This window comes from Dermacentor variabilis, chromosome 4, assembly GCF_050947875.1.
Source record: "Dermacentor variabilis isolate Ectoservices chromosome 4, ASM5094787v1, whole genome shotgun sequence".
In the NCBI taxonomy this organism is placed as follows: Eukaryota; Metazoa; Arthropoda; class Arachnida; order Ixodida; family Ixodidae; genus Dermacentor; species Dermacentor variabilis.
Window position 1 is genome coordinate 94,527,624 of NC_134571.1, and position 265,944 is coordinate 94,793,567.

Below are 265,944 nucleotides of genomic sequence, written 5' to 3' on the forward strand. Positions count from 1 at the left end.
CTTTCTGCCGCAGGCGTCAGGTGCACGTGAACTTTTTGGGCGAAGGCAACTGGTCAATAAAACCACAAATGCTATCTGAGAGCATCAATGCTGCTGAATTCGCGACCCTCGCTATGTAATGAACGAGGAGAAGAGAAACCGAAGGGCTACACTTTTAAAAACTTCTAGGAGTACCCAAAACAATCAATTTTGATCTGAGGCGGTTGAATGTAGTGGCTACGGCGATGTCTGTATGTCTCCTTTGTTAGAATTTAGAAATACTTGTTTATGGCAAGGAGCAAATGTTCATTAATGATCAAGCAAATATACATCAGTTGCTTATACTGAGTTCGCACACCTATCAAAGGTAAGCTTGCAAGTCAGCAAGCTTACAAATTTCAGTGGGGCATTGGCAATGACGATACTTGTTTTATACGATCTGCATGATGCATCTTTATTATCAAATGGGGCAACAGTGCATATATGAGGCCAGTGATAGTTTCAAGGGCTTGTCAGACAGTAAGGAACCACTATTCAATTAATGAGGACAAATAATAAAACAAGACAATGCATTCCTGCAGTAAAAAGAATGAAGGACACATGAATACATCATAAGAGACATTTCATGTCCGAAAGCAATCAGAATCATCCGCTCACGCTTATTAAGGTAATTTTATCTGCTGAAACTTCTAAAGCGAGAAAAGCTGGGAGTTAACAGATTGACACTATTGGGAATATAATATTTACGCATGCGTTCCTATAGCGTCTAAAACAATTAAATTTCCTGCGACGTTCCTTTAGTCTGAAGCAGCATGCTGGAACATGCACTGTTTTGAATGGACTAGGCCAAAAGGGGCTTAATACAACGAATTTTACGAGGAGACAATAAATCATCGGGATCATCAAACATTTCGATATGTTACCATATCTGCTGGACACTGATCATAGGCTCAATGACCTCAGCAGAGACCATAAAAAGTTAAATCATATCTTGGCACACTGTACGACAGAAAATGTGCTACGTTCTTGCTCAGATGCTAACCTGCGGAAGTTTGCGGGGGCTTTGTATCTATATATATTTGTGTGTATGTTTGTATCTGTTTTCCAGCCCTGTTTGGTCATTCAGTAGTTCGTGCGTCGAATAGGTTGCTCATCGGGCTGCTGTGTTGAGGAAACGAGGCCCGAATCCAACCTTCGGAGGAGGAGGAGGAAAAACTTTATTTGCTCTAATTGGTTAGAAATTAGCGGTGGCAGATGTGGTCGGAGCAGCTTTGGTCACTGAGTATGTTGCAATGTGTACACACCTGCCGCACTTCAACGAACCTCTTTCACGCCGACATGGCTCACCGTAGACGCGGGTCTGGGTAGGTGCCGCTGGTCGAAGAAGCTGTCTAACACTTGCTGAGTATATTCGGCCTGTGCGATTCACCAATGAACCTCTTCGATGCCAATTTGGGTTAGCCGGTGTGGGCCAGTATGTGTGTGCTGTCCTTCAATAAACGACTTTGACGCTAACTTGGGCATCTAAGTATGTGCAACGTGGAATGTGCCGCTCTACAATGATGAAAAAGGTCCCTTAATTTAATCGCATGCTGAATGTAGTCGAACACACGTCATAGGGGTTCCTCAAGGACAGCAACCAGACCGACTGGCAGGCAACGCCACAAATGCACTGGGTGGGTCCCGTAAGTCAATGAGTGCCTTCCACGCCAACGCCTCAGTCAGCTGCGCCCTGAATGCACCGCTCTTTATAAACCTCTCGCCTACTTGGGTCATTGAGCATGGGCCACAGAGTGTGCGGGAAGCTAGGGGACCATTCTCAGCGTTCGCAGGAACGACCAACGATGCGGCGCGCTTCTCGTCTCGGAGCCACTGCCTAAAAGTCTCCTCTAGGAAGAGACTTTTATACAGTGCCACTAGATGGTGCATCGTGTTGAGAAAGAAGCGCGAGAGAGGAGGAGCCCGGTTACCGCGTGACGCCTTTCTCAGCGTTCGCGCGCACCAGGGCGCCATTCATTTCGGAAGCCACGCGCAGGCTTCGTGGCAGCAGCGCTAGATGGCGCCGAAGCTTCTTAGGTAAACGAAAAGGAGGAATCCCGCTGCAATGGATGCCTCATAGATAACTTGTTTAGATGGTGACAACACGTTGCGTGGCTATATTGATTCAATGATAAACGCATTATCGTCGCCAGTAAACGTGAATTGGGTTACACCGATATTTTTTTTGGTTGGATTTAGTATAGGGATCCCATGCAGTTTAAGCATACTCCTTGGTAGGACGTGTTAAGCATTTATAGGCCAGAATTTTTACCTCAGGTCTTGACCTACCTTCATTCCGCTTTAGGCTCTATGGCACGTTGATACTATTACAGCACACATGATCCCAATGTTGTTTTCATCTGAGTCCAGAAGCGCACGTTATTCTTAGGTACTTATGTTTATTCACTCTGCTAGTAGTTGCATTATCTTTATTGTAAGGATATTGCAAATTTGTTGTTCGAGTCACACCAGTTCTTGTGATGTATCTCGGTGTCTTGCGGTTTCCTTGGGTAAACGAGCAGACAACTACGGCCATCTATTGATAATGTTTTCTTTTTTGACATTCTTCTGGACTGCTTCTTCTGAGATCTTTCTCTGCCCTCTCTTTTAGTAGTTGTAGTCCTTGTTAATGTTGTCTTCCTCGTAGTCTTCATTGTATTGTTTTTTTTCCTTTTCTTCTCCCTCGTACTTCCAGAGCTCTTCTCTTCCTCTTCTTGTTTATAGCAGTTGCTCGATCATAAGCTTGTGGCTGCATTGTCTGTGAGTTCACAGATTTAAACATATCCTAGAACAGTTTCATACGACTGAGCTCCAACTGAGGACCAGCATCCTTATTCACAAAACTTCTCGTATGTACTATATTTAGTCAATTATAAGGCGCTCACGATTATAAGGGGAGGGTGCCAATTGCAGGAGCCAAAAAATGAAAATGTCGCCTTATAATGTGGCTTTGAGGCATTGCGACGCACACTGTCGTAGAGTCACACTGTAAAGCGCAAGTCGCGCTGCCCTGAAGCCACACCTAAAGCCAAAATTTGTGTATATTGTGAGGGAGGCGGAGGGTGGGGCGTGACTTCCAGGCTAGCGATTCTTGAGAAAAAATCTCTCCTTATATTCAATTAAACAGGGTAAGCGCCACCAACAACTCACCGTGAGTGACGATATCGGTAGCACTCGGACCAAGCACAATGGCCCAACTCAAAGTATTGAAAAGATAATTAGGTAGTTTTGTTGTCATGTGCATGATTGCAAAAATATCTTTCACCTAAAAGCGGCCAATCCAGTCATTGAAATTTTAAGCCCAAGGTCACCTTCAATATTTTGCCAGAATTTTAGAACATTTGGAGCCGTTAAGGAACACACCGGGTACATAAGCCAAAGGTGAAACGGTCACCAATCAGCTATAACTTTTAAAGTAAGCCTCAATGCACGACATGTTGCTTCCACTCTCTAGAACATTTAAGTACACCTCTTTGACCGTGCGTCGTTCGACTAGGCCACTTCGAACAAACATGAGGAAACAACGTTCGGCGCAGGAACTTTCCAGAAGCGCTATGTCTTCTTTTAATCATCATTAATTCCCACACAACAGGCAACAGAAACGTACAGACACGGCGACTACCCTCATTGCACAGTGGTTCGTCATGCCGGAGATCATGTGATGCACTATCGGAGAGTACATACGTTCGAATCCGAAAGAAGGGAAGGAGTAATGTTACACATCGAGAAGATAATTTGGATCCACACTTACCGGCTTTATAGTCGGAGGCATAACGTTAGCTAGAAGCACCGTGGATGCGCCTTACAAAGTACCAAAAAACACTTGTTTTTATTTCCTGTGTGTGGAGGAACCCTTTAGGAAACTTCGGAAATAAAAGCATTCAGGTAAAATAATTTAGATATGAAAAATCAGCGCCCGTGAGCGTCTTTGTTGTTTTCAGTTTCCACTCGAACGAGCATTCAAGGAACCGACAGGGAGTCCAAGCTGCGTATGCAATGGTTACACGCTTATTGGCAGAGACAATGGTTCTCAGACGCCACCCATCGTAAACCCAAGCTTGTTATTTGCGAATCTCTGGTTTCATATGACACCCACCAGTGTAGAAACATCACGACCCCGATTACAAAGAAAGAATGCACTCCCACTCTCAAAATTGAGCCTCCCAGTCTGTCAACCAACCTCCCTCGTTTCCGCCGCTAATACGATCGCGGACAATAACAGCTTCAGAGTTCCAGTTCAAGAGAATGGCATACACGCACCGAGGACGCTAATGAACTCTTTTTTGACAGGCGTCGATGCATGCTTATCACTGGTTGTTTTGTGTGGATGCACTGAGTGTGAATGCATAGTGGCTTAACGCAAAGATAAGGGAGAAGATACTTTGCTACATTAACGACAGCGTCATGTCTACGGGCCATGCCCGCGGGGTAGGACACTCGAACGCAACGCCGTTTTGACAAACAGAGAAAGACTCGGAGTTGGAGTGCCTGTGCGTGTACGCTACTTACTTTCTCTTTCGCAGTGGCTGTTGCGAGTGATGAATGCATTGGACGACAAATATACGCAAAAGGACAGTAAATGTGAACGAATTGTACGCACAACACAACACCTTGCTGTCTATAGTGGCATGTCATTGTGAAGAAGCACTGAAGGCGAGGCAATCGCAGTGGTTAAATGTATGGTGATTTTCGTAGTGGAACTGCAATGTTTGGACAGGCGTTGACAAAAAGTAATCCAGTTAGGCCACCAAAAATAATGATATTCATTTTCGTGCACAGAATGAGGTCGATGACAAACGCAAGTACAAACTTCGGTATTTTCGGTCTATCGCTTGAATCGCCTGTTCTCTCTCGTTACTCATTTGATACGCTGAGCTGGGCGTGGTTTTTCTTTCGCCCTTTGATAACTCTTTTCTTTTAATTTTATATTGCTTAGGAGATGTTTCGACCTTTATTTGCGACTGGCTACTCTTTTTCGCATATATATGCAAATAAAGACGGTCATAGATGTGAAAAAATTACTTACAAGCACACTCAAACTGATTGTAAACTCATAAGAAAGTCAGATAGCCAGTCTTAACGTCATATCACCAAAACTAAAAAATAAGAAGATAGAAGAACACAAAGACACATTTTCCAGTTGCATAACTACATACTCTGGCCTCTCTTGCACACAGAGCGAGAGATGCTGGGAGCCATGTTCGTTGCGCCACCCTTTTGATATGCGGCGCAGCGGTAGCAAAAGGTTCACAGCATGCAGTCGGTAATTACAGACACTCGGAGAGCTCCAGAACAGTTACGTCGGGCGAACGAAGTTCTCTTACAGCGTGCGACCAGGACAAATTAATTAGGTGCGACTGGGTACTTTCGGGGGCAGACTTGATAGCGTTCTCAGTGAAGTTGTGACCGACGATGCCACAATGGGGAAGATGTCGGTGATATCTGGTATAGCACTATTTTACCAAAGCATGAGGATTTCCTTTTATTTTAGATGCTATCTGGCTAAGATATCATGTAACTTAAAGCAGATTTGAATACCTGAAAAGCTCCTTTCGGGTCCAACACACACACACACACACACACACACACACACACACACACACACACACACACACACACACACACACACACACACACACACACACACACACACACACACACACACACACACACACACACACACACACACACACACACACACACACACACACACACACACACACACACACACACACACACACACACAACACACACAAACACACACACACACACACACACACACACACACACACACACACGCACGCACGCACGCACGCACGCACGCACACACACACACACACACACACACACACGCACGCACGCACGCACGCACACATCCGATTAAATGAATGTCTCATTACATTCCTGCATTGCATCCTCCTCTGGGTGCACACTGTTTACCCTCTCCCACTTTTCCCATTTGTATCCCCATTTTTACTTACTCCTGCTTAGGGGTATCATTGCTTGTGCACTGCGTGCAACGAAAGCGCTTCTAATATTTTTGATAACTACAAGGCTTAATGATACCTTATGGGGTAGCTAAGTGCGTGCATGTCTGTGGATGTGTGTGCGTTTTGTATGCTTGCCTGATTTCTGTATACAGGGAGTTTCAGCGAATACTTTCAAAAATTCTTAAAGGTTACTTCAGCAGATATCACAATCCTAGTTCATGAGGTGGTCTACTCGAAGCGGCGGACACCACTTGCACAAAAAATTGACATCCATGTTCGAATAATTAAAAAGACTCACTAATTAGATTCCTAAATAATTATCTTATTGCCCATACAGCAATCCACAAATTCTGGCCTTGGAGTTCGCAAGGCCCATCCACTTGGAACGAATTCTTAGGATGACAGCAGTATCGAGATATTGCCTAACTTTGCGGAGAAATGCATTGGCGTTCCAGTTACTTTCTTAACAAAACGTCGTTTTATATATTCAGGCACAGAAGGAACTGGAACGTCAATGTGTTTCTCCGCAATCGCAATTCTGTGTAAACATTCCTGGGTGTGGGCGATGGCCCACTGTTAACCACTGAGGAATAAGGGTTTCTATGTTTCTATCTAAAGGTAATGGAAAGCTGAGTTTAATAAGCGTATCAATATAAATCAGATTGCAACTCTTGAAGTTTTGGTCAAAACGCGTCTTTCTCTACATTCTGAATTACGTTGCTTTCAGAATGCAGCGCAGTTCACTTCCTAATTTGGGAGGTAAATCCTATCATCTTCGCATTTTGCTTGTCGCGCAGCGGCATCGGCCGTTGTGTTGTCTAGAGTACTCGTATTACAGGGTCCCAGCATCCACTGAAGCAACAAGCACAGTACCAAGTACTTTACTTGGTTCGCCTTTGTATGCTTTTTGAATGTCTTTGAATGTCTCATAAATTATAATAAAACAGTTCAGTTTCTTTTTCGTTCTGGAAACTATATGTGAGTGCCGCATATGGGAGTCATTGAAAACAGCCCCCCTTTTGTGCCTCTCGTGCGAAATTATAAATAATATCGCACATAGAAGTGTAAGTAATTCGGCCGTTGTTATTCAAACCGAAATAACTTGAACGTATCGGGCGAAATACTAACGTAAGCGCAAAACGCTAACCTGGTAACGAAAATGAAATTAAACCTTGCTTTCTCTTTAAAATCGTGAATCTATTATTGCAAAATCAACTAGAGTTCTACAAGAATAATTCTGAGCAAATCTTTAGCTCCCCTTCAACAAATTTTGTCTCTCACTCACAGCGCGCGACGTCAACCTTCTTGCGTGTTGCCGCTGGAGAGGGATTCTTTAGTTATGTAATCAGATTAACGTAGCATGCACATGGTGAAATTCACGCACAAGCAGGACAGCTTCGAACGTTATGTGGGTCATCGACACGCTTAGTTGAATATGCGAATAAAATTTATTACGTACCGTCTAGGCAACCAAGTGCATCCCTGGTTAATTTCCATGCCTTTCATTTATTATCTTCCAACTTTTCTATCTCTCTCTCTTTTTCCCTGTAACATAAATTTAAAAACACCCAAGTGAACAGAAAATATACAAGAAAAGCTGCATTATTGCTCAGGTTTATTTCGAATTTTAGTTTTCCTGTAAGGAAACGGGTTAAAGCCCAAATCACGGCAGATCGAAAGCGCTTGTCGGAATCGTCCTTAAGCAACGTTTTCCAGAAATATTTCCCCTCAATGAAACCCGAAGAGAAACATAATGCGTAGAAATTATGCCGATCTAATGCCTAATTGTGTGCGCGTAGCTGGCCTCCCTATTTTACGCGCATATACGTTGTGTAGGTCACCGTTAGAGCACCAGCTAAAACAAATAACGCCTAGGTATACTTTGTGGCGCAAAGCACATTTCTTGAAAAGGGACAGAAAAAAGGAAGACAGTGAAGTGTCAGTCCGTTCTTCTGTCCCTTTTTAAGAAACGTATTTTGCGCCACAAAGTATACCTACGCAATCTAAGCACCAACTTGCCCAAGAAGAAGTCAATTTGCAAATTACCCCTGTTCGGGTGTTCACCTCCCATGTACTGAATCGGACTTTTCACATTTGTGAGAAAAATATATCGAGCACCTTCCGAACCTGAGGTCGTGACCCACTTGTGTCCCGCCTCCTCGACCCAGATAGCTACAGGTGCTCTTCTGCAGTAACTCGACGACAACGTTCTCGAGTGTCTTACCACAAACACGTTATACTCCCTTGTCTATAGTACACGCGAGCAATCTAAACATCTGCCGTCTCTCTCTCTCTCTCTCTCTCTCTCTCTCTCTCTCTCTCTCTCTCTCTCTCTCTCTCTCTCTCTCTCTCTCTCTCTCTCTCTCTCTCTCTCTCTCTCATTTTCAAATGCGAAACATTCTTGGCCTTTCGCGGTAGGAGGTACACATGCAGGTTGCTGTGTCGCCTCGCTTAACGAAGGTGGGAATGAATCTCTGCTGTGAAACGCAGTATTTTGGCGCTCTAATCACTTGGCAACGATAGCGCAAATACTTCTGTCGTTCCAAAGGCAGCCAGATTTTTTTTTAAACACTCGGCGCGTAAGCGGCGTGCCCCTTTCTCGCTCTCTTTCCTTGTGACAGTTCGCGCTTCGAGGTGCCGTGTTGGGCTGCGCTATCTCCGCGATCGACCCACATTATTTCTTTCTTTCCTCCGTTGCCCTCTCCACGTGCAGTTCACTAAACTTTACAAAGTCTAGTTAACCTCCCCTACCCTTTTGTACCTTCTTTCTATCTACGTAGTCGCTAGGTAACAAGCAAACATGTACGCTCAAGGCATGACTACTGAGAAGGCAGCAACTGTAAGACAGGTCTCCGACAAGGCACGCAATGAAAAGCGCGTTGTTCCTTTGCGTGAGTAATGAAGTAATAACTACACGTTGGTGATTCAACTTATCCTTCTACGTGGACTTTGACTTCTATGGGCGAGCAAATGAACGGAATAAACAATAACCTATACATGTGACAAGGAACATTCATTTGTTATTGCAAGAGAGAGAGAGAAATACGTTTAGTATAAAAGTTTGTAAATAGTCAGAACGTCTTACAAGAAGCACAATAAAAACGGTGCGCGCTGTAAGTTTTCTACAGCTAAGCGTGCTCTTATTCGTAGACTCGTGCAGTTTTCTTGAGAGAATCAAATGGCGTCTATAAAAAGTTTCGTTGTGTTATTTATTGGATGATTTTCGAAATGTTCGCAACTTCTGCCACCGGCTTTTGCACAACATATGCCTCGCTAAGGTTGGTTCGTGGGCTTGACTTGCCTTAACATGTCCTTCTGCTTACATAAGATTAAATTTTTTAAACAAACTGAAGAATTCTTTTTTTCTTTCTTTGTGCAGTGACGTATTTGATGCTGGCCGTGTACCATAAAGCCTGAACTAAGGAAGGAAATGAGGAGTTCGGAAAGGCTCAAAAAATTCCTGTTAAAGACGATCTGCAGTAAAAAAACAAAACAAAAAAACGTGATTGAATGAGCACGGAAATGAAGTGGGTAAGGAACAGAGGAGAAGGGCATTACTGCATGACCATCACAAGCTCGCCCTGACGAAGGACCTACAGGCAGCCAAATAAGGCTAAGAGACCATCAAGAGCAAACGCAAGTAATGGAAATACCAACGCTAAGCAACGAAAGAGTAGGAAAAGGAAAACGCAAAGAAAAGTTGAGCACCTTCGAAAGAAAGCCTATTGAAAATTGCTATCGCAAACCATACTAAGTGAAGTGCAATTGGCATCGTAGGTTTTGGGAGCTTCGGCCTTATTTCGTTGCTTCTCGAGCTAAAGCAACTTGACTCGCTCCCTAAGAGACCTGGCCGAACATTGTTCAAACGGGATGATTACAGCGCGTGGCGCTCATAGAGTCGGAGTAGGGAAACGAACAATGAAAGATGTACTACAGACTATCGAAAAATTGAGTCGTTAAAGTAACACAAATATCGGAGTGCTTCCGCAAAGTATAAAAGGGTGTAATTGATTTCCGCTCATTTAAGGAAACAAAGAGCGAATTTATAACAACAGTTTTAACAAAACCATGTATTCATTTAAAAAAAATGTCCTAACAAAATACACATTCGGATGCTCATATATATATATTTTTCCATGGGCAGCAAGATGTTTGTGCTACATATGTCATACGGTGAAGTTATCTATGGCTAGGATCCCAAAATTTTTTTGTGGGTAACGTCTACAGAAAACTGTCATAATCAATGGCTCACACCCCCAAACGCAATGGCTCATATATATACCCTAAGGCAGAGGCTACAATCACTCACTTTAGTGTAGCGAGCAGTGCATACATTCTTTGGAGAGAGAGAGATGCAAATGAGAGAAAGGCAGGGAGGTTAACCAGAGTTAAAGCCTCCGGTTTGCTACCCTGCTCTAGGGAAAGGGTAGGGGAAGTAAAGACGGAGAGAATGGGGACAAAAAGAAAGACGTAAAAAGAAGGACGGGATCATTATAGTCTTTCTGATAGGCCACTGGCACGTAAAAAGGTCAGCAAAGCCTTGACGGACATTCCGTGCGACGACAGTTCATGTCCGCATTCCAAGACTGTGTGTTCCTATAGCGGCCACTCGTCAAGGCGCGCCAACACGGCCGCTAGTGACGGCCGGTGCGCGCTGTATCGGGAACAGTGGCAAAGTACGTGTTCGATAGTCTCCTCGCCGCCGCAGTGACTGCCAGCTGCGCTCTCGTCCATACCGACTCCGAAGGCAAAACATTTTGTGAAAGCGACACCAAGCCACAGTCGACGAAGTACTGTTGTCTCGAGTCGAGAGAGTCCAGATGGGGGTCGTAGTCGAAGGGACGGCTCCAGTCGGTGCCGACGTGTGTGCTTAAAGCTTGGTGTGTTCCATAAAGTTTTGATGGCTTCGTTTGCAAGCACATGAATTTTCATTGCGGCGTCTGGTCTTGAGAATGGCACGGAGTCTTGCATGCCCTCCTCATGCGCAGATGGGGCTGCTGCATAGGCATGTATATTGCCCATCATGCCACAGTGGCTTGGAATCCACTGTAATGCGATGTCGTGTTCTTGATCAACGAGGTGATGAATACCGCATACAACATATGCAACAGCCGTACGCTTCAATAAAACCAAGCTCAAGGCAAGTATCCAAACCACACTGATGATAACAAATTGATGATAAGGCGCTCCTGCGCCGACGTGCAATGCGAAGCGCGTAGCGCTCCCCGCATGCGTTTCCCTGTAAAGATTACTGTTGCGCAAGCTGCCAGCGGCCTTGTGCAAACTGCGGCGGCTACGGCAGCCTGCGACATGGGCAATGACGTCACTAGCCTTACGTACATAGAGTTTCCTACACTAATTAGTAGAGAGAACTCTGGTACTGCGATCGTTCAGCCACCATGGGAATGATGGGAAGTATATGGATTTATGTAGTCTTCCTTCTTGTGGCTTCGGACGTTCTGGCAACTCCGTTTATCACGCTTTATCAGCCTTCACTGTACTACATTTCAGTGCAATCAATCCTTTTCTGCGTGCAGAAGACTCTGCTAACACACACAATCACTGCTAATTGCGGCTGTTCAGCCTGTAGAGTTGGCAAAATCGAAACGCACCAAGCGTCCCAGAGCGCTGATTTTCCCACGAGAAACTCATAAGGCTGTTCTGTGACTCTTGTCGGTGCATGCGTGCGTGGCGTAGTGTTTTCAATACCGGGCTTCTGTGCTGTAGGTCCCACGCTCGAATCTTGCCGTCAAGCAATCTTAATAATGTTTCTTTCATTATTCGCCACACGGTACTTTGTTGAAGTTTATGAGTTTGCAATGCCACGAAACTTAATAAGGCCAGAAGGACGAAGTTTAGGCAAGTCCACGTTCTGCCCGTAATTTCCACGCTGGCTGAACCACCCCGATTGCAGCTCCCGCAGCCACTAGCGCCAGTGTTCCCTCTATTAATTATTGTATGAATTTTTATGCTTTCATGTATAAAATAATCCGCCTCTCAACTGATTTCAATGATGTTGTACTACTGCAATCAGCGGTGGCGGGACTGACAAAATTACCATTACTACCATATTTACTGTAAAATAGCATTACTACCATTACTCTAAACCCATAAAGCATTGCGTACCTCCTCCCGCCTCAGCAATTGTGGTGGTTTTCAACAGCTTCATTGGACATCTACTTTCGCAGGGCCAGATGGTGACTCGTTCTTTTGTTCAATCAAATGTACATGAAAGGTCTTGGTGCTTCGAAGAGGCACTGGCTAATTCTCTGTTCCGGCCTGTGATAAGAAGAGAAAACCTTTAGAAAATCATAGCAACACAAAAAAGCAGTGAAGGATGGATTACCGCCGAATTAGCTACATACAAGGCACAAGTTCGCCAGCGAAGTTGACAAGCAAGAACACAAAGCCAGCGCATTACTTGCGAAAAGGAGAAAAAAGCAAGGGTAACAAATGAAATGATATCGCAGAAATTTTAGCGGCAGCGTAAGTTTAGGGCTGAACGTCAAAGTTTTTTTTTTTTTTTTTTGAGCGGAAACTTTATTTTCTCTAGCAGAAAGGTAAACGTGCCAATGTGGAAATGATCGCCTACTAAATATTAATTGTCGCTTTGTCTTGCTTAAATATTTTCTTTGCAAGTTGCAATTGTTTGTAATTAATCCACCTCTATTCTCCAAAATTATAAAAAGCATTTACGGCTGAGGTAATTTCTCACAATCTGTGGAATTTCACGTGAGCCAGTTGTAGAAGAAAGAATCGCTTCTGTTCCATATTTGCAAGTATCGAAATATTAAAAGAAATGTTGCTTGAGGGTTGTGAACACGTGGGGTGGCTTTCGCTTTGGCCTCAAAGAACAGCACTCCGAATGTGTGTGAATTGACGTTTACATTGACCACTTTTCTTGTTGTCATATGTGTTTAACGAGACGTCGGTATCTGTACGCTGTCTCGGCTATTCTCTTTTCTTTGGGGTGTTGGGGTCAGAAGTAGCCTTTTTCTCCAAGCTCTACTTCAATCAGAGGAGTTCGATGCAAAACTTTTCCCAGATTATATGCGAAACAAAATGCATATGAAATACATGTAGAATGTTTTACAATCTTGTGTGGACATGCTTGTGGTTCCTTATAAAAGCATTGCATTCGAAAGAATTCCAAAGTACTTAACATTTCCTCCTGCGTTTTCTCACAAGGGCCTTCGCTAAGTTGTTCTTGGTGAAGATTCTCACGAAATGAGAATTCTAACAAATCTTTCCTTTTCTCTGCACATACAACATTTCGTCGCTCTTTTTGCCCGTAGAGAACGGCCCAAAACATATAAAACGTGACAGAAGAGAGTTCGTCGTTAAAGTGGTATAACTTGAAAAACCTCTTACTCCCCCCATTGTCTAGAGAAGAAGGAAAAATACTCATAAACGGGGGGAGCAGAGAGAGAGAATAAACCAACGTGGGAAGTGGAAATGCAAGCGTACATTTCACAGCGCGCCGAGACAAAGCAATCGGGATTGCGAAAGGAAAATAGCAGAATAGTTTCGGCTCCGAAACTCGGAGCGAGGATGAACCCGAACCCTGCGCCACCGCCAACGCGCATGCACACAACGCAGGCGTCGGTCTCCGCGAGTCTCTTTTCCTAAGTTCCTCCGTGCGGCCCTCCAGTTCTCGTCGCGGCCGCAGTTGTTGTCGGGAAGAAAGCACCAGAAACAGAGAAATCGGCGCAGCCGGCCGGGCCCAAAACGTTCCCGAAGAGGGTTCGAGGGGAAGGTTCGACGGCACACACGCCGCCCGCAATGACGCCGACGCCGCGTCGCTGCGCCCTTCTCTCCCCAACGGCCGTCCCGTAGATTCCTTGGAAGCGCGGAAAGAAGCCGGCGGGCTCGCTCGCTCGCGCGCGCGCGCCCGCGCGCGCTACAGGCGGACCCAACTTCCCTCCGCACCCTTTCCCCCGCTTCCCCATTTCTTTTCTTCGGTCTTCCAACGCGCCTCGCACTGCAGCCGCTAGTTGCCTCCTCCGCGTGCATTCCCTCTTCGCTCTCCCTACGAAAGCCAAGGGAGGGGGAGGGGGGTCGACCCGAACTCGCTGATTGGTCGGCGACGCGCGTGACGTCGTGGGGCGCGCTCTCATAAAAAGCCGCGTGGCCGGCTCAAGTTGGCGAAAGAGGGTCGCGAGCTGCGAAGAACGACGACGGGACAAGAACTCTAGAGTTTAAAAAGAAACGCCTTTATTTCTGCCCGAGGTCTGCCGCTTCAAGGACCGCGCTCCCGAGCAACTCTTCGAAGCGAAGTTCTCTCAATTTCGCACGGGTGCGGTCATCGCTAGGAACTCTTTGAAGCCGCGGAAGAGAGTGAGAGACCCAACTGGTCGGGGCTGCGTGGCTCTGTCCTGCGGAACTTTTTCCTGAGTGCCACCTTGTGTTCTTCTGCTGCGGCTGGTGCCGTCTCTCACACATACCTGACATGAGGTAAGCGACCCCTTATTTTCATCCAACAGGAAACCTTTACTGTAATGTGGCGGACTGCACGCGGCCTTCCGCCACAGGATACATTGTTTGGTGACAACTGTTGCTTTAGTACGCAGAATACAGAGAGAAACTGGGTAGCCGGCTTCCTTTCTATCTCAGTCGCTTACGGCAACTGATTTACGAAAGAAAAGCAAGAAACCAGAGGCAGGGAGAAGTAATACAACCGGTTCAAGAAGAGGTAACGGCTGGTGACTGGCGTATGTAATACGATTTGTACTTGATAGAGGCTTACAGCAATTGGAAAGATTCAGCCTCTATTCTGCACTCGTGAATTCAAGGATGAGAGGGATATTTATACTGCTTCTTCAAACCCATATCTGTGTCTTGGAGTATATGTATTTTAAGTAGAAAATTTGTCAAGACAAGCACAATTGCACCATAGCAAATCTGAAGTGTGAGGGAAAGATTTAAGAATGGTTATGAAATGAATATGAATCGTGACGCGCACATGGAATAAAATATTGCCTAGAACTCTTCAACAAAATCAGAGGCGCTGATTGCAGCGCTGACTACAATCATCGCATTGCGTGCGCTTGCGGTAATCTTGAGCGTTAATGTGTCTCAGAGTGGAAAATCACCGGCGAGAATCAGGACCATAGGATACTAGGCAAATTGTTGGCCAAAAAAAAACTAGAAAGACTGAAGAGATTTGCGTTATGGTTGAAGAGCTGCCACTCTAAACGATTCGGTCTTCTTCAGAAAAGTGGTGCGGACAGGGCAACCAAATACGCCTGCAGTCATATAAATCTCACCTGAAAAATGTTGTGTGAACTTTTGTATCCTCCACACATTGATGCCACATGTAACTCAAATATTAAGAATCGCGTTCAACATTTCACAGAAACAACAGAGCACTAAGTACGCGCTCATCCTGCTGTAAGATGTTTATCAATACCAGAATCAATCAGTTCCTGCGCTACAGAGAAATACGAACTTAAAGCAAGGCTTAGCAATGATAATTTCATTATGTCATCACAAGAAAACTTTTTGCTTTAGAGGAATGGCTTTATCTGTCGCAGAACAGAAACGGCGTTGCGCCTTCACTTTTTGTCTGTTGCTTCTAGAGATCGGAAATCCGAGGCGGAACCCTCGTTATGTGAAAGGAAACAGTAGTTCCAGCGCTGGATCAAAAGGCTAAAAAAATACACAGACTGAAAATCCGGGCACTGCAATCCATGGTTCCTATTTATCTTAGGACGCCCATAAGGGCGGATTACGTATTTGGTAATGTTTTCGTTGCAAGCTTATGGATTCGAAGGAACTAGTGACCCGTTCGCAGTGACACCATAGAAAGTTGTCTATATTTTTTTTCACAGTCATTCATTGCTTTCTGAAAGAAACAAATAACTTGTTTTATGTAGAACACAATATGAATATTTCGTCTCACAACACAAAATACCCGTATTTCGGGTGCTAAGAACTTCAACGCCATTTACAACAGTGCGAGGAACAGTACTCAGAGCGAGAAAAGACTCAAGGGATCAGTTAACCGACCTGAAAGTGTGTACGTAGCTTGCATTTAAAGCGAAGTGCAGTAAGAGTGCACAGTATGGCCCATTGTTAAAAGAAACAGGTTAGAATGCCAGCATCGATTCGAGCTAACATTAAATGAGGAGGCGTCCAAAATAACATTTGCCCGATTGATGCATACTTAATGCGTCAGGTAAGCCACATACTACCTTAAAATATAAATCTTTTTTGAAATTTTATATACGTATAAGCTAAGACACTGGCACTATATGTGTACGCCAAACAATATGACCTCGTGAAGAGTTGCATTTTAATGCGGTAATTATACATCAGTTGTCGTCGTTCATGGTGAAATATGCGAATAACCTGGCTGATTTTGTAGTGTTGAATGCGTCATTAAAAGCAGTTCCCATTCTATTTAAATATAGATTCGTTCCCAGCATGTGGTTACAGGCTGAAACGATGGTAAACACTGATCTGAAATTCAACCTCAATGTATTTTAAGCTGATTTGGATTGAAATTTGATTGGCAAACTCCAGCTCTGACTTCCACAGTATAGATGTCCTACCTATACAGTGGAACCAAACACCAAGCAAGACACTATAATTGAATGGTATGAACTATAAGACGCGCATTTTCGCCGTTAATGCGGTGCTGATATTGTGAGGCTACAGAGCCTAAGCGCTACTGTGCAGTCTCTACAAGTTAATGTGCATTAAGGCAGCATTAGCCCCGTGAGATATTTGTGGTCTCACGTTAACAAGAAACTGCACGTTTCGCAAGTAGAAACCAGTTGTCCGAGGGCTACATTTATTTATGCTCAGAGGCGAGGTTATAAACATCTTTAGTATTATGTAACGGCGCAGACAACTAAGCCGATTGTCTACAAGTCCTCGAGCGCGCTACTTGCTACGTTAACCGCAAGGCACACTCAAACGTTCTTGGGCTTAGTTCGCTAGAAGACTGTGAGCATTCCGAGTGACTGGTTGAGCGCGTTGGGCTTACTTCCTCTGCCTCTAGTAATCGAGTTTAACAACTAAAGCAATACCACAACGCGCTCTTTGGGCATCGCTAGTCGCACACACTCCAGCCGTCATAAGCCTCTAAATATAGGACGACTATGTATGTGAAAAGGGGGCTTAATTCGCACCACTAATACTTACAGGTGTATTTAGTAATCAATTTTATGTCATTCAGTCTAAAAAATCACCTTATTGTTTTGTTTTGCTTCTTGTTATTTTTCCATTGTATAGGCGACTTCTTGATTTGATTCGCCCCTAAGATAGTAGTGCCGCATATACGACGTAAAGTCACTAATAGGCACAATAATCTTTCTTTCTTTTCGCTCATTTTCTATAAGCTCGTCATTTGTTATTTGTTGGCAGACAGTCACGGCAGTATTCTGTCCTGGAGCTGCCCTTAGAGGCGGCAGAGGCGATAAATACACCAAAGTTGAAAGTGAAGAATGACCTTACTGTTGCATTCGTGGTAGCCTTGCGCAGCTTGATATTCGATACTCATTCCAAAGAAACCAGTTCGCAGTCTATTTGGTAGACTGCTCTTGAAAAGTAAATGTTGCCGCCTTAATAGACACGACATGGCGAAGACACACCTACGACTTACAAAAGTGCTGACTTGGAATTCCTGGAACTCGGCGCGTGTGTACATCCGATTTCTGCCTCAATTATGTCCTATCTAAGCTTCTGTGAAGTACTCACGCTTCAAGGTCTACCGAAAGCGTGATATACGAAAAAAAAGAGAAAATAATTCCGCGTACTTAAGCGCTAATGCTTAATTTGCACCAGGCGCTTCAGCGAAGACTAAGTAATTAATGTAAACAGCAACGTGAATAATGTGATCCGGAAAAGAGCTACCTCTTTCAGTATACTGCGAGGTTTTTAATATGGATGCACCTCCATCATTTCCATAGCCCTCTAAACAGATATGTGCTTTAACAGCCTTACAAGATTTTCATTGGGAGAGTAAAGGGATCATTTGAATTGAATAGTGCGTTCTTACGAATTCGACTTCTGTGGAGTGTTTGCTTTCCGCACTACTTGAACAAAGACATTCACGTATGTGCGTATATCAGTGTAGCTGAACTTCGATTACTAAACGCAAGTACATATGGTACGGTTCTTCTGGCTCGTTTTAGTTGTACCTGGATTAGATTGACGGTTTGTAGACTCCGCATATATATGTATATATATATATATATATATATATATATATATATATATATATATATATATATGAGAGAGAGAGCATGGATTTGTTGGTGCTAACGTTCTCAAATAAAGACCCCTTCTCTAACTTTACTGTCTACTGTCTACGACCGGTGCTCGCTTTTCTAGGAGAGAGAGAGAGGAAAGGAAAAAGGCAGGGAGGTTAACCAGAGAAAAAGATCCGGTTTGCTACCCTACGCTGGGGAGAGAGGGGAGGGAGAAGGTAAAGTGGTAACAAAGTAGAGATAAGGAAAGCAAAGAACATAGACACACAATCACCATCGGTCACTGTCACCTAAACGTAGAAAGTATGAATCAGCGCATACGCCCGGAAAATTGCAGCGTATTCGTAGTGATTAGTAAGCTTAATGACAGCGCCAACTTCTCCGAATCCCTAAGGCTAATTTCCCCGCTATTGTTTGTAACGCAAGCTAATTTTGGCCGCATTATGTGAAATCGTAACGCTGTCGATGAAGAAAAAGTACTCATTAAGCTACAATCAAACGGATGAAAACTATTTGGTGTCTATTAAACATACTGCTAGCAGCAAATAGAAACAATCTGCCTTGCTAAAGAAAGAAAAGTTTTGCTGCCACGTGTGCACAGATTCGCAGAGACCCTTTGTCAATTGTACATGGTCAACTTCGCGTGCAACCACACAGACTGGTGCGAGGCCTATGCGGTGAATATTTTAATCCCGTTTTGAAAGAAGCCGGTAATTTCCAAGTAACCAGGCTACATCCACGCAGAAGCGTCGAGCACGCTGAAAAAGAATGCACCGTGCTTATTACACCTCAGTGAAAACCAGTGATACTAACAGTGTATCCCATGGAAATACAGTAGTCAGCAATCAATCGTACAATCTGAGTCATTTCACGCCGCTAAGCTTCACTCGTAGTCTGCAGCCTCCGGTCAACGGACATTAAGCGGTGCCAAATAATCTCCCATCTTACACTTTAAACTTGAGAGCAAATGGCTCCAGGGAGGATTCAACGAAGTAAGTGCGGCTTGCTGGTAAAGACTGTATGATAAAGACTTATATGGCTAACCGCTAAGTCTCGTTTCTTGTGTGAAAATTTCTATTTCCAGGGACCCCGCTCTTTCGCATAATGCTGTCTAAGAATATTAAGGCAGGGCCAGTTAGAGGTCGTAGAAAAGTACAGAATAAATCTGGTACCGGACAGGCGTCGCTTTCTCGAACACGTATGTCATGAAACTTCATAAATGAAACTGTATATAACCAGCGAAACGATGGCGGCGGAAACTCAAGTTGTTGCCCTTTATGGTGATTTGCGGTTAATGAGCGCCCCATTCCGAAGCACTGACCTGAAACGAGAGTCGGAAGGCCATTTAGGCATTTCCTTTGTATGACTCGACGGTAGTAAGCAGAAACATTTCGCTTCGAAGTCATCACAGTGGATGTGTAGGAATAATATTGCCACTGCAGGGATGTGCGCTTAATTCAAAAAGGACCTCCAAAAAAATTTTCCCAAAGCAGTGAGGGCGAGGTTAAACAGGAAACTCTATGGAAAAACTGAGAAGCGAAGGGAGCGATTCAGTTTCACGAGGACGAAAGCCCCTTTGCCACGCCCAGTGAAAGGGGTCGGTTCATAGAGGCCTACGGTTACATCATAGTCTAGAATTGTTATTCCCAGGAGGATGCCATTTTTTAACACATAGGGGACGTCGTTGTCTATATGTTGCTATATACGGTACAAGCCTAGATAGCAGGTGACAGGAACTCTCTTATCACTAATTACTTCGTTTTCTTGTTTTCTCACGTATGTGGTGTTAAACGTTTCATTTTTTTTTTGCGATTCAAATACATGCTTGCGGTAATCAGAAGGGCTGACTCTGATTTCGGCTATCGTTAAACCTAATGATCGTGACGGTTCGTACATTGCAATTCATTTGCTGCCGCGTTAGAAACCATGGCGCAGTTTTTCGTAAACGCCTCCAACATATTAAACCACTTTGATAACGATGCCATACTTTAGGTAAGAAAAGAAAAAAAAAAGACGGAGAAACTGCAACGGACTTTGAAGAGTAATAACTCTACATCTACGCTCGTGTTTGGAGCCCTGCAAAATAAGAAGTGCCGGTAATATAAAACGAGGATACTGGACTGCGGTGTCGAACGGCCGCATGTTCTGCTGGATATTGTAAGCCTGAGCCCTTAATCAGGGCTTAGTATCATGACTTACAACACTTTGCCCACCTAAAGCAGAAAGTTGATGCAAATAAGAAAAAAAAACAATCTACGCTTTGTCCACCTATAAAGCAGAAAGTCGATGCAAATAAAAAAAAATGAGCAAAGAAAGTTGCGACACCCGTGCTGGCACGGGGAGTGAGTCAAGCGAAGTTGATGCAAGCGTAAGCGCCTGTCAGCCACAGGGCATTTCCGAAAAAAGACTTATGGCCATCTTGTGGTGCGCGATGAACTCGCTCACGGTTGCGGCCAACAAAGATCTTGGCTCTCGCGGCGTCGCACGTAAGGAACTTGCTTTTCTTCGGCATGTTCTGCGCCGAACAAGTTTCAGCAAGTGGGGACTCGATATGCGCAAACTCTTGTATCATCAGAGCAAGCCCGGAAATTCTCGTTTGCCCTCCCACGCGAGCAGAATTGGTAGTTATAAGCTAACCACCGCAACTACCTCTAAACAGGTCTTCTTCTTTTTTTAATTAAATGTACGCGTAGGTGACCTTGGCATCATGACTGATGTCCGCTATACTCATTCTCTCTTAGGCGAACACTATATTTCAAAGATAGGCCGGTTTGTACTAACAACGAGACAAACGAGAGAGGATAACAAAGTAAAAGGCAAATAACGGTCGCAACGTGCTAACGCATAGTTCACGTAAAGTTCAAATCCTTGCCCTGTTTCTGGTATTCTTTCCTCTCTTTTACGAGTTCAGGGCGAAGGGTGACGATATTGCTAATTACCAGGGGCATTTACAGATACTCCATAAAGTTTTTTAAGATCTTTTTTATTTTATTGGTGCCTTGCAACGCCGGGCTGCCTAATTCGGGCCGAACGTATATTGGGCTCCTCTAAACAAAAAATACTTATTTATAAGATTGACGAAAACGCCTGCATGTTGATAGAGAAGGCCAAATAAGAGAGTTTCGCGTACGATAAAAAAAAGTGGGGGCGGGGGCTAGAGTCAATAATGTCGAGAAGCCATTTTAGCAGGAATAAACTGAGTGCACTGCGTCAGTATATCGAGTTGCTTTCCTCTCTCCACGTCTGCGTACACAATGGATGCCTTAACGACTCCCACGTCCTGCATGCGCAGCCAGTGTAATTTAGATGAGTTCCAGAAGGTTACAGACAAGGCACACAGCAGATTTATAAAGCGCTGCGAGTACACGATGGCCCAGAACTTTCGTATTACATTCTGTTTCTCTGGTTCACCCCGACAAACAAGATTTGCCCCTTCGTCGTACTTTGCTAATGGGAACAAACCTTTATACTGCAGTGAAAAACGTCACCGGATGTCGTCGTTAAGGACAGAACTTTAGTCGCTATTCCAGTCACATGCACGGTCACACACGCAGAGTAGCATGAACGCTATCGTCCGAACGGCGACGAAAAAAATCTTTTCTTCGTTTTCCTACCTTTCCAATCATGCGTGAGCCGTGAAAGACCGATCATCACTCAATCATCTTCGTACTCTCCGCCTCCCGGCGATAGGATTCGTGTCCCGTTGTGGTTTATTGTCTGTGGTTTAGGGAATTGCGCGGCCTAATTAGGCTGTGGCAGGATATCAATGAGTTCAAGAGAAACATATTTAAATGCAAACACCAGCGAACAGAACGGCTGTATTATCCTGTCTCTGGCGTCGGGCAAGGGAACGGGAGACAGAAATTGAGACCGAGACGGAGAATAGAAATAAGGAATAACGTGATAATGTTTCGTCACCTGCGTACAGCCATTGTGAAAGGTTTTGAAGTCAATGCTCGAATGAGTGCATGGATTTGCCACCGGGGCGCCCTTCCCCCCCCCCCCCCCCCCCTCGCACCCTCGGAAAACTTCAAAGCCACAATGCTATAGAAATCGCAATTTGTTCTCGCGCTCGTATTCTTAAAACCACCAAAATGACTACAGAAGCACCCACCGTGACGGCACATTACTCACAAAGAGCGAGAGAAAGCGCGAGATAAAGGCAAAGCAAAGAAAGGGAGGTTAACCAGATGACATCTCCGGTTGGCTCCTTTGTGCCGGGGAAGGGGTAAAGGCAAAAAAAGTTTAACTCAGACCATATAACTAAATAGGCCAACAACTGCTGCTATTGTGCGCAAGTGTACAAGCGGGAAAATGTTAAAGCAAATGTGAACAATCAAGCTGGTTGTGTCGCTAAAAGTCGTCGAGAGCACGGTTGCATTTTCGTCGTTACTAACCTTCATCAGCCGACAACACCATGTCCTCGTGTTACCCTCGCCCCTTCTCAGATGATGTCACTGTTCCTCATTACATTCTTTTTCTTTTTCTTTCGGCTGCGATTTTAACAGCTGGCTACAGCATAACACACTTGTATTATATCGAAAAATTACTGAAGCAAAAACATACCAGGCCCTACAGAACAGTGAGGTAAAACAAAGAAATAAAGGGAACCGAAAGTTAACGGTACTTATCTTGCAAAACTATTTCAAGTCGATGGTAATTTGACCGTTACCAGCTTTCTTTAACTATAGGAATAAGCACTAGATATGGTAGTGAAGGTTATGCATTGGTTTATGCATTGGTTATGCATTGGTTTTTCCTTCCCTGAGCTTCTGCCTCGAAGCTCAGGGAAGGAAAAACGCTCCAGCGACAAATTCGCAGCTGGTGGGAAGCAGGTATCATCCTTCTTGCTGTGTTGTGCCTCGTACAGCAAGCTACTTGTCTTTAACGCGTACATACCCGGCCCTATGTCGTTCTACAAGATCGCTTAACGAACTTGAGTTCTTGTGTATACGAGCATACGCTTCACTGTGTGTTAATCGAGCGCCATGTCGGCGCGCTTGTCAAGCGCGATGAACAAATACTCTTCTTCCGGGCGAGTAGTTAAACAGGCAGCACCTGTTTTTGCGTGATTCAAAAGTCTGCGTTAGTAACATGAACCTGGCATTCGTTAGCAAGGCGTAACGCCTCCCAAACACAAAAGCACGCTCAGTGCCGCGTCAGTGGCCGACGAATGCAACTGGTCCAGAACGTCGCACCTTGTATAAGCATTGATTGGTTGACGCCTCTGGTATTGGTGCCTGGCATTGAAGTACGCCCTCAAGTGTCTGGGACGTAATTCGGACAAACACTCTTTTAATTGAACACCCTTTCAATCGAAACCTCGAACAGGGTATACAATGGGTTATTCTTACGTTTCGCGTGACATAGCTAGAACACTTTGAGCGGGAGACCTAAATCGAGTATGACAACTCATTAGCTAACACCACTAAAGAAAACGTTCATTTTAAGTGATAACTCAGAATATTGTTTCCGAATTTTCCGTCGATTACTTGCGCGATTCCCGGTGCTCTGGGCGTACTTAAAGCTGGATCTAAACGGGGGGAAGTGAACTACTTTGTTTGCTTTCAAAAGGTGGATTTCAAAACATTTGCTCTCAAAAGGTGGCGTACCGCTAAGCGGTAAGCGGCGAAGAAATAAATGCATCGTTTTTCCGAATAACTATAATGTTATGCGTACGAATGGCGCCTCCCTGCGATGTCACGGATACACGGCGCAACACCGTCGTGATACGCGGGGTCCAGTGCACGAAGCGATTGCATCAGCTTACTAGCAGCACGCCCGCGCGATGTAGAGCGCTGTAAAGCTACAGTCGTTGTATGACAGACTGCATGATCTGTGAGGTCAGAAGCGGCTAATGAACGTCGTGAAACCCCGGCGATGTCGTCGTCTTTTGAGCGTCCGTTTCCCGCCTCATTTCTGTGTTTGTCGCCAGCTGCTGCAGGAAACCTTTTAAATGCATGTATCGCGCAAACATTCGCGACATAACTACTCGAGCTGTATTCACTCCAACTACAACTGCTACCATGTCAGTGTAACATTTACTTTTACGGTTATATTATTATATGCTGTGTCATACCTGCTTTCCCGGTTGCGAAGAGACCACACAGTGCATTCCCTGCTGCTGTCCTTCTATGACGGACAAAGGCCACTACATAAACCGACTGGATGGCAGATGGCCCACAATTGCCGAGACGACCATCCACAAGTGATCAGTCAAGTTACCACAGAGGGCCACTTGACTACTGCTGCGCTCGCTAAAAACGACTGGACCCACTGTCCGATTTTGAATGATCTGCGAACGGTATCTTGCGTGCGCACACATCACCGCTGATCGCCTTTTTTTGTTTTGTTTTTTATTGCGCCTATCAACTTCTTCGCGCGTAGAATAGCAAACCTCGTTAAACTGCCTGCCTTTTCTTCTTCTTCTCTCTCTCTCACTCTCTCTCCCACGTTCGTGCGAATGGTTATGCTACATCTGCTGTCTCATCTGGCGATGCCTGTGGTGCAGACTAACCTCTCCTGCTCGAGCTGCTATCATTGTTTCAGTGCTGCAAATATCGAGTAAGGTGAACCTCGCCCACCTCTTCGATTACTTGCCGATTCACTTGAAAGCGGCGGCTCCTACGACTGTTTCGTCATGTATAGCTTCTCGCCGCACGCCGTCGTGGAGATTCAAATATGAGCAACGGCTAGTTTATGCGAACCCTTGTGCATTGCGGCATTTAAAGCGAGCACGCAGCCTAAGCTGGCAAATGTAAGTTAACGGATGACGCGTTTACAGCCCGTACTCAGGAGCACTGCGTGTAGACAGCAGGCTTCACGCGTTGTTGCACCAGTTTGCGTGGCGTCTACGAAATCTAATTTTACTAACGTTATATTTCATCGTTAGAGCAAGTTCCCGTATGCCAGTCCGTGTACGGTAACAGAACTGCAAATGACGCTTGCATTTCAGTATTGTAAAGGCACAATTGTGGAGAGATAAGTGGAAAAAAAGGAGCTAACAGAAAAAGATAGTGTGCTTAGCCCACGCGGTTACGAAATATTGCTCTGCAACAGAGTAATGAGACGTAAAGAAAAACAGAAACGCCTCATTGCCATAAAACTAATCAAACTGCCTGCCGTACTCTTGCTTTTGAACTTAAAATCACAAATTTCGAAAGTTATAAAAATACCTAGGGATGGCGCAATGTTCGGCAGCACACAGTGGAGGCGCGGGTTGGCAGAACAAGGAGGATCGAGGCTAATCACGCGGTGGTGTAGCTGGCGTCGTATCAGTGTGCCAACAACCCATTTTCCCATGACGTCCATAAAGTAAATGCGCAGCGCAGGTCGAATGCACATGTTGGAATCTATGAGAAGCGAAGCATTCGGGAAGGTGGTATCGAAATGCGATGCAACGAAATGCCACGCACACAATTCCCTTTTTTCTCATTATACGAAACGTGTAATTCTGGTGTAGTGTCTATGTTTGTGCACCACACAGGTCACAACTTTAGTGTCTTGCAATATTTATGAGCGCACCATTCACAACGTATACCGAAATGTCAACACCAATTCAGGCTGACGCATACTGTGGGACGTCGACGCACGGATGGCATGGGGCGAAGGCGACGGGTAGTGCTCGCCGAGGTTATAATGTTGAGGAAGGTTGTATGCACACATAAGTACAACGCTATATATATATATATATATATATATATATATATATATATATATATATATAGGGCTTCTACATCCCTTCTGCTACAGTGGTCCTTAAGGAAACGCCCAAAAATTGACCCACACTCATTGGCCCAAATTAGGGGTAGCCGATACAAATGAGAACTTAGTAATAAATAACAAAATAATAAGAAAATAAAAGAAGCCACTGAATATCATGTGCTATTCAATGCAGGATTCAGTGCGATCTGGAGATGCCTTTGAACCGATCATATATAAGCGTAGGCTGCATGTCGTGATTTATGTGATTACTGGGGGGAAAAAGGCGCACTCAGTGGCACTACCTTTTAGGTCAAGAGAGAGAGAGAGTAAGGAAAGGAATGACGGGGAGGTCAACGAACATTCCGTGCTATGTAAACTGGGTCATCGGTTGCAGATACCCTCATAGGAATGGGGTAACCTTAGTGTAAGCAAATTAATGAAATCAAAGCAGCTATTGAATATCATGCGCTATTCCCTCAAGAAGACTGCGTGTATTAGAGATACCCATGAGACGACAAAGTCCCTATCCCCAAACGAAAGAAAAAAAAACCTGTTATCATCATCCAAGGTCGTAAACATGTACTTCAAAAACAATAATTAAGGTTAACGGTACTTCACTTCGCTGGCCCCAGTCCAGATAGTGCAAGTCTCAGCAATTTTTTTTCCAGCACTGTAAAAAAGTCTATGCACTTGTGGCAGGGCCTTTTTATTTTGCTTGCGCCTTCTATAATCTCTTATTCCAGTAACCACTTTCCCGAGCACTAGGGTGGCCAGCCGGCAATTACATGGACTACCATCCCTTTCTCTTTTTTATCCCTCCTTCTCCTCTTGTAAACACTGCGAAGCCTTCATCAAGGTTTAGTACCCGTCACGACACCACTCGGAGAAAGTCAGGTGGCATAACTTTCATGCCAAGTGCATCACATGAAATACTGGCGAGTGGCAAACCCTCGGCGCGTACGTATCCCTACTAATAATGAGGAACGTTCCTTCAATTTGAACGCCCCATTACAAATAAGTGCGCTTTTATATTAAATCCACGTTCCGCTATAGTGTCTTCATTTCAGCCGGTACATAACGCGCTTGAGTCAAGTAGGCTGACAGCTTATGTAACAAAAACCCAAGTAAAATGAAAAGAGATACAAACGAGATGGGAGTCTTTCATTCCCCGCCGCTTTAATATGGGAACGATTGCAATTTACAACGAAAGAACAAACAAGGCGCGACCCTCCTCACCTAGTCTTTGAAAGCGAGAGCCCTAGGTTACGTTCTCAAATTACGGCCAGGCACCGAACGTTCTCACGCCGAATGTTTTTTTATTAAAGATGTCAATAACAGATCGCGCGAGCGCTGACATTTTCAAAGATACGTCAGTGTCAAAACGACATTCGATGCAATGAGGCGGCCGTGCTACGTAGACGTCATAAATGAACGTCACGCGCACACACGTATAAAAGAGACGCGCACAGCTTGAAGCTTACAAATAGCTATAGCTCCCGTCATTTTTACTTTTTCGCATTGGAAGCGCTTGACCCTTGACAGAACATATTTCACAAGTGGGCATGGAAAAAAAAAGTAAGTATGCTGTCGTTTAAATCTGTCTCCTAAACGTTAATCGCGCAGAACAAATTCTATTTCGTTACTTCTACGTTTTTAAGGTTCATTTGAAGGCAATTTCGAAGGACAAATATACATGACAGTATTTAGATGGGTTCGTCGAATCACAGCGAATGAGGACCAGCGATAGAAAACCTTGACGGCACAATGATGACGACATCACTGTCGTCTTTGACTCGTATTTAAGCGCATTCTTAACCATGTCTTAAGTTACCTAGCCGTAATAACACTTGATATGTTTTATTTAAATGCATTTCTCTCATCTTTATTTCAACCATTCTCGTTTTTTTCAGGCACAGTGTTTGTTTTTGTTTAATGTACCAAAAGTACCTGTCGATGGCAGTTGAAGTTTTCCAATTTTGCCTATTGCCGTCATTTCGAACACACATACCTTTCGCAGAAAAGAGAGGGAGTCCCGGTTGTTACAATTTATTTATTTTTTCAGTGCGATGCAATTTCTTTACGTTTTCAGGTGGTGCCACGTCGAAGGCATCAATAGCTTCTCCAATGTAGTGTAGCCAAAAAATATAAAATAATGTGACAGGATGACGCCGATATCTCCTTAAAAATAAAAGGTTGCGCGCATTTTCGCAAATTGCGCCTAGGGAAAAATAGGTGCGATTACAAAAAGATCGCCCCTTCTCGAATGGGTCTACTTTGCCTAAACACCCTATTCTACGGGCGTAAGGGTGCAAATCAGAGACCCGAGAAGGGGTTAACACAAAATACACGAAAAGAGCGGTTAAGACGCGAAAAAGCTCATTAACGGGAGGATCGCCATCCAGTCTTTATTTGCACTGTCGAGATTGTAAATCCACGCCAGAATGCGGTGAACTCGCTATTTTATACAGGTACAAGAACAAAGAAACGTGTCTAATGTTCGATGCTTGGCATATCAGTAGTAGTGGAAGCGCATGTATTAGGATATGCGAGAGAGAGAAAGAGAGAAGACAGGAAAGGCAGGGAGGTTAACTAGACGCATGTCCGGTTTGCTACCCTGCACTGGGGGGAAGGGGTTACGGGGATGAAAAGAGAGAGAGGAGAGAGAGAACACAGTTTCGCGCAAAGTGCAAGGTTCGCACCGAGTCTACAAACGGTTCCCAAGACCTGTCAACTTGAGGTATTTCAAGAGTGGTTTCGTGGCTTTCTGTGCCATCGACGCGTACGGCCAGGGTCCAAGGATCTTCATTATGGAAAATGAGTAGCAGTCACCCAGTCACCATTGTAAGGTGACTACGCCTCTTTCTGTTATTTTCATTTCAATGAAAAAAGAAAGACCGCAGTCGATCAACTTAAATAAAATTGAATTGAAATGCCTCAACAGTTCTCTCTCTCGCATAGGCCCGCACGTGTAGCTATTTGACAGGTGGCGCCACCATGCGTGAGCACGAGCAAATTTGGGAGCGCGGGCTTCGACGTTATTACCATTAACCACTGGCGACCGTCTGTGAAATAATTACGTCGGCGAAGCAAGTCATCGGTCATCTGAATGACAAGTCATCTGAATGGCGAAATGGGGAGCTTGACGGCGTAGCGCGCGGGTTGTCGGTTGTGTTGACGAATTGGAGAGAAAGTCTATAAAGGAGACAATCCAGGGGTCCTTGTGCTGCGCAGAAGCGACGGTTCCAATGTCAATAGAGGAAATGATAGACTGAGAGGCTGAGAAGCAGAAAATGTGGTCGGGGAAGAGAGAACGTCACAGGGCGCCGGCGTCCGAATGCAGGCGTCCATTTCGGTACAGGAATCGGATGTCATAGCCTTTTAGCCTGAGTGCCCAGCAGCATACAAGGCGGCATGAAGGATCTTTCAATAAAGATAGCCAAAAGAGTGCATAATTGTCTCTGACGACATCGAATAGGCATGTATACAGATAACAATGGAACTTAGTAATGCCCAGATGATGGCTAAACATTCTTTCTCGGTCACACTGTAACTCTCGGCTTTTGTCAGTATTCGACTTGTGGCCATTCAAATCAGTGGCGCGGCAATTTTGCGTGTATTCGCGGGCTTTTTTCACGTTCGGAAAACCACTTTTATGTAGCACGTATTGAGCAATAGAAAGCTGTACCGGGAGTTTTTCGTGTTGCTCTACAATTTTCTCATTGACAGTTTCAATGCAATTATAATAACTGAGAATTTGAATAATTATTTCCGACTAAATATGTAATTAGGTGGAATGCAAAAGCTAATCTGAATATCTCCAAGCGACGGCAAACATTACCTTGCTTCGGTCAAGCTACGTGGCGTTTGTATACTTTTAAATCTTGGTATACGATAGTTGGGATACCGTGGATACAGGCTGTGTAAGTACTTTTAGGAAACGTGATTTCTTGTTGAAAAATTTTTCATATCACCTTATTTTGTCATCCGTTATTCACTGAATAATTCATTGTTCAAGAAGAAGCCGGCAGCACCGATAGTTGCGAACATCTCCAGTTTCATCTAAATAAATCGCGCACCCACCGCAAGAAAAGAGCGTCTGCGTAAATTGTACTTCACTTTTCTACGATTGCTGCTTTGGTCGGCACAATGAAGAGAGAGTAAGAGAGAGAGAGAGAGATATGAAGAGGAAAGGCAGGGAGGCTAACCAGATATTAGTCTCCGGTTTGCTACCCTACATTGGAGTTGGGAGAGACGGTTTAGAAAGAGGACAGAGAGGAATGCATTTAAAAAAAAGAAAAACAAAATGCACACACAGAGGCACACACGAAGGGCGTTCCAGTTAGAAACATTCATAAGAAGGTCGTTCTTTTGGTCTATTGACCTTTGTGAACGGCACAATAAAGAGGTGCTGATTTCTATGACCATGTGGCTACGGAAGGCACATAAACGCGCCCAATATCGGCAGCTCCTGCGTCAACGGCAAATTATTGTGACCTCGTGTCGGCTGCCTAAAATGCGAGTTATCAAGTAAATGGCAGGCCTCTTTAAGCAGGCAACTAGGTCGGCCTCCTATACCAGATAACTGCACGCATTGTCCGTGGCGGACACTAATTTCGCAAGCACGCCATAGTACATGCGTCGCTACAGGCTGTTCGCACTTTACACTTTCTATGTTCTCTGGTACACGCTTCGGCACGTATTATTAATCATGTAAACATGGATAAACGCCACACATAATGGAAGAGAAAGGGCAAGCAGCCTACCAGTTGTTTTCTGGACACTGCGGGACACTACACCCATCTACTTGTAGGGAATAGAGAGACAAAAGAAAGGAAGGACTAAAGGACAACACATCCAAAGAAGTCAAATCAGCTCACGACAATTCTTGAAAGAGAAAATTGCGTAGTCAATGCCTTCTTCTACTACTAACCTATCTAGCCGAAGCTGGTGTGCGATGGTAACAGAAAATCTCAAAAGAGCTGAAGACCGTGAAATTCAAAGCAATGCAATGCAATGAACATCATAGGAGCAACGTTGAAGAGCAGGAGGATAGCACGGTGTTGATATTTATGCTTGCAACAACGCAAGAAATTTGAGGGTAAAAAAGACGGTTTCAAGACAAGGTCAAAGACAAACCAGCTAGGCCATATCAGAATGTTGTTACGACAGATTTTATTTACAATGGGCACTCGTCAACCGTTACCAGCAACATCGGACCCCTGCTATTATACCTGTGTAGTCTGGATTTCTGCCACTTTAGTGTGTTGTTTCTCTTTCCCCTTAATTTATTATCATGACATTTTTTCCGCCTTAGTGACATTTAGGCGCTTTAATTTGAACTGATCTACTTCAACATGAGCAGAGACTACCCGTTCTTGTCAATAGTCGTACGATGACTCTGATTTACGCATGATTTGCATAGATTTGCAACTTTATATCATGTTCTTTCTATATTTTCAGAATTAACGTAGTTTTTTTCCCCTCTAATGCGAGTTGAAAAGTTTCCATTTTTTTGTTATTATTATTTGTACTGTTTTGCCACATAGTGGTTTTCCTATGTGTTTCTTTTCCTACCTACAATTTTGGATAACAGGTTCTTCAGTAGCTAAACAAGCAAAGAAACAAAAACAAGAAAACCTGCGAATTCCACGCATTGTAGGAATCCGTTTAAGCGAAGCGTTAATTGGTCTTTGCGAATGACGCTGCTCCAGCTTGGCGATGATTTACAAGTACAGACCACAACGACCCAGCTGGGAACATTTTCACTGGGGACCGTCTCGATCAACATAAACCTGCTGTTCCGCTCGATTATGCACACGCCACTCACGACGGCTAAGTAACGGCAACGATGAAACGACCAAAACAGTGCGAGGATGACTGTGTGACGACGATGCAACGGCGACGATGGAACGGCGACGTCGGCACGACGACAATAACATGACAGCACTGGAACCACTGTGCCAGAAGAGAACAAACGCGCGCCTCTGATATTCTTGTTGATGTTGATGTTTGATGTTTGTGGAACAAGAAGGGTGCCGAGTGAAAGGAGATGTAGACGAGGTTTGAAGAGTGTTAGATTTTAGGCGCGATGAGATTGGAGGATCTACAGGCATATGATGGAGTCGACTGACGCAAGGTAAGAGTGACAGCATGGCAAGGAAGACGAAAAGAGAGGGAAGCTTGCCGGGTGTGAAGAGTTCCTGTCTACACTGTGCTCGAAAAAAGCGGGAAGAGAGAATTGAAGAATATAGAAGGAGAGGCGAAATAAAAGAAATGTGCACATCCAACGCATGTGCTGGAATATTTACTGAAGCGGGTAAATAAATGCTCTAAAATAAACGGCCATGCGTTCAATTTTTTTCCATGCTATTCAACGTGTAACAACATTAAATATTTATGTTTACCCACCACAAAGGTAAAAGTTTTATTGTCATGCAATTTTTATGTCGATGAACTATGTCCCTCACAAGCTATGTGGAAATTCAAGCATCAAGTTATGCGGATGCACAGAGGGAAACATATCGGCAGCGATGACATGAGGATGAAGGCATTGTATGATGCTTGTGTTTGTGCCATCCTGAAGTACACTTCAGAATTCCAGGACTTCAGAAAAAGCTAGCTCTACCACCGTCTTTACTAAAACGATTGAGCCGAGAGACAGGGTCTCTCTGCTACCCCCGGCGCGGCCTAGACCCAGGCCGTCAGTTTGCAGGATATTTAATAACTTTGTCATACATACACATACTCCTGTTGTACGACAAGTACAGTAACCACGTACGCACCTATACTGACGGATTTACTACATCGACCAGTTCTGGCGGTACTGTCTTTATACCGATGAGAGGAATAACACTGCGATTAAAGACGCCACATGCATGTGACGACGTCCACGACTGCAGAATTCATGGCTCTGCAGAGTGCGCTTCAATTTACTGACACAGAGAGTCCTGGCACATGGGCCATGTTTTCCGACTGGAGACCGGTTTTACACAGCATGCAATCAGTTTCTCTGACTTGGAGCTCACGAACAGCTAACGTATGAAATTGTCAAACTTCACCACGACGTCAAACGTGATGGCCATGAAATTATTTTTCCGCCTTAGTGAGTTTTAGGCGCTAAGGCGGACCTATACGCACCTATACTGACGGATTTACTACATCGACCAGTTCTGGCGGTACTGTCTTTATACCGATGAGAGGAATAACACTGCGATTAAAGACGCCACATGCCTGTGACGACGTCCACGGCTGCAGAATTCATGGCTCTGCAGAGTGCGCTTCAATTTACTGACACAGAGAGTCCTGGCACATGGGCCATGTTTTCCGACTGGAGACCGGCTTTACACAGCATGCAATCAGTTTCTCTGACTTGGAGCTCACGAACAGCTAACCTATGAAATTGTCAAACTTCACCACGACGTCAAACATGATGGCCATGAAATTATTTTCCAGTGGCTACCTGGCCATTGAGGGATCAGTGGAAATGATGAAGCAGACAAAACTGCTTGAGATGCACATCAAAAGTAACGCAGCGTACCCATTCCACTATCCAAGACAGGCACTGCAGAGCAGCTTCGTCACCTGGCACGCCAATTCGCCTTAAAGGAGTGGAACACTTCAAATATGAGGCACACCAAGATGCACGGACTCAACCCTTCGTTCAAACTCCGACCTTCACCCAGGCTACACCAACGTGACACATCGCTTCTATACCGGTTGTGGTTGGGAGTGGCTTTCACTAAGGCGTACACTACATTGATTGGAATGACAGACAGTGCTGCGTGCGACGTCTGCGGCGGTTAAGAGAACATCAAATATTTATTGTGCCACTGTCGTGGATTTCAGTGGGAAAGACAACCATTATCTATTGCATTGCGGCGACTGGACGATCGGCTGTTGTCCGTGCAGGTGCTACTTGAAGACCGTCCCCATCGCTCGTCGGCCCAAAGAGCTGTAAAGGCACTTTTGACTTTCTTGAGGACGATTGGCCTATCTAAATGCCTTTGACTTGCTCAAGCCCTCCGCGTACGTGCACGAGCTCACCTCCCCTACCTCTCTCTTTCTATCTTTCTATTCCCTCTTTCCCGTCCCCAAGAGCAGGGTAGGCAACCAGACGCATTTTTGGTTAACATACCTGCCTTCTCTCTTTAGTTCCTCTTCCTCCTTCTCCTTGTCGAGTGGACAATGGGGATGACAGGTGTGGGCACAGATAGGTATACGACACGCATTAAGCAACGTTTAGGGGTTCTCTACGTGCTGTTGGACTAGCTCGTTTGTGCTGACTCGCAAACGATGCCAGAGAAACCGAACAACAAGCGGGGGCCATTTAATCGTCTCAGTGTCTCTCTGATTGTACTTCGTGCTCTCTGGCGCTTTTAGTAAGCTATAGCAGAGCAACGCGCCTAACGCCTTCGGTGTTGAGCTCGGTCATTACAAGTGTGCTAGGATTCTCCCGTCGGATAAAGGACGATCATCCAGTTTATCAAGCACAGTTTAGACTTCTTTTTAGGCACCCTGTCTCGAGGGCGGTCAGAGAAGAGATGCCTGATCATGCACAGAAACCACTGCGAAGACCCTCATCCTGCAATGAGCATCAAGAGGAAGCATGATGATTTTGCATTCAACAAAGAACTTTCGTATTAAGCATGATCGAGCAGTGCACCAGGGATATAACTATGATTTAGTACGAAAAAATAACAATAAAGAAAGTTGTTTAGCATAAACAGGTATGCGAGTCTGTCTCCAAGAAATATTGACCTCTGGCAGTCGGCTAAATATGGTCTCCCCTTTTCGGCATAGAAACAAATAAAATCATGTTCTATTGAACGAATAGAAAGGTACCTGTAAGCGGCGTTATAGTGGTCTCTGCAACAAAACATAAAAACGCACATTTGAAAGCAAAGTGCCCCAAGATCAAAGAACTGCGGAAACATCAAAGAGTAAAGACCGAGGATCTCGTGTCCATGCTTGAAATTGGAGTACACGATCATGCGACGAGGCTCAGTGGCAGATACTATCGATCACCAATCTTATACCTGCTTTCACATGCACGTCGCCTGCATATAACCGTAGCGCAACCAATAGCCGTTAATAGCGTCAAGAGAAAAGAGCCAACGGCGCAGATTTCAAACGCACATTATAAGACCGCGCGCGGACGGGCGCTCACTTCAAAGAGGCATATTTGATCTTTTCGTCGAGTAAAACTCAAGCCTACATAGTCATTTTCCTTGGGAGAAGAGCCCGAAAGGTTTGAAAGCAGTCATAATGACTATAGAAACGGGCAACCGATTAGGTTGAAAGAAGAAGCAGCCTTTCTTCGTAACTTTGGCTGGGCAATGCATTTGCTTTAATGCGTGTTCTGTCGTGAAAACAAGATGGTCATGTGTTTGTGCATTTTCACCATGATATCGCATCTCCGTCGTAGTAGTTCCCACGATAAAGCCTTCGCCCCTAGCCAATAGATGTAAAGACATTGCCGGCGCTACCTCCCCTGTCTTTCATCGACTTATCAGTGCAGAGGTCCATAGAACCTAATTTATATCTACCTTGACGTCGATGCAGTGATAGTGACTCCAGTGTCGCTAATCGGCTTCTGGCCACGAGAGCATTAGTGCAAAAAGCTTTTCAGAGGTGAAGGGTGCCCACCATTATGGAAGACTAATTATCCGTCTTTGTAATCAAGAGGTTGAAACCCCGACACTGTTCACGCTTAACAGTGACTCCGCATGAATAGCGACCTATTTGCCGCGGCAAATCCGCCACTGCTCTGTGGTTATGATGGGCTGGTACTGACAGCGAGATGGCAGGTGCGACTGTCGTCACCGGAAGTCACACCCCCATGGAATCAGAATACAGGGACCGCCTAGGGACTAAACTTTCAGTGCACCTTGAATGTCTCATGGTGTCAGAATTAAATTTCCAGCAGGTCAGAAATGTGGTAACGACGCGGTGCGGTACGCCACATTGTCGAGTGTGATGCCCCAACTGAACCCTCAGCTACTCCTGATGAGTGAGCAATATTGTGTGTTCCAACTGCGCCATGAAACATTAAAGCAGTGAAACTGGCACTTGCGAAGGCATAAAACGGAAAACGAAAACTTACGCAAAAATATTTTTCCCCTGAAAATACTTCAGGGTGTAGGGATTCGTAATTTTTGTTTAGGCTTATTCGTATCAGTGGCGTTACGCTAGTCGAGAGGACTGACCCGTAGTGTACGGTCGTAACGCCATCACGAATATCCCTTGGCGGAACGCTACTAGCTTCGAAGATCAGCTCGAAACTACCTTTAGCCATAGAAGAAGCCAAGCGAGACAAGCAAGCAAATGAAACGTTGGAGTGGCTGTCTACGTGTTCGGAAGAAGCAATGCTTTAAGGATAAAACAAGCAAACAAACAGACAAACAAACAAATAAACAGGCAAGCAAGCAAGAAAACAAACAAACAAACAAATCACCAACGTAGTAGCGCTAATGCTGCGGGAAATATCATCCAGAAAAATTCGACTGCGATAGTGTACGCCCTTGGGTTAGCGATCTGGTGTTGTTACACCTAAATCTCAGAGTATCACCGAAGAAAGCAGACAGACGCACCCTGGCAAGCGCAGACATTGAGAAGTAGGCAATCGGAGAAGTGGTGCGCGGATGAAGTTGGAGACGACGCTGCGGCGCCTCGAAAGTCGACGTGACGCGACTTGTTGAGGAGCAGGCGCGGTCCCATATTCGCACTCCACGGGCGCGACGGGAAAAATACAAACACAAGTAAAAAAATACTAATCGCGTCACGATCGGTTTGTCTTAAAAGCGGCGTCAACTGTCCTCACTCTGCTGAACCTTCTATTGCCGTGGGCGCTATCTTCGCAGGGTTGCGGTTGAAATACGTGGGCTTGAACTTCTCATGCAGAAGAGCGCGCCCCGACTCGCACACGTACCAGCTGGGGAGAAACCGCGAAAGCCTGCTCATATGGAGCCGCCTGTTTGCACTGCTTTTACCATTCGGCTCTCGATCACGACATATTGCACGACAGAGGCCGCTTTGCTTAAGGGAAAGACGTCTTGAAAAGGGCCCCACTAGTGGTTGGCCAACAAACCAGGTTGCACACTGCTGAAGTCTCCATAAATTTGGCTAGTCACATGTAAGATAACGGGAATATATATATATATATATATATATATATATATATATATATATATATATATATATATATATATATATATATGTACATCGAACTCTTCAAGGAGAAATAAGGAGACCAGACCAGCGCAGTTCTTGGAAAGTGGTTGGGATGCTCGTGTACAGTGACGAGCCACATATATGCACGAATAGAGCCTATAGGTCTAGAGAAGGTGCTTAATCTTTTCTGAGATGCTTCAGCAAAGTAAGAAAGCGCGGTAAGGTTATAGCGTCGTATACAAAAGGAAAACGTCATTGTATTAGAGTTCGACTTTTGCGGGAACTGTGCGCTCGTATTGACAAAAAAAAAACGTTCTTACGCTGGAATCGTAAGGGTAAACCGACGGCCAGCCAGTTGTGCGTATAAGCGAAAGCAGCCGCCAAATAGCAAACAACACTTAGTAACGAGGAGTGATTTTGTAAATCTGGCACCTTAATTTCTTTGACCGCTTACTCCCGGTCATAGTAGTCAGCCCGTTTATACACACACTCAATATTTTGGCCTGTACTCTCAAAAATGTTCTTACGCTAGAATTGTTTATTAGCGGAAATTCCGTCCAACCCTGATGCTGGAGGTATCATTATCGAAGGTGGCTGGCCAGTCGTAAACACAAAAAGAAAGAAGGCACGAACGAACGAAAGCAATTGGCGATTTCGCGTTTATTCGAAATATTATGAGACAGCAATCTTAATGTGAATATCTACGGAGGGTTCTTAGTTCTTTTTAGCCATTTTATTTCCGCATACGCGTTTCTTTCTCTTAATAGTCATAGCCCCCACCTGCCTCTGTTGCTTAAAAACAATAATTAACTTATGGAGTTCTACGTGCCATAACCACGATATGATTATGAGTGACATCGTAGCGCGGGACTCTGAAAATTTGAACCACCTGGGGTTCTTTGCCGTACAGCTAAATCTAAGTACACGGGCGTTTTCGCATTTCGCCTCCACCGAAATGCGGCCGCCGTGGCCGTGATTCGATCCCGCGACCTCGTGCTTAGCACCCCAACACCGTAGCCACTAAGCTACCACGGCGGCTTCCTCTGTTCTTTCGTTTTCCTTTTCCATTCACCGAACACGGAGTGGCTGGTTTGAACAATATGGTGCTTTGAGGCAATAGTCTTTGCTGATAAGAATCATTGCGGGATAAGGAAAAAATTACCGACGATTACATTACTTCCTAATGCGAAATTTGAGCGCAGCAAATAAGCTGTTTCACCTTTTCGATAGATTGAGGCAAAGAAATCGAGCAACACATGTATGCGCTATCACAGAATTTTTTTTTTATTTTGCACACGTATTCCTTTAACAAAGACTCCAGTAACAGTTCTTGACAGTCATGAAGGAAGCTTTGTGGTCGGAGAAATAGACTGATATATGTTCGACTTGGTACACCAATGCTTGATTCTCAAAGACGAGATCTATACAAGTGCCTCGCGAGGTTGTCACAGCCGTGGGACGCGTTACGAGCGAGAGGAACGGGATGTTCTCCCGCATAAGTGTTAGGAAATTGCTGTTTGTCTTTATGTCAAGCCGCCACCGATCTGGCTCTCTGATTGCCACCGCACAGGGCGAACGGCAGCGGCAATTTCGGCTCGGGCGGTGCACATATACAGATCCGCCGCCACCGATCTGGCTCTCTGATTGCCACCGCACAGGGGTTGCATTGGAGGAGGAGCGAAGAAAGGAATTAAGTTCGAGCCGGCGCTTTGACAACCGGAGACTCGCAGGAAGAGGGGGGAGGGGGGCGGCGTGTACACCCAGCGGCAAACGATGGGGGCAGAAGCGCGCGCAGCAAGCGGACAACACGATAAAGGGAGGAGGGAAGAGATAGCAGCGACTGACTGATGCCGCTGACGCCGATAGTGAGTCAACCCCAGCTGCGGAGTTGGTTTCAGGGACAACGCCGCCGATGCCGACACAAACAATATGATACCCTCGCTTCCGCAGCGCTAAGAACCAGGTCTAGCCGTGGGAAGGTGGTCACGTATTCGTCGACGTTCCGGGGCCTATGTGAAATAACCGGCGCGTCGGCAACTGAAGAGCACCCTATCCGCCACACAAGAACAGGGGGGGGGGGACCCTTTCCTCCTCTTTCTGCATGGCGGCGACGGTGTTCTATGCAGTCACGTTATCTTGACTCTCTAGCGGCGTCAGCGGCATCCAGCGGTATCAGTCGGTCGCTGCTAGCGCTGGGGGGATGAAAGGGGGGCGGAGCTGGTTACGAGGCCGACGACAACGCCGACGACGACGCGAAACCCAGGAACGGACGCCAAAGAGCTGCGCTCTAAAAGCAGGGAGGTTAACCAGGTTGAGCCTTGTAGGCTACCCTGCCCTGGGGAAGGGGATTGAGAGAGGAGAAGGAAGAAAGAAGTTCGCAGTTTGCACTGTTACCCACACAAGCGTTCATCGCTTTGTCACAGCTGGTCACACTGGCTGGTGCATTTAAAGAAACACACCAGCGTCCTTGTTGTCTTACACATAGCAGACGCACGAGGCCACAGGCCCAAAATCTTCTTTTCTGTGAAATACCGGTCGTCTAATGCCCCCAAAGCTGTTTGAAGGGCACTCTTCTCATCATCGCATGTGGGGCAGTCACACAGGAGATGTTTGGTCGTTTCTTCGACACCACATGTGCTGCAATTGGGACTGTCTGCCACTCCATTTAGGAATGAGTAGGGGCTTTTGAAGGATACTCCTACTCGCAGGTGGCACAGTAACGTTTTTTCGAGTTGATTATAACCAGGTAAAAGTTGTAACTTCATATCCGGGTCGATGGAATATAGGCGCCGGTTGGTGAACTAACCCGCTGTGTTCCATTTCCTTAGAGTAATAATATGGGAAAGACTGCTGAGGTGCCGAGCTGAATCTGTTCTCGAAAATGGTATCGAGGTGCTTTCACATTCACCATGTTGCCTCACAGGCAGCTTTGTCGGCACTTTCATTGCCAGCAGTATTGCAGTACCTGGGTATAGCTACTGAAATACAACGTCGCGGCCTCTGTCCATCGCTTGATGGTAGCGTAATAGTATCTCTACTACCAATTGTTCGTGTGGGCTGCGGCGCAGAGCTGATTATAGTGATTGCAGTACTGCCTTTGAGTCACAGATTATAGCCCAGAGATTAGGTGAGTGTTGCTGCACATAGAGCGTTGCACTACAGAGTGTGGAAAGTTCGATCCTGTCGATGTTGGGACGTGGTTGATCTTGAACTTCTTGCAGATTGACATCGATGGAATGACTGCCGGACCAGTAGAAATGTTAGAGGTGAAGAGTCGTCTGTATAAATGTGAACTCGATTGGAGTATGAATCATGCAACAGATGTAGAGCGGCTTGATTCAGGGCTCAAGTTGGAAAGTCGAAAAGAATGTACATCACCTTTGTAAGAGCAATGCACTGGCATCGTGAGAATATTTGAAAATTTGGAGCACAGCGCAGAGCATGCCGCCACCTTCCCTTACATATCTTCAGTATAGAAAACACCAAAGACGTTGTATTTTGGTTATTTCTTTTTTATCTGCCTCACGTCTTTTCCTTGGGCGGTCGGCCTCATATTTTCTCAATTCTTTCATGAACACTCGCCCAGAAGAGCATCCTAATCACCGAACGCCGTTCTGTCTACGAGAAAACAAAATAATACACGCCACTTTCAACGAACGCGTCGTTCAGCGCAGTGAGCCGCCGTAAGCGCACGCGAATTCCCCTCGAAGGTGCAAACGTTGAAATTGACGCGCACGACCGCAGCACGAAGGTATACGGCGAAGCTTCCCGACTTCAAAGACCGAACCATATGCGGGCCCCGCATGTGGTTCTCAATCTGTCACATCGACCTGTAGCGATGGGCGTGAACGGCTCCATCATACATTTCACAGCATAGAATATGCAGGCTCGTTTCGACTTGGGTGCATGCCACAGACCGCACGACTCCCGCCCCGAAACGGCTCCGTTCGCAGCGCGGGAACGTTCCAAAGGCAGAACGCCACTTGGCACTTTGCACGCTACCGCTTAGAATTCAATCAATTATTTCCGCCGAGCGCACTGGGCGCGAAAGGGTAGCGGACGTGCGCAGCCGGCAAGGGAAAACAAAAGGTGCGCACGCACCGTGTCTACACACGTGTATGCTCCAAAGGTTAGAATTAAAGGCGAAAAAAAAAAAGCGCGCGAAAGGAGCAAGCTGTCGCCTAAGAAGCAAGAAGAGCCACAGCACCAGGTGCTGCGCTGCAGGAGTATATAGCAGCCTTCGCATCGGGAAGGGCGCGCAGCGCCCCACTTAGCCAGCCCTGCGCGGGCCACTAACGCTATTTGGTAAATTCCCGCCGTTAGGTCTTGTTACCCCCGCAACCGAAGAAAGCCGCAAACACTTTTGCGAAGGGGGTGGCTGAGAGAGCGAAGCAAAGGCAGGCAATGAAGCGATGAGGTGTGGGTGGACGAAGAGAAGGGGAAGAGCGTGGGGGGGGAGTGCGAACGCACAGCGCAGCTAGAATGTCTGAGCAGTCCCCGAGAAATTAAATTCTCCGCAAACGACGTAAAAGCGGTTGGCGCCAGGACGGCGTGGTTTAATGGACCGTCATGGTCACGTATCGGGCCGCTTATAGCGCCGGCGTGTTGCCGAGAAATGAACGGCGACGCCTTGGCGCTGGCTCCCCCCGCTCTTTGGAGCACACGATACGCGAAGCTCGAATAACGAACGACGACGAATTCCTCGGAAAACTTTAACAGCGTTATTGAGAGCGCGCTCTTGTGACCTATTTATGGACTTTCGTTCGAGTTGCCCGTTGTAAAGCAACTGCATAATTGCTAGTTTTTTGCCACTCAGCGACGCGCGTTCCCTATTTGAGTGGGGCAGAGCCTGTCGCTTCGCATTTACCGTATTGGTATGTGACGCACACGTTGACGCATAATGCGATATATTAAGACCAATTCGCTGCTAATTTATGGCACGGAAAAGCGAAATTAAGTCTTAGAAGCTCGGATAAAGGCTTGTTTTCCCTTAATACGAGAAGGGCACGGGCACGAGAGGTATTTCTGTTTTCGCAGTAAGTATGGCGATGCAACTCCATCAACGTACATAAACAGGGTTACGTAAGCGACGACGCAGCTTCAAGGAAAATAAAAAGCATGCATGGAGCAACAAAATGCTTCCCCTTTTTGCTACGTTCTCGATTTGTCGAGTTTCAGAGTGCATTTTCCTTTGTTCTGAGCTAGCCTGTCAGTGAGTGCGTTCAACTGACGAGCTCCAATTATTGTTTATTTTCCAGTTAAGTTTTACGGTGGAAGCAAATGCACGTCATTATTTGCGCCCACCGTTAAACATTACCATTACCAGTAACCTGAGCTAAAGTGCAGCAGCAACGATAAGCCCAAACCTTGAAGATTTACCAGCTCAGCAAAGATAATTATTTGATAAATGCGTGCTTCACTTGGGCTGCACACGAAACTTCTAGACATATACTTCCTGTGTTCTCGCGGAAAGTGTCAACCAGAATTCCCTAATGCAACTTTGCCTGCAATTCCTATTTGTTTCCTGGTTCACCAAGCGAAGGAGCAAAATTGTGGTTTAGGTTAAGCGGCGCAAGCGGTGTTGCCGAACTGGTCCCAAGCGCTAAGGTAGTTATGCGACCCCACCCTAGAGTTATACCAGATAATAACATGTGGTTAGAACATGCCGGGAAACCATACATGGTGGGCCTGTTCAGTTTGTTCGGGCAGTCACAAAAGATATACATTTCTTTAGTACAAGAATAATGACGTGCTCTTCTTACGCGCGAGGAATAAAGTGCGGGCTTCATAATTTTAACCACGAATAACCAGCGATGTTTCAAGTTGTTCCTTGTTGGAACCAGAAGGACTTAGATGGACTTAGCCATGATTCGAGCAAGTATTCATTCTTGGTAAAAGTGGGGACCAAACTGCTAAGGAGTGGTTGGAAGCGCTTTATATCATAAAGAAAGGGTCTGATTGTGTCAACGATATATCTATCCTATTGCATTCTGCAGAAATGTGCTTTCTTTAAAATATGTTATCATGACCATGTTGTTCTATGTCGCATTTTGGCTCTCTGCGCATGCGTCGAAGTTGTCTTTTTTTTTTTTCTATACGTTTTGGAGGCCGTCAAGAAACGGTGGGTAGTTTGCCGCTTCACTGTATTCTTTTTTCTGTCCCTTTTCGAGAAATGTGTTTCGCGGCACAATCGAGTTTGCCTAGGAAATCCTTTTTTTCTTCTTTTTTTTTTGACGAAGGCATCCCCCTGGTTCGGGAATCGAACCCAGAACCACAGCTCTGTGTTGCTTATCTGTGCTTTAACGTGTCACTGAGCTTCCAATCTTTATTTCCATTGTTGTTCGATGACGAAGAAACTGAGAACTCACTATGAATAAATTACGGCAACAATTTTTTTTCTTTTACGAGAAAGAGTCAGGAAATGTGCCGTGAAGATCGCTTGATACAGCCAGCATTTTTCGACAGCTTTATAGCCACATGGCCAGTGCAGCACAAGTGCCCTCCCGAAAGCAACCTCACGCGATGGTACTATGATACATAAAAATGACTACCTTGCAGTTGTGCCTTCACTGTAGCAGTGTCCATCCTTTTCCCCTAGAACAGACGATAACAGTGTTTTCCTGCGAATCACTCAGCGTAGAGCGCTTTCAGCTGACCGCATCAGCTGGTGTATCATCAACGTTACAATGTTTTTTTTTATTTATTCACGTTCGTCTACGTTCGTGTCTTGATCGAAGCTGATCTCAGATTCAGAAGCAAACAGCCTTGGAGCAGTAACGAACGGCTTGGTTTTTGCATGTCATATTACCGATAGCTCGGCGACGAAAGTCTTCTCGCTAATGGCGATATACGGCTTCGGGCTACTCCGCGTGCCTAATAACTTGCAAAGACTGACCCATTGAAACTCTGGTGGTCGTAATGCGTGCTGCAAAATTTGCCCGTTCAGACGGCAATTTATCTAGGATGAACGCGCAGTGCACAGCTAATGTATGGAAAACATGACTGGACGTGCAAGACATTGCCATATATAGTCACAGCCAAAACGAATGGCGGTAGCCAAACAGTGCAGGACCACCAACCGGATCATAGAGGTAAAGCGCCGATATGGTGAACTGCACGCGTGTATCAGCCATGCACTTTGTCTTTTTCTAGAAGGACTCCCGAATTTGCGCTCTAGCGTATTAATAGAGCGTCCCTTTTAGAAGCGCAAACATGGCAAACAGAAAAGAAAATTCACGCCCCCTGGCTATGCCCTCTTTGATGTATAGAAAATGTCCGCTCTCCATCCGCACGGCCTATACAACCACTACATCAATGCCCATCAAAGCAAGCCGCCTGCTATGTACGAGTGGGCCACAACACAAGGGTGCTAATGAAATCTATGCGTCTATGAACCGCGTCCAGAAAGCGCGAGCAAAATTAATAAAATTCTGAGATGCCATCAGCGCGTGATGGTCAGCTGTCCATGGTCAGCCAGTGGGCTCAGCCAGTGTCAGTTCGTCTTTTCACTGACATCTTTGGAGAGCTTACTTTACATGACGAAATACATTTAGTGATGCGAACCAGAACTCACGCACACACACAACGAAGTGAAATAAAAAAAGAAGATTAGTCCTTGTGTTTTGAATATTCCACTCGCCATTCTTTTATTCTCACTTCAGTACGAGTGAACCACGTGCAATCGGAAAAATATTGTTACAGCACCAAACCTGCTTTTTCCCAAGGTCTGATCGTTTTATTTGCGCCGCCTTTTTACCGCGTATCCATTGACCAAGTATTGTTTGACCACGGTACCACGCGCCCAACACAATCGAGAATTGGCCCCATTCTTCGCTTCGCTGCTTTACTTGTACCACGCAAGCTGCCTAATTTTAGCTGTGGTGCGTGTACATAAAGGACAGAGGCGTTCCTTCTAGCACTGTGTGCTCAGTAGGCATTGTAATGTGAGAACTGTGGACTCTTTCCTCGGCGCAATGTCAATCTTTTGCTGCCCGACATCGTCGTCTCTAAAGAAAGACATAGGAAACGCCGATTCACCTTTCAACTTAAACGGAGGCAGACATGACTGAAACGAGGGCAGTTTGTTGGCAATGCTGCCAATGGCAAAAAAAAAAAAATGTATCGTGTTTACGCGCAGTACGGGCTCGTCACGTCAGCACAGCAGACACTTTTTCTTTTCTTCGGTGCCTATGAGGGCTTGGCGGATGAAAGCACTGCGTCACTACAGGCACTGAGTAGAGATACAAAATGTGGCATTGCGACGAGAGGCGGGCTGCAGCTTTTACTTGCTAACGCGTCCTTCAGCCAACGTGGTCGGCCTGGCAAAATAAGTGGAAGCCGTTATTCCACTATAAAACATGTTCTGTCACACGACACGACGCGCTCGACCTTGCACAAACAATATACTACGAAAGACGTGCAGATAATTTTGTAAACGAGATCATCCCTCATCCTCCCCTTTCATCGTCAGCTAGATAGATGAACACGCTCACGTTTAATGAGAAACATTATATAGCAAGCTATCGAAAAAGTCTACGTAAGTTTGGTTTAAATTTTTGGTCCCCCTTAGAACAAGAATTTTTCCGATTACAAATAGGACAAAATAATGGTACAATCTGAAATCAGAAATAATCATGTATATAATACTGAGAATTCACGAAGACACATAAAATGTTTACTTAAGAAAATTTAAAATAACACTGAATTTTCTTGGTTTTCAGAAGCGTGTGAATTGGAAAGCTAGCTTGGTAGTTCGAAAATGGTCAATCTGTATTATCTATGTATTAAGGGTACTTTTTAAGGTTGGTCACGCGACCATGGCATAATGTGGGGGTCTTGAGTCCTCTGGGCACGAAGGCCATATATCAGCCACAACCAAGTCCGAAGCTACGCCCCCTTCACGCACTAGAACTGCAGCCACCGTGCAACTGGTGCAGACTTGGTGTGGAGGCACGCACTCACTGGTGCGATGATGGGACACCGGGTGCCACTCGCCATTCTCCACAGCTGCTCCTGCTCTCGGACTGCAAACATGCCTCGACCAAAGCAGCCGAGCGTCGCTTCTACATCACACCCCGAAACACGATGACCATGATGATGACTTACTGGCATCGGCTTTGAAACGAGGCGGCTACCTAGACTACTTGAGTTATTGAGGTTTGCTAGAGATGCTTTTCATTCTAGCATATTTGTATACACCTGCTTTTTTTCTCTTCCTCGAATCTTATATATACGAGTGTATATATATATATATATATATATATATATATATATATATATATATATATATATATATATATATATGTATATATATATATATATATATATATATATATATATATATATATATATATTATGTGTGCGTGTGTGTGTGTGTGTGTGTGTGTGTGAGAGAGAGAGAGAGAAGGAGAAGGAGAAAAAGAAAGAAGGCAGGCATGTCAACCAGAAGAGCACCTGGTTGGCTACGCGACGCAGAGGGAAGAAAAATGAGGGAAGCATAAGATAAAAGAGAGATGGAAAAATTAAACAAGGACACGGTGAATTCGTCCACGCAGGCAGACGGCGCCATGCAGTGAAACGCGTTCACTCAGGCCACTCGCCCTCCCAGAGGTGTCTTCACTGTCTTGTCAGCCCACGAGCGATGGCGACGGTGTTGGAGTAGCGTCTGCACGGACAGCGGCCGACCGTTCTGTCGTCGCAATGGGTTTGTGATTGAAATCGAGGACAATGGCACGGACTATTTGGATATCACTACAGGAAAGAGACAGTAGCCGAACACTGGGGGAATATTTCTGTTAATCATTCGCATTCTTCTAATAGTGATTAGTTGCGTTTAGCATGAGGTTGATAACTTATTATAGATCAAGGAAGGCTGTAAAAATAGGCTTATTCAGCTACCCAGTCAGTTCGGTACGAATAGCTCGGCTGGAGTTTCTGTCAACCCCAGTCGCGCGCGATGCATGGCCGTTCCCTTCGTGGTTGACGTAAACTCCTATTCTTATAGCCCGGGATCTCACTTTGTATTTGGAGTTCAAAGTTCGCTGACATCGGCTGCCCATTCGCCTCCTTTCTTTCTGACTGCTTCACCTGAAGAAAAAAAAAACAGACAGAGAGAAACCCACTCAGTTTATTCAGAAAGACGTCCCCCGCAAGAACCATTACGCGAGCTTCATTGCTTTCGCTGCCGCCATTTGCGGTCCTTTTGGGGCCGTGTGGCGCGCGAGTCTAACCAAATTGGCGCCCTTTATGGTGCCTGATAATAAGAACTTACGGCGAGGTAAACGGACAAAAGACAGGCCTTTGTGGTTTGAAGCTGTGGCGACGGAAAGCAAAATTCAGAGACGTTGGGGGAAAAAAAAAAAGGTCGCGTAGTGTGCGCGCACACGGAGACCCTAGCTAATTGCGCGTAAACGAAGGGAAACGAGGCTTATCATTTGTTGTGCGTCTTTTTCTGGGTTGGAGAAGCGTTGCCCGCGTTGCCGTGGTGAGCCCCGCTGTTGCGGTTTTACAGAGTTACAAGCACGGTATAAACATCGACAACGTAATCCGCAACTCGTTAAGCTTGATTGTCAAAGTGCTAGCGCCAGCTCGAAGGCCGACATTCACCGGAGGTATATATAATCATCCTCTATGAGTGGTAGCTAGTGTGCTACTAATTAAACAGTGCTAGATGTCAGTAATTCGGTACGTACAATGAGGGAGCTGAAGAATGAACTGGAGTTCAAGAAGAAATAGCGGCGTGAAGAGCATCTCCAGCGCACGTCGAACTCTTCAAATGGAAATGGAGAAATAATCGCAAGAGAAACGCAAACAAAGGCGCATAGCTTGAGGCATCGGCCGAACTTGTTGTCATTCTAGAACCCAAAGGCAGGAGTTAAATTAAAATCATATAGCAGAGAAGATATTGCTGGTATTGTCAGAGCGACGAAAGCGCCACGACGCAAACAACTATCTCCAAAACATCGAGCTAACGTCAGACATTCTGCCAGGGTCCTTGAGATTGCAGACATCGTGAAAGCAGCTGGACGGCTGCCGCACACACCTCGAGTGTTTCGCGGGGGGTTTCAGTTAATAAGCAAGCTGTTACAGACCCTTATAATTGAACTAGGCTGCATAGTTCGTCGATTGCACTTGGTTGGGGTTTTACTTTTGAGGGAATGTTTGCGTCTGCATCACTTGCAGGAATGCGAGGGAAATCGCGTATAATTAATTAAATATGTTGAATTCGTTAAACACGCTGTCGCATTGCGGTTTTGAAGTTTGACTTTGTTATTCCGTAGCAGTTTTATAAATGAAAGAGAACGTCCGAATGCAACGCACGCTATGAAGTGGGTTCTGTGAGGCATTCAAAAGAGGAAAGTGCGCGCTTTCTCGCACTGTAACAGGTGTACGACGCGAAGTTAAACAAGCTGGTTTCCGGGCAACGCTTTACCAACACCACATGCATAATTTCCTTAGCACCGTGTTTTCGTAACCACGTGTTACTCTAAGTCGTATGTGTAGGTTAAATACACGCCAAAAAAAGAAACGAGAACAACAAAAAAATATTAGCAAACAAATTAAACACTACCGTATACTTTCTAAATCTCACGAACATCATGTTTACTCATTTTGGTATAACTTGAATGCATATTATACTTCATGAGCAAAAAATTCTTGATATGAGGTCTAAGGCAGTTATCTATTACTGAAAGATTACATGCGCGGGCCTGCGATACGAAAGTTTAGCCGCTATCGGCGCGTCGATACAAATAAGGTGTTCGCATGTCTCTAAAGCTATGTATACTACACGGTATGCAGCTGTCACGTGTGATATTTACATAATCTGGACCGAAATTAGCCAAACTGAAAACAAAAGAGAAATTCTTGTTCATAAAAATGTGGGCAGATGTTCTCAAGATTCAGAAGTAATCCACATTCAGCTTTTCGTCGCTGCACTCTACTATACATACTTGGTGCCTCTTCAAAGGTGTCCTGAACCACCCTTCGGACTTAGTGGGAAATAAAAAAGAAAGAGCAGTGTGCCAATAGCATACGCCGCAGCCTGCTGTGAACATCTCAGCCAAGTTTTGCAGTCGTGCGCGGAGCAGGGACCTCGCAAGTAGATCGCAATGTCACCTTTCTCACAAACGCCCTCTCTTCAACCGAAGCCTTCTCCTCAATCTTTCCTGGACGATTTAATTATTTCTTAAAATAGCTGATTCCCATACGCGGCTGCTATCGGGCAACAGCTGACATTAATCAAGAAGAGTGCTTGGATCAGTACGCTTCTTCCTGCTGTTACTGTGTATACTTATTGACGCAGTTTAATAAGCAGGCTGAAGTAAGCGAAAAAAAACTTGTTTTGAATTTTCAGAATAATTACGTACTTCGCCAAGAAGCTGATTATTGTCTGCTCACGCTCGGCCGAGGCTGCCCGCGTAGGAATAACGCTTTGACCTCCCTTCTTATTGGTGTCGTTGCCGCCAGATCTCGCTTATTTCGGCTAGGTTTTAACGATCTACTAGCCTCGAACCACGCGAACCCTTTGAGGTCACACCGCATGCACGCTTGCCAGCGCACGCTCGTTCCTGGCCACTCCTGGTTAGATACCTTGGCATACTTGACCTCGTGCTGGGCTATTTACATAGCGCTTCAAAACGCGGAATTTGGATGTGCGTACTACCTGTCGATCCAGCTGATGCAGGACAAACCCTGTGCGCAGCGCCTGGTAGTTACAGCCATAAAGGAACATACGAGCGCGAGCGGGCACTCAAGCCCTGTGGTGCACAAAGCAAACTTTCCGCACACGCACTGCAGTTGCACGTATAGCTGCGGTCTGCTACGCAGCGTAGATACCACGGCGGTCGATCGGTGCTGCGACAAGTCCGCTTGCAGAGCGCACTGTGAGCGCACCGAGGACGATCGCGTTTGGCGCGTCGTAGGCGCCAAAATTGGAAATAGTGGCGTCTACGTGAACGTCCAAGATCAAATTTTAACTGCGCGTCACGGTGACGTTCAGTAGGCGGAGCATTCCGGCCACGCCCCACTCCGCCATAGCCTTCGCAGTACAAGTCATGGAAGAAGCAGTGGAAGCATCACGATGGCGTTGTTTGATTGCGAATACTCCGGCTTCTGCTGAGCGGATTAGACAATGTGTTGCGGCAAAGAATTTCTGAAATAGTCTAATTTAACTTCAATGCATTTCTCAATTTCGATAAAAAGTATTTTAGGGCCCCCTTTAAAGGGAAGCTGAAATGTTTTCCAGAAAAAATGAGTGAACATGTGTACATAATGGTTTTCAACCCTCCGAATTCGAATATCGTATCGAAATTGAACGAAAGAAAGCGCAAATATATTTTATTTCGGCGAAAAGTGCAGCAGCGGACACGCCCAGCTCGCGCGTCTCGTTTCCGCCTGTGATTGGTCGGGCGCCTCGTGACGTCAACTCTAGTGACCGACCGCTGCCGCTACACATTAAACGCGGTGCCAGGTAGTTTGGTGCTGTAATGGAAAATTAAGAGGTAATGGAAAATTTAGAGAGATTGCGTTTTTCTGAGGAGTTAGGCGTTACTCCCTACATGTACGAGCCGATTGCGAAGAGCCGGCCTCTCGAAGAAGCAAACGATGCTGGTGCGAGCAGTGCTTTCGACGCGAACGAAAGCGAAGTCTTGGGATCTCCTCGTGTTGGAAATGCTCTTTGGTGAGTATGTTTCTTGCAAAGCGATCCAGTGATCTCGCCGATCTTTCGCCGATCTAGTGAGCTCGTTTCCGGACAAACAACTGTAGTGTTGTGTTCCTGCAGGCCTCCTCGTGGAACGTAAGCGGGGATGCGATCTTCGGCATTTGTGCGCTGTCCGAAGCTGTCGGCAATCTACAAAGACGGTTTAAACGCGCGAAAAGCTTCCCGGTTCATGCAGTACGTGTAGTGACCTTCATCTCTGCGACTTCGTTAAAAGCTTCTTGTCTTGTGGGAAGCAATGGAAGACAACATCGTCGCGGCCGCTGGTGCTCGTGCAACCGTAGGCTGCACAGAAAGCCGGCATGATCGGCCCACCACTTCAGTTGATGCTGCGCACGTTGACTACCACTCTACCTACACGCAGACGCACCAACAAAGGAATGCAGGGTCGATCGAAGCAGATTACGATGGCACGCACGCAGAAACAAGCACGGTCAGGCACGGTCGCGCAGGCTGCGAAGGAACAAAACACTAGAGTTGACGACACAACACCGCGGTTTCCGGTCTCCGCTCGCATCGTCAGCGTCAGCAGCAGCGCGCGGCATTCGACGGGGGGCGGAGCTACAGCGCAATTTTAACCGACGATTACGTCGCTCCTAATTGAAAAAAAAACCAAATTTTACCTACATGGTTTATAAGGTTCCCGCATCCGTATATGAGCGTCTTATTGAATTCGACAGACTCTTCAGCTTCCCTTTAATAAATATTAGGACCACGGACTTGACCATCACCAGCGCAGAAAACTACCAGAGCCCTGCTGCATTTATTAAATATGACTGGGCTCTGTGACCACCTTGGAATGTACAGTGAATGCTGGTGTCTTTTTCTGTAATGCATCACTTCTCATCGATTTCTGCTTTCCTTTTCTCCCCGTTTGTCGTTCCCCCAGTGTACGGTAGGTAACCAGGTTAAAACTGGTTAGGCTCCCTGTCTTTCCTTATTTTATTTCCTCCTTCTCTCTCTGTCAAGGTGGCGTTTCTGACATGCCATAGCAGACGCAAAACGATTGCTGAAGCCTTCAGGCGCGTCGCTTCTTAGATAATAAATATTGAGAAAGAAAAATGACTCACCACGCAGCACACGTAGGGCAGTTGTGTAGAGTAAAAGCATGATGCCTCTCTGCTCTTAAGAAATATAATAAAAAGATAGGTAAGGAATGCGCGCATTCGCCCCACAAAATCGACAATGAAAAGTTCCTTAGCCTCTTATGAAAGGACAAATCGTCATTCACTCGAAATATGCATAGAGGATAGAAGGAAGGCCGGGAGGTTAACTACACTTTGTCCAATCATAAAAATACAGTTAGAAAATTATGGCGCAGCCGCCACCAGAATTTTTTGTCCCATAAAATTTTGTCAACCTTCTGGATTTCGCCGGAACCTATTTATTTGCAGGTGCGTTCATTGATCGCAGATAAACGTAGTTGCAATCAGCTTAAATAGAATAAAGGCGAAGAAGGTGCACTGTTTACAAATAACGATAAGGAACGCCTTTAATTAACGGTGCGAGGGAGTGCTTTCCTTGGGAAAAAATCACACATGTTGGCAGCTAAACTGTGTCGCCTGCATATCCTTAACGAAAAATTAGTTCCATGAGCGAAGGACCAAAATACGGGGCGATATGAAAAATTTTCCACCGGGACGACACCACTTAGAGCCCAATCCACTTGGACTCCCGAACCAGAACAAGCCATAGAACTTGACATATACCTTAAAACTATCACTAAAGAAATTATAAGCCAATCCAAGACATCTAAGCGACCTAAAAACATAACTGCGTCGGAGAGTCATATCATTTCAAATCTGAGCTGCCGGAATGACGTTGTTATTAAGGAAGCAGATAAGGGTGGAAGTATAGTTATTTGGCCAATAGAAAAATACAAGCACGAGGCTTACAGACAACTAAACAACCCAGAACATTACCGCAAACTAGATAACGATCCGACATTGTCCTACACAGTGACAATTACCAACAGGCTGAAATCACTTTTGGCTGATGAATTGATAACACCATCAGAATACAAATTTCTTAAACCAAGCAACAAAACTGCCGGACGTTTTTACCTCCTTCCGAAAATTCATAAAATTCCATCCGCTGAACTATACACTGCTATTATCCCAGGCCGTCCGATAGTATCAAACAACAACACCCCGACAGAGAGTATCTCCACATTCCTTAACCACTACCTTGGTGACTTGCCAAAAGCACTTCCGTCATTTGTACAAGATACGCCCCACCTCCTGAGAATTATAGAAGACATTAATACTAAAGGCACACTACCCCACAACACAATTCTCGCAACACTAGACGTCACGGCGCTGTACACCAACATTCCAATCCCTGATGGTTTATCTTCGATAAAACAAACGCTGTCTAAACACAGTGAACAACACTCTACTGAAGTCTACCTGTCTCTCCTTGAATTAGTTCTCACACATAACTACTTCGAATTTGAAGAGAATCACTACCTACAGATACATGGTACAAGCATGGGTACGCCTTTTGCACCAACCTACGCGAACATATTTATGGGGATTCTAGAAACAGATTTCCTATCGCGCTGCACTACCAAGCCCCACACATACCTACGATACATAGACGACATACTCATAATCTGGGGACATGGTCAAGACAGTCTAGATAAATATGTAGCCTTTCTAAATTCTGTTCACCCAACAATACAATTCACATCAGAATCCTCAACTGAGCGCATAAACTTTCTGGACACAACAATATACATTGACAATGGTGAACTAAAGACAACGCTGTATAGGAAACCTTTCGACAAACAACAGTACCTAGAATATACCAGCCACCATCCCAGACATTGCAAACAAGGCATCTTTAAAGGCCAAGCCACACGACTACGTCGCATTTGCGTTGAAGACCAAGACTACATAGATAGACTCGATCACCTTAAAGAAACGCTATCAAACAGGAACCACCCAAACAGTGACCTTCAAAGAGCTTACATCGCTGCAACCAAACTTGATCGAGCCGAGGTCCTCAAGCCCCGCCCGAGGATCACAAGAACAACAACGCCTCTTCTTACTACTAAATTCTCAAACGCACTCCCAAACGTGAATAACACCCTAAGTAAATACTACCCGATTCTCACCAGCAACCAGAAACTTAAGAAGGTTTTTCCCGACCCTCCCAGAGTGGCCTACAGACGCAACACTAATTTTAAAGATGTTCTTGTGCACGCCAAACTACAGAAAAAGAAGAAGTTGGGAACCAATCCCTGTGGCCGCCCCAGGTGCTCTACATGCAAACACATTCAATCTACTACTACAGTAAAAAGTACAGCGTCGAATTACACACACAAGGTAACTTCGGCTTTCACCTGCACATCAAGCAACGTAGTCTACTGTCTAGAATGCGCCGCTTGTAGCAAACAATACATAGGTGAGACTGGACAACAAATTGATACAAGACTCAATGGTCACCGCGCGGACACAAAACACAATTTACCCAAAGCAGTAGCCAGCCACTTTAATGAACATGGACATATGTTTGACAAAGCAAGGCTCTATATACTACAAACAAATTTCCGTTCCCCTCGCGAAAGGAAGTATACGGAATCATACCTCATACACAAGTTTAATTGCCTACACCCGACAGGAATTAATTTGGCACGCGGCAACTTAGAATCTTTAAAAGCTGTAACTTAAATCTGAAACTCTCATATCATCAACCAATACACAAAACACATTAGGCCACCATCCAACTTTAATTCTTAACCTCACCTACTCTTCCATTCCGAAAAAATTTTTTCCTGCCTACTACTCAATTTAATGTACTCTTTCAGGTTTTTACGTCTATACCAACTGTACGATCCCCTTCTTCCATGTATACTTGCCCCCTTCTGCGCGCGTCACCCTCCTGTTTGTTATACCGGTTTCAGCCCCCCTCCCCCTCTCCCTTCCCTCCCCCCATTTTTCTTTAATCTTTTTTTTTCTTGAAATACCCTCGGCAACACATTCCGAAGTCAATATGCCTTTTTCGGCGCCTCAACACAGAGTATCGCCATCTCTGGATGCCGCCGTAACGACACCTACGTTAAGCGCGTGGGGCAGTGCCCCTTGAAAGACGATGCCGCTGCCTTTCAGTCACCCCATACATTGCACCGCAGACTCCTCGTCGCCACCTTAACTATTTCAAAGTTACTCGACGTATTACTACTATGCTACTCAAGTCACTTTCAACTCATGTTTTTTTTTTTTTTTGTCTGTGTCTGGGTTTTTCTCCTTTCTCTTTTTTTTTTGTCTTTTGTGTTACTCGCGCGCTGACCGCTTGACCGACCGTTTTAATGCCTCAAAAACATGCCGCCAACGACTTCCCCTGAATACCTCCTAACCTTTCGCATCCCCAACACGCTCCCAAGCCCCCGTATTTCTTAAAGATTTCACTTTTCTCTTTCTTTTTCTTTCACTCCCCCCTTTTTTGTCTGTCTTGGTGCCGCCCTGGTTCCCCCCCCCCCCATTTTTTTTCCTTTTTTTTCCTTTTTTTCTGCTTCTATTTCTTTTCTTTTCTCCCCGCGTGCCCACTCTCACGCGCTTGTCCCCTCGTCTTGAGAATGAAGCTCACAGACGTCGGACGACACCGCTTGTTTCCTCTTGTAATCCCTCTCTTTAAAACCAGCCGCCAGCGACAACACCCGCACGTGACGTCACTGCACTAACCCTTTAAAACTAACACGCCGAGGATGACGAGGCCGCCTTTGACGAAGATAAGTCCTCCTATCGAAACGTTGGCCAGCCTGTCTGAGGCACTTCATCCCTGTTTACAAACTTTATACCACAGTGTGCTATTCCATCTGTCAGCCCCTTTCTCGTTTTTGGACCGTCAGGAGAGAGAAAGAGAGAGAGACAGAAGGGAAGGAAAGACAGGTAGCTTAGCCAGTATAAGTACCCGCTAGCTATCCTGTGCTGGGGAAAGGGCTCAATGGAATGAAAGTGAAAGAATAAAAAAATAAAAAACGTAAAGTGAAAAAAAATTAAAGCAGATTTCACAAACGGGCCTAAATCTCAAGAAAAAAAAATACGGCAATGTAGAAAAATATGCAAAAAAAAAATATTCGGCGGAGCCACTTAAGATTGCTTACGTGTGGGAATGCCTAAAGCATTATAGTCGCTTTGCTGAAGTGTTCTCGATGGATACTTTCGACATGCACGAAAGTCCTTTCTGCTCATTCGGTGTGTTTGCTTGCGAATACGTCGGACCATTTCGGAGCATTAGTAGCATTTACTGCAGAATGCTCAATTTCATTTGGTGCTATGCGTTCCTTTTATCTAATGGTAGGTTAGTAGTGATGATCTGGAAGAAGTGGTTTAATGACTGGAAAATGTAGAGAGGTCGGCCTGAAAATGGAGCATCTGGATCTCATTTTCTGTTGCGAGAATGTCTTCGTCATTATAGGGATCTATGTGTGGCGTGTAATGCTCCCGTCGTAACGGTTGCGGCGGTGTCGGCTGTGGTGGAATGAGGTCGACTGAGAGTACCATTGCCTTGTGGTCTGTGAAGTACGTTGAGAAGTATTTCAAGTATTTCTCAGCGATCTCGTTGTGGAAGGCGAGGCCGATGCCTGTTCGTCTCGATCTTGTAATGGCAGTACGCGGTGTTGCGAGCACAATTCGGAGAAAGCGCGTTCGGGAATTTTATATGTGTTCTTGCGTTTTGACAAAAATTGCCTAGTAGTAGGAGTGATTTCCATGTGATGCATTCAGGTACATGCGCATGACGAAAGAAGCTGCGTCGTATTCTGATGTGGCTGGCTCTACGTTGACGCATACTGCGATGAGACCACTTGACAGCGACACGGCGCACATTTCGCAACGATCGTACCACTCCGTGAGTTGTAAGACTGCGAGTTCGACGACGGATTTGGCGTAGATGGCAACTCCTGCAGCAGCGTTTCCCAGTCTGTGCACCGCATACGAAGTGGTACCCCGGGATCTCTCTGCTGTCATTCGAATTCATCCACGTTTCCATGCAGCACAATATGGACGCTTCGTTGAAATTGAAGTTGGGGGCTACGTCTTCTTTGTGTTTCTGCAGGAGCCTGACGTTCACCCATCCAACGAGCAGTGGTGCTGTGTTAGCCAACCGGGCGCATTATTTCGTGACTCTTTCAAGTAGATGTTTTTCTAATCCTCTAAATTCATCAGCCAATCTGTGGTCTCGATTTTCCTTGCCATAGTAGAATTTAAAGTTTCCTTTCTTGTTTTTTCTGTAGAGTCCGTTGAGACTGGTGGCTCTGCTCAATGCCACCTAAAGCAATTGCTGCGAGTATGCTGTTGCGTGTTCCATGGCAACAAAATAGTATATGCCACAGTGCGACTTGTGGATTGTGAGCTCACTGGCCTGCGCAACGGCAAATTGGGTCCCTTTGAGAATGATGTGCGAGACGACTTTGTCCTTGAGTTGACACGTGAACTCGACAAGGTCTATTGGCACCGACGTTGGCAAGATGGCTGCCTCGTCCATATTGAGATGGCGCTTTTACTTCGTGCTACATTTCCTACGCCATCTGGCAATGGCATCCAAGCCGCGCCAGTTTTCCGTGACCGTCGCGTTGGATGAAGGACAGTTTCTCAGCTGAGCCGTTGACCAATCCGTCCGTGACATCAATGTTGCGTACAATCATGTGCCGGTGTCCTACGCACAATACAAGCTTAGCGGACAGTGATCCGGTATCGGCCTTTGTGAGAGATGCAACTTTTGCAAGCGCCAACTGTAGTTCTTCATTGGATCGGTATCCTGTTATATTGTCCGCGGTATGGAACGTTTATACAACGCCTTCGTACGCAGCAGCAGCTTGAGCGCTGTAGTTGTCAGTGTATTTGTTTGAGAAGAGTGTTAGGCGCTCCGGGCAGAGCTTTGCAGCGTTCAGAACGGTTAGAAATCTGCTTTCGATGAGGGCAATTTCATTGTCTAGCAAAGGCACCCCGTCGCCAATTTTGGTGAGCAGAGTGGAGAATGTGTTCTCAGACTGCCTGAAAACTTGCATGAGGCAGTAGTATGACAAATAGTGTCATGGCATCCGAGCTGTGTTCAAGACGCTGCTCATAAGGGACAAGCGTTTGTAGGCTTCGGGCGCTCTGACCGGAAATAGTCGTCTCAAATCTCCGCAAACGATGACATCGTAGAATCCGAATGAATCGTTCAGGCGCATATAAATGCTGAGGAGGCGTTGGTCGACCAGAACGAGTGTGTCCGCAGGCATCATACTGACCTCATTGATGATGACGCATCGAATACTCCTGAATGAGTTCGGAAGGTGTTGAGATCACTGTTGTTTAGACCTTGGTCATGATTGCGAGCTGTCATAGTCAACTTGAAGGCAGAGTGTATGGTGACACCTCCAAGCATTACTACTGCCTTTCCAGTCGCTGCACAGGCTATGTATACATTGGCACTGCGGTCTGCGCCTCTGATGTTGCAGCCTTCATTGTAGAAATCCATAAGACTTAAGACCAACGTCTGTCCATAACCGGCCGCACCCGTGAAGAAGATTTGTAGTGGCCCGGATCCTGGCTTTGTGAGGCGATGTATGATCTCACGCAGGATTGCACACTGCCCTTAGTTTGTGAGACGCATTTTCTGCAGGAACATGTCCGTGGGCAGAATGTCTATTGTCGTCTGCACCACGGGACATCTGCATGGAAGAGCCTTGGCTTGCACGTGTAGTTGTTGAAGAACGTCTGCGTTGTCCGCTGTGGTTACAAGTCACATCGTAGCAGACGCGTCTGCCTGTTTTTGACGGCATTCCGAATCTTTGGCCTGCTGACTTTCTTCGCGTCGTGTGGCTTTTTCGTCAATGAACCTCTCACATGTTCTGTACAGTTCATAAATGTCAACGTAGTGTAGGTCAAACATTTCGAGAAATGTGTTTCCGTCTAAGATGTCCACTTCTTTCTCAAATGCATAGAAGAGCATGTTGTGTTCCCGTTTACAATTGATAATGCCATCCTCCGGTTAGTACTGGTACTGAAGAAGTGCGGGTTGCCTCCGCAATGCATCATTCGGTGGCCGGTACATCGCGATGTAGTCCGCGATAGCCATGTGACGAAGCCGTTCATCCCTGTCCTCGTTGTGTTCCATGGACGACTTGTTCCACACACTCGTGCTTGCCTCGTCGAGCCCATCTCTGTCTATTTCTTCTAGTGTTTTACGCGCGCGCAAGCGGTGCTCGGACGAATACGTATATATATATATATATATATATATATATATATATATATATATATATATATATATATATATATATATATATATACCGGTATTTTTAATTGGCATCTTTCATAAATGTTTCTGCTAAGTTGTCTGCTTCCTTGCAGTGGTCAATAGTTTAAACCGGGAAAAAAAGCTTTGCTAAAACAGAAAGAACGTTCTGCTTGTCAATAACTGGAAGCGTCTCTATACTTGCGCGCCATGTTTGTCCTTATACTATATTATTGACTGGAGGTTTATTTGCCTAGAAATAATACCATTATAGTATAGTAAAAAGAAGCCAAATAATAAAGAGGCAGCCTAAAAAGTGACAAGTATTTTGCAAAATTAAATAAGATTTCAGTCTAAAGAAGCTCTACTATAAAAAGTAAACCTACGTGGAGGGGCTCATACTCAACGGCATTCAGGTAGTCAGTCTGCCTACCGTTGCTTGTGGCATGCTTCAGAAACATTTGTTTGCAGCTGCCGTATTTGTTTCCGAGTAGTACATGCCTCAACGTGGTATATAAAGCAATAGCAAAAATGTAATAAACAGACGTTGCTTGGTATTAATAACTAAGTTCTTTCTGTAACGAAATTTCATCGCGGTTAACAGGGATGCAAGGGGCCTCGAAACCATGGTTCCATTTTGTTAAGTTTGAGCCCTGCGTGAGCTTCAATGGAGCTTCAAAGATGGAGTTATTTCAAAGGAGATGAAATACACCACTAGAACGATCCTACCTTCATAGGCGTATAGACAAAAAAATGAAGAAACTAAATAAAAAATTCGGATGAGTGAACGACTACGGCTTGTGTTGCGGACCCTGCGGGGGGCCTGTTGTACGGGGCTTTATATAATCCGAGCAGACAAACAATCTTTAAAAAATTATTTTAAAAGAGCTCCAGCACAGAGACAGCCCGACTAGGCTAATTGGATTTTGCATATTATGTTCAAAGGACGGTTAAGAACGCGTACCTAGTGCGAGCAACAGTATCCTAAGGTTAAGAAAAATTTCAGCCGTTATTAAGGCAGGCGGCGAGAATTCCCCTGACATAGGCGCAATGCAAGTCGGCCAACAAGGAAACGGAAAATGAACGAAAACTATCTTCGGATTTAGACTACCAGATCGACTTGGAGCTCTACCAGGCCTCTCGCATCTGACAGCACTCATGTCCATTTACACCGGGGGGCACCAAATTTAACCCTCCTCATTTCTTCGCCCGCAATCGCAAAGAAATCAAATTGACAGGTGCACCATTATCCGACACCGCAATACCTTTCTTCGGCTCGGGTCAGGTCAGTTTCGGAACGACGAGTTTCGCACTCTGCGGCGAACGACGCCTCCGCGGTGACCGAGCGGCGCGGAGTTCACACCCGAGGTTTCGGCGAGGAGGGCAACACAAACGACAGAGGGCGCGAGCTCCGACTGCGCAACGCCTCACGTATCTCTCGACAGCGGGCGTCGAGGGGGGGGGGGGGCGCATCGGTTACCGCACGCGTAGAAATATCGTCCGTGTAAGTGTTGCCGTAACGGCCGCCCATCCTCGGTGGCTCCCTCGCCGATCAGGTTTCGTCGCCCCATTAGGGCTGCGCTATCAGGCTGCGGGCGTCAACTCGCTGTGCGTTGCTTCTGCTATGTAAGCGGGCCGCGGTCCCATCTGGGCCAGACACGGCGACGAGCACTCGTCGAATCCCCGTCGCCGGGTCGTTGTGCACGCGGGCGGCGAACACAAACAAGACGCGGCGCTCTTCAGATTCGGCCCAGCGCCGTGCGCGGTCTCCTGGACACTCGATACGATGGCTAATTAAATCTCCCACGCCCCTTTAATTAGGTTATGAACCTTGCTGCACCCTTAAACGTCCGCCGGACCCGGTGTTCGAGCGACGGTCTTTTTTTCGGAAAAGGAGCGGACGCATTAGGCTCTTTACGAGCTCTGGCGCCTCTTCTTCCGATTGGTTAGGCTCTGGTGGGCCGCTGTAAGGCTCAGACACTCGACGTCGATGGGGCCATGGGGGGGTTTAAGCCCACGCGCCCAATGGCGCTGAACGCGAAAGCAAAAGATGTAAATGATCTCCCCCCTGCCACGTACTTTTTTATATTCCTGCGCGTTTTCCTTTTTCTTCTTTTGCGCAGATATTTCGCTAAACTTCAGGCGCGTGAGTGCGCTAGCGTGTTTGCGCATGCGCGCGCACGCATTTGTGTTTTTGTATGTATGTGTGCGCATACGTGCGTACGTGCGTGCTTGTGTAGGCACCTGTTGGAAAGGCTATGCAGTGCAAAATTTAAAAAAAAGGGCATGCTTGTGCATCCCGTGGCAGATTAAGCGTTAGCGAACTTCATGACAATTTCCGATGCGTCTTCTTTTCGTTTGTTTTGTTTTCAGCTAAAGCCATAAGTGGCAGCAGTTATCTACACTGCGCACTGCTGCTCGTGATTCGACGCTGCATAGTTGGACGCACACATAGATATGAAAAATATAGATATATACATTTAAAGCTTATGGAGCGTTGAGGATAATGAAGGGGTGAAATAAGCATTACTACCGAAGGGAACGAACGTATACTTGAAATGAACGGTCGCGTGTTTTGGCGGAGTTAAAGCGGGAATAAACCGGAAGCTCCCGAGGGTCGGCATGACGTTATAAATGCGGCTTTAAAAGTGAGACGCGCTTGACATATATGGCCCCTGATATTCCCGTACAAGACAAAAGGCAAGGATTTAAATGTTTTGCGTCCGAGTTTCTGAGTGTGGGGATTGTGCTCGAAACAAAACCGGATGAAAGAGTGTTAGCACAAGAAAGTAATGATTTTATTATAGGTATAGTAAGCATAGAGTAATATTCCAAGCCACTCTTGCTGCAAAAGCATTTTTTTTTTGCAGCACCGAACACAGAGATGAAAAATAAAGCTACTTATTCCTGCTTCTATTGTTCCCCCACGTGCGCGTGGCGTAAAGCGGAACTCTTTTGTTGGAAGTAATTCGTAATGAAGTCGGCATTATGAATTAAAAGCCGCTTAATTAACCAGGCGCCGATCGCGTGTGGCACTGACGCGCACGGTTTACTTGGCACTCCACAAGCGTATGCCAAAGTATGCAAATTATGAAACAATGGTCGATGGATCGACTCTATAGGATTATATTGCCGCAAATCGGTCACAAGCTATCCGGCACTGAACGCCAAACTTTTAACGGAACAACGAACTTCATTTCCGTTGTGGTACTCTAACTGTGCCCGTGGTTTCCGAAGCTTAAATATGTAGGCCCACGTCACGTGACATTGCCCTGACGCAGCTACACGATTACTCACATCCACGGTTATTTACTTCGTCCCCTTTGCAGCTTTCGCAACCGTGGTGAATAACAAAAAGTCTATTTCAATAAATATAATTTCATGGATAAGAAATCTATTCTGGATATTTGAAGTTTCGAAAACATCAGGACAGATATGAGATTAAGTTTAATAGAATCGTAATGAGCGACTGGTTTCTGATGCATGTTTTATCGGCAGAGTTTCGGAGCGGGAAGTGGTTGACAAGTGCTGAAAAAAATCCGCCCCCCCCCCCCCGCTACCCTCTTCCAGGCGCCAAACTGACCAAGCTCTTCTTTCGCAAGTTCTCCTTGCTATTGGCCGCTTTCCTTCGCAAATTATCTGTCCAGCGTCAGGATTGGCTGGAACGTTTTTACGAGCAATTCTCGCACAATATGTTTATGAATACAGGCCTAGATCCGTAAAGTAGATCCTATTCGCATTTTCTATGCAAGCGTATTCTGCATTATGAGTATGAGAATTTATGAGCGATACGTATACGTATGACCATTGTCAGCTGACTGCTGCCGAATACTCTCCCAATGCGCAAGCACCACAGTCCTGCTCCCGCGCTGTCGTGCACCACCATATTTCTGGGTCTCATCGTTCACTCCGATTCTCTGACGTCCCTGGCTGCGTATTCTTACCTTTATGCATTTACTCGCTTAGCCCGATATATCATCGCACATCTATTATACGCTTCGCACTGTCTCGCCCGCGCATATTTTCTTGCTCTTGACTACGCCGAAAGAAATAATCAACTGGCGTCATAGCCGAATTCATTATCATTTCTCGTTGTCTTCGGTATCCCGTCGTAAAGCGGGCAACTGGGGCTTAGTTCTGTCTAACTTGCGGCGCTAAAGCTTTTGTCTTAGGAATGTTCGCATATCATTAGCCTTTCTCTAAGCCGCTTAGTAACTCAGGGGACCAATTGTAATGCATGCTGACTGACCTGGACAGCCAAAGCAGAAGGATGGGTCTAAAAATTAATCTGCAGAAAACTAAAGTAATGTTTAACAGACTCGGAAGAGAACAGTAGTTTGCGATAGGCAGCGAGGCACTGGAAGTGGTAAGGGAATACATCTACTTAGGACAGGTAGTGATCGCGGATTCGGATCTTCAGACTGAAATAGTCAGAAGAATAAGAATTGGCTGGGGTGCGTTTGGCAAGCATTCTCAGATCATGAACAGCAGGTTGCCATTATCCCTCAAGAGTAAAGTGTATAACAGCTGTGTCTTACCAGTACTCACCTACGGGCAAGAAACCTGGCGGCTTACGAAAAGGGTTCTACTTAAATTCAGCACGACGCCACGAGCTATGGAAAGAAGAATGATGGGTGCAACGTTGAGTAATAAGAAGAGAGCAGATTGGGTGAGGAAACAAACGCGAGTTAATGACATCTTAGTTGAAATCAAGAAAAATAAACGGGCATCGGCAGGGCATGTAATGAGGAGAGAATATAACCGATGGTCATTAAGGGTTACGGACTGGATTCCAAAAGAAGGGAAGCGTAGCAGGGGGTGCCTGACGGTTAGGTGGGCGGATAAGTTTAAGAAGTTTGCAGGGGCAACATGGCCACATTTAGCACATGACTGGGGTAGTTGGAGAAGTATGGGAGAGACCTTTGCCCTGAAGTGGGCGTAGCCAGGCTTATGATGATGATGATGATGATGATGATGATGATGATGATGATGATGATAATGATGATGAAGCCGCTCTCGTGTTTACGCTTCCCTTCCGGTGTTCTCGCTGACGGTGTTCGATGACGAATGGACAAGCATGTGCATAATCACTCGCGAGGATGTTCGCATGAGGCTCCCCACCTACTGCTGTCCTGTTGACCCCACCGAAAACGTCATTCTCATGAAGACTCTTAAAGGGTCTGCAACACATAAGAAGTACGTTCCCAAATAATCTGGTTATGGTATCGGAATGCCTCACCATTCTTACTCTAGCAAGATATTATCCAGATGAATGTGCACCACCGGGGTCGTACAATGTATTAATAGAGCCGTGGAATGCAAAGTGGTACAGTAATGCACCCTGCCACAAAGATTAGCTGTTAGCTTAGTATGCGGCGTCTAAATCCGCGATTCTGGCAATCGGTGGCTGTTAGTGTTGAAACAGCTGATTTCGGCCAGTGGCTAATAGGCTATGCACGTGATACCATCAGGATTGTTAGACTTTTGGTTGCATACTAATAATTACGCTCGGTGAGGCACGTGCAGAAGTGCCTTCGGCTTTCCTGAACGTAAGATCTTGAGTCGGAGTGTTTTGCCTCGATGACATCAGTATGTGAACAAAAATAGATGCCGTGCCGGATTTGTAGTAAATTTATTACCCATTGTCTTCCCCCAGCCTTGTCCCTCCTTCCTCAATGCCTATGCTGAGTAGTTTGAGTCAAGCATATCTTACTTCTTTCTTTAATTTGAATAAATAGTGCACGTTTTTCTTCGCTGATTACTATGCTCTGTTCGCTCTGTTTAGCGGTATGGCAGGTGTTAAAATGTGTTATTTGACAGAGATATTATGAAAGAAATGCAGACGTTCAGGAGATTTGTTTCTGTCTTCAAAAACTGTAGCAAGGCCCCTGAACTGCCAATATTCACGCTCGCACAAATGATGTCCAGGCTCGCTCTCAACAAATAGAGGTAGCTTTTCGGACATAGCTAGTGCACTGAAAATAGCCCACCTAACTACTCTTGAGGAAAAGCAACTGGCACAAGGAAAATGCGCCTTCTTCTGGTTAGAGAATACAAGTGGCATCCAGAGACGAAATTTCAGTCTCGTATTAGAACGAGTTTGTCTGTTCGATAACATGCTACCAACAAAAAGTAGATTTGTTCGCACTTTAAGACGTAACACGAATTTCTCACTTGATGATTTGTCCTGGCTACTCAGCCATTCCGCTTTGAGGAATAACGTTTGAGATCACGCTGGTCTCACGACACGGCTATCTCTAAACTCACTCAGCCAGAAATTCATTTCTCGGTTCGCAAGATGACAACCTTTATTACATCTTCAAGAGTAACATGTGTGCGTTAAAAAAGGTCGTCGTCTTGTTCATGCATACGGAAGACTCTCCATATTGTAACGAAATATCGGGCGCACGTGCAAATTAGCCGCCGCGCTAATCATCCCAGAGTTAACGTGCTCCTTTTGGTTTTCCGTAAGAAATCTGCTTTTCGTGATGACGCCACGAAAGAGACACTGCCAGTAATATCGGCTATTTACTACAATCGTAAAGCGTCATATAGGCAACTTTCTACGCCGAGAGTATTAATAAATATTTTATTAGTGCCCTATTTAAACGTAAATTAATTGTTGAAAGGCGAGAGTACTAAAAGTCGACCTACCCTCCCTGCATGTGGAAGAGTGTCTTCACATTTCGTCTATCAGCGTCGGCCAGCGACAACTATCGCCTTTTTTTCTAGAATATAAAAGCCAAGGATCACAAGCCTTCCTTCCACCCCAACCTCTTTTTTTTTCTTTTCACGTCTCTGACTTTCGTGCTGAGCGGCGCATTTTCGATGGTGGCTTTCCTTGGTCTACATTTGGAGAGCTGCATGGGCCCGTGATCAGAAATACGTTCGTCCGCTTTCGATGGGGGCTAAATGCAAAAACGCGCGTGTCCCGGGCATTGGGGGCGCGTTAAAGATCGCCTGGTGGTCGGAATTAATCCGGAGTCCCCCACTACGACGTGCCTCATAATAAAATCGTGGTTTTGGCACGTAAAACATCATAATTCATTCACAAAAACGTTCTCACGTAAAAGGTGTTCTCGAAGTAAGATGCCGGCCAATCACGAAGTCGGGCATATCATTAGCGAAGGTGGCTGGGGAACAGCAAAGAGAACTTACAAGAGAAAACCATCGTGAATTCGGCCCCTGGGCCCGTATTCACAAAACATTCTTACGCCAGAACTGCTCGTAAGAGCAAATTCCAGCCAATACTAATGCTAGATATGCTATTAGCGAAAGCGGACGAACAATGGCAAAGCACACTTCCTAACGTAAAGCTTTGTGAATACGTGCCCTGGCTTCAAATTCACCAAGCTTTTCGTTCACAAGTGCTATGTTCAATTGGCCGGCTGCCTCCGCTAACGTCACGCGCTAACGTGCAACAACGTCAGGAATGGCTGGAATTTCCCCTTACAAACAATTCTAGCGTAAAAACGTTTTTTTCAATACGGGCCGTGGGGCCGAATTCAGAAAGCATTTCTTTCGCAAGTGCTATTTGCCATGGGCAAATCGCTCATGACCTTCGCAATAGCACTCGCTAGTAACATGTCCAGCAACATACTTGGCTGAAAGTTTTTTTGAATGCTTCTACCATAAAAAAAATATTTTATTAAATTCTGGCTCAGGGTCCGTATTCATAGAAGCATGTTACACTTGAGTTATTCTTAATAGGGAATTTCAGCCAATTCGGATGCAATACACATATTATTAGAGAAGGCAGCTGGTCAACGGCAAAGAGCAATTACGATAGGAAAGCTTTGTGAATTCGGCCACTGGTTATTAGTGCGCTGAAGATAGCCCAGACGTGCCATTGTGTGTGCAGTGCGGTGACGTCGTCTCTGCTAACGAGAAGTTTGGCCGGATTGAGAACGGCGGCATGAATGATTTTGTTTGAATATTTTGACGTTTTCGCGGCGTACGTTGGAGCGCCATTTTGCACACACTCAACATTACCTCCTGATGCACACAACCGCGATTTTTTTTTTGTTTTTCGTTTCTTATAGCGAGTCCTAGTGGGTTACCTTTAGGCGTGTTTCTTTAGCGCAAGCAGTTTCTCAAATCCGGTCGTTTCTCGTGTGTCACTTAGATTGTTTTCGATCGCATTCAAGGAAATCATACGCTGGGTGCATTTGTATTCTGTGCATAATACTTCAGCTCGGAAACTGCACTGGACGAAAATAAGACAAAGTACAGGACAAAGCGCTTTGTCCATTTTCTCTTTGTTTAGTCCGGTGTAATTTTCGCGCTTAAGCTTCAAGAGGAAGCTTTAGCTCGGGTGCTCCTATCTAAATAGATGTAAAAGGAGAATTAGTTTTTCTCGGCAACCGCTGCACCAAATTTGACGAGGATTGTTGCATTTAAAAGAAAAACGTAAAATATAGTGACTGTTTGTTTCGAATTTCTGAGTTAGGTCGTCAACTTTCAATTAAATATTGGCAAAAAATTTTCAAAAAACGAAATTATGAAGTTTACAACTCTGTAACTCAACAACAAAAAATGATAATGCAATTCTGTGAATCACATGAAATAGTAAATCTAAAGCGGACAAAGTTTATATGTTTCACATGAATATAAAACAATTTAATAATATGGAAGTACAGCTTTTGCAGAGCCCTTGTAACCAACATAACAACTTCACGTAAGATGTAAAATGACATATCAAATTTGTCCGTTTTGAATGATCTTATGGATGCCGTTTACCGAATTGCGATATATGTTCTTGATGCAGAGCTATGTATTTGTAAACTTCGTGCTTCTATTTCTTTCGAATGGCCGAATATGTGAAAATGTGTTCGACAAAATTCAAGCCTTAAATCGAAATTCCGCTTCCAACAGTCACTAGAATTTAACTTTATCTCTCAAATGCAGCAAATTTCATTAAAATCGCTCCAGGGGTTATCTCAGAAAAACGTTTTTGCGTTTTACATGTATTTGAATAGGCCGCGTCGGAGTTGGCCCGAGCTAAAGCTTCCTATTAAGTATTGATCACATTGTTTTTTACGGTGATGTCGAGCCCCGAAGCGGTTCGCTGTGATGAAAATTCATAAAAGGAGCTAGAATACGGTTGTTTTCTTTCGAGCCGCACAAGTGCAATTGTGGAAGAGATGCATCGCCGTGAATTCAAACAAGACAGCAGTGGGTAAAAAGAATGGATACTTATCACGGTCAACAGTAGTTGAGCAAGGACGGTTCTAGGCTGGTTCCGACGTTTCGACGAGGGCCCTTGCCTTCGTACTTGTCAAGTCTCTTTATATAAATGTTGACTGCAGCCTGGGACATCCCTTGTTCGACCACCTTTGATCATAGTGTCGTTGAATTGACCCACGACTAGACAGCGGTATTTGCGACGACGGTTATATATAGAGAGAAAAAATGAAAGGGAGTAGGGGGAGCTCGAGATGATAGATTAGAGGCTAAACGCGTCTGACGTTTCTCCTCTATGCTGCTAGACATGTGATGCTTCGGAAGCGACATGTGAACCTGTACACCTGCGTTCGACTCTGTCACGTGATGTATCACTTCGCATGGTTAAGACGTTGGCGTTTTACTTCCGTTACCTCGGAGACAAACGTTAACAACTAGAATAGAACAAATTCTGAGCTGCTTTTCTTTCTTTCTTTCTTTCTTTCTTTCTTTCTTTCTTTCTTTCTTTCTTTCTTTCGTTCTTTTGTTCTTTCTTTAGTCACCACAGCCGGTCAGAGTCGTCAATACTACGATAACGCGAAGTAGATTAGGTACATTACAATGCCTCGTCGCACTCCTTGTTCCCAGTTTGAGCGTGTCATTCATGTTACGCAGTTTGTCAAGTAGTCACGCGGAATTCTGTTTGAGACACGGTTTTATTTTTCCTCATTATAGCATGACGCTCATAAATTTTACCCAGCTCCACAGGTAACGCGTTAGGAAGAGACACGTTACCTTAACTTCAGCTTGTCGATCTTCGCCTTATACGGGGTGTTTTATTTCATCGTTAGCGTAATTTCCGAAAATCACCTGTGACATGCAGGGCAATTCTTCTTGAGCTGTATATATTACTCTCAGTGGTAAATATTGTTTGCAGGAGAAATGAAAGTGCTTATTTGACTAATTGACAAGGTTTGACTAATTGACAAGGTCTTGCTAATTAACTATTGATGTAATTATCTTTCGCCGCACATTGGAATTTACAAACTGTAGTCCGTGACTTTTAACTTTATAGTCCCTTAGAACGAATTCTGAGGACGACATCGGTTTCGAGATATGCGTTCCCAAAGTTTGTTTCGAAATGCATTTGTGTTCCAGTAACATTCGAGCTTAAAGGCATAAACATGCGTCTTGTTAATGTTAATGTTGTTAATGTGGAACAACAGTGCATTTTTGCGACAACTTTGACTGCGTTTATCTCAAAGCTGGCGCTAGCTTAAAAATTCGTTCCCTTTTAATATTACAGAGTTCAGTTCGTTTAATGCAATATGTGCGCTCAATTAGTATGTTAAAAAGCTAATTAGTGAACCTTTGGTAATTATTCAATTGTACGGATTGATTTCCAGTCTAAGTAATGTGTACCTCTGCGAGTATTTCGGCTCTATAAGTAGTTTCTGGCCAAATGCCATAGGCGAACTTTTTCTTTAAATTGTGAGAACGTTAAAATAAGGCACTCGGTATACACACGCAGAAAAACATTTGTCAGTAAGTGGCTTGCTTATATGTGTCGCTTGCACTGTTTGATTAGCGATATTACGCAATTTTACACAGTCTGTAATAGAAAGGAAGACAAAGAAATGCCCCCAGGGCCATATGAGGGCATGTTAAATAAATGAAAAAATAAAAAAAAATATTTCCCATAATCCGACAAGGAAGCTATAATAATATTTGGGGTTTTACGTGCCAAAACCACTTTCTGATTATGAGGCACGCCGTAGTGGAGGACTCCGGAAATTTTGACCACCTGGGGTTCTTTAACGTGCACCTAAATCTAAGCACACGGGTGTTTTTGCATTTCGCCCCCATCGAAATGCGGCCGCCGTGGCCGGGATTTGATCCCGCGACCTCGTGCTCAGCAGCCCAACACCATAGCCACTGAGCAACCACGGCGGGTTAAGGAAGCTATAGACAGCAGCTAGGGGTGCAAGCGTTAAAAAATGTTGCTGCTCAGACAATCAGCGACAAGTTTGAATATTGAAACACCGAAACTGACCAAGCGAGAGTAAGGAACAAAGAGTTAGTTGCTTGTCGTGATCATTAAGCTTCAAACGTGGGCTCTGATTTGATTATCTGACTGCCACCCGGAAGTTTAACCGGTAGACTTGGGGCACATTAGGCAAAAAAAAAGAGAACGTGAACAGAAAAGAAATGAGCACACCGAAGGCGTGGTAATGAACGGTGTTTTTGCATTTGGACGTAAACGAACGCACAACACACACGCACACACACACACACACACGCACACACACACACACACACACGCACACACACACACACACACACACACACACACGCGCGCGCGCGCGCACGCGCACACGCACACACACACACACACAAACACACACACACACACAAACACACACACACACACACACACACACACACACACACACACACACACACACACACACACACACACACACACACACACACACACACACACACACACACACACACACACACACACACACACACACACACACACACACACACACACACACACACACACACACACACACACACACACACACGCACGCACACGCACACACATACACACGAGCGCGCAAAGGCACAGACATCAGTCCAGTATATTATCATCGTGGCCTTCATTAAATTGATTGCAAAATTTAGTAAATGACATCCTTCCCGGGAAAACTTAGGGGTAAGAAAACGGAAACTGCGGACAATTCTCCGTGTTGAGAGTGTGGTTTAGCCTCACATAGTTTAGGAGAATGGAAAAATAAAACTTCAACCAGGCGGCAGAAAGAACACGAGCACAAATTCAACGAATATAAAACGCAAAGCAGGAGGTCATGAAACACGGCCGTCGCGTACCCTGACGTTTGCAAAACGAAACTCAGGCCATTCGGAAGTCCCAGGCTCCTCTTAAATAACACTGCCCTAAACTTACGACCAGCTGGCAATGAAAATAATAATAATAAAAGAAAAGGCGCCGGGGCCACGACGCGTTCATCCAGTTCAGTGACTCCTGGCGGGTAAATAGAGCGCGAACTCCGCGGCATCTTTCCGGGCCCCCAGAGCGCGGCGGGGGAGCCGCAGACTTTTCCCGTAAGTGGATCACTGGAAGTCAAACTTCTTTTATCGTCCGGGAACACGTAGGCTTTCCTCGAAAGAATGGAACCGTTTTGAGTTCAACGCTCACTGAAGCAACCAATGTCCGCAAACCCCTCACCTCTCTTCTTTTTTTTTTCGAAGAACACCGGAAAACATGAGCGCGAAGCTTCATTGGGCACTGTCTCTCTCTCTCTCTCTCTCTCTCTCTCTCTCTCTCTTTCTTTTGCGTTCAACGACACTCGGGATACACGTTCTTGCTGCACTGCAATATTGTGCGAACCCGAGCAAAGGAAAAAAAAGCAAAAAAAAAAAAGCGTTGGCTGGAAGCCGGCGCCTCATTTCAGACTCGGTCGAAGTTGACCAACGCTTCCTACGACACTACTGTCTCGCCTACAGGAATAATTTGGACGAATGGACTGTGGATTGTGCCAAATCGGCAGAGAAACGAAATTTCAAGACGATACGAAAATTTAGAAATGAGCCGTATAGCTGGAGCGCTTGGTTCATTACTGTAGAGGTGCTGCACGGCATTAACGATAAACTGATTTAGGTGTTCGAATGGCATATTGCACAGAGTCACTCTACCTGCTTCGTCCGTGAAAATGAAAATTATAGCAAAATTAAGCCAGAGCTCCACGTGCGTTGTTATGAACGCAATTACTTCTTTAACGGGACGAGCAAAGAGAATAAATGCTGGGCAAGCCCACGGGCGAGCAAGAGAGAGGCAGATAGAGAGAGGTGGTTCTTAAACAAAAAGCCGGAGAGAGAGCTTTGCCTAGGGGTGCACGAAGCATGTTCCTCCAGGTTAATACGATGATTAAGGAAATGATACAAGCATGACTTGCGACATTTAACACATATACATAGTACACACGAGGGTGAGAGTTGTCTCAATTTGGCTAGTTGTTGAAGGAGAGTTTGAAACTGAGGCGCACAAAAGAATGTCCAATTATGCAGACCGAATAAATTTCAACATGTGTAGGTTAATTTTTACAATAGCTATATTTCCGACATCTTAAATGCCGACTCTTGAAATGAAAGCTCCGAACGCTTAAAGATGTGAAATGCTTCCTTTGAAGCACCTCTGTTCGAACAAGAGCCAGGGCTTAGTTCAGCTAAGAAAATTACTCTCAGCGTAAGTGTAATTACGCAAATAAATGAAGTTCCTGAGTACGAGCAAACAGCAAGAAAAAAATGTCCGCGCAAACCAACAATCAATCGATAAAATATCAATGATAAGAAGCGTAATCTTTATTCATTTTGTTGCAATCAGAGATCACTGAAATATGCAGTCTTCTGCACGAATGAAACTTTGTGCGTTTTTTACGTCTTTGATGCGGCTTCTGTGATTATATTTTCAAGGCGCCTCACTCTCTCGTGCTGCTGAATGGCCTCCGGAAATAAAGCTTAATTGCTTCACGCTCATTGCAATTGCCTTGGCATCCTAAGGCCGGATTCGCGGAGCTCTCATGCAGCGATTGGCTGGCCGCGTTCGTTAATTTTATGCTCAGCATTTCGACTGGCTGACGCTTTTTTTTTGCAAGCAGTTCCAGCACAAGAAATTGATTCTGAATACGGGCCCTAATTAACAGCAACATTCGCAGGTTTCCAACATTCCTATCAGGACCTGAAGAATAAACAAGTCATTTCTTTTGAAATCAGCCTGTGTTAATATGCCGAAAGTTGGCAAGACAGATTTGTAGCACTGAAGATACAAAACTTTGAGTTCCCAAGCTTCATGACGATGTCGAGGTTCACGGTTTTATTCTAGACTTGACACGCACATGCGCAGTTCACAGCACCATTGTGCAGCAGTGACGTACTATGCAAGTCTAAGCAGAGAGATGGCCGGGGCCACTGAGACGGCCGGTAACAATCCGCGGGGGAGGAGCTTAAGTCTAATTAGCGCAGCCTTGCAATATTCGAAGCTTGTAATTGGGCTGTACCAGGCGGAAACGTGCTACACACGTGCGGAAACGGTTCTTAACTAAGGTGCGCGATTCTAGTTACGGGGAAAAGGATTATGGCAAGAGCCTGTAGTACCCTCGCGCATGAGATACGTGCTCAAGATTATACCGGTAACCCAAATCGCGGAAGAAAACCTGACCAGAATTAAAACTCCAGTGGCATGTTTAAAAAGTAAATCAAAGAGAAAAGTATCGGAAGGTAAGCGTCTGTATAAACGTATGGACAGCCCCGCGAAAATGAGATTGGTACAGCTTTGAATAATTAAGCGTTTCCTCGCTCGACCGGGACTAGGTCCATTATCACGAATAATGATTGCACCTGATCCCCATTACACACCTGCTGTTTTCACCGGCAGGGAACGACCCAACCCGGTTGTCTGCTCGCATTGCATTCGTGTACGCGGGGTAAAGAAGCTAATGCACAAATATTGCAGTAAACGCACTCTAGCATACAATCAACGCATCTGTCATACTGAGATATAACTGAACCTAGCATTGAAACTTCGTTTCCAGATTTTTTTTTAAAATAGGATCCAAACAATCACTTGATTCGGCACAAGAAAAAAAATTACGGATTCGAGTGACACAGTGGAAGCAAATGAATCTCTAGTATAAGTTGCGCGCTGGTTCTGTGTCAGCCTGTAATTGGTGGTGTCAGCTGTGCGACATCGATTCCACTCCAGAAAAAAATGTAGAAGTCTAATTTAAACTCGGAGAAAGGGAGCAGCAATAGGGGGAGAAAAGGGTGAATAGAAGGAGAAAGTACAGATGGGTGTAGGAAACATTTTGAGTTGAGACAGCAATCACAGACATGAGAAGCGTCATGCTCTGAAGTCACAAACTCATTTGGTACAATGAGGTCTAACCGATCAGTGTTCGAATCTTGCTGCACTGCGACGACTCTGTGCAATAAAACGGAAGGAACAGCCCTAGACCCGTGCGTGTGCCAGTGGGTGTTTTCTTTCCGCGTCTTTCTTTTCATTTTTTTTTTTGTCCGCACAGAGACCCCCAACGTATGGCGCTTAGGAATGGTTCAGAACACAGCTTTCGGTTTCCACGCGTAAGAAGCTTTTTTTTTTTTTACCAAATAGCTATTGAAACCGCGTTGGCTATAGCATTTCCAGAAGATATATTACTTGTTCTACACGTCTCTACTGAACTTTAAGAAAGCGCACGAGCAGGAGAGAAGTCATGGTAACTCATTCAGCGGCATTAAAAGGACAAATACTTTTCTTAACTACCCTACCATCTCACTCACTCACTCACTCACTCACTCACTCACTCACTCACTCACTCACTCACTCACTCACTCACTCACTCACTCACTCACTCACTCACTCACTCACTCACTCACTCACTCACTCACTCACTCACTCACTCACTCACTCACTCACTCAGCAGCTGATTGCGAGCACATCTAACTGTTAACGTAACGGATGAAAGCAAATGAGTGCCGACAGGTTGACACATAACATTCTTGCCCATCTCAAGTATTCGAGCGCTATGTACTCGTGAACTTTTGCAGCGTTAACTGCCACGCCCTGCGGGTTTAGTCTTCCTCTTACATGAATCTGAAGAGCGCGTTACTTGGTTTAAATTGAGTGAAAGTGACACCACCAAAGCAGTGCATGCCGTGCATGGGGAGGTAAATATCCCTTTCTCTCCCTTTGAACGAGGTTTTAGGTTTCTGCTGGACGCCAAAACCGATGACCGACAATCGCGCATCCGAGAGAAATGGTTTGGACAGAACGTTCCGCAGAGCTCATTAGATGCGGTCGGCTCCGCTGTCCGAACATACTGTGTCCTCTGTGGACGGGTCAATTATTTGGAGCCCGCTGCTGAAGGGCGAAGTGCTGCATTACCAAGTCGCATTAGGTTTCCCTCACAGATGTGACTCAGGGGCGCACATCGCCAACTTTATGTTAACGGCTGCACGGGAGAAAAGCGTACAACTGCAACCAAGCGATTGTTGTAAGTAGGTTTTGAGATGCGATCACTCCGAACTCCACGTAAATAATTTACCGGCCATTTTGTTTCGAAAAAAAGGGTGTGGGATGGGGAGAAGAGGATTTCACTCACCCATGCAGCAACACGATTTACTTAAATTTCAGCCAGCTGAGATTTATTTAGCAGTGCGATGCTAGTACAAGCGAGGACCCGAGACGCTTTTAAACATAGGGTTACGAAGAGAAGGAGAGCGCAAATGGCTTTTTTTTTCTTTTACAGCAGAGCTTTATATATCCACCCTCCCATACATATATCAATCTACATGCCTCAAAACTCCCGCGCCCTCTATGAGGAGGCAAAGCAAACGGATGGATGGATGGATCTTATGAGCGCCCCTTTGGAACGGGACGGTGGGTTACGCCACCGAGGTCTTGCTATTATACTGCCTAATGTCCTACCTAGGTTAAACAATAAAAAAGGAAAAAGTACTATGAACTCCCACAACCAAGTTTTCTGATCCCCTATTGCGAACTGTGTTTTTGTACGTCCCCGTTTTTTGTCGTTTCCCTACTTTTCTTCTACCAATCCTCCAATCGCTTCTTACTAATCCATATTACGGACATGTTTACTTTTCCACTGCTCTCGCTGACCCCAAGGGCATCAAGGGGAGGTCAGTGGTGCCTAAATCGACCGCTGGGTAGATGTCTTCAAATTCTAATAAAACCTGCTACGTAGTTTCCCTAGCTTTACCGCAGCAAGCACATGCTTCTTCTTTCTTCCGATATCTGGCTTTATAGGTGCGTATTCTAAGGCATCCCGATCTCGCTTCGAAAAGTAACGAGCTTCCCTTTGAGTTATCATAAATTGTTTCTTTCCTGATTTCGTTTTTTCCTCTTAAGTAGTTACTCATGGCAGGTTTCTTTTCCATTGCCGCCACCCATGAGATTATTTCGGCCTCTCTGACTTTCCTCTTGACCTTCTTTATTGCTGTGTTGCCCACTCTACAGGCCGCATACTTGCTGGTAAGCTTCCTAGTTATTTTCCTCCACTGTGAAGCAATGTTTTTCCTGTACCCTCCCAGCCCATTTACTTTCTTCCATATTCCTCAGTCGTTCTCCAAACTCAATTTTACTGCGAGCTTCCCTCACTTCAAAACTAGTTCAGCCCATATCACCCTGCACGGCATGATTTGTAGTCTTCCCGTGAGGGCCCAATGTGAGACGACCGAGTAATCTTTGGTTCCCATCGAGTACTGATTGTACCCCTAATTTAAAGCAAACGACCGCATTTCCAAAAGTAAGTCCTGGGACCATTCCACCTTTCCACATACCTCAGAGCACCTCGTACCTATTGTATCCCCGTAGAGTTCTGTGCTTCCATTATGACTGCATTTCTCTTCCCTTTCACTGTTATTGTTTTTTCCTGTGTTTCCATATATCTGTTGCCTACGTTTATCCATATACCAAGGTATTCATATTCTGTTACCCAAGGTATTTCCTGGCCCTGTATTTCCACTGTCTCTTCCCTGTTCTCATGGAATACCATAACACCTGATTTTCTGACACTAAATTTCAAACCTAAATTGTTGCCTTCCTGTCCACAGATATTATCCGGACGTTGCAAATCACTTTGCGTGTTAGCTGGCAACACAATGTGGTCCGCACAAAATAAGCATGGAAGCTGCTGCTCTACTACTGTACCCGCCTGTTTGTATGAGAGGTTAAACCCGATATTACTTCCTTCCAGCGCCCTCTCCATCCTCACCATGCACATCATAAACAGCAGTGGGGATAAAGGGCCCCTCTGCCTCAGTCCCTTGTTGATATGAACTTTCTCCTCTCTCTTCATCCCTTCCCATTCAATGCAAACGGTATTTTCTAGGTAAATTTCTCTGAAAAGCTGTAGACAATCGTCACTTAAGCCTTCCCCTTCCAGAATATTCCACAAGATTTTGTGGTGTACGTTGTCATAGGCTTTTGTAATGTCTAAAAAGGCCACATATAAGGGTCTGCTTTCTACTTTTGATATTTGAATACACCGAGTAAGAATAAGAATGTTATCTTCTATACGCCTGCCTATTCTGAAGCCCTTCTGAAGTTCTCCCAAAATGCCATTATTCTCTGCCCATGCTTGCAGCTTTAATTTGATTTCCAGCATTGCTAGCCTGTATTTTACCGATATAATGGTCAATGGTCTATGCGAATGAATTCTATCTTTCTCCCCGGTACCTTTATAAATTAAACTCCTTCTACTTTGTCGCCAACTGTCTGGCATTCGTCTATCTTTTAAAGTTTTTTCCACTGCTTTCACCAGAGCTTCCTTACTTTTGGGTCCTAGTTCATAAATCAGCCTAACGGGAACTTCGTCTAGCCCAGTGGCTTTGCGCTTAGGAATTTTCTCTTCCGTTTCTTCCAGTTGAAATTTGTCAGCACCAGCTCCTTTTCCACTTGGGTCTCTTTCATGCTCTTTTTTTCTTCAAATACAACCTCTTCATTGCCTTGGAAAGATTCGGTTGTCATTTTTCGGATGTAATTTATTGCCGCTTCTTCTTCCACTCTGTTTCCATGTTCGTCTAGGATAGGTTGTTGTATTGTTGTTGACGTCCTGGCTAATAATATTATGTGGTTCAAAAATATTCTCGATGCGGCCTTCTTTTTCTCACGTATTTGTGACAACCAACGTTCACTTTCACCTTCTAATTTTACTTGCACCAGTATCGGAACCATAGACGTTTTCTCCCTGTATATTTCGCATTTACTGGCTACTTCATCCTGCGGCAACTGCGCCTTCATTGCCTGCCTGTGCTCTGGATATACTTTCTGTCGTTCTGCGATCGCTTCTCTTATCTCCCTGTTCCACCAGCTTTTCGGTTTCTTTGTTCCTTTCCAACGAACATATAGTTTCTCTTTCCGTATTTCTGTCGTTATTACACTTAGTAGCTCACTATATTCCGACTGTTTATTTGGCCATTTGCCAAGTTCTTCCTTGACTCTAGTGACTATATTTGTCATTTGTTCAGCGTTGAACTTTGGATTGGCCATTTTAGACTCCTTGCTCTCTTTCTCAACTACATATGCCATTTTCAAAATGATGCGTTTATGGTCACTCCCTGTGCTGCTGCACCCTTCCTCATCAATGACCATTTCTTTCAACTTATGAATTCCTTCTGTCATCAGACTGTAATCAATGGCTGATTGCCAATTTCCCACTTCCCACGTGATCGGCCCTTCACACTTAGGCCCTGTATTGACGATAACGAGGCTATTTTGCTCACAAAGGTCTAGCATTGACTTCCCGTTGTTGTCGGTATAGCCATCTAAATCCTGTATGTGGGCATTCATGTCACCTAATAGGATAATTTCGGCACCATTCCCGGAAGCCTAATATCAGCGCTTATGCATTCCACTAACTCTTTATTCTTCTGTGTGCAATTATTTCCGGTCCACAAATACGTAACGCCCAGCCAAGATTTTTTCCCACTCATTGTACCTGATAAACAAAGATTCTCTTGACATTTTGAATTTATTCTTTTCCATTTGGCTCCCTGATGGATGAGCATTCCGACTCCCCCTCCCTTTCTTTCCGACTTAGTTCTGTTGCACCCTTCCCAAACATAATTCTCAATCACTGGCGGCTCTTCCGAGTCTTTTAGGTGCGTTTTTGTAACCGTACACCCTGCTATTTCTTCTCTATTGAACTACTCCTCAATCTCTGCCCACTTTTCCCTTCTTCTGCCGCTCTGCATGTTATGTAACCTATTGCAGGGCGAGCTCTCTTTCTTGCTTTTCGCCTTTTTCTGTTATCGACGGCGATGCTATATTGAGGTTCCGTTAGGGGACCTTCTTCATTACTACCTACTCCGGCCTCCTGAGCGCCCGTGGGCCCCCTAAAGAAGCAACAGTGCGACCAGCAAGTCGCCAGCCCACTTCTCGCGCAAGCCTGTAATTGAAGTAGATCCCGTCTCGTTGAAAACTACCACACCTTCTCACTTCCCTGTTTACTTTGACAACCTTTCTTCGAAGCCTTTCTCTCGGCTCATTTTCCATATAACCTCATTAGCAGCCACTACGGCTCTTTGCATGTGACTGTCACGTACAGGCACCTCTGGCACCGTGCACACCGCGGTCTGCACTGTAGGGGACAGCTCGAGCAAGTCGTCCTCCCACTTCACCAAGCGCTGGGCTAGTCCTGTCCCTTTCTTGTTTAAGATGCCATTTAGCTCATCTGCTATTATGACAGGGTTGCGCACGTGGGCATTTTCCGCGAGCTTTGCTTTTGCTCGGAACATGGCAGAACCTTGTGTCTGCCCCGGAGATGTCACTACCGCTACTATTTTATCGCCTTTCACCCTCTCCACGATTGCTTCTGAGCACCTATCTAGGTTTGAGTCGCCGGCAATAATCACTATTTCACTCTCTCTTACCTCTCCCTGCTTCCCTTTGACCTTTTCCGCGTGATTCAGACTTGACGAGGGGCGTTGACCCATGCACTCATGCTTTTTCCGCGTGGCGGCCTCGAGGTAGGTGCCGCTCTTTCCAGCTAACCCCTCACCACTTTGCACGCATTTCACGTAGTTTGCTGACACTCCCTCTCATGTCACGTCGGGGGACTCCGTTCCATTGTCACGACAACTCTCGTTCCCAATGGCGGCCCTGTTCAGCATTTCCTCGGCTGCTTCAACTCTTCTTTCCACTACCTTCCGTACATCACGCTCCCTATTTAGCTCTTTTTTGAGCTCTTCAACCTGTTTGACAAGCTCTTCCTGGAAAGCCTCCATGTTCTTCAGCCTAGCATCGACATCACAGTGTGTGCTGATTGACTCTCTTCCCTCTCCATTCTCATCCGTCCCCTCATCTGTCTTGAGGGACCCCCCGCGCACTGCCTGCTTTCCCGGCTTTCTTGCCATGTATTGCACAGCTTTTTCTAATGCAAATACTATAATACTATAATAATGCAGAGCACGTGCCATTTAGCAAAAACCAATACCCACAGGATCCAAATCCTCCAAATGTCGCAAAGCAACTCTCACCACTGTTTCAAAAGCAATCAATGCCGCGGAGACCAGCCGGCCACGCTCTCACTTTCCTACCAAAACACACACAGTAAAACCACTAATAGCTATTAGTCTTTCCACGTGCAAGCTGCCATTTAAAGGCTTCAAACACTCAACGCTCCACGCGGCTACATGTGTTGAAGTACGTGGCGCGAACGGACGCTCTAACCATCCTTCAAAACCAAATGTACACAAAACACACCCACGCAACCAAAATACGAGAGACAAAAAGAAAGAAGAAAACCCCCTAATTACTATTTAAAGGCAAAAAATATCAGCATATCAAAAACAGAAGCAGGCTCAAAGCATGCACAATAACTTGTGATTTCGTTGCCGCCACGAAGCCCTGAAGAGCACGTCCATTCGCCTCAAAATCTGAAGCCACCGAAGCTCAAACCAAGCCTCAAACCACTAAAGCATTAACAGACACCGTTCGTAGCAAGAGGAAAGCTACGAAACCACTCAATAAGACATAATGCCGCCCTATATGAGGAGGTGGAGCAAACCAATAAGGCATATGTGCTGACACCTGGGGTAGAAAGAGGAAAGCTAAGAAACGGGCGGCGAGTACCAGCGAAGATCGTGCCTGAGAAGCTGCCCGTAAGCGGCGAACTCGACAGAAAGCCAAGTGCCGCGAAGCGGAGAATGCGGCGAATCGACGTGGGTACCATGCCAGTAAATTGGACGAGCACAAGGGTGAGTATACCAAATTTCAGAAGGATTTTCTGCGCAGAGATTTTAAAGTCAGTTGCGTGGTGTGAAACAGACTGTGGTTCGAGAACGATTTCCTGGTGATTGGTTACGGTGATTGGTAAGAGCTTCCCTAGCTTCTGACGTATCCAGCCGCTCGGTTTGGCTGCGCCGAGGGAGAGCTAATGGCCGTAGCGCGCATCGATCATTTGGTATGAAGGTGGTTAGTAAACGAGCCATCTGCTGCATTTCCGCGCCTGCGCAAGGAACCGAATAGGCTGTTGGTATGTTGAGTGCGCCGGTATGAGTGGCCGCATGTGTAGTGCGTACTGCCGAAGGACAACCGGCTCATGATGCCCAACTTCGGGACCGTAGACGTGAGCGTGAGCGAGAGTGGCAGATGGCACGAACCAGCGAGGAGCGTGCCGAGAAGGCCGAGCGGAAAGCCCCCCAGACCGCGAAGCGATTGATGCGCTGCAACGACGGAGGTAACACGCTCGTCAGGCTGACACTTACATTATTGCGGATACGTGATTGAGCCGGGACTTCGTGGACAAAACGTTCGGCATCGTTTGTCGTGTTTGGGGCCGATTGTGCTTTGAAAATGACCTATTGGTGAATGCGAACATTTCTTACCACGATGTTAACAGCTCTGCGGGTCATCCCTTCGCTTAGGGTGGAATGGCCCTGAATATATATATATATATATATATATATATATATATATATATGTTGCGTGCACTGCATGCTTTGAAACGCCGCCATGCGGTCTCTCTACTCGTATGGCCGTGTTTCAAAGCACGTAATATATATATATTGCACTCCAAATAAAAGAAGTCACAAGCGGATAGACTAAACCAATCATTGGTTTAGCAATATCGGCGAACCGAGAGGAAACTACTGCTAATGCAATCAGTGTCGTAAACTGATAGTACAGAAACCAAGCACATGCGTGGTACTGTAAATTTCTTTTGCATTCACCCTTACCCCTTCTCGTGTTTAGGGTAGAAAAGTGGACAAAATCTAGCTATCCTCGTTACCTTTTCGTTCGTTTGCCTCTCTTTAATGTCAAGTATTTGTGCCAGTTACGCTTTCAGTACTGCGTTTCTTACGGGACGCTGGTCAAGAACTGAAACCGTACCTTCCACTCGGCCATGTGTTAAGAATTGGCCCTTTTTTATGCTTAATGCTTTTGCAGTATTGCACGCATAGGACGAAACCATGAGGTTCAAGTATGTATACCGGGTTCAAAATGGCTGAAGCACAAAAGAGATTGGTGACACTGATTAACGATAGTGTTAATAACGTTGCTGAACTCATACGTGTTCAAAAAAAGTCGTTAACTTCTGAGTCGGTCAGGTGACCGCGTACCATACATGAATAACATGCAACCCGAGCAGCGTTTGTAGAAATCTCGACTGCATTTGTCTGCGTACCTTCTTTAGGTGCAACAAGTTATGATATAGACACACGCGAAGCCGCGTGACCTAGCCGGTCACTCAGCATGGTGCAGGTGCTAAGTCGGCGAGAAAGGCCACGCGGCCGCGCTTGTGATTCGCCTTCCCACGTCGAGTCATTCCGCACTATCTCACCTCGAGCGACCCGCAGTCTCGCATGCGAAATTAATCTGAAAAGCGGAAGAGGGCCCCAGAGATGGGACCGAGATGTCGCGGCTTGGCCGACGCGCGAGGCGACTGCAAATTATGCCAGGGCGCGCGGTGTCTTGATTCGTGGCATTCGTACAAGGGCACGTGTTAGCTGGCTCGCGCAGGCTTTACGGGCAGCCACGAAGTGCGTGTTTTCAACCAGGAGCGACGCGCGGAGTTAGGCTCAGCAGACGCGGCGTACACGTGTTGATTGTGGCGTGCATGGAAGAGGCGGGCTCTGGCGTGCGCCTCGTATACGAGACTGCGCCTGTGGGTGTCATTTGCTCTTACGACTGCCGTCGCGTTCTGCTCGTGTTTGGTGTTTGCAGCGAAGTCCGGCGTTTGTGGGTCCGGTGCTGACGGGCTCGCCACTTGATGAAGGGGTGATTACGCGCTACCAGAGCGGTTGTCGCTTGTTTGTCACGGCAGGGAATGGTGTCGTGCTAAATTTCGGCTCGGTAATACCTAGGAAATGTAGGCGAAGTGGTATACGGGGAAGAGACGCTTGTGATGGTAAGATTACAGCAGTAATTAAGAAAGCGCATGCGGCAGACAAAGTTGTTAGGAGGAGGGTGGTTGGGCTGTGCATTACATACCTGTTCTGCGAGTGAAGGTATATTCTTCAAAGAAGGCACAGTTAGAATTGCGTCTGCCATGCGTTGGTTTAGGGATGACGAGGCTAGAAAATGCTAAAGTGCGAAGAATGTGCAGGCTCTCAGTCAGCAGAAACAAGTACACTTAGTTGTCCCGTTGCAGCCTTCTTCAATTGTTGTTTTGCTAGTGACAAAGCGCGCCTTCCGTCATGCATACACTGGCTCAACGTTTTTACTGACCAAGAAGAAAAGAAAATGAACGAACAAGGCGAACTACGAAAAAAATTACGGGTTTTGTTGTACGCAGGTGGACCTTCAGACTTGTTTCTGTGTGTACGTATTTGTTGATGAACTTTTCGACACGGTACAACGACCAATAACTTTTGAAACTGGCGTCATCCTTTTTCTTATAAACTTAAGTGTAGCGGACATGCCACTCTGTCCTTCGCGCGCATTACTCTTTCAGTAAAACAACATGTTAAGATTAAAGCACGGTAAAATACGACGTAGTTTTGGAATTTCCATGCTCTGGAGCGGAAGGAATATGCATTTTGAAAAGAAATGGTTTTGGTTCTTTTGTAACGGGGGAAAATACTCGACTTGAGCACATTAGCCGGAAAGGCAACTTTCACGTTCCCAATAGTCCGTTCAAAACCCAATGTATATTGTTTATATAGAGACAATATCAAGATAGACATTACTGCAGCAGTGAAACTGCAATAAACTCAGTTTTTGATTGTCGAAGAACAAATGGGCAGTAAGTGATGCCACATAGAGAAGGGCTCCAAAGTAATTTTCACCACTTGGTGTTCTTGGGGGGCGAACCGAAAAGTCGGTGCATAAACGCGTGCATTAGGATTTCATATTTATTTCTTTAAGCTCAATTTGCATGCAAGCACCTCGATGAGGAATCGGACCCGTAACTTTGTGCACAGTAACAGGAAGTGGTAGCCTCCCATCCACCGCAATGAAAGTGTGTATCGGGAAATAACTAAGCGTATGCGAACACTCTCCTTGCGTATAAACTCATCTGAATGATTAACGTGACATTTTGAAGGTTGTCTACTCACGAAAATTACTCATTCTGGATTGATTTCGTCAGCACAAGAAATCTAACACATTGGAATTTCTAATTTTTGTCGGCCTGAACTCCAGAATGCCTATTGGTGGCAGAAACCGCGCGGCGCGCCTGATATTTATTAGGTGATGTCGCTTAGACGGAAGCAGGGGATATTCCTTCGTTTCCGGTTTAAAGGTTGATTTAAAATGAAATTAAAAGTTGATCTATATGCTACTCACAGGTAGCATGCTGTGACCTATTTAAATAAAAATGCCGGGCCTATGCTTACCTGCGAACCGTGGGGGATTACTATTAGCTATAGGCCGGTCTGAAACTGAAGCGCTGCTAACTTGAGAGTTTCAATGGGAAGTAAATGACAAACGAAGAGGCGCATAATCGTTTAGCGATGCTACCCTCCGAGTATTCTTACACTCATTGAAATCACCTTGACGTTTAGCAGTGGGTTGCCTTTGCTCGAAAGCGCGAAGTTTATGTAGGCAGCCACTGTCGTCTCTGAAAGACAATCTGGCTTTGATGTCTCTTTTCCTTTTCCCTCTCAGCAAGCCCTCCTTGCTCTCATACGGAATGCAAATAATTTACCATTATTTTATCCCCGTCCTTAGACGTCATTTGTGGCACCACAAAAATAGGTAACGAGTCATTCACTTTATCGATTTAGTAGACATGATTGTATTGAAACGAACGCAAGAAAATAATCAATATTTTATTCCGTCTGGATGCCTTCCCTCACTCGCGGCGCCTGACAACCTTTAAGATCAGGTAAGTTGAAATTTCATTGCCTGTTTTCTAAGCAAGCAACAACAAAAAAAAATACTAGCCCAGTGGCTAGTATTTTTGTTTTTTTGGCAAGCACAAACTTTCGTACACTATTAAGTAATGACAGCGCTTATGAATGAAGACCTCCGACGCTATGTGATAAACGCGAATATGAGAGCTTAAAGCCATTACGCGTCATTCTCACAGAGCTTCGGAATAATCTGACAGATGACGTCTCTGACTTGGCAGTCTTAGGGAGTCGTTCGAAGTCAGAGTACTCGTATTATATGTCTACGTCGCTCGGAGAAAGAAAATAAAAGCAAGTGCATCGTGTTAGGCGACAGCTCTCAAGATTCCGGAATGAAATGCGCCCCAGAAATGTTGCAGGCACGCACGAAGGCGGCGGAGCATCACGCTTTTCCCTGAACGTCTCCACGTTGAATTCACCATCTCGCACGCCGTGTTCCAGCAATCCAGTATGAGGAATTTTCTGTAGAAAACTAACTGAAAAAAAAAAACGGAAAGCGTGATTATCCCGCTGCCGTTATGTCATAAAGATAAACTGTCGAGACGTCTCAGCTCACTAGTGAATGAGTGCGACGTCCATGACACGAAAGCTTGCGTGCCGAAGCATGCGTTTAATTAGGACTCTAAAACAAGCGTTCATTACATACCGGTGTGAAAACAGAAAATTTAAGAGAGTCGAAAACAAACTCCCTGTGGGGCTTTCGTTGAATGTCGCGCATGCTGCAGCTGATAATGTGCACAGAGAACACAACTACGCATAAATCGTGGCTGTAGCGTGCATATCTTTTCTTCGTGGGCAGTTACCCAGAATGAAAGAAGAAGGGGGTCACAGGACACGGACCTAACGATACTAAAGTAAGTAAGAGTCATGTGAAAGTTCTCCGGAGTTGGGAGGCCAACGTCCCAAAGTAGCGAGACATGCGACGCCTTCGCTAATGCGGTTTTCCCCCTCTGCGTCACGTCAAGGGACTCCGGCGAAAAGGGCTTTATCTCGACGTTCCAGAAATGCGATCACCTTATGGTGTTTCCGCAGTGAAGACCAAGGTCGTGATTTTTCTCTCGCGGACTTCAGAATAAAACGATACCCCTCTCTCGGCGTTTCCGCTGAGAAGCACGATTTGCTAGACTGACTACTGTCTCTATTAGTTGAAGTAGATAGTGCAACACTCTTTTAGGAAGAAAAGGACGCCAAACATTCTTATAGCCGATCCAAGTACCGCGTACTGCTCACTGTCGCTTTAGACAAAGTTTATGCTGCGACGTGACAGTGTTCATTAGGAACTAAAACGATAACGGCTGCATTAATACTTTTTCTGGAACAGCCGGTGACGAAGGTCTGCGGCATGAACAGCTGCTCAATATTAAATATAGTAGCCGTAGAAACAATTATCAGGTTTACTTTGCATTAGCTACTGTGCCTGACTTGTACAATTGACGCTCACATGACATTCTAATGACGAGTCGACGATGTGACTCGGTTGTCTTCTTCAATTCAACCGCCCACGCTAGAAAAACGATTGTTCCAGGCGAGAAATCACGACGCCAATGACCAAGTGCTTCACAGAAGGACACAAAAATGAGTCCAGAACATTTAGCGCTAAAAGTAAACATTTTCCTTGGACGATATATATATATATATATATATATGCCCCGGATGAACGAACATGACATAGAATGTAATGAAATGCACCTGGAGTGTCCATATAACTGCTATCCTAATAAAATACTGATATTGACTCCATTCACACCCATCAGTCATCTCAAGTCTTTTTCCGGCTTCCCAACCGAGCATTCATGTTTCAAGAGTCCTTTATTAATTTCTTTTTGCTATCGACCCTATAATAACCTTGCTTTCACTGTTCCTATATGTGCTGCGAACATGGAAGGGTGTGATTTTCATTCGCGCATAGGCATCCAGGGGAGCTGAGGGAATCAAATATAACGAAGTGGTATCCATGCTAGCGTCAGGGGCATCACAGCGAGCACTGCAATATTATTGTGATATAGCACGCTTATGTACTTGAGGGCTTCCTTGTGGGGCATTTCTTTCCCAAATTTTCTGCCTATGAAAAGCGAGTAACGATGATCTTTTCTTTCTTAACTTCTAAAAAGAACGTTACGCAAACAAGAAGCGTAGGGAACAACACAAAGTAGTAAAGCTAAACACGACAAGGGAATCTTTGTTTTGCTAAGGAGTGCTCTTGAGCGTTTTCTTTTCATTTTGCTGTCCAGGGACAAAGATTCCCGTATAGGCTTAAGCATCACTGAGTGCAGAAGTAGGGAAGAAGTGGTATAGTTATGCATAATCCAGCACTTTCGACCAGACATCTGCAAGCTTCATGTAATTTCGCTTGTGGGTGCCTCTATTTCGACGTATTAGTCCATGTGAATGTTGGCCTGCCATTTATTCATCTGTGGTTCACAAAACAACTCGCCCCTTCGTAACGTTACTGCAATGAACGTCTTCCGCTACAGGAAAACTAGGATCCCATTTCGTTTCGTAGGCTATGTCTCACCAAAATTGTTGGTTTGGCAAATGGATTGGAGCAGTTTCACTGTTTCTTATAGAGTATGTGTGTTGCGGTCTGCCATTTTATATTAATACATGTGCCGTGCTCGTAGGCACACAACACCGACGACATAATCAGTTATAAGAATTATGGTGAGGAGCCGCAGGCGCGCGTAACTGCCTTGCTCTTCACAGCAATACAATACAATACAGCAACGAAGCTAGTGACCAACTGATTTAAAACTACTTTTTGATCCATCAATGTCCTATTTGATTAGTTCAACAGAATACTAAAATGAACAGTCAAACGACTTTAGCGTAAATCGAGATACTAAATCCTGCCGTCAGAAACCCTACTAAAGCTTTCAGATTTTAAGTGGTGGAAGGAACTTACTTTTAGTTTGGGTGAAGATCGCTGGACTAGAAAAAAACAGACACAAGTAGGACGACGTTCATATTTCTCAGTGCCTGGTAGCTTTTTCCAAGTTGACTGGTTGGTCGAACGAGCATATCCGCCCACTGAAGTGCATGACACTTTCAGCGCGAACGTTGTTTTGTAATCAGCCGGTCACGCCTCTGTACGGGACACGTCATCCCCGTCAATGCCCGCACGGAAATCGACGCCCGAGTGCATGGGACCAAGAAAAGGACTTATAGAGCTGAGGGGATCAGGTCGCCGGCGATTACCAGGTACATAGAGGGCCCCACTCGTTTGCACCGTTGAGCCTCCGGCTCAACGGAGCGTGGCCCTGTCGAGTCCCCGACATGACCTCCGACTGCGTGCATGGTTCCTGTCGAGGACACTGCAAATGTTGGGAGACTGCAGACACGGTGGAAACTATTTGCGCGCTAAACCAAACGACGCTGCCACTGCCGAGCGTAATTCTTAAGGCCCGCATGGGCGGCAGCAGCAGCAGCAGCAGCAGCAACCCAACGGGCAGAATACGGCGAATGCCACACAGGTACGTCGCCGACTTTTCCTTTTTTTCTCAGTGGAAGCTGGAGACGCACGCTCTTTATGCGTAGACTACGGTTGAAAGGAGAGCGATTGGTAGGAAAACTTGGAGACGCGTCCATGCTTTGGAGACAAATAGTGGCGTTAAAGCGATTAGAAAGCTGATGGCTGTGTAATTGATCACGATATGTTTTTGTATGTTATGATATTTATTACGAAGAGTGGTACATACTCAGTGGCATATATGCCTGTGGCACATACTACGTGACACAAGTTGGCGTGAAAGAAAAACGGTTAGATCCGGACATTGATCCATAGATAGCGAAAAGTGAATTTACTATTCCAAGAATGCTAATCGCAGTGAATGCCGGTGTCTCGGTCTTAACGAATCTTACATCTAGAACTTCATATTTACGTTTTATAGGCTATTATTATTAGTAGTAGTATTAGTATTAGTAGTAGTAGTAGTAGTAGTAGTAGTAGTAGTAGTAGTAAGTAAGTAAGTAAAGGCAACAAGGCCTGCCTACTTTGCAGGAAGGCGAGATAAAACATAGAAAAAGGCGATGGAACCGGTCTCACGATTATTGTCGACAGTAATGCGTTTAGTATTGAACCTATATAGTATGTATCTAGTTATTCAACTTGGCGACAGAAACGTTCATTGAAGAGCGGCCAACATCTACCGGCACATACCCCATGAGCCATGCTGGCATCAAAGAGGTTCATTGACGAGCGGCATAGACCAAGTGGCACATACCCAGTACTGCAAGTCAGTGCCAAATAGTTTCTCGAAACTTGGTATACTTACCCAGTCCCGTATCTGCAGTAACCCCCGTTGGAATGATAGCGGTTCGTCTATTAGCTTCATGTGCGTAGAGGCTGCAACATACTCAGTGACCGAAGTTGGTCAGATGGTTGGTTTTGAACCCTGTTACTCCAGCCTGGTATCCCGATGCGCTACCCATTGCTTCACGGACTACCCAGTGACAATGGTAGGTGGGAAAACTGTTTTATAAAAACATACACCTATACATACACCCACACATAGATAGATAGATAGATAGATAGATAGATAGATAGATAGATAGATAGATAGATAGATAGATAGATAGATAGATAGATAGATAGATAGATAGATAGATAGATAGATAGATAGATAGATAGATAGATAGATAGATAGATAGATAGATAGATAGATAGATAGATAGATAGATAGATAGATAGATAGATAGATAGATAGATAGATAGATAGATAGATAGATAGATAGATTGATTGATGCATTTCTTTTATACAATGTTCACTATTGTTCACTTTCTTTTCTCGTTTATCCATTATTGTATGTTTTCCATTATTTATTGTGCACAGTGCCATTTCTGTAGCGGGTACAGACCCCGTCAAGCCGAATTCATTTGGCTTTTTTCTGTACTCCTGTCATCTGTACATGTATAGATGCAAAATAAACTTTAAATGAAAATTGATTGATTGATTGATTGATTGATTGATTGATTGATTGATTGATTGATTGATTGATTGATTCTGGAGAGTGCGTGAAGTACCTTATGAATTCTAGCTGCATTAAAGCAGGATCAGAAAGAGGAAAGAAAGAAGAAGGCAAGACTAAAACAAAGTCCAAGAATAAAGACACCACTACAATAGGAAACAGAAGAAATCACTGCAGCTGTCGGTACTAAAATGATGTTAAACATACCGGAAATAATGTCCTAGCACTCATATAGGAGTAAATAATACAGTCAGCATGGACTGTGCCTCATTACCCTGATGACGATCTCAGTTGCCTTGAAATCTCCTCCTGTAACATTGTAATGTGCATCCGATTATAGGCGTTATGTTATGGACATCCGCACGTATTCACACCGATAGTACCTTCTTACCTCCCTCTCCTTTCTTCTCTTAAGCTCCTTCCCCTGTGTAAGGTAGCAAACTGGACATGCGTCTGGTTGACCTCCCTAACTTTTCTTCCTTCCCTTTCATCCCCCTATTCTGTATATGAACACGTTCAAATCGTAATGAAGTACGTACAGGAAAGCTCTGTAAAAAAGTGCGTGCCGTGGGTACTTCTGCGGCAACATATGAAGCGTAAATGTTAGCTCGTCATAAATTATTCGGAACGTCAATTATGGCGAGTAACAGTGCATGATTGCGCAAGTGGATGAACATAAAAGAGAATGAATATATTTGCTCGTGGAGAATTTGTTTTCCCTGGGAAACCGTGAATCGCCTCAACGACCACTGTGCAGTTAATTTCGCTTTGGATTCTATGCTAGCAGGTAAACGTAAATTGCCTTTGTTTGGTTTTTGCAATGCAACTTTTCAAAGGGTTCCAATGTTCGACAGTGCGATACCAGCGCTAGAGGCTGTTTGTTTCTGATTCCTAAGTTTACTCAAACATTTCCTTTAGCGACAAAGTCTCGGGCCTCGTATTCTCGGCCTCAAGGTACTTATGTTTATGATGTTTTCTTTCTTTCTAATTTTCTTCTTTTTGCCGTCTCGTAAGCAATTTATTGATGAACGCGGACTGCCATGTTGCAGCAGAGCGATCAAAGCTGGACTTTACTCATTCATTATATTTTGCAAAATTTTTCTCCTTGCTTATAGTTTAGCGCTGATGTATGTCTTTGTACCTATTCGTTGTTCCTTCTGATAATCTTCCCGTAGTTCATTACCGTATTATAACAAGCGTTAATATATTACAGTACCTTATTCTAATTTGTTTAATGTGAATGCAGTTTCCACTTGAGAAACAGTTGTCTCTGCCTGAAATTTTACAACTAAAATGCAGACCATGTTGCGCTGTGGCTCGGTATAGGCGTAACACAATACGAAGGAAGCACACAGCTAGATGAAGCGCTACTCAGAACTAAAGTTTTTCTTTTTTCTAGAAATCAAACTCTTATGTATACAAAGTATTCCGAATATGCAGCTAAAGAAAAAAAAACTAAAAAAGAAGAACTAGAGAAACAAAAACTTGCAAGACTATCATCTGGCGTCTACAAAGGGGATTTCACCTCGGCGCGGTGATACCGAATCTTGACTTATAAATGTGTCAGGGATATAATGAATGAAGCATGCATACACGATCTCCTTCGTGTTTCTGTCACGATGGTGGTAGAGAAGGCACGTGCTTTCAAATAGGGGGTCACATACACACGCGACCCGATGCAGTGCCAGGTGCGAGCACTGTCGTTCCTCCGCCTTGCGTTACGTCCATCGTGCCACAAGTACACAATGCTCAGTCAATAAGAACTGGCCCCAATCTTCCGTTCTGCTGATATCTAGCCGAACTACTTCCAACTTAGTAAACACGTCACATGCTACGACAAACAAACAGTTTGCATCTCAAAGAAGCTCGAACTTTCCTGCAAATATAGCAACAGAATTCAGCTCGGGCGTACCGCCTAACTTGATTTTTTTTATGTGTTACTTCTAGGCAACAACAAAAATGAAGGAAGGAAAAAAAATATGTTGGTGTAGGAGTAGTCTGAGCCTCTCTAGTTTAGACAGGGTACGTCTTTTATGTGAATTCCCGGAAGTTCCGCGACTATTTTTACTCGACGACATATTTTTCCTACCTGATTAACGAGATGGATATACATTGTCGAACCCTGTAATAGGTTTTAGGTAGGTGATGTCACCGGCACCCACCGCGGTAGCTCAGTGGCTATGTCGCTGCGCTGCTAAGTACGAGGTCATGGGTTCGGTCCCTGTCGCGGCGGCCGCACTTCGACGGAAACGGAATTAAAAAGAACAACAGCAACAAAAAAAAACACTCGTTTACCGCGCAGAGGGTGCAGATTAAAAGAATCCTATACTCGCGGACAACTTTCTTGGCAATGAAGGGAAAGCTACGGGCGCGTGGCTGCTGCACATGTGTTACGGCGCCAAGTACTGCGCCAGCATTTGACAGTGCTTTCGGTTGCTCGGAACAGACACGGAAGGGAAAAGCCGCAAAATAAGTAAACCTTTACATTCAGTGGTGTTTTTTTTTCTTATTTAGGTGTTGCTAATAGGGTGTGTTTGTTTTGTCTTCGCGAGCTTAAACTAACGTTGACGAAAACGGGGGACTCCTTTGAGAAGCGCTCTCACTTGTGCGCGCTTTGCCTCCGCAGCTTTGCCTTCATTGACACAGCAAGTTTTCCGCGAGTATACATGGTTGAAATTATTTCGCAATTCCCCAATATGACCCGTCTCGTCATCATATCGCGATTTTGGCGCAAAAACTAAACATACTTTAATTTTTTTTTATGTCACCCTTGGGACCCCTTACACTCGTGCTCTGTGCTGAGTATTGTGGAGTGTTTATTTTTAATAGACGTGGCACCTAAATTTACATCTCTTCTCTCCCAAAATTTTTACACTTCAGCCTTCGCAACAACGAAAGATTGCGAAGAAAAAAAAAAGCACGCAAACATCGGACTGTGTTTTTCTCTGAATGTCGGGCCAAGGCTACGAACATTTTCTAGTTAGCTAAGGCGCACAAAGCCCAATTAGTAGAACTAGCGGCAATTAGGTGGCCTACTACGCACATGCAGCTATTAACGTGAAGTTCGAGATGATTAGAAACACGGTAGATTGCACGGAAACACAATTGACCGAAGACACTGCCCCGGGCGAAAAACAAGATGGAGGCTTCTTGGCGTGACGCACACCGCCACCTTGTGGTAAGGCTTCGCGTGCGCTTAACTTAATGCAAACCGCAAGGAGACGCTGCTGGGTATGTCGCGAACACGGAAGACAGCCTGGAAACGAACAGCAAAAAAAGAAAATTGATTAGGCGCGGCGCACTCATCTCGGGGGCCTAGAATAAGAAAACTTGCGAGTGAACCTGCTGTGTGATTTAGTTTATTACGCGCGCCCAAGACGTCCAATCTGGTACTTGACTTTAAAAAAAAATACCCAGGGTGTTTTTGCTTTTCTTTTTTTGCAGAACTTACTCATAGTTGCGAAGCCAAACTTAGACTTACTTGGACTCATTGCACTGCTTCACCTCAGTGACAATGTGTTTGTGCGTACCACGAATATGAAGAAGAAAGAAAAAATTATTGGCAGAAGTGAACGGTAAAATAAGACTTACCTAAATGCAATGAAAATAATGACGTAACTATGTCGTAATAGTTCTAATCGCTCTAGAGAACGTTGCATACAGAACGTTGGTCTATAGAGAATAAGGGTTACTTTATTTATTTACCAAATAAGTTTACGGCAGTAGCGACAGATCTAGATTTTTCTTTTATAGAAAGCATGGACGTAAGCCCACAGACACCTCAATAAATATGCACAGCAAAATGCGCGCATAACATTCGGATTTTATATTACCTGTATGATCCGCATCACTAAGAGCCATTCTGCATTTGATAGCCCCACTTTCCAAACGCTAAACTCTGTTCGATGTTTTTAACTGATTATCTCATATGCATCCAAAACCACGCAGCCAGATTCACTTAAAGCTAATATTCTTACTCCAGCAGCGTGTTGACGTTGAAATTCGAGCTAATCTCCCCGATTTACATATACGACATACAATTGTCTCTGTATCATAAATTTTACCGCTAATTTACTAATTGCTCTAATTTTGTCAGTCAGTCAACACCCTTCGGACACCCATTACCTGAAAAACCGTACATCCATCATTCGTTCGTAGTACTTCACATCTTAGGTCGTTGTTCATCCGGTGCAGTGAGAGATTGGAACAATCGGCACAAAGAAGCGTCTGCAGCATTTCACAATAGCGCACTCAAGGTAGCTATTAAAATCATCTTTCTGTATTAAACAAGCTTACCCCTCATGTAATACTCCTAACCGAGGGCATAGGAGGGATAAATAAATAAATAAATAAATAAATAAATAAATAAATAAATAAAGAGCCAGAGGTTGCGCACGTTATCAACTAGTAACCATATCGGCCGCGAGCTGTAAACAGGGGCGGTCTTTATGAGAAAGCGCAGTTTTTCAGGAGCCGACTTTTCACAGATGTTATTATTCAAAAGTGTGCGGAGTAAAGACCCAGTCTGAACTTCAAGCCCCACACGCATCGCGAGTGGTGTCATTTTTTTCACGCCCGAAAATACTCTTTAAAACGCGTGCGCAATCTGAAGTATGGAAGTCGAAAGGAAAACGGTCAAAACTTTGAGGCGTTTCTTACGCGCTGAAATGCAGAGAAACCATGGCGTCGATTAGAATATTACAGGTGTTTCACAAACCTCAAGAACTCCGCGTCCAGCTCTCCATCAGCGCATGCCTCGAAACGTACAAGTCGTAGCTGCAAAGTTGCTGTTTTCATAAGGTGGGGCGCTACTATTCCAAACTTTTTATTCCAATTCTGCAAACAGCCCTACGCTATTGGGTAAAAACTTTTTTGGAGCACCGCCCCCCCCCCCTTCGCCTGGCTGTTACGGGACGTCCCGAAAACCGCAATAGGTCCCCATCTGATATGACGTGTGCACACTGATTATGTATGATTTGACCGAACAAAAGCAAAATAGTCATTTCTGATTCAACGCCTTTTCGCCATTAGCCCTTGGCTATTGGTCAAAGAATTTCAGGCTGCACCCACTTCACCTGCCTGTCACGTGACGTCACAAAACCGCAATAACTCACCGCGTCAAAGTGACATGTACGCGTTAAAGATGCATTAATATGCCGAACAAAATTGAGTTTTCTTCTGAATAGCCGCAAGCTGCCCCCTTCCGAAAGGAATAAAAGATGGCGGCTGCCGATCGCTCAGGCACTGGCTACTCGCACCTCCCGGAAAGCATGGGTTTATTTGCGTATAAAGAACTTTTTGCGTGGCCGCGTAACGTTTTCGAGCACTTTCGGCACGTTTACTACCTCGTTTTGCCAACTTTTCTTTGCTGGGGATGCATTTAAGCGGCATTCTTAACCTTCCGTTGCATCCTGCCGCGATTTTCGACCAGCCACCGCGAGTTAAATAAGGGAAAGCTGACCAATCGCAGACGCCGGCACCACTCTCTTCGTCCGGTTATCGATTTTCAGTGCAGTGGCTCGGCCCCATCAAATACCTCTCCACTTGAGCGTGCTCCTCGCCTCTTGTCAGCCAATTAGATAAGACAAGCCGCTAAGCGTAGGCAATGTTATTCGTTTTTGAAGCAAACAAAAGTGACCTAATGTGAACGAGGAGAGCGTTTGATTGGTCTCTTCATACAACCCTGCGAGTGACCGCCCGATGTTTGGGTCGGCGGTTACGCAAGTTTGACGTCAGGAGATTGGAATAAAAACATTTTGGAAAAGTTTTACGTTATAGGGCTCGCGGTCGCAAACTCGAACGCAGTGAGAAACAAAAACCTGCCTGCGAGCAAACGTCTTCAGCTGGACTGGTGCCGAGTTCCTCCGGCTAATGGAGATGATGCACGCGTGATGACTGCTCAGCTTAGTTGTTGCCTGTAAATGGCGCTTTACTTCACTAGTACGTCACCCAGCGTATGCCGAATATAGAAGCGGGTTAGTCGAACGACGAAGCTCCACTCTAAATTGCGTAATTTTCTTGTTACGACCTTCAGCATGCCATTTCCGTCAAGTGCATCGCAGGCTGTAAAACTAAGTAACTTAGAGCACCATATGTATAATAGAATTTGTAGTAGTAAGAAACACACACACTAGTCTATCAAAAATGCATTAACACATTATAGGCACCAAAATGCATTATAGGCACTCTGTCGAGAGCGCGACAAAGTGCCTTTAATGAACCAAAATGACTACGCACTCTGTGATGAAAATAATAAAATTAACATTCGCATTGTAGACACGCTGCGTCTTCTACCATGTGCATGAATTGATCGTTCTATTCCTTGTCACTCTATATTTCAGAGTTCTTACCCATTCCACGATGCGAGGTAGCCTAGTGGAAGTTCACCTGCTTGACCTCCCTTTCATTCTTTCTTTTCTTTTTTCTGTCACCTTTTTGTGTCACCGATTCCTTGCGTTTCTCTTTTACTCTTCAGCAAAAAAAGACAGCTTAGTCGGTAGTTTATCTTTAAGCTACCGTGAAATGTAACTTGACATTAAACGTTCCCTTAACAGGCTCACAGCTTGAACGTACGGACATGAAGTGTAATCGCTTTACTTCTTAGATTACCTCGCGTGGACATAAATGAATTCAAGTGAAAGCACTTCATGAACAGCCATCTAAAGATTCGCACGAAAAGAAAGGAGTATGCGGGTTACAACAAGCAAAGAGAGAGAGAGAGCGAACAACTAAACGCGGACGTTTTCCCACGCAAACGCCCCTAGGCAACACGATACGACCAAACGCTCGCTGTCGCGCTTGAACTGTATTACTGGCCTGGTTTTTTTACCTACGAGTTCCCGTTACTTGGAACTTGGAGCAAACAGGCGACTGTCGGTTAGCGTTGTGTGCAGCTGCAGGTGGCTGGTCGCTTTGTTATTCCTACAAAACACGCTACGCCCGCGGCTATTTTAGCAATTATCGCGCACGCAAGCAACCTGACACGTCAAGGGCGAGGGGGGGGGGGGCTGTCAATTAAAAATAAAACAAAAACAAACACTGAAACTACATGAATGGGGGCAAAGGCTGGAAGTAAGCACAAAAAATAGCCAGAAGAGCAGAAATTTTACTGGGCCGATTCAACTGTAGGTAAAAAAAAAGAAGAAAAATAATGTGAGAATATGAAGATTTATTGTTCTTTTTTTCTCTGAGCTCTCAAAAATCAACAAGATGTATATTGCACCGTAGAATACTTTATCGTGTAGACGAAGGACTTCTTGGAGAAGGTGATATGAACAAGCTGGATAGCAGCGCTATAAGAGCATTCTTGCACTCAGCAAAGGAGTGAATATTCAAAGCCATGTTCTGAAAGGGGTGTATAGTAGCGCGATTAAAAGAGTGGACAAAAGAACACACACAGGGACACACACAGCGCTGTGTACGTCCCTGTGTGTCTTCTTTTGCCCCGTGTTTAATCGCGCTACCGCACACTCCTTGAAGATGCATTACCAACAAGCCCACATTGCAACCCTCATGTTCTGAAAATTAAAAATTGAACTGTGGGGCTTAGCGTCCCGTAACTACAATATGATTGTTAATCGGGCTTTATGTTGTGACAGCGAAATACGAATAATAATGCACAATAAACTGTACTTAAAATCGACGCCCGCGCCATGCGTTCCTTTTGCCTTAAGCCCCGTAATTGTGCTGTTTAACGTACTGCCGTAGAGAAGGAACCGTCCGGAATGTCCTTCCAAAAGCACTGTGATCCAAAGTGGATAGAAGCCTTAACTGGTCGGCGGTAAAGATTAGCAACAGATGTTTAAGGTATTGGTGGGAAAAAAAAGAAAGCAGTGAAGAGATCGATCGATGGCGTGCCAGTAGAATTACGTACTGTTCCGCGGTCATGCACATCACATAAAGTGATGTGCGTTGCGACCCGCCAGTACAGGTGCTTACTTCCCCACTGGTGCACAAATTACCTCAAGCAGTCAAGACACGCGATTCCTGCACTTAGTACGAGAAAGAAAATTCCATTACGACTACCTTGACGCGATTAACAAATTAGAGCGTGGTTTTGTAAGAAGTTATAAGCAGACATATAAAAGGGAGGAAAACTAATTTTTATTCCACATCGATTGCTTTATGTTCCATCCATTCACACTAGAGTGTTTTTTTTCTGATCGAATGGAGCATGATATTGTGCCTCTTAGGTATGTTGACAGCAGTTTTAATATTTAACTGTATGGGCGTAGTAGGACGTAAACTGCTATATGCATGTACGGTGTGTTGGTGGCATGGCGTCGTTCATTTTCTTTAGAACTACGTCGTAATTATATATGTATTAATATCGGTGTTTTATGTAGCATGCCGATAGCTCACGTACTGCTGCCATGTAAGGGTCTTGAGGCAGGGTCAAGAAGTATGTCGCCGGTTTTAGCCTTGAGTACCCCTTCAAACTTGTTGGAAAATAAAATCATTCGGCAAGTGATAATCATCATCAGTACGAGCATATTTATTATCATCGTGGTTCCCATCTCTCGAAAAAAACACGCGAGTTCGAAGGGACGCCCTACTTGGAAAAATAAATTTTAGAAAAAGTGTGGGGGGGGGGGAGAGGAGGAGGTGGAGGGCGTTCATTAACGTGCACCGGAAGTGCAGTACGTGAGTGCTTCTGTATTACGCGTCCATCGGAATGCGACCATGGCGCCCTCGATTGAAAACTGCAACTTCGTAAACATTCCTGCAAGGGTGCCAAAAGTTATACAGCAAAAAGAAAATGCAACCTTTATAAACGTATTTGAGCTGTCGGGACACTTAAGTGCTCATATTAATGACGCCGCTTGAATTCGAATCCTCACATTTGTTACAAGTTCACGTAACAAGCCACAGAGATTGCCACAGATGCTATGTCAGCCACCCGCTGAGGGTTGTATACATGTGGCCTTTGCTCAAGCACGAACAAACGGGACACGTGAGCTCCAGACCGGATGTCGCTCAAGCTTCCGCCCTTTGAAAATAGGTACATTCAGAAGAATCTCTCCAGTGACCCAAAAAAAATCTCTGAAACTGCCATGCGCTCCAGAGCTACCGGGTAGCCTCACCCGCAAAGAAACGCTGTCATCCTGTCTACTGGTTGGCAGTGGAGATATACCGACGCCTCTTCGATCTGCCCGTTCGGTCCTGCGCCAGCTCGGGAGGCAGAATCACACCCGATCATGTCAGCATGCACCCCGCTGCATGCACTCCCTGGATGTTATTTGCGCTGTGTGGCTGCTCATCCGAAATGCCACCAGATTTGCACGACTGGAGTAGCAGATTTCACACCTCCCACAGCGAAGCTGTTAAGGAGGCCTCCTCAATCGTTTTCGTTGGTCAACAGCATGCGGCTCCGCGCTGGGTATAACATGTCTTAAATAACAGCCAGCAACGCAAGCTGCGTCGGAGCGCCGAATCCTCGTTCCGAAACGTAATTGTAAATTATTGTAAAATGGAGGGTGCGTTGCGTATGTTTCACTCGAATAGTCACCAACGTCTTTGCACGTTTCTCTTGTTCTTCTTCTTTTCTTTTCTTGACCGTCGTGCTGAAAATGGTGATCCACGGTAACCTTTATTGCATCTTTCTTTGGGCAAACTAAAGCGATAAAGAAATATACGTCGTCATCTACGTCCTCATTGGCTTATATGGGTGCAAGTACGCTCGCACTTTTTTCAAATGTTAGCAATTAACGTAAAGTTGGCTCTCAGGAAGAGCATTTCTAGCTTACAGACAGAGCACGCTTCACAGGGGCAATTGTTTTAACGGCTTCTTTTTTTTCATTAATTTTTGTCTTCATTCTTTCTTTCTTTCTTTCTTTCTTTTGACAGTGATAATAGTTACGGAAAGTCTATAAAACTAACTACATTTGCAACAACCTGACATTGCTCTAAGCCTTCGCCTTCAGTCAAATGTCTGCACAGATGATCAACTTGCATCACTAATCGTTATAAAATGTTGACTGAGGCCCTCCAGACCTCAGACTCACCAAAGCGACGTGTATTTACAGGCCTACTGAAGTTGGCACAGGTGACTAATAGCGAAGAGCTTTTGTGGCCTCCTTAGGACCTCTGTGGGTAACAACAGGGTCCCTCCATACCCTGGTAAAAGTATTAGAGCATTCAAAGAAACTATCTTATTGCTGGTGAGCGGGACACATACATAAAAAGATTGCTCCTATATGAGGTGGTTGTCTCGCTACCGAGTGCAGAATAAATGCAAAACCCATGTGACAACGCCACCCAAGGCGGACAGAACTTTTTCAAAATTGTGGAGCAGTAGCAGTTCGAGAGCCAAATTCATTTCTTCTTTACTGAACGGGTCAAATATCGCTCGTTGTTTGCGAATCTTGACTAATTTGCTCAACCCATCCTTTGTATCACGGCATGTGGCAGAGTACAAAGTGATTGAGTTAGGCGGATTGAGCTTTCCAGGTGAGCTGGTGTTATTCGAGGTTCGCCAAGCAACGAGGTTCATTGCACGATCCTAAAGAAAGGGGAAGAAATAGGATAGCACGTGGAAACAAAAACAAAAAAAAGAAAACAGCTGCTCCAAATGGTTTAAAGTTGAAAGAGAAGAACAAGCGGCTGAGGCGACGTTTTCCAACCCACCCTTTCTTTTTTTTTTTCAGCATTGCTTTGGCGGAGAATCAGCAGGAGACGTTGGTGCCGTCACCTCGCTCCATGATCAGCAAAACAACGAGTGCGATTTTAGAACGAGCAACGCTCTCGTGCGTTGACACCTTCCCCGCCCCGCCTCCCTTTCTCAATAGTCGCTTTTGTTTTCGTACGTTTCCTTTTCTGTTATTCTTATCGGTGCTCCGATTTCCACCCCACGATTAAAACGAAGTGCGTTTGCAGCGACCTTACGATCGCGGTACGCCGTCGCCTTGTGTCAAGCACGTAGCAAGGTTGAAGGTGTTAATGGCTGCCGCGGCGAGTGTTACAATGCCAGAAACTGTTTCCGCTCAGTCCCTCAGTGCGCGAAGAATCGGAAGCGCTCCCTAAGAGGAGGGCTTATTTTTTAACTTCGAAAAAAAAAAGAAGAAGAAAACAGATGTCATCTCCCACCGGCCCTCATGTACGCCGTCGTGATTGAAAATAAGGCCCCTGCAAACGAGAGCAACATGCGGACGGCAACGACGCGAAGCTTTCCGTGCTTCGAGATTACTTCCGACAGAAAGTTTTTGTTTTCCCCTCGAAGAAAGGTGAAACAAAAGAATAACGGATGGGCTCTTCGGAGAATACAGGTGTCGAAACCTCTTGGCCTGAATTCGAGTTCAACCTAGAACGAACAAGACTCGATATGCGTGTGTGTGTGTGTGCGCGCGCGCCTGGGACGTTTGAGACGCCGCTTCTCAAATTGGATGCGCGCGGCGTGCCAATTTGCGTGCACTCGGAAACGCAAAAGGGTGTGGGAGTCGTATCGGAGCGCCGCACAAGGGTTCACGCAAGGACAGGAAAGGAAGAGAAAGAGTCGGGCGAGCGGGGACGACGGGAAACTGGAACAAAGCCGCGTGCGTTGTGCCCGCCCGCGAGCTCTGGGAGTCGACGGTGACGCGCGCGTGTGTGCGTACGCACCGACACGCACGCACGCGTCTTCCCACAATGGGGATGAAACACGCCAAAGCGCTTATTAGGAGCTTATTGTTCAATCCTGATGTAAAGGCGGCCGCCCTAAAAGCGAGGGCGCTTTCAAAGCTTCTCTTTCTTTCTTTCCTTCCTTCTTTCTTTCTCTCTCTCTCTCTCTCGATTCGAACGGGGAAAAAGGGGAGTTGCTCTCACTTTAAAGCGTTCTTGGCCTTTCGATTTGTCGTTTCATCTGTCGCCTTGTCTCATTCGCAGGCAAAAAAAAAATAGAAAGTGAGAAAGATACTGTGCCGCCCTCGGTAGGGTACAGCTAGCAAGCCGCGCTGCTCAAAGTCAGCCTCCTTCTCGCCACAAAATCCGCAATGGCCTTCGCTACCGCAACCCCACGCCTTTTGTTGTGGAAGTGAAAGAAGTAAAATGCCGTAATCTCTTTAATGTTTCCGATCAGAGCGGCGGAGCGAATTTTTCTTTGTTCCCTTATCCACATTTGCCGGCTTGGCTCTTCCCTCGTGCCATCTTTCTTTCTTTTTTTCTGTTTCATTTCCCACGTCTCTCGCGTCAGTTCAGTTTATTGTGACTCCGTCTCAACCGAGTCGGAGTTGCCGTTACGTCCCATCAACGAACGCCGTGGCAGCCTGCACATTTGTCCCGACGACGCATTGTCAGCCGCCTCCGTACAAGGGGGCGTCCGCAAAAACAGCGCGGTTCCTTGGCGGAAGACTCAGAAGAGTGCGCCTCCTGGGACTAATAAAACGTAGTTTAAAAACAGAACAATCAAAGCTAAGCAAGAATGTTAATGAAGAGCGCCTCGAAACAATCACGGGAACTATATATATATATATATATATATATATATATATATATATATATATATATATATATATATATATATATATATATATATATATATATTCTCTTTCTCTCTGTAGCGTCTTGAGAGAGACTAATTTCGTGCCCCAGCTTCTTTCCTCCCACAGCCTCTTTATAATTTCTCCGCTGTAACGTGGGGCCCTCAAATATGAAGTGGCTACAAAGTTGGACACTTATTAAGGATTTCAAACATAGCTTGCTTCGTTCCCATTTCCTCGCTCCAATTTACTTAGCGCACTGTCTGGCTCTCGGCGTCGCAATTTATCTCGAGGCACCGCGTGCACGCACTTTTAGAAGGACGTCCTTTTTCTTTTCGTTTTGTTCCAAAGAGTTAAGAAATGCTTGATAAATTTTCTTATGTCATCACCTGGAAGCGCCATTTGGTAATCATCAGAACCTTTGTGCTTACTAAAGGTTTAAAAAATAATGAGATTAATGGCGCAGAGAGGCAATCACTATATTAACGCAGCTGTTGTCGTCTGCTACGGCACTATGGTGCAGAAAGCCACGTCAGAACCACATCGTAAATTTTATCCCTCGCAAATTAATGCTTCTTGTCGGCCGCAGAAAAAAAAAATTAGTGCGAACAGATTTCACTGCGCAAGACAATTAACTCCCACGTCCGAAAATTCCTCCTTCCTCAGCGACAAGAAATAAGAATAAACTAATCGTAAGTAACAGGACAGCGCGAGATAGTTCAAGCAACCTGTAACTCCAACGAGCAAACTGTTACGGCCGGAGAAACCTGATGGCAGAAAGCGTTTTCGCGTCATTGTGTTATTAATGAAGACAGGGTACACTGGATCCAAGAGAGTTACAAAACTTTCCTAGCTCATCTTAACTTGCTAAACTGCTTGAACGTGTGAGCAAAACTTCTTACCAAACGAGTATGCTTTACACTGCTTGATGAAGACTTATGTCGGAATGAGAAACATACTGAGGTTGCAAAATGGAAGCAGGCACGCATATTTCAATGCTTCTAAAGTGGTGGAAAAAATGTTATGCGACCGTTCTTCTTTCTAATCGCCTTTTCACCGACCCACGCGCAGGGTAGCAAACCGGAGACTTGCTTCTGGTTAACCTCCCTGCCTTTGCTCTCCGTCTGTCTTTTAGTTTGTCGTTTGCTCCACCGTGCGCATTTGCCTTACACGCTTACGAACCTTCGACTGGCTAAGGGCCTTCTCAAAAGTGAAACGGCGGACGGATACGGTTTTGACTGAGAGGCGACACAACTGGTCAGCTGGTCGAGACAGCGTCGTCCACTTAGGCACACAGAGCTATAGCACACTGCAGCCTCATGGAATGCGCACTGCACCGTATCGACATCGTCACAACGTACAATGGAACTGCTTTCATTGTAATTGGAAGCCTAATGAAAGCCTACTGCATACGCCTTACATCCTTCCTCATTATTTTTAAATAAGAGGTGAGGAGAATCCAGCACACTCCTAGTGCGGCATCTTTTGTAGACACCGATGCACTCACTAACAAGTTGCTCCATCGGAAAGAAGAATGTGAGAGGGCTGAACTTCTCGAACGAGCTGCAACAAATGGTTTTGGCATGTCAACCAGCAGTTACCTGTATGCATGCTATGAGGTAACAAGCCACCGGAGCATCTGGAAGTCACAGAACAGGTTTTAACTGGTTCAAACTTTCAAGTATCCGATCAACCTATTCCCACTTAAAATTTTTTTGTCGTAAATTTAGTCGCTGTCAAAGAATGCCTCGTATCGAAAGGTAGCTGCAACAGTTCTTGCAGCTACGAATATACTGCTGAATCAGTGTAGTAAAAGTCACTGTCTTTCTTGCACCTCTCTCCTCTTGGCCTTCGCTGTTCAGTCAGCCTAAACAAATATTTCAAGTGTTCGTAGTGAGAGAGGTAGAAAGAGAGAGGCAGAAGAAATGCGAAATGCAGGGAGGTTAGCCAGAGGGGAAGATCTGGTTTGGGGAGCGGGAGGTAGTCACAAGAAAGAAAGAAAGAAAGAAAGAAAGAAAGAAAGAAAGAAAGAAAGAAAGAAAGAAAGAAAGAAAGAAAGAAAGAAAGAAAGAAAGAAAGAAAGAAAGAAAGAGCGCATGCACAATTACAGTCGGTCACTGTCAACGCGTACAATCACCGCACAGAACAGTAGCACTTATAGCCCTATAAACATCAGTTAAGGCTACAGCCGCTTGTCGAATTCTTTTGTCCTGAAACACTGTAACAATGCCCTCGTCGCCCTCCCCTGCGATGGCTTGTGATTTTGGCATTTTAAAATAATTTAAATTTACTCTGTTAAAGCTTTCTGGTAAAAGCGCGATATCGCGATTGCGAGTGATCGTCTCTGTAAATTGCGGCGTGGACACTCACCGAGAATATATTGAAGAGCCTCCTCGCTACCACAGTGATCACATGAGGTGCCGACGGCACATCCGATTCGCAATGCAAAAGACTTCGTAAAGGCCATTCCTAGCCATATTCGACAAAGCAGGGTAGCTTCGCGACGGCAGAGGCCAGCTGGAATGCAAAGGCGTTGAGAGGCGTTTAGGTTGTGCAGCGGGTTGCTTTGAAAACTTAGTGTGTCCTACATGGAGAACGTGATTTCCCGGGTGAGCATTCGAAGTTTCGTAGCAGTATGCATCCTTGATAACGGTATCGACTCCTGTTTGTCGCCTTGAAGAGCCGACCGAGCAGCATTATCGGCATGCTCGTTACCTATGGCGCCGATGTGACTTGGAAGCCATTGAAATGTCACCTAGTATCCTTTCTCAGTCAATATATGGATTAGTTCTCTAATCTAAAATACCACTTGTACGTGTGGTCCACGCCACCGGACTGATAGCAAAGACTGCAGTGCTGCCTTCGAGTTGCTGAATATTGACCATCTTCGAGGCTGTTCTTGGTTGACTAGACGAAGTGCAGCGCGAAGAGCTGCAAGCTCCGCAGCCGTCGACGTCGTTGGGTGACACGTACGTCTTGAAACAAATGTTCGTAATGGTTTTTGAATATACCAATGGGCTCCTTTGATGTTGTTCTTTTTTTCTGCTAATGCGAGCATATACTCTAATGAACCCGAAGCAAACATGACGCTTTCCTATGACAAAGACGTCATTGCCCTAATATTATTTTTTTTCTTTTCTTATTAAATGGTGCCGCTAAATAAACCATGATATTTCGTCATTCACGCTCAACGAATCCCACAGATGGCGTCAGCAGCTGCTTTTCTTAAAGAGGTTGCAAAATTGCAACATAATTCTGGCGTATTTCTAGGAAATACCTACATATTTTCTCGTATACCTTTCCTGGAATACAACAAATACACACATTTACTCAAACGTTTTCTGTTTCACACTAACCTTTCTGAAGATTTCCCTGCGAGCCCCTTGCGAACCATTCACCGGAAATTTTCTAATGCACAACGCATATCGCACCACCTGAGCACAAAGGGGAGTTCAAGCGGCTCAGGAAGCAGCGACGTTTTGTGCCGAATCATTGCAAAGCCATGCCTTGGGATTCAGAAAATTCTATCACCATTTCAGCACAGTATTTCGGGTTTTTTTTCCTTCTTTTATTCTTTTTTGCAAAGTTCGCCTACGCTAACACATCACTTCCCCTCCTCTTCCTTCTTTTCTTTTCCAATGTCAGGGTTACCACTTTTATTTCCTAGCCTTCTTGGCCCGTCAGTATCCTGAGGCTATCCTGGAATATTTTTCAGATCGCGCTGACTTCTATGTAACGGATATATTGAAAAGGGGCTGCCTCGACACATTGGACGTTCCGGTAGCCCTTAGCGACAAAGTTTGCTGCTGCAGATATTAAGCATTGGAAATTCCAAACATATTAAGTAAAAGAAAGACAGAGAAAAAAATGTCAGGGATGTCAAACTAACGCGCGTAAGGCTTCCTAGGCGACCGTATGGGAACTTAATTCAGAGACAGCAACTTCTTCCTCGTATTTTCAGCGTGGCGTCGAGCGCGTTCCATTAATATTGTATTTTCAATGCTGTCACATTGTTTGACGTTGGTGTGGCCAATTCACGCCACCAAAGATCAGTGGCACTTGCATGGCGGGAACGCATAGCGAGCTGTATTTACTTTCATTGCTTTTGTTCTGTCTTGAAATGTCAAATTCATCTGTATAATAATAAACATGATTAGAACATACACTGCTTTCATCTACCATTGCTGCGCCTATAGGGTTGCCAACTGGCTTTGATGCATGGCTAGATATAAGAGTCGACTTCCTTGGTCCGTTCCCAGATGGCAAATACGCAATGGTGGTAACATATTACTTTTCAACGTACCCTCTGAAGCAAATCATCAACTACACTAGGGCGCGAAGCGTAATACCTGTTCTTCGAGCAATCTGTGCCCAGTTTGGCCGACCGCATCAAGTAAAAACAAACAGTGGTCCCCCATTCCAAAGCACAGAATTCAAACAACTTGCAAAAAAGCTTGATTTTAGACACCGCAGAACCACATCCTTCTAGCCTCAGACCAATGGAAAAGTGAAACAATTAACGAGGACAAACACGTCCACACCAGAAAACTTGAACGTAAAGATTGGAAAGTTGACCTGGACATGTTCCTTATGTCATTTCACTCCATAAACGAAGGAACAACAGCACAGGCACCATATGTACTACTCCCCACTGACTGTTTGGAAGACTGAGCATGCGGTCATATGAAATCTAGAATAAAACTGACTGCAAGCACTGTATACATGCAAAGAGTAATTCTCCACCACGTCAGTTCCACATTGGTCAGCGGGCCTTATGCCAACTACTGGAACGCAACAACTTTTACCGCTAAACAAACGATATCTTCAATTTCTATGTTTTTGTCCCCTACTTCCCAAAGAGTACGCAGGTATTGTGCCCCTGCCAGTGACAGTTGTCAGCCTACTCCTTCCTCTACCTTTCCTCTCTATCAAGTGCAAATATTGTCACGTAGCAGTTAGTGACGGCGAAGAAAGCAGCAAAACTGGGAATGACAAATCTAGCAATTTATTGGCCGAACCTGTGCCCCGAAATTTGGGCTACACTCAAAACACAAAGATAGCGGCGGACACGTTCGGCGATCGTCGAAAATCTGATCTGCCGGTCAAGCGCGTCGGCTTTTGTACGTGTGTCATCGAAGGTTCCAGAGTGATCGCTGGCACCCGCGTGTTTTCCCGAAAATTCTACACAATTCACGAATTGTACAAAATTCTACAGAATCCGCAGATTACACGAGCTTCGGTGACAACAGACAACGGGCAGAAACATCGATAACATTCGAGAAACTTCCGATACATGCGGGCGCGTCCCGCGAAGAGCGACAAGATTTGTTAGACGGTGAAAAGCGCTCACCCGAGAAAGATAAACATATGCACGTGTCAGTATATTTTGACACCGAATAATAATAATAATAATAATAATAATAATAATAATAATAATAATAATAATAATAATAATAATAATAATAATAATAATAATAATAATAATAATAATAATAATAATAATACAGCAGCGAAACTGATTTGAGCCTAAATATTTTGCGCGTATTACACAGCGTAGTGTGTATGCGGTGACATCAGGTTGACGTCACGCGTTTGGCGACAATTCTAGCCGGCGCACGCGAGGGACACCTACCGTCCCGTCGCGTTGCCCCCGAAAAGCTGTGCGTCTGCGGCGTTAGTCTTGCTTGAGGTTTGGTTCGTATGAATGTTAGGTTTTGCAACTACATGTGTGACAGAGATCACGTGTGAGCACCAGTGCACTAAAATAGCTTTCGCAATGAACCTTTGGAGCTTTCCTCTAAAGGCGGGGGCTAACGCTCGTGTCTTTACGCTGTCCTCACATCTGCGCGCCCACGTCGAGATCGGGCTTTAAGTCGAGCTTCACCTGCTTCTATGGAACACGCTGCAGTGTTGATAACGTAGAATTGAACAACATACACTATTACGGGAGCTGCAATTGTGTATCTTCTGGAAATGTGGAATTTAGAGCTTTAAACTTGAGACAAATCACTTAACCACGGTTTTATATGACGCGATAGTAAAAAAAGGAAGATCCCTTTAATGTGGTTAAAAGGATGACCCGACGGTACAGAGAATGCAATGGTCGCATTTAACCTTCGCCAAAAATAGTCTATAGTTTCTTTTTTAGGCGCGGACGACGCGTGAAAAAAATTTTGCAAGAACCCTTTTATCTTGCTCACGCCACGTGACGTCCTAAGGTTGGGCCAACACATCAAAACATCATAGGCGAACAGAAGCTGCCTTTGCGCTCGTAGACGGACGCCGAATAAAAAAAAATGCTGCGGAGCACATGTTCGGGTCCTGACGTGCCGAATGAATGTGAAAATACAAAAGAACCACGCGACACTGTATGTGGCATCACCAAGTGCCTGAGAAGCACGTAGATTGTCATGGGCTGCTGCTTGAACGAGAATTCCTTCAAACTTTTTCTTTGAACTTCTCGTCAGACAAACATTCAATACCCTGTTTCTCTTGTCGGCTTATCTGTATCTCCAGTTACGTTCTGTGTACTGGATCTTTTTTAGGCTTAAAATCGCCGTACAAACCTTTTATGAAGGCGTGTAGGGCTTATCAGTGCAAATACATTATGAATCAGCACTATGGGACAGGGAACAAACTAACTTGAAACGCGCCTTTGCTACATATTTGCTCTTGTTTTTAAAGCTGTGCGTAACTGATGATTTACAATGAGCGCAGCAGAAGAAAATAAAAGTTTACCTTTATTACTTCGAACAGAGGACGCGCTGATCGATGCATTCTCCAGCGCGGCAACTCTGCCCTGCAGAGAAGGAAAAAGGGTGAAAGGGTATCACGACAGCATGACAAGATCTAGAGACACAGGCGGCTCCTCTTGCCCATCCCAGCAACCGGCCCTTGAATGTGCGAATCATTGTGTGTGTGAAGTGGGACTGTGAACTAATTGTTCAGTGTCCCAACAGCTCACTCGTTCCGCATTGGAATGAGTGACATAAGCACGTGTGACTCTTGCGGGGACCGAAGAAACCAACGAAAACCTTCTGTGCCTTTGTTCCCGTTATTACGTCCAGCGTCGCCCACACCGGACGGCGTAAAACCGGCTGGACTCAACACCGTCTTCAGAAGTGAACAAAAGTGGAACCATGGGTGTGCGCATCGGTGGCGCAAAAAAAGACCAGAAAGAAAGAAAACAGCAATGAGGACGTTGCTACTGTAGTTGAAGTCGACCGGCCCCTGCAACAGTTTAGGGAATTGTTGCGCATCTTCATGTGCGCACGATGCTATTGCTCTCTCTCTCTATCCCTTTCTCTTCGGCCCTTCCCCACTTTACATCTCTGTATCCCGTTTCCTTCAGTGCAGGGTAGAAAACAGGACGTGCCTCTAGTAAATCTCCCGGTCTTTCTTTGTTACCCTGTCTCTGTCCCTGGTGTTCAGCGCCTCCTCTTCGGATTTAATTTCTCTCAAAAGTACGGGTTTATTCGCCAGGCCCGCAATAGACACGCTGTTTAAGTTCTCGTATACAGAGGCGCCGTTTCTGTTACTGGCTCGGTTGCGCGGCAGATGGCGACTTTGCGCCTCCCATGATTAAGGGGTTTAGGTAAGGGCACAAACTCCGCACGAAGTGTCTGCGATCCGATTCTGTCTGTGCATTATTAGTAGACCTGCACCCCGAGAACACGCGGCGAGAACCGATGTCACTCGCGATCTCCTGCGTAGGCCCGGATCGCTTATTAACAAGGGCTGAAAGATGATATCCGGAAGTGATCAATACAGTGGGTCTTATGGTGCTCACTCTGGAACTTTCGAACGAGGTAATGTGAGCGAACGGGCGTTTCTTGCAAATCGTAATACGTGATTTGCGAACAACGAGACGAAGACAACCTGCGCAGAAGTGTTCTTTTTTTCTTTCTTTTTTGTTAAAGCTCAGTGCCGATATCGTTTACTGCTACCCGCAGCTAATGTGCAGTTCATTATGTGGGCATCCTACGCAGAATGAAAAGGACATGAATGTCGATGCTTTGATGTGCACCAGGCTAACCGTTACTTCGTGGTAACTACTCCAGGCGCAGAATAAAAAGCGGCAGGCGCTCAGTAGTAGTGAAAACTTTATTGAAAATGTCCGGCGATTTGGGCGGGGTTGGGCCATAAGCACCCCAGCCTAGGTGACGGCCTCGAGTCCTTGGACTCGGGCGGCTTCCTCAGCGTGCCGGACGGCCCACAGTTGATCGGCGAGGTCGTGGCTGAGCAGGGCCGCCTCCCAACGCGCCCCTCGGTTCGAGACTGCCATTTCTATCCCGTTCGTCGGGGACTCCTGCTGCTGGCTATCGGCGCATGCCCACAGCATGTGCTGCAGCGTCGCTCTGGCTCCGCACGCTTTACAGTCGTCGGACGGATAAATGTCGGGGTAGCAGTGGTGAAGGATCGCCGGGTTAGGATATGTGTGTGTCTGCAATTGCCTCCAGGCAACCGCCTGTTTCTTGTTTAGTTTGGCGTGCGGTGGTGGGTATTTACATCTGTTCAATCTGTAGTGTTGCGTGATATGTCCCTGAAAGTGGTCATGCGATCCCCCCACGTCCACTCCCGCATCGCTCTCGCGGTGGGCGAGACGTCGGGATTGCCGGCGGGCGCCGCGGCTCGGCCTGTAAGTCCTCGAGCCGTGGCGTGGGCCGCCTCGTTTCCCGGGAGCGGAGGGTCCGTGTGGGCGGGGGTCCATACGAGGAAACTGTCGTTTTTGCGGCAAATATTGCCCTGTTGAATTTGGAGAATGCGGGCCGCTTTCCGGGAGATTTGGCCGCTAGCGTAGTTGCGTATCACTGCCTGCGAGTCGCTTATTATCACCTTGGCATCCGTGGTGGCTACCGCGAGGGCTATCGCTGCTTCCTCGGCCGCCTCCGTCGCTTCGGTGCGTATCGTCGCGCTCACGACGCAAGTTCCGCTATTGTCCGTGATTGCGACCACGAAGCCACGTTGCCGCTCGTAACGGGCCGCATCTACGTAGACAGTTTCTTTGTTGCTGCCGTATTTCTTTTGTGAATCTTGCGCGCGCCTGTTGCGCCGGCCAACGTGATGCGTCAGGTGCATGTTCTTGGGCAACGGCGAAACGGCGATGCGCTCGCGAATCGATATGGGTATCGCAACCTTTTCGCCCTGCTGTGTGTGGTAGCTGATGCCCAGCGTCTCGAGGATGTGTCGTCCGGTTCTGCTTTTTGACAAACGCTCGTACTGGGCGACGTTGTGCGCTTCTATTATCTCGTCTAGGGTATTGTGTAAACCCAGCTCGAGAAATTTATCCGTAATGGTATTGACCGGCAATCCTATGGCTCGTTTGTACGCCTTGCGGATGAGGCGGTCTAGTTTAGTTCGTTCGGCCACCTGCCACTTGAGGTAGGAGGCGACGTACTTTATGTGACTGGTTACGAACGCCTGTACCAGGCGGATCGTATTGCTTTCTTTCATTCCACTATGTCTGTTCGTGATACGTCTCAGTAACCGGATCGTTTCATTGACCGCACGCTCTAGTCTGCATACGGTTTCGCCGTTGTGGCCGTTGGCCGACAGGTGCAAGCCCAGTACCCTAATTTTGTGAACATGCCGGATGACGGTGCCGTCAGATGTGACTACTCTAATTTTTCTGTCGGCGTTCTTGGGTTTGTGACACCTGCGCGTGGGTCTGTAAAGCAGGAACTCCGATTTGGCCGCGGAGCATTCGAGGCCCGTGTCGCGCAGATATTCCTGCACCGCGTCGACAGCCGCCTGTAAGGTTTGCTCTACGTGGCGGTCATTTCCCTCAGCAACCCAGAGCGTAATGTCATCGGCGTACAAGCTGTGGTGGAGGCCTTCTATCTCTGCCAGTTTCTGGGGTAATCCGAGAAGCACGACGTTAAAGAGCATGGGCGAGATGACAGAGCCCTGCAGTGTGCCCGTGCAACCTATGTCTATGTCTTGCGATTCCTGTCCGCCGATCACTATGCGGGCATGGCGACCCGTAAGGAAGTCCTGTACGTAGTCGTACGTTCTCTCGCCCAGTCCCAATGCTCGTATGCTTTCAAGTATCGCGGTGTGTTTTACGTTGTCGAACGCCTCTTTCAGGTCAAGACCGAGTATTGCTTTTGTGGATCGCGTGGGATTGTCTACGATGTGGTGTTTGAGTTGAATCATGACGTCCTGCGTAGAAAGGCCACGACGGAACCCCAGCATCGTGTGCGGCAGCATGTCTCGGTCGTAGAGGTAGTTGGTAAGGCGAGTTTTTGTATGTCTGACTAGTGATTAAAACTTATTGACCTGAAGTCTATTCCACCTACATGTACTAAAACATTTAACTAATGCGAAAGCTTACGACAGTCGTGAAAAAAAGATTGTCGGCCATTGTCAATCTCAAACCAAATAAATACATTTGAGGGGTTATATTTAGGCTAGCTCCAGTGTGTCTCGAGATAAATTAAGAAAGAGAGAGAGAAAAAAGGAGAGAAGGGTGACTACAGATAGCAGTCAGAGTGCCACAGCTGCGTCAGAAAAGCCTTAAGCTCGCATATTGAACATATATCATATTCGATCTATCAAGAATATGTGAGACTGAGCGAAAATTATTGCATTGCAGAATTATTTTATGGTTTTCTTATAACACTCCCTACACGTTCTTCGTATAGAAATAAAGCATAAAGTTTCCTTAAGGAAAGAAATAACCATATTATTTCCAGTCTTCGCGCCAACGTAACCTTGCCATTTGACCATCATGCGAATATCGCTCACCTAAGCATTTGTATGCGCACGCGGAACTCGAAGATCCTGCACTAATCCTCATGTTATTTTTTTGAAGCTTCAGAGCCAAGTGGGGGGGGGGGGTGCAATTCTTTTCTCCGCATTGCCTGCTTGTTTCTTTCTATCTAGGCATATTCACTTTATCGCGCTGACATCTGGCTGCTAGCCTAAGCATTATTTTTGATGTCGAACTATCTCCTGTTCGTTTTCTGAACGAATGTGAACGTATCAAGTTTTTCTAGATACTTGCATACCGACATGTCAACTTTATCATTTATCTTTCTTTTTGCACTATATCGTTTAAACATTGCCTTTGGACACTATAATATTGCCCTATTGACATATTAGACATACTGTTCACAGACAATATGCACTGTCTACAGACAATATGTAACTGACTGTCACCGCCACATAATTGACGATTACCGCCACCTGCGACGAGTGGGTAAATATGCACACGGTGCTACCTATGAACCGTTTTTTTTTTGTGTGTGTGTTTATGTGTATGTAGTACACATATACGCGTTCCTTATAATCTTATTTTTAACCGTTGTCCAGTCGCACTTTGTTACATAGCAATTAGGCGCTACAGCAAGCTCATCCGCATATCAGAAGTTACGTACGTCTCTCTGGCGTACTGTGGTATGGTTAATACTGGTTTTTGTACTTGTATTCACGTTGCTTTCTCTGTGCGTCCCTTTTTCTTCTCATTCACACGCACACACACACATGCACACACGCACAATGGCGCTTGAGGACCGCATGGTCCTCAAAAATATTTTTAAATAATTCAATAATATTTGAATAAACCATGAGCATACTGGTTAGTCAAATATTGTGATTGGAAAAGAGAAAAGTCCTGAACGTTGTCGGCATTCCTGCGTTACACTCAACGATTGCTGAAGCGGCACTAAACGCACGTTGACATGTATCGAAACGTAGAAATGAACACCATTCATTCATTCATTCATTCATTCATTCATTCATTCATTCATTCATTCATTCATTCATTCATTCATTCATTCATTCAAATTCATTCAAAAAATGTGTGGCTATGCTCTTCACGAATGAGAACAAGCGACAGTAGTCCATAAAATTAAGTAAAGAGACGATTACTTTGCACTGTTATAAGTGAAGAAATATTTGCGAGGGTGGGCGTCAGTTGTATGCTTCGTGGGCATCGCACAACGACAACCAGTCTAAGGGAGTGCTACAAAAAAAAAAAGAAATTGGAAGTAAGAAAGAGGCAAGTAATAGCGACAAAAGGCGAGCGCAGTTTGAAAATTTAGGCCAATTATAACAGCTCCTACGGGTGGTTTGCAATTCAAAACAGTGCCTCATGGGGCGTACCGTGGGGTCGCCAAAAACGTTCTTCTCCTTCCTTTTTTTCTCCCCTAAATTCCACTAAACTCTCGCGAGCGTTCGGGACACAAACACCCCTGGGGAGCTCAGCTCTCATCTTGACCATTCAGCAAGTGTGGCTGTTTTTCCGCTACTGTGGCGCGAACTGATTAGAAAATTTAATCGGCGTCCTGGGGCACCACTGACAGAAAAGTACAGTTCAGCTCCGGGTTCTTTTTCCTTTTTTTGATCTGTCTCCCCTTTCTTTTCGTACTTGGAACGTCGTTCTGTGAGAACAAGCGCAGAGAACTTGCCTTCGGGAAACTAAAGCGAAAGCGGGGAGCTGTCCTTATCTCTTGAGCGCACTAAGCCTTCTGGTAACTTCAACAAAAAGTGTACACCCTGACAAAGTTTACGCGCAATAAAAGGCTGTTCGCCTCAAAATAAATGGCCTAAACATTCGCTGATATCGTCTAAGGTGTAAGAAATGCAGTTCACTACGACGCAGTACTTTTGGTTGTCGAGCACTCGAAAATTAATTTATTTTGGAGATATATTTAATGCGTCCTGAGTGCCACGTAAGCTAGTTTATATTTCTTTTTGGCCAGGAAATTTTACTGAGATACATAATGCTTCCAGAAAGCTTTACAAGATGACTTTCGCTAGATATATTGCTTTTTTGCGTCTTGCAGTATCTATTGTGTTTAACTCTACCTAACACTGTGCCCACTGGCCCCTCGCCTTTCTTCTTGCTTATCACTTTATTTGGTTTCTAATGCTTCAGAAGCAGGCAAGAAGGGGCAGGTATGAAGCGGTTTCCCCTTTCTCTCATGAGCTCCTCTGTGACACTCTTGTACCATGAAACCCCCTCCCATTCTCTCTCTAGTATTGATAACCCTTCTTGTGGACTTAGCGAGTTCTGTGCAACCGAAGCAAAAGATGTAGCTAACTCTCATCCTGGTTATTATTATTATTATTATTATTATTATTATTATTATTATTATTATTATTATTATTATTATTATTATTATTATTATTATTATTATTATTATTATTATTATTATTATTATTTGTTTGTTTGTTTTGAACACATATACACAGTTAACAGAAAAAGGGAAGCGAGGAGCAGGCTGGCAACTGCCGCTGGAAGGGGCACCACGCCTGCCTACTCTTCTGAAGGGAGGTGACAGCAACACAGAAATGGAAGATAGGAAGGAGGGGAGGAAAGAGGAAAGGAAGAGCAACAGGACAAATCTAGACTAAAGTAGAACACAGTAGACTACGCACGTTGTTCTGCCGAGTTTCGACTGTTCGACGCCGCGTCGAACAGCCTCCACAATTATCATTCACATCCATGGCTAGTTCGCTATGCGGCTATGCGGGTTATATCACGCTATGCGCATCGAGTTAGGACAGACCGCTTGGTAGGGGTGGTGGTGGTTGTGGTGGTGTTGCAGCAGGCGGAGTTTATCTGGCAGACATCGACAATGGCCTGCTGCCATCAGTTAAGGTTGTGTATGAAGAGTGCTGTAAGAAGCGCTATTTAATAATTTCATTTTTTTTTTGCAAGAATAATTCGTGACACCACGTTCGCGGTCTAAAACGCAGCTCAGACGTGTGCCAGATCTCGCCATGCAGTACGTAGGTATCGGCCCTATTGTTCAAGGGAAAGTGAAAAATAACGGAAGTAAGAAGACGTGGCGGGTGTCATAGCTCTCAGTGTCACCTTCAGCCGGTAGACAGGTGAATCGCGGCCAAGCACAATCAGCGACTCAGTGAAAATATTCGAGCCTTACTGCAACCCTGGGTTTCGTCGTCACTCCACATTTTGTGAGAAATTACAAGTTTTCCGGTAGAGATACTGGAGTTGAATTCACGGAGCTTTTCATTCGTAAGTGTTTGTCATATTCCTCAGCCACCTTCGCTAATGATACATCCGGCATAAGCACAGGCTGGCACCTACTTTTATGAACAGTATTACCGTAAGACATTTTATATATATATATATATATATATATATATATATATATATATATATATATATATATATATATATATATATATATATATATATATACGGGCAGTAAGCTCTTTTGTTCGGTTTTCTTTTTTTTTTCCGCACCAATATTCGTTCCCAGATCAAGAACAAAGTAGGCTAGGTTTTTCCATCGTGCAATAGAAAAAGTCGTAGCCGAGCTCCTAAATGTGGAGGTGATTTCGGTGCAGTCATACGCCCATAACTGAAGCGATTCCATTCGCTCGATTCAATTCTTTCTTCATCATTTTGCTTTCATTTCTTCTTTGGCATGTCGCCTCACGCGCTTTGCTGTTTTGTTCGCACTGAGCATAATTTAGCAATACTTGCAGACTGCGTTGGAAAAAAGCAGGTGACGGTAAAATTTCACTTGTTGCATCCATCTTGAGCGAAAGCGCGAATGTGGAAGAGCGAGACAATAACGAAAAGAAACGAGAACGCGTTCTTGTCTTTTTTATTGTTTTTAATACTGTCTCACTGTTAAACGTTTGCTGTTAAACGTTCGGGCTTTCTCGCAGAATGCTTCAACACCAACTAGACCAATCAGTTACGCTAATCATCATCATCATCATCCTTTATTTAATTCCACTGCAGGACAAAGACCTCTCCCTGCGATCTCCAATTACCCCTGTCCTGCGCTAGCCGATTCCAGCTATTCCAGTGGGGCTATTAGACTGTAATAGCGTCAATGATATATTCATATAGGGACGGCACCATGAACTACGAAGCGGAGGCGCTCGTCATCTCTCGCTTCCCACTGGCGCCGTCCCTTATCGTATTGAGCGCTGAAAAAGCTTCCGACGCACCGTGCCTACAGTGAGAGCACAAAAAAAAAAGAAAGAAAAACCCCTCACAGCTGGAGAGAGAACTTACGCTGCGGTGGGAGAAGTCGCCTCGTGTCTCACATGCCTGTGTCTTTCCGCATGCATACAAACGCACGCGTCTGTGCTCTGCCGCACGCTTACTGTTTGTCTATCTACTCAAAGTTCTTGTTCCCGCGCGGGATGCAAATACCTATATTGCTTTACCAGTCTCCTTGTTCTTTTTTCTTCCTGGACGTAGAAATAAGCTCCAACTCAGGATCCACTGAGAGCAGTAACAACACACAATTGCCAGCTGCAGCCGAAACGAAAAAGCACGCGCGAAGGTGCAGAACGGAGTGGGATACAGGCATATGATCTCGGACACGAGTATACGCAGAGAACGGAAATAGTTCTTGCGTCTGGCGCACCAGACGATGAGGGAAACATGTTCACAACGCCTTCATCGCATTATGTTGCAAACGAAGATGGACTGGCAAGCGGCAACGCAATGAGCAAGCGCGACCTAACTCAACAACGACTGGCATGTCTCGCACTCCTGTGTATATATATATATATATATATATATATATATATATATATATAGAGAGAGAGAGAGAGAGAGAGAGAGAGAGAGACCTTGCCGCCTCGTCCAAGCCTCTTGGTCTACGCCCATTTATTCATCGTAGAAACGTCGGAAGATTACGCTCAGGCTATTCCTTAGGAGCCACTTTCACGTGTGAAACTATTGTTGAACCAATAAATCATGATACGGTAGCACTGATAGGTAGCCCTTAAATATACTTGCACGCTTAACATACGCGCAGCTTAAGACGAGACAGAGAGAAGGCAGACTCATGGCAAGAGTGGGCTAGGGCTTGTCCTGTGTCAGCCCTCCTAAGGTATCCGGTCGTGAAGCCTGCGACTATGAAAGAACAAGCCTACCAACACGCTGTATTTAGCAGCGACTTCTGTGAACCGCAATGACAGATAAAATTGTGTTTAGCCTCCAAAATCTCAGTGTTACTCTTTGCTTGTTTCTGAGCATGATAGTAGCGGCAACTGCGAAAACGCGTAACATTTCTTAAATGGGAAGAGTTATTAAAACGTAGAGGCGCTTCTCTAATGGCACGTTTATTTTATTTTGGTGAACTTCATGTATGTTGGCATGCTGTTTAAAGGTATTATCGTGATTGATTTTAGTTATTCTGTCTCTCAAGGCCTTCTCTCGCCGAACGACCTTTTTCCAAATATACAATATACCATTATTGTTTCATAATTACGGATACGTTCATTCAGGCCACTGTAAGCGGATGTAGTCCTCGTGATATTCAACCACTTAAGGGCAATACTGTTTTGCTTTTTCATGTGGCCGATCTCGCCAAGATTCTGCATCGCTTATGTGATCAAAGAAACTCACCACTCTTAGCTCTCATATTTAATGACTGTATAACGAGAAATGTGATACGGTAAGGACGAGTAAATTTTGCGAAGGGCTGCAACGTGAGTAAGGGCGAAAAGGCGGGCTGTCAGTTTCGACGAAGCTGAGTACATTTTGCACATGTAAACACAGGATGCATAACGTGGGGACAACAGTGCGCTCAGCATTATCGCGTTTAAATTTTTCACTACTGTTCAAGTGTGAACTACACCCTTGTCGTACTACTTACTCAACAACCTCAACACCGCGTCTAGAGCTGATCTTAACAGACCGGCTAGATCAACTGGAGTCAAGCAGAACATTTTCTGAAACAAAAATTAATGGACCCTGGCCATATCCGTCGTTGGCTCAGAAAGCTGCAATCCCTGTGCTACAGCACTTTTTGAACAACGCCGACCGCAAGAACCGATTGTAGCACTGATGTGTGTTCTGCTGTGCGTCACGCTGTGCGGGCGCCGTGCTCATTCTCTCTTAATCTCCCACCTTTACGCTTTATATTCCCCCTTTTTCTTAACCGCCAGTGCAGGGCAGCGGACCGGACGCTTGTCAAATTGACCTCCCTGTCTTTTCTCTCTTTGTTTTCTCTCTCTCTCTCTCTCTCAAGGTAGCAGCCGTGGTCACGTAACATGTAACTTACTATTCGTTTCTTAAGGAGCTAAGATGAAGGTCGCGTTCTAGTTTGCTTTGACGCTGCGAAGGGAAATATTCTATTCACCTTCGGTGTGACAACATTTATTCGTTTGAAACGGGAGAACTAGAAGAAAAAGAAAATATATGGAGCATCAGGCACTGCTACTTTGGGCAAATTATTCCTTCGTCAACAGCACTGATGCTCTGGTGTGTGCGGGACACCCTTCCCCTAGGCTCGTAATACTCGCGACGTTCGTTACCCTACATATTTCTCAATATAATTCTAGTGAATAGCTTCCTTAAGACGGGTAGCTTGACCGCTGTCACGGTGGTGCAGGTGCGTGAAAGGTAGTCTGCAGCAGTACGCACGCTTGCCGCAACCTTTCTCATAACTTCCGATTTGTTCATTAATAAGCATACGATCAAAGTCGCTTTCTGATTTGCTTTTACGCGGCAAATCGAATTAGTCGTTAGCGGCCAGGAGGGCATTACTGAAACACAGGAAGATCTTTCCTGGTGGGATAACTGAACTAAGAAGACGCAGGGCTCTCACGTCCAACTGAAACAGCTTGGCAGTTTCGCCGGACGGGCTAATCATCAAGAGAAATGGCAAGGTTAAGCATTGAGCTCGAACTTCTCGGGCGTTTTTGTTTTTCTAACCCTACGCGGGTGCGACATGTTGGCACGACGCTGCATGGAAGGCAACTCCTATGGCAACTGCAATGGCAACTGCTATGGCTACTACTATGGCAACTATTATGGCAACTGCTACGGCAACTGCTATGGGAACTACTATGGGAACTGCTATGGCAACTGCTACTGTGCAGAAGGAACAGCGCCCTGCATGGTACGGACCAGGCGTCTCACAACGCTCGCGCGATGAGCATCGCCTCCATTGGCGTCGGAGGCGTTGCACCTCGATGGCGCATTGAGACGAGACCGACGACGGGAAACCGCCGGCGTTATTCGGCACCCGGCAAAACATCGTTAGCTTGACGTTTACTCACTCTCCGTTACGCTCACACCAGTGCATACACACGGCAACTCAGCAGGAACGGTATGTGTAGAGTGTGCTGAGAACGTGCGTGCTCGCTACGTTCATGCCAGCAGCGGGAGGCAGAGCGCCACTTAGGCTCCGTCACCGAGCCGATCCATCCATACGGTCAATGTAAAGAAATGTTCGTATCCAAAAAAAAAAAAAAAGAAACGTGTTAAGCAAGCAAGCAAGCAAATCGATTGAACGTAGCGTTGACGGGGCAGCCATATGACGGTGACGGTGCGTCCACTGGTGCTTCGTCCTCCTTTGCAGTCAAATGCACTCCGCGTTTCTGGAAACACTCTAATCCTCTACGCGGCGGAGGCTCATGCGAGGTCGATAGCGGGACAGCAACAACGGCGGTGGTGCAGTGGGCGCCAGCGTAGCTCGCAGGTTCGTGTTAGCAATAAAAAAATGAAATGTTGTAGCTGCAGAGGAGCATAGCACCACGTGCATGATACGTAGTCATAGGCGATGTCATCCATTCTAAGCTATTCGCCATGCGATTGCAAGGCGCGCCTAAATTTGGGATGTCACGTTCTTGTTTTGCACCGTAAGTTTGCGACACATCACTAAATTAATGAAGAACGTTGGCGAACCATCGCATCGACATGAAAATAGCCTGCGCGCCTATCTTCTCGCTGCACAACGGAAACATTTTTTCAATGATACACGGTTCTGCCGCTTCCGGCTGCGATATCTTACTTGTTTCCCGCAGCATTTCAGCCTTATCCCTATGTATAAAATATTGGGATGGCGTCTTATGATCGGGTAGCCTCGTTTCCGGCCTAATTTAGAAATCGCTACCGGCGTAAACGAAGTCAAAAGTAATTAACGAAGAGCCGGCTAATCAGACCTTCCAGTTTAGAACTCGTAGGCGTTGAGAGGCTCGTGAACCAAATCTGCATTAAGCCTCGTAGAGACCTATCGCCAAGGAGACTTTCGCGGGCAACGTCGTATTTCAACACACTAATCCGAGAGCCTTAAAAACGGCAGACGACGAAAAGCGCGGCTTCAGAAAGGGATCTACTATGCTCGGAGCGTCTTCACGCCCGCGGCAAGGCGGTGCCTCTTTTCGACTGCGCCTTGTAACCATGTGGTAGTTCGATGGACAAAAACTATCACCAACCAAAGTTATCGCTGCTTGTTAGTGCTCTCTAGCGAACGCACACGTTGCGAAGTGAAGCCAAGGGGTGCAATATGACGCAGGCATACTGAAGTGCGCGCCACACGGCAGATTCATCGAGCCTCCTACACAGCGAGGCGGCACACAAACTTGTCCTCGACCGCTAGCACGGACTAGGTATTCGAGTGAAATACGTTTTTTTTTTTGTTGTTGTTGTTTGTGCTGCTGTCAGGCCCTCGCTTTCTCGTTTCAAAGGCAGCGTCCTCGCAGTGACATTCAAGCTGCCCACACGTGCAACACAGATTAAAGTGCCCGTCACTGTATCGAAAATCAATCTACCTACTCTTATGCGTGATCAATGACTCAAATGCATTACTGGCGGGAAGCCTCCCTTCCCGAAGCGTCATTGGAAAACTAGCCAATAATACTTTCAGGAAAATCTGAGCACCGATTAAAGGTCACGTGGCCACAGCTTTGGATAAAGGTAGGACTGCAAAGATGCCACGCGAGGTGAAAAAGAAAGCAAGTGTACGTGCATTCTCGTGACATCACGTGACAGACCAATTTCCGACGGCACTCTGAAAAGTGGAAAATCAATTTGGTTGGCAACCTCGACGCGGAGAGGTGTCTAGCGACTGTTTGTTTCCGACGCTGTGCCGACAAACAACACATGCAGATTCAGGCGTATAGAAAAATGTTTTCGTAACTACAGGTATTTGCTACAGCTGAAAACAGTAAATCAATAGTAGCAAGGTGCCCAGTTCTCAAAGATATTTCGCTCTGTGACAGCTGCTTACCATTGGGCGGCCGCCTTCGGTAACGTTGCTAGCGACTACGCTTTGCTGGTGCATATTCCTGCGCGATTTTCCAGCCTTCGGGAAACTGATTTGTGCGTACGGACCAAGGTATCTTGTTTTGAGAATTTGAGCAAGCCTGGGCATAAAGAAGGTATGGTTATTTAAGAAACACGCGAAGCAGTTATCCGTGATTACGAGTAATCTTTGATAGCCACAAGGCATGCCTTCTCCCTTTCTTTTTTGTTTCTTTTTCGGTGCACCGTGAGAAGAGTGGTCACGAATGCACTGCAGCCATCTGGGCAATGAACTCGGTGGTATGCAACACGCATCTCTTATTTCTGGTTGTTATTCTTTTTTTCTCTCTCTGTAAGGAAAACAGCTAAGCTATCCTGGTTCCAAACTTATCTGCGGCCATGCGCCAATTCTGACTTGTATATTGTTTTCTCCAAGCGGAACAGCAAAGTTAAATGTAATGAAACATTAAACGTCCCGAAACTGCAGAGTACGTCATAAGGGACTAATTGGTGGAGGGCTGCGGATAGTTTTGACCACTTAGGATTTTCCGGCGCGTAGCCAAAGTAAATTTGCATTACACCCCTATAGGAATGCAGCCAACATGACAGAGCACCAAAACCGCGACCTTGTGTTTAGCATCATGATGCCATAGCCACTGAAGATAAGAGCGTCGCTTGCATCCATGAAAGTTATTACGGCATATTTAGAAGAAAAAGAAGACACTTGCTGAGTTTGCATGGTAACTACAGATAACTACAACAAAATCAAATATTGGCGCAATCCCCAGCTGGATAAACCGAAATTATAGATGGTTGTCGGAGCTGTCCGGAAACTTCTAAAAAGAAAACACACACACATTATTGAGACGTTGTTAAATAATCCTTGTTGTTGGTGGAGTTACTTACAGTCAAATCAATATACATCAACGTGAAGTCAAGAAGAGGCACAGATTGGGCAGACGCTTTAATAGATAATTACGATGATTTGAGCATTTATCGCAGGATATGTTTTAGCACCGGGCCTGCATCCAGCAGTTGCCTCTGTGATCGTTTTATCTTATCCGCTACGTTAAAGTGGGCCTGTATTGACCACACTGCTTACTACGAGTACTCGAAAACTCGTTTGGCCCAGTATTTAGTTTTCTCAAAATGACCCTTATGTAAGTTTGCAGTAGAATAAAGTGAGTGAATGTAACTTGGCAGAAGAAAGTAAGTTGCTCGAATAACGTGTTAGCTCTTCTTTACCTCATCTTCTATCTTAGTGTAGCATGAAGACAAAATGAGTGCATGCACAGCAAGGTTATGATACCGAAGAAAAGAGATCTAACAATTTTTGTTGAATGTTTTCTTTTTTTTACTCTAAAAAGCCATTTCGTCGGAGAAGCCAGAACGATGGGTTGAAATCAGTGTGTGACATGACAGAAGCAGTACAAGTTTGAGACTTTGTTGCACTAATTAGTAATAAAACCTGGACACCAGTGCGTCCTTCTAAGCACAAAAACAGGTGGAAGGTGGGTTCAGGGAATGCCTCCCTCCCCTTCCCGTCACTGCTTGCCGAAATACGGCTAGAATGCATTGATTTATCATACATGCATGCCTCAACGACTCGTAGCATATTTCACAACGACTCGCAACAGTATGCTTTTGTCTACTAGCCTTAGCCAGTTAGACGGCAGACCGTTCTCGGGAGCAAAGATCCTCAGACTTAGGGCCTGGACTTCCTGTATGCGAAAGGCCACCGTAGCAATAATGCACTTTTTGAAGAAAGCGCTTGTGACTACACACGCCTGATCGAGTGTTCATGTGCAGCTATTCGCACACTGACTTTCTTCTTCGTCCTAATCTCCTTTTTTCCCATTTCTTCTTCCCCACGTGTAGGGTAGCCAACCGTGCGCGACCTTGCTTAAATTCCCTGCCCATCCTTTTTGATTGCTCTCTTTCTTAAATTACATAGATGTCTTGGGCAGTCCGTTTATATAATTCGAGGAGCATAAGCAAAAATTGGAAATGTTTCTACAAACACGAGAAAACGGAGGACACTACATTGCTGTTGCGCCGCCCCCTCCCCCCCCCCCCCATTTAGAGCAACCTAACAATCGTCCCGAATAAAAATAAAAAATAGAACAAGAGTCTAAACCCACATGGAGCAAGGATATCAAACTGCGCGAGGGCCCTCGAAACATACTTTTCGCAATACTCAACGTTAAGGCAAATCCAACCCACCGAGATTGTACGCCCGCAGCTTCTGTTCACTATCAACACTCGTTACTACGAACTATCGCTTCAGCGAATGCGGACGATTCGATATATTCGCCGGTGCTTAAATACATCAATGGCTTCGCGATATTCGTGCTTACAGAACTGAGGCGAGTGACCAGAAAATTAGAGGCAATTTGGCGAGAAGAAATGCACCGATATATGCATGTAGCTCTCAACTTGTAAGCCAGACACAACAGAAAGAAAGTAGAAAGCAGAGGTTTGGGAGAGTACTGAGACGACAAGTGAGAATACTTAAAGCAAATCTACAGTAACATATATTGTATGCGGTAAGAACAGAAAAAGAATCACTACTTACCTCATTCATTAAAAGAATAAAAAACATTAATCCTACAAGAATACCTTAAACTAGGTATATAGAACACGTGAAGACTCTCGGAAACTTTATTAGCAGTAGACCTTATTGAAAAAAATGAACGTTGAACACGTTGCAGTCCCGAAGCATACACTTTTATCAGAAGCTCGCATTAACCATGAAAAGAATATTCTCGCTTGTCTCATCTCGTTCCCTGTTGCCGTGGGTTGTTTTGCACGTTACAGAGTTACATACTTCAGAGTGTGTAGCGAGTAGCCTTTAGCAATGTTCCTCGTTAAGGCTCCTCTTTCTCATTGCTTTCCTCGATCACAGCCTTGCGTCGCGTGACAAAAATTTTCGCAAACAATCTTCGCCGCACGGATGATGCGTGACTTCTTATTCGAGGCCATGGGCGCGGATCCGAAATCCCTTCTTGCGAGGAACAAAAACCAAAGCCTACGTGCACCTGTTGCCTTCGGTAGCTCTCCCTGTCCGTTTTCTCATGCAGACTCGCGTTTTACGGAGAACTAGTCAAGCCTTGACCACATACCGTTTCGTGACCGTGCAGTGTCTAGGCCGCAACGTTACCTGCTTCTCCTTTGAGATTGAAGCCACGCATTGGGCGTTCTCCGGTTACACACACGGAAAGAAGGTGCGGCTCACCATGTGTTGCAAGACGTTGTGTTGGTGCGTGTCGAATACATGCGTATGCACGTAGCATACTCGAATGTTATAGATAGGAATAGAAGAAATATTATCGAATGAACGCGTGAAACTCGAGAGAAGATACGCGGCGGGAACGGGCCTTGAAGGTCGGCAACACTTGAACAGCGATATTGGCCTACTAAACTTTGTAAACAGACTAAATGGCGCGATCGCATGAACTAGGCTGCTTTTCACGCTTATAACAAAACTATAAGAATCGACCTTGTGTGTGTTTTTTTTTCTCACCGGCCTCAAAAGGCTCTTGTGCCGAGGCGGGAGCAGGGGGCCCATTAAAGAAACAAGGAATGTGTGCCACCAACAGGATGTTCTGGGACTCTGGCGACATATCGCGAACGAGCGCGAATTTCGCTGAGCGCTGTATATAATGAAAATGACTGAACAGACAATCCATTGGCGTTGCTACAAAGCACGCCGAAGAAATGGGGCAAAGGAGGTAATTTTTTTTTCTTCAGATGTCGCAAGTGTTTGCTTTTACTATCCGCTTTGGAAGTTCTCTGCCCAAACAATTGCTACGACTTCTTGCGGGGTAAAGAGCAAATCAAGAACTCCGCTGCCAGCGCTGAAGTATCTTGCGTTTCAACACATCTCGTGTTGCTACGAACAACGACGACACTTCTGCGCCGACTGTTCGTATACGACCAACTTGACCCGCTACAACTCTGCGGGTTCCGTCAATAGGTGCTTATTAGTATCGCCACAGCGCCTTGCGCTCAACGTACGAGAGGGAATGAAGCCGTAATGGTACCCAACTTGCTCTCCAATGGACCATCCTATTCAACGCCTTAAATGTGCCTCAATGTTCACACATTCAGCTACAGCATGTAGTTTGACTTAGACTACTGCCGCCTGTGCGTTCGGCACTACGAAGGCACTTTTCTGATCGACACTGGTCTCTACAAAGCACTTTAATATTTTGTGTCGTGTTGTGCGCGCCTTAAGTGCGGTATCTACTATGTGTATCATTTCATTACTCGTCATACCCAGCTGTACTAGCATGCTAGGCATGTCGCTGGGAAAATCTGTCCAGCGTTCAATGAAGAGCCTCTCTCTTTTTGACACGCACACACGCACAGGCCTCGAGGCATTTTTGTACCTTTATTTCGCCAATGTACTCGTACTTAAGGAATTACAACAGATAAACACTGCAAACATGGCTACGTATTCCGAATGTTACAGAAGGCTACCGGTTATCATATCGATTTGCTCCCCGTTGCGTTCATGTTCACTAGAAGTCTACCTAATCTAAGAATGTAGTGCGTAAGAAGTACGCCACAAATAATGCGGTGTGGTAACCGTAAGCATTTGCAGAGTAGGCATAACTTGCGCGCAGGGGAAAACGAAGAAAGCGACGGTACATAGCGTGTCCCTACGAAGACCACCTATATAGTAGCATTCCGAGCCCCGAGAGTAAGCTGACAAAGTAAGTGGAGTTAACAGGAAAGTAAACGCGGTGTTGTGACGCGCATACAAGGCGTTAGGTGTGCAACACAAGCACGCGCCTAAGTTTTGTAAGCCAAGGTGCGGCAAGAAACCAACTTGTCAGATGAATATTACTTTGCCAGATAGTCCAAAGAACGTCGCTGCTCTCGAAGTAGCGCAGCAGCAGCCACCGCCCACTATGGCACAAGAAACGGAACTCCAGGAATGCACTTCAGTGAGAAAGCGTGGACGCTGTTGATTCCGTAGAAAGAGCGGAATGTCTTTGTGCCGTCGCTCGACATAGCGACGATAACGAAAATAAAACGACAACGAAAGCAAAATAATCGCTGTTCCCGCGCAACTATGCGTGCTTCCAGTCACACTGCGAACGTACTGACTGCTCGAATCTTTTCGTCTAGAGAACACCGCTTTGACGATAAGCTTTAGTAGTGCAGAATAAGCCTTATTTGGATAATGAAAGCAAAAGAAATAACTCAAGCAGCCATCACTGGCATTGCCCTTACGCCACTTGGTTCCCGGATTCCTTCTGAAGTGAGAACCTTTGCGTGGGCTTACTTTACCGCGAGCCAATGCTACATGCGTGTTTTGCCTCTTCGCATAATCAGATCATACGTGAAGCATGCATTTTTCAAGATATATTTCTGTCGAGGGTTGCAAAGAAGCAAGGCATGAACAGTCGAGTATCTCCACCGATAAAAAGAAAGATAATGTCAACGATTCCGACGAAAATGCGGAAATAAATTTCCAGGCGTAACAATGTTAAAATATTTTTTGCAACAAGCGCACCGATGCAACCTTTCAGATATCATTACTGGTACTCGGGAAAAGAAGAGATTTTATATCACACGTTTCTATAGTTCAAGAAACATTAGCGGAAAACACGGTTTTTGCGTAGCCATGGTCCTAAAACAACACTTCCACAACCCACGGAAAAAAGGGTGTAAATTGTATTATATAAACAGAGATATCAGGTGCTTCACTTGAGGTCACTGAATACGAGATGCCATTGCTGTTCTTTCTTTTTGTGACCTGCTGCTGTTTGATGCACAGAAACTATAGAATGCTAAAGTCCACTGGAATTGAAAATATCGACTGTCACACATTGGGTCATCTTCTTTGCTACTGCGCTGTTTTATTCTTTGTTCACAGTAAAGCCCCTTGTTGACATTAAGACTTTTTAGCGACTGGCTCGTTCTATTGATCTGAATCATTGAGCTGTGCCATTAGAGTTATACTTCAAAGCCCAGAACTCTTAAGACAAGAACGACATCGTGCCCCGATGTGAATTTGATCCTGATGATTCCTTAAAGTGCACGCGTTTTTATGCCTTGAGTCTCTATCCCATGAGACGACCGTCTCCCTCCTACCACCTTAAACAGAAATGGCTCACTTCGCGTTCTCCGATTCTCGAACTAATCCGGCCCTTTACTCGAATACACAGTAGCTACTTGAAAAACTACTATATACTTCAATGTCGTACGTACCAAGGCCCTGACAGTGCACTAAACTTCCTTTCACGTGCCCTTCAGCCCTACGCTATAAAGGAGCAGCGTTTTTTTTTTTCTTTTTGTACTGCTATCGTGCACTCCGACGATGTGACTTGCCATTTCTTTGATATCACTGAACCCAACGTCTATGCCTGTCGGAACATTCTTTTATGCTTGCGCTCGCGCTGCTTCACATTTTCTTTTCTTTTTACGAACAGTGGGCTTAGGATAGAGCAATGTAGGTTTGCGATTTGCTATTAAGGACGCGTTATACGTATTCTGAATTGATCATGGAACAGCTCCGATCATTAAGCTTGAAAACAAAGAAAAAATAAATTGCAAATGCATGACATATATATATATATATATATATATATATAAAGGGGATGGGAAAGGCAGGGAGGTCAACCAGACAAGATTCTGGTTTGCTACCCTGCACTGGGGGAAGGGCAGGGGGAAACGAAAGACGGAGAGAACAGCAGAGAGACAAAAGCAAGGAAACGAAGAATAAGGTAAGGAAGGTCGCGAACGTCCATCAGAATTCCAGTCTCTCCAATAGGCTTTTAGAACGTAAACATTTCAAGAGTGCCTTCACTGTCTCGTGGTGAGACGACTGTATACGTCGACGATCCAGGACTGTCTGCTCCGAAAACGGCCGGTCGTCAAAACGCGCCATCGCGGTCGCGAGTGACTGTGTGCGCTGTATCGGGATACAACGACAAAGAAAGTGTTCGATAGTTTCCTTGTCGCGTCAGTGGTCACACGCAGCACTATCCTCCCATCCGATGCAGAAAGCAAAAGACTTCGTAAATGTGATGCCAAGCTGCAATGGGTAAAGTGCCGTTCTCGGGTCGGAATAGTCCAGGTGGAGGCGTAAGTTGCAGGCAGGGTCCAGTCGATGTAGACGTGTGCGCTGGAAACTAGGTGCGTTCCACAACGATTGTAAGGCATCACATGCAAGCATTCAAAGATGCGCTGCTGCATCTGTTTTCGACAGGGGGATTGGCTGCTGCAGGCCGCCTGCATGGAAAGATCTAGCATCTTCATCGACCTTTTCATTACCCATCATGAGCCATTACCCATCATGCGCCATCATGAGCCACTGAAATGTGACGTCGTGTCCTTACAAGACAAGATGATTAAGGACCTTTCGGATTTGTAACCCTAGTTGTTCGTAGGGCCTATGGCGTAATGCGGAAAGCAAGCAATGCAGAGCTGCCTTAGTGTCGCTGAAAATGCTCCACTTTTGAGGTGATTCCTTTGGAATTATGCGTAGTGCGCTACGAACAGCAACACGCTCCGCGGCTGTCGATGTAGTCTGATGCAGTATCTTGAACTTCAAGCTGGTTACTTTCGCACGAAAAATTACTGACCCTGCAGAACCGTCCACGGTGGTTGAACCATTAGTGCATATATGGGTATGATCGTTGTATTCCTCGTACAGCAAGAGCCACAAAAGTTGCTAGAGAGCTGGTGATGAGAATTGGGCCTTCGTTCAAATCCCTGGTACTGTCAGCCAATCTTATGGCTGAGCCACGCACCAAGGGGGAAGCAAAACTCTCACTGCGGCTGGGTAACCACCCGGGCAAGGGCCAGTGTATTAACGGGCCAACATTAATCCCCGATTCATGGCAAGACAAAGCCAGCCCAGAAAAGTGTAATTGAATCTTATTCTGAAGTTGCGTACTTGAAACCGCCGCTTCTCAAATTGTTACCACGCGCTATTTGCAAGTTTTCTCCTTTGCTCAGGATTAGTATATTACCAGACTGCACACTTAGCTGAACATTCAGTCAACACACTATGCAGGCAGAACTAGGACATGGCAAAGGTAATGTCCGTTTCGCTAAAAAAAAATGTATTTGCGTCGTGTGTTTGAGGTGAACGCACAGCTTACATGCGCTGTTTCACCGGGGTAAAATTTACACAGCGTGTAAAGAAGTTTCAACGTAGTTGGCATTAATAGGTACGCATACTAATAATCAGTACGATTCTATTTGTACCAGAACTCGCTACCGACAACCTGAGGTGATTCAACAGACAGTCCGCATCGGTGCAATTTGAAGCGGAGGCGCCAAATCAGATAGCAGACGTTAGAGTCAACACACGAAAAAATGTGTTGGCTATCGACGTCACACATGAGACTGCGCTGAGAAATTTGACTAAAATTACAGAACTAGGTGGCGTTAAGCTCCGCTCGTACATCCCCCAGAACAGTGATTCAACTACTGGTGTCATCTACGACGTGGACGTCTCCATCTCCAGCGCCGACTTGCCGATTCTAGTGAAGCCTGCCGTTGATGACGTTGCCATAACACATGTGTATCGCCTCGGCACATCCCGCTGTGTGAAAATTATATTCAAGGGCGAGACTCTCCCTTCTCACGTCAAGGTGGGCCACTTTAGACACACTGTGCGACCATTCATCCCAAGGCCACTGCAGTGCCGCAAATGTATGAGGCTGGAACACGTGAGTACCGATTGCGAGAACACGAGAGTTTGCTCACGCTGCAGCGAGGCCCACGCTGCAGACTCTTGTGCAGCCACGGTTCTCAAATGCACCAATTGCCTTGGGTCCCATGATGCAACCTCAAAGAACTGCCCCAAAATGAAGAAGGAGAAGGAGATCTTGAAGCAGATGGCGAGAGACCATTCGTCTCGTCGGGAAGCTGTAGAGGCCGTTAGAATGCGACGCTCCCGACGCCGCCGGACTTCAAAATTCAAAGAACGCTGATACCTCTATGAAGAGTAAGCCTCATCCAACAACACCTCCTCCTCTGCCCCCCAGGCCTGGGGCAATTCAATCTAAATCTGACAAGGCCATGGCGGAGAACAATACAACTTGGTACTCACTACTAAAGCAACAGCCAAAGCCAGAACAATAGCGGAAGTCACAACCGAAGCCACAGCTGATGTCGCAGCCAATGCCACAGTCGGTGGAACAGCCGATGCCACAGCCGGAGGAGATGCCTCAGCGGGAGGCGATACCTCAGCCGATGCCACAGCCGGAGCCGGAGCCACGTCAAGTGATACAGCTGCGCGCGGCTGTAGAGCGAACAGCGCGAGTTGCTGAAAAATTGCCCGAAGAAGACCGGCAAGTCGTTTTGAGGCTCCGGTCTCTGATGAATACACTTCGAATGCTCTTAAATAACATGTACACTCCGTTAGCGCGAAGTGCAATGCAAGTGCTGGATGCTCTCAATTCAGTACTTGCAACTCTTGATTAAGCGTCATGGCTCACCCGCATCCTTATATTCGCACTGAACTTCAGAACGGCCGGGGTTTAGCTTTAAAATATACTGCCACGCACTGCAATGTACTGCTGACGCCCACCGGATCCTTGGTCTTCACTGGGGACTTCAACGTGCATCACCAGCTATGAACCACCAAGATTGACGGCAGCCAAACGTATCGACGGAGCACTTGCTTTGACTTGACAGTGTTCCCTCTATCCCGCTTTCCTCTTTTTGTTCCCCCTTCCCCCTCCCCCAGTGTAGGGTAGCAAACCGGACGCTCGTCTGGTTGACCTCCCTGCCTTTCCTCTCTTTGCTATCTCTCTCTCTCTCTCTCTCATACTAATCGAGAGACGCAGGGTCGTCTTCGATCTTTAGAGTCGCTTTTTTTTATGCGTCCGCTCTTTAGGATGCAAATCCTGTGCCCTTAAGAGGAATAAAAAGTTATTATATGATATAATTAATTTAAGCTACAAAATGAAATGCGATTTAGAGGCTGGGGGAACACAAATAGATGCACCAAAACCCTTTCAACATATAACGCAGAATGTCGGTGGGCTCATTACATCTTTTCTCCCCAAAACTACGAATACTTCCGTTTGAGTATGTTCAACGGTCTGTGGAGATTGCTACGGGCATTTCTCGCTGGTGCAGCCAGTTTTCCGCTTGTGTATCGTGCGGGTGGCTGCATAGCCTTCACCTTCCTGCGCTTTCGAGGGCTTTATTCACTAACTGGAAGTAAGAATCCAGGACTATTCTCCGAGAATGGAAAGTTTGGAAAGAACAGGTTAAACAGAGCTGAATAAAAGTGAATAGGCTAGTTCTCGCTGTGCTATTCGTTAGTGACTCCGCCGAGGAGATAAGTGATAATGTCACAAACATATAGCCATTGAAAGTAGAAAAGCACCTAAGGATGGTTTAATGGAATGCTTCACCTACGATGTCATTCTATTTTTACAATCTACTGCTCTATACGAATCGCTGACGCGATAGCAAATGTGGAGCAGAAGTGATTTCAGTGTTGAAATTCGAAAATCTATAGCGAGGGAGGCCACAAAAGAGAGAGAGAAATAAATACATGAATGACAGGCAAGTTAACCAGGATGCAGCAAGATTCGCTGTGCTACGAGGGGGATGTGGAAAGTAGAGTAAAATACAAAAGAATTTAATTTCTTGCTAACTCTTTACAGAATTACTGCCCCGAAATGTTCCTGCAGAAGCAACCGCCGCTGGGACATAAATAAACTGTTTTATAGATTACACGCTTTAGACATAACGAATGGCTGTGAAGCAATAGCTGCGGTAATTTAAGTGTTGTTTTCTGCATTAACACAAGGACTTTTTGGCAGCAGCTGCATGAGACCTTTGACTATGAGCCAATTCACCTCTGACGTCTTAGTGTCGTCATGAGTGAACCGTAGTTTGGACAACGATTATTTTACGCAACGCAATGAACGAAATATATGTAATGGCCGTTCACCTGAGACAACTCCGGGTTTTAGGAGGAGTGGGAAATTGATTCTCATTGTAAGCCTTGTAAATCGGATTCCTCGCTTCTTCTGCGGCAACAGGAAGCCGGGCTTTACCTTGCAGCCACATCACGATGAACCCAGTGCGGACGTCTATTCTTCCTTCGGAGAACTTGCGAGCACAGTTTTTTACGCAACAGTCAACAGCGTCACCTGCTCTATATTTAGCGCGCAATCTGCGTCTAATTTAGGCGAAATCTGTATGTCTACCGGGGGACAATGCGCTTTACAGAACAAACGTTACAGCTACCGGTAATGGTCATATCTTCGACACCATGCGTAGAGCTTTACAATACAGAAGTTGTATATGCACAAATGGGGTACGGAGTAGAAGACTCTTAACACATACCAAACGGGTTCTGAACCCCCGTGGAAGCATCTTGCGAGCGGAATTTTAAGCAGTCTACCGGGCTCTCCCTCTCACTGCCGACGAATGAGAATTCCACGTCCAATGTATATATGACGGTAGCCTTTATCAGGCGCATGTTCTCAAGCTTACCTGACAATGGGGAGACGGTTTACCAGGACGCTCTGAGGCGATCGCTACCATTTAGTTTGTTAGACTTCTTAGCGCGCTGTCTGCTTTCCCAAAACCATATAATTGCAATTGTCACTTTATTACGCATAAAAAATAGAAAGTACTATTAGGCAATACAGCAATATTTCTTATAACACTGTTTGTTTTTAATTATAATTGTGGCAGAAATTCCTGCTGCTCCGATCAGTGCAGCTGCTGTGACACAATCAGGGACCGTACGCGGAAAAAAAAATTGTCATTTCTTGTTCATTAAGTAATGTGAATGTATTAAAATAGGTCACCGAGCAGCTGGATACCCCCCAAATTCCAAGAGTAAGTCAAATCCAATAAAAATTGCAAAACAAAGCAATCACATAGAAAATAAACGCAGGGCAATGAGGGTGGAAGGTATAGACGTACGATATAGCAGGATGTATCTGCAGCACTTGACGGTTCAACCATAGCGCAGATTATCAGCACGTCAGCACCGCCAGCTTAAGCGCGAATGCGTCAGCACATGAAAATAATACCGAAAACACCCTTGTACACAGCGAAATCAGTACAGATAAGACGTTAACTTATGGTGGCAGCGGCAGCAGCTGCCAAGTTTTGGATCGTAAACTATGCCTGTTGTCATAGTATAATAATATTGGGACAACAAGAGTCTGCTGCAAACTAATGTTGCTTTAGCCATTAGAATACAAAATTCGTAATTTTGCTTCCCCAAAGCCAGAACGTTTCCATCCTCTTGTACCAGAAAAGTACAGTGAGGCATTCAACAGCGCATTGTTACTTTGATGCTGCTCAAAGCACCGTTTAAGTGCAGGGCCGTCAATTATATTGAACTCGTTCATGCTCGTTTTAGAAGACCGGCAGTTAGGAGGACGTCAAGATTATTGTTCGGAAAAAAAGTGCCGTCTGCAGCTCGAGAATATATGTTTTGCAGAAAAAGAGTAGCTAGACGCAAACTGCGTCAATTTGTTCATTGTTTGTGCTGAAAGAATTCCTTGCGCAATGTCAATATGCCGGCTCAAGGCGCTCTGCAAACATAATTAACAAATAGCTTTACTGGCACGGAAGTTGACGCTGTGTTTATGAATTTTCCGAAACCACATATATATAAAAGCCCTTATTTGCTTTCCCGCATTAGGCGCGCAAGTCACGTTTCGGGGTTTAGAAAAAGCTGCGGAGCCACTGAAATCATTCATCGTTGACATTTAGTGCTTGTGGAACGCAATACAAGCCAGCATTACGTTAAGTACCGCTTATGACGCATGGGAAGGATCACTACAATTATTATGGTATATATCACCCGGACTGGCGCAACTATATAGTACGAGCAGTCAGCTAAAACTTCGCTGTGACGTTTTATTGCTTGGGTCCATCCATAAACGCGCAGAACATTTGCTTGTTTATGCACGTTTTAATGTAGAACGACTGTGGCGCAAAGAAGGCGAAGCGTAGGCGCATGAGGGTACACACACAATTCCTACCGTGTCCGCCTTCTCCTCAAGTGCTCCGTCCTTTTACGCTACAGTTCAGGATGGTCAACTTATACCAAGTGGCCCAGTTTTCTCGTTTGCTGCAGTTTGAAATTGCAACTAAGAGGGGAGGAGGAGGAGGAGGACAGAGGTTGCCTGTTGCAAGCTTACCTAGCCCAGCAATAGCAGGCGGCATTTGCACCACCTGAGTGCCACCTACCAAATCCGATACAGTACGGAACACTTCACAGTTCTACTAACAATACCAGGCAGCGGAAAAATGAGAGGATGCTTAAACTTCGCCTCTAAGACCGGAACGTGATAGCATTCAAAGATCCCTGACTGCTTCTCACGGTTCGCGGCAACTGCAGCTCATGCAATCCTAATGTTTACCGGTAAACACAGGCGGCGAACGCTATGCACGAAGGCGAGCTTTCTGATACAAACGCGACCTCCTGCGTGGGCCGATCCCAGAAGTTGCGCACAGCCACGCATAAAAAAAGAGGAATGACAGCGTTTTCATGCTTCTGTTATTCTTTCGCACCTTTGTTATGTAAGTCTGAGAAGATTCGACATAAAAGGCATGCGCTGTCGGTGTTTTGTTTGTTTGTAGGCTGTTATTCTCGGAATTCCGAGGAAAAACATTGTCAAGAATATAATACAAGGTATGAGAAACTTTATTGATAGAATGGTGCGGCAATACAACCCGCATATACCTCATTTCATATAGCAAGGAGTGGCATATGCATATACCTGAATATATAGGGAAATTTTCACTCATGGACAAATCTGCCGACACCGACGCCGACACCGGATTTTCTGCGACACGTGGTCCTTACCGCTGTCGCGCTAAAACAAGTTCACACGGAGACGAACACGTTGCGTGATTACCCACGCGGCTCACCAGTCACCTCCCAACCGTGTATCACAAAAAAAACTTTGGGAGAAGCCCAAGCCCTTCCACCTTAAATATTCAATGACCTCGCAGGAACAAGATGGCACGTACATTTGAGTGTTGTACCATCTTGCGCTGCAGTTCAGCTATTGATATCGCACGTTCTGGTTCAAATTCAAGACGCTTCATTATGCATAGTGTTCAATGTCACCAAGAGCTTGACATTGCCTACACGACGATGATGGGTCAAGTTCTGTATTGCACTGTGAAGCTGTAGTTTGCACTTAGCTTGTACGGATTCAATACAAAAGCATGGCATAAGTTTGTTAAGTCCTTTAATTCCACAAGGTTGATGCGACGAAGACCACAACAAACGGAAGTGGCTTAAGGTGGCCTTCTTCGTGTCTGTTTTTGCGTCCTTAAGATCCTTATTCGTTGCAGCTAAGACACTTCTCATGACGCAAGAGGGTTCCGAGCATGTAGCGTTCAAGGTATGGGCGAAACCGTTACAGACTGATCTGTAGCTCTAAGATTACTTGCCAATCCTTTAAAAGTGGAAGAAGACCAAGTAGCCTTTGAAATCGCTTTCGGCGCTGTTGCATGAATAACCGTGAAAAATATCATGGAGGTCCAGTGCGTTTGTGAAAGTGTATACGAAGGGAAGCTTTCGTGAGCCCATCAACTAATTGCTATAAAGCTGCTCATCTCCAGCACCGCGTTTCGTTGCATACCAATTAGGTGCCTTCGCGGTAAGATGGCAAGATGCGGAGAGCGCCCCACGTGACCCACGGAGCTCTCTCGACCGAGGATTACAATGTATCAGGGACCGACCCACTTTACTCTTTCAGAAATGGACCGAAACAACGCCCGAAATAGCGGGAAAGAAGGCATAGAAAGCATCTAATTTGTAAAGGATTTATGCGCTTGCAGGTCTACATTTGTATGCAGCGAGGGTATTAGGTATGCTTTGTTCTTTCACTTCGTAATTCGGTAGAGAACAGGACTAGCTACGCATCGGTAAAGGTTAGTGCAGGTGGTTATATTTAAGCCGATTCATTGTAATCGTGCTGTCCTGTGTGTGAGCTGTTCGGCCAGACAGCCGCTACAGCCACGTCACGCAAAGTTCGTAAAGAACTTTTCGCTTTAAAATTGAAGAAAATGGCGCAGCAAATACTTTGTCTAGCTGAATGCGCTGATTACACAACGCAGCCAGTCAATGTTCATTTTGTCCTTCAGGCCGTACTTATGACTTGTCAGCGCGCAAAAAAAAAAAAAAAGCAACTGGCTGTCAAGAAACGTCACCTCGCATCGCGAAGCTGGCATATCTTCCCAGAATGTGGAAAAGATGCGTAGTGTTAAGTTTCAAAAAAGAAAAGTAGAGTAACTGAAAGAAGACTCTTTTTGGTGCATTTTGCAGAATGAAACATGATTTCATCAATGAGCAACCCGCTGTCTACCGCCTCTTTTCGCCGCTTTGACTCGAATTTGTACTTAATGACCTGTAGGCAGAGTACGGAGACATCCATCTATCCTACACCATCCGCCGCCCCCTTCCTCCATTACACACTAAGCTCTACGTACTGTAGACCCCTTCTGTGGTGGAAAGTAATTTCACTCGTAATAGGATTAGGACATCCAAAACGACTAAATAGGCTAACGAAGCAAATATTTAGAGAAAAAAGTGATGCAGCTTTGGTTTCAAACTAGCGAGAGTGGTGCGACCTGACAGGAAACCAACGCCGCAGGCAGGAAAATGAATTAAAGAAAAAAAAATGTGATGATCTCGCAACCGAACTGTTTGGTTTGGCTTTGCTGGACGCGTCGACTGCTACTATCACATACGGAAGGTCGCGATGTAATTTAAGGGGAGTTACAAACTTGGCACCAGGGGCTCAAAAAAAGAATGGAAAAGAAAAGAAAACAAGAGGACGCGAGCGGCGATGGAAGCTCGTTTCGGACACTCGCTAACAACCGGTGCTGCTGACGTCGGTGCGCGTTGGCGATTCGCCCCAGGGCCATACAGACACGTTCTTCCATCGCCATAGAAACGCGGAGGGCTGCCTGTAGAGCGTGACCCACACGAGCGCCGCCAGTTCCGTTCTGGCAGTGCAAGCTGGGAGTTCCACGGGTTTGAAGTGTTGCGCTAAGCAAACTGTCCGTGGCAGCGGCGGCGACAGAGAGTGCATTCCCAGATTCAACGGCGGCGCCGCCTCCTATTTCTTCCGATTTCGCACAACAGATGGTCAGGGAACGAAGATTGTCTCCCTCGCTCCTGCGTTTGCTTTTCGAGCGTTCGCCAATCTTGTTCCTATACTCACGACTTCTTTCGTCTCCCTGTCTCTCTCCCTAGTCTTTTTTTTTTTTCCTCGAGTTGAGATATGTGGACAAAAGGAAATACTTTCGGCACGCTGCGGCTGGAGGCGTATTCACTTGTCCTTGCAGAGTTTACCGAGTTGACCAAGTTAGAAGTTGTTGCGGAAACTTCTCTTTTCGACGGACGAGTATTGGCTTTGTCGTGGCTCTCCAGAACGGCCTTGTATAATGCTGTAAGTGCAAGTCGCGGTGACAACTCTGTTTTTTTTCTTTTTTAGGCGGTCTATATTTTTGCGCAGCGCATATTTTTGAATAAAGTGGTGCAAGGACATGTCGTCGGGGGTTGAAAACATCGATGGTCATCTGACTCCACATGTAGTCAAATTATCTGCGCGGATGAAACGGCTTTAAGCTTTCTTACGACGTGACATACACCGCGCCTTTGAAATGCGTTCTACCGGTGTGCTTTCCGTTTTACATTGAGCGAAAGTGACTTACAATGTAAAGAATGTAAAAAGAAAGCCATTGGTGTTCTACAGCAAGATTTTCCTTCTAAGCCTACTACCTGGCCCCTTCTATTGAACAAGTAGCTTCTTTGCGAAACAAATATTCTTTATTTTGTGGGCATGGGGAGGGAGGGGAGGAAGGGAACGAATGTCAGAACGTCCTTTACTTTCTGCTATGTGTAAAATAATGCTTATGTTAGCCAGAAATGAAATATTCAGCTCAGACAAGCGGGAAATAAGGCAACACTTAGAATGCGTAAATTCAGCACATAAATTCCAGGTGATGACGCGAGGTCCAAAAGGTGTCGAGTTTCATTAGGATTAAAATAGACCTATGGCTAAATGCTCCGAATATGGCCGGTAACCCGGAAATGTTTGGGGAGGAAAATTGACTCTATGTGGAAGAAGTGTATCTCGAACATTCCAATTTGTGACGTAGCCAGAATATAATAGTCTGAGTTTACATATAAGTCCATTGTGGCATACGGGATGCCAATTCGTCGCTGTACATTTCTCCCTCGCCGAACGTATCTACCATAGCCTGTCAAACATGTTCAGTCTCAAGTACAGCGCTAGCTTAGGAGGCAAGACAAACCAGCGAGGTAAGCATGTCCTTCTCGACGTGTCCGTTTGTGCTGAGCCATTTTCGGGTCGTTCGGAGACACGGGCACAATGGGGATGGCTCAAAGTTATTTCGTTTGCACGAAACGCTGGTAGCCTACAGCTGGTAGCGTGGTGAAGCAATAGAACCATGCTAATGTTAATACATCCATGAGTTCCAATCGTGTTTTTGAATTTTACACCGGCTTCCAAGGGATGGTGGTGACAGATTCCTTTGAGGCACTGCTAAAAAAAGATGATAAAAATGTGAACTGCAGTTCGGACAGGAAGAAACAATATAAGACAGGAATGTTGCCGTGCATGCACCGAAAATTCCCGAAAAGGCTCTGTAGATAGCGGTTTTTTGACTATGCTTGAGTTGCAGAGCGTCAATGTTGTCTGAGATGATAATTGTAAAATCAAAGAGCGCCTACACTAACTAAGCATATAAAATAATTCAGAATACACGAAAGGCCAAATCTCAGACGACATAAGAGCCCATTCACTCATTTATCTTTAGTGTTTGCTTTTACGTGGGTTTTTGTATTGAGTAAGTTGGGTATATCAGTGAATGTGTTGCAATATTCAATGTGGACATCCGCCAGCTTGCTCTTCCATTGTCGCTAGAAATTTTCCCCGAAGAGACACATTAAGGGTTACAACTTAGGAAAGGACGAAGAAAAAACTTCTCAGCTTTTACGATCCCCCTTCGAAGTTATGTTCCAGAAAGTTTTATGAACCCTACGTCATAAGCAATTTGGCTGCACCAAATGCAGCATGCAAAACGGCATCTTAGTTGTCTATATCCTTCCTTTCTTTTATGTCATCCTACATATGTAAGAACTATCTTAGTGGTTAACCCCCCCTAACGTTTCCGCGAACATTTTTTTCTTTCTTTCTTGTTTTGTTGTATTTAGTGCGCTCTCGTAGAGCTCTGTTGTACAGCTGAGCACCGCCACGGCAGATTTAGTTCAGAGGAGCAGAGGTATTGCGTGTGCATTTGCAACCAAAGTGGTGCCGCAACCAATCGGCTTCTTTTATTTCTTGGCGCCAACCATCACAAGTTCCAAGACGCCTATGTAGGGCACTTAAGTCACCTACAGGGCTCTTCAGCGCACTCTTGTACCGACCTGTTCGCTGGGCAAAATCTCATTTATAAAGTGGTTCCCGAATCTACATTTACGATCTTCTGTTTATCCTCCCACAGTTCTTGCCGGCTTTAGAGCCGCATCGTGAAGCAGTTCGAATAAACTTTTTCTTTTCCGGTTTACCTTTAACACGCAAACGTATTTAAGCCTTTGATGCTAAATAACTGCTGCAGTGCGTTTGACTTCATCTCGGGGGAGTTTCTGCAAGACCATTCTTTCGCGTCTTTTTATTTTGCGCTGACATGAACTAAGGGGGGGGGGGGATTTCATGCTGGTAATGAAATCACTGAGGTTAATGAAATAGGTGATCTTAGAAACACGTGTATTTTTGCTACTGTTTCTGGCATATACTTTTACGAGCAGGAGAACTCTTTTTTGGAGGAAAGTAAAATCCCTCGAGTTACGTAGGTGAACAGAGCCGTTGGCTATTCATGAAGTCGTCGCCATGGTTTGCATTGCGTTGAAACGTACCTACCGTCAACGTACCGGCTTTTGCGTAACACCAACAGCTTAAATGGGGAAAATCTCCACATATTTTTTTTTCATTGCGTAAGCATTCTGTAGCGAGTATCTCAGCAAAATCTATCCGTCCCGCGACGCCTTATGTCTGCAAAATAAATGGATAATTTGTCAAGTTAATACATGTAATCGTTATAATAGTGTGAGCAGATGAATGACACTGCTAGAAAAAAAAACGAAAGAAACAGTGGTGATGTCGCCATCGCCGCGTAAAGGTCGTAACAAAATATAGTAATAAAAAGGAACTAAAATAGGAATAGCTGTGTTGCGAAAGGAAAAGAAAAAAAGAAACGTTTCTGACGACCGTTCGGCCCAGTTGATAGGATATATCTTAAAATAAATGCATAATTTGTTAAGGTAACATATGTAATCGTTACAATAGTGTAATAGTAGATGAAATGTAGCGAGGGATAGCCTTGCACAAGCTATCTAAATGAGTAAACAAAAGCTGAGTAGCAGCTGAGCCAAAGAATGCCTGCGCATTAGTAGACGATTCTCAGAATTTCTGTAGCATTTTCTTTTTCCCTAATGTATCTACTTGCCTGGAGGTCACGCTGGGATGTAGTAATCCTTAACGATTTACACAGTGAAACAACGTTCAAGTAGCAGAATAAACGAGAGAAGAAGAGGAACTGAGGGGCTCGATTTTGTTAATTATAACCAGATAAAGCCAACGGACAAAGTTGGCAAGCTTTAAAAAGCTATTAAGAGGTGCAGAGCTTAAATTGAGAAAATTTCTTTACATCTCTTTTCAATGTGTAAGCATTCTTTGCCGAGTATCTCAGCAAAATCTATCCCTCTCGTGATGGCTTACATCTGCAAAATAAAATTGAGCCCCTCGGCTCCCTTTCTTCTCTCAAATATTCATAGCGATGGTCTCGAATCTGGCAGCCTTGTCGTCAATGGGTAGCGTGCGAGGGTTTATTAGCCACGTGCCTGCTCTCCTAAGATCACTTGTTACGTGACGCTATCGGGTAAAATGATGTTCCACATCCGCCCACCATGGCTCTGAGCGGCGCTGGTTAACACTCATAGGGCCAAATCTACTAAACATACATAGTCAAGTTAGTGGGCGAATTGATAGCCGTCGCCGTAGCACAATTGTTAGTGCAACACACGGGTATTGCGGAGGTTGATGGGCTCGGTTCCCACTGGCAACAAGTTATCTTTTCGTCCACTTTCATTTTCATTTATTTTTTCCAACATTTCAATTTCAACCCGAGGTAATTTCCACGATGGTTTCCTTGGCTTCAGAGTCTGTTGGCTTTATCTGGGCATAAGTAGCAGTATAGACCTTTATAGTCTTGCGAACTTCGAGGCCTTTAGGACGCAACGTGTCCATGTAGAATGCCGACAATTCACGCAATCTTGCCTTGTTACTTTAAAAGTTTTAACCAGTGCAAGCACATGCAGCATATCGCAGCAAACGTAATTTAATAGTGCGATGTCAGCCCCGTCAGAATTGTGGTGCCGACCCCCCCCTCCATCTCTCGCTCTCTCTCTCTCTCTCAGCTTTTTTTTTTAGGACTCTGCATTTAACTCGCTTTTAGTGCCTACAATACCAGGATCCTAGAACTTCAAAAGTAGAGTATTTCGTTCTATTCATTTCTATCAAATGGTTGCGAGACCGTGCCATTTTTCATCACATTTGTCCCCATCGGACAGCCTTCGGTTTTTGCCCTCTCCCTAGATGACCAGCTGCGTTCTGCGCATACAACAACAACCAGTCATATAGGCCGTTACCCTTCACTTCCTCCTGATAGATTAATAAACTCGCGTTGTTCCCGAGGTTTAGTTCGGCTATTTTTTCTTCGTACCTTTTCTCACTAAACGATCCGACTACGGCTGTGAAAGTCGGAGTCAGACTCACAGTTTAACTGTACTTATTATAAGCTCGTGACAGGGTTAGGCTCTAATCAATATACGAATGTAAAACTTTTCGCAAGAGAGGAGACCCATTCAAAAGTGCTGTTGACTTTCTCTACGAGAGTTGCTTCACCTTCGACTGCTCACCGTGCGAAGAAAAAAAAATGGAAGAAAAAAAAAAAAGAAGGTTGCGATGGAATGCCCGAGCTCGCGAACACCTGCGTGGTTGTGAACTCGGAGCGCTGTGCTTCTGGCCGAAGGAAAGAAGAGAATTGCCCGGTGCGTAGGCCTGAGTTTACGACAGGGCCCGTTTTATTGTCGTGAGAGCAGCAGCATGCTTTCTTTCCAGTTCTGGGTTAAAGCACTTTGCTTTTTGTTTATGAGCAGAGCTCGTCTGGGGGGGGGGGGGGGGGGGGCTAGATTGCGAGCAACTGATGGAACAGCACGTCAGATTGAACGGTCACAAGTACCTCGTTGTCACAACGCACTATAACACACTCGTTTCATTCACGTCACGTGATTCTACCAATATTGTAATACACAACGACCACAATCAACCAATCGCTCGATGACAGGCTCAGGGCGCAGCTTTTTCTTCTTTTTTTTCCCCTCTATTAACGAGACACTAAAGCTAAACACTGAATCATAATTAGCATGGCATAGTAGTAATACAAAATTTTATTTTCATCGATTCAGCGTTGACAGGTTGATCAATAGAGAAGAACGCAAAGATCAAAGTTCCATTTTGTTTTTAATCTAGCGCCGAAACCTCCGCGCTAACACGTCAGCGTGAAGTCACGGATTTTGAAGGATTTTCTTTTTTTCGTGCTTGAGTTCCTGTCATGGCGCAGTAAAAAATGCTCGAAACTTATTTGAAATACAACGTAATTCATCTTCGCCGATAAATATTTAACTAGGCAAGTGCAGAAAGCGTCAAAATTAATGAAGTCACACCCAGCTGGTGCATAACCTTGAATACGGCGTCATCGTGGACATGTATATCGCTCTTGCATCTTTTCTCGCTTCCTAAGGCTCCTCTCTCGAAAAAGAGTCGTTTATAGTGGTATTGTCGAAACATGTTCTGGTAATACAGCTCAACATATTGTTTTTTCTTTAGTGTCCCTTTAACACCTCGAGGAAGTGATACTTTCAAGACGGAAATTGATTGCGATCGGTTGCTGTGTAAGAATCAATTATTTTTAACAAGTTGATTACAATTTTGTCTGCCGCGTACGCGTGTATGTTGAGGACTGTTCTGAATAACAGTGGCTCCGTTAACTAAAATATAATTCGACATAATATAACAGCCTTGGGCAACGCAGTTCCACATTTAATAAGGAAAAAAACAGAGTTAATATGCATGAAACAGCGTTTCATATATATTCAGTTTACTTGGAGCGTTAGTTCCGTCTAAGTAAGTTAAGAAACAACTCGCAAATTTTTCTTCATTAGCTAGATACAACGCGACTACGAGTGAATAATTCAAGCATCTTAGTAAAGGAATTTAGCATCAATCACAAATATATCGCTTTCTATGCTCCTCGCTACTAGAGTTGTGGAACCAGTTAAGTCGTGTAAATCATCTGGGATTTCCCTCTTGCTTCTTTAAAGTTTGTTTTTAATGCAGAAGTAGTAGCGTAATGCGCGCCTTATTTGTTATATCTGAGAAGCCAATGAGTTCTAAAATACGAAATATCACAAGCAACGCCGTGTGCTAGAATAAGCGCCAAATTGAACAAGCTCTTCTTTTTTCTATCTTTCTTTGGCCTTGACGTTCCCCCGTGGGAGACCTGAGCCCGGCTCGCGTTAAACCTTGCTAGACGTACAAGAAAGTTGTATCCATCCATCCATCTTTCTTTTGCAGTGATAAGTGCTTAGCGGACTGTGGGAAAAAGAAATCTCGTGGTGGTTATTTCAAGTGTCGTCATTGTGTTTGCTATAACAATTTCATGGTATAGAAAAGTTTGTCGGCAGAGAAAACTCGATCTGCCCACATGAATTGGAGTCCATCACATGTCCAGAGCCTGTGAGCCGTCATCCCGCATGTTATCAGTTGTCATAGTTGTCGATAGTCGTGGACTCATCGATACCGTCATCATGTTGTCGTGATCGTCGCCTATAGCTGTCGTCAATGTCATATACTGTTGCCAGCACCGTCATTGTGTCGCTGACATCCTTGATGTCATTCTGGTGGAGCTCGTTGTCCTCGTCGTTAAAGTTGTTGCCGCTCTTTTATGTGGCGCGTCAAGCTTTCCTTCGCTAGTGCTCCACAGCATTTTGCTCGCGCTGACTTTTCCCATACTCTGCAACAAGTGGATGAATGAGAGAAATAGCGCTTGAACTGAATAGAATGCGTGTGTCTGAGACCGAAATAAAATTAGAGCGATCTCTTTATAAGACGTATAAAGCGCGCTTTATGCTATAAACGTAACTTCCTCTCTCTTCTGGAGCCGACAGCGCTACAGCTTTGCTTGTAGGTTTCATTTTGGCATCAGAGTTGGGCGTCACTCAGAAGATCTTGCAGTGTAGTGAAGAAAAACAAGAATCGAGTGTAAAATTGTATGCGGATACCATTGCCACGACAACATCATCGAACTTCAGGAAGTCGTACTACGGCACCTGTAGCAATTCGCAATCTATACCGCTAAGCCCGCTGTAGTTAGGCGTATCTAAATCTCATTTCAGGTGTGATCGAGTTCTAGATTGTAGAAAAAAAAGGTTACCGACCCTTCCCCTACCGGGAACTGGCGGTAAGTGACGCTTGTCCTGCGTGCACCTGACCTTGGCCACAGATAAGTAGCCCACAGGTAACGGTGCCGGATTGCTTCGGCCTCGCGCTCCCTCAGCTTGGGATCTTCTCGTTGGTGTCGGATTCCCTGGGCTTGGGCAGCTCTAACGGCTGGATCGGTGCGCCGAGGGCGAGCCCTTTCGCGGGCGAGTTCTCGCCGCCGCTCGTCGAAGGCTGCAGGTTCCTTGGGGGAACGCACAACGCGTGGCCGTCCCATCCGTTTTCTGAGAATGAACTGAACGGAAACGAAGCCCGCGCAGCACGTGCGGTACCCATTTCTTCCGTTCCCCTTCCTGGCGGAAGCGAAACTGTTCTGATTGGTTGCGCGCGTGACGTGAGCGCGCGCCTATGCAGCTGTAATCCTGGCTAATGGCTCACGCTACGGCACCGGCGTAGTTGCCAACTCATCAAACCACCCTTTCCCGCAGCTGCTCTGCTCTTGGAACAACTGGGTACTTGTGGGACCAGACCGCTACAGACACTTGTGAGCCAATACAAGTTTCGCTTGAAAAATGCAAACGACGTGCTGTGATCATTAAGTGGTGCCCAGGACTGTGTAAATATGACTGCATCATTTTATTAGTATATACTGGGAGCATGCTGGTATTCAGACGTGGCCGTTTCAGATGTTCTACCCGTCTCAGTTCATGCTGGCCGTGGCAGATGTTCGCTCTACTTAATTGGTACTAACTGGATAGTACAAATGGAAGAAATAACACTAACATAAAGCACGTCTTCGTAGCCTTATGTCAAAAAACAAGGGCAGCAGAATAAATTTAGCAACCTAATAACCTAGAAACTTGACGACACTGTTAAATATTGGTTACCTTCGTCGTTTGCTTTCCGCAAGCATTTATGATTTTCACTGATGTTCATCTAAAGATCAGTTGGCTCATTGTTTTTTGTATTCAACACCGCATCCTGATGGTCTCTGCATCTTCACATAATAAGCCCATAAGAGCTCCTTCCATGCAATATTTGTGTTAGTCAGTCTCTGATACATAATCGCACGTAAATATTTTTTAGTTTTTAGATATTACTGTTCCTTTAGATTGATGCATTTCAAAACCCAAAGTGGCTAACCCAGTGGCTATGCCGTTGCGCTGCTCGCCATATCCCGGCCGTGGCGACCGTATTTTGATGCGGGCGAATTGCAAAAATATCCTTGTTTCGTACATTGGTTGCACGTTAAAGAACAGCAGGTAGTAAAAACTAATCTGCAGTCCCCCGCTGCAGCGAAGGTCATAATCAGATCGGGGTTTTCGCGCGCAAAACCACAGAATTTAATGTTAATATATTTCCATGTGCGCGTTGTCAAATGGCCCTTATCTACTTAAATTATTGTCGCATGGACGATACATACCTTTTTTTTCTTACTTTCAAAACTTCGTTTACTCTGTCGCTCATTATTTCCATGAGGGCTTCAGGAGGTCGTCAGACTTGACGACGTTGACACTGTACTGAGCATCCTGACGTTCCCTCTGTGAGGGACGGCTTCTTCGCTTTTAGCTGCATTCTTGCTTTGCCACATTCTTGCATTTTGGTTATTAATACAAGCTTATTATTTGACAAAGAAAGTATAATGGCCGGTGACTTCGTAACACGTAACTGCCAAAATGCTGGTTCCTACACTGCGGTGTACGAGCATGTTACAGGCATCTTTTTTGTAAGGCGCTTTCGTATCACGCATCAACACTAAATCACAATCACTTCTTAGCTGACTGGGCAGCATCGTCAGAAATATTGTTACCGACGATGTCGCTCTAAGGCACAGGGTGATATTCTTCGTGCTCGTATCTTTCAGCTAGATCGTAGGCCATTTTCATGGACAAAGATTCTAAGATCGCGGCCTCACGCATTAGGTTCACAAAGCAACGCAGGAAATGCTACATTTTCATAAATTTACGGGCCTTATTGAGCGTTCGTATAGGTCTGATCGGCAGCACCACGTGTTCGCAAAGGTAGTGCGTTGCTCTCTCTCTCTCTCTCTCTCTCTCTTGATGCCTTGCCTACGTTTCTCTTGCATGGGGTTGCAAACCGGACGTGCGTCTCGTACACCCTCCAATTTATTCCTTTCGCCTATTCTCCTAACTCTGAATTCGTTCTGGGCTTTGTCATCCATGATGCATCACGCATGTTCCATTTTAGTAGTTTTACTCCTAAAGCCTATTTATATAGCTGCCAGCACTTCCAAGATGACTGATGTTGAACGCACAGCGGGGGACTTGTAGCTTGTGGTGCCCTGACAATACAGTACGCCTTTGTTCAAAACACGGCTACACTGAAGTAATCTGGCATAGCTTGACATAATTGCCGTTCCGTTGCTCGCTAGAAGTCTCATTTAAGTTTATGTGCTGGCTTCATCGTAACAAAAGACATTCTGGTGCTGCAACTGTTGATATTGTTACGAGACGCTTTCACGAAGTGGAGGAAGAAGACAGTCGGCCGAGTCCCGTCTCGCTTCCATCATCTCGAATTCCCTAGTCTATGAATAGTCTTCTCTTTGTGCATAAATATTCCGCTACATTTCATCAATTTGTCGCCCCGTGACAAATTGTTGTAAGTGCTGGGGAGAGAATGCGCCTGTTATCAGCTTCCAATCATACGTAAAGTGTATAAACGACGGAAGCGTAACTTGGTGCCCGAAACAAAGGAGGCAGCCGAGAGAGCATGAAAAAGCATGTCTGTATTGTCGCCCTGACATCTGTGTTATAACACAAATACCGTAAGTTGTCTCACCGTACTGGATGTAGATACCGATCGTTTTCTAACCACGGTTCTCGCGTGAGAAAGTAATAAAAAAACCGCAGCCATTCCACTCTGTGAATGGGGCCTACATAGGGAGCTGTAAAAAAGACAAAGTACACCACTGAGTGTAAAAGTTTCCTTATTTGGGGGCTTTTCCCTTTCACGTCTGTATTCTGCGAACGCGCAGCTCGCAACTAACAGTGGCCTAACTTGCCGAGGAGTACAAATTGAAACGTGCCAATCGTCTCAAGACGCTGGCTTGCCCGCAAGAAATTCATAAGTGCGTTCTATGCCGCCTGTCGATGCATGCGTCCGTGGCGTTGTCAAAGGATACCGCACAAGTTCCTCCAATTAGCTGCGCACGGCATTTCCCCTTTTCAAGCAAATAGCGTCCCCTATATTGCATTTATGCTTCTCGGTCTTTATGGCATATGGATGTCACGTATGGATATTCAAAACGCTGAGCCCGCAAGCACGATCGGTTAGGGCTCATTTTGTTAAGAATGTCACAAAACTCGTGCTGAAACTCTAAGGCGCGGAAATACTGCTTTAAATATTGGACACTCTTATTCACAGTTGAAAGCACATACACGCAACTAGTCTTACGCAGGCTAGCAGATGTTTTGTTAAATATGTCATTAAAGAAAACAATGCGTCCGTGACGTAATGGTTTCAATGTAAACATTCCGTACTAGAGGTCCTGTGTTTGAATCCTGCCGGCGGATGCTTTTAATAATGTTTGTTTAATTGTTTATTACACAGAACGTTTTTGAAAAATGACGAATTTACGAACTCTAATAGACGTTTAAGGCCAAAAGCACAAAGTTTAGGCAAATCCATGTACTTCCTATACTTTCCATGCTGGCCGAACCGCCTCCATTGCAGCTCCCGCAGGCACTAGCGCCATGGTTCCATCTAGTAATTATTATACGAAACTATCTATTAAGTGGCTTCTCAGCTTTCCTCCTGCTACGCCAGGTGTCAGCACATGCCTTACTGATTTAAAGCCCCTCAATTTTTCAAAAGTAGCGCCATTCTTAGATCTTTCCGCCACCCCGCTCACCCTGGCGCTTCCTCCCCCATGCCTCCTGTCTCCCCAGCTTTCTCCGCTCCCCCATTGGCCAATCTGTGTCACGTGGAAGCAGGCGCCGCGCTTTTGTATATTTTTTTCTTTCCAGCGCGCTCCGACCTCCATTGTTGGGCCTGCGCGACGAATGTACGGCAGGCGGACTGACGGAATACGTTTGCGTAATAGAATGTGTTAGGGCCGAGAACTTAATTGCGATGCCGTGCTGCTGCGCCTTCGGTTGCCGCAACAGACACAGCGAGGGCAAAAAGCTTTTTGCTTTGCCATCCGGCGGGCGCAACGCAAAAAGAAAAGTGTGGATTCACAGGATCGGGCGGGTTGACTTCGAGGAAGTGGCAAAGAACGCACGGCTTCGTGATGCAAGTGCCACGGCTCCACACAACCTCTTCTTTTGAGCCTAGTTGACACCTTCCGCTTCGAAAAAGTGTATGTGTTCATGCTCTGCGTGGTTTTTAGCGCGTTCAAGTTTACTTTCTTTTTTTCGAATGTGCTCTCTTTGTTTCACGTAGTTTCGTCTTGCGGTGAAAGTGTACGCTTCTGTAGCTGGCCTGTGACATAAAAGCGACTTTATTCATGCTATATGTTTTGAGCTCCATCAGAAGTTAGCACGTTCTCGACGCTTTTTCAAGGCTCGCTATGATTTACGGATGCAATCGTTTAGCTTCGATTGTATGCCCGCATGTATTGATTTGGTTTGCGGTAATTAACGTTTTTAACATGCCGAATCAACTAAAGCTATGAAAGGGGTCGTAGTGGATGGCTCAGGATAACTTTATTTAAGTCGCCTGGGGATGTTTAACGTGCACTTTGATCGTAGTTGTACGTAGGCCGGTAAATTCCTCGTTGGCATTTCGTAATTCTCGCGCGGGCGCGGTAGCGCTGCTCCAGAAATTGGCGCCTCAATGTGGTTGTATTTCTTTATTAGATGTTATTTACTAGTTGTAACACCATGTCATTATTTCGTATTATTGACGGTGCCTCCATACAGTGCGCCAAAGCGGCAGCGGGAACACTTGCAAAATGATGTCAATTGCTCCTTAGAGGCTTCTGTTAGCCGTTACATATGCCCTCCTGGAGCCGTACTTGTAAAAAAAAAAGCAATCTATTGTCGCGATTACCAAATCACCCAGCAATGAAAAAAGCGCCCCGCGACTGCTGCAACATGCCGAGCCCGTGCGAGGAGAATTACGGAACACCAACGAGGAATCTCTCCACGGGCCTCTTGCATTTTACCTCTATCCCGCTTGCTGCCGGACGCGTCCTTAATATTGCAGGCATGAGCAGCGGCTACCCGCACGTTTTGTGTGCAGGCTTATTATGGCCGAGAGAGGCCGCAAAGGACCGCAGGCCCGCTGATAAGGATTAACATTTTTACTGCTTAGTGTTAACATTCTTATGCGTCCGATTAAGTAAATGGGTATCGCATGCTTCCTACGCTCTGTATATGTGAACCTGCGAAACCACCGTACATATACTTTCACGCTGTCTAAACCTGAACCTCTGGTAATTACGCGCGTGTTTGAGCACACCGCGTGCATGCGTCGTGTTTCAGCAACACGAACTCTCAACGTGCGCGTGCTTTACGCCTTAATAATTGTCCTTTATTTTTTCCGCAATTCCAACACGACATTCTTAAGGCCAGTTTACGACTGACGAAGCAAGATCTCGATTGAAAAAAATGCCGCGCAGGGCTCGTGCAAACTTTTCCGCAAATTTCCTCCGGTAGGGCGTGTTAGCCGTCATCTGCTACTGCAGAGCCAACACGGGCTGCAGTAGTGCATGGGCTACAGCCACCGTCGAGGCTGCGCCGAGCGGAGGAGGAGAGAAATGGTTGGCGCTGCTTTTGGAGATTGAGGGGTTTTAGAGGCACGGACATTGGAAAATGTATGGGACGGTAGACACGTACAGCTCCGCTGTAAAATTTTCGCCGATTACCATACTCCCTAAGGCGAAATTTGATCGCAACTGTATATGTTTTCTTTTTTTTTCATTTCGCGATATATTGAGGCAAGAAAATTTCAGAACGACATCGCCGCACAACCTGGCAGTGGGCCAGTGCCATCAGCGCCTTCGCGGACGGAGGGGCAGTATGGGAACGGTGGCATGATTAGCGACATCGGAGGCAGCTGCGGAAGAAGGCGAAAGCGCGAGCTGTGACACGAAAGCGTTCGCGTGGTTACGCCAATGTATACGGCGACGCTCAGCTCAGGAACGGGCGTCTAAGAGCTGCGCTCTAAAAAGTTAGCTACAAATTCGGGACGACATTTCTGCGAGTATTCAAGCTTGAGAAATTGGGGGCTGAATTTAGGAATGTGTTGCTCCGTATACACTTCTTTTTTGCCAGCTGCCGACCCCTAAACCAAGAGTGGGTGGGGAGGGGTTCCTCAGGATCCAATAAAGTTATTTCCTCCTCCTCCTGCCAGTGGCAATCCGCCTATTCGCCAATAATTTATCCAACATAACTGGCTAGGATCTGCTCCTAAGAACCTTTTTTCAGCGTAAGAACGTTTTTGTGAATACGGGCCCAGAAATTTAAGCGACTATAACGCATTTAAAGTTATTCTATGTTAGGTTACTTTGTGCTTAGTTATGTTATGTTTGCTATGTCACGCTATTGTTGTGTTTTGTTGGGATATGTCTTGCTTTGTCTGGCTATTCCGTGTTATGTCCTGGTATCTCGAGCTATATTATGCGGTCTTATGCAAGTTATCATATGTGTATGCATAGGTGCCTATTTTAAACCTGACTTTTTGTTAGTGCGTTCATTATTTTCATCTATACTGTCATGTAGTAGGCTGTTTCACTTCCTGCTACGACTAAAATCCTTGGGGAAAATATTTCGTCATTTCTTTCGACAATTCGACAGAGAGCACGCTCTGCGCGTGAAGAACTGAAAAGAAACGATCATTATCAGCTTAATAAATGATATCAACATAAAATAATCAACATAAGTAATCTTGAGATACGTTGAACTTTAGAACATCTACATAAGCATTTAAATAATTTGGCAACACTAACGCGTAGGATAGCGAAACATAATATGTGTCCATAATGAGTACTGTAAGTATTATAATATGTAATAAATCAATACACTGGACCAACGCACATTAATAGACACTCGCAGTAGGTGGTCGCTGCCGTAGAAACAAATATGTATTCAGCTCGGACGCTTCGATCGCGTTAGCGACGAACCAGACACAGGGAGACTGGCAGCCGCAAAAGCCTGCCGCTGTTTTATTTTTTTTTTTTAAGTCCGAAGCCTAGCGTCCGTATCTAATTGCCTTTGCGTGTAAGCGGAATGCGGAGCCCCCCCGCCAACGTGGGAGAAGCAAACACAGCCAGATTATCTTCCCGTGTCGTTCACACGAACGTTCCTGTGAACAATAACGTTGCGCCAAGGCATTGCGTGTTGAACGAAAACCTATTCTCACTCGACGACACACATTAACGCGTGCAGTGTCGATGACATTTACGTCAAGGGCGACTACGAAACGACTCCTGGGCCCACTCGAATGCATGACCGCCACCCTACTAATTACTCCTTATGCAAGAAGCGCAAGAAGTCGGTTAGTCGGTTACACGCATTGCGCGTGTCCTCGTAGTTGCACGGCCTGCTGTGCGCCGGCGAATGCTGGATTATCGAGTGGCAGTGGACAGCTCCTTGATGAGACGTCGATGCGTTTTTGTTATTGTTTTCGTACCAAGATCACGCCCAGAAAGTTTTGTTTTATCGGCGGCAGCTTACTACGTTGGAGGTGTTTTCGTTTCATTAAAACTCAACATACCCTTGTCGGCTAAAAGGCTTCCCCCTGAAACATAGCGCGGTGCAGCTTTCCCAGAAAATGATTTCAGGCGCGTCCTTCTTGAGAGGGGGCATCGTTCCTGTCAGCTTTCCTGCAACTCACCTTTTCCTAGAGAATGCAAGTGCCGTCCCTCGACTACACGCTAAAGCTTTTTATACCTCTAAAAGAAACAACACTTGACATGAAACATGTCTAAAGCACCATTAGGCAAATAACAAAAATATTACACTTCTTTGTGGAGGGAACGGAGATGTCTTGATATGCTCAAATACATACAAGCACTGAAAGCTAGTGACACGAGTAGGGATAGCTCAACCAAAATGCGCACTAGGTAGGTGCTTCTGTAAAAATATATTTAAATAAGAATATATATATATATATATATATATATATATATATATATATATATATATATATATATATATATATATATATATGGTGCCCTAGTGGGCACCATGTTATTGCGATAGCAATTATATGTGCACTCCAGGTGCATTTCTGCCGTCACCGTTGCCGTCGCCGTGATGTTCCGTACGAATAAATGCGTGTGAGGGTGAGCCGGCGAGCGCGGCTCAATCTCGCGTGCGCGAGCTAGGAACGCCGCCCAGATGCGTGCCCTCTCATGTGGCGCGCGAGGCAGTGGATTCAGGCAATGCATTGGTTCAGGCGAGGGAGCAGGGGCGTTCCGGCACCTGCTAGGGCGCCTCGATGTCTCGCTCGCCTACCGCACCGTACAGAGCGGAGGCAACCGCGGCGTTTGCTGCGGCGTTGGCCACGCGAATCGCGGACGCCGTAGTAGACGCTTTTGGCGGAAGCCGTAGGGACGCTATGCCGGCGCTCGTGTGTCTTAAAAGCGACCTGCGACGTGGCCAAAGTACGCGCCCGCGCGAACCTCATCTTCAAAGCGATCTGCGATGCTTGCCGAGTGCGCGTAGTGCCGGTAGCTTAGTAGGCGCTGTGGCTTCGACGTGTCATTCGCGTTGAAGTGACAGATGCACGGCAGGTCAATTGGCTCACGACGGCTGCCGCGATTCCTAACTCTAGCGTTTTCACAGAGAATTTCTGCTGTCATCCAGCGAGATGTGTTCATGTTTATTTGTGCGCGCGTGACAACTGTGCTGGTTAATTAATTTAAAACATGTTTATGGGCTAGTTGGTTTGGATACATGACATAATTTGTAAGCGCGACTGAACAAGGACACAGAAAGAAGCGCACACACAGAGACAGCGCTGTCTCTGTGTGTCTGTTTCTTTGTACTTCCTTGTTGAGTCACGCTTACGCATTCTATCATTGTAAATTTAGTTTGTAAACAAATGTTTACGAGTTTACACGGCCGATAAAGCTACAGCTATCTACTAATTTGCTCACGCAATCGGTACTTCTCCTTTCAGGCGGAACTGTGAATTTTTTTTTTCAGCGGTAAGAAAAGTTGAAAGAAGAAATCACACGGACAAAAAAGATGTTGGGTTAACAACTCAGCGTTCTTTGTGTGTGTGTGTGTGTGTGTGTGTTTGTGTGCAATTATGTGTCTGTGTGTATGTGTCTGCGTGTGTGCGTCTCTGATTTACTCCCTGAACTTCTTTAACATTGGGGGAAATCGTGGTGTGTTACTCGGCTAACCAACCAGCGCGCCTCTCAGCAATCCAAAGGAAAAGCACCCTAAGACCAAATGGTTTTGTTCCCGGTCACTATAAGCGAATTGAGGAAGATAAATGGAAGAAGGATTCGTAAACGCGTGCCCTAGTGGCCACACAGTCTGAAGTTCCTGGCAGAGAAATACAACAGGTTGAAGAAGATGCCCTCTGAAAGCGCTCACCGATACACCTTGCCTCAAAAATACCATTCATGTATATGCTCTGCAGAAATAAATTTCAAACAGAACTCAGACGCCTCGCTGTGTTGTGATTGTGATTTCCACCGACGCAGGCTGCCAGTGAGGCTTCTACTAGGAATGTTTACGCGCCCATACGGCGCCTTTCAGGTGAGGGAACTAAAGTGGGAGGGCGAGATACTTCAGGATGACGTCACGAAAGTTTCCGCTCTGGCACGATTATGCCGACATATGAAAGTCAGCTTTGCCGTGTCGTAATCTGCTATCCGCCGTGGTGACCTACACGGTTCGGTACCTCTAAGTGCTGTGGCCTGTTACGACAGTCCGTATGGAAGGAAAATTTCAACCACTATACGAACGAAATGTTAAAAGTGCGTGAAGTAGCCCTTGCGGAGCGACCAAAAAGTATGACTACTAGTTATTCCGTGATGTTCTATACGTAGTTCCTTTGCCTTGTTTTTCCACATTACGTCTATAGTTTGTCAGTGGTGCTGCCCCTACTGATGAGCGTTTGATTTACTAGTGTGCTACAACTTGGGCCTCGGGGTTGAGACCGAGCACCTTGTTCATTTTGCAGTTGTAGTTACACGTTATAGCTGCGAGTACCAAATGTCCTCGCCACAATGACGCGCGACTGCACAAGTGCAGTAAAGTAGCAAACAAAACCAAGTCATTTAAGTATAAGCTGGAATAAAGAGTCTAGGTATTTTGCTTTTTCAATATAGTACGAGCGTCAGAAATGCAATCTGCGAACGTAACCATGGCTGCTATAACGTAAAACTATTCCAAACTTTTCTATTACAATTCGGCAATCAGCCCGCCGCGATTGGTCAAAAAAAAAAACCCCCACTTCACCTGTCTGTCACGCGACGTCACGAAAACCGCGATAGCTCCGCATCTGATATGACGTGTACACACTGATTATGCATAATTTCACCAAACAAAACGAAAATAGTTATTTCTGATTCGACGCCTTTGCACCGTTAGCCCTTGGCTATTGGTCAAAAGTTTTCGGGCTGCACCCATTTCACCTGCCTGTCACGCGACGTCACAAAACCGCAAAAACTCACCGCGTCAAAGTGACGTGTACGCGCTAAAGATGCATTAATATGCCGAACAAAACTGAATTTTCTTCGGTATAGCCACAGGCTGCCCCGTTCTGAAAGGAATAAAAGATGGCTGCCGCCGATCGCTCAGGCACTGGCTACTCGCACCTGCCAGAGCATGGGTTTATTTGCGTATAATAAAACTTTTTGTCTTGCCGTGTAACGCTTTCGAGCCCTTTCGGCCCGTTTGCGATCCCGTTATGCCAACTATTTTTAGCTGAGGATCAGCTTTAGCGTCATTCTTAAGCTTCCGTTGAATGCCGCGGTGACTGTCGACGAGCATCGCAAGCTAAGTAAGAGAAAGCGGACCAATCGCAGGCGCTGGCACCACCCTCTTCATCCGGTTATCGATATTCAGTGCAGTGGCTCGACCCCATCGAATCCCTCTTCACTTGAACAATTCTCCTCGCCTTTTGTGAGCCAATTAGGTAAGACAAGCCGCTCAGAGCAGGCAATGTTATTCGTATTCCAAGCAAACAAAAGTGACCTCCTATGAACGAGGGGAGCATTTGATTGGTTTGTTCAGACAACCCTGCGGGTGACCGCCCGATGCTTGCGTCGGTGGTTACGCAAATTTGACGTCAGGAGATTGGAATAGAAACATATTGGAATAGTTTTACGTTATAGGGCCCCATAAATTCTTCAAAATAAATATCTGAAGAAAAAAATGCACTAAAATCTTACAATAAAAGGAAAACATACATTGCCTGTCAATAGCAAATCGTATTTCGTTCAAGTAAGCATGCACGTGCACTGGGTAGTCTTCTTTCTCGGAAGAGCGAGTAAAAAACAAAGCTATTAAAATAGCACTGGTGAGGGGGAGGGGGGCGACGATCTTCTCGCGCACCCTAAAAGCAATTTTATCTTTCGATCGTCACCTCCCGAGAGCGGCGATACATCGGTGCTTTCGAAAGGCGTCGCACTGCGAGTTTGGAATTGTTTCCGTTTCTTCTTTCCGTGCTCGTTCACTACATAGGAGCCCGAAGCCAATTCTCGTGTCTCCTGCGTCAAAAGCGTCTTGAGAAAGCAACGAACTCTACCATAAAGAATGGCTTTAGAATACAGTGTTAATGCCGAAAGGCATTAACGCTGTGCGACGCGGTCGCTTCACAAAACACACTGTTTTTTTCTTCTTCTTCTTCTTCTTCTCTGGAACAACAACATTCGGCGTAGGTAGAGAAAAGGAAATCGAGAGGGGAGGGGGAAGGAGAGGACACACGTAGGCACGTAGGTAGATGGTTGGCATCCAGTCTTATAAGCTGTGTGTATTGAGAAAAGCATTCGAGAGCAGATGAGGAATTTATGATAGCTTGAGTTGGCGTTGAAGAATGCTGACGATGCCGTTTAAAGGAGAAGAAAAAAAAGAAACAAGGAAGGAAGGAAAGGAAGGAAAACAGGAAAAAAATAAAGAAATGAAAAAGTAAAGGAAAAAGTGAAAGAAATAAAGAAAGAAAGAAGACACGCGAGCGAACGCTGATCAGATGTACCAGGCAATAACTGATGAAATGGCTTTCTTTTTTTTTAAGAATAGGGCTGATGTTGTTCTTCCAAGAAGTTCGCGGTGCTTCTAGTTCATTTTTGTTGCTAGGCTGGCATAAGTTAAGTGAAGGAGCCCTGAGTTTCCTTAACAACAATCGTCGTCGATATTAACCTTGTGCGGACGCTGCCTCAAACTTTGACTTAACAAATAACAGCGAAAATATAAGGGAAAACAAAATTGAAAGAATTATGCTGCTTTTAAAATATTTAGTGATGCTGAACCCCTTATGCCGAATCGCACCAATGACCCTCCCTTCGCATAAAACTGCGGCAATTCCGTACAATATACGCCAACGACGGCACCTCTATGACAAGAAAGACAACGGAGGCACGAAGAAGGCTTCATAAACATAGGAAATGGACGACGGACGAGCAAGCATCGGGAAGAGCGCTTCCGAGCTCGTGATATCTACCACAGTCGACAAAAAATATTCGGATCCCACGCTCTGTAGGGATCGACGTAAGCGAAGCTTTCGATGCTGTTTGCTTTCACTGACGATAATTATTGTTCTACTTGTCGCTTTTGGTTGTGGTGCTCATCCCGCTCCTCTTCTTCCATGGTCGCCATGCGTTGTTGTCGTGTCTCTCGCTTCCAGTAGCAGTGTTCCCGGCGCTCGTCGTCTTTCATGGCCGGTCCGCGTCGTTGGCTTGCCTCACGTCTTCGAGTCAGCTTACATTCACCGTCTGCACCACGTTTCGCTGCGTAGCAAAGGCGCTCCTGTTCCGCGCGACGCTTCTTTTGTGCCTGGGTGTCCTCGACGCTGAGTGCACGCTTTGTAGCCAGTTTGCTGGGGCATGTTTACGCGCTCCTTCTGCATACGTAGCCAGCACGCTGTTGAGACGCCAGCTCCGCGCGCTCTTCTGGCTGTGGACGATTGTAATGTTTGCACTATCACAGCCTAGCATGCGGCCTCCTCAGCTCTGCGCGTGAATTTTTGTCGCATCCGCACAAATGCTGTCGCGGCAGCGTCGGCCGGGATGCGTAGGGAGTCTAAATGCAAGCAGATTTAGGGTGGTGACAGCCTTTGTAAGGGTACTTGCCGCAGCCAGCTAAATTGGCGGGTTAAACTTTCAAATTATAAGATGTGGGCCACAAAATGGCGAAAGACAAGTCGACGGACCACGTTGCCTGAAACCCTTCGTGAAGTGAAACTAATTGAATTTCATTGCGATAGCAATTATATGGGCACTCCAGGTGCATTTCTGCCCTCGCCGTCGCCGTGAGGTTCCGTATGAGCGAAAGCGTGTGAGGGTGAGCCGGTGAACGCGGTTCAATCTCGCGTTCGCGAGCGAAGAACGCTGCCAGCATTCGTGCTCTCTCCTGTTGCGCGCGAGGCAAGGGGGTTGAGGCGAGGGAGAAGGGGCGTTCTTCTCCGGCTGCTGCGGTGTCTCGATGTCCTCCTCGCCCGCCGCTCCGTACAGAGTGGAGACAACCTCGGCGTCTACAACAACGTGCACCACGCGAATCGTGGACGCCGTAGTCATAGAGTTTCCTACAAAAATTACAAGAGGGAACTCTGGCGCAGTCGTTGTCCTACCATGGGAATGATGGGAAGTACATGGATTTGTCTGATCTTCGTGCTTGTGGATTCAGACGTTCTTGTGGCTTTGTATATTACGCTATATAAATCTTATCGTCGTATATTTCAGCGCATTCTATATTCTTCCAAGTGCAGAAGACGCCGGGAACGCGTACAATTGCTATTAATTGCAACGATTGAGCTTGTCTATGTGCCCAAATCGAAACGCGCCAAGCGTCTCAAGGCACTGGCATGCCCACGATAAATTCATAAGTGCGTTTCATTCGCTTGTCGATACATGCATCCGTGGCTTAATGGTTTCAATATCAGGCTTCTGTACTAGAGTCCCTGTGTTCGAATCCTGCCGTGGGGCAATTTTAATTATGTTTATTGAATTATTTATTACGCAATACACTGTTGAAAATGACGAGTTTACGAAGCCGTTTGAAGCCAAAAGGACGAAGTTTAGGCAAATCCATGTACTTCCCATAATTCCCATGCTGGGACAACCGCTCCCATTGTAGCTCACGTGGACACTAGCGCCAGAGTTCCCTCTAGTAATTTTGTAGGAAACTCTATGGCCGTAGTAGACGCCTTTGGCGGAAGCTGTAGGACGTGTTGCCAGCGTTCGTGCGTCTTGAAAGTGCGCGCCCGCGCAGGCCTCATCTTCAAAGCGTTCTGCGATGTTTGCGGAATGCGCGTAGTGCCGGTAGTTTTGTATGCGCTGTGCTTTCGCCGTTTTGTTCGCGCTCAAGCGAGAGACGCATGAAAGTCAATTCGCTTGCTGCTGCTGTGATTCCTCCAGAATTTTCACAGCGAGTTTCCGCGCTCATCGAGCGAGATGTGTTCATGTTTGCCCGTGCACACGCGACACCGTGCTGGTTAGTTTAGTCAAAACACGTTGACGGGCTTGTTGGTTTGAATCCATGATAAAATCTGTAAGCGCGACTAAACAAGGACTTAGAAAGAAGCAGACACACAAAGACAACGCTGTCACTGTGTGTCTGTTCCTTTCTACGGCCTTGTTCAGTCGCGCTTACACATTGTTTCATTGTTAATTTAGTTAGCAAGCGAATATTTACAGGTTTATAAGGACGATGAAACTACACTCCCTACTTCGTACAGCTATCTACTAATTTGCTATCGCAATCGGCGCTTAGCCTTTCGGCCAGAACTGCGAATTAAAATATATATATATATATATATATATATATATATATAAACTTTGCTATCAGCAGCCAGAGACATATAACGTGTCTCTGTGCATTACAGGGCACGTCTACGTTATAGTTAGACCGACTAGTTAGCACAATCTTTAATACTGCAAACTTCAAAAAATACACTTTATATATTACGTAGAACTGGAAGACGACGGCGATTTTTAATGCAGTTCAGATTCTTGGCGTGAGCTAATGCTGCCACGAGCACATATCCATACTATAAAACTTGTTGCTTTATGCGTGTGACACGACATACAAAGTAAAATAAATAAATGTGATCTGTTAAAATAAAAGGACAATGCAAACAGATATGAAAGCTATACGCAAGTTTTGTGTACGCATTGGTATAAAACTAAAAGAAATTTAATAGATCGCTCGCCAACTTGGAAACATGAGAGCGCGAAAAAAAAAAATAAGCAGGAAGGCGCCGCGACTTCTAGGGACATTGAGGACCGAAATGGGTACTCACCAAATTTGGCGGTAAATGGCGGTCAAAGTTCTGGTGTTGTCAAAATCCTAAAACAGCGTTTGCATGTAGGCTCCCTACGGATGCGCGATGGCGAGCGCCATCTCGGGGTGTTGCAATAAACCCAGCGGCGCGTGCAAGCGAGACCATAACAGCAGCAGCAGCAGCACCCGGAAAATCGGGAGAAGAGGCAGAGGAAGCGTCGCCTTAAATACCTAACCATGCAGTGCACGCTGGTCTAACCATTGGCAAGAGCCATGATTCCACCTTTGAGAGACATCGTCATGATTGCCCCTGCCATGATGGTCTGGCACCAAGGTGAATTCTCGGGTTTGACGTGGCAAAACCAGATTACGATTATGAGGCATACCGTGGAGGTGGGGAGTGCGGGTAAAGTTCGACCGCTTGGGATTCTTTACTCCGGCCAGGGCACAGGGGCGCTTTTTGCATTCCTCCACCATTGCAGCGCGGCCTCGAAGGCCGGAATCGAACTTGCCACCTCGTGTTCAGCACTGCTACGCCATAACCACGGGGTTACCATAGAGGGTACACAGTGACATGTATATAAGATAGCTTTATCACAGCATGGCAACGAACGCCGTGCCTTGAAGGTAGGAATGAACAGATGAGACGGAGAAACCTTGTATACAACTCCTAATAACTGTCGCACTAATAAAATAAAAAATATAGAGAGGCAGCGGCACTTGTGAAAGTTCTCACTCATTAGGAATAGCACCTATTTATAGACACCCGTTAAAGCTACGCTAACCGACTGTGCGGTAGGCCTTGTACGTATAGAAATGTATTTCTTGCCTCGCGCATCATTTCTTTCGCGTACCGTGATTAAGGTGCATTTCAAATCAGCACCACGAAACAGAGGCACATTGCAATGGGTGACCAGCTCGTTAAAGCCCGCACACTTATCTACAGTAGGTGCCCATGCATGAGCAGCCATCAGAGCGTAGGTGTTCAATGTTTGTGGCGATGACAGTGGAGCAAGCTCTGGCATATCTCTCGCGGTGAAGATAGGAAGAAAATTGGGCAGGCCATCGTACATTAACCCACAGTGTCGAAACGACCACCTGAAGCACTTGGGGGCGTCATAAAAACCGCAGATGAGAACGGTCGTAGCCAAGGTGGCGAGGGGTTAATTATCCTTCATGTGCCATTGCCCCTCCCCTTCTGCCCCCCCGGCTCACCGAAAGAACGCCTTCTTCTTCGGCCAAAGTAATAAAGCCCTATTTAAGTGTCTGCATGTATAGATGTATTCGGGGGGAGAGGGGGGGGGCGGCGTGATGGACGAGTGCGTGTGTTCATGCCTGGAACGGCAAAACAATGCATTGGTCCGTTCACAGTCCAGAATTTTCAATATTATTAGCTTCACTTAAAATACACCACTGAAGATGACACAGCTCTTCACGTTTTTGAGGTGGCCGCACGCTGAAACAGACGCGCTTTGTGCGCGCTAAGTGTTCTGCAAAATGAATGCTTCGCAACCGCGCATAATTCACTGGAAGCTGCTTATCGGACAGCTTATTCATTAGGAAGCCCTTATGTGCAGGCGTCTTTCGCGCACGGGCTTGAAGGACGCTAGAGTGCCTCTGCGTGCTCGAAAACCTTCGCAGCGCAAGGGAAACGAGATAAGAAAGTTGGCAAGGACCGCTTATATTAGGGATCGCTTCGCTCTCCCGTCGAGTGCGTGCTTTCTAAACAGTTGAATATCAGCTTTAACGATCTTTTTCTTCTCCTCCGCACTAATAATACAATGAAGCATGGCAGTATGTTATGTAAATATATATATATACATATATATATATATATATATATATATATATATATATATATATATATATATATATATATATTTATAAAAGCTGCGTGTATTTAGCGTTACAGAATGAGTAGCAATCAGCAATAATAAAATATATAAAATACAGCACTAATAAAAGAGAGCTTTTATAGACGTTCCTTATGAGAGTAAAATTTACAGGAAAGTTTGTAGCAGGCACACTTTAATGGACATCGGCCATAAACAGTAGAGCGCGAAAGGAAGCAGCAGAAGAAGTGCATACGCTCGTCTGGTTGGCCCCTGGGAAAATGAATATACCGCGGTGTACTTACTGTGGCTGCCGTTCAGTTAATTTGCGTGGTCTCATCTCTCAGATGGGAACAGTGGGTTGTGACTGAAGCCCTAGTCGAGGGGTCTGGAATAATTTCTACCCCCTGGTGCTCATTAATGTGCGCCGAAATCAGGGTATGCTAGCGTTCTTGCATCTAGTGGTCGCCTTTATCTGGTCGCCGCGACAGACAATGGAAGCCGATACCTTGTGCTCAGTAGCACAATGCTATAGCCACTGAGCCCCCATGACTGGACCCTGACTTCAAGCACCTTTCCTTGCCTTCTTCTAGACTTGTTCGTTTGCACACACAAAGGACAGTGATTGTATAGGCAAAATTTGCCGGCCGATCTCTTTGACAAAGTTTTCCAGAGACTTTCAGATAGGTACCTTTCACAAAGTGTGCAGGCATTAGTTGTAACAATGTCGACAAGCTATGTAGCATGTGCTCATATAAGTCCGCAAGCTATATACACCTAATTGTATACATACACATTATAGTACACTCGTAGCCTTTTATAAAAAGAAAACTGCTGAAATATATTTGTAAACATGTTCTGCCATATTACCAGATAAAAGAGACATGGAGATAACAAGGAAAAAGTGCACGCGGTAAAATGCTGTCAAGACGCGAGCGCGGAGGAACGCATGATGTCCCAGACAGTCCTTCAGGCTAGTCGACTGTACGTGTAAGTTGAGCGCGACCACACTGTTGGATGGCCACGCGAAGAGGTCGTTGCCTGACAACAGATTTATTCTGATTAAACATCACGAATTGCTGCAGCTTCTGCACTCTTCCATGTGTCCATCGTCGGTGACCTCAGGACGTTACATACATGCACCTGAATTACTGTATAGCATCCAGAAAGGCACGCACATCACATTGTCGTGACTTAAAGCCAAACATCACACGTGAAACATTTGCTTATTGGCCAAATAAGTTTTTCTGTATGCTATGGTTGGTAGCATGGTCATCAGTTAAGCATTAAATCATTACCTTGGTACAAAGTTTATTATTCATGTCTTTCGGCCCCGTACCTTCCAAAGAAAGGCGCTGTCTCACTCACCTAACTCAGGGAAACTCAACAACTTGTGCTCATGTTCGCTTAGTATGGGCATCTTTTCTGTCAGGCTTCAATAAATCAAAGCCATCTTAAAGGTTTCCATCAATTCTACTATTATCGGCTCATCCATGGCTTTGATTTACGATCTCGGCAGTATCGGAGGTGTGACGTTGCGCAGAGAGCAGAAATGCTCTTAGCTGATGCTCCGTTTTGCCGTCCTGCCACGTGCACGTGCCTAACTCATTGTCCTTATGATGAAGTTTGATTTTCTAGTTAAGATCTCTTGTTCGTTAATACGCAGTATACCGCATAGTGCTGCCCTCTCGATACGCTCCATCGCGTGTAACTTAAAGAGTTCGACAAAACGGCTCTTTCCGCACGCAAATTTGCATTAACGTCACTATTGCGATACGAATTTCTAGGAAAGGTTGGCGCCTTTCTCTTGCGCTGGTTGATCCTCGTCGAAGGAGGGAAAAAAAATTGAAAGCGCGAAGAGCCCTGAAAAAGCTGATGACGGTCTAAGAGCGCGAACGCATTCAAGTTTCCGGATGCGAGTTAAAAGGGGAGCGCAGACAATAGCACATTGCCTTGCATATTAAACATGCACGTTTCTGTAAACAAGCGAAGGCACCGAAAAATATCGCACTAATTCAGCGTTACACACCAGATGAGCACACCAGATCTACGGGCTGACAATTCTTAAGTTTTACGCAATTCTTGTTATTCTTAGAAATCGCCTGTCGAAGATGACGTAATTCTAGTCCTTGAGCTCGGTTATTTAGAGAGCCGGACATTACTTGCACGAGAAATTGAAACAGAAATTCGATGAATTAACAAAATTCACTAATTAAGTTATTATTGAAAACTTTGCGGCACTTATGGTAATCTACAAGAGATAGTTTGTAAGACATATCTACTTGGAATGAATTTCTAGAACGACACTAGTTTGGAGATATGCGCCATCAAACGTTTCGTAAAAATACACTGTTGTTCCACTCGCTTTTTCAACAAGACGTTCTTCTATGCAACGAAGCACAAAAGTGTACTAGAACGGCCGTGTATTTCGTCCGACACTTTGGGAAATTATGCCTCAAAACTGGTGTAATCCTGGAGATTCATTTTAAGTGGATACATCTTGCAACCTCACCCGCTGTAATTGGTAAATTTCACTATGAGCCATAAAGTAATTACTGGATTAATAAGTTATTTAGTGAATTTTCGTTAATTTGTTGAATATGTGTTGATTTCTTAGTGCTAGTAATGTCCACCTCTTCGAATAATACAGCTCAAGGACAAGATTTAGGCTAGCTGCCACAGGTTGTTGTTTATTTTTAATTTCCCTAAACCTCAAATATGATTACCCCATATAGTAGACAAATACATGTCATTACGCATACGATAACCCACTCCCATATATAAAACAATTTATACGTACTCGACACGTATCTTTCGGAGCGCATATGAATATTTGTAGCAGTTAGCTTATACACGAAGTTTGAATAAAAAACACCATCTCTTAATGTTTTCTAAAGAAATTTCACAGTTCTTCAAAGCTAAGGAAGGCTTAGCGTTGCGTGTAGACTCGACGCAGCTCGCAAGGCAACAGATGAGTTGTAGAATGAACAGCACCCCAACAGCTACCGGGCGCCTCACAATGCTGGCCCGACGATGACCGCGGTGTCGTTGCAGGCATCGATGGCACCTCGATGGCACGCGATATTTAAACCACCAGTGTAAGTCAGCGTCTAGCACAAATATGAGGCAACGTTAGCTTGACGTTTACTGCCCTTTCCGCCCAAATTGGGTGCACACGCACAGCAGCTCAGCGGGAACTATGTAGCGCGTTTGTAATGTCCGTCCTCCAGCTGAAGACAGAACGCCGCCCTACCTCTAAAACCCAGTCGACTGAGCGGAGGGAGTGTTGATGGCGTGCCCACTCCACTTGGCCGTTTTTCCAGCCAAACGCCCGTCGCCGCTGTGGAGACCCTCACACTGTTGGCAAGTGAGCCGCGCATGCACCGTCGATAGCGGAAGTGCACGACGGTGGCGCCGACGGCATGAATGCATCTCGAGCGTCTGTGTTATTTGCAATACAGCATATTATTTGCAACATCTATCACCTGATATCAACCTCTATCACCAGGTGATAGAGAAATGTGCGGAATATAACCAACCATTATATATAGCTTTCATTGATTACGAGAAAGCGTTTGATTCAGTCGAAACCTCAGCAGTCATGGAGGCATTGCGGAATCAGGGTGTAGACGAGCCGTGTGTAAAAATACTGAAAGATATCTATAGCGGCTGCACAGCCACCGTAGTCCTCCATAAAGAAAGCAACAAAATACCAATAAAGAAAGGCGTCAGGCAGGGAGATACGATCTCTCCAATGCTATTCACAGCGTGTTTACAGGAGGTATTCAGAGACATGGATAGAGAAGAATTGGGGATAAGAGTAAATGGAGAATACCTTAGTAACTTGCGCTTCGCTGATGATATTGCCTTGCTTTGTAACTCAGGGGACCAACTGCAATGCATACTCACTGACTTGGAGAGGTAAAGCAGAAGGGTGGAACTAAAAGTTAATCTGCAGAAAACTAAAGTAATGTTTACCAGTCTCGGAAGAGAACAGCAGTTTACGATAGGTAGCGAGGCACTGGAAGTGGTGAGGGAATACGTCTACTTAGGACAGGTAGTGACTGCTGATCCGGATCATGAGAGTGAAATAATCAGAAGGATAAAAATGGGCTGGGGTGCGTTTGGTAGGCATTCTCAGATCATGAACAGCACGTTGCCATTATCCCTCACGAGAAAAGTCTATAACCAGCTGTGTCTTACCAGTACTCACGTACGGGGCAGAAACCTGGAGCGCTTACGAAAAGGGTTCTACTTAAATTGAGGACGACGCAACGAGCTATGGATAGAAGAATGATAGGTGTAACGTTAAGGGATAAGAAAAGAGTGGATTGGGTGAGGGAACAAACGCGCGTTAACGACATCTTAGTTGAAATCAATAAAAAGAAATAGGCATGGGCAGGACATGTAATGAGGAGGGAAGATAACCGATGGTCATTAAGGGTTACGGACTGGGGGGCGGGAGAAAATTAGGTGGGCAGATGAGATTAGGAAGTTTGGAGGGACAACAGGGCCACAATTAGTACATGACCGGGGTAGTTGGAGAAATATGGGAGAGGCCCTTGCCCTGCAGTGGGCGTAACCAGGCTGATGATGATGATGATGAAGGTGATGATGATGATTTGCAAACTAATAAGGAGCCTAAAAAGGCGAGAATGCTCTCTTTCTTACTCCGAAGTTGGCCATGACACAGGTGCTTTGCTTTCTTTTTTTTTTTTTTTGAAGAAGTTGGCGCTCCCACAATGCTGTCGCGGGCACTGAGGAAGGAGGTGGTGCACATTATTGTCTGTGGGGCTGAAAATGCGTCGTTTTCTCACAGTTTAGTAATGCTCGGTATTTCGCGACATTTCGCGAGATTTTCGCGGTGTTTAGTTTGCGTGATCAACTGAAGCACTTAGAGTTCTGAGTTAAACGCACACGGGTGCCGTGTGGGAACTCATTATTCTATCTTTCAATTTCTCGACTTCCAATTTTTTAATTTTTTTTATCAGCGTGAGTGTATCATGACTATGACGTCGGGACAGCAGGAAGCCTATTGCAAGCCGGTTTTCGATGTCCTTTGTGTCTTGTAGAGCAAACACGGGTGCATCATATTGCAGCCGTAGAATAAGTAGAAGTTACATTTTTGAGGGCGTATAACGCGTAGAACTGGCACGTTATTCTGATAGAATGTGCGCCACGGGAAGACAAGCGCAGTCGGGGTGACAGGGTTACGAAATTAGGATACTGACAGTCAAACGATGGAATAAGCTAACGCCGGACCTTAGTAAGTGGTGGTCGCTGGGACATGGGATTTCGCAACAGTGATCTCAAACACGCCGATGAAGATTACAACGAATAAAGCAAGATAAATACTCCCACATTGACATTCTCCCCTCAGACATAGACATAGATTCAGATTAATTCTGGCCAGCACGATCCAGGCAACCATGCATACTGCGGTTCTAAGATCTCAATGTCCTCGAGGCCTTGAGAAAGGAAACGCACTTTTCCTTGCGTCTCGAACGAGTGTGTAATGCGGGGTCCTTTGCGCTGCTCCACGCAGGAGGTTTGCCTGCAGCCCGTTGCAGTTGCCGAGACCCGCCCTGGCCGCCAGCCTGGCCCTGTGGCTGCTCCTGCTGCTCGCGGCCAGCGAGCACTGCCGCGCCGACGAGGCACCCATGGGCGCCGTCTCCTCAAGCGGGGGCGGCGGCGTGCTACCCCTGCAGCAACATCACTCGAGCGACAAACGCGCGGCTCCGCGGCCGCTGTATGGCTTCGGCCTCGGCAAGCGATCTCCATTGCTGCTGATGGCCGACGAGTCGCCAGTGGACGCGGACATCGACGAAGACGAGGACGACGATGCGATGGCCGAGGCTGCGGCTGCGTCCAGGACTGGAGGCTATCTCGAGAAGCGCGGCCCCCGCGAGCCGTTGCGCTACGGGTTTGGCCTGGGAAAACGCAGGAGCGGACAGGAGCGTGAGTACGTGCCCTTCGACCAGGAGAAGCGGGAGCGGCATCGCTTCAGCTTCGGACTCGGCAAGCGGGACAAGAAGTCCAAGTTGGAAGACTTCATGAAGCGCAGGTACAACTTCGGCCTGGGCAAGCGCGGCATCTACGGCGACGCCGACGCGGGCGAGCGCTGGAAGAGGAGCTTTTGAGCAAACGGCGCGCACGCGCCAGCGCACACACCCCACTTCCCCTCCCCACCGACACTCGGCGTCCGCCTCCTTCTCCGCGTGGCCACGGGGAGGGAACAAAAAAAAAAGAATCAATCGCTGGGAGAAAGAAACGGGCAAAGCACGCGACATGCCTTGTTGTTCTGCCCTGTTCCTTCTACGAATGAAGTTCCCCAATCGCCCCGTTACCCTCCTTTCCTCGTTGCTCCTCCTCCCGTTCGCAAACCACGCGTCGGCCGGCGGGCCTTGTTAGGCCTGCCTAAGCCTAACTGGTAAGCCTAACGGGCAAAAGCCTAAATGACAAGCGTAACCCGTTTGCTTGTTGAGGCGACATTGTTAAAAATAGCATTAAAAATGTTAAAGACGAATGCTAACGACGGAAAGTACTCAAGAAGCGTTAGTCCGGGGCTCGACCATCTCCAACGAGCTTCGTCGACCGTGTGAACCTGTGCAGACGTCTCCCCTCTTCTTGTTCTCACTCTGAGTTCCAGCTCTTAAGAGTCGTGGACTTTTGTTCGTTGGAGTCTGTTCTGCCTTGTTGTGCAGTAGTTTCGATGCAAATACGAGAACGTTGCATGCGCAGCGACGTTATAGTGACAGAGTCGCACGTCCTCGTTGCTATAAATCGATGTATACTGCTCACAGCCCGCTATAGGCTGTGGACGATGTTGCCGTGTTGGCGAATCAATAAACCATGACATCAACATCGAGAAAACAGAGGAACACCAGTTTTGGGAGTCAGTGTGTGTGTGTCAGTGTGTAATAAAAGATGCTCAATGCCAAAATTCATTTTTGGTAAGAACTATATTGAGAAGGTCATCATACTGAGATAGGACTGATGGCAGGCGAGTTGCCAAAAGTTACTGAGAGTAATCGGGTAATATTGGCTTCACTAACCAGTAGTAATACCTAGTGTTGCGCTTACCAAGGTAGCAAAAAAAAAAAAAAGAAACGCTACAGAGGCTTATATAGACCGAGCCACACAAAGCGTTCATGCCTTGATTGAATAAAACAGTATATGCAAAACGTACAGTCTTCTTTCAAAAGCCGGTGGCAATACGATTTGAATGGACATCGCCGAATGCCAGAATGCATTTTTGTGAAGTGTTGTAGACTCTGTTTTTGTTAGTTGAGACAGATGTAATTTAACAAAGAAGTGCAAGAATGTACGTTGTTCGCCCTTTGTTGGTCCGGTTCACCGGAATATGGCGGTTAAATCGCACTAGGGCATTACTTATCAAAACTCAAATCATCCTCGAATATATGAAGACACTTAAGTGGAAGCGACTCCTAGGTAACCATTCACACTAGTAAGTGCACGTGTCCTGTTAATCAATCTTAAAAGATAAAAATTCAACTACTAACTAGTGGTACGTATATTTGTTATGGCGAATAAAGCAGGAATAGCGGTTCTGCCTTCGAACGTGGCAAGGCTGCTTAGTTGAAGGGAACAGCTCAGAAAGATCATGGGGCAAGTCTGAGCAAACTACCAATACTCTGTAATAGCGATAAGCCGATAACCATGATTGTTATAAACACGGTAGGAAATTATGTGTATGTAATGGAGTAGAATTGGTCAGTCTTCACACAGTGACCGTGGCACCTAGCAGTACACTTGCACAAAATATAACTTAAGCCGAACTAGTAAAAATAAGCCCACTTCTAAGTCCTATTGAAAGAAGCAGTAAGTATACGATGGAACAAGTCGAAGCCTAGAATGTGTAGCGGATCTTGACAGAATAAACTGACGGAATATGTGAGCATGACGGTCTATCTTCTTTGTCATCCTAGAAACGTCGAATTTTGGTGCTTCAATCCTAGAGACAGAACTATCGCCCTTGTTGAGTAATAATGTTGAACAAGATTTAAATGACGTTCATTATGTCAATATTCTGTACGCGGCGTCTCGTCTGAATGTAAATAAATGTTTGCGGCAAGTCAAAATAAACTGGTGGCACTGCAACAGCGTGAAATCATTGTATGTGATGCATCAGCTTCAGGTGTAGCGCGATGACGCAGAGTTCAAGCTGGGATTAAGATAAAGAAACAGCTGCTCTTACTTTGCGTACATTCATTCACTCGTTTGCTTGTGGCAACTTTAGCTGGAGTGCAATCATGACTTCATGAGACAACAATAAAGGTACGTGAGAACCATGTCTGCAACGAAAGAGAAGGAATATTACGGAAGAGTCATATTTAAAGAACGGCGAATAACACTGTTTCCACAAAACCATTCACGCAGAAACACACAGACTGAAATACAAAGCAGCCCAGTATTCTTACAGCACACGATGAAGAAACTTGATAAGATTACACAAGATGCTCAGATCCAAAACTGAGGTTTTAGTTGCTAAGCTAGAAGAAATCGGCATTTGCACATTGCTGCGCAGCTTCTAGATATAGCGGGATTCTTCCGGATTCTTTCACAATCTGTCAAAACATGTGGACAGTGCAATGTTCATGCACGCAAGGATAATTTACACTTTGCCGAGAGTGAAAAATCATGTCTGCCATCATGTAAGCCGATAGTGAAATGAACTCAGCTTACTATCTGATTTTGGACTAGATTGGACGGATTTTGGAATTCAGGACTAGTAAGATTGTGGGACAGGGACGGTTACTCCTTTTCACTTCATTATTAACTCCAACATACATACATACATACATACATACATACATACATACATACATACATACATACATACATACATACATACATACATACATACATACATACATACATACATACATACATACATACATACATACATACATACATACATCATACATACATACATACATACATACCTACATACATACATACATACATACATACATACATACATACATACATACATACATACATCTACAAGTGCAGACATACATAGTTGCGTAGAAGCATCAGACTAAATTTCCGCTTCCGTATCGAGGGAAGCTCGTCTGCTATACGAAATAAGTACAAACGGTAAATAGAAGCTCAAGCGGAATGTGAAGCATCAAGACCACCTTTCTTCAATACTTCACTTTATATATGGACGACGTAACAACAACAGGTAAGTTGCGCTCTTTTCGACTGAAATTGTGTGAACTAAAACGTACAAGCATGTGCCACAGGAGGTAATATGCTGAAATAACTGTTTCATGCTGGTTTGAAGGGTCACGTTAGCGATCCTAGCACTAAAGGAGGCATCGCTATGAAACTACTTTCACTGATTTTTTTCCATGAGACCAGTGACGTGGGCCAGACGTCATTTACGAAGCACGTGGACGCTCTGCTCTGTACCAAATCAGCTGTCCGAGAAAACTAGACGAACGAACCAATCGCGCTTATATAACAACTAACTGTAGGTCAGTAGCACTGGCGAAATGGTAGACAGAAGCTGCCCAGTGTCAAAGGGCAGGGAAACACTTGTTATGAAACGGCCGTGCCCTGTTGTCGGACGGCGCTAAACAGATGACATGACTGTTCACGAAGCAGGCAAATTGCTGCTCACGTAACTACGTCTGGAACAAATTGGCCTTTGCCTGCTAAGTCTATGGCTTTGTTCCTTTATGGAAACATTTTTGTCTTCTTATTATTTTCTTTGTGTAAGCTTCTCTGTCTCTGAGTCCGGAAAACGCATCGCTCCTTTCTTCTGAGGATAGCTGTTTTTCTTCTCTGGAAATAGCCACTTGGTGAGATTACGCGGCAGTGTTTCCCAGTGATATCAAGAAAATAAATAAGCAGATAAAGAACGAAACCGTCTCTGTTTTCGGTATCGGCCCCGTGCATTGCCTTTGACCATGGCCCATCGTCGAATCCTATGCTTAAACGAATAAGCAGACCCAATCACGGATAACTTTCTGGAGGATAACTGTAGTGACATTAGGTTCGCGATAATGTAACGACTCTGTGCCAGTGCCACTCCTTTTCATTCTTCCGTCAGTGGTCAGAGTGGCACTCGAACCTCATTGTAGACGGGGCCAGTCAGCCGTAAACAGTGGATGACATTACTAGCACGAAATCGACTGGAAGGAATCTCTGCATTAACTGGTCTTGCCTTGCAGAAATATGCACGCTGCTAGTGCTTTACGCATAACGGGCACGTATAGAGTAATCCAGAGCTTCATAAGAGGGAGTGACGTCGACTCATGTGCAGGCAAGGGAAGTGTAGCACGTTTACTTGAAACCGTCGCTGAAGGGTGATATCTTTGCGTTTCGGCCATATCACACTAAATTCCCGATAACCGTCAAACTTGGCCCCATAGTACGCATAGCACCATAAAACTTTGGTAAATATTATTCTTCTTTATTGGCGTAAGGAATCGAAATAATCATATCTTTCTTCAGGTTTATTACACACAGACATCGATGCAAGCAATGAAGAGTTTCAACTAAGAATGAAGCTTACGCAAGGCACACACTTGTTAGAAACCCAGCTGGGAGAAGACGCTTCGTCGCCTTGCCCATGCACGAATGAGGATGTAATATACTCCATTCAGGTGGATCTTTAGTAAATTCCATCTTTCACAATAGTTCTTACGGTGTTCCTATAGGAGGGAACATTCATTTCTTGGGGAGGTCTTTTAAGTGCTCAAAGTGATGTGAATATTCGTTCATTTCTTGAAAGAGCATGTAGGTGCTAAGCGTAGAATAAATAGAGTTCCATTTAATGTGTGGAGTGTGGTAATTAGTGGAGGGAATAAGCTGAGCAAATAAAGCTCCAAGATACTTTCTGGGGATCCTGCAGCATTATTCATTTTCTTTCCCCTGCAATGCAATGAAAGCGCAGGTTCCCCGCCAGCGGGTCGAGGACATTTATTAACAGATGAAGTACTGCAGGTGTGAAATTTTATGCAAATTAACGACTTCTACACTAAATTTAAGTAATTTTGATTACTGCCCTGCAAATCATTGTATATATAGAGTATTGTAAGCTTACTTAAATATCTATCTATTTACCCGCACGTGCCAGAAATTTTTTTTACGGTGAACATAAATTGAAACGTTAGCTCAACACAAGTTAACGCGCTCCTTGGCGCTTTCACGGTCACGAGAACACGTGATATTGAGATGATTAAACATTGCGTCACAAATTTTATTCTGAGCAGGTTAAACGATTGGAAAGCTTGAGAGGAGCATATTCTCGTTCGTCTATTTGCTATTATCGTTTCAATGTATGTTACGAGTGAACGAAAAGAGTAAACCCAATGGTTGTTCAGATATAACTGTATGAAGCATATGTTACGATCTATAGACACTACAATATCACCCTAAATACAAAGCACGAAGGGAATCCCAACATTCCAGAAAATGAGTGGTGAATAATAAGAACATGTTTTTGTAAATTAGGTGTATAACATTCAGCAACTGTATAAAGCATGCAACTTATACGATCGACAAGACCAAAAATGAAAAAGAAATGCCGCATATTTATCGAGCAGACGCACAAGGAAACAACGCGATACCGATGCAGAGCAGAGCGCAGTGTGATCTGAGACATAATGCACGTGCGTTCGAAAGGGCCCCGGAGCTGCACGGACGAGTATTTGGAGTACGAATATTTGGAGAACGCCGTTACAATTACTGGTATTTATTACACCAATTTTAAGCCTGGGGGCGCTGCCATCCAGTTTTAGGCCGTCGTGAAGTGGCGCACCGTGTCGTAGCTCATACTGCACGCAACTGTACTCATGAGACGGCTGACTGCATTAAGTTACATTCCGATGCGTTGCCAACATTAACAGCATTTTTTTAAACTCATATTAACCGTACTAAAGCTTCCCTCCTCTTTGATTCGTCTTCCGTCAAGCCGACATGGTCAGCTTCATTGGGCGGAAATCCTGCCTCCATCTTCTCACCATCGGCATTGTCTCTTCTTTATTCCACGGAGACGGGACGCTGGAGACGTTTTGTGTTTGAAAATAACGACAGCTTATGCGCCAAAAGCGTGGCAGGCTTCTTGCGCAGCTAAGAATTGGCAAGAAGGAAAGTGGAAGGGGTAGCGAAAAGGGGCGGAGAACAGTGTGAGCGCTCAAATTAACCGTGCTAAAGTTTCCCTCCCCTTTCATTCGGCTTTCCTCAAGCCGACATAGTCAGCTTCATTGGGCGGAAGCCTTGCCTCACTCTGTTCTCCGTTCCTTTTCAATATACCTTCCACCTTCCTTATTGCTCATTCTGAGCTGCGCTACAAGCCTAAAAAAGCTTATGCACCATCACCTACTAGCGGTTACGTAAATATTAACACTGGATCTGAGGCGAATGTGCGAAGCACCACACTCCTGTCCGGAACATCCGAGACAGGTCGGGAGCTCGGTTTTAATACCTCGGTTGCTCGGTTTTGAAACCTCGGTTGCTCCTCCAGAACAACCTCATATAACAAGTCGCACCAAGTCAGTGACTTGATCGGGCGAACTACGATTTCCGATGCGCAGCTTAGTGTCCCTCGCTTCAGATTGCCTAAAACATTCCATAAAAGAAAAGAGGAACAGGAAAGACGCCTGCCTAAAAGGATACCACATCGCAGAATGCCGTTCTCAGTATACCTTTTGAGACAAAGATACGATTTTAAAAAATATGTAGCACATGCGCGACGACGATATTTTCCAACTAAAATGCTTGCGGCCACAGACTTAGCTGAACCAAGCAATGCTTTCGTTCAACAGCTTCGTCTTCACCATCAACCTTCCCCCCGAATCCCGTCCACCCCTTTATTCTGCGAAGGATTGGCGATGGTAATGGTAACAGCACATTACCTCTCGGTGCGGTGCGACGACGGTGACATGAAATTTACGGATGAATTATCGGAAAGCCTTCATGCTCGCGCTTCGTTCCTGGGGGAGCTAGGGAGAAAACTTATCAGGAGGAATGTAACCAGTGCACAAGTGTTTTTATTTAAGCAAACTGTCTAGCATGGCGCCCGACTTAGAAGCTTTTTTTTGTATTTAGCTTTTGCTCCATATACGGAATTGTGGAATAAGTGTAAGTCCACCCCCATCCCGTATGTCAAAATAGGATGGGATGGGGTCTTTCGAAATCATCGACGACAGAAGTAGTGTAACTGCAACAAGTGAACACGCTCAAACGGCACTTTAAAAGCGCCAGCTGTCTCGGCGTCGCTTAGCGCACGTATATGCTACCGCAAATGCTTGACTTACAGCCACGCGGCGGGGTTCGATGTTCCTGATCCTGACGCTAGAGGTCACTACAAATTTTTGCAATTACTTATTGGAGTGTTAAATGCGAGGACATCAGTCTCAACCACAGCACCTACTCCTTGTCGTTCCCCGAAACATCCATACAGGCAAGTGCACATGTACTGGACAATGTGGCCTCCTCTACTTACAGAGAATTTGACTGCCTAACTGACGCTCGAGTTACGCGTAGCGCCCATTGACCCACTGACCGCCCCATGTGACACAAAGAAAATGGTCACTCCGCATTCGGGCGGGGTTTATTTCTGCAAAACCCGCCAAATTGCAAGTCGGGAAGACGAGAGGCGACGATTTCTTTAGCCTGCACCTTTTAATTGCTTCTGACCTCCCTGCCTTGCCTCGAGTCGCCATGGAAGCCAATCGCGGGTCTGTGCCTACCTGCTCGCTGACCGATGTTAAAACCGACAAGCAACTGCATGCAAGCGTTCATGAACGTCGCAACGGATGTACGCCTGCACAGACAGAAAGAAGAAAGCCTTCATCCGCAAGCTTCCAAACAGACGTCCACACGTATATTAAGAAGCACGCGCACACACACTAAGTAATTTGTCTAAGTACGAACATTCAAATGAAGAGAAGGGTCAGAAATTCGCGCACGCACGCAGCTCTCTCTCTCTCTCTCTCACACACACACACACACACACACACATGCACGCGCGCACGCGCACGAATCCGGGCACGGAGCAACTGTTGGCTAAGTGGTATTCGCGAGCTCGAATCGAGTTCTTAACAAGGTGTTAGCCGGTTGTTTCCGCTTGAAAGCTCTGGGACCGATCGAACAACCCCGGCCTATATGAACTACACGTGGACGCTTTATAATGTGCTGCGGTCCGTGTTTGTGGTGGTATTGGAGAAGGTGGGGTTAGCCACGGCATGCTTGCCCGGCAACAGTTCCACCTGAGAATCTCATAGGCTTTTAACACGGGTGTCTCATCAAATTGTTGCCAAATATGTGTGTCGGAGGAAGGCAATAAAGAGAGCACCCTATCCAGAACCCCTATCCTGATTAGCTTGAATTGCAAACTTGTTAAAGCTGTTAAAACTGCGCCGTTTCGGAACTCTCCGACGCGTGTGGTGATTCGGTACACAGTACACACGGAGAAGACGCAAACAGCTGACCTCCGCGTTCGCTCTGCCCTTTAATCAGGAGTCGCTTGCATACACTGAGCGACACTTCCCTCTCGGAAAGAAGGAAAGACAAATGCGTGCAACATGTTCAATCTTATCCACGAAAAGTAAGCCTTCGAGTACCAAAACCCACGACGTCATAAGCGGACGCTAGGTCTGCTGACTACCGTTGTTTATCAAAAAGCGCGTTTTCTTTTTCTTTCTGCCTTGTTGTGTATGCGTTTATAAAAACCACAAGACGAAGCAGTTCTGAAATCCAATTTCAGTCAGAGTTTCCTGTTTAGGTACGGGAAAGGATGGAAGAACAAAAAAAGACTAAGAAAAAAATATAATCCTCGTCAGAGATTTTCTGGCTGGCGCAATACGCATGCGTTGTAGCGAGCAGCTGCGGTGCTCAAAATACACGCTAAATGAAACACTTTATTGAACTCTTGCGTTATAAAGTGATGGAGCAAGCGAAAAATTCCACATGCGTCAGCTTCTTACGTATAGAGTACTACCTGAGACATGCCTGGAACAATTCATTTATGAAATATTTCAGCTGCCACGCAGCTAAAAGAAGAGTCTACAGCTGCAAGCAGGCCTTCCAGGATTAGAGCTTCAGTTGTGCTTACTACAAGTGGGTATGGAAATCTCGTTTTAGTCGAATCACTCGGGCAATTTTTCGGCACCTTGCTGCGGTTTATTGACCACTTGAGTCGCACCTTTGATCTTTATTGTTTTGCTCCTGAGTATGACAGTCTCCTCTAAGATCTCATCGCCTTGAGTACTCTCACTTAGTATATATTTATTAATCCACTTGCGATAACACATTCCCTTAAATTCCCACAGATTGCTGGAGACAAAAAAGCATACTTATTATTATAATCATCATCCAGAGACTCCGCATTATTAAATTCTAATAACCGGTTTGTGGTCTCTATTCAAGAACATTTTGTCGAATAGCAAAACATTGACATAATCTTCAATATCTTTGGCGCTTCACGCAAAAGAAAGTACAGCGCATCAGCTAAATTTCAAGTAAACTGCTCTGGTTGAGGTTTCCCCCTTTTTTTGCGTTAGGTAGTCGGACACATTGCTCCACGTACGTGGGCGTGCTTTAATGAGGTTAGTCCGGCTGCCTGTCTGGCTTTATTCCAGCCACCCTGTCAAGTATGGCAGACACTGCAGCTTAACGAAGACGCAACGGTGACAGGAGATAAACGTAGGCGAGACGGATGTTGCAGGAAACGGCAAAGGATACTGCTGTACGATTGTTTTTGCCGATCACCGCACCAGCGAAGGAGCTGCAAAGTGCTGCGACTTCACTAAGCAGTTAGCCAGCATAATCATTAATCAGCTCACGAACCGTTACTAGCGCTCTAACCAAAAGCTCGAACGCTGCTTACTAACATGACGCGCGTATGTAGACGTGCCACATTAATTTTGCTTGAGTCAGCGTTTCATGAAGTTTCTGTTGCGTTGCGCTTCACTAGCTCTCCAAAAAGTTGTCGGCTCATCCTCGTTTTTCTTGTCTTCTTATTTTTTAAGGCATACTTAAGCAGGCATGACCGAGTAGTCCACGTCTGTGAGCACTTGACAAGGGGAGGGAAAGAAATAAGTAGAAGGCAGGGAGGTTAACCAGAATAACGTCCGGTTGGCTACCCTACACCGGGGTAAAGGAAAAGGGGGAAAACAAAGATAACAGGGAGAGAGAGGAGGGAGGGAAAGAAGGAAATTGCGGTGAATTCGCTGACGTGTTTGGTCTTACAGAAATTGCATTAATAGTCACAGATGGTTGCACAAGCCCGTCGTCCTTAAGAAGCACAAAATCGCCTTCACCGCTTTTCGACCGCTTTCTGTGCAGCACCTGCACAGAAAGCGGCCGATTGTCTAGTGTTTGGAAAGCTTCGGAAAGTTCTTGTCTCTCAGGGGTGTATCGTGGACAGTGGCACAGCAGGTGGTCGATGTTTTCTTCGGTGCCACGGACCTCGCATGCTGCACTGTCAGTCACTCCAATTAATGTAGAGTATGCCTTTGTGAAGGCAACTCCTAGCCAAAGGCGACAGAGAAGCGATTTGAGTATGAGGCATTCGTAGGAGGGTGGAGGGGGGGAGGGATTCCTGATTAATTGTCACCACAGGGGACCTTTAACGTGCCCCCTATGCACGGGACACGGGCGTTCTTGCATTTCGCCCCCACCGAAATGCGGCCGCCGCCGCCGGGCTTCGATCCCGCGACCTCGTGCTTAGCAGCGCAACTATTACCGTACCCGCTAAGTCACCGCGGCGGCTACGGTGTTACAATTACAAAAATAGAAATTATGGAATTACTTTTCCTTATAATAATAATGACCTTTCTAGCTGTATGAGTTCTACAATTAGAATGTTTGCAGTGGACTTTGTACTTTCTAGAAAAATCAATAACAGGTCTGGCAGCCAGAACCTTCAAGATGACCTGAAAAACGTGTCGAAAGGGTGCAGTTTCTGGTTCATGAAGCTTAAGACTACGAAATGTAAGAGCATGCGTCCATTCCGCCAACTTAACAGCTCGAACGCGGGCAAGTATCTTCTTAAAGGCACGGCCATTTCGTGTGTTGACGCATCTAAGTACCTTGGTATCCACAGTTCCGCGGATATCTCATGAAAAATCCTCGTCGATAAGGCTGCTAGCGCTGCTAATCACACTCTACTATACTTACGAGGTAATTTTTAATGGGCATCCACATCGCTGAAGCTAACCCTCTATAACGCTCTGGTAAGACCAAAAATGAAATATGCACGCTCCATATGGGACTCAAATCAAAGCAATCTTAGCCTAACCCTTGAAGCCAGCCAGGATCGCACCGCTCGTTTTATTCTGTCGAACTACTCTCGTCACTTTTTATCACGGCTATGAAGAACGCCCTTCTTCTACCAGACTTATAACTGCGCCGTAAAGCCACACGTTTATGTCTCTCTCACATAATTTATTTTCATAATCTGGCTTTAAGAGATTCTCTTCTCAGTTTCCATCGGTACCTTTCTCCTCGCGTTGACAAGAGCCACAAAGTAGCTGTTCTATCTTGCCCCACCAATGCGTAAAGCCACTATCTTTTTTCCAAGGGCTTGCTCATGAAGAACATCAGGTGGGGCCTATACTACTATCAAGAATGGATGCTGCGCGGCAACGATCAATCACTCGCGCGCCACATCACACTTATGCGATGGAATTCACCGGGTTTCACCAACTCACGCTTGCACTCTCTCGACCATAACTTGCGATTTCACCTGCCACCTGGACTCTCTCAGTGCGAAACAACTTTACTGCGTCGTGCTTGGTCGGGCGTCGCCTTTACAAATTCATATTCATTCTTAATAGGAACGGCCAACATTGCGGCTTGGAATTTGTGCGGCTGCGATGAGAGTCTAGAGCACCTTCTGTGTCATTGTCCATCCTTTCACGCTCAACGACGTAATCTACAAGGTAAACTCGTGCCATTGGATAATCGACTGCTCGAGGAGGAAAACATCCTGGGATCATGGCCTATGCATTCTAGCATGCGAAATCCGCGAAAATCCCTTCTGCACTTCTTAAACGCTACTGGCTTGTACGAGCGCTTGTCACAGTTGACATTCCTCTGATACGGACTGTGTGAATGACTGACTCTTTATTATTTTTCCTCTCTCTCCTTCTTATCGGTTCTTCCTCTTTCTCCCAACTGTAGGATAGCCAACCGGGCACGTATATTCGTTAACCTCCCTATTTTTCCTTTTTTATTTATCTTTCTCTCTCTCTTTCTCAAGAAGTTGCATCGACTGGAACGACCTTCCCAGCACCGTTGATGCCATTCAAGACACTTCCAACTTCAAAGCAGCTTTCATGTTATTTAGTTTGTGTATATTGTGTTTGTTTGTTTGTTATTTCGTGTTTTTCATTTCGTTCACACCAGTGCACCAATGTACACCAATGTCATCATGTGTACTGCTAATCAAAGCTACAGTGTTGCACTCTTTTCCACTTTGATTGTGTTTGTTGTTTCCTGCACTTCCAAGAATGTCTTACCATTATTTTCTGTAATTCCTGCAAGGGCATTGAATATATCTGAAAATAAATAAAATAAATACTTTATCACTGTAGAAACAACTCCACTTAACCCCAGGCTTGGTTAAGACTGCACAATTCACTTGCCGGCTTCTTGGCTCACGTGGTTATGCATTATCTAATTATTCGTGCAGATTTACATGCAAGAAGAAAAAAAAAAGGTCCCACACATACGAACTTCGAATGCGTTGTGTTCCCTGATAAGCCTACAGCAATCAGGACGAGCGTTTAAGACTGTCGGTTGCCGTTCTTCGAGACGTCGAGTAGATCAACGTCTGTTGACACATGGTAACAAACAGCGTATGAGATGCCCAGGAGGAACAATTGCTGGCCGAAAATGCCAGGCTAACTCCTCGTGCTGCAACACCACCACCTCTACTGACTTCAAATGTTATTTCCCTGAGATGACTCAGGAGGGTAAAGCCACCGTGGTGGCTTGGTGCCAATGGTTCTCTGCTGCCGTACGATTCCCGGACGCGGCGTCGCATAGCCATGTTGATATGAAACACCAAAATGCTCGTATAACTCGCCTTGGGTGGGCGTTGAAGAACCCTACGTTGTCAGAACTTTGTCTTGGGAGGCAACCATACCTATAGGACTGACTGACACATGCTTAAATAAAACGATGCAAGAGCATAAGGGCACCCCCTTAGTTACACCAGGGTCTGAAAACCTACCTACCCACTGCCAGATGTTTGATTGTTTGCTGAATTTGACAGAATAACTGTATTTTCCGAGAATAAGAGGCAAAAACACGGCCAAACTATCGAAGATTCCCGCATGTCATCGCCATTTCTCAACGGTGTCAGTTTGCGGGCCTTATCATCAACTGACAAAGAAGTGGCACTTCTGAAAAAAAAGAAGCAGAAAGGAAATAGCTTTCTTGCACGCAAGTTCGACGTCAAGTGGAAAAAAAAAGATAATTTATCAATTGCTTATTCTCGTAGGCGCCATCAAACAGTCGTTATCCTGCACTTCCTGTGCGCCCTGCGTTCCATTCTTTGAACCGTGCTCTTGCACTGGCGTCCAAGTGCAATGTTATGCTACGCTTCATATTTTATGTATGAAGCTGTTTCTCATAATGAAGCTGATGCACGAAAATGAGCGGAGGATCGTTGACATGCCGGTCCGCTGTTAGCTCCACATGGTCGTGAAGACCGAAGGATAGAGCGAAGCTCCAAGAAACCATAACCGAGAATCGGCGTACATACTGAAATAGGGTTAACGAATTGGAATGAAGCTTTAACGATTTCCTCAAATGTAATTTTGCAATACCAGAGGAGCGTGGGAATTGAGATATAACGTTCTTTTCTTGCCCTCTACGCCCCTCCCCCCTTTTTTTTTCGTTGGCACAGGACTTTAACGGTATGAGAAGAAAAACGGAACCATAAACTTCTATTACCTAACTTTTACCTAAACGTAAATTTAATGTGATCATTTTTCGCTTTACTGGCGTGGTCATCTTTATGGGAACTCAGCGCGAAGCTTCCGCTCACACAAAGACAAAGACTACAGAAAGACAGGTGTGAAATAGACTCGCTACAGCCAGGGAATGGAAACGAGAAAGAAAAGTGCATCGAAAAGATAGTACCGAAGAAAGAGTAATGCTCTCGTCTTCCTCGTAGCTATCCGCAGCCTTCAGAAGGCTCCTTTTGCTTTACAGATGTTACACAGCGTAGCGTCCAGCTATGTATAGCGGAAAAACGTGGAGGTACAAAAAAGTGTAATAACACGTGTATGGAGTCTTCGAGAAAACAACCCCGAGATTTGGACATTTAGGCAACCATCTGTAGACGTGTGTGCACGAAGAATTTCGCTTAACATTTAACTGGCGATTTCTTTAATTTAGGCGACACTAGCAAGGAACCCCTACCTAACTATGAAGGCGTAGGCAACTCCAGCCTAGACGAACCCATCAGCGAGGTCCGGGCGGAGATTGCCAAGCTCAAAACCAAATCAGCTTCAGGCCCGGATGGCGTTAGCAATAAAATGCTTCGCAATCTAGACGATGACTCTATAACTGCATTAACTAACTTTATGCAGAAGTGCTGGGAAGAGGGCAAACTACCACTCCCCTCCCAAGTACTGACCGAGCCCAATGCTGCTTAGCTTCGGGGATCGGACGAGAACCGGCGTATTCAGCATGGTATGGCCGATGGCAGGCAAACTACCACATCAGTGGAAAACCGCTAAGGTGGTGATGATCTAAAAACCAGACAAGAAACTCCAGATAGAGAACTTAAGACTTATCTCTCTAACCTCTTGCGCAGGCAAGCTTTTGGAGCACGTTATTCAAACGCGGCTCAATAACTACATGGAGGATAATGACCTCTATCTGCATTCGATGGTGGGCTTTAGGCCCAGGCTCTACACCCAGGGCGTCATGCTGCAACTAAAACACCAAATCATCGATGCGGAAACGGGGGACGCAAAGGCAATCCTAGGGCTTGACCTAGCGAAGGCCTTTGATAACGTCACACAAAGCCATTCTTGAGAACCTTCAGGACTTGGGAGTAGGCGAACTAACCTACAAGTACATTAGGGACTTCTTGTCAGACCGAGAAGCGAAAATCCAGATTGGAGAATGCCAATGGGATGACATTAATTTAGGCAGAAAAGGGACCCCACAGGGCTCTGTGCTCTCGCCCTTTCTTTTCAATGTGGCCATGATCAAACTCCCTGAAAGACTGGAGGCTATTGAAGGACTAACCCACAGCATGTACGCTGATGACATCACGTTGTGGATAGCTAGGGGCAGCGATGCCCAAATAGAGGAGACCCTCCAAAGGGCTATCCAGGCAGTTGAAGGTTACGTCGGACTAAGGGGACTTAAATTTTCATCGCAAAAATCGGAAATGCTTCTATACCAGCCGAAAGGCAGGGCCAGTAAAGAGGAACCGCAAATTTTCCTCACAGCTGGGGGGATACCCATTCCAAAAGTGGACAAAATCAGAGTTCTGGGACTTTTGACTCAGGCCAACAGCTTTAATGGCGAAACAAAAAGGAAACTAGACGGCTGCGCAGTGCAGACCATGAGGCTGATCTGCAGGATTGCCCACAGGCGGTCCGGGATGAGAGAAGCGAATCTAGTTAGGCTAGTCCAGGCGTTTGTTATAGGTAGAATAGCTTATGTTGCTCCCTTCCTCAGTTTTAGGTCATTCGAGAAGAAGAAGATTGAGGGCATCATACGTAGAAGTATAAAACAGGTGCTGGGGGCTTCCCATCCGCACTGCAAATGAAAAGCTTTTAGCTCTAGGGCTCCACAACACTCTTGAGGAGATTATTGAAGCAGTGAGGATCTCGCAGTATGACAGACTTGCGGGAAGCCCTACGGGCAGGAAAATCCTAGCTAGGCTAGGCATAAACTATGAGGGGCAGGAAGGCATCAAAGTCGACCTGCCGCGAAGCGTGCGGAACCGACTAATAATCCCACCACTACCCCGAAACATGCACCCAATCCATCACAAGGAAAGCAGAGAGAAACGGGCCGAGGCTCTTCAGAAGCGTTTCAAAAACTCGAAGGACGTGCTCTACGTTGATGCTGCAGACTATGGCAACAGCCGCATGGCCCTAGCTGCAGCGAACGCTGAAACTAGATTGATAGCCAGTGGCACAGTTCCAACGGATTGCTCTCAGATTGGAGAAGAATCTGCCATAGCACTTGCAATTGCAAGTACTTCAGCCAAAATTATAGTCAGCGACTCTAAGGTTGCGGTGATGAACTTTGCCAGAGGCAGAATTTCTCCCGAGGCGAACAGAATCCTGCAGACCTGCAGAGATAGCAGGAAAATTGAAATAATCTGGGCACCCGCGCACGCCTCCCTCGCTGGGAACGAGGCGGCCCACGAATTAGCTCAAGGACTTACTTTCTGAGCTGGTGGGCTAGCCGAAGGCTTCACGGGGCGGGACCGCTTAGTGTGTTACAGAGAGATCACACAACACTACAGACTAGGGCGGGTCAAATATCCTCCGGCTGATATATCCTTAAACAAGAGCCAGGCCTCCACTTGGCGTCGCCTGCAAACCAACTCGTTTCCAAGCCCGGTGTCATGCAGCCTCTACTACCCGGGTCAGTACTCCAGCCAGTGTAAGCTATGTAAAGCCAGGGCTAATCTTAATCACATTCTGTGGGAACGCCCACATGCTCCCTCTGAGGGAAGAATGAAGTCTTTAGAACATTGGGAGACCTTATTACTCAGCTCCGATCCGGAGATTCAACTTAAGACCGTCCGACTGGCCGAAACCGCCGCTAGGGTCCAAGGACTTTTGGCCGTCGTCTAGGTGGGAAGGCTTAAAGCCTACCCTACATCTGTTGGACAAACAAAGTTTTAGAATCCACAATCATATACGCGACATAACTGAGGTTGAAATCAGGCAGGTTACCAACATGTTACCGGGAAACAAGGCGGCTGACCATGACTCCCTTCGATGGTTTTAAAGGCAAATAATGATGCTATGTGTAGTGCGTTGTGCAACGTATTTAATGATGCATTTTTTTCTAAAACTTATCCTCACATACCTAAGTCTGCCAAAGTAATATCAGTATATACATATCTGTTGACCTGACCGATCTGTATATACTGTCAAACAGCTACAGACCGATCTGTACTGAGTTGCGTCAACAGCACATGTCAAGAAATAAATTCGTCGCAATTAATGAATTTCCTGCGTAATCGTAAATTTATTTGTCTCCAGCAGCATGGTTTTGTTGCCAACAGGCCCACTTTTGCTGCTGTTTCGAAGCTTGGGCAATATATTAATTCTGCTCTGCATGAAGATAACATAATAATAGTAGTAGCAGTATCTCTAGACGTTAGGAAAGCCATTTGATGTGGTTAGTCATTCTATTTTACTAGAAAAGAAAATGCATTGCTATGACATCACGGATAACTCACTTGATTTCGTTTCCAGTTATCTTTCGGCGCGTAAACAAAAGGTAGTCATTGGTCACAATAATTCATCCTATAGTAATATTAACTGCGGGGTGGCGGCGCAGGGGTCAGTTTTACGCCCAATATTGTTCTCGCCTTATATGAGCGATGTCCCACAAACCCTGCAAGTCGAAATCATTGCTGCATGCGGACGACACAGCTTTAATGTTTACTGGACGCTCGCTTGCAACTCTCAAAGACGACGTGATGACTGATTTATCAAACATTTCGCCATGGTTTACCAAGAATCAGTTGACTATGAACCGTGCAAAAAGAAAATAAGTTGCTTTTTACTCTAGCAGCAAACATTGATAGCGCAGTTCTTGACCTACCTATCGTTAAACAATGTTCTTAATCAAGACATCCCTCCTTTCAAATACCTAGCGGTCATTTCTTTATGAGAATTTACACTGGAATGAGTAAGTACGGAATGTGTGCGCAAAGTACCTTATCCACTGCTATACTCTAATAAAAGCTCGCCAATGCTTTCCACGAGCTATACCACGTACACTGCACTTTTCATTCTGTCAATGTCACATAAGTTACTGCATGGGGTGTGACCTGAACTAGTTATTTAAAACCTCTAGAACGACTCCAAAAGCTAATATCGAGATTCATAAGCCACGATCAACCTGTAGGTAAAAATTTTGAGTCGCAATGCGTACTTTCAGTTCCGATGTTGCACGACTACAAAATTGCTGTTTCAATCGATAACATAATGGAAACTCGCCTCTTCCTGTTGATTTTTCTTCCGTTCCTATACGAAATGCGTGATATTCTTCAAACGGGAGCTTTAACCAGTATAAATGCCGGGTCATTTATGGCAAAATGCGAATAGAATTTAATGGAACTAAAACTTGGAGCATGATCCCTCTTGAGATAAGAACTGCCCTTAATTTTGGCCTAGCATGCAAATATTTTTTTCTGCCTATCCAAAACTTGTAAACTTGCGTGTATGTTGAATGAAATGGTCGGGGTTTATGTTCATTTTATGTTAAAGATATGCGTGTATGTAATATAAGTTTATATGTATACGCGTATAAATATATGTATCTATATATATTTTCGTATGTGTGTGTGTTTTTTTTTCTACTCTTAGCTGACCTGCGCATATTTTGTTATAAATTATATTGGACATGGCCACTAGCCATTTTAGGCTATCTGTCCAAACAAACTTTGCATAGATTCTTTTTTTTTGTTCTTGAAAATAAAGTTCCACAGGTTGATTGATTGAAAAAAAAAATGACGCCCTATGTAAAAAAATCCTGGCGCGGAGCGCAGCGTAGTTCGATCATGCACCTCCGCATAACTTGCGACATCTATGAGAGCGCTCCCGAAAAGTCCCCAAGCTCATCGCGCTTGCCCCGTCCTCTCACGGCAAACGGAAGATGCAGTCCGAGTCAGTGAGTGCGGCGGTGCATAGAGGACAATACTGAGCCGCAAAATTTACGCACACATCGTGCGGGGATGTTTGAGCGCTTTAATGCAAAGGAAAACCAGTGCCGTAGGAACACCGTCTGTTCTCGTTTGATGCGTTACTAAATCGTTAGCCGTGCATACACCGCGTCCGTCCACCTTCGTCCGGGTTTCGGTGCGGGGAAGGTCACTGTATGATCAGAGGTTCCTGGTTGAAACTTTTCAGGTAATGAGAGATCCAAAGCAAGGATAGGAAATCAACTACACGAGCATCAGGTTTGCTGCCAAACGCTGTATGTAAGGGAAAAGTCAGTGAAAAGAGAAAATATCGGATATGATAAGGACAGCGCGCCCGCTACAGGATGCACAACAGCACTGTAAACGAGCACAGAGGCCGGTGCACTTCAAGAACGGCATTAGCGTACGAATAACTTCGCGCGCCAGCGATGTACGTTGCCGCTGTCCCAGCAATTTAGTGTCAGAAAATCGCCTAGAGTCTACCGATGTGAAGTTGTCTGAAGAGAGAGGCACTGCATGTCGCAGCGGATACACTCACAACAGGTGCTCGATTGTATTCTCCCAGCCTACAGTTAGGCGTCGCACTTTAGAATATCAGCGGTTATAATTTGAGACCATAGTAATGATCATCGTCATCAGCCTACTTTTATGTTGACTGCAGGACGAAGGCTTCTCGCAGCGGTCTCCAATTACCCCTGTCCTGTTTTTGCCGATTCCAACCTGCACCTGCAAATTTCCTAATTTCATCACGCCACCTAATTTTCTGCCGTCGTCGACTGCGCTTCCCTCTCCTTGACGCCCATTCTGTAACTCTAATGGTCCACCGGTTATCTACCGTACGCATTACATGGCCTGCCCAGCTCCATTTCTTTCTCTTAATGTCAACTAGAATATCGGCTATCCCTGTTTGCATTATGGTCCACACCGCTCTCTTCCTGTCTTTTAACGTTAGGCCTAACATATTTCGTTTCATCGCTCTTGGCGCGGTCCTTAGCTTGTGTCGATCTTCTTTGTTAACCTCCAAATTTCTGCCCGATATGTTAGCGCCGGTAGAGGGCAATGATCGCACTTTTAGAGCGCAGCTCTTTGGCGTCCGTTCCTGGGTTTCGCGTCGTCGTCGGCGTTGTCGTCGGCCTCGTAACCAGCTCCGCCCCCCTTTCATCCCCCCAGCGCTAGCAGCGACCGACTGATACCGCTGGATGCCGCTGACGCCGCTAGAGAGTCAAGATAGCGTGACTGCATAGAACACCGTCGCCGCCATGCAGAAAGAGGAGGAAAGGGTCCCCCCCCCTGTTCTTGTGTGGCGGATAGGGTGCTCTTCAGTTGCCGACGCGCCGGTTATTTCACGTAGGCCCCGGCACGTCGACGAATACGTGACCACCTTCCCACGGCTAGACCTGGTTCTTAGCGCTGCGGAAGCGAGGGTATCATATTGTTTGTGTCGGCATCGGCGGCGTTGTCCCTGAAACCAACTCCGCAGCTGGGGTTGACTCACTATCGGCGTCAGCGGCATCAGTCAGTCGCTGCTATCTCTTCCCTCCTCCCTTTATCGTGTTGTCCGCTTGCTGCGTGCGCTTCTACCCCCATCGTTTGCCGCTGGGTGTACACGCCGCCCCCCTCCCCCCTCTTCCTGCGAGTCTCCGGTTGTCAAAGCGCCGGCTCGAACTTAATTCCTTTCTTCGCTCCTCCTCCAATGCAACCCCTGTGCGGTGGCAATCAGAGAGCCAGATCGGTGGCGGCGGATCTGTATATGTGCACCGCCCGAGCCGAAATTGCCGCTGCCGTTCGCCCTGTGCGGTGGCAATCAGAGAGCCAGATCGGTGGCGGCTTGACATAAAGACAAACAGCAATTTCCTAACACTTATGCGGGAGAACATCCCGTTCCTCTCGCTCGTAACGCGTCCCACGGCTGTGACAACCTCGCGAGGCACTTGTATAGATCTCGTCTTTGAGAATCAAGCATTGGTGTACCAAGTCGAACATATATCAGTCTATTTCTCCGACCATAAAGCTTCCTTCATGACTGTCAAGAACTGTTAGTGGAGTCTTTGTTAAAGGAATACGTGTGAAAAATAAAAAAAAATTCTGTGATAGCGCATACATGTGTTGCTCGATTTCTTTGCCTCAATCTATCGAAAAGGTGAAACAGCTTATTTGCTGCGCTCAAATTTCGCATTAGGAAGTAACGTAATCGTCGGTAATTTTTTTTTTTCAACGACAGTGGTAAACTCCCAGTCAGGATGCCTCTTCCAACCGTAAGTGGGTACAAGAGCGAATGGTGCAGGTAACGCAACCAGCAATTGGGGACACTCGGGGAACTCCAGAAAAGCTGCGCATTTTTGCGCACAAGCATGCGAAGTTTCCTTGCAGCTTTTGGCCTCGCCAAAGGAATTAGTAGCATCTGCGTGCCTTCGTGGGTAGATCGGACCGCGTTATCAGTGAAAGGGATGCGGATGATGCCACAATTTCCACGAAGCCTGCGGGTTGTTGAAATGTAGCGGGTAAGTTTCTGTAGATATAGTGGTCATTTATTTAAAGAGTGTCCGGAACGAGAGACTTCACGCCCCCGCTACCTAACTACCAAGTTGTAGAATATTAACTATCGTAAATAAAAGTGTTGCAATGAATCTCTGTAGAGTGAATGGGTGCCGAGTAAGCCAGCTGAATGTAATTACGGTTTTAAACTCTTCTCATGCAGTAATCACTATGATAATTCTAGCATCAGTTGATGTTGGAAGCGCGATTTCTTGGGCACTTCTAGGGACTGGCTCTGTGCTCTTTTTGATGTATTCTTAGAAGCTAGAACACATACTTCCTATGCTGCGACAGCAGTCACATGTGCGCCACTGCGGTCACCATCCGCCCTCTCCAATACGCCACCGCCACCGCTGCCTTTGTCGTTATTCTTTAGGTAGTTACTACAGTGTCGGGGCCCGGCACTTTAACATCTACACTGCAGTGACGGGGCCCGGTTCTTTAACCACAGTGACATCGGACAATGAGACATATGACAAAAATATGAATATATATATGGACATGTTGAGATAAGAACGGTAATCGGGGTCCCATGACTATGATCGTATATGACAAAAAGTGGAGAATACAGTTATTGCGATTTCGCTAAGTTTCATGTTTGGATGCTTCCTGCATGCAGGATGCAATATCGTTGTGCATGACTATTTTCTCAGCGATCAGTGATCAAATCTCGATACATCTTGCATGAAGGTTGGCCTGAAAAGGGGCTTCTTCATTGCGCCTAGCTCGTGGTGTCAAGTTTAGGATTCTTTCCCAGAATAAGAAGACAACAAAAAAAATCTTACTTAGTGTTTGAAACAGTACAAGTGGTTAGGATTACATGAGAAAATACTCAAACACGACAAAAATAAATTGTGCGTGCAGGAGGGCCCCAGACTTGGCACATTGCGAAATCGTAAACATAGCATTCTCCACCTCTTGTCACAAAGAACTTTTTCCCAAGAAAAGTAGAGCGTTTCACGCAGAGCTAAGGGTTATTCCTTTGTGTCAACATATCTGCCCATCACGTATACAAATTTTATTGAAAACAAAAAATGGCCATGGAACATTGATTACCGTAATCTGAACAAGCCCATATTAGCTAGAGAAACTTTGCATATTTTTAAAATTTTCACACCGTAACAATTCCGACAAAACCACACCTTACATCTTGGCGTAGATGTGACAGACGCAAATTTTAAGTACAGCCACTTCAGGCACGTGTCACACCCAATAGTGTTATCATGGACCCTGTGCCGACATGCACCACATGTCCACATACTAAGATTACGCTTCTGAGTAATTGTTGCAGTGAGCGCGGCCCACCCATCATTGGTGAAATAGTTCCGGATTTCACCTATCTCAACTCTGTCGTCCAGAACTGCTGAAGGAACTTTGTCAGCCTTTGGAGACATAGAACAACATACCCTCCAAAAAAAATAAACACAATTTCGGCAAAGCACGAAAATTATATTTATTAACCACTGATTTGGTGCCTGTATTCTTGCTTCGCGTTCTGTTCTTTGTAGTTTGATAATTTATGTAACTGGTGATAATTTTTCTGAATGCTGCAAAAATTATTTTTTGTGTTTTTAATGTGTATTCGATCAATTGGTATGAACAAATTGCATTCGGTAATCTTCTGTATTGATCCCCCTATGCTTTTACCGAATGTCTATTATATTTCGCACCTGGACCCATCCACTAGCCTGCGGCTATTTGGTCCAACAGCCTTTGCATATGCACTGAGCACCTATAATGATGATGATAAGAAAGAAAGAAAGAAAGAAAGAAAGAAAGAAAGAAAGAAAGAAAGAAAGTAAGTAAGTAAGTAAGTAGGTAAGATTAGAGGAATAAAAAGGGGACGGTAAAAATCATATAAAAAAATTACCGACGATTACGTTACTTCCTAATGCGAAATTTGAGCGCAGCAAATAAGCTGTTTCACCTTTTCGATAGATTGAGGCAAAGAAATCGAGCAACACATGTATGCGCTATCACAGAATTTTTTTTTTATTTTTCACACGTATTCCTTTAACAAAGACTCCACTAACAGTTCTTGACAGTCATGAAGGAAGCTTTGTGGTCGGAGAAATAGACTGATATATGTTCGACTTGGTACACCAATGCTTGATTCTCAAAGACGAGATCTATACAAGTGCCTCGCGAGGTTGTCACAGCCGTGGGACGCGTTACGAGCGAGAGGAACGGGATGTTCTCCCGCATAAGTGTTAGGAAATTGCTGTTTGTCTTTATGTCAAGCCGCCACCGATCTGGCTCTCTGATTGCCACCGCACAGGGCGAACGGCAGCGGCAATTTCGGCTCGGGCGGTGCACATATACAGATCCGCCGCCACCAATCTGGCTCTCTGATTGCCACCGCACAGGGGTTGCATTGGAGGAGGAGCGAAGAAAGGAATTAAGTTCGAGCCGGCGCTTTGACAACCGGAGACTCGCAGGAAGAGGGGGGAGGGGGGCGGCGTGTACACCCAGCGGCAAACGATGGGGGCAGAAGCGCGCGCAGCAAGCGGACAACACGATAAAGGGAGGAGGGAAGAGATAGCAGCGACTGACTGATGCCGCTGACGCCGATAGTGAGTCAACCCCAGCTGCGGAGTTGGTTTCAGGGACAACGCCGCCGATGCCGACACAAACAATATGATACCCTCGCTTCCGCAGCGCTAAGAACCAGGTCTAGCCGTGGGAAGGTGGTCACGTATTCGTCGACGTGCCGGGGCCTACGTGAAATAACCGGCGCGTCGGCAACTGAAGAGCACCCTATCCGCCACACAAGAACAGGGGGGGGGGGGCCTTTCCTCCTCTTTCTGCATGGCGGCGACGGTGTTCTATGCAGTCACGTTATCTTGACTCTCTAGCGGCGTCAGCGGCATCCAGCGGTATCAGTCGGTCGCTGCTAGCGCTGGGGGGATGAAAGGGGGGCGGAGCTGGTTACGAGGCCGACGACAACGCCGACGACGACGCGAAACCCAGGAACGGACGCCAAAGAGCGGCGCTCTAAAAAAGGCATGGAATATATTCATGCTTGTGTAGCACCAGACAACGAATGTTGTAGTGGATTAAGAAAAAGAAGCAGCGGGTAATTGCTCGCTTAGAAGACCGATAAAGATACAATGTGATGCAAGCTGAGAAATAATGACATTGAAGCTTCCAAGACTTTAGAAGAAAAGAAAAAAAGGAATGACTGAATCATCGCAACGGCACATCCCACGTCGGCGTATGCGTCGAAGGCCCTAGCTATAACGAAATTATTTTTTCACAGCTCTGATATTATCCAGGCAACAATGGTTGCTTGCGTACTGTCAAATGCTCATATGCTGCAGCATAAGGCTCACGGCACGGTGCGAAAACACGCTCGCAGCGAAAGCGAAACAGTGAGCGCGGACAGGCATTCAGACGCGCAGTCGGTCATCCCGAACCCGTGCGATCGTTGCATTGAAGCTTCATTCTGTTATGCTCCAGACAGCAAACTATAAGAACCTATTTCGCATAGTTTTCTCTCAGTGGTTGCCTACCTTTCACGCATGAAGCCGGTTCGGGGAAATCGATCGCGACGACCGCGCGCAGTGTCCCAGCTTACTGAACGTAGTAGGTGAAGAGATAGCATCTGTAAACCATTCTGCGCTTTCTGTTTGTCCAATATTATTATTTCAAAGGTAAAATACTTCTGTAATTTCGAGAGTACTTGTGGAAACGTCCAAGAGGGCTCCCGCGTAGTATCTTTATTTAGCGCCGATAGCCAAACCTGTGCGAAGCGCACCGCGTTCTTCCTCAGTGAGGCGCTTCCGACAGATGGCGACCCCGTACGTCCTCGCCCCCGACCCCAATACCGACATCGTTATAGTGAATCTTTCCTCCATGTGGTGAATAGAGACCGCCCCGTCGCTGCAGTGTTGTTAAAGTGACAGGCCCCGTCCCTGTAGTGCTGATGTTAAAGTGCCGGGCCCTGTCCCTGCAGTGCAGATGTTCAAGTACTGGTTCCCGTTACTATAGTCACTACCTATAATTTAAACGCTTATTTAGGTGTTCCCAAACATTGCACGAATATGGACAAATTCCTGCAGTTTGATATCTCGGATAGTACACCAAAGAAACGCACTTCAAAAAAAAAAAAGAAAGAAAGAAAGCTCGTGTGAAAGCACTGAATTGCTAATTTTCTGCAGCTCCAAACATACATGCTGCCGTTTAAAATGATGGATAGCTGATGGTGCAGCGGTGGCGTAGAGGTAGAACACCCGCCTCGCATGCAAGATGTCCGTGGTTCGAATCCCGGTGCCACGCAATTTTTCACCGGATTAAAAAAATATCCGCGTGTTAATAAAATTGCATAAACAGGCCTGGAGTGTGGCCTGATCCTGGTGACCAGAACCGGTAACGCACTCCCTCATCAGAGCAGGATTGGCCACCCTGGTGCAGGACTTGGCCACAACCTCCTATATGAACACAACAATCAAACCCCGGCTGAAAAAGCACATGAAACCATGTAATATGCACAAACAAAATGCAGGCACGCATACACGCGCTCAAGCCTTGCATGTGACAAACCCAGCAAATATGGGCAGCGGTGCGCATAACGTTCGTGCTCATCAGCGTCTACGAATTGAATGTCGCACATGAGGTTACATGAGACATTCACACTAGCAGTTGCCATGCGCCCATGATGACCATCAGTCGCACCAGGTACACACGTAAGTCAATAAATATAACGAACTAACGATAAGTTTGTAAGTGATGTCAGACGAAGAATGCTTGGTCGGAGGGGATAGAAGCACGGACTACTATGATTAGCCAGAGGTGGTAAAATCAATCCGCTTGAGACATCCTTCAATGTTACCACAGATGTTTGACATTTCGCACTGTGGTCACTTCTTTTTTTAAAAAAATAACACAAGCACAGTAACTAAAGGAGAATTAGGGGTGGGCGAATATTCAACGTTTAGAATAGGAATCAAGTATTAGACACTAGCTATTCCTATTAGTGCTCAAAAATGAACTATGCGGTATTTTTCAATATAGAAACTAAGCAAATATTTCGCAACAAGCGACTGCGTAAGTCTGATTGCGGTGCTCCGTCTTCAAAAAAAAGCATCGCCAATTATCAAAAGTCAAATGCCACAACTTTTTGAAGCAATGTAGGAACGAGATGGCTAATTAAGCTTTTTGTTATTTTCGGTTTCACAGTGGAAGCCTGCGTTCATGACCAGCTGTGGTTATTGCTTGTAGTCGGTCATTTAATGTTTTTGGTAGTCTAGTCATGATCTATTGCCCTATAACCGGTGTTGGTTTCCTTGCGTTCCAATTTACGTGCGATAACGGCGCACAAGTTTCTAACCAGGTTTTTCTTTTCTTCCACAACTTCTTATATTTCTTTTTTGGTAGGAATTTATTTAACAGCAGCCATTTACTCAGTAGCAATTAATCCCCGAGAAGCTTGCTTGCAACCAGGCTCTAAACATGTAGAGAGGTGATTCGTGCGTTATCTTTAATAAAAATTTGTACTCTTGTATTCAGAACTGACCCAAACTGTCTCTAATAACGACCTGTCTTCTTTTCACTAGTCAGTACAAGCGTGATGCTTAATTATATCAAAATAAATGTTCGTGAATTAAATATATGCGTCTGCAGTTGACTACTCAATATTTGATTCGGTATTCAACACTTGCTATTTTTATTCTATTCGTACTAAAAGAAATAGATATTCGACCATCTCTAAATAAAATACATACACGCGACAGATATTTATGTGTGTATAGTGAACTACACATACTTGATATTTCCATATAAAATGTCGCAAAGCTCTTGCTTCGTTAATTTCAGGCTCTATTTTGGTCTATTCGATGGCGATGACGCCTAAGCTACAACTACGTAACGAAAGAAGCAGATGACCTTACCGCCACTTACGACGCGAACAACGGACTTTCAAGGTACCAAAATGAAAGCCAAGAGCGCCTGTCATAATTACTACACCTCTTTCGACGTGTTAATGTTTTCTTCATAAGAAGCAGCACACTCACATCTTACATCTTTGACTACTGGTGCAGAAGTCGCAAAAGTTTGTTCGAGAGTCTTCTTTGCCGTTGCACAGAACGAAGGTGTGGCCGTCTCTTAAGCACTGCCTCAATGGTAAAGAGTTACCAAATTGTCGTGACCTCTTCAACAACACTAATCTATTTGAGTAAGGAAGTATTACCATTTTTATACAACTTTAGCCGCTTCTGTTTTTCATATTGCTTACGATAAACTGATCTGCTGACTGCATTATGTTTTCACTTTCACGTAACACGACCATTTTTATATCTCAAATGACAAAAATGAAGGCTAGATTGAGGACAACCAAGGAAGAAGGAACACTACATCCTAATTCTTCAGGACGAGTGGCACCTTTGCACTGTCCATCTTAGTTTTATGTGTGGCATGCGCAAACCGCTCCAACCTAGGTTCCTATAGTTCTTATCAACCAACATCAGTTGGACAATGTAAAAAATATGGCTTTGAGGTAATTTTAACAACCGCGGAATTTTTAACGTGCACCGATACCCCAGTGTGCGGGTACTGTTTTCGCATTATGCCTTTGACGAATATGACCGCGGTGGCCAAAGAGCAGGGTCCGGGCACAAAGTTGGTTGCAATCCGTTAAAACCAGAGTTCGCGCTTGCCGCTGTTCTTGAAGGTCTAACATAGCAAATAAGAGCAACTAGAAGCAACAGCACAATAAAGCGCAGCCCCAACTGTTAGAAAAAGAAAGTGCGAAAGCCATTGTCAAAGCACTTCCGGAGAAACGCAGCGTATCTCTATCAATAAAATAATCGGTGCATCGCATGGCGCAAACTACGCCCTTGCTTCCGTAAAGGTCGCCGGTCGAACACGATCAGAGCGCAGATACAAAACGTTGAAAAATGGTGTCGATGACGTCGCCACCACGGTCCACTTTTCATGCCACTGCGCAGTGTGAAGCTCTTGCCATTGCTGCCTAAAATGAATGGCGTGAACCTGTCCGCTCTTGCCTCAGACTCGGAGACGCCGAAAAGGATGCCAGTTATCGATTGCGCCGCTTTTATCGATACCTTGCGAAACTACAAGCTGCGGAGTCGCTTAGCGTGTAGAAAAATAGCTCGATTCGTTTTTTTTCAATAACTTCCATATACCCACCAAGGTAGAACACACGAGTTCAAAAGTGTGGAGCAGTGCTCTTAAGCCTTCAGAAGACGCATACTATTAGCAAAGCAGTAGCGCTAAACCATTGTTAAACGCTGATGAAGCCTGGGTTCCGAATCGCGCCTTCGCGTCCGTGATCGCGATCGCGCTGTTCGATCGTAGAGGCCACGCAGTTGTTACTGCCTCCGAGATGGCGGGCGTAGACTGCGCCATTCGATACAATTCACTTTGCGTTTCGGTCGTAAGTGGTCTTTGCCGTTGGAAATGATCAAAGCATTCGCTAATTATATGTCCAGCCTCAGGATTGGCTTCCGGGGTTCGAGTTTTGAGCAAAAGAAATCTCCATTACCTTCTAGCCAGAAATAGCACTGTACATATACTTTTTTTCTGCGCATCTTGCAGTTCGCATGTCAACTGCAGAAAGCGTCCTGGGCGCATGTCTCTCTGCTCTGTACGCGAGGTATTATATAGGCGGTGATAGCTGTAAAAGACAGGCTTCCTTATATTCATTAAACAACTCCGCTGGAATGGCGTAACGGATAAAGATGAGGCTATTTATAATTTACAATAGAACTCTACTGGCTGCTGCATCAGTCTCATGATCATGACTTCATGATCGTGTATATTGCACAAGATAGAACTCACACGCTCATTACCAAATAGCATACTCAAATAGCACATACTCACAAACGCGCACTAGTGCACTGGCACACCAGCTTTTACATACTCCCAATAAGGCCTAGTATCGCGCGAGAAAGCTATCAGCGCCTTAGTGTGGCGCAAAGCAATGCCAGGATACCACTACGGTCAAAAAACATCCCGCAGTTCAAGGCGCATGCCAAGTCGCACCTTTAATACGTTCCATAAGACAACCCTTCTCATTGGCGCGGACTACTAGGGGGGCGCTCCGAGGCTTGGAGGTTCTTTTGTTGTTGTTTTTTGGCAACGCCGGGGAGCCACAGCCCTCCCCCCGCCGCCCCCCGGCGATACCAAAGCCTACTTCACCCCCCCCCCCCCCTAAAGTGTCATTACCACAATTCTGTCACCCACTTCATTTGAGGATTCTTTTAAGTAGCCTCCACTATATCACTTAAAATTTTGTTGTGGCTAAAAGCTTACTGCATGATTGTTGGCGTCGACGTGCACGACTTTTAATTCACACTTTCGCTTTATTTCTGCACATCCCGATAATAGGAGGAAAAACGTATTGGAAGCAACAGCGGTGGCTACCTCATCAGTCATTTCTCACTTCAACCTTTCTTTTTAATTCCCACTGTAAACACGATGCACAGACACAGTATACTTAAATATATATACACAGGATAAAGTTTATTATATTTTTGCAAGAGAATGAGGTATCAAACTGATAATTATCTCTAATGGTACGGATAGCCTATGCCTAGAGAATGAATATGTTGCTGTATGTTCACCTCCCTTCAAATTGTTTTGCGTGCATTTTTTACAGTGAAAAAAAAAAATACCTGAAGACTTCAGTGACCCATTCGGCAGAATCTTTTATCAACGGCTTGTGAAATGCGCGCGGATGATATGTGTCTCAGTATTGCTTCCCTTTCCAGTAGGCAATGCTAACGACTCATCAAAAAGCTCTTCTAATTATTAACAACTTTTTTTTATGGATGGAAACTTCGCCACTTGAATTCAGAGGTCACAAACATATATAATTAACTCAGTAACCGAAATGAATCCAAGCCGGATTAACTCGAGATAAGGATCAAAGGAAGTCGTGCGCTGCCGTGCTTTATACTCGGACTCACAATAAAAAAAGAAACAAAAAGAGAGAGGCTCCAGATTCGCCGGAAAAACGAATCAGTATTGGGGACAGCGAAGAATAAGACAATTACGCGAAGCAAGATATATATATATATTTTTTTTTTTCGGCTGGTCCACCAGCCGAAAACGTTAAGTAAAAGAAGTCTCCCAAAAAGTTCGTCGTCTCTTTCCTGTGTATGTTACGTCGGGTCCTGCGTGCTGAACTTTGAAGAAAACCCCTATATATATATATATATATATATATAGATGCAGTTCGGCCGAACCGATCACGCAGGCCGCACCCAGGCTCCGTGTCAAATCCCACAACAGCTGAGAGAAGCGCTACGCGTCGCTTCTACAACCTTGTATCAGTGTCATCTTCAGCTTAGGTAGGTCACTGTGCGCAGTTCCAGTAGCACTGCCAGCTCTGACTTCGCTGGTTATGCCCCAGTGGGTGAGCAACCACTCCAGAAGAACACCGCGACCCAACCTACAGGTGATTGCGTGTAAGAAGTTAATGCCTGTAAATAGCTAGACTTGCAGGCGGGGTAACCTCGGACGTTGCGAGACCACCTTTCAAATCTCTGAAATCCCCTGATCGCAATTTGACTGCTGCAGAATATAAGTAAACGCTGTCCCAGCTCAACAGCTGGCTCGAATGGGCCGTTATTGAATTTTCCGAGATTGCTGCCATCACTGAAGGAATCCAGGCGCTTACGGCTCATTATGTAGGCATGACAGATCAGTCAGGGTACATCACAGCGGGTGAGCTGTATGAGTTGTTCCAGTGTGAAGTATTCTAGAGCTGGCCCGGCTTTCATGCCGATCCCAGCTATAGAAGCAGTAGTGTGAATAGAACCTGGAGAAGACTTTCAATATGCATTAGACGAAATATATCTCCACTGATACCGAAGAGGAAGTAAGCATTGCACCTTGGAATCCCAACAGCTACACGTGGATGATCATATTCTCTGGAGCGCCAAGGAGTTCCTGCATGTGAAAAACTGGTAGCGAGCAGCGCACGCTCTGCGTCAGATCCTCACTCGACGTCTTCTTCTGGAAGCCAATACATACTCTGAGCAATTTGACTTGGAGGCATTCCAAAAACATTGAGGGAGGCCTTGAAGGACAGCGAAAGAATACTGAAGCAGGCCTTCCCATAGGTTAGTATATAACCAAAGAGGAGCGTCAAAGAAACACCACCTCGAACTGTTTCAAAGCATCCTGATCATGGTGGCTAACGAACCAAGCTTCAACTGAAAGTAATTCTCGTACAGTAACCAAATCATGTCTATCAAAAATCAGCCCACCAACCCTGTGTTTTGCAACACAGGGATGCTTTTGACCTTCATAACGCACCAAGAGTCATTGCTCTTTGCGAACGCAAGGGCGCCACGCTTCTCGTTTGACCGAACAAGGCCTCAGAGACAGCTGGAGTCTCTCGATTGGTGAGGCGGCCGACCACAATCTCGCACTTAATATTCGTCTGCGGCATCCAGAGCCCTATACGAAAATGCTGACTGCACGCAAGATGTCCACTGACACCGGTGTGCCCTCTTGTAGACCATTGAGGAACATGTTGAAATCTGTTGGACAAAATACGCTGCATTGCTGAGCGCCACGAGATACGACATTCGAATCCGTGTCCCCTTCATGTGCCGACGTGTAAACACTATCATGTCTGTGGCCCACACAATACCCGTTAATGCCTGTGACAACGAATTTCCGTGGGCTTAAGAGTCACCAGAATAGCTTTGTTGGGCGCAATAGTCATTTTTCACAAGTAAATACAAAATTAAGTTCGGTGGCTTTGCGTGCAGACACCTCGATCCGATTATGAGACAGGTCGTAGTGGGGGACTCCGGAATAATTTTGATCACGTGGGATTCTTTAATGTTCGCCAAAATTTAACTAAGTACACGAGTGTTTGTACATTTCGTGTACAGCGAAATGCAGTCGCCGTGGCCGGGATTAAGCCCGCCGCCTCAAGCCTAGCCATAGCCACTGAATACCGCAGCGGGTGCCTCTATTTTTTTTATGCCAGGGAACACACTTTGTGGTGATATCAAACATAACTCTCCCTTACGCTTAACACTCTTTCCAAGGGTCACCTTGGAAGGCCTGTAACTACTGCGCTGTCAATACTACTCCCGCCTATCAAAAACGGAACATTTTCTGAGGGTAGATGTCTCGGCCAATCAGGTCCCAGCCAAAGCCGTAATGGCCCACGTTTTCCGTGAGCTTCCAAACACAAATTGCAAGAGAAATGCGGTGAGCGGAGAGTAAGTATATGGGAAGTGTTGCATTCTGCCGGTCGACCTTGCATGTAGCAGGTGCGAGCTGTGCCCATCTCGATCCGCCTGCGGCTCTGCATCAATGCCTATAATGATCACATGCTGAACATGAAGTCCGTGGTTTGAATCCCGGCCGTGGCGACCCCATTCTGAAGGTTGCGGAGTGCAAAGACTACCGTGTTCTTAGATTAGGGCGCATCACGTAATCTTGAATGTGGACACAAATAGCCTGCTGAACACGAAGTCCGTGGTTGGAATTCCGGTCATGGAGACCTCATCTTGAAGGTTGCGGAGTGCAAAGACTACCGTGTTCTTAGGGCACATCACCTAATATTGAATGATGACACAAAAAGTATGCGGGTACGGACAGTATGCCTAATTTTTTTCTTGTACCCTATTTTCTATAAACATCACGGCAAGTTACGGTTATTTTCCATAAATACAGAAATCTGCTCAATTACTAAGCTTGTGGAAAGCAGCTGAAGTTGTAGGCTACCATTGTATAAATCATGTGATAAACAGCTTCTCGCTAAGTGTAAACCAATATCTATTACTCCCTGCTCGTGCAAAATGTGTAAGAATATATGTTATTCACAAACACGTAAGAAAATTCATAGACTCATAGGATTCTAACCTCACATCAGCACGGTTTCCGTCGGGGCTACAGCACTATGATGCAACTAGTCGGCATTCTTCATGACGTTTCTTCTTACCTGGACATGGGTAATCAAGTTGATCATTTCATTGACATTTATACAGTTTTCCCTTATGTTCTTCATTGAAGTTAATTATCAAATTAAAGATCATATTTAATAACTCTAATCTTTTTTTCTTGAACCAACCGCTTCTTTTGTGGTAGTTCACTATTTGCTTCCTTATCTTTCGTTAACATACAGGTAACGTGACGTCTGCGTCCCTCAAAGGCCCGTATTAGGCCTTTTACCATATTTAACATATATCAATGGCCTGCCTCGTGACACCAAATCAATAATCAGGCTTTATTCTGATAAACGTGTATTTCAGGAATTTACTAATTTCGTTGTTGACGACTACCGTCTTGTTTAATCACCTGTGCCCTTTTGCGCGCGCTGTAAGAACGGCGATGGCTTAATAGTAACATTAAAACAGTTCTAATGTCACTTACTAACAGATATAGCACCTTCCTTTTTCAATACGCTTTGAATGTCGTTAAGGTAGCAAGCGTGTTACAGTATAAGTATTTAGGTGTTATTCTCGCAGCAAATATATTTTGATATAACCACATTGAACACGTGAACAAGAAAGCACTCTAGAACTATGCTACTTGCGCTGCAATTTAACTGCGGTCCTGTGCGATTCTAAACTGCTGTCATGTAAAACTTTCATCCCACTCGTTCTTGAATGAGAAGTTGTGGTTTGGCACCCACAAAAACCGCGTGAAATAAGCTTACTTGAATATGTGCAAAGGAAATGTATTCGTTTCATGTGTAATAAATACAGTCGCAGTTGTCCAACAACACAGGCGCTGCAGTCCCTGAACCGCCAACAGCTCTTGCTGTGTTGTCACATTGATTCAAGACTCCAGTAAGATACCACTTGCTAAAGAATGTTGTACGCGTAGTTGTCATATTTAGAACGTGATGCTCCTTTTATTTTGCTCGTACAACACATTCAAATATAGCAGTATTTTTTTCATGTACAACACAACACTGAAATTCATTGTCCGGTACTTGGTGTTTCATGCCATTAATTGAGATATTTTTCGCCATAGGAGTGCGTATTCTGAATATGTAATTTGTTTTAACATTTTGTTTTATTTGCTTGTGCTCGTTTGTCTATGTTAACAGCTTCAAATATTTGCTGGTCTTTACCTTGCTTATGCTATTTTACTATTTTTCCCACTCTTCCATCATATCCTTGAGGTATGAATAATAAATAAATAAATCAATCAATAAATACATAATAAGTAACGAACCTGAAGTGGTGGAGCATAATCTAAAGTAACTAACTATGCTATCCATCACAGCATGTGCATCTTTTCGGGACGGTAAAACCCATAATTCGATACGATTTCACTTTTTATAACTAGCTACACTAGCAGGTAAAATATGCGAGGGATTCTTGGTTAACGAGCTCTCTACGATGTAGCGTTTTTTTTTTCTTTGTGATATCCAATGCAGGGGATGTTCACAACGAAAATACATAACACATAAATACAGTATTTGTGGTAACAGATTTCTATCGAGAGCTAATAATAGGCGCCGAAGAAGGGTAAGATGAACACGGTGGCATCGTCTCCACACTGTTTCCAAAGTGAGCCTCATGATGTCCGTCTAGGCATCTGTTTCTCCATTCACTAATTCATCCTTCCATTCTTACACCTAGGAGTCCATCCGTCCGCCTGTCGATATTTGACTCTTTCCATCGATCCACCCGTTTCTCGGTCAATTTCGCAAGTCGGTGTGAGCCACAATTCCTGAATGTAAATCAAATTGAATTACATCACCGCGTTTCTACAACCCACAGTGCTCAAAATGCACAGCTGCAGGATGCTTTGGTAGGGCGCATGTGGTAAGCCCGGCGGAACACGAACGACGTTTCTCAGGTCTCGTGCAAACAATTCCGCTAGAAGTCAGCCGTGTCGTCTTGGTTCCTACACTCTAATCTTGGTAACCTATAAGTATACCTATAAACATTAGTAACGAATAAAATAACGGTTACTTCGCCCGACCTTTTGATGTTTTCATTATATTGCTCATGCTAAGGGTTACAATGACGAAACTGAGTGAGACGGGTGCTGCTTATTAGTTACATTGATCTGCTGCCAGCACGTAACCTCTATATTGTAATCTATAGAATTTTAGTAACCTTTAACCGAGACCCACGGATACATTAAATAGGGAGGGGAAGTTCGCAATTTACACATTAACAAAGCGCAGGATAAGTTACCTGCGTGCACACATGGTTGATCCATTTGATAAGCACTTGTACGGGTGTTCAGTCGCAAATTTTGAGTGAGAGCAAATTACTCATTGAGCCGGCAGAGCCGCATATCGGAAGTAGGCCGCGGGAAAAGAACGTTCTGCAAGAATAATGACGATTCTTGCGGGAAGTACAACCATCGACTGAGCAAGTGTTATATACAATTAGCGCTTTTCACAGACCCTACATGTGTCCTGCAGAAATCTGTCTCGTTGCCGTCGCATGCCGCTGCCGACACATGCCGCCGCAAGTGTTTTTGTTGTTTCTTATGGGTCTCACATTCACGGATTGGGGAGCCCTTTTGACATACGTTTAGCTTATAACATGATAAAATAATGCTCCTCTGGCACTTCTGCCTTCTTCATGAGGGGAGAAAAAAGAAGCATGGTTATTATTATTATATGGTAGGAACCTAGAAGGGCCTTTTGCCGTGTTTACTCAGTGCGAATTTGGTTGGGTGCATTCATGGAGCAAGCTCAATCGCAGACTGATGTACGAACATTTTCCTCATATTACAGCCACCCAGCGCAATGCGTCGTTGCCTAGAAAGCGTCCAAAGAATTTAATGAGTGTTGCCCCAACGGAAGATATATTAACTGAGCATTTTAGCAAACAATCTTTGCAGCCGAGGTGCGGATTCGGAGCAAACAAAATGCAATCATTAAAACGCTTGGCACGTTTCTCCCATTATTTTTTGTGCACTCAGCAACGGTACGAGTCAACGTCTGCAACACGCCACATTTCCCTATATTGTACAGCAGCAACACGGTTGATGCAACGCGCCAATGCATGTCAGCGCAGCAAACCCAGCCCGGAAAAGCCGCATACAGCCGCTCCATTACCACGGAGCCGTGTAGACAGATGAAAAGTACAGTTGGCTGAAGTTCTACCACCATGATAGCTATAAAGAATAATTCTGTTCAATGCAGCAGCATTGTTTCCAAAAGCGTACTATGTCCATAAGTTTGTGTTTTTGTTTTACCCTCAACGAACCTGTTTTCGTTTGAATATGTGCAGCCGGATCAGAATGTCCGAATCGTGCTTCAGTTACTGTACTTCAGTACAGAAGCAGCGGCCATGTTTTTATGTCATCTCTCCGCGTTTCCGTATATAGCTTTAGCATTGCATGACGGGAAGTAGTTGCAAACATGGCGCTGTGAGCTGTGTATGCTCCGTGTGTGTATGTGTGTCACGGAGGAAGGAAACTAAGGAGAGGCCCTGACGTCACTCTTTGTGAAGCAAAAGTGAAGCCGGAAGTTGGCGTTGCTCATGGCGATGCTCCGCCTTTTGGGCCACCCTCCTCTCTTGTTTACATCTTTCGCGAAACCACGCCGCGCTGCGCGTTGTTTCGCGCGCGGAGCGCGCGCGCACGCGCAACACCCGACAGAGCACGGTGCAGGTAATACAGCGCAACAAGACACGGTGACTAACGCAAACCCGCCCACACAGCGCCTTTGCCACGGCACGAAACCTACCAAAGCAACAAGTGTGAGCGCTCAAAACCATAACAACGCCGCCATTGTGGCCCAAAAGGCGTGGCCATAGAGCAAAAAAAAAAAAAAAAATAAAAAAGCAGCAAGAAAATGAGAACCTACTACGTCATTTCCGCCACACTTTTCTTCTAGCGCGCGGAGGGGGTAGGGCCTCTCCTTAGTTTCCTTCCTCCGTGATGTGTGTTTTGTTGCTAGTTTCGGCGCCAATTTTGTCAGTGGCAATGGCAGTGACGAACAGAGACTTTGTTTGGGATAATGCGCGGCCGCTGCAAAGAGCCATTTTGTGACTGTAAGCGCTTCAGTGTCCTCATTTCGGCGAACGTTCGCTGTGACTACTGCGACCACAGCCCCGGATCGCATGGGAAAATAGACGGACTTGGTAAGTGTTCTTGCATTGTACTGGTTTGTCTGTATTCAGCATATAGCTAGACTGCAGCTTTTCTTTCATTATAGGTCAGGGAAGTGCAAAAAAAAAAAGAGAGAGAGAAAGCAAAGGGGTAAACAGCGATTTGCGCGGAAATGCATCCGTGTTTCTTCCACGCTCAAAAACGACACTTTAGGGCTCGTCCACGTTACCGGCACGGCAGGCCGCCGCGCGCCGTTCGCGGGCCGCCGTTCGACGGCGGCTTTCCTCGCGAACGGTGAGATTTACTTGCCGTAGATAGGATGTGATCATATGATGTTACCGGGACCCATTTGTGTCGCATCCGTACAGTGAAGTAGCGACCGAGGAGTGGTCGTTCTGGCAACGTCGGCAGCCTTACCGCCGCTTATCGCTCGGCGGCGCCGATATCGTCGCTAGGCTTTTTCCGGTTCACGTCGAAGCGAAGGCTTATGGCGCTTCGGAATGAATCACCGACGCTCACAAGCCGCAATATTTCATACCGTTGCTGTCGCTCTTCGCAATAATTATACACAATGCAGAAAATACGCTAATATTAGCGGCGCCGTCGGCAGTGATGCGAGCACAGCCGCGCCCGTCGTCTGCCGTCGGGAGCCGTGCAATGCAGCTGAGCTGGACAGGTATCCGTGCTCTCGTTCGTGTTTAACGTTTGACAGTGGATATTGTTTTGCGTAAAGAGATGCGAACTTTTAAGAGAACAACGCAGGGGAACTGGCTCAACCTACACTAGGCTACAGATGCGAGTTTTGAGCGTTAGTTGTTTTCAGTGAGTTAGGAAGTCCAAACTACTAAGGCACAGTCAATGCATGTTGACTGTGAGTAACACACCTGCCCAGCTTTTCTAGCTGACTTCTCTCCTTTTGCCCTTGTTCGTACATCTCTTTGTTTTATTATGTGGGAAAATGCGTCATGCATGCCGTGCTCTAAACTACATAAATAAATTTCGGGCAGTGGTTTATGTCATCTTTAATTTCTTTTCATAGATGGCATTGCCAGCTGATGAGCTCCAAGTAACAGCACCTCACATTTACTGCGCTCCTGACAAGACATGTATTTTTGCTGGCAGCCAAGCCGAAGTCATCACTGTCTCCACGTCTGGAATACAACGGGCACTTATTTTTTGCCTTTTGGCATATTATGTTAAGAACCTGGAATATCCATTTGCATTTTACCAAATACTTGCTCTCGTGCAAAAAGTTGTGCTGCCAGGAGACAAGCTAGTGAAAGGACTGCTTTCTACCCGTCTGAAACGTCTCTTTGCGCTCCTAAGCAGTAAAAATGTAATCTAGGGAGTAGTGCTGTTCGCGCTGCTTTTCATGTTTTTCACCAACTCTGAAGTGAAAGAAGAAAACAACATAGTGTGGGATTTACTTCAATGCGGTTGGTTAGCTCCAAAGGTGGGAGAGGCGCACACCATAAGCAGCTGTTTTTTTTCACGTCATACATTGTTTACTTCTAGTCACAAGCAGTGCATTTACTTGCTCTAGTCATCTGTTCCTCTCCCTTGTGGTGAAGGCTGGTTAATTTTATTTCATTTGTGTATTCATAGGCCTCAGAATTTCTTATAAACATAGCTTAAGCATTTAATTCACCCACGTAGATGGTTGTTTTGCATAATGTAATGCACTCTATTTGCACTTTGCTCAGTGAGCAGATCGGTATATATATATATCTGTGCCTGTGCAGAAATCTAGTATTGCAGTTATTAAGTAGCATCAATTCTGATGTTTGTCATTTCACACAGTTGTGCTTCAATGACTGTATATGGGAGGCCTCATGGATGGTATTCTTGTATCAGACCTTGTTGAACAAAAAACTTGTAATAAAGAATTTCGTACCTGAGAGTACTCCAACTTATTTTTCGAGAACATTCACAGAATATTAAACGGGACAGCTTATTACAAAGGCTAGGTGCACAGTTAGGAAGCGAAATAATGACATTGCCTTCAACTACATTAAAACAACTCATTGTCACAATATTATTGCCAGCAGCGCTTTGCAGTATGATCTTGCTCACCTGAAATAAATTATTATGGCCAATCTACAATACTCATGCATATGTTGCTTCCCCAAGTGTTTTTCTTCATTGAGTGTACTTCAAGTAATTTTGTGCCTTTGGAAGATGGATTTTTAATAAATAGTGGCTTTTCTGCACAAGTATGTAATACTCTAGGAACTGAAGGTATTTTTGGCTTCCACATGTTTTAGAGGGACATTAAATTAGAGGCAGTATATGTTAGAAACTTACAGCTGAGTTATATTAGCCGTCAAGCAGGAACTGTCCCCCAAAGGGTATATTAAATTTAGGGGTTACTTCGGCTATTTATCCAGATGTCTTTATTGTGATTGCGCTGTATTGTTATAGCTAACCTATAAAATCTATCATGGCGTCATGATTAAAAATGTTCTGCATCTCGAATGGAGCCAACATTGTGATGCCTGTCAGTTGCCTCTGATTTCTTTTCGCCACAGATTGTCATGTAGAAGTTTGAATTATGGGACTGAAAGAAAAATGTTTGGGTCGATACCAATCCGAGCAAATTACATGCTCTCTTTAAAGCTTCAATGAAATGCATTGACAGTGAAAGTCTCTTCTTTTATAGTCCCACAATTTAAACACCAGCATAACTATAATCGGAGGTGAGAAGATAGCCAGATGGCAGGCATGACAATATCGCCCCAATTCGAGATGGCAATATCTTGTAGTGGAACAGTGCAAATTTTCTAGTTTGGCTATAAAAATAGAATGCAATCAAGAAGAAAATATCCGTATAAGTTACTGAAGTAACCCCTAAATTTAACACATCCTTTAGAGGTTACATTTGCTTTTAGAAAATAAAAGACTACAGCGTAACCTCTAAAGCTGCATATTTTTCAAGGGTAACAATGTACCTTTTATTTTATATTGGTTACAATGTACCTTGTAATATAATGGTTACAACGTATTTTATATTTTGTATTAGTTACAATGTAACTTATAATATATTAGTTACAATATACCTTATAAATGCGAATTTGTTCACCTATACTAAGGGTTACCCAGCTAGGGTGTAGCCGAGGTTGGCGGACGGACGAGCATGCGAACGCGATGGGCGCACTTCCTTGTTTATAACCACTGTTAGCGGCAAGCAATTCAAGGAAGGAAATAAGACTTCCGATCTTACTTTACGTAACTTTCCATTGGCACTGTTTCTCTCCAACTATGTTTTTTTTTTTGCTGTTTGCGTTTGAATCGCAACAGAAAGCGTGTTGGCTTTTAGACAACTTTCGCAGGTTCCATGTGTGTGTATATATATATATATATATATATATATATATATATATATATATATATATATATATATATATATATATATATATATATATATATATATATATATATATATATATATATATATATATATATAAATATTACAGGGCTGCTTTCAAGTCCGTTCATATGAGCCAGCGTCTTGAAGACTACACCAAAGCACCCACAGAAGAAGAGCACCCGCCTTAATGCCATAGAGCTCGGCTCACGCTTATGGCATCGCTGGATGCATAGTAGCATGCCAGAAATCATACGAATACGGGTTAAAAATTTAAAAAAAGACTTCACCTTCCAATACAGATCTTCTGTGCCTCCCTCTCTCTATAATTTTCTATTGTGTCAAAGCCTGTGTCCCGATATAAGGCACGTTACTCACTGTTAAACGAAGAACAAAAAGAACGTTTGAAGCTGCTGTGACAACTACAGTAATATATCGATCTGGAAGAGGTAAAACGTGTAAATTAGTAGATGTCCCAACTATGGTTATTAGCAGTTGCTTTATCGTAATGCATTGAAGAAGCCCTATGACCTATTGCACTTTGAAAAAACGCGAGTTTCGAATGTCGAAGTGCGAACTTCGTCGTCTGCTAATTGTAGAATGAAATGAAAGGCTTCCTGGCGATGAAGCTTCATTTAAGCTCAAGCCATTCAGGCAGCAATATCACTCTAGCGTTTCGATACCCATTCGGCCTTCATAGACCGTCCAAGCGCCAGAGCTTGTGCTTGGCCGACGCTCAATGAGTGTTATGATGGAAACAGACGACTAAAATAACCACTCGCGCTATTTTAGCCATAAGAAGAAATTCAAACTGTTATTTCGCTTACAGCATACTCGGCAGTTTCGCGCACCTAAAGTGAAAGGCTTAAACTGGAAAATCACAAGATACGAAGTTCAGCTCAAATGTTACAAACAAAGTGTCAAAGTATCCGTCGTCGGATGGCTGCTTTTTGCACAGCCAGCGTGGTGTCAGGCAGTTCGCTTATGCAACGGCTCGCCGTTCCACTCTTCGGAAAACACAGGACTTTGCTCGCAGGATCCCACTCTGAGCTAAATATAGAAAAAGGCACTGTGCCCGCTCCAGAAATACAACACGCTACGTGAATCACTCTGGCCACCGGGTGTCCTTTGTGCAACGGCATCAGAGCCTCTACAAACAGCCACATCAACGGTAAATGCCGCCTAGTAAAGAGGGGATATCTTTGCGGCTCCCTCGTGAAGTAGGAAGGCGTTGAGAAGTTTGCAGAGGACTTAAATCTGGCAGGCTTTGAAGTAGTGGCAGTGGTAGTCGGGATAGCTTTCCTCCGCGAGAAAACAGAGCGGTAGGAGCCTTGGAACGCGAACAGCGCGTGTTGGTGCATTACACCGTGTGGAATAACTTTAAAAAAGAAAAGGTGACAATCGTCTCCTCTAACACTTCAATGGGCGTTAGGGTGTCCTGTCGCGAAAAGGACGAAGGGGTGGGAGAAATTTTTTTCTCTGACACGGAGCAATGGGGTAGGCGATGGGCTAGACTTTTCGGTATTACTGCACAGTCACGTCTAAAAAAACAGTCACAGTCAAGAGCACTAAAAGAAGAAAGGAAAAGGGAGAGCTTAGCACAGCTGAGTGCGACCTTATATGGCAGTCTTGCCGAAAAAAAAAGTTAATAAAATGTCAAGGTCCTGCGTCTAAAGCCGGCCACAGTGCATTGCTTGCCAGCATACATCGCGATGCGTTCTTGCCTCGGCCGTTATGACCCTCACATTATTGTGTATAATCGATCATTCCGTTATGAGCCTGAATGAGTTAGGAAAGTATAAATAACAGGAAATGGCTACTGCTGATTTTAATTAACGTGTGCCAGACAAATATATTTGCACTCGCTTAATTTCCAAGGTATAACAGCGCAATTTCTTCAACAATGACACAACGAAAGAGCGGAGGTCTGTTCTTTGGTTGCGTCTTCGTTCAAGAAGTTGCGCTGTTATACTTTGGATTGTGTGGCACATAGCCTTCACCACTGTCTCTTTTTAAATTCTTTCTTTTGTTGCTATATTAAGGTACTACAAGAGCTAAAATACACATCGTATTTGTAAATCAAGTCGTGCAAATAACGTTATATAAGAAATGACCATGTGGCAAAAACGCACAAAAAGCTATTACAATAGTGCTAAATATGGCCATACGTGCTAACTTATTAGTCTTAAAATAAACACGGCATTTCGTGATGGAGAGAGCCTCGCTAAGGGCGGAGCCAGCAGAGCGTAGGTACGTCACGAGAACAGGATGGTTGCGCCGGCGTTTCGGAGTGTTCCGGGTTTCTCTGACGTCACGCAGGCGTCACAGAGGAGAGGCAGGAGTGAGGAGAAAGGCGCCAACGTTTCCGACGGCTTGTTTCGCCTTGCTCAGCTTGCAGTGGCTCCTGGACGATTGCGGCGGTGTGGCACGTGGCGCTACGTAAATTTGCCGCAACACGCATCCTCAGCGAAAGAGCGTTGGCAGAACGGCGTCCTCGACGTGGCCACAGGACGGCATCGTTATTCTGCCAAAACAAGTGCGGAACGCAAGCAATATATATATATATATATATATATATATATATATATATATATATAAACGAAGAAGGAAAGAAAAAAATCGTTGACAGCTGATACTAACAAGCACTTCGAGAAATACTTCGTTGATGACTTTCGGTGCGATGTGAGATGCGTCTGATTAGCATTGGTTCCCGTCGGACGTAATTCTTCTTGCCTTCTTGGAGAGTAACTATTGTTAATGTAGGAAGAAATAAATTGAAATCATTGAATAATCCAATGAACCTTTGCGTTACTTCGCTTACTCAGTTAATAATCTGCGACATGTTCTTCGTGAATTTTGTTTTTGCAGGCTCCGCAACGCAAGAGTGGAGTGTAATCGAGGAAACTGAGGTATAATGGCAATGAGCTGGGCTTGTACCTTTCTAAAGCAAAGCTTTCTATACCTAATTCTCCGAATTTCATGTCTAACCATTGGCTGGTTTCTTGCCGAGTAAAGTGGCCCCATCGGAAGGAAACGTAATAGTAAAATAGCACGCACTGGGCGATGGTGTTGTGAAAGCTGGGCCGATTCCGCAGACATCTTGAGGTAAACTGAGCTGATTCCGGAGATGGCGGCTGGTTCTAGAGACTATGTAAACTGGGTCTGTCCCAGATATAATTCAACTGATTTCATATTCGAAATCAGTCATATACGAGATTAATAGAGACTCATATTCTGGACATCGGTATAGCCAAAGAAAGGGGTACGTTGGCAGATGAGCGCGTGGAGCAAAAATTTGCGACAGATCCAACGCACTTCCTGTAATTCACATTAAGCGAAGTTTTCTTGAATCGTTCGACTAAACTAAATATTATCCAAAAAGGCACGTTGTTCGCGCAGTTCTATTTTGTTTCCGACACACGAACAAGTTTGCACCTCCTGCCTAAATGCAAACGCAAGTTCCATGGTCTCATGGTATGCGACGTGGATCAAGTGATGACTTGCGGAACTGATGCGACGTTTTGCGAGTGGTGAAGGAAACAGCGTGGGCAGAGGTATACGTACAGAAGTAATGGAACATGACCATGCATGTTAGCGCTTCGACAGATTTCCCGCCTTGTCTATTTGGCGAGAGGTATTTTATGCTTGTAACTCTTCTATACCTTGTAAATGTTCTTCATGCTTCCCCTCTATGCTGCACCGCTGTGTCGTAGACCCGTCCCAAGGTCTACATAGCCATATATCGATGTCAAAGCCCGGAAAAAGAGGCAGAGAAGCAGTGGTGTACCGATAGCGATCGTGAATCGAGCATCGATTGCGATATCGAATTGCAAATTAGTAGACAGCCATAATAAATAAGGATAGTAGTTTTATCAGCCTTATAAACTTGTATAACTGGTGTAAAGCATGGTGTAAGGTTGCACAGGCAGACATTCACGCATCAAACTCGATGCCGGCGGACACTCGCTGTCAAGACAGTGGCGTGAGGCAGCGCGGCAGCAGCAGCGAGCGAAGTGACCTTCGTGCTGTCTATCGCTTCAACACAAACTGAGCGCCGAGGACACAGCACACGCAAAGCTACGAGCCGTCGGCGCACCCAGACTGTGCCCCAAAACTAACTGCTTTCAAGACAATATATATCAAAACGTTTCTGCAGGAACAAAAGTCAATGAGTGCCTCACAGAGGTCCCGGATACAACCCAGTAGCAGCAGTACAGCACGCATAAACAATGCACATTTCCGACAAGCAATTTCAATAATTAACCAAAGAATTGTACTTGGTGTTTAAGACTACAGCATAAATGCATCGGTAGTTTAGGTAATAGTATTGCCGAGGTTATACGCAAGGAAGTGCTATCAACATAAATTACTTGCAATATTCACAATAAAAAATGCAACAGTTGTGTACGACTTTGGAGAAGTACCACTCGATTTCTAGCGAAGCTGTTTCTTTTGAACAGCTGCAATAAATGTTTTACTTTCTTGTAATTGTACCGCAAACTTTAATATGTCGCCCGTATGACTGTTCCGTTTGAAAACTTGCCCACTCTTCTTTTGCCTTTCTTTTTGGGAATTTTTAAAAAGCCAGTAATTCATCAACACACATGTTACCTCGCCATAGCATTTATCATGGTTAAGATACTTGGATAGGCTAGTTTGTTGCTAACTTGATGATTTACCATGGTGTCTTCCCTCTCTCCCTTCCTCCCCCCCCCCCCCGCTGAACTTCCGCTAGGTTTGATATCGTTTGAGTTCAAGGTTCTCCCAGGCGCAATGGTATAAATTATTTGTTAGAAAAATACATTAATAAAATTCCGAATCGCTTGAATGCGTAATTTACTGCAAATGTCATAATTAGTCCCCTGTATATGCAGTTTATCTGCGTGTTGCCTACAACGCGCGCATCATATTCGCCAAACGTAAACAAAGCGCCTTGTTTAGTTCAACGAGGACATCGCTGAAACCAAGTCGGAACGCGTAATGACGCCTGAAAATAAGGAAAGAAACACGACGGCTTAGTAATTATGTGCAATGCTTCTAAGAGGACCAGGAACGTAAAATTTGTCGCACATTGCCGTTACCGTGTCCTCCATCCCTTTTCCACAACACATAAACGTGTTGTAAGCTACGGCTATATCGGGACATGGGGTAACTAGCATAGCTGATAGCGGCCATGTGACACGCTCTAACGCTTGAATAATAATTCTTTTACAAAGGCTGTTTTTGATCCAACCACATAGTTTTCCATAGCATACCACAAGTTTTGGCTAAATTGAGCTTTGGTGGCTTTATAGTTCTACCAGGGCAGCGAGCTCAATTCTTCCCCATTCGTTAGACACGCGCATAACACTCTAGAGTGCTTGCATACGTAGTTTATTCCGAGAGCACCAATTACCCATCTATTCTGAACTTCACCTACACATCACCCATTAACTTGTTCTTACAGTCACCAAACGTACCGAAGCGGACTCCTTTAGTTCAGTGACAACATCAGGCGAAACAAATGTGTAACGCACGAAAAAGTAAAAAAAGAGAGGGTTCAGTAGTTATTCGTAACGCTTCGAAATGAGCCAGAAACGTTAAAGCAACCCGACACTATGCACTTAACATGTTGCCCTGTACTTCAAAGTACAAAATTTCTGGAACACAGCGTTCTCTTGAGACATTGGGAAACCTAGAATAGCAGCAGTGTGTCACTTTCGAACATTTGCTTGCAATTTCTTTAGCGCTGTATTTGATCAACACGCATTTACCATCGCGCATGGTGTTGGTATATTGTACCCCTTATGTTCGCCAAATTTGACCTCAGTTGTAGTTGTAATTATGCCATTGCAGCCGTCTAAGTTTTACACCGCTCGTAAAGCAGACTAATAACGCTATGGGCCACGTGCGTACATGTTCTACTGAAAAATACGCGTTTAACCCAGCCATTTGGAACATTGCCTACACACTGGCCATACATGAACCTCATTTTCCCGAAATATAAACAAGATGCCTTGTTTAGCTCACCTAGGACACTGGAGAAACAAAAAAACTACGAATCTCGTATGATGCACGAAAGCACATGGAAAAAACGGGGGTCTAGTAGTTATCTGCGACACTTGCATTTAAAGCAGGAAAGAGAAAGTTCCGCAACACATGGCGCTTAAAATTATCTCTATTTTTACGGGATTTCAACCGTCTCTCGTGCTGTTGTTTCAGGAGTCTGGGAAGCATTTTGATTAACGGCAGTATGCCACCCTGGAACATTTCAATCAGTAACCTTCTACAAACGCTGTAATGAACCTACACAGAATAAAGATATCTGGCTATAGTCGCTCAGAACATTTCTTCATACTTCGAATAAATATACACACCATGCCCCGCCTATTTTACTGAGGATACTGGGGGAAGACAACTAAATGGCGTGTACAACGTATTAAAATTGGGAGAAATTGACTATTTAATACCTGTTTTCAGAGCAAATAAGCAACCTACAGAGTGCAAATTTTTAATACTCGTCAACAAAAGTGACCTTCATTTCTTTTTCAACATACGAAATATCTGTGTTTTTTCCTCCTGCCGGGAAACACGTAATAGTCTAGCTGTTATTTAGAAAAAGCCTGACAATGAAATCGTGAAAGTCAGAAGGGACACATGCCTTTAGAAAAAATTCAAGTCAGTGTTCTATTGGTATCGAAGTGGCTCTGCGCGTTCGACCAAGGTAATTTGCGCGATCATATGTACGATAAGTCGTGATTACAAAATGAAATTCGACAGTTAGACCTGTAAGAGGTTTCATTATATTTTTGATGGTGATAACATACTGAGTGCATAAACTGAGCAACGCTATGTAGGCTATCTCTGGTTTGAGGTAAAAAGTTGCAGCAATTGATAATCCAAAGATTTCATGCCGCAAGGCACACCAATCGTTGGGCGAGGCTGATTATGATGCTTTATCCGGACCTCCGCCTCGCGCGCAGGTTAAATGTAACAAACTGATTCGAATACGGATATAGCTGTCCCCCCCCCAAAAAAAAAGAGAAAAAAAAAAACTGGCCATGATGCAAGTTGCGTGAACTGGCATTTGTTCAAGCGGGAACTGCTCAGTGCCAGGCGTTCTCAGCAACGCGAGGGTGTATGCCGAATCCCGCACGTCGTCTGCTATAGGACGTCCCGAGAAAGCACAAAAGACGATCCTCGCTCTCCAAGCAGTGGATGCATAGCAAAGAAAAGCACTACTCGTGTGGGGACTCTATTAAGAAAGAAAATTTAGCTTCAGCTCTACTTTTGTTGGACTTTCCATCACGCAGCCGAACTTGCCCGCTTTCAAAAGTGGAGGGGCAAATGACATACTATGCCCTTCCCTCCCCCCACACACACACTTTCCACAGTGGGGCAGCGAATGCCCCTCATGCACCCCCTCCTCCCCCCCCCCCCCCCCCCCGTCCCCGGTAGATACGCCTATGCAAAGAAGATAGATTCACCTGAACGAGTGTAATACGATAGTACTATCACTATTATTAGGATGTCACTGCCTGCAAGATGCGTTCGCGTTACAAGCGAAATTAAAACCCCTGTAAGGGCACCTATAGTACGCCCTAGTGTAAGAGTCGCCAACCAAGTCACCACGTTTGATTACACCCTCTCAGTATTCCCATTATACCGTAACATTCAATTTTTGCGGAATCAGCGCTAACAGTATGCACTTATTATTGAAGCAGTGCTTTTTATGCGCCGAAATTGTTTGTTCTATAATCTCATTCTTCCAGAAATCGACTGACTTTTAGAGGGTCTGGACACCGACCTTTTCTGACCATCTGAAAACCTGCCCAGTGATGCAAGTTGGCGTCAAAGAGGTTCACTGAAATCCGGCACATACCCAACGGCACATAACCACTGACCCGAGTTTGTCAAGCGTTAGTTTCGCACATGTTTCCATCAGCACAGCAAGCCAACGGCCCACCCACGAGACCGTAGAGTACCCTGTGATCCAAGTAGGCGGAAAAACGGTTAGAAACATACAAGCACGCAAACATCCCAGAAAATTCGTGAAGTATTCTAACAATGCTAATCGCGTTAAAAGTCCACGTTGCATCAGTTATGCAATTCCAGACCACCACCAGAGATTTCTAAAGATAGCGGACCGAGAGTTAGCGGAGGCTATTAGCTGCGCACACAAGATAAGCCAAGCAGAGTTATGGTTTTGAACGAGCGGCACACCACTAACTTTAGTTTTAGGGGCTACGCTAATTCACCTTCTTTCGTTATCTTCATATGTACCTTCAATAATAATTGATCATCTTGTTTTACTATTTTTTATTCTTCTATTATTTCTACAGATTAAGAAAGAACAAGACAATAAGAATAATTAAGGGCAAAAACGTAAAACACTGCCAATGCAGGACATTCGTGAAATTGTGGGGCGCAAGGTTAGCAATCAGTCTTTGTCTGCAGTCAAGTGATTCCTATACTTATTAACACTAAACCCCGTATCCAGAAATGCATCTAACCTTGAAGCTCACGCTTTACTTGATTCAAATGACGTCTGCGTGGTGTGGACGTTCCGAATACGATCATTGCGTTTCCTTGGGCGCGTTCGCGACAGGCGTCGTTTGGTTCAGGTCTACGCATTTCCGAATACGAGAGTAAGGCTCTTAACACGTAAGCAACTGGCAAGTATTTTCACCACCATCAGCCTATTTATGTCCGTTGTAGGATGAAGGCCTTTCCCAGCAATTTCCACTTACCCTTGCCTCGCAAAGCCCGGTTTCCACGCAAGTATAGCATATGAAACACCTAAAGGTTGGTGAGCAGTACCCCACTTCAGCATTTCCTTGCTTTTCACTCGTTCGTGGTACCTTGTTATCACGTGCCATGATGGCTCAGAAGCTATGGCGTTGATGTAGGGAGTTGGATTACCCTCTGCAAGGGTCACATTCTGATGAGGCATGATTGCAAAGCCACTTGGGTACTTATATTTCGGTCCGCATACAAAAATTCGGGGCTTCTCCGCTACGGTGTTTTTTTTTATATTCCCAGTATTGCTTTGGGGCGTCGAACACCATGACTGATTGAATAAAGCGTCTTTCGTATGCAGATTAAATAATTCTAAGTGGTAAACATAAATCCGGAACCCCGCACTACGGCGTCTTTTGCAACACCGCCATTGAATAAGAAAGCCACGTTTTCCGAACGCATTCAACCGAATGAGGGGAAAATATTCACTGGGGATCGAAAACAGAAATGCCATTGACTGGTTGCTCCCAATCAGTATATCGTAAACCCGGTGCTCTAGATGCACGATTGTGTCGACCACTGCACCGCACCTTATAACAAGAGTGTCTCAATTGGAAAGGGAGGGGACAGGTGGTAAGAACGCTAGCTCATTCAACTGAAAAAAATATAAACAGACCATCATCAGGCTGAAGCTTGAGTCGTTGACAAAGGCGTAAACGATGAGGCTTCGTTGGTGTTAGAAGCCAGTGCATGTGGTTAAAATCGAAACAAAGAGAGAACATCGCCGCGCTGTGCGGGTGGACGCACATGCGTTGAGGAACCCACGGCGTTACAGGAACATTCGTGCAGATCGAGTAAATCATTCACAAAGCGCGTGTTTTTGAGGCCACGCCTTCAGGGCATGAAAGCCCACAGCTTGCGGTTGGAATTTTGTGTGTCTGTTTGTTTCCGTGCACCGCGAGTCTGTCTATTACTTTTGTCTCCACTCCGCCTCGTACTCGTGAAAACGAATGTTCGGCAGGAGCCCTCGCGTCCCGATCGCGAAATAATAGTACGCCTCTCGGGAGTATTCCCTCGAGGCACTGGGACGACTGCGGAGCCGTTAGTATCAATTACCAAAGTCCACAAGAAAACGCTGCGCTGGCAAACAAACGTTCGTGCCGCCGAAGACATCCTTATAACCCAATGCGCTCGAGACGGCCAGCGCCTACACCGATACTGCTGAGAACGAGAAAAGGACAGAAAACAAAGCCAGGCCCCCAGAGGAGCTGATGAAGACGATCGTAAGCGATGGAGGTAGCGCCAGAGAAGGCGTGGAAGAACAAGAATGAAGCGTTCGCGGGAAACTGAAAGACGGGAAGGAACAAGTTCTCATGAGTTTTACACAAGTTGCTGCGCGCCTGTCCGCTTATAAGAACAGTCTCGGCCCAAAACCAGCCGTCAAAGTTGTTTGTTGACCGACGTGCCGATGCTGCTTGGAACGTGATTCGACGGAGATGGGCTGCCCGTTCTGCCCGCCGTTTTGGTTGCTGCCACAAAAGCAGATCTTGGTGCGGATGTGAAAAAGGAACTAAATGAGAGACCGCGTTCTAGGAATCCATCTTATCCGATGAACAGTCTTCGAGGAGAAAAAGAGTTCAGACTGCGGTACGCTGGTATCAAGTATGCTGAAATCACTGAAAGAAAAGCAGGAAAATTTAGACAAAGGCGGTGGCGTTTCATTTACTTAAAGCTACCGCAGCACAATGTACGATTGCAATAAACACTATGGAGAAAGATTTGATAGGGTCAATAAAAGTAACTTTGTCAGTGACCGTGTTGTAAGAAGCCCTCTTAGACGATGCGCAGTCTACGGCGAACAAAACAGTCTAGACAGTGAAATTATGCTCACGCACACGGAGATCATCGTAAAAAGAACAGGAATATTTAGAAAACGGCGGTGACGTTCCAGTTACTAATTGCATCCGTATTAACAATATCCATAAGAATCGATCGCTAAAAGAGTTTGCCAAGTTTTAGAAGAACTAGTAACAACGGACAAAGATGTAAGGACGGTGCTGTGTCTTTCTCCGTCTTTCGACTATTGTGCTCTGCTGCTATAGTTTATCGTAATAATAATGCACAAATGCGGATATAAGTTTATAAACCGCGGCTATAGCGAAAGAGCTGTTATTTCAGAGCACATAGAAACAGAGGCCGAAAGCTAATGACGTAGAATCGCCCCATTTATGACACCTGTCATAAATGGGGCCTCCAAAATGGCCTCCAAAATTTCGCGTGCCGGCAGGTTCAGTGGTGGGCGTGGCCGACATCTACACACCGCGGGGCTCGAATCCGAGGGCTTTTCATGCGTCGAGGAAGCTTTCGGGACATCCGGTATTTTCTGCGGCTTGGATGACGGGAGGAAAAAAAATTATTTTGGACTGCTAAATTTCATCCCCACTGATTTGGTTGAAGGTACACGAGGAGCTAAGTGCGTGCTCGGGCACATTTATCTTCAAATACGTTTTTTTTTTGCACACATACTCGCGGTACGTTCACGAGGGTACATAGAAGTGGTATATTCCTGCAAGAGTGTGTCATGAGCCGGAAACGCACTATATTTCAAATATTTCCGGTTGTATGTATGCTTATCATTGTGTGAGCTGGTTTCGAAGCTTTGAACAGTCGCCTGCTGGTGTCTACGCTTGCTTTCATCTGAAGCAGCATGCAAGAAGCAGCATGAGCCGCCCACAGAAACTCGTCGCAATCGCTCGCGTACTTAGATTTAAGCTCCAGTTAGAGAACCCCAGGTGGTTCAAATTATTACGGCATGCTCATGATAAATCGTGTTTCGGGTATGTACACCTCAGAATTGATTTACCATAGGGTGGATTTTTTTTCCTTTTTTTGTGCCGGTCACCAACTGTAATGCGCGCCACTTTGCCACTTCATTGTAAAATCTTGTAACCTGCTTCCTGACAAGAACCACTGCTGTGGACATTTGCATGCATCAGCTAACAACTGAAAGCGTTCAAACTAATTATGAGAGAACAGATGTAGGAAACTGTGCTTGTCTGTGTTTCTAGTGTTGTATTTGTTGGCAAATGAACAAGCCTAACTCGCCGGGTTAAGTATGACAGTTCGAAGGAAAATATTCAAGGTGAAGTGTCATTGAAATGTGCAAATGCCAAGAAGACACTTCAGCTAAGGAGCCGCAAGTTTATGAAGCGTTTCCTTGCGAATTAAAAAATACTGCTCGTTCTGCTGCCTGCTGCTTTAAAAATAAAAACAGTAGAAAAATTACTGCCGATCAACATATTCCTTAATGCAAAATTAGCGCGCAGGTCTGTACATGATGTCATTTCGCCCTATACTGACTGGCGTGGATAATCTGCGGAGCGAGTGTGGCGCGACAACAGCCGCCGCAGACAGACCTCCCAGACGAGGCGCGCTACTCTGGCGCCATCTCGTAGCCATCGTCGCCGCAGAAAGAGAGAAAAAGAAGGTGGCCCTGAAGAGGTAGAGGCGCCGCAGTGCCCAACATGCGCGGCATTACGCTTTTCTTCTCACGCATTCGCCATACCCTCCTCCTCCGCTTTTCGCCTCATGGTCCCGCTGCCCACTCCTCCTCGCGCTCTCATTGCTATCGCCGTCTATTATCTGCCGCTGCGCTCGATTGCGAAGACGTTTGCCACAGGAATGTGCGCCTAAGAGCTGCGCTCTACAATGTGTTCTCGGTAACATATGAGTAACTGGTAGACAAATATCGTTGTACTACGTAGTTGGCGACGAAATGCAAATATAGCTACATCAATTGCTAAAGCACCACAGCGCAAAGTTAGAAAACATTAGGCAGCAACTAAGTTCTGGCATTTACGATAAGCTACACGTTCACAGAAAGCGAATGTTGTGTGAGCCCGAATATGATTTCTTTATTAAAATGGAATAATCGATTACCTTAAGTACAGACCATAGATACCGTACAAAAGTAGGGGTGGAGGACATATAGAGGTTCAGCATATAATAAAGGCACAAAAGTACTAAACGGTAGAAGTGGCAAAATATTCGGGGTAGAGCACAAGGCAGAGCTGGCAGATTGCCTGTGATGTATCCAGTCAAAAAATATGCGTGGCTCCACTATCGCAAGCAGCAGAGACCAGCGGATCTGGGGGAAGGCCAGTAAAGTAGTGCCAAGCTGCACACCTAGTCCAACTTTTGCAGGGCTTCCCCCAGCTCCGCTGGTCTCTGGTGTTTGCGATAGCAGAGCCACGCATAATTTTTTCCACTGTGAGAAAGAGGACCGCCGAAGCGAGCGCGTGGGTTTTTATCGGAGAGCAATGACGTCACACTACCTGCATCCCCGCCGTGCCGCCCCTTCTCCCCCGCTAGGCTCCACCCACCCTCGCCGCGTCGCTATGCAGCGCGATGCTATTTTTATACTCTCTTTTCACTCTCTCTCAGCTCTCTCTCTGCCCCAGCTCGGCGAAGCTGCGGACGTCAAGAGAAACCCTGCGAGGTTCTAACAGTTCCACCATAAAATATTCCGCAACATGGAAGAAAAGAAGCAATCGGCATGTTGACGTGTTGCGCAGTTTACCTTCTACGACTGCCTCCACAGGCGCCAGATGGGATGGATGGATGTAATGAGCTTCCACATTGGAATGGGGCGGTGGGTTGCGCCACCAAGCTCTTGCTATTATGCTGCTTAATGTTCCACCCAGGTCAAAAAAAGAAAAAAAAACAATATGAACTCCCACAACCACATTTTCTGATCCCCTATTGCGAACTTTGCTTTTGTACGTCTCCGTTTTTTGTCGTTTCCCTACTCTTCTGCCAGCAATCATCCGATCGTCTCTTACTAATCTCTATTGCGGATATGTTTACTTTTCCCCTGCTCTCGCTGAACCCAAGGGCTTCAAGGAGGCCAGTGGTGCCTAAATCGACCGCTGGGTAGACGTCTTCATATTCAAATAACACATGCTCCATTCTTTCCCTATCCTTGCCGCATCAAGCACATGCTTCTTCTTCCTTCTAATATCTCGCTTTGTGGGTGCGTGTTCTAAGGCATCCCGATCTCGCTTCGAAAAGTAATGAGCTTCCCTTTGAGTTATCATAAATTGTTTCTTTCCTGATTTCGTTTTTGCCTCTAAAGTAGTTACTCATGGCAGGTTTCTTCTCCATTGCCGCCACCCATGAGATAATTTCAGCTTCTCTGACTTTCCGCTTGACGTTCTTTGTTGCTTTGTTGCCCACCCTACAGGCAGCATACTTGCTGGTGAGCCTCCTAGTTCTTTTCCTCCAAATTGAATCAATGTTTTTCCTGTACAGATGCCTCAACACTCACCCAGCCATTTACCTTCTTCCACATTCCTCAGTCGTTCCTCATAATTAATTTTACTGCGAGCTTCCCTGACTTCAAAACTAGTCCAGCCCATATCACCCTGCACAGCTTCATTTGTAGTCTTCCCGTGAGCGCCCAATGCGAGGCGTCCCACTGACCTTTGGTTCCCATCAAGTCCTGATTGTACCCCTGATTTAAAGCAAACAACCGCATTTCTAAAAGTAAGTCCTGGAACCATTACACCTTTCCACATGTCCCGGAGCACCTCGTGCCTATTGTATCCCCATAGCGCTCTGTGCTTCATTATGGCTGCATTTCCCTTCCCCTTCACTGTTATTGCTTCTTCCTGTGCTTTCATATATCTATTTCCTTCCCTTATCTATACACCAATGTATTTATATTCTCTTACCCGAAGTATTTCCTGGCCCTGTATTGCCACTGTCTGTTGACTGTTTTCATTGAATACCATAACACCCGATTTTCTATCACTAAATTTGAAACCTAAATTGTTGCCTTCTTGTCCACAGCTATTAGCCAGACGTTGCAAATCACTTTGCTTATTAGCTAGCAACACACTGTCGTCCGCATAAAATAAACCAGGAAACTGCTGCTCTACTACTTTATCCGCCTGTTGGTATGAGAGTAAACCCGAAATTACTTCCGTCCAGCGCCCTCACAGCCACCTCCGGGCAGCAGGGCGCGCGCACCGCATTACACTTCTTTGCTAGGAAGTGAACCGAATGGGACAGTCGGAGCAAATTCTGCAGGCGCGCGCAATCATGGAGGCCATGGTATAACTGCCGTTGGTAATGGTAGAGTTAGTAACCTTACTTACCATAAAAATTCACAAAGAAACTCCTCTGGGAGTTGTCGAAGTATGCGTAAGCATTGCGCCACTTGCACACCTCCACGCAGCCCTGTGTCATTATCAATGTTATGAAATTTGATGCGACCACTATAAACGACAGTGCTGCGGCGACATAAACTACTGCGGTCGGCGGCGCAAGGTGAACTGATGACGCAAGCAAACTACTGCAGGTGGCCGCGCCAGGTGCGCTGATGACGTTATGATCATTGTAAGCCTTTATCACTCATTAGTGCCGTCTCCGTCCTCACTGAACCGTTGCCAACCATGATCAACCGTACTCCGACGGCGGAGGCGTATGGCGCGGCCATGTGGGCCCGTCTAGAAAGCGATCTGCGATGGGGACAGAGTACGCTGAGTACTGATAGCTTCACCTGCGCTGTGTTCTCGCCGCTTAGTTCACGGTGAAGCAACAGACAGCACGAAGGTCAATTGGCTCGCTGTTGCGGGCATTTTGAAAGCGATTGTCTTAGGTGACGCATGGAGGGACGTACGAAAGGGCTTCCTCGTTAGGTGGGCATAGGAATGCTTAGATGCTTAAAAAGGAAGTAACTGTTACTAAACGATCTTAGCTACGAATTGCAAACGCAGTTACCACGATCGGATGCAAGGTTTCTATAGCCTGTAATGCATATATTGGACTAGCTAGGGTGTATTCCATCGTGAGTTTGATATGCCCTTTCGGTCCTGGCGTCCTATAAAAAGGACACGAAGGTAAATTTCTATATCGTATTGAAAACGGTTAGCAAACTCAAAAAAGAATTTGAGCTATTTTCCATACATCTCCGCCAGCATAGGTGACAGTTTCTTCGAACTTGTCTTCCGCAGAAAGCCCTAGCGGTGAAAACAAAATGGCGGAAGGCAAGAAAGACGACTTCAGCAGTATCTACGTCTTTCCATAACATTTTGCTCATTACCTACTGTCTCGATGGCGGTCACAATGTTATGTATCGGCAACTTTTGCCTCTCGTTTGCGCATAGCCCACGGTACGCCGTGATCTGTCTGTCCTAAATATAGGACACCAGGGCTCAGCGGTTGTCAAGGCTCTTCCATGAGTTGAAGAAGAGTGGGTGCGCTGTTGTTTGTGACAGTTTCCGATTTCTTGTTTTATTATTCCAGAGGCGATAAGTGAGCCTGAACAGCTGTACTGAGTGGCAAGGGGACTCCTATAGCGAAGCGTCTGTGTATCAAGGGCCCAAATATAGTTTGCTGCACTATAGGAAGTTTGCATCTTGGAGGTAGAAGTGGATGACGATGAAGAGGAGGATATACAGTTCGCATCTGCAGGCTTGGGAAGCAGTAATTGCTGCACAGCAGACTAAGAATTAGTCATTTATGACCACAATGAAGTAGAAGGAGGCTACTCAAGTGCGATGATGAAGGAAGTGTGCTTGTTGGAGGTAGAAGACGATGACGATGAAAAGAAGGATGTACAGTTTGGTTCTGCAGGCTTCGAGGGCAGTTTTGCTGCATTGTATGCGACAAATTTGCCGTCTATAACGAAAATACATCCGACGAAGCGACTATATAGTAGATCGAGGCTATTCAACTGCAATGATGAGCCGTGTATAATGAATCCAAAGAATGTTTAAAGCCTTTCACCCACAAGAACCCATGCCAGACCGCCATCTTGCAAGTTTATTTACATTAAGGTGTTTGATACAGCTGAGAATAATAAATTAACTGCGAAATACTTCGTATTGCTCTTTACAACCACTAAGCCTTGGTGTCCTTTAAATAGAACATGACGCCATATCTTATGCTGATGGGGTACCCCGAATATGAATATTTTGGTGTTTCTTAGGTGGTAGTCATTCCATACAAAACGATGAAAAAAAAATTCTGCTCGCAAAAAAATTCCAGGGTGGAAAGGGTTAAAGATTCTTTATCCAGATGTGCTAACTGGGTTGGGAATCGGTATACCTGACAACAATTATAACAACAGTGTTTACCTTGCTTAGTCAGTATTGTCACCAACTGTATTTGCTGCATTTGTACCAATGCAGCAAACGGTGTGCCATTAGGTAGCAACTGCGACGCGCGTTCTCTTTAAGAATGAATGCCATGCACAAATGCGATTTCTACCTATGCAGTGCATGTCCGAATTGGTGGCTGCACAAACAGGCCAAATAATCCGAAGCAATTAAAAATTCCACTATTTACGCGATCTACGAACTTTCGCACAGGATGTCACGCGGAAGTGGAGATTTTACACCCTTTTACAGGGCTTCCTTTTGCCTACAGGGCTCGAGGAGATTTGCATGACCCGGGCTTCCGTCACCCTTCAAGAAAGCCAACTGTTAGGAACGGGGACGCTTGTTCCCTTTTGCAGCCAGGGGGTAATTAACAGCAGCATGGTTTTGAACGCATGTACTCCCGCATTTGAGGCGGACACTTAACCACGTGGCCAAGGATGCTGCCATATATACACCTCTGCAGGGCTATAGCTACGCTCGTATGATGGTGCATTTTGTAAATGGTAGTGATCTCCGTATTTGACTTTACGGGAGAACACGGTAGTCCTGCTTTGCGAACGCAATAAGGGAAACAAAAAAAAGAAGAAAACCTTAAAAAGCAACGTGCTTTGACCGTGAGATAGCCGAATGCTTATATATTTGAAAGAAATTCTGGAACAAAAAAAAAAGAAATGTGAGTGCGTTACAAGATATTATGAGTATATATGCAGCGACGCAAATTTAACTGAAATACAGCCCTACGATTAGAACAACAATAAGCATAGCCAACGCTAATTATGTTGTAGCTATGCCTACTTGCGCTAACTATGCTATGGCAACTAACTTCAACCACTCTGTTTAGTCGACGACAACGCACTATTGCGTACGCATGCAGTGCGAGAAATGCGAACGTGCGTGCGCTTAGCACTGCTGTCTCATAAAGTGAAATTAGGATAGCCTTCATGTAGGCTATAAGCTTCTATCGTACCACTCTATGTTTTTATAAGCTAGTACTTGTGGTTTTATTAAGTTTAGATATTGTTAAAAAAGATACTGTGAAAAAAGCATTTTCCAACTCTCTATTTACTCTCACCTGTCTTGTTTGAAAGTCTTCGGAAATGATAGGGGGGGGGGATGTGAGGCTGTTCACAGACTTAAAAAAAAACAAAAAACATCTATAGACGTTCTGTGCGCTGTTAAGCAAACTTTTGCGAAGGCTGCCTCCCGGCGTGAGCATGGTATTACTATATCCGGCAGCTAATGGCACTGCGTAAATGCGCGTGATGCTTGTATTACCTATAGCGCTGGGAAAAATGTTTCCTCGCGCGGCAGTAATAGACGAAACAATAAACGGCGATAAGCGCTTAAAACAGCGATTGCCGGCATACTGCCCTTGATGCTGCTGGCCTTGATCCTGAAGTGCCCTTCACCGCTTTCTGCGCAGCCAACACACCTTCTGCGCTTACGGTCATCAAACACCCATCGCAGCATATGGCCAAGACGCACGATATTTTGCACCGCTTTGCAATCACAATACGACCATTCCGTGTGCTCTGATTTAGGGCTCGCTAGATAAGGCCCCTCTTTCAAGGCTAATCTGATGCGGTTAGCTGTATCGCGCCTCCAGCAGGGCAGGCCCGTGTCGTCGTGGTATGCAACATGTGAAGCAAACATGATGCTGTGAACTTGTAGTACTGAATTAATGCACTTAAAGGGCAAAATGAAAAAAAAAAACTTTCAGCATATAGCATAGAATTGTAAACAAATTGATGCAGACGCATCTCAATTAAAGAGAAAGTGTTTCCGTAGCCCTAAAAAAAAAAGGGTTCTATATTTTTCATGCAACCAGTTATCAAAAAAAAAAAACTAGAACTATTCTGCAACATCTAGATACCACAATGGCGAATCTAGCCCAGTTAACGGTGCTTGTAATGGTTAGGCGGTTCAGATTACCTAATCAGCGGGCCAACCTAAGTGAAAAGAGAACTTGAACAACATTGCACCTTTCCGTCAGCGTTTATGTCACCCCTTACCTCCATCTTGACACCCTGAATCTCACACAGGGCAACATACTCGCGGACAACTTCCCGTCGCTGTGAAAGGAAAGCCACGGGCGCGTGACTTCCACACATGTGTCACCGGGCCAAGCAGTCCGGCAGCGTTGACAGTGCTTTTGGTCGCTCGGAACAGAATCTGAATCGACGCAGCTTCCTTGTGCAACGATTTCGCGTTTGCCCAGATGCGGAAGGGGAAAGTTGCAAAATAAGCAAACTTTAACACCCAGTGGTATGTTCTGTCTTATTTAACTGTTGCTAATAGGGTGATTATGTTTTGTTTTCCCCAGCCTAACCTAACGTGGATCAAAACGCGGGACTCTTTTTAGAAAGCGCTTTCACTTTGTGCGCGCCTTGTCTCCGTTTCTTTCCCTTCCCACAGAAAGTTGTCCGCGAGTATAGTAAATATTTTCCATTCATCGATGCATCTCCCATTATACCATGTCACGCCCTCCATCCATCCATCCATCCATCCGTCCGCCCGCCCATCCATCCATCCGTCCGTCCATAAACTGGACTGCTGTGATAACTTTGCTTTAGTAGGTCCGTGTAGCAGTCACTTTATTCATTAGAATTCGTGTACGTTTACTACACTCCTTCTGCACTGTTCCAAACATGTTCAATGCCGGTTCGTTTGTTCCTTTCGCGTAAAAGAGCAGCTTGGAACGACACCACAAGGAACTCTGCGGATGCCATTTTTTGCGAAGGACGGATCACTACCAAGAAGGGAGTCCTCCGCGGTGTTGGGGCCGTGCCGACTGCACTTATGGATTTATCCACTGTCATAGCAATTATTTGTTTGTATTTTTAAACGCAGAATATTGTCTATGCGGAAATCTTGCATCAATTTTTTTTTTTTTTGCTATTTGAAAGTTTCTCTTCGAACAAGTGAGGAGCTCTATTTTCATCGCCATATAGCCTCAATAAATATTTCCTTAAATGATGAAGCTAAATCTAGCAGGAAACCGCCCCGCGACCTGCAGAGAAGATTCCATGTAAACAACTGCCACAATACCTGTTGTCAAGGCTGTCGTGCAACAGGTTCCCAACCGTTGCACTACATCTCGCTACGCAAAAATCTGCGCTCCCAGGTCGCGTAGCCTTGACTCTGCTGCGAGGAACTTATTCCTAGAGGCGGGCAGCGCGACCCGGACGAAGGATAAAAGGAAGTGCACGATACGAGCGCAGACTAATACCTGGTTTATTTTTTCAAACAAGTGATTAAATACACAGAGAATGTGATCATGCGATGAAGCGACGCTTACAAGTTGTGAAAGGGTGTAAGCCTACCTTGCCATTCAAAAACTCCATTTCCTTATCATGCAGGGCGATAGAAGTCTGGCTGAAGCATGCGCCAGAGCTGACAGGCATGAAGTAGGCTTCCACAATCTCGCGGTTGAGTTGATTTCCATTTTTATGAAATATATCAGTTTTTTTTTCCGAACAAAGGTTTGCATGGGCAATTTCGACATTGCACGGCCAGATTCGAGCCTGTTGAATTCCTGATCGCACCTTTGTGCTCCATAATGTGATGTTAAGGCAGCGTCCCGCCTGCCCAAAGTACTTTTTGCCGCACGAAAGTGGAACAACGTAGACCACTCCCACCGGGCATGGCATGAACTGCCCCGTGTGTTTGTCGCGGTACGTGACCTTGGACGCCTGTTTCGGTCCACTGACGCAATTGCAAATCTTGTTTAATGAGTTTTTAGCTGAAAATACGACTTGAACACCATATTTCTTGGCTGTCTTTTTTAACCCATGCCCCATCTTATGTACATAAGGGATGACTGCAAACTTTTTTACCGTTGCGATCTGTTTCTGGGGTGCTTCCCCTGATATTTATTTTCTTCACTAGCACTTCACATATTGTTACCACAATAGATTTTAGTAAACCGGCCTTCTCGAGAGGACTAAGATGTTGCAAAAAGCTCAGATTGGCGAGATGGCAGAAAGTGCGGAACCTAAATACGTAATAGCAATGCCACTTTTCTCTAGTTTGGAGTGTGCCAACGCGATAGTTTAAAATTGGTTTGCTTGTCCTGGGGTTATATTGCCCACAAATATGTTGTGCTGTTAAACTTACCTGTAAATAAAAAAAATGAAACTATTGAAACAGCGTATAGTGAGACCCCCCCCATGGGCCTATCTTCAATAATTTTCAGCATTCTTCATCAAAGATAGTCTATTCGTTTCATTCACACAGAGCTGGCGAGTTACACAAAAGCTTTAGAGGAGGTTCCGAATGTTTTACTCACCATAGCCAGTCAGAATAAGTGGGTGTATGCATTGTTTCAAGAGGTATTAAAGACATTGATTCATAGAGCAGTTTTTCTTTTGTTGCGCGACAGGTGGCAGATTTGTTCGGTAGAAGTTAGAACAAACAGTTCTGTTAATTAGCCCCATTCGTTGACTGTATATTCCAGCAATAGCTTTGTTCAGATTACGCGGTCATAATTGCTGGTGAGTCTATTATCATTTGTTTCAGTATGCTTAATAGTTATTCCGAACACGTACAATAAGGCTATTTAAACTCACACAATGCCTTTGCGATCTCATTGTGCGGTAGCTTTAATAAAACGCCATCAAGACAAATAAAAAATTGTGCAGAAACCATAGGCTAGAATTTCCAATGTGAGCATGTGGGAGGCGGCTCGAAGAAGCAGCCGCCGTGGCCTCTGTTTATTTAGGCCGGCCAGCCATTGTGCGGCGGGATCTCGGGAATGGCCGATGCGCTCCAGCGCGTTCTATTCTCGCGCTACCTGCACTGAGCCCGTCTCTTCGCTTGCTATGGAGGCGATAGTCAAGCCGCTACAGGGCCCCCCTTTCTAGTGCGAAGCGCGATTGAAATAAAGTCCAATGGTAAAGTTCTGGTAAAGTGTGCAGATGGTGTCGTCGTTGGTAGTGTCGGATTCCCGCCATCCGAGAGCGAGATGTACCAGGTTGTGAGGGAGGCGCAGCCACAGTGGTATACCGTAGTGCGAAATCGCGACCTGCCGCATCTTCCTGTTGATGCCCGGGCCTGCAGAAGTCGGAGCTCTAAATGTAGACCGTCTGGCAGCTCGGGACTTGCGTGGAGATAACGCAAGCGATGGTCACTCATGTTGACGTAGAAGTGATTCCCAAGCTGGAGAAACCAGATGGCAGAGCTGCTCCTGCAAAACTTCAGTAGGTAATGCATCCGTGGAAAGTGTGAGCACGGAACATCGGAAGGTTCGGATGCTGCAGCTTGCAGTGAGATCGTGAGTGCCGATAGCATCAGGGTCGCGGTGGTCGCTGAAGGCATCGCGAAGGTTGTGCTTGTGCCGTCGCCGTGCCTACGAGAGTAAAGCTTGCGCCTAGTGGAGCCGGTGAGGGGGGTCCGACTAATGGCCAAAATAACGTCAAAATTCTTAGAAAGGCCTCTTACTTTCATCGTATACAACAAGGCCTCTGCTCGGTGTCCCCAGCACCACCCGGTGCGCAATAGGAGCCAACAGCCATGAGTTCCGAGTATCGTGCTTCAATCGCTCAGCACTGTACACTATACGTTTCGCCCATTGCCTTGAGTCCCACTCCTAGTTAACTCGTAAGAGATTGCGTGGCATACTCACTCCAGATAGAAAGCGGCACGCTGGACGGCGTAGAAGTGGTTTAAAAATATTCTTGCCGACAGATTTCGCGAAATATTGCACCTATTTAATTTAGAAAGTTGTGTCGCCACAAAGGACTGAAAGCAGCATTGAAGTGCGTTTTGAATACAACGAGATGACGTGGAAAATTACGACGTGGTCACACGACGTTACACTTTCACCCGCCGTCATGGCGTAACGGCTTTGGCATTGCGCTGCGAAGCCCAACGCTGCGGAATCGAATACCGGCTGCGGCGGCCACGTTCTGATTGGGGCCGAAATGGAAGAACGCCGGCGTACCGGGCACTGGATGCACGTTAAAAAAGAACTCCAGATGGTCAGAATTAGTCCAGAGTCCTCAATCGTGGTGTAACTCGTAATTATATCGGGATTTTTGCCCGTAATACACACCAGTGACGATTTAAATATTGATACATCTTCCCCTGTGTGTTTAGGCAAGGAAAAGCGGTTTTGGTGATATTAAATATGAGGAGACGGCTACATGCGTCGTGCAAACCCTTGAAGTTTGTTTTTAATAATAATATCTCGGGCGAACGTCGACCGCACGGCATATCAGTGCCTTTATATAGCGGCGAGGAGCGGCGGGATCGGCGACAGTACGCGCCCCAAGCGCGCAAAGCAATTTTCAGTTCGAATTCCGCCTACTACGCCGTTCGCTTCAGCAGCGCACACGCCCTGCCTTTGTTATCCATAATGCCTCATCGCGTGGCTCCACGAATAGCTAGGCAACGCAGTCAGAGGTATTTGCGAGCGTCGCTTCTGCTTCTCGTTTTATGAGAATACCTCGCACGTGCTAACAAATTTCCTTTCTCTCTCCATCTTCATTCCCTGGATGCGCGGGTCTCGGTAATACGAAGAACAAAAATGGAAAGCGGATAATCATATAAAGTATCTTACTTCTACACTTATTTTCACATTGGTCCTTCACAAACAGGACGGCACGGATTACCTTACAGGGTACGTGTCGTCATGATGCCAACTACGTGGCAGAAGATGCTCGAACTGGAGAGTGCTTCGTACGCTTGAGCATACTGTCCCTCGTCTCGTCGCTTCTCGTCGCTACAAGGCGCTGACTTGCCCTGCGGTCGACGCTCGCGCGTTATCATATCGAGAAAATGGCAAGGGTGTATGTATAGAGATGTTGCTTCCTGCAGCTGAACCCTGTTATTTAGGCGAAAATAAATTGGTTTTTCACTTTGGTAACGTATATGTCGGTGACAAGAACTTACTTGAAAAGTAGTCACAACCCTGGGCTGTATTCGGGTGAGGAGGATGTTACATGATAGTATTGCACCCTGTACACACATGCAAATAAATGTCCAGTAAGCGGCATAAATATAATTCGGTGCGTCTGCTAGTGCACGAAGCCAAACTAGCAGGGTAAAAATTGGTGATAGTGGTTTATATTAAGAATGTGTATCGAGTTCACACCCCTAATTGATTTAAACACTTTGAACGATCTCATCACGTGTTGCAGGTGTAACTAATATCTTGGTGCGTTGCGCGTTCTTTACAAAGAACGTTTAATGCACCCAGATATTCGCGCATGTTTAGTTTCCACAAAAAAGAACACACACACACACACACACACACACACACACACACACACACACACACACACACACACACACACACACACACACACACACACACACACACACACACACACACACACACACACACACACACACACACACACACACACACACACACACACACACACACACACACACACACACACACACACACACACACACACACACACACACACACACACACACACACACACACACACACACACACACACACACACACACACACACACACACACACACACACACACACACACACACACACACACACACACACACACACACACACACACACACACACACACACACACACACACACACACACACACACACACACACACACACACACACACACACACACACACACACACACACACACACACACACACACACACACACACACACACACACACACACACACACACACACACACACACACACACACACACACACACACACACACACACACACACACACACACACACACACACACACACACACACACACACACACACACACACACACACACACACACACACACACACACACACACACACACACACACACACACACACACACACACACACACACACACACACACACACACACACACACACACACACACACACACACACACACACACACACACACACACACACACACACACACACACACACACACACACACACACACACACACACACACACACACACTAGGCCAATCGTGGAGTCGCAACAGAAGACTTGCATTTGGCTTAGGCCAACACTATTTTAGCGTATGCGGATAATCTGCGTATTGTGTGCGAGATTTCACGGTACGTCTTTCCTCCGATGAGATTCTCAGATAGAAAACGGCGTTCAAATTAAAGGCGCGTGGTATCGTGCAAATATTTCCGTTAAGGTACGCACAAGGTCGTGTTGCTAAAGCATGCTCGCACGCAATATAAGGCGGATTAAGTTTTCCAGTGGTGCACGCGGGAGTGGCGCCCGAGCGGCGGCGATCCAACCAGACAACAACCACGGCTTGAATGTAAGAGAGGCCACGGCTGAACTCCCCCGTTCCCGTCCCGGTAGATTAGCCCACCTCAGTGAGCTCGCAATATGAAAGAGCCCATGCTCTGTGGGGAGAGAACCTGTTGTGCTGCTGTCGGTGACACCAATGCCTCCACTTCTATAGCCACTTACTTCGTGTGCAGGGAGGAATTGCGGAGCTGCAAGAACAATGCGAAAAAAAGGAGGGGGATGCGGGGGAATGGGACGCTGGTACGCCCTCGCTTTCTTCGTGCTACTTGAACTTCACAGGCGAGAAAAAAGAAGTTGAGGGGTGGAACGTTTCTAAACTGTGCACAGTGGATTAATGGAACGCCGTAGTCAGGTGTTTTGGAATTGATTTTGACTAGCTGATGTATACATTAGCGTGCACGCAAAGCACCGTATGCCATTTTTTTTAAGTTCCACCCACATTGGATTGCTGCCGCCGGGTCCAGCAGTCAAAACCACACAACTTCATGCTCGATGAATCAAGACATAGACACCACTGGCACACACAAATGCTTGATAATGGTGAAGCCAAGCTCTACGAGAAAGAAAACATCGGGTCACAGATGCCGACCGTACCAGCGTGTACATTAAGTAAGCATCCACGCAATTATCGCTGATGCTGAAGACTAACCACGTTGAAGGCAAGACGGTTTGTACACTGATTGGTAGAGCCTCCCGATATGATAGTATACCAATGAGTGATTCAGAAAAGCCTTTTGTTTCAAAGAGGAACATGAAGGTTAGTTGTTAAATATATTAAATTATTGTGGAAAATGAAAACGGAAATATATGGAGTGTTTCTGGTAACTACCACTTCAAACCACATAAGAACAAAACCGAAACTGCCCTTGACGGCTACGTCATCTACTATACTGATATAAAAATTGAATAATTGATTCCTACTAAGGAACGAGAAGAAAGGGGTTTAACTGGGAGGCGCGATTTTTACTGATCATACGATGCGAAGCCAACAAACAAAGCCTATGTTTTCCCCTATGTTTTCTTTGGTGTCTCTGTTTGTTGGCTTCTCATAATATGATTCCTACTAATTCACTCATATGTGAATCTATGTTTTTCGTCAACAAATGCATGCTCGTTATATTATTCGAAGATAGAGCCATCAATATGAATTTCTACTACTTGCGTTCATAATCGTCATTTGGGTGTCCTTTTGCCTTTAAGACGTATATTAACGACGTGAAGGCACTGTTAATGACGACGTCAATGCCGACCGCGTATTGATGGTTGTGGCAACGCAAAACACGCATGTCTTTCTACTTTCGAAACTTTTGGAGCGCCGCTACGAGGCTCCCGTTCCTGGGTCGAGCGTCGGCGTCCCTCGGCGTAACCGCTCGAACGCGCTCTTGCCACTGCTCCCGCGTTCGTAGTCGTCGTCTTCCTCGGCTGGCTCCGATGCTGCTCATCATGCCAGCGTTCCTACACTGCCCCCCTCCCCTCTGCGAAGGCACTGACGGCACTGCCCCACTGCCAGTCGGTGCGGTGATTTCAGTCTCGAATTCTTTGTCTCAATATAGAGCGAGATGAAAACAGGTATAAAGCTGCGTTGAAATGTCGCATTAGGGAGTGTCGTAATCGCCGGACATGTTTTTTTTTGTTACACATGCTGTTTAAGAAAACTGGGACGCTATAACGTAAAACTATGCCAAACTTTTTTATTCCAATTCTGCAATCAGCCCTCCGCAGTTGGTCAAAAACTGTTTTGGACCGCCCACATTTCACCTGTCTGTCACGCGACGTCACGAAAACCGTGATAGCTCCCCATCTGGTATGACGTGTACGCACTGACTATGCCTGATTTCACCGAACAACAGAAAAAATAGTTATTTCTGATTCGACACCTTTTCGCCATTAGCTGTCGACTATTGGTCATAAGTTTTCGCGCCACACCCATTTAACTGCCTGCCACGCGACGTCACAAAACCGCAAAAGCTCCCCACGTCAAAGTGACGTGTACGCGTTAAATATGCATAAATATGCCTAACAAAACTGAATTTTTTTCTGAATAGCCGCAGGCTGCCCCGTTGCGAAAGGAATAAAGGTGGCTGCCGCCGATCGCTCAGGAACTGGCTACTCGCACCTGCCGGAGAGCATGGGCTTATTTGCGCATAATAAAGATTTTTGCGTGGCTGTTTAACGTTATCGAGCACTTTCGGCACGTTTACGAACTCGCTCATCCAACTTTTCTTTGCTCAAGATCCTTTTTAGCGGCATTCTTAACCTTCCGTTGCGTGCCACCGCGACTTTCGAGCAGCCACCTCAAGTTACATATGGGAAAGCGGACCAATCGCAGACGCCGGCACCACCCTCTTCATCCGGTTATCGATTGTCAGCGCAGTGGCTCGGTCCCATCGAATCTCTCTCCACTTGGGCGTGCTCCTCGCCTATTTTTAGCCAATTAGATAAGACAAGTCGCTCCGGGTAGGCAATGTTATTCGTTTTTCAAGCAATTAAAAGTGACCTCCTATAAACGAGGAGAGCGTTTCATTGGTCTGTTCAGACAACCGCGCGGGTGACCGCCCGATGCTTGCGTCGGCGGTACGCAAATTTGACGTCACGAGAATGGAATAAATACATATTGGAATAGTTTTACGTTATAGGGCATCTGTACTTGAAACATAGAAATGGCAGCCTCCAATCGCACCAGTGACTATGAATGCTAATACTGCTTACTTCGTTCCGTCCCTTGAACTCATGCGCCTGCTTTTTTTCTCTCGGTTGATCAAGCTCAAAAGGGATGTATGTTGAAATCATCCCAAGCGGTGAAGATTCAAATATTCCATACGAAGGCTCGTGTTATCCGCGCGTTTGCAGAGGTCGGTCGTGCTTCTTATTTATTTTTCTTGTCGATACAGTCTTATCAGATCAGCAGCGCATATTGATTGCGCGTTCACGTCGTTGCTAAAACACACTGAATGCGCAGGTCAGTTTGTATCATATGTTTATTTTCGATCCGAGTGTGGCCCTTTGCGTTTTATTTGAACTGAAGCGCAAACCTCTCTTCGGAGGAAAAACTATCATAATAAGACGCGGGGATGGACTCCGGCAACTCGCAAAGTCGTACTTTAGCACAGCCGATTTTGCCAAAACTGGACGACCAGTGCGATTGCTTAAGAGAATTACGTCACTGAACTCGATCATTCATTCTCAGATCTTGCTTCAATACCAGCATTGATTCCGTGCGGGAACGCCTCTGCAATTTTCCTCTTTTATTTTAGTACTGCAATGTTCTTTTGCATTGCGACGCCTACGCTCACCTTAAAATGACCGCAGATATTTCGGGCCCTGATAACTTCAGTGAGCAATACACCATGTGTCTCTCGTAACTTGTGCCAAAATTTGAAAATATGCAAGTGCCACGTGGCTGAACAGAACCAAGGTAACGTTTTGATGCGTTAGCATTTTTCGGGCACTTCAGGCAGTTCCCGGAGAATTGGTATGTATGTATGTATGTAGGTATGTATGTATGTATGTATGTATGTAATCGTATCACGCCTACATGGGTCACTGTAGATGCCGGACTGGGTAGGTACAGCTGTTCAATGAAACTTGTTGACGCCGACTTGGGGCAGTGCGCATGTGCCACTCGGTATTTGCTGGTCTTGAATGAACCTCTCTGATGCCAATTTGGGTCACTGGGTAAGTGCTGCTCTTCGAAGGTCCCCAGCGGATGTCGGCCCGAACTGCTTTAAAGACGCTAGTGCGCTTTTTAAACGAAACGGAACTCATTGAAAAACTATAGAATGTGGGAAGGGACGCGTTCCTTTTTTTTTAAGCTTCTCTTGCATTCTTAAAATTTCTGGCCTTACGACATCCCCCTCTGCACAGTACCCAACCGGACACTTACTCTCGTCAACGTCTCTGCCTTTCGCCTTTTGCATTGCTTCCCTCAATGGACGTATTTGACGCCAACTCGGGTAACTAGGCAAGTGCCACTGGGAATGTGCCGCTGTACAATGACGAAAAAGATCCCTTGAATTTCTGCTACGCTGAGCGGAATCGAACCCACGTCACGAGGGTTCCTCAAGGGCAGCAACCCGTTGCTTTAGCAGGCTGCGCTCCAAATTCTCGAGATATGTGCCACTTTTGAGTTAGAGTGTTTCACATCGACGCTTCAGCGAACTGCGCCATGAATGCACTGGGCATGCACCGCTCTTCGATTAACCTATCGCCAACTTGGGTCGCTTAGTATGTGCCACTGGGTGCGCAGCATGCACGGGAACAATTCTCAGCGTTCGCAGGCACCGGCGCGCCACGCTTCTCATCTCGGAGGTCATGTGCGAACTTCTCGGCAGCGCCACTAGATGGCGCAGTGTGCTCAGAAAGAAGTGCGAGAGAGGACGCTGATTGCTGCATGACGCGTTTAAAAGCGTGCGCACGCCACGGCGTGTCATGCATCTCGGAGGCCACGCGCTGGCTTCGCAGCGGCGGCGCCAGATGACGCAGTGTGCTTTTAGGTAATCGTGAAAGAGGAATCTTGCTGCAGTACACGTCTCGTGCGTAACTCGTCTCGACGGTGGCAATATGATGGGTCGCTGTATTGATTCAATGCTTAACGCATTGCCGTCAAAAGGAATCGTGAGATGGGTTCTGCCCATATGTTTTTTATATTTTGCCCAATTGCATAATTAGTTATCGCTATTTAATTAACTTCTCTAATATATTCTGAGGAAAAGTGTCACTGTGAGAAAATCGTAGATCATCCTTAAAGGTTCCGGATCCAGCTTTCTGTTGCTCAATAGATGCTGCATTAATGTTTTCTTTCTTTTCCTGAGCCTGAAAGAAAGCCCGCGAAAAACGAGAAAGCGCCGCGTGACTAGACAGAACCCTGGCTCTGTGCAGCTGCGTGGCACTTGCATATATTTAAATTTCGGTGCAAGTTACGTGGTATGCGTGACATATTCTGCACCTATAAAACAACAATTTTATTGTCGCAATGGATGATTTAACAAAATGAGAAGCGCCGGATCGTCATGGCAAGCAACGTGATCTGTCTGGATTTGAGGGCCTCTTTGTGTTCACTGTTAACCTAAAACCTTGTGTTCAACAGGAATATGTTTTCTGTGACTTGATTTCAAACAGGAGATATGATAGTTCAATGGGGGTGTACAGCTCACGCAACTATTCCGTAAGAATTACAAATGACGCGCAACGTTCCTAGGGAAAACGCAGACAGAGGGCAAATGTTGGGATAAACTGCTTGCTTTCCGTTATACTACGCTAGTAAGAAAATACGCCTTCCATGATTGTAATAGCCAGCATCTTGGGGGTTAAGCATTTGAAGGTTAAGTATTTTCTAGTTTGATGGTAATAAACTAAACGGCAAACAATCTCACGTGATTTGAGCAGTTGAAGTAAGTAGTACGCAAAGAACAAATGTAGGGCTCGAGCAGCTGGCAAGAAACAAAGCCTATGTAATTAACAGCAAGGCTCTTAACCCTCGACAAGAACATGTCCATCTAATCCAAGTAGCCACTTGGATCTGAATCGCAGAAAAACAAATTTCCTGAAAAATATAAATGCGTTTAAGCGCATTTGCGGAATAGTCGCAGATCATGAATCACAACCTAAAGATATACTTGAATAAAGTACGTTAAGCACGTACTTCCACAAGAGCAAAGAAATTTGAGAAGGAGCTAAACACCACGCAAGAAGATCATAAACAGAAAATAATTGGAAGACATTCAGAGAGAGAAAAATTACAGTGTTAATTTGGAGGGCAAATGGGCGTGGCAGGTATAGTTCATTTAGGTACTAGCAGAGTAGCTGGAAACCCCCGTGATTGGTAGGGCTAGTAACAAGAGTTCTCTGCTAGAGAAAAGGAAAATGGAGCCAAGGAACCGGAGACGCAGTCGAAAATGGTAAGAGATAAGGTGGTGGGATTGAATGAGAAAATTGGCAGATGGAATCGGTTGATGAACTGCTGGGCTCGCTCGGTAAGCAGTTCACCATTCGGAATTATCTCGATGCCATGAATTACAATGAAATGTTTGCCATTATGATCAGTGAGGAGCGTAAAATGACCTACAAGGGAACGTGGAGCCAGCTCAACCATGTGAATCCACCCTTCTTTGATGGTTTCCCATCTCAGTTGCATTCACTTTCCACATACAGTAGTGTTAAAACCGAAAGCGTCGAGCTGTGTAACTACGCCCTCGTTTACCTATGGATGGATACTATGAACATACTAAGGAAACATGCTCAATAGTTTCTGCGCAACTTCCACAAGCTATGTATCTATAGACGTCAGTGAAATTTTTTTCTTCTGTAACAGAACACGCTTGCATAATCACAAGCCCTGATCTGGCACCAAATAGCTATGGTCATACAAAGCTCTGAACAAAAATCATCTCTCTTTTGGTGGAATTTGTTGCTGTTTGGCATAGTTTCACATACATCGCGTCTATCCAGTATGTTGTTTGTCCATATTTTTTGTCTTTTAGTTTAACGCCTTTTTCTCTTTCTCTCTTAATACTTATTGATTAGTTTTAACACTCATTTTCTCCGCAGTGAGGCAACATTTTTAGAAAGGGGGTAATGTTTGCTCATATTTTTGCAACGCTCTCTGATGACCTAGAAAAAAATAAAGGACAACAGTAAGTGTTGTCTCTGAATGCGGGCGATCAGCGAGATCTATTATACCATTCGCGAGCTTATTTTCTGAAATTATCTAAGAGCTGCGTATGGCTAATGACAGCTGCTATACTTAATGTAACATCATCTGCTGTTACATAATACATGTTACATGTTGGAAGGACAGAGTGAAAGTGTATACGTCATATCGTTATTCGCGCCGCCATTACAGGTTCGCCTCAAACATGCGCCTAAAGTTTTACGCCCTTTGAACTTTGGTAAAAAAACCTTTTATGCCGTTGTTATTCAAGCCCCTCTACTAGCACTAGCGTGTTTTACTGCTGACTAAAGAAAAAAAGTGCATAGCGCAAGTATGACATATGCCCTTTTTTTATTATTCATGTCCACGGAACACGTGCCAAGCTTCTCTCATCAAGATGTAAAACTTTATGTGAGGGGATTACGAAAACTGTGTTATAAACACGTAGCAGAACAATACGCTGTCCATTCTTAGGATAGGTCCGTAGAGCCATGCCAGGTAGCGATCATAAAGGTGGCGTGAAAAAATTCGTTACTGCGTGGCATAACTGCCTTCGGTGATGCCAGCTCCGGTCAGCCCAGCAGACTCTCGCAGAATGGCGATACAGTACTTTGTTAGAACATCGAAGAAAACTCTTATGCTTTGAGAGATGATGACGAAATTCGAAAGGAATGAGGGATGTTCGCGGGCATTATTAAACTTTCAAGCAAGCTTTTGTAAGCTTATTGCGGCTCTTACGGTGAAATTATATTGAAAAAGTAACTATAACGTATCCAACATGTTGTGACACAAATGGTGAGTATCGTATCGCATGCGTGCAATCTACGACTATCTTATATCTGTTCCTCATATACTTATCCTCTGATAAACTTGAACCGGCATCACGACACAACTCCAAAGCATCTTTGCCCAGCCGAATCGTATAGGCACAAGATGTCTTTACTGGAGAGAGCCTAAAAATGTTTGAGAGTCTGACGAAGTTATGTGTCGTCGGGAGGAATCACGATAAAACGGGAGAAACAAAGACGAAGATGAAAAAAAAAAACACAGAATAACTCTGCCACCTTTTCTTTTTCTTCTCTCAACTTAAACCTTGTTCACAAAAATATAAGGCAATCAACCAAACAACCTAAATATTTTTCACAGTTTTTTATCTTATTCAGAATATACTTCCTCTCATCAGAAAGAGAAATAACTTTAGAGGAACAAAGATAAAGAGCTCGGCCTGTCTGCCACTTACAACAACAACATGCCAGGTGCACTCTAATCCAAGATGGCGAATGGGTTTGGGGAAACGACAGATAGAGGATACGAATGGGAAGGAAGTAAGGAGGAACCGATGATTACAGCTGCACAGCCTACCACTACTGTGCAACGCGTACTTGTACACGCTGTATAGCATATCCACAACCGATGAAGGTGTCGAGGTTACTGTAGCGTAGCCACAGGGCAGTCGATAGCGTCCATAATTTTCACACTTGTTTTCGCAACTGCAACAAGACTGTAGCGGCTGCAGAGCGTCAGTTGTTCGCCGCAGCGTGGCTTTGATGACAGAGTCCGTTGGGGACGTTTCGGCGCACTCTCGCTATTCGTGTTGACATTCAGAAGCCCGGGTCTTCGGTGACAAGCGTGGTCATGCATTCGAGTCCCCGCTTGCGTTGTTCATTGGACGAAATACAAAGTTAAACCGATGTCTATTCACCCACTTCTTTTTGGACCTGCACATCTGAAGCCTGGGATCTATATCGCACGACAACGACGGGACCGCCTCGTCTGGTGATGCACTAAAACTGCCACCTCTTTCTTTGCTCAGTGGCTATGGTGTTGGGCTGCTGGGCACGAGGTCGCGGGATCGAATCCCGGCCACGGCGGCCGCATTTCGATGGGGGCGAAATGTGAAAACGCCCGTGTGCTTAGATTTAGGTGCACGTTAAAGAACCTCAGGTGGTCAAAATTTCCGGAGTCCTCCACTACGGCGTGCCTCATAATCAGAAAGTGGTTTTGGCACGTAAAACCCCAAATATTATTAATTGCCACCTCTTTCTGTGGCATAGTGGTCTTCCTCTCTCGGTTTATTCTTTTCACCGCTTTTTTTTTCTCTTTGGTCGACAACCCTTGCAGCTGACCTTGACGTTGGATGAGTGGCTGAATTTCAAAAAGAGCGGCCGAATCAATAGAAACCTATGACCTTGACTTTTAAGACCAAAACATTTGAAGCTCTCCGTCGCTGATATCAATCAGGATATCAGGAATGACACCTATATCAATGTGACCTCCACGCACGATGAATGGGCGGACTCTGCCCTCTTATACACGCGGGTTTCATTTTTATTTCGATTGGCATTCTTGGGGATCTTCGCCAATTTGCGGTATTATTGTCCGCGTCTAACCTTTTTCATTATAGCCAGTGACTCATGCTGTCCGCTGGATAAGTAGTGGCTGCTGTCTTGTCGAGATAACAGAACGGGTCACTGGGCATGGGCCACTAGGCATGTTCCCAAACAAACAGCTTCAGCACCGAGCACGTAAATTGGCATGTGCGCATTCTTGGCCGATTCCGCAGAATGAATGCACCAAGAATGCAGAAGGGGTGGGGCATATATCTTTAAATATAATAAAGCGATAACGACCCATTCATGTCGAGCCCAGCCGCTCCGTGGTTAGCCATTGCAAGTTGTAATGGTTATCTATCACAACGCCAGCACCGCTAGATGGCGCAGCCTGTGCAAAGGAAGCGTGGGAGCGGTGCCTGGCTTCAGTACACGTCTCACACATGAGGCCAGTCCACGTGCCTCGTTCGGTGAGCCCTCTTACCACCTCGATGCTTCGCTCAAAGACGCTGCTTACCACTGAGAAGTTTAAATAACGCAAGTACCGCCGCTATGTGGCGGAGCCGGTAGAGGTCCGCGGTGGGTTCAAGTACAGTAGGGAGAAAGCAAACATGTCCGCAGTAGAGATTAGTAAGAGACGATTGGAGGTATGGTGGCAAAAGAATGAGGATACCACTAACAACGTAGATGTACAAGAACAAGGTTCCCAACAGTGGTTCAGAAAGTTTGATACTCGGAATCCTTTGTGCGTGTGTTTTAAAAGATAAGTCGGACATTAAACATGATAAAAAAAAGAGCTTGGCGGCGCCACCCACCACCCTGCTTAAAAGGGGACGCTCATAGCGTCCATCCGTCCGTCCATCATAGCTCCCGTCCCTCTCTCCATCCGTCCATTCATCCATCCATCCATACGACCGTCCGTTTCTAACGTGAGAAACGGGGGTGTTGGGGGTGGGCGCCCTCCGCGAACTGTGCGAGTCAAGGGGGTGGCCCTCCTTCCTCGAACCAAACGAGACCCATAGGCCACCGGAAGTGGAGGCAAGCACGTGCAATACCGCCTAGGAGAGAGGGAGCAGCCGCCAATAACCGACAGGACTCAGTACGAGCTCGTGACATTGGCGTGAGCCTACGATCCAGCCTACGATTTTAGCGGGCCTACTTAAAGGGACACTAAAGGTTGATATTAAGTCAACGTGGATTGTTTAAATACTATCCCAGAAACTTCGAAAAGCTTGTTTCATGCGAAGAAGAGATTTATTTTAAGAGAAAATGCGTTCTGAAGCGTCCGCGTGCCTCTAGCGCAGTTCAAGTCGCCCGCCCTCCGATCGAGGAGTGGGGACGTCATAGTCTCATGTTGACGTTGCGCCCTCGATTAGTAAAACGGTGCCCGCAGACGGCGCTACGGTTTTTCGGCGCAAAACGTAAACGCGCGGCCAGAAACAGAGCCAAGACAGGGCCGACAGCAGTGTGAAAGCGGAACTATGGTGGCTAGCGGAAGGGAAAGCGCGCCTTTATTTTTATGACGCCAACTTTGACGCTCGTTGCAATGAACGACCCTGACAACGACACATTGGCTCGCGATGCTGGGCTCGATTTCAGCGATTTAAGCACTGATGAACGCGACCTGCTGCTGAGGGCTCGAGCTGCCGGCGTCGTTGCGTACTACTACGACGGCAACTGTATGTCATGGCTGTAGATATTCGCACATTTGTAGTTTTTCCTTCGTGAAAACCAAAAGCCGCACTCACCGCACCGGAATCGACCTGCAGTTCTTGCTCTTCAGAGAATGCAGGCAAGACCGACTGAACAGAGCTACGGGAAAGCATTGCTTTGAAAGGCACTCCACATGACTTCAGTAAGTCGGCGTTGAATTCGTAACCCTCTGGACGAAAGTGCAGCGAGCGCACTATGTGATTTTTCGGCTCTTTGCCAACGTGCTGTGGCAGAAGTAAGCGGCACTTAACCACTTCGAACGGAGAGGTTCACTCGTTGGCACACAGTGATAAGTAACGTTGGATTCACCGCTGCAACTGCCCTTGAGCAAGTTCCGCGGACCGTTCGCGCATCCCATGACATCACATGAACGTGGCATTTTCGTTGCTTGTTCCAAATGGAAGTTTCGTGAGCCAGCAGAACCAGCGCAGCACGACGCGATAACGAAACGACTGAAACTCCAAAGCGCACGCGGCGCAGAATCGAGCGCGCAGAGTCGAGCGAAAACGAAACTTTTCGGCTACTCATACTACTGAAGGGTAATGTCAAAATGTTATTTTTTCTTAGAATCGAACAGAAGTAGATAAGTAGCATTTTCTTCCGTCTTATAACCTAATGAAATGTTATTTTTAGTACGAGTAGTTGAGTACTTGTGACATAAATTATGATGAGGAGTGCCTTCGTTATCGGGCTAGTACTGGAATGTCGCTGGGTGGTCTCAAATCGTGTCATGCATTTTACCTCAATTGCTCGGTTACTAAAGCTCTGTTCGCGATTATATTGACGCCTTAAGGCCAGAATACATGGAGCGAACTTTCACGACGAAGTTCGGGCGGCAGAAAATCTGCCGCGGCGCGACGCCGTATTTTCGTCGGGCTGCGCTACATAGAGCGAAGACAGGCCGGCCACCGCCGGCGAGTCGCTGCGTTGTTATCAGTGTGGCTAGACGAGGCAAATGCGCTGTCGTGAAACACTTGACAAAAAAAAAACTTTAACGACAATTATTATCGCTTTTGCATTACGGAACACTCTGAAAACGCGTAAAATTTTGTTTAGAAATGATTTCTAGTCTTTTTTATGTGTTTGAGACATTCATGTGCCGATGTAGTTTAAAGAAAGCGGCGATGCTATGCGTTGTGGCAGTGGCAACACTGGGCGGGTAAACAACTTTCGGCTCCTCCAACTCCGCGACTCTGTTCTGTGGCTCAACGCGCGCGCGGCGGAAGCAAGCAGACCCGAAAGTAGCGCACCTGAGCTTGTCTAACCATGGCTGTTATTCACTTGTTAAATTCCAGCCGCGCCGCTTTGGATGCCATGAATACGAAAAGCGAGAGACCGGCATGAACGATAGAGCGGGATCGGGATACACGGACAAGCGGGGAAGCCTAGCCGGAAGTCGGGGCGGATAGTGAGACCTGATTGGCTCGGTTTGGGGCGCCGCTCGTTTGCCGCTTCCGGTATTGTCGCCGCCCGACGAACTTTTCTGCGCCAGCTGGATCGGCGGCGAAAGACGTTTTCTCCGCCGCCGCGCGTCGCGCGTACGCCGCCGGGCGTCGAACGCCGACTATTCGTCGCATATTCGCTCCATGTATTCTGGCCTTTAGACGTTCTAGAGCATTGCTTTATCTCTCTAACTTAACTTCATAGTAAACTTTAGTGTCCCTTTAAGCGGCCCAGCACTGTATATTTTTGTATTCTCTTCTTTCTTTCCTACTTCTGTACCATGGAATAAGCATTGCAAGTTTCGCAGCAGAAATCGTCTCGCCCCTGCTTGGTCGCGATGGTCTCCCGAAGGCCTGCTTCCTGCCGACAACGCCGTGCAACCCAGTGGTAACGCCGTCGAGGTTCAAGGTTCAAGTAACCGGCGTCGCAAAAGCTGCTAGATTGATGGATGGATGAATAACTTGAGGTCCGTCGGTGGGCGCTATTAGTGCGCAGCGGGCTGCTCCCACGTCGGGACAGAGAGATCATGCCCCTCCGCCGCGTCGCGGGCCCGATGGACAGCCCAGAGCTGTGCTTCAAGGTCCGAGCTGCGTAGAGCTCGGTCCCACTCTCCCTTGGTGGTCCTGGCCCCCGGCGCCAGAGGGCAACCGCAGAGCATGTGAGCAAGGCTAGCTATATCCTTACAGTAGCGACACGCATTGTGAGGGTGCGTGTCCGGAAAGATTTTGCGCAGGAAGGCCGGGAATGGGTAAGCGCCCGTCTGCTAGAGATGCCGGCTTTTTCTCTCAATGGGCCATTCCATGCTTTCGCACAAACATGATGGTTGATGATGATGATGAACCTCTGTCATGGCTGGCACCAACTAAGGGGGATACGCAAAGAATCGGACTGCAGCAGTTAGCTAAAAGAAATTCTTATTTGAAGACGATAACCGAATGGCACCGGCAGCCGTTAGCTGAAGGCCCAGAACTCCGCCCTCCTCTTTTCTCTTCGCTAGTGATCTTCTTTACTGCGACACTACAAAACCTAACCCTATCGCAATTACATACCCATCATAAGAAAGGTTGCTAATAGCGTTGGCGTCGCCAAGAGTCTGCAAAGGATGGTTGAACCCTTAAATCTTTACAGGGTGCTCTTCATCGCTGCATCCACTGCAATTGTCTTTTGCCTGGCGTACAATAAAACTTCATTAATTCATTGAAGAACCACATTTCTTGAGGAGCCAATCAAAAGAAAAAATTTTTCACAAAGCTAGCTGAATGAATGACGTCTGCGCCGTTTTGTCGTACTACTATATTCGTGGTCGCTTGAAGTTGGTGCGCGCTCTTCGATCTCTCGTTCTTTTCCCTTTTCAACCAAGTAATTAACCCCCCTGCAGGAATAGCTCCAAAATTATATATCAGTACAAGCAGACAGACGTGCCTCTTCTATTAGTACGGTCCCTGTGTAGCAGAGAAAAAAGGAAGCATCAACTTTCCAAGGTCTTCTCGCATGAGTACGCTACGAGCGTAGGATGCACCTCGCAAACACGTGTGACTTGCAACACCGAGAGTGTGGCGTGTGCGACCCTGTGATAAAAATAAACGCCCAGGTGAAGGCAGCGCATAATATTTGCGCGTTTTGAAGTATACGTCTAGGCGCAGTCCTTTGCTCGAAACCCGCGGGCAGTATTTTCTGATTTGGCTCCAAACGCGGAAAAGCTAGCTAGGCGTGCACGGAACGAGGCGACTTTACACCCCTATGATATGCCGAGCAGGTCTCGCATCAGTTCATCTTCCTAAAAGGAATATCCTGTTTACGGGAGCTTTGGAAACGAGCCACGCTAGTCTTTAAATCAGCAGGTACGAGCGCTTCGTGAATGACGACGGTAATGTTGATAGAGGCGGCGGAGGTAAATAACAATCCCGCTCTTCTGAGCTCTTTATGTGCAGGCGACTTGTACACCATCCCTATGTGGCACACCATTATGCCGCCCTCGACATCGTGTCTTGGCGGATAGTCAACCCTGACAGTAAGCTACTATTTTATTTTAAAACTGAAAAAAAAATACATTGGAGTGGTAAAGATTTTCGTGTTTCAATATATACTACTGCACACATTTCTCCAATGGCCGTCATGATTAGGATGTTCTGTTTAGCGCAGCTCCTTTTCACAAATGTAAAATGGGAGAACTTCACTAGCGTGGCTACCTTCGCCGCCTTTGCGATGGCAAGTCCGGACGTTTCGCTGAATATTCGGCTGATTTTATGTGCGATCTTCGTACACACCGACTATACCGAACCCTGCTCCCATCGAGTGCTGCACTCAGCCATGCGCTATTCAAGCTGACGTTTTTCAGCCTTTTTCATTACTTTTGGGAGCGCACTTCAGCTTACTATGTACGCCAATTAGCCAGTTCCTCCTGATGCTCCGCAACCAAGGACGTAAACTATCGCTGTAAAAATGTAAACTTGCAAACTTTTGTCGTCAACCGTTGAGAACACGGTGGACTCCAGTAGCTTACATTACCGTTTAATATAGCCATTAGTGTCATGTAGACAGGTGCGGCCTAATGTGGAATAGTCTTTTGCTGAGTAGTTATTCCCTAAAAACAAGTTACGCGTATCCGACCCACATGTTGAAATCTATTTCATGACGAGCTTTAGTCCAGCTGTGTGTAAAAGCATTACTAAGAGGCACTTCTTCTAGCCTGTTACGTTACCTGCGTTTCACTAACTTGAATCCTTAACAACTCGCTCAATTTTCAATCTAAGCTGCCTAATGAATCCCATTCCACTAACGGCAACGTGCACAATTGTGTTTACGTTCATTCTATGCGGTTTGCAGCGCCTTGCAGCGCCTTGCAACGTCATTCAATCTTTACGTTTATCCACCACAATGGCAACAACTTTGTTCTTATGCATTTTTTCTTTCTTCTTTTTTTGCTTATGCACTACACAGCTCATAAGCTATACCAAAATGCAAACACCAAGAAGCCAGGTGGATGCACAATGTAAGCACGCATACGCAGCGATGTGAGGAGGACGAAGACGATGTGGCATGTTTGACGAAGAGAACAGCGAGCATTGAATGTGCCACGGTTGCCTATTTCAAAACAAAAACAAACACTGTCAATAGCATTCCGACGACTGTACAATCAGCTGCTGTCATGCAGCGCCATCCCCATCTCGCATCGGCCCACAACGCGGTGAATACGTTTATGTGTTCCCTAAAGGCGACTGGCCTATGTGAACGCTTTTGACTTAGTGGTGCCCTGTGCGAGCGTGCGCGAATTCGCTGCGTCTCTCCTTCCTCTCGATTTCCCACATCTTTCCAATTCCCTTTTTCCCGTCTCCCAGCGTAGGGCTACCAACCAGACGCTCTTCTGCTTAACGTCCTCGCTTTCTCCCTTTCTTTCCTCCTCCTTCCTTGTTGAGAGAATAACGGTGATTGCAGGTGTCCGCACAGAAAATTAGAACACTTCTCTAGCAACACTTATAGGTTCTGTAACTCTTGTCTCACAGTAGCACATAAAAAAATTCTGGTGGATTGGCCACCGATGGGCACGCACCCAGTGCCACATACCCGAATTTCTATATCAAAGAAAATGAAGTAATTCAAAGAATTCCTTGAATATGATCAGCTATCTTATCAAGAAGTCGGTGTTCTTTAGAGTTACCTTTGAGGGGACGATATATGTTCGTGGTTTATGCAGGATTTTCTATTTATTACGAAGTACATTGGTGCGAATACTGGCACTACGTTATCGGTCAGCATAGAGGGATTATATAAACCTCTTCAGTGGTGCTGGCATTCGGCGCATATATAACATACGTGATGCAGCCAAAAATACGTATATCCGCGCAGTTACCCACCGACCCAGCAGCAGCAGCGGCGGCGCCGAAACGAGGGAGGGCCGGCAAATAAAGCTTGGCATAGCTTGTTTCCGAAAGGTACGAGCCAAATATTTCGATCCTCATTGAAAGTGTGGCATAAGCTTTGCTCACACAATCCGGATCTTATTTAAGTGTTTCTTGATGACTCTATAGCTCATTACTGGATCGCACATAACTGTTGCCTATAGTGTACAAACGGCTTTGCAAAATATTTTAGCGACAGGTGCCAGAGTTGTGCGAAAGCACCGACCCCGAAGCCCTGAATTCACGGCCCGATTCATGGTCGATGCGTTTCTTCTTTTTTTTTCCTGTTCGCTTTGCGAGCTGGATGAAGATGAGCCTACACCGATGCCGTACTCGCTGGCTCTAGTCTGTAGCGGTCAAAACTCATATAGTGCCAATGCCAGGAAGTCCCGTCACCGAAGCGCCCACCAGATGGTCACCGGCCTTTAGTGAGAAATTTGTCGATTTGTTTTGCTCCCTCACTGTCCTATCTATACGTCGCCGCTGTACAGAATTGGCGAAAACGCTGCAGTCTCGCGCTCTCAATGTGAGTTTATTTATTCAGTGATTCGATAATTGCATGATGGTTCGGTAGTTGTCTAAAATTCTAAAGAATCGAACTACAGTAAAGTTTGTGTATTCATTTTACCTAAGATATTTCCATAAATAAGACAACCGCATGAATTTTAATTGCCAAGTGAGATACGAATGAGAGATGAATGGTGGACAATTTTACAAACTACCTCAATCGCTCGGCATCCTGTGGTTACGTGTATCAATTTGTTCACGGTTTCCAAGAGTAACAGCAACTGCTTAAATTCCAAAATTGTCACTTTTGTAAGCAAATAAACGAAAAGTTGGTAGATTCATCTTCATTCTTTCTTTCAAGGCTGAACCTATAAATAATCACCGAATCTCGACAATGTCTCCGGTCTGCGCGTATTCGTTCCCTCAAAACCTGTATCAGGGCCGAACGTTCCGAATTTCGTAGTCTGCTAGCTTCTCGAGTGCATTAATATTTACGCTACTACATTCGCTCCAAACCTCGTACAAGACGACACCCGCATGAATCTAAGGTACAGTACTCCCTACAAGAAAGGTCTGCAGAAGAGGACGTGACATGCAACCACCCGACAGGCTACAATTTCTTATTCAACGTCGCTGGTAGAGCCGATCCGACGTGCCTCCGTATACAGTGGGTGTACGGTGCCTGGCGATTTTGTGAAAAACGAGAAAGAATTGACACAGAAATCCCGAGCGTGTCTGAAAGAGCTGCTTTTGCTTCTCCGCAACTCACAATTGACAGACAATGAAATGTCGGGGTTAAATATATCCAAATCGGATATCCCCGATTCTGTGTTTCCTTATCACGGATCTTTCGTAAAGTTTCTTTTTTCTCAGGGAGAAGTAAGTGTAGAGAGAAGTTTCAGAGACAAAGAACGCCACTAAAATTTTACAGAGCCGCGCAGTAAGAGCTACAGAAGTGCTGACGCGTTTGGGAACAAAATAGCGGGGGAGGTGGAGGCGAGCTAGTTTGTCTACTTCCTATCACTGTGCTGCTTTAGCGTGTTCCTGCTTCTGCAGCAAATACTCCGCAGCGCCAGCACGCGTTATTTCGAGAAACCTTTATGACACGGATGCTCCTCGTGTGACAAACGGAAATGAACGTGCGCGCAAATAGAATGCTAGTTCTCACAACGCAATGAAACCCGGTCTTGCAAGTGACTGACTGCGCTAAACTACGATGCGTGGGCGCTTCAGAACTCCGCGTAAAGCATAGTTGTGAGAGGGCATACAGCCTCTGCCCAGACACGTACGAGTGAGTACAGGGGCGAGCTGTAATTTTTTGTTCGCCTTCCTGGTGGCCACTCCAGTTGCTTCGTTCGAAAATGGCACCGCTTATTGTGTGTGTGAAGTCACGTTATTGTAAGCCAATTAAGCCGTAGCCTAAAGTGAGTACTATACGCACACAGAAGCGCAAGTCATGGCACGTGGTTAATGTATTCGTATATGACATAAAAAGTTAGTATCTGGTAAATATAAGTTCAGCACCTAAGCGAGCCCAACCCCGCGTTGCTTGATTTCTGCGCCTGGGAGGGCGTGGTCACCCAAGTTTCAAAGGGAAAAAAAAACAGACTAGCTTGAGTTACGGAGCCGGGGCGAGGGGGGGAGGATGTACGAACGAAACAATTGTATTTCCGGTAAATTTGGTACTGTAACTACGCTGCATAACATGGATGCAAATACATGTTTTCCAAGAGCTTGTCTGGTGGCACGAATATCAAATAGAAATAACAAATAACTGTGGCAACCCGTCAGGCATGAAACGTATCATGTCCGGCGTGAAACGTATTTGTGTTGAAGAGGGTTAGGGAAATAAACTAGTGACTAAACCAGCTCATGTGGTATGACATTTTATTATTTATGAGAGAAAAAGAAGAAAGAATTGGGTTGAACTTACAAAACAGTATTAACGCAAATATTTGAAGGATGCTTAAGCTTTGCCTTTAAGAGTGGAACGCGATAGTATTAGATGATCCCTGACTGCCATCTCGCGCTTCCCGGCAACTGCAGCTTATGTAACCATAATGTTTACCAGGAAACGCGGGTGGCGAACGCTATATATGCACGAAAGCGAGCTTTCTGGCGGAAAGGCGGCCTCTTGCGTGGGCCGATCCCCTAGGTAGTGCACACCCACACCAATAATTTGCATAAGTTTCAGGTTACTGTTTCGCACTTTCAATAATACAGTCTGAAAAGACTTCACATAAAAGACATGCGCTGTCGGTGTTTTGTTTCATGACGATTGTAGGCTGCCATTCTCAAAACTATGAGGAATAACTTTGTCAACAACGTAAAATAAGGTATGAGCAAGTTTAATGATCGAATGGTGTGGCAATATAACCCGCATTACCTCACGTCATATACCAAGGCGTGGCATATACATATACCTAAATATATACAGGAGTTTCGCTCAAGGGGACATGGGATCCCTTAATGCTATCGCTTTATTATTATACCACTTTTCTTACGATAGTTCCCAGTCGACTAATGAAGCAAGGTGTCGGAGTGAAACAAGGCGCTTGCTAAATTTCTCTCTACCAAAATAATAATAATAATAATAATAATAATAATAATAATAATAATAATAATAATAATAATAATGCCGGAAGGGTATTTATACGTCTACTGGAAAGTGTCATTATGTATTTGATGTTTCAAGTGCTTTTGAGATTTTATAGACTTTCAATAGCGCCATATTCAGGCGAAACGTTCGATAGAGTGCATTGGCGGCTCATTAGCATATTAGCAGGGAGTCCACTGTAAGCAAAGCTTTCCGTGGTCGTAGTATTTGTTACTTAAAGCCCGTTTAAATATTCAGCGCTTCGTTTCAAATAAAACATAAATTCAATGGTTCTGTAGCGTGAGTTGCTAGGCGGACAAAAATACTTTGCAACATGTTTAGTTTGCACAAGGACCGGCACGAGTGTTAAATACGCTGACTATCATGTAACACATAAGTACAACAGTTAAATGCATAATAAAATGTGGTACAATATGTGACTCCTGTGCTTTTAAAGGGGTGTATGAGCTGGGCAGAGATTAAATCGTCCTGATAAATTTGAAGTAGTCAAGAAAATCAACGCACGTAGACACTCATTAACTGTATTAAAGAGAAAAAGGAAAGATACAGCAGACCCAACAAGTTGCAATCCATATGCAGCGAAGATTCGTCTGAGTGCACAAGGAGTCGAAACATGCATTTGTGTTTATTGAATGCCCGCACAAAGTGACACGGTACGGTTTATAGAGGCATTGCACAAAGGATAATGCTAATGCCGCCGCTGCCACCGCGGATGCGCGCAGGCAACCGCCATCTTAGCGTGGTGACAGGAACTCAGCGGTGATGTCGCACGTGTACTCCGCTGTGATTGGTTGGCCTGATCGGCTTGGGAACAGCCACGTAGCAGCCACGGTCACAAAAAGCCACCGAGGTTCACAAAGAGAAGCTTCGTTTTTAAACACTTACGTTCTTAAGGGCTATGGAACTGCTGCGTTAATGCCTATAGTGAGGTAGTATTTAAAGCAGTTAAAAGAATCCTATATAGTATTTTCGACACAATTCTTCACCTTTACCCGTTTACGCCCATCGCTGAGCAAGTCGGTCCAGGATGCTTCGGTTGTAGATGTTACTTTGTCAAGATCTTTATTGCCGTCATTGTATTAGAAGGAACTATTCAACTTGCGCACACCATTTATCTTAGCAACCGTGTGGCTGGTGTATAACTTACAACGGCTACGCTGTAATATTTGCAATCCGACCCTCGGGGATCTGCAACTACGCGAACGGGAACAAAAGAAACAAGACAAACGCGGTATTAACACTGCAAGCGTGCCAGCTTGGATGCTCGCACGCTTGCTGTTGTCCGACGTGACAACATGTGAGCCAGCCGCTGGCACTAACCTTCTGGTCCACTGCTGTACTCTTTCTCACGGTTCGTTTTATGCGTCCCTCCTCCGGTGCCTTCCCGAACCACTTCGGAATCAACCGTGCCCGAAAGAGCTTGCCGGAACAAAACCCTCGAACCTCATTTAAATAGAACCGCTCCCACCCACCCGCCAACCTGTCTGCTTGCCTGCCTGCCTCGGTACACGCCTTTCTCGCACGCCGGTGTTCGCAACTTCGCGCTCCAACTAGCCTCTTTCTGTTGGCAAACTGTCGTGACCCCTTGCTGCCGAAGCGCGCTTTGCTGAACTGAACGAACGAACGAGCTCAGGCGTCGAGGCGCGCTCTGCGTTTACTCCCTCTCGCCCGCGGCGTCCCCCAACGAACGAAGTCGTCCCCACAGCGCCGATTTTCACCCCGGCGCCACCATCGGATTCGCGCCACGTCTGTTTGGAAAAGAGCGCCGAGGGGCCCGAGTCGCGCACGTGTGCTCGACTTGCTCGGGCTTTTCCCGCGTGCCTTCAACCAAGGCGCTTCTCTGCGACCTGACATTGCTTCTTTTGAACATACGCGTGCGCCTAGCGCAGCCCTACCCACTCCGCCTTCGCTTCCACGTCAGCAGCAGCCTTTCCACTTTTAGTCTCGTGAAGTGGACTCTTCTAAGCAGAAAACGTTAGCACCGGGGACGGCTTGACCTCCAACGAGCGTGCCGAAATCTCCAGCCGCGCTGGCTGGCTAGCACCTTCATTGGGTCGCGGAGCCTTCTCCCGTCATTTGACAAGGAAATCACCAGAGCGCTGCGAACAATGGAACTCGGAGGAAAATATAAACTCCTTAACGGACACTCATTTCTGGTGGCAGTACTTGTGGAAGTTTGTCGAGGAAAGATGAAATTTTCTGTGCGACGTGCTGAGTATTGGACGTGTGACGTGGGGAAACTATTTATACTAGTATTTTCCGGCCAGCGGTATCGCAGACTGAAAATGCAGTGAAAAAAACAAAAACAAGTCTACTTTCTTGCAACCGTCTCTGCTCTGAATTTCGAGAATTGCATCGCTCGCCAAAAATCGTTCGAAGAAACGCTGTCACATTGGTACGATGAAAATGTTGCATTCAATAGTAACATTCCAGCTGCCGATGAAGAAACGAGCACATTTGGCCCCACGGCTATCTAGTTCCTCAATGATGCCTACCAACTAGCCTAGCTATCCATCCTATTGCACTCCTTAATCAGTGGTGGTGTTTAACACCACACAATTATCAATTTTTCAGTGCTAAACTTAAGGCTTAAATTTGTCGCTGCGTTCCCACACATATACGCAAGTGTCTGTAAAGCCTTTGCATTTCCCGCTAGTAGCACTATGGCGTCCGCATACATCAGTGGGGGGACCTTCTTTTGCACCGTTTGTCCATTACGCATGTAGGATGAATCAAACCCTAATTCACTGTCTTCCAGTCGTCTTTCTATGGCCTTAAAATGAAGCGTGAACAACAATATAGAAACAGGACATTCTTGCTCCATACCTTGGTAAACTTCCACCACTTTATTACAGTTTCGGCCTTCCCATGCAATTTTTGCTCTGTTTTCTCTATATATCTTCCTGAGTAGCTCCACGAAATCTTCATCCATGCCTTCATTCTTGAGTAAATCGCATAAAAATGTTCTGTCTACATTGTAATCGCTCCTTTAATATCTAAAAACGCTGTCCATAAAGGTTTATTCTGAGCTGCCAAAATCTCAATGCACTAAGTTAGTGCAAGCACATTATCCACTAAACATCTGGCTGGTATGAACTAATTCTGTAGTTCCCCCAGTATATAATTTTTTTTCACCCACTTCGACATTTCTAACTTTATGGCTTGCACTGTCATTCTGTATATTACAGGCGTTACTGTAAACAGCCTGTAAGAGTGTCTGATCCTTGTCACCTTTGCTTTTCTAACTGAGGTTCACCTTGCTTTCTCGCAATCTAACTAGAATTTTCTTCGCTGTAATCACTTGCTCTATGTCATTAGTCAGCAGTGCCTTGCTCTTTAGACTGATGTTATTGATTAGCTGCATTGGGATTACATATTATTCAGCTTTTTTCAGTAAAAACTTCATATGCCGAATTTTGATCTCTCAGGCTTCTCTATTGTTGCTGGATCTATTTGAGCCCCAACTAACTTTCTTTTGTGCAGAAGGTATCCCTAATAACTTATGAGACGCACCTCAGTGCATCATCTCCTTCGAAGATGCAGCCCTCATCTTCCCTTACAGCCGCTTGAGAAAATTCAGTTGGAGCTCCGTGTGCTATGACATGGTTCCAAAATCTTTTTGGGGCGCCTTTATCTCTTTTATGAATGTTATGCACCCAACGTTCACTTGTGCATTTAAAGTTCTCTTGCAGGAGCTCACTCACCACCCTCTTCTTCTTTCGGTATTTTTCCCATCTAAGGAGCAGGTCTTCTTCGTGTAATCCCAACTTTTTGGCTTCTCGATGATCCCTAGACGGCTCCTTACGCTCTTCTACAGCTTGCATCATTTCGTTTTTCCAACCAGCGAACGCGTCGTCCTGACCCCTGTGGGCCAATGGCAAAGAGCACTTCAGAACGAAAACATTTGTGAAAATCTGAATAGATGAGCACAAGCGAGGTTTCAAATACGCTTAGGCGTGTGTGCTGCGTCGTCTGCGACTTTGCTGTTCAGCATGTGAATATCTGCTCCAGGTCGCCACAGCCAGTAGGGAGGGGGCAGCAAAATCGTGAAGCAGCCCTGACCGTTTTTTGTCCTTATTGAAGCGAACGAGGTGGTTAAGACGGCGTCATTGCTGCACCGCTGAAACGAATCGCACAGTGCAGCAGTGTGTGAACACACGCACGCACGCACGCACGCACGCAAGCACGCACGGATTCCGAATGCGGTAATTAGATGAAACTGCATATTTATCAGCTGACTCATGAAGCATGTAACTGTGGATTGCATCTCTAGCATTTGACTGTGGGGGCCACGTTACGCGACTAAAGCTTCAAAGCTTCACGGCCATGCCGCGAAATAGTAGATTGCTTGTCTGTTTTGCATGCAGAAGACTTTTTTATATTTTGCAGGTGAACATGTAGTGCATACAATGCTGGTAAGCGTGTGCAGTGCTAGTGATTCGTATGCCGAGTCTAAAAACTCAATTCCCTTTCTTCTTTGGCCTTTCAACAGAAAGTAAAGGAGAAGCACACTAAATACGAAGCAATGCTTCTTACGAAAGAGACGCACGCCTATGAGCTATGCCAACAATTCACTAACAAGGCATCCAGTCGTGCTGCCCACAAAGTCTTACCGAAATGAGATTAAAACGGTCTCTACAGACGGTGCTGCTCCAAGTTTTGTTTCAAGGAACGCCTGGAAGTTTACCAGCCTCGGTCAGGGCCCTTCTAAGAGGCAGCCGAAAAGCCAGGAGAGTAGAACCTCATGCCGATATATATATATATATATATATATATATATATATATATATATATATATATATATATATATATATATATATATATATATATACAGAAGGACGACTTACAAACCATCTCAATTACTTACGTACTGTCTACCCTTCACGATGACTGTGCAACCCTGTAAGAAAGAAAAATAGCTCATGACCTTGTCGGCAACTGTTTAGAACAAAATATGATTTTTAAATATGAAAAAAGAAAGGCAACCTACAGAAATGAATGGAGGGTATTGATCCTTCTCACGCGCTATTCACGAGGCGAATTTGAGTTCAGGGGAATGTCACAGTTAACCTCTACCTATGCAGGTTCTGGAATTAAGCTTAATCGCGCTAAAGGCACAAAGTGAGCAGTGACTGGCAATTTATATGCAGCCTGAAGATTTGAAACAACGCCTTTACCCGGTAGGGGCACTGATGGATCACTCGGCAATTTAGAGAAGGCCCACAGTATTACGCGGCCTAATCCCATGGGGTCTGCGAATACACTTAGGAACAAGACATTGATTTTGTGTTCATCTTGTGGACGGTGACTACTAATCCCATGTGTCACATTATGCCGGCGAAATGAGGCGCTTTCCCTGTGCCACCTGGTCTCAATTTCGCCTCAACAGTAGGTACTCAAGCACGTTTTAATATTTCTTTTTGCTCTTTTAAACATGCAACAGGGACAAAGGACTGCAGGTGGAGATATTGCGGTTCTCTAATATCACATGAGCATTATTATAAGCCTTTCAGGCCGCTCAATTACACTATATAGCCTCCGTTTAATGCAAAAAAGTACCCCTCGTAAGAACTTGTTTTCTCACTTAAAAAAGAAAAAGATAATCAAATCCCGCTGCGCTGCGTCCTAAAGCCACACTCCTGGTAAATGAGAAACGCCATAGAGAAAGCTTCATATTATAAACACTGTTTTAGACTACTTATTTCATGAGAAATCGACCAATAAATTCGTGTTTCATGTTTCAAGTTGGGGGGAATATATCGGATGTTACAGTGAACACTTTAAACTTAAAGAAAATTGCCTGTGGCAGATAGTCTATGAGCTGGTCTACTCGAAAAGGCGGACATTACTTGCACAAAATATTGAAGTGCCCATAATCGTATAATTAAGAAAACATCACTAATTAACTTTCTAGCTAATTACCGCATGGCAGACATTGCAATTTACAAATTATATCTGGGGATTTCACAAGGACGATCCACTTGGAACGAATTCTCAGGATGACACCAGTTTCGAGACATTAATTACTGAACTTTGCCGAGAAATGCATTGGCGTTCCGGTTACTATTGCGCTTGAACGCATAAAACGACGCTTTGTTAAGAAAGCAACTGGAACGACAGTGCATTTTTAGCGCATGGTTGACGGCACATATCCCATAAACGCTGTAATCCACACACTTCTTTTCAAGTGGATATGCCTTGCAGTCTGACCCGCTAGAATATGTAAATTACAATACGTGCCCTAAAGTAATTAGTTCGAAAGCTTGTGAAATTTCTTATTTAGTCGATAATGCATTTCAATTTTATGCAAGTAATGTCCACCTCTTCGAGTAGACCAGCTCATGGAATACACTTGTACTATCTGCCGGGGGAATTTTTTAAAACTTTTGAAAGTGTTCGCTGAAACACTCTATAAGAAAGTCTCAGTTTCGCCCGAAAGGCGAAGTATTGATTGTGATAGCAAATTTCCAAACAGCTACAGGAAGTAGGGATAGTACGTTTATTGGCTGTATAAACTCGTAAACATTCACATACTAACTAAATTAACAAGCATGGTCTCATGCACGCACAGGTAAACAGGAACGCATCTCCCTCAATGACAGCGGAAACTAGCTGTCAAGACGCTGGACTGCGGAAGCGTGGCACCACCAACGAGCCAATTAACCTTCGTGCTGCGTCTCAGTTCAGCGCGAACTAAGCGTTGAGAGCAAAGTGCATACGAGGCTACCAATACTCGGCGTACTTTGTACGCATCTTGCAGGTCGCTTTCAACAGAAGGCGTCTGCACGACTGTACGCGGCGTACGCGAGGCGCACGCAGCAGCCGCCGCAGTAGAACTCACACCCCACCCCCTACACACTTGGTGCTTCGCGCGGGATTTACGACAGCGCGCTTCCTGCCCGCTTTCCTCCTTTTGTTTTCCTATCACTTTCCTACCCGCCGTGGTTGCTCAGTGGCTATGGTGTTGGGCTGCTGAGCACAAGGTCGCGGGATCGAATCCCGGCCACGGCGGCCGCATTTCGATGGGGGCGAAATGCGAAAACACCCGTGTGCTTAGATTTAGGTGCACGTTAAAGAACCCCAGGTGGTCAAAATTTCCGGAGTCCTCTACTACGGCGTGCCTCATAATCAGAAAGTGGTTTTGGCACGTAAAACCCCAAATATTATTATTATTATCACTTTCCTCTCTTCATGTGGTATGGTTTAGATTAGCCCTCGCTCTCTACAGAAACGGCAAAGGCGTTTATAAAGGGTTGGGTACATAGCGTGGAGGAGCGTGAATCAAGGATAGATGTCGGTGTGGAGTTGCCGCCTGACCGTGACCTCAGCTCTGGTAAAGCATGGGTGTGGTGGTGACATCATTGTTCTCGAAAAGCCTTAGTGTTGAAATAACTGCTTGCAAGTGTGTCGTGTTTGTATATTGGGTCATTTGTCGTCTGTTGCAGTGAGCGGTTGCAGTGACAATGGGCTATCGCGGGTGCGATACCGTTTCTCCAGGAGGAGTTCCACGGGGTTTTCAGGAGAGAGTTGGCTCGCATAAATCCTGAAGTTTCCTAAGGAGGCTATTTATTCATCGAGGTTTAAGCAAGTAATTATATACTTTACCAATCGATTGGTGTAGTAGGTACTCTCATTAGGTCTTCCGAAGTGTGCGTCTGCAGCGGCAACGATTGTCATAGTATAATATCACCCGTTAATAATGTACATAGCCATCGACGTTTTGAGGGCGCATATTCGGCACGATGCCCAACTACCTTCTCACCGTATCGCTTCTTTACTTGTAGAAAGGCCACACGCAACATTGAGTCATGTAACTGCTGCCAATCTCATTGCCTGGTTGCCATCAAGCTACATTCCTGCAGCAATACCGTCCTCACCTTTATGGCGCCTGCACAAACCCGAAATACGCCTGACCATTGTCTCAATCACGAAGAAAGTTAACCTGCCTTTACCCTGAAAGAGGCCACATTAGGACTTTCCCACGAGGTACGGAGCGGCCGCATTCAAGTTTACATTGATGGCCCAGTCAGCCTATACAAGTTCAGCTGTCGTGTTGATGACTCCATCAAGATCCGTGAAAATACAGCTAAATAAATCACATGTGTCATCAATAACAGCTGCTTAACTTGTAGCCCTTTGTGCGGCTCCTCATTTCACCCAGGAGTAACCATCCAATGCGTGGTCAATCTTCAAAGATTCCAACGAAGGCCCCCAGAGTTTAATCTCAGCACTGCGCCATGGGTCACACGAGCAACTTGTCGCAGAGATAAGACAATTCCACCATCGAGTAGTTGACGAAGAACACGATATAACATATCAATGATTGCCTACTCAATGTGGCGTATATGTCAGTGATCAAGCGTCCGCAGCTGCCTGACGCAGCGAAAGCATTTTCCACGCTTGCGCGTGACCTAACATTGGTTGAATGGAATTCATCTGACTTCGCATGTGCACGCCTTCATCCCCTGGGCCCTAATTTACAGCTTCGTCTTCCGTCCGACCTTCCACGATGTGAATGCACCCTTCTAGTCCATCTATGGCTTGGAGTAACGTTTTCAAATGCGTACTCCTTTCTGTTCGGAACAGTGAATAGCTCGCTTTGTGACTTCTGCGGATGCAGCGAAACGATCGCACACCTTATTTGGGCGTGCCCTCGTTTCAACACGTTAAAAGCAACCCTCTCAGCCACTCTAGACCAACTGGACAAGAGCGCAACAACGGAAAACAACATCCCTGGAAATTGGCCTACGCGAACATCAGCGCGCTCCACTGTAATGACGCTGCTAAGTTATTTAAAAGACAGCGGACTTTGCGACAAGTTGTGACTGCACACTGTGTGATGCAGAATGTATTAGCATTAGTGGGAACTTTATATATATATATATGAAATGCATCTATGTTATAATTGCACACCAATGGAACTCTCACGCCACAGAACTGTTGTTTCTATCGTATCGTAAGCGCCGTGCGGCTCAAGAAATGACGAAGAAGCATGCGGTTAAGCACCACAGCACAACGGGGACGCCCGACTACAAGCAGGCCCTTCGCAGCCCAATCAGTGTTATCAAAATGACTGTTATAGTTTAATCCGTCGACAGGATTAAGTCTGTTTGCTGGTACTGGGCAGGTATTCTGTAAGAGTCTACTTAGTGGACATGTCTAATTCGTCCGCTGCTGAATAGCTGATTGGCTGTGGCGCCTGTCTGCTGCGGACGTGCAACGCAGGCCAGCGAATCAGAATTTCAACAGCAGACAAAATCGACATGTTTACTACTGGAAACCTTTCATAGTATGTCCCCTGGTACTACATCTTCCACAGTACTGTGGAACATTATAGAACAGTTATAGGACTGCAGACGCACTTTACTGCCCTGGTCTTTTTTCGTACGACATTGCATGTTTTGCTCCGTGACAAAATAGGAACTAACTAGCCCACAGAGAAGTGAGAGATACGCTATCCTTAATGAAAACTGAAGATGTTTACCTGGCTGCTGGCCTGGCATGCTAACTACAGTTGTTGCGTGAAAGATATGATGCACATACTGACCAGTCAAACACAATACCGGAGCGTACGCCTATAGAAACGCACACACTCAAACTGATCATATTGTTTGGTTAAGGCCCACAATTCTAAAAGAAAAAGAAGTCTTATAAGTGCTTTCGCTGGCACGGAGTGTGAACGCAGTGTTTTGACACGAGCCAAAATTGTCCCGCAGATTTATGCTAGGGTCGGGGTACAAATGCAACGCAGCCTCAATTAGATATCGTCTGATAATTTACTGCAGTCGCATAAAACGTGCTGCAAGTTCTGAGAAAAAGTTGCCCACTTCAACACGTTGCCGACGTAGAACTTTCGATATTGAGAATGAAGGCGATTCTGCCTCGCATGAGCACCAAGCGTGCCGCAGGAGCCCTGCAAAAAGGGGCGGCTGGCAAATCCCATCGCTCGCAGCGTAAATTCTAAAATTTTGAAAAGTAATGTGGCTAAGGCGGAAAAGCATGAACAGTCCAATTTTAACGTGAAGATAACGAAAACTTGGGAATTCCGATGAAATATTTTGATACAATGATCAAATTCATTTGGTTCTACATAGAACGATGTATCCAACATCGAAATTGCCATCGAAAGCGTTAATACACCCCCCAAAAATTAAGTTAGGTTATTGGGTTTAGTGTCCGAATGTGTATACAAGTTTAAGAGGGACGCCGCAGTAGAGGGCTCCCCATTACATCATGGGGTTCTCTAACGTGCACCACTTCGGGTTCATTATTCTTATTTAACTTCAATTATTATTATTATTATTATTATTATTATTATTATTATTATTATTATTATTATTATTATTATTATTATTATTATTATTATTATTATTATTATTATTATTATTATTATTATTATTATTATTATTATTATTATTATTATTATTATTATTATTGCCAGGACATAAACGGAGAGGTTGAAATCTCATAGATGGCACCAGCTAGCCTTTGTAGCTTGGCAAAGAATAATATTGTCTCAAAATTTGTAACAAAATGCGGCACAAAAGAACCACAAAAAAAGAAAGTCAGAAATATCAGAAAGTTCCGTAGATGAGACCAGGGACCCACAGAATTAGGTAAAGCGTATACATTTGCACATGTAGACACATGTGATTCACTTCAATACGCTCTCCTCTTCAAGTACAGTCGTTCGATTCTTGCAGTCCCAACATAATTTTTCCCGCGCAGGCTCGGATCATGCCAGACACCTCTGTCATGCCAGCATCTGCAGAAATCTAGGCCCCTATTGGTAGTGATGACATAAACTGGCGAGGCCGCAGCTGCACAAGTACAGCACCGTGATCGTCAAACCAGACGGGGTTTCGTTATTTACTCGCTGATTCATTTCCTTTCCCTACACTATATACACGGGCGACGAAGTGCCCAGTGACATTTTTATCTCAGATTGCCTTTGTGCCCCTTCGATTATCCTGCTGCTCCAAATTCGTACTTTTTTTTTAGGCTTATGAAGCGCTGTCACCGCCTATTTGCCTCTCTTCCGAGTATGATTCTTTCTTGTACGCCACACCGCACTGCAGTTTTATAAAGCTGCGGAGGATTGGTAACACTATTAGTTTCTCGGACATCTACATAAAATCTTCAAACAGTAAAGAGAGAAGATAACTCTTATTTTCTGAACGAATGTCCCTCTCGAGACAAGTAACTGGTCGTCGTATTAGACGCATTAGACGTACTAGACGTATTGAGACGGAACGGCTATTGTGTTGCGAACAACGGTCGTTGCAGCGGGGGTGAAATCGCATTCAATTGGAAACTGTCTTCGTTAGATTCAGTCATCCTTCCAATAATTTTGTATTGTTTTCGTTGAATTCGTTAATATCCTGGCCGTTATCCAGGATTTTGCCGCGTTCCGAAAAACCATTAGGACGAAAAAGTACCGCTTCATGCTTAAAACAAGTTAGAAAAAAAAGGGGGGGGGGGATGCTGTCCAACACGTTGCAGCAAACCGCCACTTGCTTAGTAGGTGCTCTGACTGAAAAACAAAAAAAGGAGACGC

At 45.4% G+C, this 265,944-nt stretch overlaps 1 protein-coding gene across 1 annotated transcript; it reads left to right on the forward strand.

The window, feature by feature from the left end:
• Window positions 1-14,164: 14,164 nt before the first annotated feature.
• On the forward strand, window positions 14,165-171,374 carry LOC142579527 (uncharacterized). Its single transcript, XM_075689839.1, has 2 exons — window positions 14,165-14,462; window positions 168,793-171,374. The coding sequence occupies exons 1-2, from the start codon at window positions 14,458-14,460 to the stop codon at window positions 169,385-169,387; spliced, it is 600 nt and encodes a 199-aa protein (XP_075545954.1). The 5' UTR covers window positions 14,165-14,457; the 3' UTR covers window positions 169,388-171,374.
• The last annotated feature ends 94,570 nt before the right edge of the window (window positions 171,375-265,944 follow it).